This window comes from Notechis scutatus, chromosome 3 (assembly GCF_049901735.1).
Source record: "Notechis scutatus isolate UNSWTSFEM ecotype Mainland chromosome 3, rNotScu1.2, whole genome shotgun sequence".
Classification (NCBI taxonomy): domain Eukaryota; kingdom Metazoa; phylum Chordata; class Lepidosauria; order Squamata; family Elapidae; genus Notechis; species Notechis scutatus.
The window spans coordinates 63,778,321-64,036,154 of record NC_142011.1 but is presented as its reverse complement, the minus strand read 5'-3'; the positions used below and the strand labels follow the sequence as shown (position 1 = coordinate 64,036,154).

Below are 257,834 nucleotides of genomic sequence, written 5' to 3'. Positions count from 1 at the left end.
CAGAAACCAAACAGAAGTACAGTAACCTACTTATGGCCTGATAATATGATAGATGTAGGTGATACCTGCTGTGCATTTCAATAAGTCAGCTGTTCCTTATCTAATATTTTCTAGAAATGTAGAATTACAGTCTCTATCAATTGCTTATATGAGATTGATGGGAGTTATAATCCAATGCAGGTAATAGATTGTTAAGGAATTGAACTAGATAAATGTTGAAATAACATTTTCCTACATGATTTCCCTATTGATTTAATTAGAGAAATACTGTATATATATTCAGATTTTATTCAAATACAGAATATCATTCTTCCCACTTCCAGAAAAGTAACTGTTTTTGTGTGTAGCTACAAGAGTATTTAGACATACTGTTAATCCAGCAAGAAATTCAAGATTGAGAGAAAATTGTCACATATACTAAAATGGATTGTAAGGCATAGACGTTTGTTAATGATATACGCTTAGGTTCCACTTTGTTTTACCATAATGAGAGTGAATTTATGCTTTCATTTAAAAATAAATCACTTGCTCTTATAGCTCCAGGAAAGTTAGCTAGAATGAATTTACATGAAAAGAAGAACAAGATATATCAAGGGGAAGACTATTTTGTTAAGAAAATAACTGGTATTTTCTAGCTGAGCATGAGACAATGGCATTTTGTTGTTATATTACATATTTTGGGGGAAATAGCTGGTGTCTAGAAGCTGCTGTTTCTAGATTTCTGGAGTTGAAAGGAATCAAAAGTCTTTCAAAAGACTTTTCCCACTAAAAAAGAAATATTTAATTTTGATTACTTAAGTTTTAAAACTTCTTATTTCAAGTGCGTACATCATATTGGTTAGTTTTCTTAATTTAAATTTGAGAACTTGCTTTATATTTTTGCTTTGGAGAAAATTATGTCAAGGAAGCCTAACTGGTAGCCCTAATTTCCAAAAATTGTTAAGGTCTATACTCATGCTTCACTACAAAACTATGTGATCAGGCTTAGTTTTTGGGGAGGAAAATAGGGGGGAAATTGTAAATTCTAAACAAAATATAATTTTATCCTAGACCCACTTATTCCCTAGTGTGAAACATTAGTCACAGGCCCAATTGCCATGGAAAACATATTTATCCCTTATAAGCAGAGGTGGTATTCAGCAGGTTCTGACCAGTTCTGGAGAACTGGTAGCGGAAATTTTGAGTTGTTCTGAGAACCGGCAAATACCACCTCTGACTGGAGATTTTACAGTATCTTTCCCTTGCCATGCCCACCAAGCCACGTCCACAGAACCGGTAGTAAAAAAAATTGAATTCCACCACTGCTTATAAGAATAGTGGGACTGGGCTTTTCAAGAGAATTAGAATTCATCAAGGTATGTTTGGTATTCTCTTTCTTTTATGCAATCAAATAGCAATCAGCTGTAATTTAGTGAGAAAAGTGCTTTGGACGAAAATGATTGCAACTTGCTATCAGAAGGGCTTCGGCACGGATGGTCTTTCATGAATATATAGGAGTTTCATTAGTAAGTGAGCTTTCTATTTAGGGAGGCGCTTAGTCTTCCTTTTAGTAGCCCAAGCCAGAATGCTCTTTTATACGTACTATCAAAGAACCAAAATGAGGAAAAATGACTTTAAAATAAGCTACAGAAGATAGTTCTTTCTGTTATAATAACAGCCAGAGTTTCAGATAGATGATGAAACAGAAAGGACCTAGCTATTCTTTCCCTTGTCTTCTTATTCTAAAACTGTTGTAGCAAATGAGCAAAGCCAATACAAATTTTCCATTCACGGTTTGAGGGAAGAGCAGGCTTAATGCCATTAACCAGGTGACATTTGGAACTTCAATCTGTGTATCTTCCGAATATGAGTCTAACTGACTGACCAATAGCTCCAGCTGGACAATGAGAGGCTTTTTCCAGTATATAGAGGAGCTAATAATGACTGTCTATTTTAGCTTAGATATATACCTATGGATAAGCCTCTATATGGCTTTTTAACCAAAATACCATGAAAAATGAACCAGCTCAGATCAGCCAATTGTGAAAATTTTAAATGGAATCTGTTCTGGAAAACGGCATTTACTGATACAAAATACAAAAGCAAATTTAAGTACTTCAGAATATATTGGAAAAACATACCAACCATTTTCTTGCCTATTCTAACTTGTATTCCTAATCTATCTTTTATGGTACTGTTTTTGATAGGTTGGGCTGTTTGTGTGTATGTGTAAAGACAGAGGCAAAAAAAGAGTTAAGTAGTTCTGCTTTCTCCCTTCTGCTCATCACCTTCTTCCCTTTTTCTCCCATTAATGGACCAATTGTTTCCTTGTCCTTTTTTCCCTTGCAGGTTTGGGCTATTTCCTATTTGCTGATATTCTGCCTTAGTTATGTGCCCATCTTCCCAGTTTTTTTATACTTGTTTCCCAAGCTTCTTGGGCTATTTTCTCCTTGAGGATTCTCATTGATGGAATCCTTCCCAAACTCTCCCTAACTTTATTGAAATCAGTTTTCTTAAAGTCCAAGATTCTAGCTTGACTTTGTTCTATTGCTTATGCTTGCCTAATGTTGAATTCCAGTATATGGCCAGTCACCCCTCCAAGGTTCCTTCTATCATTTCATCTCTAATAGTGAAAATTAAGTCCAGTATGGCTGACCCTCTCAGTCCTCAGCCCTCAAGTTCCCTTCTCTACTTTTTGGGAGGCAAAGTTGTCTGTTAGGTGTATCTTGTCACAGCATATAATGTGTGCAGTTGTATAGACATATATTCATAGTATCTTTCCAAATGTCTCCCATATTCTCCTTTCTTGCTTCCTTGGTTTGAATCATAGCATTTTCCTCATAATTTATTGTTGCTGCAATCCCTGTTCTTCATAGTTCATTACTATTGTAACTCCCTTTTCTATTTCTGTTTTGCTGTCTTCTGGAACTAATTGTAATCAGGTTTTAAATTATGGGACAAGAGACAGTTTACATTTGCAAAAAATCAATTAAAACAAATTTTATAATGATTTTGTATCACCATGGCTCAGTCACTTAATCTGTGACATAAAACATTCTAAGTATGTTTGTTAGTACTATTTTTTTTTTACAATAGTTCTGTTTCACATATTTACTTGTTTTCTGTTAATATCCAAAGATGGGTGATATCTCTTTTGTATAAAGTAAATTTTGTAGTAAAAAAAGCAAGAATCAATACAGTCAAAACATTTCTGATAGATTAATAAAATAGCCTATGGCACAATTGTAAAACTATAAAAATAATATTGTTAGGTATGTACGTTCTTATGTAGTAATACCATGGTGTTTAAAAATTAATAAGTTAAAAAACAGGCACACAGTGGTTAAATTTTTAATTAGCACACAACGGTGATTACTTCAGAAAGGTTCTAAGTCACATTTTCAAAACTAATCTTAGGAATTATATAATTGAAGATTGCAATTATTCTGTTGTGATTCCAGAATAATTTATTTTTGGCATCAGCAATAAATTTTCAAACAGTCATCAATGCATTCATACATACAAATTTTGCTGTCAATGCCAGAAGGCTATTATTCCTCATATTTGTTTATTCCTGTTCTAAAGACCACTAAAACCTATCACACCTGACCACTTGATGCACAAATGACTGCTAAGCATTGGAAAGCAAACATGGATATTGAAAGGATTGAGTTCCAATTGTATTTTAAAATTTTTCTGATTTCCACAAGTGAGGTTCATGCAGTAGAATAATGCATTACAACTCTAGATGAATGTACATATTTGGAAGCTGAGGTCTGAATAACACTTTTCAAAGGTATGTATAATGGTATCCATGAATAAACCCTGCAATACCTCAGAAAATTAACCATATGAGTATTCTGAATGTGTCAAAAGGAGTGGTGGGAATCTAACTTCCCCACAAAGTCATACTCAGTATATGGCTCTCCTCCAGATATTGTTGTGAATACAGCATTCATACAGGCCTGTGTGAGGTTCATTGACCCCCGACAATATTTATATCAAGGCCAGGTTAATTTATGTGAATTGCATGTGTTATGCATAAACAAATTTGGGAGTGGGGATGGGGTCTCCAATGTCCTGGTTTCTTTTCTCAGATTTTTTTTCTTGCTAAATCTGAAAGATTAGAACAATTTTTGCAGGATGGATGATTGTGTTTGATTTATCCATTACTACAATTAAAAACTCTATCCACCATTACAGTAATCTCTTATCACATCCCAGATGAGGTTCCTTTTGTAGGCATAATTAGCTTTCTGTTTATAATTTAGTCTTATTGAAATCATAAGTCTGTGGGCTGCCTGTCACTCAGCAGTTAATAAAAGGTGGAAGTGGCTTTATAAACATGGCTGTTGCTTTGCAACTTCCTAGTCAGTTCTTTGTCTCATCATTGTCTTCCCAACTACATCGATGTGGTCATTAATTGACCTGTAAGTGTGGCTTGACAAGGGTTATTTTTATATCACCATTGTTGAATGTTTTATACTCTCTCATTTCTTTGTTTGTTGGCCTCAGTAATGTTGTTATAAATATATGTGTTACAACCTTCTGTTGTGTGGGAGTTTGGAAAAAGAATTAACTATAAAAGCCTCATTTCTATTCTCTTAAATGATGTGTGCGTTGGAGAAAGGAATCAAATAAATAGTAGTCATTATTATTCTAACAAACACAAATTTGTATCTCATAAACCTTGAGCTAAAAAGTTATAAGCTCTGTGCAGGGAGCTGGCAATTTGTGATATTATCTGATTCTTTTTTTGATAGTTTTCTTCCTTTAAACTACCCCAATTAATATGACATGTATTTTTTAATATTCTATTGAACCTTAGACTCAATTACAGTGGGGATTGGATGAAGCAGTACTTTGTTGGCATGACACTAAAGCCAAATTAGATAAAATTAGCTTCACAATTCATATCCACTCAACTTTGTTATCAAAAACAAGAGCATAGAAAATGTATTGATTTGGTAGTATGCATAGCTGATTGATGCTCAGTTAAGCTTGCATGAAGAGTATGTCTCATTTCCAGCTTTCATTCAAAGGAAGTTGACAAGCATGCCATGCCTCACTGGGCACAGTGAAGAAATAAAATTATTTAACAAGAATATTATCAGCTGGGCCATGTTGCGAATGACTTCTTAATACTGTACTAAATCCAGATTGGGGATCTATTTTTCGTGCTATCTATGATCATGGTTATAACCAATTATTATACTCCGGGGAATCTCTCAAACTTTTTATTAACAAATTGTTGTTCTGAAAGGGATTTGCTGTTTACATGCTAAAATATAATAATAGTAAATTAATATATAGTATCACTCAAAATAACATCAGGATGAATATTGACTTATAACATTCACAACCTTCATTATCCAGTAACACTCAGAGTATGGAAAAGAATAAAGATGAGCTTAAATTGCTACCATAGGAAAGCAAGTATGACTTAATAGAAATAATTGAAGCCCGGTGGATAATTCTCATGCAGGCAACTCAGCAGCTGAACGATACAACTTGTTCAAAAGAGGCAGAATAGAAAAGAAAGAAAAATGCCACTAAATTTTAAAAAGCATTCACAGCACTCCTGAAATCCAGAGAGTTCACTTTGAAGCACCTTTGAGAGTATGTGGATTAAAATAATTAGAACAAAAATTAAATGTACCACTGTTTATGCTCATTACTGATCACCCAACCAAGGAGAAAATGTGGATGATATTTTCTGTAAGCAAATTGTAGTTCATTCAAAGTGATACGAAACAAGAGCATGTGAAGGAAAGTCTCAAGGCTGCCGGTGTGAGTTTTTCTTCCTTATGATTTTGTGTTCCCTGGGACTTTCATAATTTATTGTTGATATTATTTCATAATTTATATGTTAATTTAAATGCCCCATATTGAGATTCATCACAATTAGCAAGAGGTTCATTAAAAATAAATGCTTACCTACTGATTCTTCTGTATATGTGCTATCTCAAACAGATGACTTCCTGTATTTTGTTTGGCAAATATTATTATTTTTTTAGATTTATATTCTACCTTTCTTTCTAGGCAGCCTATATAGTATTTTCTGATTTTTCCAAAGATCCACCACCTTGTGAAGTAGTTTGAGTTCAGAAAAATTGACTGGCTTAATGTCACTCAGTGAACTTCCTTTTCTGACAGAGGATTTGAATCTACATTTTCCTGGCCTTAATCAGGTACTAACTAGCCCAGGGGTGGAGAATGATGGTCCCTTTACAACCTGTGGGCTTGAACTCCCATATTTTCTGAGCCAGCATGACTAGCTAAGGAATTCTGGGTTGTCCACAGGTTGTAAAAGGTCCATAGTTGCTCATTTCTGCCCTAACAACTATCCCACACTGGTGTATTATATTCCAATACAGAATATGCACAGCATTTTGACTTATGAGAAACATAGGAAGAAGAGACATCAATATAATATTAGTTTATATTGCTAGCTAGTCAAATGCATATTATGAGCAGTGGAATTGCAAACTTCACTGCTGATTATTATTTGTTTATTTGAAAATTTTAAATAGTTCTCTATCTCATATAATGATCCTAGGTTGATAAAATTTGATAAGAACAGGAATAAGAACAAAACCAACATGCCCACCAGGTATCAGTTGAGTGAGTGAAAAGCCCCAATTCCTGGGTATTTAAGCAGTTACTTTTTTCATAAAATTATGTGTGTGTTGATTATTTCCCCGCCTTTGGAAGCACATTGCAAACTCAGTCAGGTTGTTCTTTTATTTTAGTTAAGATTCCCAGGATTCTGGAATAAGCATTTACCGATTGATCATAGATTTGTGGCTCCTTTTGTGGACATTTGCCCAAAAATTTATCTAAAAGGTTCAATCACCCACCCTCGACCGAACCAAGTTATCTTAATTAGAAGTAGAAAATCTTATTCTCAAATGTAGCTACCAATACAGTTTATGAAAGGACCAATCTAGTTTTCATATCTTCAAAAATTTGCAGCACTATATGTAAGAACCTCTACTTTAGATTCCAGTGTTTAGTCTTAATGTTGCTGTCTATGGAACTTTGCGTCATATTACCAGTTTACATTGGTTGTAAAAAATGAAACCAGTAGGAAAATATGTACAGTTTTTTGTACCAAACTAAAAAAAAAATCACCTTGTGTATTAAACTTATCAGCTGTCACTGTTTTACTAATAAATACCATAAAATCTCACAAATTCTCTACCAAAATAGTGCATATTGCTTCATCCCTTGATTTGTAGAAAATGTCACATTAATATCTTTAACATCTAAAGATTTTCTTGTAAATTTACTTATTTACATTCAAATATTTAAAAATGTAACAATTTCACATGACTGGGGCAATGAACTCTCAATGTTTTTACATGTCTGATGTCACCACAGTAAAAGAAGTTGTTTGAAGTTGGGAGTGGAGGGAATAGCTACCATAGTCATTAGGCCCTCCTATAAGAGTTAGGAAAATCTGCCCAGAGAAGAGCCCACCAAAAGTTAAAGTGTGTTGTGAGGTAAATGTCTTCAATCAATCAAAACTGCTAATCTGTAGAGTTTATAAATACCTAAAACCACAAAACTGCATCTCACTTATTTTGACCATGTCATGTGGGAGAATTCACTGGAGAAAGCAATTACAGTAGAACCTCTGGTCACAAACACTTCTGACTACAACGAAATCGGGTTCTGACCAAAAAATTCACATTTTTTTTTCCTTCAGCTGATTTCCCCTTCCACGCCATTTTTTTTTGTAAGTGCCAAATTTCCAAAATTAGGTTCAGGTCACGACCAAACTGGGTTGCGATCAAAGGTATGGAACGAATTATGGTCGTGACCAGAGGTTCTACTGTATGTTTTGGAAGAATTGATGTAAAAGGAAACCAGGCTGGCAAAGAACATGGTGGCAAAGAACACCATCAAAGCTGACACCAGCCAGAGCTTAGAACAACTCAAAGAAGTAGTGCAAGATCAGAAGATGTGGAGAGACTGGCCAATAGAGTCACTATGAATCAAACAAAACTGAATGGATATCACCATCACCACCACCACCACCACCACCACCATCACCATCATCTAAATATCTGTTGTGCAGGCATTTTGTGTATGTATGTATATGTGTGTGCATCTGTGCATGTGTGTGCGTCCATGCGTGTGTGTGTGTGTGTGTGTGTGTGTGTGTGTGTGTGGTTTGCAACTCTTGTCCCAAGCATGAACTCTTTACTTCCGCCCAGAAATAAAGTTCTAAATATGTTTCCACCCCTCTTTGTGTGATAATTATTGTACCAAGTGAAATGAACAAACCAGTTTTGGGCTTGGTCAGCTCCTCCCACAAACAATTCTGATGCCCATCCTTTCAGGTACACTTTTGGGGGAGTCCAAAATACTATAAATGGATATTTTTTTGATGAATCAACTTTAACCTTATTGTCTACTGATTCCATTTAAACATTTTAAAGCAGCGGTTGCCCGTGGCCCACTGGTGGGCCGTGAGAAAATTTTGGTGGGCCGCAGAGAAATCTCACCCCCAGAGCACCCCCCCAAAAGCAATTAATCCAAGCTGTGCAGAAACAGAAGGCTGCGCCGCCCACATGGCCCATGGGAACTCTCCCCACCCACTCACTCCTTACCTGGTAAATTTGCCTGCTAAATTGCTGTTTTTCCTTTTTCCGACCATCATCTGTTCTGCTGTGCCGGGAAATTTAGATTAGCTAGGAAGCAGGAAATGGTTGGATTTCTTGCTTTCTAGCTAAGCGCAGCAGAACCTCCCTTAGGACTGAAGGTTTGCTTGCAAGCAAATTCAGTGCAGACTCACAGCAAGCAAATTTGAGAGACTGAGCTAGCCAATGGCAGATAGATAGATCACTGAATGATTCTGTGAGCAACTCAATCTGCCTGCTTTGCCTGATTTTGGGTAAAAGTTGCTCTTTTTATAAAAAATTCAATATTTACATGCATGGTGTATTGTGAGTTAATTTTGTGAGTTTGCTTGCTAGCAAATTTTATGAGTTTGCTTGCAAGCAAATTTTATGTGACAGACTGAGGTAGCCAATGGCAGATAGATAGATCTCTGAATGAATCTGTGATTCTGTGAGCAACTCAATCTGCCTGCTTTGCCTGATTTTGGGTAAAAGTTGCTCTTTTTTATAAAAAAATTCAATATTTAAATACATATTTATAATATTTATAAAAATTCAATATTTAAATAAATATTTATAATATTTACATACAAGCCATGCCCAGCCAGTCGCATGACCACCAAGCCACACCCACAAATTAGGCCATGCCCACAGAACCGGTCTCTGGGATCTAAAGTTATGAGTTTGATAGATCATTGAATGATTCTGTGAGCAACTCAATCTGCCTGCTGCCTGCTTTGCCTGATTTTGGATAAAAGTTGCTTTTTTTAATAAAAAATTCAATATTTACATACATGGTATGTTGTGAATTAATTTTATGAGTTTGCTTGCAAGCAATTTTTATGTGATAGACTCAGGTAGCCAATGGCAGATAGATAGATTTCTGAATGAATCTGTGATTCTGTGAGCAACTCAATCTGCTTTGCCTGATTTTGGGTAAAAGTTGCTCTTTTTTAAAATAAAAAATTGAATATTTACATGCATGGTGTGTTGTGAGTTAATTTTATGAGTTTGCTTTCTAGCAAATTTTATGAGTTTGCTTGCGAGCAAATTTTATGTGACAGACTGAGTAGCCAATGGCAGATAGATAGATCTCTGAATGAATCTGTGATTCTGTGAGCAACTCAATCTGCCTGCTTTGCCTGATTTTGGGTAAAAGTTGCTCTTTTTTTAATAAAAAAATTAATATTTATATACATATTTATAATATTTACATACAAGCCATGCCCAGCCAGTCACATGACCACCAAGCCACACCCACAAATTAGGCCACGTCCACAGAACCAGTTAGTGGTCCCTGGGATCTAAAATTATGAGTTTGGTGGTCCCTGAGGTCCAAAAGGTTGGCGACCCCTGTTTTAAAGGATATGATGCCATTAAGGGGGCAATATTGGAGATTCCAGTTTTTTAATCCATGTTTGGAATATTCCAGAAATGTCCTCCCTGAAAATATTCTTAAGTTTTTGATACATATATGTTATGGATTTTACTTCTGTCACATATTCCATCAAATAAGAGAGAATGTCAGGTGCTTTTGAAGCAGCAAAAATGTCTGGAATGACAGGTTGTAACTGAGAAGAGTCTGAAATCATTTGATTTGGTGTAATTTTAATACAGGATTATTCTGCCCTTCCTTGCTTTTGGTTGCATTTAGTCCAATCAAAAGTTTCCAAAAACTTGAAAGATGTTCTTGGTGGCATTTGTTATCTTTCCTTTTGCTTTTTTATTGAAGAAAATAAAAGCAAGACAAAAATCAACAAAATAAACAAACAATAGTGTGTTGCAGTGGTTAAGGAGTTGGACTAGAAGAAGGGAGAGTCAAGTCTAGACGATGCTCAACCAAAGAAGTGCATTGGGTGACTCTGGGTCAGTCACTCTCTCTTAGCCCAACCTACTTCACAGAGTTATTTTAGGGAAAAGTAGTAGGAATGCTATGTATTTTATTTTGAGCTCCTGATGAAAAGTGAGATATTAATCTAATACATTATAAATGCATGATCTTCAGGAGACGTACAGAAATTCCCAGGATAACGTTGCAGGATCCAATCTAGGTCAGTCTCTGGGACCAAAAGTTTAGTCTTCTGAGCTTTTGGACTCGTGCTGGAGCCCATCCTCAGGGAACTTCTTTCCACCCAAGTGTGTGCTTTGCACTATTCTGTGTGCAGTATTTATATGGTGCCTATTGTGTGTGGCTTTTCAGTTGACTACTTTGTAGTTGACACAAGTCCAAAAATTCAGAAGACTAAATCTCTGCCTCTGGTGACCAACCCAGATTGGATCTTTAAATATCTATGTTCAACTTCGTTAACAAAATTTGTATAGTGGAAGGAAAGCCATTGGTAATGTAAGCAATAAATGGCAATCAGACTCGAAGAAATGTTTTCCTTCATTGTAATTCTTTGTAAAGCCCTTTGTTGTCGTGTTATGCTAATTTTTCATCCAGAGCAATTTCTATCCATTTAAATACCAATGATCTAATGCAAGAGGTATTTTAGCTTTTCAGGGTTTTTCAATAACCTACCTGGCAGATAACAACTGAAATTTAATCAATTGCTTTGGTTGCATTAATTTTTATGCTTTAGGAAATACCACGGCATTTTGTCTAGGCATAAAAATATATTTAAGTTAAGTCCCCCATGAGGAAATAAAGCAATCTTTGATTTCCCCCCCTCCCTCTTTGTCTTGCTGGTGGTTTGGATATTTTTTATTTTTTTAAATACTTTTTTACTAAAACCAGTGTCAGTCCAGTTGTCCAACGCTTTATAGTTTCCAGCTTTTAACTCTAAGACAATCTGGGGGGGAGCAGTGGGAGGAGGAGGAGGAAGAGGAGGAGGAAGAGGTGGAAGAGGAAAAGGAGGAGGAATGGGAAGAGCAGGAACAGATGGAAAGAGTATACTTAGGATATAGCTTCTGTTTCTAGCAGTAAGAAAAACTGGAGTACTCTCCCTGTGCAGTACAAAATACACAAAACACTTTTTTGTTTGTTGGTTTGGGATGCATTTCAGAGCTTTAAGCCATTTGTTTTATTTAATTTCAGATAGTGAGTCAATGTGAGCTCAGGATGGCCCCAAAGTCCCAAAGCAGAGATGCAGAGACTTCATACACTCTATTATACATTATAGTTCCCAAAGTAGAGTAAGTCTAATACTCTTCTCTCATTCAAATTCATCAGAGTTTGACATTCTATAAAAGGAACTTATAATTGTTCGTGCCATTGCTTCTCTAATTCAGGTTCACAGATTTGCAGCCATTGGGCTGGGATTCAGTGAGATGATATGACCAAAGTGGAAATTTTTATTATCCAGAATGTGTTCTCAAATATTGAACACACTTCTTTGCTTAGGGTTCCAGGTTACCAAGATTTTACCTAAACAATAGGCCAAATGAGTTTCTCCAATGTAATTGAATTACACTCTAAGAGAAGTTTTTAAACATTAAGAATTTTCTAAAGAGAATGGTGTATCCTGTGTCAAAGCATAAACCAGATAGAAAAGAAATAACGGGGAACAAGAAAAAGAAAAGAGCTGATGTGGTTCCCATCTTCAAAAAAGGGAAAGAAAATAGATCCAAGAAACTACAAACTAATCAGCCTGACATCAATACTTGTGAAGAGCCTGGAAAAGAAAATCAAGCAATAACCTGTGAACACCTAGAAAGAAGTAAAGTTATAATTAGAAGTCAATATGGGTTTGTCAAAAACAGATCAGGCCAAACAAATCTTATTTAAAATGACTAAATTAGCGGAAATGCTGTGGACATAGTATACTTGGATTTCAGTAAGGCATTTGACAAAGTAAACAGCAACTTCTTTCTTGGTAAGCTAGAAAAATATGGGATAGACAGCATCACCACCAGATGGATTTGTAACTGATTGACAAACCATATTCAAGATGTAATCCTTAATGGAACTACATCTACGTGCAGGGAAATAAGCAGTAGAATACCCTAAGGTTCTATTTTAGGCCCAGTACTCTTCAACATCTTCATAAACTATTTAGATGAAAGAATAGAAGGAGAAGTCATCAAATTTTTGATGACACCAAGCTGGCAGGAATAGCCAAAACCCCAGAAAATAGGCTCAAGATCCAGATGATTCTCCACAGACTTGAATACTAGGCCCTATCTAACAAAATGAAATGCAATGTAGAGAAAAGTGAGATTTTACACTTAAACCAAAAAACCAAATGTACAGATACAAATTTGATGAAACTTGGCTCAATAGCAGTAACTGTGAGAGAGATCTTGGACTCCTTGTGGACAATCACTTTAAATAGGAGCTAGCCAAAAAAGTCAGGCTGCATTAACAGAGGGATAGAATCAAGATAACTTGATAAGTGTTAATACCACTTTATAAGTCTTGGGAAGACCATATGCTGCATCCAGTTTTGGTCACCTCAATATAAAAAGATGCTGAGACTCTGGAAAGAGTGCAAAGAAGAGCAACAAAGACAATTAGGATGGTGGAGGTTAAAACATATGAAGAATGGTTGCACAAATTGGGTTTGTCTAGTGAAAAGAAGGACTAGGGGTGACATGATAGCAGTGTTCCAATATCTGAGAGGCTGCCACAAAGAAGAGGGAGCAAGTTATTCTCCAAAGTACCTAAAGGCAGGACAAGAAGCAGTGGAGGGAAACCAATCAAGGAGAGAAGCAACTTGGAACTAAGGAGACATTTCCTGACAGTGAGAACAATTAATCAGTGGAATGGCTTGCCTTCAGTAGTTGTAGGTGTTTCATCACTGATGTGAGTATTGCAGCTGAAAAGACACAAACACAAAAGTTATCTGTCTTTATACTTACTGTTATTTCTGGGATGTAAAAATAGACAATCTAGTAAAATTTCTCTCCTTTCTTGCTTTCAGATAAGAATTTTCTCCAGCATAGTTAGCACTGGTTATTTTGATTGTTTACCGTATGGGTTAGAAAAGCTGTAGCTAGCATTGTTAGAATATTTATCAAAAGTCACGTACAATCCCATGACTAGATTGACTTAATTATTTGAATTTGGAATCTTTAGTAATATTCAGCACCTTCTCATTTGGTCTCCTCAGAAAGTACGGTAAGAATGTCAACAGTATTACATTGGAAATCACTTGGTGATGCATAGTAGAACAGGCAGCATGTAAACATTTGAAAAAAATATGTTTTAATTGAATTCTTAAAATTGGTACTGTATTCTGCCTGCCAAGCTTGAGTTTTTAAAATCTTCGCAAAGAAGTCATTGTCTAAAGCTGAAGTGCATACTGAATATTGAAGTGTGTACAAATGTTCTGTGAAATCAGTCATTGGGCATACCTACACAGCTAGTTTAACATGGTTTGCTCCAGTCCATGAGGTGGCTAGCCTGAATTTCTTCTGTTTACAAAGCTGATCTTTATTCTGCCTTAGTAAAAGATTAGTCAGAGAGTAGATTAGAACTGGAGTTGATACAGACACACACAGCTAGTACTTAAAACAAAGGAGGGATTTTATTCTGGACATAAGTTAATTATGCTAAGCAGGTGAAAACATTATTTATAAAACCAGTGTGTACAAAATGCTGTAAGAAATATAAGAAATCAAGTCTTAACCTACTTGATTTCCCTACCTGATTTTATTGTACAATTTGTTTATTATATCACTATTTTATGAATTTTTTTGTCTTTTTGCTTCAAGTCAATGTTGAGTCCTGGTCAAGTCCCTGCAGTTTTCCTGAGAAGAAAAAGTGGTTTGACATTGTCTCCTTCCTAGAGAGTGACCAACGCAAAGTCACTGAAATGGCTTAATGGCTAAGGCAGGATTAGAGCTCTCAATTTGCTGGTTTCCAGCTTATGTCCTAACCACTACATCAAAATGGATTTCAGTTTAATGTATAGGTAAGCCTCATTCAGTGACTGTTTTAGTTAGCAATTGCTTTGGGTCTGAGTTGCCAGTCCCAATTGTGCTTCCTAAATAAAGACTATTCATACTCATATATTATTAGAAACCTTATAATCCTCCCCAAACTGGTGGATCTCAAAATAGGATACCATCCTTAAAATAATAAAAGAAAAAATAGTTAACGCATAGTCACTGAGTGCAGAAGTCCTTATGCGGAATGACAGGTTAACATTGAACTCAGAGGTGGTATTCAGCAGGTTCTGACCAGTTCTGGAGAACAGGTAGCGGAAATTTTGAGTAGTTCGGAGAACTAGCAAATACTACCTCTGACTGGAGATTTTACAGTATCCTTCCCCTGCCACACCCACCAAGCCACGCCCACAGAACCGGCAGTAAAAAAATTTGAATCCCACCACTGATTGAATTGTTGTCAATTAAGATAATATCTTATGTGACTTCACATGTTGCTGAATGAAACCAATGTTGGCTGGTGAAAGGAACACTCTTTAAATAAATTGTGCTATCATTTTTATTTTTCATAGTATTATTAAAGACTGTTTATTAAAGAAGGAAATCACAAACCAAATTGCAAAGATTATTGTCTTGGCCAGGAGAAGGGAAGCCTTCATTGCACTCCAAAATCTCTCTAACCTCTTCCTTGACCTGGTAGAAATTGTAATTCAAAATATTTGGATTATAATTCTCAGACCTTCTCTACACCTAAAATGGTCAAGGTTTTAGCTCAAATTATGCAGAAAGCTCCGAATGATTTGTGAAGTACCTGTTTAGAGACAAGAAATATCTGCTTTATACCGCCTTCCAGATGCTCTTTTATTTCCAGTGCTTTCATTGACTCCCCAGTAACACCCTAGTACCAGCTCAAACCTTTCTTTTCCAAAAGGTCATTCTTCACAACACATCTTTCCACTTCATAAAGTTAGTTGACTGCAAATGTTCACTGAAACACAGATGACATTGTACAGCCAAATGTGTTCTTCCTCCTCCCCAATAATTAAGCCACTCCACTCAGTTCCTCTGTTTTTTTTTTTTTTAGGATTTAATCTACATACTTTCCTCCTGAATCCTCTTAAGCAGTCTAATTTGACAGAGGTGAAAGATCCAGAACGTGAATTCTGTCTGTGTTTTGTAAACTCCATGTTAGGGAAATGAAATTTGAACAAACACAAATCTACCAGATGGTTCTTTTGTATTTGGACAGGTTTCCTCTCAGGAGCCTGTTTCATGGGAAAAACCAGTTACAGGCAGAAGTAAGGAGAAATAATTCCAATACAAACTAAAAATTCACTTAATTTGATTTCTCATTTGATAAATACATATCCTTAAGGCAGAGGGAGATTTTATGTTGGCTCAGGCAGAAGTCATGTTTCTGGAATTGTCTCGGCAAGATTTGTCTATTCAGAGCTAAATACAGTACAGTAATATACATCTACAAGTTCTGTTGAGATAAGGGTGGCTTCAGGTCAAGAAGCCTGCAAATTTGTTTGAATAGCAATTTTCTCAGCTCCTATTCCCTTTAGCCTTGTTTTCTGGTAAATAGTGGTATAGCTCCTTTGTTATAACTTGTTTATGTTGCTCTAACAAAAAGAAATTAGCTGCCTGCATGGCTTCAAAGAAAAGAAGACCACACATTGATCCAACTGCCCCTGTAGTGCAACAGTGGCATTTCCACTTTCTCTTTGTTCATATGTGGAAGAAGATAAAAGCATAATGTCAGGGGACTTCAACTATCAGAAAAGTAAATAATACTTACCTTGATCTTAAATGTATACTTCATGGCATATCTTCTATCAGAAGATAATAAAAAGCAAGTATGTGAATGTTGAGAATGTGCTGATTCAGGAATACAGGAATATTTCATTGACTTCCATCCCCGACTGGACCATCCAAATTTCCCTCTTGACCATGATAATTCTGGCTTTAGTATTAAGATCATGCTAAACCATCATCACAAACTACGGCAATAAGATGGCTCCATTGTCTGTAAGACCTGATAATCTCTCCTTGCCTTTTAATTATATATTACTATTTTAATTGTTTTTATTGCTATTTTATGGGGCTTTTTTTTACTGTAAGCCATCCAGAGTCATGTTTTGTGAGACGGTGGCCATATAACTATGACAAATTGATCAATAAATAAATCACAGGGCACACATATATTGAAAATCCTTTTCTTTAAACTTGAATAGACAATGTTGGTTCTTCTGCCAAGATATGATGTGGCAGCTGCTGGCTTTTTGTAAGGCCTTGAAAACTTGGTTTTGTATCCAAGCCTGGGCCCCTCTCAGTCTTTTGAGGTAATTCAGAGAGTACTATTAGTACCCAGGAGTACTAATAGTACCTTTATTGTAATGTTACAGTAACTTAATCTTGCAAATCTGAAAATATCTGTCCCCTCCCTTACTTTTATTGTCCTGAAAATTAAGGAGGGTCTCTTCAAAGACTTTTTCTCCACTCCCACTCCTCCTTCATACTTAGGTTTCATTATCAGACTATTGGCTAGGCTGTGGCTCTTCCTCCTGTCTTCCAAGGTTGTTCCCACATACTATTACAGTATGAGAGATAGATGTGAGATGGAGCCTGTGTCATGATTGTGTTAATGGTGGTTTTTTTTTTATTATTCCTTGCTGCTGTCTGTTTATATATTTTTAATTACGTTTTTTTAATGTGTTTTATTATAAGTCAGCCAGAGACAAAGAAATGAGATGGGAGGCCATATAAATTGATTAATAAATAAGTATATTTGTTCCAATATTTACCTAATGAGCAGAAGTTATTTCAAATATGCATTTTAGTTTTGGAAGTTTCACTGATTTATCTACAGGTGATCCTCAAGTCACAACAGTGACCATTCAAAATTAGGACAGTGCTCAACAAGGGAGACTTAAGACCAGTCCATAAAGTTGCAGCCATCACTGTCAGCTTGGGTCCCCAAATCCCATTTGCAACATTGCAATGAGCTGCGGTCAAGTTATTGTCATTTGTGACCTTCTTTCTCAGCTTCCCACAAGAGAAATCAATGAGGAAGTCAATAGGGAATGCTACAAATCACTCCTTTAAGTCACTCCCAACACTTTTCCACAGGAGGAGCCCCACTACAGAGTATGATATCCCAGGGATCTCATACTCCATAGCACGCACACCCCTGCTAACCCACACTCCACTGAGCACTTGCTCATGGCGACTTTTGACTAGCCCTTGCTTCCTAGGGCTCACCTGTGGTCCTTGCCAGCTTGCCTGCAATCTTGCCAGCCCACCCACACACTGCAGCATCTCCCTCAGTCCTCTGTGGCATCTCCTTATGGCATCCCCCACCCCTTTGGGCTCCTTGCATGGGACCCCTGTCTCTTCTGGTTTAACAATCCTATGTCCTGCATTACCACAGCAACCGGAACTGCTGGAATTGCCATTGCTAAATGATGCAATCATGTGATATCATGCTTTACAATCATATTATTTAGTAATGGAAATTCTGGCCCTAGTTGTCAACATAACTTGAGGATTACCTGCAGTTGCTTGCATTTTTTTAAAAAAATTACATATCAATGATATAGAAATGAATGAAAGGACAACAAAAATAAATATTGTACAATTTACATCATTCTCAAATTCTTTGTCTGAAGAGCTTACCTCTTTTTTTGTATTTGGGCAAAAGGTTTTGCCCTAGCTTTGAGAAGTGTGGCTCTCTGAATGTCACTTAAATCTTGTTTCTGATCTTTGGCCTAGAAAAAAAGCATTTCACTCTATCATAATCAAATATTAGTAATTTAGTCAATAAGGAGCATTTACGCTGACATAGAAGGATGATCGTTCACTATTGAAATATGCTTTGTATGTAAAGATTCTCAGGTTTTATACACTGTATGCTTCCAGTCACAATTCACAGTACTGGGTTACATGGAGAATCTGCTGATATTTATTAAACCAACTTCCCACATTAATATTAGCACTTCCACACAGCCACTTTTTTTCTTAAAGAGAAAAGGAGCATTAATTTAGATTCGGACCAGCCTTTAAATTAAACACAATAAGGAATTTTAAATAAACTTCAAACAGGATTTGACATACTGTGTAACAGCCTTGATCATTGTTTCTCTAGTTCAAAAGAAAATATGATTGTCATTTTTTGGTAACTTCTATACAGTGTGCTTGTTTCTAAGAGTTTTCAGTATGAATCAAAATCAGCATTTATAATACGGTTTCATTCAAAGGAAAGAAAGAAATGCTGTCCTCTGAATGCTTATGAGGTTCTACACCAAAATAACAGCATTTTAATAATGATTTGGGAAAAGCCACTAATATCTTTAGATAAAAATAAATGCTATAAATGTTTAGTATTAGCTGTTTGGTTAAACATGCTCTTGAATGACTAATACAAATTAAAATTACTTAATTTACAAGAATCATTAGATAAAAATACTTCAGGAAATTTTTATTAATATTAGAAATTAGTAACATTAATTTTACATAGAAGTATAATCAAAAAGTCCAGAAACTATATATTGACAAAGGAAATAGAAAGGAAACAAGAAACAAAAATTAACAAGAAGAATATCCACAAAATTAATAATACAATTTCTAACATTTAACCTATTTCTAAAAAGGCTTGCCTGAAAGGTTGCAGGTGTGGGTGGAGGACAGATGATGAGAGAGTCATAGGTAACATGCAAGTTCTGTTCTTATCTTCTTGTGCAAAAGGAATGACAATGGTTGCACAATCTGAAAGCAGCCCATAGAATTCTCAAAATGGATTGGACTGTATTTCAGAAAATGGCATCAGAGTATGTAAAGCTACATGGGAATGACCTTGGAAGACAGAATGAAGAGCCATAGACTAAGCAACAGCCAGAGAATGTTTCAGAAGGAACTTTCCCTAGCTTCTTGGACTGTGAAAGTGAGGGGAATTAGAGATTTCACACAAGTAAGATTGATGTTAGCTTTGCAAGGTAGTCCAGATAAGAAATACAACCAGGCTTACTAGCTGCATTTTTATTTTAAGGTTATATTAACAGAATCTTGCAAGTCTGAAAGTACCCCTCCTGTTCCTCAGATTTACTTTCCTCAAAACTAGAAAGTTTCATCTGAGGTGCTTTTGTCATCCTTTTGGACTGAAATTTCATTTATCTGACTGTTGTCTAGCCTGTGGATTTTCCTCCTGTCCTGTCTCCTGAGGTCATTCCCACATGCCATTACAGTAGGTACCACACAAAAGTTGCCACACAAAAACCCAAAGGAACAGATAACCTGTAAAGTACTTCTTGGTGACAGCTCTCTTAGTTCTATGGAGCTGATATTCTAAGGAGGTCCCAGACTCTTTCAAAAACAGCGCTAAACTTCATAAAGGAGTACAGACATATAAAATGGTCAACAGGAGCTAGGCATACCCCAACTCCTAATCTTGTCATCAACTATGTTGCTAAGGAGGGACACAATGCTATGCACATAGCAAGCAGAAGAAAAAACGCTAATTGAGATGTGGAATAACTAAAGATGTCTTTAGGATATAGGCTAGGAATGAGACAAAGGCAAGGTCATGAGGACATGGCTTTAAAAAAATATTACTAGGGAAGTTTGAGAGGTATGAGGATGAGACCATTAATATTAACATCTTCAAAGCAATTTTCCCCAGACTTGATACACTTAAGACCTATGGAATTATAACTTCCCAATTCCCAGGAATCATAGCCAATAAGCAGCAATGAGTAAGAGAAAGAAGTTCTACTATGCATCATAGAGAATGCATTCAGATGCCTTCAGTGATCTGTTTGAATATGGATTCTTGCTAGAAAATACTGTTGGGCAGCAGTCTTTTTTCTTCAAAAGTCTTAAAGTCTACCATAAGCAGAGTCACAGAGTCAGCAAAAGAAGTACAGCTTATTTTCAAAGTTGTTTTTGTATGGATTCCTTGTCACTTGGATGACTTTGTATGTGCAATCGAAGGATGTGCAGCAGGAGAGTCACACACTACTGATAACCAGTTCTTCAAAAGCTTCATTTGGCTTTTTTGTGTTGCTTTGAGGCTGATGACATTCTGGCAACGTTGACTCTCCCAAGAATAATTTGTCTGTAATTTAAAGCACACTGACAGTGGTAACTTCTGAAATTGTTATAGAAGTGCCATCTAGGTTATTAAATTTTTTATAAAGCTTTGAAATGACATTCCTCTCATTTTTTTCCCCAAGTTAAAATGCCAGGAGTTGTTCTTTAAATTGCTCATATTGGATACCTTGCAATTTGTTGTTCTTTAAATTGCTCATATTGGATACCTTGCAATTGGCTTAGCAAATGAGAATTTTGTAATTGGGATGTCAGGATGATACAACCATCAAAACGATTATGCCATCATAATGCTTGAAGTCACAGTGTAATAATACACCCTTATGGGTATATCAGTTTTGTAATTTAAGATAATATTTAATGAAATTAACTGGTGGGCAAGCAGGGAGATATAACAATATGTCAGCTAGACCAGAAAATCAACATATCTGCACGACTTTTTAATCCTTTTATCCTCTTCAATCTTTTTCCCTCTTGATTTTTGATTAGTTGTGAGGCAACCAAGAGCCAAATCAATTTTCCCTTCTCTTTCCAACTTAAAATTAAACTGTTAATTTGAACAGAACACTCCAGATCAGAATGTAATGCATAAAACTTTTTGACAAATTACTCTTATAGTTATATTTTTACATCAGAATGGGGGATTGCAGGAGACTCCCTGAATTTATAAAAGAGAGTATTATTCTCAATACTATGTATTGATTTAGTATTTGTCACTTTTATGTTTATTTTATTGTATTTGTTTTGTTATATTGTAGGATGCTTAGAGCTGAGAAGTGAAGTGCCACACAAATTGCAGCATCCAACTAACTGAACAGGTTTTTTTGGAGTCCAGTAATCAAAGCAAAAAAGTAATGAAGACATGGAAGTAGCTGGGGCCATCATTCAGGGTTTAGTTAAGACCACAATTAAAGGTAAGACGAGTCCCTTTTTTAGTAGCCAAAGACCGTAATAAATATGTTTGGGGACCCTAAGGATAGCATCACACATGGGACCAATGCTGAGGTTGGGGTGGAAGATTAGGATTTTCTTTCCTTTTTTAAAATGATGTATCAATTTAGGGCTTATATTAGCATGCCCATCTCTTTCCAACTCAAAATGCTGGGAAACTACACTGGCAATTTTCAGAAATAAGGGCCAAAGAGATGATCCTGAGTATCACAAAAAGAGGCCATTGGGACAGGATGGCCAACTATGGTTTATGGCTAGGTAACATTATGGTGTCAGCAGGGATGGGTTTCAAAATGTTTCTCTACTGGTTCAGAGAGCGTGATTCTATTCTATTCTATTCTATTCTATTCTATTCTATTCTATTCTATTCTATTCTATTCTATTCTATTCCATTCAATTCTATTACATTCCATTCCAATTTATTCTCTATTCTATTCTATTTTCTATTCAATTCTACTCTACTCTATTCTATTTTCTATTCCATTCCATTCTATTCCATTCTTTAGTCTATTCTATTTTCTATTCAATTCTATTTTCCACAGTAAGTATGGTAATCATTTTTAATCATATGGGTTTATGTTTTACCTTGGAAATACCTTGGAATTCAACTGGCCTTCATGGGCATCCAGGACAGGTCTGAGAAACATGGGTAAGCACAAAGAGTGTCATGACAATGAGGTTTCTTTCATCGATTTAGATAATTGCACAGCAATTAGCAGTGAGCAAAGTGAACCATCCATCTTAGAAAGCCACAGCAAGTGAAACCTTAATAACTGTCATGACGCTATAAATGTACTGCTCTTTTTTATGTACTTAGTACTTGCAATCTTGAATCTCCAAAATGTCTAACTCAGTAATGCAACTATTATTAAGTTGTTTAATAAAGAAGGAATTTAGGAAATGAGTACTGGGACAGCTGCAGCCCTGGCTGGATATTGGTTTTATGTGGGTTTTTCTTCTGTTGTCAACCAGATTTGTTATTTTGTTTTTCCTTTTTTCTTTTCCAGCTTGGCTGTGTTCTGTCTTATTTTGCTCCTATTTATCTTGCTTTTATTCTTTATATGTTTCATGTATTTGTATTATTTATTGATATTGTTAGGTGTCCCATCTTTCTGCAGTTGGTCTCAAATGAATAATTGAATGAATGAATCAATGGACATGCTAAATGCTGCAAGGCATTTAGTGGCAACATATTTCACTGTATATTCAGAACGATGTAAACAAGCATCTTACTCTTTGGAAAAGTTTTTTTAAAGCTATATAGTTGCTTTGGTTTCTGTATTAATAAATACAACACAACTGATTTGTATTTAATGCTGGACACTGTATTACACAACAAGGGATTTTGATAAATTTGTATCTGTGCCATGTTGTTAGAATATGCAAGAACAAAAACGGAATTGAAGTGAAGGATGAAGGTGAAGCATGAATGGACTTTGAACAAACAGCGAAAGAAAAGAAATCTATGGAAGGTCAGGAGATGATAGGTCTCAGGTTGAAATAATTCTTTATTTCTTTGACCTATAGAGCCACCCATCTCATATACACGAATCTAGCAAGCTCATAATAAAATAAATAAAATACATAAAATGCAAAATATAAAAACAAAACAATTGTTTGGCCTCATCCAATCAATTATCAACACAGACAAGAGATATTATTTAATATAATATTTAAGTATTATGTCCTGGTCTTTCTAATTATGTGGTTGGAATACAAAGCTTCATCTTTCCTTAGGATATGATAACAATGACGCAATGTCTCCTTCTGGCTGCAGTCAGAATTTAGTATTTGTCAGAGCTATGGGACAAAGGGAAAATGCCAACTCTGGGTTAGCTGCCCAACTGGACTATATATATGCTATTTGAAACTGGGGCCAAGGGTCTGAGATACTCAAACCTGGCCGCGCCCATGCCTGGTTTAGCAAAGGGGAAAAAAGTCCCAATATGTCACATGACAATGCTGTGACGCCCCTGGTCTAGACAGTAAGTTCATTATTCCCTCTAAACTTTGAAGGATGTAGCCTAATTTTGGCTCTGCTACTTCTTGCTCCTAAGCCGCTGACTTTGCTTCCCTCCCTACAAATGTAACCTGAAAGCAAAAATGTTTAAAACTTTCTGACATATTGCCATCACATTTGCAGCAGTAAAAATGATATCAAAATTACATTTAATAATCAGACGTTACCATGCACATCCCCAAACACTCATTTGTTAAAGTGGCAAATGTTGACAGGAGGGTTTATTTGCAATTTTAAAAAGATGGCAATTCTCCTAAATTGGTACTGTGTGCCAGAAAAAGCATGAGATAATTAATTTTAGTTAAGATTTAGGAGCCTTGTTTTCCCATAAAAACAAAATATTGTCCTCTTTGAAATGTTTGAAATTGATAGGAACACCATAGTATATTTGTTCTGCCATAGATTTTTTACATCTGGCTAGTAAGGTTCTAGTTTCATCTGTGAGGCCAAATTTGAATTCCTGGTTAATAATGCCATAACTGGGTTTATGAATTATGCCATAATTTTACATGAAGGGAGGGGAGTCCAGATTTTTCACGACAAACAGAATACATGGTAACTATATAATAAAATATACAAGTATATGGAATGCATGTTTATACATTATAATTTGGTACATACAAACAACCAAAATCTTATACATTACAAAATTATCTCCTTGATATTTGATATCTCTTTAAGGTGCTTTCAGTGATGGAACGAAACATTTTTTAAATAAAAAAGCCATGTACTGAGCTTTGATTTTATGTTTGCTTTATTTTATTTATTAAATTTGTTTGCAGCCCATCTCACCTTGCAACCTTTCCTGTTTGCTTCCAGAAATGGCAATGGATAGGGATCCTATCTTACTCCCTAATTGTGTTTAATGAAGAATTACTGGATGTCTCGATTTTTCTGGACACATTCAGGATTGAAACATGACAGTTACCCAGTCCACTATGCAAAAGAAATATTGTGCGAATGTTGCAGACAGCCGACTCTGGAAGCTTCAAAGAGGGCTCCACTACCACTGCCTCTCTTAAAAATTGGCTGTGCGATCCATCTACTCACAGTATTGGAAACTGTTTAGTCAACTCGAATCTGATTTGATCTTTTCGGGATTAGGCTTTGGTTAATAAGCCTCGACTCCCACTCGCAGGAAGGCGGCACAGAGATGGCAAGCATGGCTAAATACCGCTCACCACCTGGAACCAAACCGGTGGCGATTAAAAAAACAAAAAAACAAAAATCCCCCACCAGCCAAAGCCTTTAATCAGCCTATATATATATGATTCCAAGAAGCTACCAGATCGCTTTGCCGCCGAGGTTTCCAAATCGACCAAGAGGGCGGTCCCGCTTCCCGTGCTCGGGCTACATGGTCCCGCCTCCCGGTCGCCTATGGGGGCGGGCATGCCCAGGTCTGGCTCGCTGGCTGCTGAAATCCCGCCCTGTGGGGGAGCGTCACTAGTCGGATTGAAATGCACACACGGCGGAGGAAACATCCGCCCGCCCGCAGTTAACAGTCTGCAAAAGGTAGCGCGCGTGGGGGCTGCATGCGACCAGCGGCGTCGGGGGGTCGAGAGGGAAAAAACGCGCGATGTATCGGCCAGCTCTGACCAGGCTGCTGCTCTTGCATCTGCTCCTGATCAAGCTCCACAGCGCCAGAGGTGGGTCCGGGCTGCGAAAAGGGGGAAGGACCGGGCGGCTCGGGCTTCGGAACTGCCGGGCAAGTGTGCGCGCCACGCGTTCGCCGGTGCCGGCTCGGTAGTGCGCGGCGGGGTTGGCGTTGCGCGATCCGCCCCGGTTGTGTTATCCAAGTAGGGGTGTGCGTATGTGTGTAAACAGGCGAGACCAGAGCTATTGTGTGGCTTGGTGTCGCCTAGAGCCCCGCGTGTGTGGGAAGATCCATCCTAAACGTCCCGGAGTAATTGGTAGGGTGCCACACGGGGCTCCTGGAGAGAGTATCTTTAAGACAGACGGGTCTCACTTGCGACCACCATCCGTTACCAAAGCGGTTTTCATTCGCCATCTGCCCATTCATTCTTGGTTCCTCTTCTCCCGCCCCTGCCCCGGTTTAAATGCAACCAGGAATGGGAGGAATAAATGCGCGGCAGCTTGCCATCGTCTCCCTCCCCCCCCACCCCTTTATACGAGCAATACCCGAATGTGTGGTAGTGTTCTTGGGGGGGAGGGGGAGGAAACGAGAGAGGGAAGAGAACCCGCATCTTTTCTGCGCCTTTCTTGGCTTGGAACGATCCTTTGTTGTCCACCTGCTCTTTGCCGAGCTCCTCCTCATCCAAGGATAGGGTCGGTCGCACCTCCCTAAAAGTAATCTGCCCAGGGAAGAACGGCGCGTTCTTTGAGAGGGGAACGGGAGGAGAAGAGACGCTTGCCTCGCAAATAGCCTTTTGTGCGTTTTGTGAGGAAAGCGAGAATCGTGGCCTAGCGCGTTTGAGGGTTGCCGGCTAAGAAAGGAACTGCGAGAGATCGGCGGGCTGCGCGCATGTGTGTGTGTATGTGCGTGCACGCGTTTTTTCCTCTTCTTTTCTTGCATCTTTGTTTTCCCGTGAAATTCGTAATGCCGTATCGGTTCTTCTCTCTCTCTCTCTCTCCTCTCGCAGGCTCCGGGAAGGAGTGCGAAGAGAACCAGTTTCAGTGCCGGAACGAGCGGTGCATCCCTTCCATTTGGAAATGTGACGAGGACGACGATTGCTTGGATAACAGTGACGAAGCAGACTGCCGTGAGTAGTAGTAGTAATGGGTGGCCCTTTCTCTTGCAGGCGGAGAGAGAGGGGCCGGGGACTAGGTTGCCGGGTTGAAGAGAAACGTAAAGACGGCGAAGCGGAGGGTGGGGGGGTTGGTTGGTTGTGGAAGCGGCCCTTGTGCAACTTGTTGTCCGGTGGGAGAAACGGGATGAAGTGCGCCTCCGGAGTGTTTTGCCAATGACAAATCCATATTATCCCAGTTTGTAGGAAGAACTGGATTAGAATGTGTGTCAAAAGCGGCCCTTCCTGCCGAAAGAAGGCTTAGATATATATATATATAGCTCTACCCCTGTCAGTGTTTGTTAAAATCTAGTGGCGTTTCCGCGTTTCGTGCCGCGTTTCGAATAAGCAGCTGAAGAGGTTTTTTTTCCCCCTTTGCAAAAAAAAAGAAGAACGGGTAGAACAAATACCTGTTTCAAACTTCTGTGGCAGGCAGCCACTGTTTTTATGAATGGAAGTGCCTCTTCTGCCGGGAGATTTGTGATTGGCTGCTGGAGAAATGCCAGATGAGTCACATGGTACCCGCTTTCCCATAAGAGAGGATGGTAGGGTTGAATTCTATTGGATGGTACCTACTTTGAGACAGTCTTCCTTCTTCCCCTTTAAAGCCATCCCTTCCTGTCCTTGGCTCAGGGGAGGGCAGTTGTGGAAAGTTGAGCTGGCAATCTAAATTTGCCCTCTTAAAACCATTTATTATTGCTAAGCCCTGGTGATAATTCTATTAGGATCAAGAATGATTAAGCGGTCTACTGAACAATGTCAACTCAGGTGGGCTCATTAAATTCAGTGGCATTTATTTCAGAATGCATACATTCACAACTGTCCTATTCAAATGCTTCCTGATCTATACTTGGAAATCCAAAGAGGGCAGCTTTATTTATTTATGCTGTTCAGGATAAATTATTTAATCATTTGGTCAACTTGTGATGGAATGTTGTTCTTTAAGGCAAACTTCTAAAGATTTTGAATAAATTGTGTTGCGGATGATAAGCTTTCTTGATTCACTCTTAGGCTGCTACAAAAGTTTTGCAATTGAGGTTTAGGAAGATGTCTTATGGTTGGACCTGGGATGAACTGAGTATTAATCTTCTGATAAAGGACTCTAAGCAATGATCCTTATTACTATTTTCTCCTCATATTCCTAAAAACAATACTGTGAAGCTGTAGACTTGAGAACAATTGTCCAAAGTCACAATGAGATCACGACTAGATGAGAAATTTGAACCTGGTGCTTTCAGGCATTTTTTGTACTATTACCTTACACATTTTTAGAATGCTGGTTGAATAGTTGTGTTACATAATAGTTGTCTTGACAAACAGCTGATTGTTGCTAAGTGTTTAAAAATGCATTGCTTGTTAATGGTAAAATATAGTTTATTGACCAGTGACAGAAAGTAACTTTTTTAAAATTGCGTTGCTTCAATCTGTAGAAGAAACTATAAAGGTTCCTGGTTTAAGGGTGAGGTTAAATTGTAAGGGTGAGGTTAAATTTCTCTGAAGATCAGTAGTAATCTAGATAAATAGTGAAATACTGTTGCAGTTTATGAGGTCCTCAGTAGTTGTTCCTGTCAATGGCAAAGGCTTAGCTACAGGGTGGAAGTAAATAATAGAAAAATGCCCGTTTGTGCTATTTATGCTTTGCTTCTCCTCTGCTGCTAGACACCTGGATAATCCTGGGCTATCTGAGGCTGGTCCTTGGAGTTGGAAAATAGGTGTGTACTACAGCAACTGTTGCTCACACAACTGGGTGTTCTCCAAATTTCAGATTCCCTGCAAATGGAAGGAAATACTAGTGCCACAGATTATTCCTTCCTGGTCTCACTGTCATAGAAGTTTATTGTGTAGAGGACACATTTGGAAGAGAAACAAAGCATTCCACTGTATCTGAAGTAGAAAACCCTGAATATTGGTGTGAGGGTAACATTTTTATGAGCTTCTAAGGTATAAACAGCTGTTGCAGTTCAGTTTCATTGGCATATGTAGTCATCCCTATGCAAACATTCTAGAATTTATCAGACTTGATTTTTTCAGGCTTACAAACACCCTCATTAAACAATTCAGAAGAAACTTTCAGTTTTCCTTGATTCTCAGCCTCTTTTTCTAATTTCTTGCTCTTCCCTGGAACAAACTGGATGTGCCTGATGAAGCATAATAAAATTTAAATTACCCATTTAGTTTGCTCCACCACAATTTCACGCTGAGCTACGGGTGAATGTGTGTTGATTGGGAAAAAACGGTAAAAACTGGTGGGACGAGAAAGGAATTCGCCTTGTCTTTTGGTTTTAAAAGCCATTTCCCTGCCATCATTTTATACAGGATGCGTATACAGGATACATACCGAATCTTTGCAAACCCCTCTTAAACAATCTTGGTTCATAAAAAGGACAGTTCTTTCAAAACATGCCATACTTAAATGGTATTTTCCAACTAGGAAAAAACACTTTTAATGATAATAAACTTCTTAAGTTTGATCTCTATATCTAATGAAAGGCCTTTGAATATTGCTTCTCTTCATTCCCACTAAAGTTATTTTTGTCTCCTTTTCCATGTTTGTATGCCTAAAGCTGCTGATTGAAGTTACCGTACTTGTGGCTGCATTACACGGATGATTTATGTCAGGCGTAAAGGCAGAATATGCGTGCTAAGATAGGCCTAGGCAGGGTGCAAAAAATGTACAGAAATCATCTAAGGTCTACTATCTGCTCAACTGTTAGATTGTTATATGGTTTAAAAAAAAACTTGACATATGTAGGGTGTATGACTTCAACCTCCAGAATTCCCCAGGTAGCATGCTGGCTGAGGAATTCTGGGAGCTGAAGTCCACAAGTTTGAAAAATACTGCTCTAGAATGAGGAGACGTGTGTGCGCGCGCGCGCGCTCAAACATTTCAGTTTGCACTCTTTTTTAGTTTTAAAGAAGACTATTTGGTAAAATGTGGAAGTTAACTCCCTTCAAAATGGATTCTGGCCCATCACTTGTAGACTGGCCCCAGTTTTCTGTAGCTTTTGGATTGATTGAAGGGTGCCCTGATCTAGGAGAACTGGAAACAAATCATTACTTTTGTTTTCTATTTCAATTAGATACATAAAATGAATTGATATTTTATGAATAAACTATAAATTACTGTGGAGAAGGCAAACTTTTTTTCCCCAGCAACTTTATAATTGCTGCTATTTATACTTCATTGCTTAGGGGCAAGCCAGAAGCAAACACACTCAGAATCTTAAACCGCTTCAAAAACTTTAAATGTTCACTTGCTACATTATCTTTATTTCCAGAAATAACAGCCTGGATCGGTTTATAAAATAAATTACCCCTTGTAGGCATAGCTAAATAAACGTTTCCTAATTTAAAAAAGGAAGCAGTATATTTAAGAGGCATAATGAACAATTTTTTTTTTCCCCTGTGGCGGAGCTTGGATTAGCTGGTTGTACTTGCTGTCCTTCTTCAAAGCAGCCTTTGAACAGTGTCTTCTTGTTCCTGAATTTCCCACTTCCGGCCTGTCCCAGCGCTTGCCTGACAGCTTTAAGAGGCTCTTTTCAGTAGCTACCTATAAGTCAGGCCTCAGCAGTTTTGCTCATCTATGCATGATAGATAAGATTTGTCTATTAAAGATACCGTCCTCTCTGGTTTAGTCAATTGTGGAACAATCCCAAAAGATTTGAAGATAATTCTATACATTGTTGAGCCTAATGTAGGGAAATTGAGGCTAAAATTATGATTTCCTGATGGAAAGGATATTTGTCAAAAAGTTGGTGTTTCTGTAACACGGGAATGTGCAGCTTTTTTAATGGTGATCTGCACTTCACAAGGGAGTGATTTGTTGAAGACCACATGCCAAATGGATGTGTGACCAGAACAAATGGGTGCCGTATGACTAAGACAAAAATGAAATGTGATACGGTTTTATTTGCAGCTAAATTAAATGCACTGAGTGGGCACTCCCTAATATGTTTAATCAGTTCCTGTTTACATCTCCTTAAAAATGATCATCTGATGACACATTTTTGGAGGGGCATGTGGATCACACTCAAATGTTTTGAGGGATAGTGTGAAATACTGGAGTCTTATTTTCGTACTTCGGAAAAATCAGATACGAGTTTCTGTAAAGCTATTCAGTGACAAGATTCTATAAAAGGATATCCTTGGTTTTGACCCACTGGTTCTTCTGATGCCATATGGTCAAGAAACTTTTTTTTTTTCTTCTAGAGTGAAATGTGTGGAGAAGCTAATATAGAAGACTTAGAATGATAAATAAAATAAGTAATGACATGTAAGATGAGCATGAATATAATTGAAGTCCATGAAGAGAGAGATATCTGGGGCCAAATTACTTTCCTAAAAGATCTTTTTTTTCTTCTTTATGTCTTGTGTGTTGTGTGTTTATGTTTTTGGGAGAATTAATAAAACCTTGCAGAAATATAGAATGAGAATAATGGTAACCAAGTCAGAAAGAAATAGATGAAATAATAATAATGAAATTGAATAAGAGTAAAGAGAAGTGAAGAGAAACTGGATAAGAGGTTTTTGTATGCTTATATGGAAATGGTTTAAAATAGAATTATAGGTTTTATCTGACTTGTTAAATTTATAATGGAAAAAGGTTTAAGTATGTAATGGTTAATGATGATTTGTTTGTTTTTGAAAAATTAATAAAACTTGTTTTTTATTTTTAAAAAAAAAAGAAACTTTTTTTCTTCCACCACCTCTTTTTTCCTTGGATGGAGCGGGAGGAAGGAAAGAAAGACAAAACCTGAAGGGAAGCACACCCAATTATGCCACCAATTATTGTTAGCTATGCTTTGTTAGACATGAATACAGTGATGTTCTGACATTCTTGATGCTTATATAAATGTAATAATTTCAGTTCCTGCATTGAATTAATGCACAGTTCTGCTTTCCTCTGTGCAACAAGCAATTTAAAGAACAGAGACCTGAAACCAATTCAGTTTAATAATCTTTATCCAATTTGACCTTGGAAAATTCCCACCACAGCAGGAGTCCTAGTTGATCTGGTATTTTAGACTGTAGCCTGATTGGCTTAATGGTTTATCCAGTCCAGAAGGTTAGGAATGGTTGATGAGGCAGTCATAATCAAAGCGTGCAGGTTATCAGTTAAAGTTAGAACTAAAATCAGTCTGTGCATTCTTTCCATGTCTTTCCCTCTGGTTTATGTTAATTACAGTTAAGCATTATTTCTGAACTAGTATAAGTATACTTTGCTTCTAAACTAGAGAAGAGAGTAAGCAATTTCTCTTCACGAAGACAAAAGAGGTAACTTCCTTCGCAACAATAAGGAAGCAGTTCATCATTGCTGCCTTCTGGGATTCTTTTTTTTAGTCTTACAACTTTGGTGGTGAGATTCTTTGTGATCTAAGCACTTACCTACTTATTGTCCTGTTTAGCTTTTGGGGTTTATCCAAGTATGATAGAATGTAATGCAGAATTGTGGAAGGGATCTTTCCCAGAGGTCAAAGAGACAGCTGAATGGCTGGTAGGCAGGAGAAAGTGAAAATCACCCCACCTCAGCAGTTCGTTCACAGAGTATATTGAATACTTATTGGAGATGGTTGTTTTATAGTCTGACAGGATTCTCCTATTAGGCCATCAGACCAAATGCCAAGAAATGCCCAATCGCAATACTGGTGCAGGGAAACCCCAATGGGATATAAGAACTACTGGGAAGGGGGAGTTGGCTTTCGCCCTCTTCCTCCCTACCAGACATTCAAAGCTGTGACTTTGAGATACATTCCATCTCACTATGTTTAAGGGAAAGAATTGCCTAGTGGTAGAATCTACAGCAGGGGTGTCAAACTCAAGGCCCGTAGGCTGGATCCATCCCACTGGGTGCTTAGATCTGGCCTGTGGCGTCTCCCTGGAAACAGTAAAGGATCGGCCTGCAGTGCCTCTGCCAGCAAAAACAGAACTTGGGAGGGCCACATGGTTCTCTTGTGCTCCGTTTTTTGCTGGCAGAGCGCTGCAGGAGGCCATTACAGCTGAAAACGGAGCTTGGGAGGGCTGTGTGTGGTCCTTGGCACCCTGGCCATGCCCACTGCAGCCACACACCCCTGGCTCCTCAAGGTCAAGCACTGCTGCCCTTAATGAAGTCAAGTTTGACACCCCTGATCTACAGTATATCCTCTTTGCCATAATAATCTGAATTGAACTGTTTGAAAGCTTTACTTTGAAATGGACATGGTTCCTTAAACTTTTGAATACAAAGCCAATCCTAGAGATCACCTACTTCTATGAACTGCTTTTAATTTCACTATATTTTTGTTTATTCATTTGAGGTTGGCTTTCATAGTCAGAAGCCAAGAGAAGTGATAATTGGTGGTGGTGGTAGTTCTTTAGAATATTTACAATTGAGAACAGCTGTGCTTTATAAGACAATGTGATCCTGATTAAAGAATTTTTTTCTTAAGCAGAAACACCAGTGATAAAAGCTTTAATGTCCTTGGCAAAGCTCTTAGGACACAAAACATTCTAAGAGAATATGTATTATTCACATTTGTGCTGTAGATATGAATAGGTTTGTGGGAGTGAGGCGATTTCAGTTCAAGAAGACATTCAGACTTCTCTGTCTCTCAGTAAGCTTGCGGAGAAAAAGATAATTTTTACCAGGGACAAATTATTTTTAGCCAGGCAATGCCAAAGAATGAACTTCATGGAAGAAGCTTCGGATGTACCTTTTTATATAATATTTCATGCCTTTGACCTATTATGTGTTTCCTATGGCTAAAAACTGGAAAGGCCATGGGTTCCAGAAAATAATGAAATATTTCTTTGAGGGAGCTGGAATGAATGTTTTCAGTGTAGCTTCTACTGCCACCTTCTTCTATTAATATACCTTGAACCAAATTATTTAGAGAAATCTTCCACACCTGCCTTCCATGGTCAGATCTGACCCAGTGAAGATTCTTTCCTTAAAGTATCTAATAAAAATGCTGAATAAGAGGTAGATTTATTCCAAGGAAGGCTGGTTAAGGAGTTGTCTTCTTAGGGCCCCTGATAAGGATATACAGGTAGTCCTTGACTTATGTCCACAATTGAGTCCAAAATTTCCATTGTTAAACCAGACAATAGTTAAGTGAGTTTTGTCGCATTTTTACGACCTTTCTTGCCACAATTGTTAAGTGAATCACTTCAGTTGTTAAGTGAATCTGGTGGCCCAATGACTTTGCTTGTCAGAAGATTGTAAAAAGTGATCACATGACCCCAGGACAACTCAACCGTAAATATGAGGCAGTTGCCAAGCATCTGAATTTTGATCACATGACCATGGGGTTTGCTGCAAAGGGGGTGAGTGTGCAAAACAATAATTAGTCACCCTTTGCAATGCCATTGTAACTTCAAAAGGTCACTAAATGAATGGTTGTAAGTTGAGGACTATCTATACTACACAACTTTGCTTGGTGCTTAAATCACTTTTGGTAAGCCTCTCTTGCACATAAGGCACTTATTTTGTCACCTGGCAGGTGTAGGATCTCTTTAATCAATTTTAATTTACTGGGATACAAAATCTCTGGTTTGTCTTGAGGCAGATATTATGTAAGAAACTTAATGTTCTGCATTTGATTGTTTAAATATGGGACACTCAGTGTGAAACGTTCTATTTCACTTTCCCCCCCACTTTTCCTCAACCTCATGTCCTTCAGATATATTGGCCTTAAGCTTCCATGACTCTGAGTCATCATGGTGAAAGGGATTGGCCCAGAAGTGGTATTCAGCAGGTTCTGACTAGTTCTGGAGAAGCGGTAGCAGAAATTTTGCGTAGTTCAGAGAATCTGCAAATACCACCTCTGACTGGCCCTACCCCCATCTATTCTCTGCCTCCTGGATCCCAGCTGATTGGCTGGGTCTCCTTTTGTTGCCCTGCACAGGAGAATGGAGCTGGAAAGCCGGTTAGTGGGGTGGGAATCAGGATTTTGCAGTATCCTTCCCTATCACGCCCACCAAGCCACGCCCACAGAACCGGTAGTAAAAAAAATTGAATACCACCACTGGATTTGCCCAACTTAAATAGGGAGTATCTGATGGGGGAAAGTTCCTATGATGCATGATAAGGCTGCATTATGTTGATCGATGAGTCTTGATTAAAAGAAAGCAGTTCAAATTCTCTTGGATTAGACCAGGATACCTATGGTTCAACTTTGAAGTAATATCTACAGGCAATAATAACTGTCCCCTCTTTTTTTCTCTCAGCTTATAGCATTCCCTACTGATTTTTCTCATAGGTGGTCACTCATGCTTTGATCACCTCCTTGATAGATTACTGCAATGCAATGCATATGGGATTGCCCTTGAAGAACATCCAGAAGTTGCAATTTGTCCAGAATGCGGTGGCATAGACAATAATGGGTATTTGGTTACACCTTTGCTACTGGCTTCTAGGCTTGCAGGTACATTTTAAGGTGCTGCTTATCACCTATAAAACCTTTCATAATATATTTGGAGGAATGTCTCCTTCCAGGGATATCTTAACTTCCTGTTAGATCAGAAAGAGGGGCTTGGTTTGTGTGTCATGAATTAAAGAATGTCATCTTACACAACCTGGGAAGTTTGTCTATTTGTTTACATATCTGTCCTCTAGAACAGGGGTCCCCAACCACCGGGCCCCGGACCGGTACCGGTCCGTGTAACATTTTCTACCAGGCCGCCGGTTTGCTGGGAGCTGCCATCTTGTTTTGATGAGAAAGTGCTTCCGGTGAGCTTTTCTGGTTGGAAAGCGGCGTTTGGGTCCTGAAGGAATCCTCGCGCCTTAGTTTCATCGAAGGGCGGGCGGCTTCGAACAAAACTAAGGCGCGAGGATTCTTTCAGCACCCAAGGCAAGGCGAGCCGAGCGACCGTCCCGAAGCCCATCGACAAAGGTACAAAGGAGGAGTTGAAGGTGGCGGGAGAAGCGGGGGACGGCTGGCTGGCTGGTCACTCGGCTCGCCTTGCCATGCGTGCTGATGCTGGTACCGGGCCGCGGATCATTTTGTGATGCCGGTACCGGGCCGTGGCACAAAAAAGGTTGGGGGCCACTGCTCTAGAATACATGACCAGATTGGTCCTGACACTTCTAGCTTCTGGAAAGCATTAAAAATTTGATTGTTTGACCTAGGCATGGCAATGGCAGTAGGAAGTTAGTGAAACCCATATGGGTCAATATTATAATACATTTATTAATATTACTTTTTACACTGAATTTTGGTTTGGTTTTGAATTATTTGTTTTATATTGCACTTTCCATTTACATATCAAATCACTATGGTGGAAAAAAATGGTCACAGAAATGTCTTTTCAAGGTAATGGACCTTGATTGCATTCCAGAATGAAGTTGCACAAATGGTAGTAATTACATTACTTATGTAGTATTTGCACCCACAGAAAGCTGTTTATGAAAGTGCTGTTCAGGTAAGTGCTGAGGATCCCTACGTGGTTCTGTTCTGTAAATGATTTTGTTTGTTTGTTTCTACCTTCAAATTAGTCTTAGCTTATAGTTTTATAAGCTAAGGTAATATTTTTAGAAGCAGTTGGCTATTATCTTCTTCCTATGGCTTAGATGATATGAGTGAACCAAAGTAATTCAGTTGGTTTCTTGCTTAAGATGGAACTAGAACTCACCATCTCCCAGTTTCTAGCCCAGCACACTAAGCTTAACTTTTTCATGCTGAGTGGCATCTTCTAATCAGCTAGATGGCAGTATTTAGCTCACCTTGGCTGAATCAGAGAAGCTAACCTGGGTCAAACATAGTTAATCCTTGGCAAGATACCCAGGGGGCTCTGCAGTGATTTTTTTGGGGGGAAAAAAGATGCGGGAAAGTGCAGAGGACTTTATGTGAACTCTTTAAAGTAGCCATGTCTTTTCCTTGTATTGTGCAGCTGCCTTCGGAAGGGCAATCTTAGGAAAAGTTGGTTTGGTTTAAAAGTTATGGATGAATGGTAATACGTACCCATAACTCTCTGAAGCATTTTCTCCCTGTCAGATCTAAATGCTGTAGCGCGCAGCCCTAGTAACTAGCATGTGACTACGGCTGTTGGCTAAACTGCTAAGTTGAAAAAGATTCCAGAAGGCTAATGTGGCAAACTACTTCTGGATTGTTCCCCAAACAATTACAGGAATGCATTTTGCAATCACCCATAGTCTAAACTTGAAATACTTTACTATATGCAATTACCCAGTGTCTAAACTCGAAGTACATTTAAAAAAAACTTACATGCCTATATCATCATAGGCATTGTATACAGCTCTGGGTATATTAGTACTGTATTGCAACTCCTAAAATTCCCAACCCATATGGCTAACAATTGGGAATTCTGGAAGCTACAGTCCCAACTGACAAGTGGAAGATCCCAGGGTACAGACAGTTGTGAATTTTGAATAATAATATGGTTTCCTGCAAGATCATATACAGTATATAAATGAGGTAAGAGAAATCTTTGAAGAAGATGAAGGCAAACATTGCTACATGGAAAATATATTGATTGATAATCCTGTTCAGTTTGATCTATCCTGATGTCTTTGGGGAGCTTTTTTTTTCTGGTGGTAAGATACAAGCTCTTGTCCATTGTGGATGCTTGAAACTTAACAGATTCTGTCTACTGTACAGATACAGCTTTTGCCTGAACGACCATCCATAACATAAATGCCTGTTTGTTATTTTCCTGCTATAAAAAAGAGTAAGTTCAAGGCCAATTAATGTCCTCTCTTTATAAGATTGCTCATTTTTGTGGGAGATGATAGTCATAAACAGTAATTGGCAATTTATACTAAAATATTTGAATAAGCAAAATGCAGAGGAAAAAAGTTTCACTTGTGCATTCTATCATATATCACTACAGTACATTAGAGTTTCCAAGTTGAAATGCTTCATGTTTCAATTTTACTCTATAATTATCATAGTAGGGGGTGGGATGTCTGAAAGAAATATATGAATTGCAAGATTGATGTGGCCCTAAAACATCAAATATCTGATTATAGAACTGATATGGCCATCAAGATGAATTTTATTCAGGATGTTCTTTCTCAACTTGGTCTTTCAACAGTGCACATTTCACTGATGTTATTTGTAACCAACCTCCGTACTGCTGGTTGTCCTCTTTCCTTCCATTTTTCCCAGTACAGTATTATAGGCTTCTCAAACGAGTTAGGTCTTTCCATAATGTGTTTTGAATTATGATAATGTTCTTACTCTTTTGTGCCTTAACTAGGAACTCTGGATTGATTCGTTCTACCATCCATTGGTGTTTGTTTGTTTGGCTATTCATAATATATAGGAGATCTCTAACCTTCTTCAGCATAAATATTTAAAAGCATCAACTACTCTTTCCTGCTTATTCAAATCCAGTTTTTGCTTCCATAGTGTGTCAGGGAAAGCTGTTGCTTGCACATTTCTAACTTTGTAGACATAGAAACATCAAAATATCTGAATATCTTTTAAAAGGCCTTTTTTTTGGTTTCGTTGCACATTTTTTTCTAGTTCCCTATCAATAAAATTCAGGACTTCAAAGCAATTTCTGGTTCCTGATTTTCTTCTGGAAAATGTTAGGTATATGCTCAAGTTCATGTCATAGAAAGTGGATGACTTTGTAATAATCTAATAGATATTCAATCACTGATTCCATTGTATCCTTCTCGGCAATGAATTGCCAGGTCCGTAATGTTTGTGTCCTGAATAGTAAACAGTAGGATCTTCTGATGAAAGTATCAAAATTCCAGTCCATTTCAATTTTCTTATGGCTAAGATACCAGTGTGTAATTGATTCTTTTGATCTACCATGTTGAGCTTTTTCATGTTCATACTTCTTATATTCTGTGTTGTCACTGTAATTCTGTCTCGGCAGCTTCAAGTTTTCTTTTCCTGCATGGAAATCTTAGCAACTAGACATCCCACAGTTTTTAATCTGGCTTTACATGTATGGCTCAGAAAAGGCCTGATGCTGCTTGCCTGGAAAATGAGAAAGCACGGCCCCTTGAAAGCAAATATTACATTATGATGCTGACTTGCTGATCAGGGATTTGTATGGGGATCAAGATGGCTAGTTGGCAGGCTCAGGAATGCATTTTAAAAAACCACTTTTTTTAAAAAAACTGTGCTTATAAGTCTCTTGGAATGTGGTAAATCAGAAGAAAACACTGAATAAAGATTTTTAGGACATAAAGATTTTGATTAGAGAGCATTATTACTTCTAGGTCTGTGCCGAAGGCTTGTATTGCTGCTTGTTTGAACATTGTAAAGTGTGCTTTGCTGGAACAGATAAAATTCTTCATAGCCTTGAGGACTATTTTCATTTCGTTTCATTTTTTTCTCTGGCACTAAGGCCTGATTCCCACTCTCCCAGACCTTCTTCTGTGTATTTGAGAAGACATAAAAAGTGATGCTCCTAAACTTATTTCAGATATTTATATAGTGTTTGCTTCTTGAATATTGATATAAAATTTCAGTAGGTGAGGGGGAACATTGATTGTTTGAATGTTTGTGAAAAGAATGGAACAGCTTGCCCTCGGAAGTTGTGGGAGCATCATCACTTGAGACTTTCAAGAAGAGATGGGACTCCCAGTTGTCAGAAATGGTGTAGGGTCTTCCATTTGGGCGGGGGGGTTGGACTGAATGACTTACAAGGTCGCTTCCAACTCTGATTATCTGCAATCTGTAAACAGAAATGCACATTATAAACATTCTGCATTTTATGAAACAATGGTTGGAAGCCATTGCCTATGGCAAGGGTGTCAGACTCAAGGCCTGCAGGCCAGATCCAGCCCGCAAGGCGCTTAAGTCCGGCCCGCGGGCCCGGCCTGGAAATATCAAAGGACCAGCCTGCAGTGCCTCTGCCAGTCAAACAGGCCGTGTGCAGCCCCCCTGCAGCCCGTTTTTGGCTGGCAAAGTGCTGCAGGAGGCCATGGAGCGCAAAATTGAGTGCAGGGGATGTGCACAGCCCCCCCCAAGCCCCAGTTTGGCTGGCAGGATGCTGCAGGAGGCATCTGTCTCATCTACTCCCGCTCACCCCCTGCTGGCCCACGGAGAACTACAATGCTGATCCGGCCCTCGAAGAAATCCAGTTTGACGCCCCTGGCCTATGGTGTGGAAGTCATAGGCAATTCAATGTTATAGGCAATTCATTGTAATGCTTCTTTAAAATGTTTGTTGCTTTGCGCAAGATAGATGTTGCTAGTATGTATGACATTTTATGACTCTAGTGCTGATGCAATGATCTACAACATATAACATAGCAGATTTAAATGCTGGACCAAATTGGTAATATCAATTTAGCTTCAATATATCACTCCTCTCTTGGAGAAAATGGAATTATACTTGTTGCAAACAGATAAGTAAAAACATATATCCATTTAGGAGAGTTTCAGGATTCTGTTTTTCAAATGTATTATCACAAAACTAAAGCTGAATATTTTTTTCAGGTTTATAAACAGGTTTACTACAATTGCTGTCTGGCATTTTCGGTTTGGATTTTTTTTCCCCCAGTGGTGATACAGAGACTGTTTCTTCATTTTTATAATGCCGTACAATATTCAGGAACAATTTGCAGAATTGAGGGAGCAGTCATATTTTGCATTTATATGACATTCTTGGGCCACATTTACTTTCTAAAAATCCATTAACTCTGTTACAAAAAGGAGTCACAATAATTCAATTGTTTTTCTACCATCCCTCCTCCATCATACCTATTCCTACTTGGGATTGCTATCACCTCCAAAGATGCTAATTCCCAGTAATTTTGGCAGATCTATGCATATTTGGATTCATTTCTTGTTGTGGGGGAGCTACCTATTCCAGATGGGGATCTACTGAATCTTTGACCCTAGTGGGCTCAAGTGGGACTTACCTTATGAAGTGGATTTATAGGCAATCCCTTTATCATTATGAGTCTTGTAAATTACATGTTCTATTTTTAACAAGCATACATAAAATATGTGTACCCCTAGTTTGGGGGCTGAAACTTAGCTGACTTTGGTTGATCTTTAGAAACTAAAACGGGTTAGTTCTGATTAATATTCAGTAGGAAGCTGCCACGCAACCCCAGGGCTGTAGGCAATATTGGAAAGTGAAAGGACAATCTGGAAAATGTAATTTGCCAAGAAAACAACTTGGATGTGTTTATCCCCATATTTGAGGACATCTTTATAGAATACTTTATAAACTCTGCAATTTCAGACAAATAATTATTTTTTTATAAATTCAAGGTCAAAACACATGGACATGTTTGATATGTAAGACATAGATGACCCTTTGATTTATACTTTGCTGTAAAATTATGAAATTCAGATCTGGATTGGAATCCTAACACATCATTGATAAGGAGTAAATATTAGCCAAGAAAATAAAAGAAAATTCAATTTTCAATGAAGAAGGGTCCTTAACTTTTTTTCCTCTACTTGCATGGAGAAGGGGAAAAGCAAAGGTATGTGCAGAGGTTCTAGATCTTAAACTTTAATGCTCATGTGGACAAAAAAGATCAGCTGCACACTTTATATAAACTGTAGTATGGATTTTCCCTTTTAAAATCAACTCCTGAGTATTTGTTACCTTGACTGTTTTTAATATTAGTGTGGCATCCATTGGATTAGGACTTTTTTTTTTTTTTTTTGCAGAAAAGCTTATTAAAAATGCCTCCCATTCCATGGTTGTCCAACAGAGCAGAGTTAGTTTATGTCAATTCTGTCTTAGTTGTTTTGGGAGACTGCAATACTAAAAGGTCTTTCCAAACTGCCTCCATTGAATTTGTATGCTATCATTATGTCAGCTGCCAAGAAGGGGGGGTTGGCTGATTAAACTAGGATTAACGCTATTGTTCTCCCTGGACTAATTCCTTCCAAATGCAATATCATTCAGCATGCCCCAAGGAACAGTTGAATGCCATAAGCTTCAATCTACTGTGAATATCAATGGCCTGCCCTCCATAGAATCAACCAGTCTCTGTAGCTTATTGGGAGTGCAAAACTACAGCATGACCCTTTTGTGATTTGATAAGAGATAGCCTTAACAGAAGGTCAAGTACAGATGAATGAAAATCTGTCTCTTTCTCTGATAACGGATGCCTTTGAGATGCAGGAAAATGAATGTGCTAAGCTATAGGTCATCAATGGTTTACTAACGCTCTTAATACAGAAAACCCAGATTCAGGCTCTGGTAAGTAAGTAAGGTAATGAAAGTTTGAAACCTTGAAAAACTATTGAACTGTCAATCAATATGGAAAACATTGAACTTGATTAGAGCAGTGGTCTGAGTTCAGATATTCCAAGTAGAAGCCACATTCCTAGAATGCAGCATGGGTTTGTTAAAAGTAAGTTACGCTAAACAAACCTTATTGCCTTCTTTGATAAAGTGACTAAATTAGTGAATTATGGAAATGTTGTAGATATAGCATACTTAGACTTCAGTAAGACATTTGATAAAGTAGACTTCAGCCTACTTCTTGGTAAGATTGAACAATGTGGAATAGATACCATCAGATGGATTTGCAGTTGGGTAGGCATCTGCACTCAGTGTTAGTGTCTTAGGTCCAGGACTCTTCAACATCTTCATAAATGACTTAGATGAGGGGATTGAAGGGACACTCCTCAATTTTTCAGATGACACAAAGCTGGGGGAAATTGCTAATGCTTTGGAAGATAGACTCAAGATTGTCAAGAGTCTTGATAAGACTTGAGCATTGGGCCCTACTCAGCAATATGCAGTTCAGGTGAGAAGAATAACATAGGAAGGAAAACCAAATGTACAGGTATAGAATAGGCAGTACCTGGCTCAACAATACTGTCTGTGAAATGGATTTAAATGTCCTGGTGGATCACCATTTACACAAGTGTGCTGCAACTGCCAATACAGTCCTAGGCTGTATCAACAGAGGGATAACATCAGGATCATGAGAAGTACTGTTCTATACAGCACTAGTGAGGCCACATTTGGAATACTGCATCCAGTTCTGGTCACCACCATACAAAAAAGATGCCTAGAAAGAATGCAGAGAAAGAACAAGGAAGAGGGTAATGAGTCTGGGAGTAAAATCATATGATGAATGGCTAAGGAAACAATGAAGGCTCAAGGGAGACATGATAGCAGTCTTCCAATACTTGAATGGCTGTTACAGGATTTATTCTCCATAGTACCTGAGGGCAGGACAAGAAGCAATGGGCAGAAGCCTGCCGCAGGAGAGCCAACCTGGAAATAAGGAGGAATTTCCTGACAGAATGATTAATCAATGAACAGCTTGTCTCCTGGAGTTGTGGATGCTCCATTTCTGGAGGTTTTCAAGAAAAGATTGAATGGCCTTGGCACAGACCCAACCCAACTTTCCTTTAGCCAGGTACTTCAACCTGCCACAAGCACCTCCAACTAACTTATTTCATGAACCAAACAAAAGGCACAAAGATTTTATCCTGAAACTGGAGACCAAAGCAGAAACAATTTGCATAAGGAAGTAGTTTTGTCTTGCGTCAGATTGACTGCGGGAAAAGTCCCTCACCACAATCAGTCAGAACAAGATTGCAAGATCATTCTGAATAAGATTGCAACATAAATACAGCAAATCACAGCACTTACAAAGTGCTATCCAAAATTCCTTCCAAAATCTTGAAAAAGAAAGCCCAGTTCAAATTGCATCTAAGAAAATCAATGCAGCTGGTTTTTCATTATGTTATTCCAGATATTCCAAAATGTCCAACAAATGTCTAACATTATCCTTCAACTATATTTTTTTAGATAAAATCCACATGGATTCTGGAATTACATATTTCTCAAGTTTGATTCTGCAGTTTGATTCTGAGTTGACATTGCATTTTGAAAGAGTCCTTTTCTGGTAGACCTCATAGTTTAATATAATCAATTATTGCAGTTGAACTCATGAAATATGAATTAATCCCATTTATCACTGATAGTACTGATCATCTTTTGATATACGTCTTTAAAATATACCTTGTAGTTAATAAATCAGTATGGTATATACTGTAGATTAGGACTAATAACTCTGATATGCTTAGTCAGGCTTCATTGTATTGGTAACTTCCTCCATTTAGTACTGCCTACTATTGTGTTAAAGTGGAAAGTAGAGATCAGCTAGAGTTCAGGGAAGAATGTCAAAACACATAAATATTTGTTTTAACCTGTGTTACTTTTGCTTATACAACTGGACCTGACTCTGAACTTGCTGCATGGTTTGTAGCATCAGATTCATCAAATCAGTGCATCCAAACTCAAAAGCCTTTTAGTCAAAAGCATCTTCCATGACCAGGTTCACATGCAATGCTAAATAATAGAATGATTAATATGTTTCTGACTCAGTGAGACATGATATATGTTCCAAGAAAGAAGAGTTTCCAAAACTTGCAATACCTATCTAGCCACAACTGCTATAAAATTCAGTGCTTACTTATTGCTTTTAGAATTCAGATGTATCTTGTGTTAACATTTGAATGATATATGTTTTTATGTATCTATAGCTCTATAGATACATAATATTAATATATATTAATATATATGTACATACATGGAATAAGTTATCAGAAATCAAAACCTTGTTTACAGTAATATGAAGCTTAGTTCAGTTGCCATGACTCAACTTCCAGACAAACTCTACTTGATGACTCAGCATCTTCATCAACATATTAGAGAAGGGTCATAGTTTCATATTGCAGCATTTCTTTACTTCTAAACACATTTTCTTTATTTATTTGATTTAAACAACTTTGGCTGTTCATTTCACTATTGTAGTTGTATTTTAGATTTAATCCATAGCATCAGTGATTAGGACCAATAAACATTTGTATCTGAAATGCTAGTTTAAATTGACAAGGAATCTTTTTGTACAAGCAGACAGGTAATGCTGCTATTGAAAAGTGTAATGCAATTGTAATAACAGCTGTGAGATTGGTGTATGCCCAAAACTGGAAGAATGAGGACCCCCCCCCCCCCCATCAAAAGCGAAATCATAAGGAAAATATTAGTCTGTGCAGTGGTGGACAGTCTAACTCTAGAAATTAAGGATAAGGGTGAGACAAGAGTATTATGAAGTCTGGAGCAAAATGTATCAATGGTTGGAGTCGAGGAAAAGAAGAAATTGTTGGCGTTTTATAGGAATGAAAGTTAAAGTTTTGTAGGCTAAAGAAAATGAAATATAATGGACAAATATGATATGAATATAAAGACTATAAGGGGAAAAAAAGAGATGGAAAAGAAGCTAGGGTTGTAAATATGTATATAAATCTAAATAGAAACAAATATGTAACCAGCATTAAATTAACAATGGAGGAAAAAGGAAAGATTAACTGTTATATCTATTTCTATGTTATAGTGTGTATGGCAAAAATGAATGCCAAGAAAGTTGCACTGTGTTCAATTGTTTTTAATGTTTACTTAATACAAATATATATATAAAGTGCAGTGCAATTATATCCAGATTTATTTGGAAATTCTTGTACTGTGATCTGCTGATATTCCTCCCCCTAAAAAAAAAAGAAAAACAACTGTGGTTGGGAGGAGAATAATCATAAGAGTTGCCTCTGACTTATTGAGTACATTTACAAAATGATGTTTTGTCCTTGTTTTGTTATGTTCAAACCTAATCAGTTTCCTTGATTAAATGAGAAAATAATGTCCACTATTTTGTTTCCCTTTGCAAGTGGAGATTGCAAACAATAAAAGGAACCTTTCAGCCTATCAGTCAAGATTTCCTCTAAGCTATGAAAATTTTAAAAAATCTGAAAGTTAGAAAATGTGTGATTATTTGACTTTCAAAATTTGTTTGGAGATAAAAGCTGATCACATGACCCCTTGATAGTGCAACCGTCATAAATACAAGTCAGTTGCCAAACATCAGAATTTTGACCGTGGGGATGCTGCCAAGGGGGTAAGTATGGAAAATGGTCAGAAGTCACTTTTTTCGGTGCCGTTGTAACTGAAAAGTCACTTAATGAACTGTTGTAAGTCGAGGACCACCTGTATTATCTTTCTTATGGCCCACATGCATCTATTCTGGGATAAGCAATTTTCCTGAGGGTCCACATGAGAAACTGGGGATTGTGCCCATCACTATCCCACTTCCTACTGATGTCATCTCCCTGACAATGTCCCATCCTTGACCTCTGTTGCTGGCCGCCAATGCCACCCACCACTGAGGGGCAACAGAAACAACCTGTGGGGTTGTATGTGACCCACATGCCATAAAATGCCCAGGCCTGATCTACTCAGTCTATATCCCTCCCTTCAGCCCCAAAAGATTCCCATAGTGGTTTGCAGATTTTTGAAAAGAGTTCCCACCTCAGCTGAGATGGAAATGGTCTACTCAGAATATTTTACTCCTTTCATCGAAGTAATGAAAGCAAGGTTGCCTGCTCGCTCCACTCCTTTCATATATGCATGTACCAATAAAGGGGTGGAGCTTTATCATTGGGACTCTTCTTCATGACTCCATGGACACCACTGGTCTTCTGGGTTTCTAGGTGGGGGAGTCAAAATTGGCAAAATGTTTGCCACAGCATTACTTTGAATGCGGATCCTGCTGCTCACTCTCCTTCTAATGAGTGACCCCAAATTTCATTCTAATAACCCAACAGAAGCATTAAGTAGAACTCATTATAGGAAAAGCTTATTGATAGCCTTTTGAGAAGGATGGCTCGGGTTTAAAAAGACTTCTGATTAGCTATCAAGATAATTGTATGTGCTGATTTCCACTTGAGTTCATTTATCTTCAGATCTTCAAATGTATTCCTTATAGCTCTACCTCTATTGCTGTCATGAAGTAGTTTAGTATTGATAAGCTAATGTGGACTTGAATCATCACAACAAAGAATAATTGTGTATTCCTGCTAAGGAATATTAAAATAAATGTGTGTGTTATCTCCATCTAGACCAGTTCCTCTGTTGAATTCTGGCAGTTGAAATCCACCTGGCTTAAAGTTGCCTGTTTTGACCTAGGCTTCCTTTGAAATCATAAAACACAATTTTAGTCCCTGCAAAACCTCTTTTATTTCCACGGCTGTGAATTACGTTCATTCACAGCCTGCAAGGCTTCACAAACAGTCTTTCAGGAGAATGTTTATAAACACCCACCTTATCGCACTTGGAATGCTGTCAGAAAACTAATTGCCAAATGCAGGGCAAGGCCAAACTTGACACAGAGTCAAACAGAACTTTTCAAAGCTTGAATTGACCAGATGAATGAATTGCTTCCTGCAAAAGCTCACGTCCCGTTCGCTCCTCTTTTATGTCCTATGGGAGGGGCCAATCATCTCCTGAGTTGACCCTGCTTTCTCAATTGTTCTTGTCTTCTGATAGCCCTGCAGTTGCGCAGGCTGGGAACCGGTTCCAGAAACTTCCCTGCCTCACTGCTGTCTCAGTCTGAAGGCAGCTGATGACTGCCAGCCTGCCCTGGCCCCAACTCTGCTTCTGATGCAGAGCCCTTGTCCAAGCCTTCCTCAGCCTCCAAGACTGGCCCAGGTTATTCCCCAACCTCCTCACCACTGCCTGACTCTGCTGCCAGCCGCCAGCGGGCCACAACATTGCCAAGGTTGGAGAGCCCTGATCTAGACCAACTATATGCTCAGCCAGAATGTATCGTTTGGACTATTGACTGATGTCAGAAAGTTCTACCTTGTGAAAATCAAACAATCAAAACAATTCCTTTTCAAAGTAGATGAAGAAGAAACTTGTATAAGTTGAGTTGATTACTCCTCTTGGCAGATGTAGTTCTCTATTGCTTTCTTACAGGATTTTAAAAACTAGGATATAGCTTCTGGTGGGTTCTCATTGAAATACTGACGTTGTTTAGGGGGAATTGGTCAAGGTTGACCATGTATTATTGAACTGTAGCAACCTACAGGTAGTCCTCGACTTACAACTATTCATTTAGTGACCATTGAAAGTTAAGAAAGCACTGAGGAAAAAAAAGACTTATGACCATTTTTCACCTTACAACAGGCCATGGTCATGTAGTCAACATTTGGACACTTGACAACTGGCTTATATTTATGAAGGCTGCAGTTCCCGGGATTGTGTGATCCACCTTTTGCGACCTTCTGATATACAAAGGCAACGGGATTCACTTTGCAACCTATTACTAATTCAACTGCAGCGATTCACTTAACAACTGTGGCAGGAAAGATTGTAAAATGGGGCAAAAAGTCACTTAACAACTGTCCCATTTAGCAATGGAAATGTTGAGCTCAGTTGTGGTTGTAAGTGAAGGATTATCTGCATTTACATTTAGTTTTATGCCCTATTTCTTACTACTTTGCTAAAAATGCATGTTTTGTTTGCTTTTGTCTTAGCTGAGTAATGGAAGATGCTGAAAAAAGTTTTGCTTGATCATAATTTTTTTTTTTTAAAGTAGAGAAAATCGGGGGGGAAAGTGATTAGACAGGACAATATAAAATATTCAGTAGCTGATATTCTCTTAACAAGTTGTTTCTTAAAACCTTTTCAGTTTTGCAGTAGACCAATAGCACCCCTATCCTTGCTTACGTTCTGAGATGTTTTCAAAGCAGGCAGACAAACAAGCCAGATAAAGCCTGAGAAATGCATACACTTTGATTCCATAGTCAAGACTTGGATAATGGCCATTTATATTTCTTGTCTGTGCTCTCTTTCTTTGTCTGTATCTCTCGGTTCAAAAAGCCCAAGGCAAAATAAGATTTTTTTTTCCCCCTGCCAGCTTTGAAAATAAAGAATAGCTTCAAATTCTCCGGGATGTGCCGGATTGCTTTAGTAATCAATAAGTTTTTCCATTAACTTTTCAGACTCGGTCATCCATGGACCAGATTAAGTTATTTCTCCTTTAAGTGCTTATCATTTTTCTTTTTTAAATCATGTCCTAAAGGGCTTAGACTCGACTGACTTCTCTTCTTGGATGCTAGCATCTCAAATGATTATTTGCTTGGGTAAAAGAACTAATTAAGTTGGTGGAACAGATGTTCCGGAAACCTGCTCTGTGGTGCATATGAATGTTTTGGGCTACGGAGATATTCCCCTGGGTATATTTGGCTTCTTCCCCTGCTTAATGCAGCAGAATCGCAGTCTTGTAAACAAATAGGCTCAACCCTATAGCAGCATTTTAAAAGGTGTTTGTGTACATTAAAAGTTCCTTTGAAACCAGGCCAGTGAGCATCTGCTGCGTTGTGCTTTTTCAGGGCTGGGGTATTGCCTCAGCACTTGCTTAGATGCTGGAAGGGGGACAGCAGAGTGTGTGAGGGGAGATGTGCAGTTTGTGTCTCTGTAGTATTGGCATTCAACTGAGAGCTGTGATTTTGCATTATCTCTTGCTTTAAAATCAATAGCTTCTTGTAGACATTGTAAATGGAGAGCTGTGTTAAGCCTATAGTGGATACGAACCAGGAATCTGATAGCTCACTTTTTTGACTAACAGACTTTATTAAAAGGCATACGCTTTTACATTTTTTTAATTAAAATTTGTCGGTTGGAAAAGTGCTACCAACTCCTGATTTTTAAACCAACACTACTTTGATTTGCCCCTCGGGGAGGCAGGAATACTGTAGAATTACATTTGTAGTCTACTCTGTTTTACCTCAGTACGAAAAAGGAAAGGAAAAAAGGCAGAAATTTAAAACGAAAGAGGAGTCCTGAAATAAAACAAAGAATATAGTGAATTTAGGCATTTTCTTTGATAATATGGCATGATTCCTCTCTTATACTGTCTTATGCCTGTTGATTTGTGGACATATTCTTTGGAATTTGAAATCTATAAACACATAGCATAATTATTTTACCTCCACATTGTTGACACAGGTACATATCTATGCAGAACATAGATCAGTGTTTCTCAACCTGGGCAAGTTTAAGAGGAGTGGACTTCATTCCCCAGCCAGCAGAATTCTGGGAGTTGAAGTCCACCTCTATTAAACTTGCCCAGGTGAGAGACACTAACATAGATCAATAGTATTGAAATGCTGAAGTAAATCCTTTATCTAGCCCTTAGAACCTCTGAAATTACATGGTGAATTGGAATGTGATTTTTCCCTATTTCCCTTCCTCACTAGAACTCCAACAGCCCTGACCATACCCAGTGGAAGGCAAACTTGGTCTCAGTCTGCCACATGACATTATCCCATGGGTTCTTATGGCTTTCTGGTGGCTGCGATGTTAAAAACTTTGATTTTAAGTTAAAAAAATTAATCTCCTTGATTTATACTGATGTAAATAAAAATAACTCAGTGATTTTATGTCATGCTTTTGCCAAGTGTCAGGGCAGTGATCAAGTGCCCAAGAATTGGTTCTTTTCAATCCATAAGCAAAATAAGTACACGAGTAAGTAAAAGAATTTTAAAATTTTATCAGTTCAAGCAAACAGATTTAAAAGCACAACATAAAAAGCATGCATACCTAGGAAGATGATACCCAAATTTCTTACAAGCTGCCAAGAGCTTCTTAATAATGACAGCAGAGATACCCCAAGTGAGGCCATTTTGTACTGTACTTCCATGTAGAAGCTCCCAACAAACAACAACAGTAGCAGTACCAATAGCCCTTAGAATTATATACTGGTCCATAGTTCTTTGAAGCACTCTCTTGGGAGTTTACAAATGTCAGCATATTGCACTCAACAATCTGGGTTCTCATTTACCGACCTCAGAAGGATGGAAGGCTGAGTCAACCTCAAACCCCACCAGGATCGAACTCCAGACTGTGGGCAGAGTTAGCATGCAATACTGCATTCTAACCACTACATCACCAGAGAGCTCCTGGTAATATCAAAACAAGATAGAATGACATCATAGCCCTTCTATGGTAGGAGATTTGAAGACTAGACTTTGACTGAGTGGCACATGACAATGGGATGAGAATTGAAGGTTTGAGATTTTCACAGATTTACAACTATACGAATATTTTTTCCCCTTCTACTTTATTCACCAAGCAAGAGTGAAAAACAAGTAGGTTAATTTGGAATGAGCTCTAAACTTCTAGACTTTTCTTAATATGAAGGAGAAATCAATATACAGCACTAAATTCCTCGATATAACACTGGTTTTTCTGCATTACCACTCCATTCCACCCCTATAATATTTTTTTCCCTTCACGTTGTTGCTTTTCATAAAATCCACTCTCAGTAATACATTGTACACTTACATATTATCATTTAACTTTTAACGTATTACAGAAATAATTATTGGATGCCATGCCAAATTTAAAATATTGGTCATAGTTGGTCTCTTGCCTGAAAAAATATATTTCACCAATCGTGACTGATTAAATCCTCACTAATTCAGCATATTCATGTGTAATTTTTAACATTCCTTTATCAATTTTGCCTTGCAACCAGGATTCAACTTGACTACCTTTCCATATTAACTGAACAATTGATATTAAATCCCACAGGAAGTATGAATTTATGTTCTTTAGCTCCCCATCCTAAAGTTTTTGTTTAGTAGTAGTGTGAATTTGGGATATATAAGGTAGACATTCACTAACTGATGAAGACTTCCATCTTCTCAATAAACTGGGTCTAGGGAGATGTCTACTGCATAGACATATGCTCTACCATTATCAATGATTTGAGGAGCATCATTTAATTGAATTGATACACATATAGTGCTACTAAAATTGTAATAAGCACATGGTTCAAATGGAGTGGTATGAATTGGACAATGCCATTTTTGAAAGCCTCATTGTTCAAATCAGGCAGTTATAATAAAGGATTCCTCTGTAGCTAATTGTGAATTAAAGTGAGGTATCTACAAATGATTAGCAGTTAAATCAGGAAGTGGAAGATATGGATAGGCAACTATAGTTGCTCCTTTAATTAATTTTAACATTGTTAAAACACTGATACTGTTTTTCAAATCTGGTTACTCTAATCCATTCCCAATTTACATAAATATCTTTAATTATATCTTTCCACTTATTAATTTCTCCATCAGACCAACCTTGAATGTCATGTCCTAATTTCATAATATTTCCTAATTGCAGTAAGTACATTTTCTCATAATAGAAAACATATGTTGTCCTAGATTTGTCCATTGATAATATACAAAGTTAAATTGAAGTATTCGATTATTACTTCTATTTATTTATTTTTCGCCATTTTAAAAATTTATTCTTTTTTTAAAGATCTGGGCTGATATTATTTCATTCGATCGGTTTACAATTTATCCAGCGCGGGGATGCCTTCTTTCAGCTCTTTGCACTTCTGTGTCTTGCTGACCACTTGAGAAGGATGGCTGGCGCTGTCGAAGGGATCCCCGGGGAGAATCTACCAGTGATCAAACACGCATGGAGTACATTTCAAGTTTGCAATATCTGCTTCTCTGTAACATCACCTTAATCTGATGATCTAAAAATGCTAATAAAGGGCAGTGGCCCCCAACCTTCAATTCAGTTCAGTTCTGTGGAGAGAGGTTTTTCCACAGACCGGAGGGGGTGTGGTTTCACATGGTGCCTAGATCCCGTGGGTGGGACTTCGCATATTTGTGCAGCTCAGTTTCTGGCATGCTGTGAATTGGTGTTGGCCCATAGACCGGGGATTGGGGACCCCTGGTATAAGGGAAGAGTCCAGGACAATAAATTGTATTGGACCCCTACACTGACATGAAAAATGGCAGTATATGCTGACTATGATAGATACGTAATCAGAATACCTACTTACGTATTTAGAGCAACCCAGCAGAGTACCATTAAAAGGTTAAATCTTTTGGAAAGTACCTCCTGGCAGATTATAAGAGATTTGTAAATCATCTTTCTAGGTATGCATGCTTTTTATGTTATGCATCTATATCCATTTGCTAAAGTTAAACAATAAAGCTTAAAGTTTCTTTATTCACTGGCATGTTCATTGTCTCTAGATCCAAAATAACCAGTTGCTTAGGCACCTAATCGCTGCCCTGACCTTTGGCAAAATATGTCAGTAGGGTGAAAACTAACCAACGATTTCAAAGAGTTTCCTTCTGGGTGATGGAATCCTGTTATGCTGAGTGCCGCTTTTAGACACATGTGTTGGCTGCATTCGGGAATGAACCTATGACCACTTTTGAACATCTGTGATTTCTCTTCTCTCCTTCCTTTGGGTTTTTGAAAAGTTTCACTACTGTTTTAGGTTACCTGCAGCTGGTTCTGACAAATTACTGTAAAGCTAAGAATAGCTCTGCTGGTTTCTCAAGGTGGCCAATCTGAGGTATTTGCAGGGAAGGGATGGAGATCTCCTTAATCTTCCATCATTGCCCCCCTGAAACTAGTATTAGGGTATCGTACCTCCAATCCAGTTAAAATTAGGTCTGTTGCCCATAGTGGCTCCTGAGATGACCATCCACTGTTCAGATATACGCTGCGGGAGGAAGTGTTTCTTTTGTGTGTTTTAAGTCTCTTTCTGGTGATAAATTTTCATTCTGATTTAATGAAACAAGCTAAGTTTAAAAATCATGAATGTTTGAAGGAATCATGATGAAAATTAAAATTAAAAATTAAGTAAATAATCCTACAGAGGCTGACAAACATCCAATTGACCTTAACACACCTTGAAAAGCTAAGTAAAATTAGGAAATCCCAGGGCTATAGACTAGGAAGTCAAAACAAAAAGCCCCAGGAAAAGGTACCAGCAACAACTTCCATTTTCTTTCCCAAGAAAACTACATGGTCACTAAGAATCGAGACAAAGTGTTAGGAATATGAGTCACCTAACAGCTATTTGGGGTGGAAATATATAAACCAGGATAGACATTTTAATACTGTCTCTTTAAGAGCATGTTAAAAACTGCAATTGGGTGTGGTTACTCAAACGGCCATAAGATGGAGCCAGAAACCTGGGTTGTTTAGTCTTAGTCTCAGAAGAAGTGAGCGAGTCTCTGATTTTCCTTCTGTTGGAGAGTTTTGCCGTTCCTCCATTTTTTCTAACTGACTGCTATTCATGGATTTAATGTAAGTCTGATACTGAACTGTTTTTGACACTGGAATTTGTTATTGGATTATCCCTGGATTGAAAACTGACTGATTTACTTGTGAATGACTTTGGACTGATTGTTTTGAACTTTGCTTAAACCTTTCTGGAAGTAAAAACCTACATTTACTGTACAGTGTATCTGTGTGCTGTGTGTGTATTATTCAAACACTACTCTCAAATACGTCTCCCTGTATGCGCTCATTCTCCGAACGGGGAATTACCTCAACACAAAGTTAAAAGCTCTTTTTCATAAAAGTGGACTGAGAAGTTTAAGCTTTATTTTTCCAGTATGTGGACTAACTCTAGTCTGGAGCTTTGTTCTATAAATAGCATGATGTTTCAAATGACTTAACTTTTTGCAAAATAGGACTTTTTGCCCATTCCTAATAAAGAGGAAGATGATCTCATGACTTCTGATATAAATCAAAACAGCATTTTTCTACAGAAGACAATTGTCTATGTTGTCCTGGCATCAGAATAACCAGACTGCCTACAATTTATCTTCACTGTGTCAGCAGCTTTCCATGGAGGAATTTATTTTCATGGTCCTATACAAACTATGTATTATATTGTCTAGTTCATCCAAAATTCCTTTGTAGAATTGTTGTAAAAATGAATTTATCTCCATTCGTTGTCATTTTTTCACATTAAAAAGTGCAGTCTGGCTCTTAATTGCTATTATTGGTGTAAATAAGGAATTCTCAGAGTCTTGACTCAGTTGCACATTTTCTTCCTAATTTCTCCTGTTTTTACTCAATGATGAGGAAGGAGCAGTGTCATATTTAGGAACCAATTCAATGTTGCCTGGGGATTCTGGAAGTTGTAGTTCCAGGATCTGGGAAGTGCCAACTTATGAAAGGCTTTCATAAATTGTAATTGCTGAGAGTGAGGCAACTGCTAGGGACAAATGAGTCGCATAGCAATTGGTTGTGAGATTCTAGAACTATTGTGGCAGTTCTTGTCAGAAACAGTGTTGGATTAAATTAACCATTGGTTAGATTCACACATTAAACTAAACTAGAATGTAATGAGCTTGGCTGGAAAGATAGCTGTTACCAGAAATGATAATATATTCAGCATATTTAGGCAAAACCAATTTTGGAACATTATAATCTACTGGAGTTTTAAGAAGTCTGAAGCTTGATACAAAGTTTCTAGAATGACAAAGCCACAAATCTACAATGAGGTAAATGGAGGCTAACACAATAAATGCTTCATTCATAAATACATCTTCTGTACAGTGATTTTCCCTGTTAGTGCGGAAACTAGCTACAACACTGTTTTAGATAGCAAAAATGAGGAAATCTAAATTCTGTCTGGACTCAGTGTGACTGAATTGTGACAGTTGGATTAGTTTTGTGAACTGAAAATAATGGCTTGTTCGTGGTCATATTTCTTTGGCCAAATAAGAGACTTGTTTCATGCTTACTAGTATTTAGCTCTAATTGAGCTCAGCTTTTTCTCTTGTGACAGATTTAATGAGCTATGCAATTTATCATAGATGTTAATAACTATAAAAGAGATACTTTTATCATTTCTCCTTTTTCTGTAAGACATTGGACTTTAGCAGAATAAGTCACTGCAGTTTGGCAATAGGTTCTCAATGTTTAATATTATAGAATTTAAGCCTAGTTCAGTATTAAAAAAGAAACAAGGAAGTTACGTACAAGGTATCACTAAACAGTACTGCCATTATAATAGTCCTTTGAAAGGAATGCATTTGCACAACATCAATTACTTGTTTTGTTGCGAATATCACAGGAAAAGAGACATGGATTCTTGATATCTGTTAAGAAAGAATGTAACAACTGTGAAATAAATTGTTATAAACTGGCATATATAATTACACCAATTTCCTCTTGGTTTCTTATATAAAATTAGCACTACAATCTAGTTGGAAAAGTTCATGAGCTTTCTTTTTTACTTTAGTTTTAAAGAAAGGTTGTTGTTTTTTTAAAAAAATGAACAAACTAAAGGGTCTTTAGAAGAAAGCAAAATGTTTTTTTTTTTTTTAATAAATCTGAATTATAATCTTAAAAATAAATTTGTTCAGTTCTCCTCTTTATCAGATTTTTTAATGTGATGGTTTTATTGTGCTTTTTAAGGAAAACTAGCCATAGGAGAGGGCTGCCCCAAATTGACCCTCACTGGTTCCTGGGAGCATGGTAATAAGTTGTGGCAGGCGTGGCATGATTGGGGGGGGGGGAAGCAATTGTGGGGAGCATGAGGTGTCTCAGTTGGCCAGGGGAGGCCTTGGGTGGTCTTAAGCAGGTGCCCTGTTACATCACTAGGCCCCCAATGGCCTTCCCCACTCAGAGGTACCTCATGTGCCCAATGACCCGCACATACGAATGCATGAGTGAAAGCAGGGAGTGATCACGGACATCTCCATCTCCCTAAGAGATCAGTATAAATTACTCAATTGCCATTGCTTGGCTTCAGATTAAGTTTCCCAGTTGACTAACTTTTCTTCATTTCAACTATATTCTCTGTTACTGTAAAGAAAAAAACTACAACAGAAACGAGCATTGTTGAAATTAAAAAAATTTGGAAAATTATGAAGCAAAACACAGATTTTAAAATATTGTATATATTTGGCAGGCAACATACTAGAAGCTCATAGTCTGTTTGATCATAGAAATACGTTTTCAGACTGCAAACATCTGAATAATCAATGTAAGGCAGCAATGTGGTAGTGCAGGGGTTGCCAACCTTTTGGACCTCAGGGACCACCAAACTCATCATTTTAAATCCCGCAGACCAGAGACCCTGGGAAAATCCTAAAAAAAGTCTTCAGGAAAATTTCCCACCCCGTTTTCCTACCAATCGATCATTCTTTATTTGGGATCGCAGGATACCGTCTCCAGCTCCGTTCTCAGGGTGGGGAGAGAGAGACTTTTGGCTTCATGCAAGGAAAGCAGCAGAAGCAGCAGAAGTCTTTCTTTCTCTCCCCCAAACTCTGCCAGAATGGCGCAGCCTCTTGGAGCAGGAGGCCTTGCAGGGTTCCAAAGACTCATTTCTGGCTGTGTTTGGGGGAGAGAAAGAAAGATGAGTTGCTGCTTTCCTTTCGTGTAGCCAAAAGCAGAAGAAGAAAGAAGCGGAAAGAAGCAGCCCGGTGGCCAGGCGAAGCATGTGGGGCGAGTGGGACAAATTACCCCGTCCGCCCTTTCCCCCCTCCCCTCACTACTTTGTGTTGTTTGCAGTGCAAGCGACACAAGCCTTGTGTTCCCCTGGGCCATGTGTTCCCGCACAGCCTGGATTAATTGCTTTGGGGGGTGCTGTGGGGGTGACCTTTCTCTGCGGACCACCAAAATTTTCTCCCGGCCCACCAGTGGTCCCCGGCCCACTGGTTGGCAATCACTGTGGTAGTGCACATTTTTGTAACCTAGATGTAGTAGTCCTAATGTGAACCCTTTAAAAGAATGAAAGGTCACAGATAGCTTCTCCATAGTGAACTACAGTTTTACCTTCCTCCACAAAGGAGCATAAGTTAGGACTTATCTAAAAATAGCCTTCTCAGCCTGGTAGCTCTATTTTCTTACTTTTTTGTTCTGATTGATACTGGCAGTGTAGATGGCAAAAATAGGCAGGCAAATGGTCCTTTCCTTCATAGTTAAAGAACAAGGGTATTAGTGTGATGGAAGAGAATAATATTTGTAGCTCAGGGTTGAACTGTTAACAGGCACATAGACATAAAAATTTACATACAATTCAAAAGAGACAAACAAAAAAGAAAAAAAGAAAAAAAAGACCCAAACATCACCTCACCAGCAATCATTTGAGCAGATGTCAACAGCAAGATTAACATTAGGCAAACAACCAAGAAGCAAACAATACTCCAATCAAGAAACTGCCCAAAAAGCTAATAGTAAACAACAGCCCAGGAACCATCAAAACCACTCCTGGAAAGCCACTAGAATATAAAATGAGAGCAAACTCTACTCCTTACTAATACTGATGATGTTATATAGTTTGGTAATAAAACATCTGCAAACAAACAAACAAGCTTAGAATGTACCAAGGACCCCACAAGGATACTAGCTTGACAGTTTTTTGTGTAACCATGGTTCTAGCTTCTCAATGGTCAGAACCATTGTTCCTAAGGAAGATATTTTGTGGAAGGTATCTTGATTGCATGCAGTTGAGATTCTTATGTTCTCCGTTGACTGTCTTTGCCCAATCTGCAATTTAGTAAGAAAGGGTAACCAGGTTAAAATATATTTAAATATTATTATGCTGGGTCACTTTCAGCTTTGAGAAATGGTAGTCTATCAGGTTAGCTAATAGAGGAGGAGGAATTTATTTTGAAATGAGTTAGTCTAATGGAGCATCCTTTGTATAAACAGGCATTGGACGTGGGCTATAAATCGGTCATCTATTGCACATCCTGCTGATAGATAACTGTAATAGATGTACAGTATATGCTGGGTCATAATGGTTTAAATTTTCTTTGCTAAGTAGCTCCTAATAGTTGTAGAGAAATAATTCTTGTTAGCATGACAGTTTATTAATCCTGGGGAACATTAACTGCAGAGGGGTGTCATTATTGTGGTTTTGCAAAGTAAGAGCTTCAATTTATTAATCTGAATTCTAAATTACACGTGTGGAAGATCCATGACCCATGTGAATTTTTCCCAACCCTAGTTGGAAACACAAGCCACAGAAGCAAGTGCTGAGCAAAAGGGCAGGAGCCTGGATAACAAAACCCGGCTTATCAAATACTTGGTTTGGTAGGATGATTGTTGAATATTCTGAGAATGGAGAATGCTAGACTACAAGGTTAGGTGAGAAAATTTTGTTATAGAATTCATTACACCAGGATTGAAGAGTCTTATGATAAAGCTGACCATTCAAGCATCCTTTTCCACTGTAGATCTCAGTAAGATCCTAACTGTACCTTCTTCTGAGTAGAAGGTTGCATTGATTCTGTGCTTTGACAAAAATCTAGCACCACTACTTTGGTGTTCCAAAGAATTCTTATCCTTAAGTTTAACCTCAAATGACCCATAGGATCTATACCACCAGGGGTGTCCAACATTGGCAACTTTAAGACTTATGGACTTCAACTCCCAGAATTCCCCATCAGCCATGATGTATGCATACTGAGGTGTATACAATTGAATTCTCATGAAATCTCTATTCCATGTCTATAGAAGAATTGAAGTTCCCTGTTACATGCACAAAATCCATTATATGAGCTATGACTACATAAAATGAGTTGTGATTTAGCAAGTTTGAAAAGTTTCAAGGACTGCATATTTGTAACAATATTTATAACACCTTCAGTACTTGATTGACTACAATTAAGTGATTGAATAAATGAGTTATTCAGTAAAAGCTCATCCACAGTTGGGATTATGCTATTAAGAATTGCAGCAAGTTATGATTCAATATTGTGAAAATATATAATGGAACGTAAGTGGCAAACTTAATATGTGAAATTGCTGTTTCAGGAAATGAAAACATTTGAGTGTCATTTCTGAAATCTGTATACAACATCAAATCAAGCTAGAGCAATACCGTCTAGTTCCTCAGATCCAGCAGAGTGTTTTCTTTTTTTCATTTTGTGTTACTTTATTATTTTAAACATCACAAGAGAAGTTTGGGAATACCAATTACCATTGGTAGAAAAGCAGTGATTGCTGTGATTGGTTCTCTCTTCTAGATATTAGGGTGGAAGAAGTTCACTCTGGCAGAACCAAAGTTGATGTTAGCGCTAAGAAGGCTTTAAAAAAAACCCACAGTAACAAAGCCCCATGTTCAGACAAGGGCATTCTGCCAAGGATGGCATGCTGAGTTGTTTTTGACTTGGATTATTTGTAGCTGCCTCTCCATGAAACACCTGCCAGAATGTTTTCATCTCAATTTACAGGAAGCCAAATATACTTCACCTGGTTTGATGGATGCATCAGGGGTTGAGGCCCAACATTTTTATTTTGCTGGAAAACCTCTTAGCTGACTGTCCTGATCTTTTCCATCTGTTTGACTCTTTAAATACTTGCTAATACAATTTGGATCTTTTCTCTGCTCTGATGTTTTCCGATCTTTTATTTGGATTCTATACAGACAGAAGACAGGACAACCCCTTCTTTTTGGTACTTACTGGAAAATTGGCTTTTGCCCTCTTTGCTGATGGTGTAGACCAGGGGTGTCAAACTCACAGCCTGTGGGCCGGATGCGTCATGTACTGGCCCCGCCCCTGCCCAGTTTAGCGAAAGGGGAAAAAAACCCCGATATGTCACGTGACATTGCCATGATGACGTGAGTTTAATACCCCTGGTGTAGACCAAGCATTATCATGAGACTTCTAAATTGAAATATCTTCTTTTAATTTGGGGGAAATCAGCTGGTTTTTGTTGTATCTAGGGGCAGGAGAGGACAAAGATTCCATGCAAAATGTTTATACAGTTGACAGAGCCTTTATCTATGTAGTTTTCAGAGGTGACACCCAAATGTTTTCACTTCCCGGAAGGGCAATTTTATATGTTAAATTTGCCACATATATTCCATTATATGTCCACAGCACTGAATATTAACTTGACACTGGCTGCAATTCTTCATGGTACACATAATCCCAACTCTAGAAGAGCTTTCACAAAGCAGATCATTTATGCAATCAGTTCACTGTACCCAAGCAAGTACTGGAGATGTTATAAATATTGTTATAAATATGCAGTCTTTGAAAGTTTTCAAACTTGCTATATGCACTCCATTGTGGAATCCACCTGCATTTGCATTGCTATTCAGATGAGGTGGATAGCCTGGAATCATCTGCTTTCTTTTCCTTAAATTATCTCACAGGATAATTAGGAAATTACAGTGAGATGGAACCATGTCTCCCACCATTAAAGTATGAATGGGGTCATAAAATAATCTTTGGTCAGGGTATAGTGCGCAATTATCCCAAAACATGGAGATCTACTCTGACAAGGGTGGGAAAAGTAAGCTAATAATCCTAATAGGGATTTTAATGCTTTCAGCAATCTCTGAAAGAATGGCAACAACCAGTCTCCTGAAGAATTAAGAGCTTTAGGAACTTGCTGTAAATTCAACATTTGTGTGAACTGTGAGAAATCGTTAGAAAATTACTGCGATTGCTGGACAACAGTTTTTATCCATATTTTTAGAAGTTTTTTTTTTTAAGCATAGGATTGTGTGTGTTTTTACAAATGAGCATTCTGCTTTTCCCTACCTGAAGTTTAAGATGGATTCCTGACAAATCACAAAAAGTGATTTTTTTTTTCCTCCCCAATTTCTCAGCACTCTAATAATCTTTCCACACATGTACTTATCGGAGCCTGAAAGGAAGTAAGGGAGCAAGTCTAAAGCAGACTTCCTGTTTTTGCACTATGGCAAATTCTACAAAGTCATTCATATTCATTCAAACATTTCACCAAATAATAGTTTAAAAAAATCATGATCTTATGTGATGTATGACTGGACTTTATCTAGCAGAGACCAAAACACTTATTTATATGTTAGAGCAGGGGTCTCCAACTCCCCCTGCATGCTAGCAACTGGGCTGCGCAAACAAGAGAAACCCCATCTGGAGGATCCAGGCAGCATGCAAAACCACACCCCCTCCGGTCCACGGAAAAACCTCTCTCCACGGAACCGGTTCCCGGTGTTCAAAAGGTTGGGGGACGCTGTAATAGAGTCCTGGTCTCCAGATTTCTATTGGCCTTCCAAATTTCTCCATAAAGTCCAGGAAACATTTTCTAATATTGGCTTGTTCACATCTCACCTGATTTTGAAATATTATTACTGAATGCCTCATTTTTTTTTTTCAGAACTTGGCTAGCAATTTTCTGTGGAGGTTTCTCAGTCATCTGGGTCGTGCTTTTTCAAAGGCAATTAGACTTCCTTTGTTTTTCCTTGAAAACGTTTTGCTTCTCATCCAAGAAGCTTCTTCAGTTCTGTTCAGATCACAGGTATGTGGAAAGGTGTCATGATTCGAACAAGGGAGATTTCTGAAGGCCTCGCAAAATGGTTGTTGATGCTCAGTAGGCTGGAAAAAGTAACACTCCTATGCATGTCTTTTAATTAGGTATATATCTATATATCTTAGCACACAATAAATCTATCATCTACCTTTATTGGAAACATCTAATCTTTCTTCTGGCTTTGTCCTCCTTCCCTCTTTTTTTTGTTCAATAGAACAATGTATCATTTCCTACTCATTTGACTAGCAGAATTTAACTTTTCTTTCCAGAACAGGTATGTTGTAATTAATTGCTAGTGCTATAGCTAAAGCTGAGCAGAAAGAAATAGAAATTTCTTTACAGTGTGAACTGCAAAGGAAAACTGGAGGCATATTTCTTTGCCTGATGAATCCTGCACAGCAGTTCTCCTATCAGACAAAGATTCAGAAGTTTTGCAGAGGACATGCTATGCTTTTCCCCCTCATTTCAGAATGCCAATTTTTTAAAAAAATCCCTTGAAGTCTTGTGAATAATAAAAAGGATTTCAAAAGGCAGCCAGACTATCAAAACTGTGCTTCGGCTGCTCATTAAAGCTTTGTAGCGTCTGGTAGATTTTGGCATTGTACGGAATAAGGAAATGGAGAACAGTAGCCAAAATAAAGCTGTTTACTGATTTACTGTCAGGATAGAAAATGTGGAAAGTGCTGTTCTTTGGTTGTACTTGAGCTATGTTTTAGAGCTTGTTACTTTTTTAAAAAAGAGAATGGCCATGTATGTCCCCCCCAAACCTATAAAGTGCAATGAAATTCTTTCTATATGAATTGCAGTTGAGTTTTTTGTTTTCAGTTTCACCTTATGAATTTATGACTAGAATATTACATTTGCAACATTCCATAGAATAGGATATTGTGCATTGATGATATAAGTTAGTCCTTGTTTAGTGTCTTTAGCAACCATTCAATTACAATGGTGATAAAAACTACCAGTAACTTTATTATCAACTTTTACATTTATGAGCTTCGCAGATCTGTAAAGGAAAGTTGAAATAAGATTGTATGTATAATTGCGGTTTCACTTAATGACCACTTCCATTAATAACCAAGTTGCCAGTCCCAATGTTGGTCTCTTATCATATCCAACCCAAGAATGACCTAGAACAATCCAGCTAAACTTCAGTTCTTTATTTACCTACGTGCAATAATACCAGACTAAATCTTTGCTTTGTTGTCTTACCCTATGGAATGTGTTCTCTCCTTCCTTCTCTGTAGTCCATCACATCACTAAACAAGGACTGCCTGTGTTGTATAGAACAGGGATGTCAAACTCAAGGCCCTGGGGCTGGATCCAGCCCGTGGGGTACTTAGATCTGGCCAGCGGGGCCGCCCTGGAAACAGCAAAGCACCAGCCAGTGGTGCTTCTGCCAGAGAAAATGGAGCTCGGGAGATCTGCATGCGGCCACTCCTGAGCTCCATTTTCCTTGGCAGAGGGTTGCAGGAGGTCGTGGAGCTCGGAAGCCCGTTTTTGCTGGCAGAGCACTCAGGCCTCCACAAGCACACCCGACACAAAGTGATGTCAAGCTGGCCACCCCCACCCTGGCCACACCATCCAGGCCACCCCAAAGTCAAACACAACCCTGATGCGGCATTCAATGAAATTGAATTTGACACCCCTAGTATAGAATTTTAAATTCACGTTTTAAGTTGTCGTTTTTAGAGCAATTTTTGAATTTGCCCTTTTGAAATATTCAATTTTTGAATATTTTTTGAATATGAATATACATCTTGCTGTGTATAAAAAAATAAATTATGTTTCGTAAGCCATTTATGCATTTTAGAAACTATCAAATCCGTATATCAATCTTTATATAGTCAAAATAGCAATTTTAACAAAACAAGGATGAACTAGCAAGTTTGAGGAAACCTTGAAGTTTGCAGGGTACAAAACCTTCAGAAAAGCTCCTCAAGATTTTTTATCTCCTAAGTAAGAAATTCAGTCAGTTAAGGATGCTGAAGGGAAGTGAAATGGGAGAAAAGGGGAGAAAAGGGGAGCGAGGAATTGGGAGAAAAGGGGAGCGAGGAATGTGAAGACCAAAGGATGGAGGCAGAAGTGAAATGGGTTTAAAAATAAAAAATAAAACAGAGGAATTTCATTTCCTGAATAGAAACACTCTGCATTATGGCACTGCAATTGTGTATTGTGTCTTTCATAAGATAGGATTATAAAACCAATTGTTTGGCTCTATGCATTCACAATAAGAATACCTATTAATGTTATTTTAGGATGTTTTCCCATCTCTTTCAGAGGGATGCACTTTCAGAGGCTGACAAAATAATAAAAAGTTGCAATTCCATTAATATCATAATGATACAGTAATAAAGTTTTTTTTATTAATTAGAGGCTATAAAATGATGAAATGGAAAATGAGCCAAATGAGTATTTGAAGAACTGAAATTTGTAACCAAAGGCAGAAAACCATAAGATCTAGGTAAAGTGAATCCCATTGGATAAGGACTTTTGCACATTCGCTATTGCTCCCAGTATTCCTCCTTTGTTAGATTTAACAGCTGTGAGGTACTCTAAATCTTAATTGTGAAGCATAAAGTCTGCATTTCATCTCTTCTTTCCATTCTTACATGCTCAGTTCTGGTTCAGTGTCCCAGTAGATGTGTAAGAATGGAAGATATATAGATTTTTAGAGCTATATGGATATGGTCTGTATAAACATGTCTATTATTTGATTCTGCAACAGGTTTCCTCCATGTGGTCTTAATGGTTGAAGAAACCTGTTTGGGAAAGAATATGGCATTACTGATCCATAAAAGTGATTAGATCTATTTCATATTTTTAAGTTTGCAAACTAGTTTGCAAGTGGCATAGCAATTATACAATAAAATCTATCTATCTATCTATCTATCTATCTATCTATCTATCTATCTATCTATCTATCTATCTATCTATCCATCCATCCATCCGTCCATCCATCCATCCATCCATCCATCCATCCATCCATCCATCCATCCATCCATCCATCCATCTATCTGCAAAATACCACTCACGCATCATCACAAAATCTCCAGAACTGTAAAGCCTACAAACTTGAAATTTGGCACATATGTTCCTCTTGGCTTCTAGGTGCTCACTAAGAAAGGATTTTTTTGAAATGATCATAAGAGCATTTGTATTTCATATATTATTATTAACACACTCTGATGCTAAGGAGTTCTACTCCCCCTCCCCACCTGAAAAGAAATCTGTTCCAAATGCAAAACACAAGCAGAGGAGAGGAGTTTCCATTTCAGTTTTAGTTTCACAGCAGCAAGCAGCTTTAGTACAGAACAGTTGAGCTAAGCCATGCCCAGGCTCCTTGCTGTCTCCTTGCTCACACAGCAAATACTGTTTCAGTTTCCAAACACACTGACAGGACGCTAGCCAGATGAATACTGATGAATGCTGGTAGGCAGAGAAAGAATGTTTTCCCCCTTATTTTCCTCCCCAGAACCTAAGCTTGACCACATAGTATCATAGCGAAGCACGGGTATTGAACCAGTAGTTGATATTTTTTTAAAAAAATCCTATATGTTTTAATATCTGAACACTATACAATCTGCTTATTAATCAACCAATTACCCTTTTAGATACATAAACTCTCTTTAAAACATATGAGCCAGTATTATGAAACTTCATTCCAGTTAAGGAAGTGATTCTATTTTTGTTATCAACTATGTTTGCTTTAATTTATATGATCATACAACGCAGAAGGCATGAATACAATTTAAGTTGGCTTTATGGAGAGGTTTGTTACTCCAAGATGTTTACATTGCTATTTCATTTTAATAGTGGGAATAAGATTGTGGGAAATTCTTCACTGAAACGGTATTTAGCAAAGAAAAATTAAGTTAAAATTTGTGCTGCAGTGGGAGAAGGAGCTGAAGAAAAACCAGCTATCTTGAAAATCAATTGTGCCCTTCATTCTACAGATGAAAGCCTCTCTCTCTCTCTCTCTTTTTTTTTTTTGAATAGTCTCTAGCTTCTTCCAAACTGCGTTTCCTGTCTTTTCTTGGCTACACTGGCTCTTTGCCTTGGAGGAATAAGTGGTTTTTTTTTTTTTTTTTACATATATACATAATGCAAGCACTAAAAATCTCCCAACTCCAAAATTTAAATTCAATTAACATGGTAGATTAGGCCTTGACTCTCCTTGTTAACTACAGCACTTGTGAATTGAGTGTTTGTTATTTGGTTCACAAGTTTTTGTTGGTTTAAAAAGTTGTCCCCCTCCAGATTGTTTCCTGGGGCTTGCTCTCTTTGTGAAGCTAAGTTTCAAATTTGAATGACAATGCCACTGTTTAGTGGACCAGACAGGCACCTGCAGAGAAGGCACCTCTGTGGAAAATTTGAGGGTCTTTCTCTAACTTTCCATGAAGGCTGAAAGGAAGGTTGCGTCGTACATTTATACATTGTACACTTGTACATGACTAGGAAAGGAATAACCCCCTTTTTCAGTCTCTCTTTTTGACAAGATTTAAAGTGAGCCAAAAGCGGGGGGAATCCCATTACAGGCTGTAAGCATGGAGCTCAGCTACCGCTCCCATTTTGCTACCTGTTGCAGTCTCAGGAAGTAGCTTTGTGCATATCAAGGGAGGGGTTCAAAAAGTCAAGATGGCAAGCACAACCACCCCATTGAAGCCTCACACTTCTTTATACGCACCGTAACAAACTTTACAAAGAAGCAAGTCTTTGATTATGCGGGTGTGCCCACCATCTTGATGTCTTTCAACACTTTTCTGCTGACACTAGTATACTGTATATCCTAGCTAAGAAAGAGCATAAAAATGGGTCCCTGAGGATTAATAAGTTGCTGGTCCCGGAGAGGGAAGAGGAGCAGTGAAAATTTTACTACTGCAGATCTCCTTTTACCCTTTCATCTGTCTGGAGCTCTAGCCCTAAAATTATAGCCTTTTAATTGCCTCTGTTATTTTATTGATGACGCTCGGCAAGATGAAAGACTGTATAAATGGAATAAATAAATAAACATCTGAATACCTGGAAACCAACCTTCAACATTTCTTTGGCATGCTTCATAGATAAATACAAGGCAAATCTCTTTCCAGGAAAACAAAAACTAATGATAGTATCTTTTATCTGGAATGAGAAGTAGTGACAGAAGATGGGTTAAATTCCAGTTAGGGATTAAGGGAACATATATGGGTCATTACAGCTTTATAGTGCCAATTCAAATTACAGGTGGAGAAGGAAGCTATTCCGGCAACAAGAATTATTAGAAGGTTTTTGTTTAGGCTTAGTGATCCATTCTACTTCTGGGTGATATTTAAAGGCAGATAAGCAAATTAAAATAATTTAATGATGAGAAGCACATTTATTAAACATAGTTTTACTTTTAAGACCGAAGAATGACTTTTGTCCATTATGAGGCAGTGCCTCCAATTGACAAACTGTTATGATTATTTTTTTAACTCACTTTCTTATTGTTGGAAGAAATGTCCATCTGGGTTCTGTTCCAAATGGGAAGAAAGACATTGGAAACATGGAGATTGCTTGGAAAGATGGTTTAATGGTGTTGAAAGAAATAACCTTCTGGGTTCAGTTCCAAGTGGGGAAAAAGAGACTGGAAACACGGAGGCTGCTTGGAAGGTTAATGGTGGACAGGACCACATGGCCTGGAGCTCCAGAGAAGGATGATCACATGCTTCAAGGTGAGAAGAGATCAAGAAAAAAATGGGCTGAGGTGCTGAGAGTGCCTGGGTTTTATAACCTTTGTTGGGCCGCACCTTAGTGTTTCCTGTTCCTGTGTAAGACATGTATCCCATTGGTTGTCAGACTCCCAGGAGCAACTCCGTAGGCTGTCCTGAGTTCCAGGCTTTGTCTTGCTGGATGATTTATGCCCTTAAAAGGGCTTTTGGCAATTGCTATAGCTTTACCTGGAGTTCCTTGTTATGTAAAGTATTCTGGCCCAGGCCTTAATGGCCCACCCATTAACAAAGGTGGGGGTGAGATTCTGCTTCTGAGGTGACTTTCTGCTTCTTGAGTTTCTACTCTTTTTAGAGGAAATATTCTGCCTTTTTAATATTTCCTAGGCTATTTCAATTTTCTAGGAGAGGGGTGGATGCTAACTTCCTACAATGGTTTAAGGTCCTGGGCAAACAGAGCACATGGGTGAGAGAGGGAGCAAGATTTATAACCTCTGTTGGGCTTTGAACTTGCTTCCTATTCCTGTGGCAAGAAATATATCCTGATTGGTGTCGGACTCCCATGGGGCCATGCAGGGGTAACTTTGTAGGTTATCTCGAGTCCCAAACTTGGTTGAAACTTGCTGGGTGATGTCCTGGAGGGGCTTTGGGCAATTCCTATCATGCCTTAATGGCTTTGTCCTTGTTTGGATCTGAGTGAGGGCTAATTCTATCACCCTGGAGCTGAAGGGTGGGGCAGGGAGCTTGCACAGTGGTGAGATTCAAAATTATTTACTACCAGTTCTGTGGGTGTGGCTTGGCGGGCGTGGCATGGCTTGGTGAGTGTGGTGTGGCTTGGTGGGCGGGCATGGCTTGGTGGGCGTAGCAGGAGAAGGATACTGTAAAATATCCATTCCCACTCCACTCCTGGGGGAAGGTAATTGCAAAATCCCATTCCCTTCCCACCCCACTAACCTGCTTTCCAGCTCCATTCTCCTGTGCAGAGCAACAAAAGAAGACCCAGCCAATCAGCTGGGACTTGGGAGGCAGAGAATAGATGGGGATGGGACCAGTCAGAGGTGATATTTGCCGGTTCTCCGAACTACTCAAAATTTCTGCTACCGGTTCTCCAGAACTGGTCAGAAGCTGCTGAATACTACCTCTGGAGCTGCAGGAAGCTGCTTTGTCTGTTTCTTCTTTTTTCATCCAGGGAAATATAATATTCTTCCTTTTTAATATTTTTCTAGAATATTTCATTCTTCTAGGAGAGGGGTGGGTGCTAACTTTCTACATTATGAAAAAGACTTGGAATTCATTCTGCTAGGAATTGCACATGGCAGGAAAGCTAATCTTGTCTTGCTACAATTCTGATAGTAGAGAGAACCCATGGCATTTTTAATCATATGAATTATCTAAAGATTTTTTCTTTGTATTGTGAAACTTAGGCCTTTGTTCTGTGATGTTAATTCATTATCTAGAGTTCAGTACTTCTTATTGTGGAAACTTTTTATAATTAGTATGCAGTTCTCTATTTTAGAGCTTTACCTCAAACACAAGCTTGGATTTTGAAAAGAAATGCAATTTTATTGTCAAGATTACATTCCTTAATTACAACTTGTACATTTTGTGTGTGTGTGTCTTTAGGGGAATTTCTTTCTTGCAAAGTTTCCAGCTCTATCTGAGAATATGGGAAAACTGCATTATTTCATAATTCAAGCCAATGTTAGCTGGCAAGTGTCTAAATCTATCCAATCTTGTCTGATTTTTTTGGGGGAAATGGGGCTTTAAAAAGGGCAGACATAGTTTGTATTCAGGTGAGAGGCCATTTGTCTTTAGGCTAAAGTGAGAAGAGTCAAAGTTGATGGAAGCTATTGTCCTTTTTGTTGTAGGGTAAGGAAACAGAATTTTAAAAGCCTGTCATAGTTTCTCTGTCCTATGTTACACCCAAATCCTTGGTGTATGTAGGTATGTGTGTACCTGACTAACTATGTCTATATGTCTATGTGTAAATTTGTGTGCATGTACAAACAAGTGCACACACATATTTACTTTATTATACTAAGATGACATGTTGATTTTTTAAAATAATTTTATTGAAGTTTTAAATAGACATAAAAACAAATATCAATTAAACCAATTAAAAGAAGAAAGAAGTTTAAAAGGTGCAAAGGAAAGAAAGACAAATAAAATAAAATAGTGTAAAAAGGGAAAGAAACAAAGTGTTTCCCAACCTTCATCACAACGAGCATATAAACTGCCTACCATAATAACTATTCACTCTTTTTTAAAATTGCTAGAAAAAAATCTCTTACTCCCGTAATCTAATTTATCTCTGATCAAATAGTTCAACTTTATACTTCTTCCTTTTTATGGTTCACTCTCTTGGCTTTTAATTCATTCAAAGCGTCTTGCAGGATTTGGTCTTTCATCAGCTTTTGGCATTCCATGAAATTCTTCAGATCTTTTACCAAGCCACTTTGTAAATTCAGTAAAGAGGCATCATCTTGTTGCAACTGCTCCTTTTCCAATATTTTTTTTCTTGATTTATCTTTTGTATTTCCATTTAAGTAAAACATTTCGGTTCCACTGTATTCTATACTTTTAAGTTCTATTATATTGTGTCAGATAAAAGTTGGTTTTTAAAATCTCCCTTTAACATCTTCTAAAGGTTTAAATTTTGGAACCTATAAGATATCTTAGAAACCCCAACACTTTGGAAGATTTCAAAGGCCTCTTTAGGTAAGTCAAAACTTATATCAGGGTTGGCCATTTTGAAACCTTAGGTTGAACAATGATAGAAAATCTTCCTTCCTTCCTTTCTTTCTTTCTTTCTTTCTTTCTTTCTTTCTTTCTTTCTTTCTTTCTTTCTTTCTTTCTTTCTTTCTTTCTTTCTTTCTTTCTTTCTTTCTTTCTTTCTTTCTTGTCCTTTAGTCCCCCTCTGATGTCCATTTGCAACATTCTGAGAATCTCAGTTCCTAATATGGATTTAATTCCATCTCAGTTTCCTGGGTATATTACTATTTTTCAAATCTTAAAAAGCAAAAGCAGTAATGTTTTAAATTCCTCTGGTCTCTCAGTCCACTTATAACTTTCTTAAATGAAAAAAAAATGATTTAAAATTTTACATGAACAAAATTCAAGTCCATTTGGGACCTGCTGTATTTACGACCCACCTTTTGGCTATGTGCCTTCCTACTGCTGCCAATTGTCCTCACTGCCTGGTGCCACCATGTCTGCCATGGCATGCTCCATTCCTGTGCCAGTTGGGGCTTTTTATGCCTTCTTCACCAATGTAGCCAGGGTTTCTCTTGTGCCACACCCATGAAAGAAGCTCAGCATTATGAGTGAACGCCCTGGCTGTTCTGGTATGAAAGGATCTTTAGCTCTGTCCTTCTTTTCCACTGGTGCAGCAGGGGGTTTTCATGCACCTGGCTTCTTTCACAAAAAAAGGTCCTGGGAGAGGCATGAATAGAGGCTCTGGTTGGTGCATGAATGGAGGGCCTGGGTGGGATGCAAGAGAAACTCTGACTATGTTGGCATAAAAGAAGGTCCTAGCCAGTACAGTAGTGATATGTGGTATGCTGAGCGCAGTGGCAATGGGAAGATAGCAAACTGGCAGCAGTGGTTAGGATTAGGGCTTGATAATTGAGGTTAGGTTAAATTCTAATCCCAATCATTGTCATTGACTGAGGGCTACCTTGTGTAAAAACTAAACAGAAATAGAGCTTTGGGGGAAAAGTCACAGGACCTCTCTAGAAATTCTGAAATCTCTGTCCCAAAGAGTTGATTAATACTGTTTAGCTGTTCCAATACTGATCCAGGAAAATTATTTTACTTCTAAGAAAAGTGAAACTTTCTTTTTTACTCGGATTGTTTCAGATTAAAACTAACTTTTTATTGATTAGTGAATGGGTCAAATATTGGATTTGGGCATTTACTTGATGGGATAATTCCTCATGGCCGAGTTAATAAATATTCAGATTGAGTAAGAGCAAAGTCCTAATTTCTGCAAGAGCCACATCAGCAAAATAAGTTCCCAGATTTTGTCTATTTGCCCTCCTATTCAAAAGGGATAGTAAGTTTTTTTTTTAATCTCTCAATATTTCAGAGATGAGATTGTACTAATAGAGCTAATAATATGGCAAAGAGATGTTTGCTATGTACCATAGATGCTGAAATTATTTAAAGCAAAACTGTTTGATTTTGTCTCTAAAGAAACAGCTCATGGATGAAGGAATTGATATAAGGGAAATTAGAAATCTTTTGCAAATGGTCGCATCTGTAACAAGAACTATGTAAATGTAAGTATTTATAGAGAATTATAGCATTGGGAAACTTTTTGCATCTCTCACATAAAGAAAAGCAGGGCAATTTTAGAAATATGAAGAAACTCTTCTGATTATCTTATTCATATCAGAGTTGTTTATTTTTCATTCCTTTAACAAAGCAGATGGTACAGCTGGGATGCTTGTCATTGAAAATTGTTACCACTGCGTTTAGATTCAATTCATAGAATGCCGAGTTATATTTTCTTTGAGGGGTCCTTGGTGTTCTCTGAGCTTGGATGTCTTCTTGGAGATGTTTCATTACCCAAACTAGATAACATCATCAGTGCTAATCAGACTAGCCCTGATGATGTTATCTGGTTTGGATAATGAAAACGTCTGCAAGAAAACAATCAAGTTCAGAGAGTACCAAGGACTCCTCATTTCAATGCCGAGCCACAAATATTCTCTTTTGGCATATTTTCTTTCTCTCAGTGAAATCTCTCTCTCTCTTTTTTTTTGAAAGCATACAAAACTCACACATGTTATCATTGTAAGAAAGTCACATTTTTAGTTTGTCAAGCATCTATTCTTCTAGATGTCATTCAGACGGAATTCTTCCCAAATTCCATCACAATCCCTGAGTTTTAAACATGGAATACTTTGAGCTTGTTAGATCTTAAAAGTTTCTAGCCTTGATCTGCAACAGCTGAGTTCCCTGCAAACAAATTTTGGAATCCTTGAAACATTTCACACATTCCAGTTACTACTTTGGGTATAAGCTTTGCTGAGATTTCCTCTTGGAGAAGGGAAAGTATCTCAACACCTGACCGTAATCATATTTGAACTTTGAAGTCTCAGTAGGTCAGCTGCCCTAGAAAATGGAGAAACCTAATTGCTTTAGAAACTGTAGATCTCTCTTGGGATTTATTTCATGCCTGTTTTCATTCTGTCCGATGAAAACCATGTTAAGCCCAAGGAAGAATTTGTACACATCTCTTTGCAATCTCTTTTTTTCATGCTCAAGGACAGTAAGTCTGCCTTGGTTTCTACAGTCAATCAAGCAGGCAGGTCCTGGTGCCCTTTCCCAAAACCATTGCAGCTCACTTGCAGAGATCAGGGAATTATGACTTTCTGTTTTTGCTGTTTTGAGCCTGGTGCTTGGGGATCTGGAAGAAAAAATGTTTTAGCCACATCACCTAAATAATTGCATTAGCCTTCCATTGAAACAGAAATAGCAAAAATAGTCATTTAATTTGTTTCCATAGACCAGATAAGAGAAACTGTGATTGCTGCTCTCAAGAGAGGATCAATGATACTGATAAAGTTGGATAATTATTTCTCCTTTCTAAGGTAGATATTTAGAAATCCAGGAAACCAATAGATCTCGTAAAGCTTTTCTTTTCTCTCATCATATTTCTATGGATAATTTCCTTCTGCTTTGCCATGTCTACTTCTGTTCTTCTAAGATGTTCTGTTACATCTGTTCTTCCTTCTAAAATGAGGTATAAATCAACTGTAGGTAGGTGGATTTTGTTGCTAGAATAAGCTTGGGTGAGCTTGATGAACCCCAGATATGTTTTTTCTTCTGGTCATAATGGTCTGATTGTGTGTGTGTGTGTGTGTGTGTGTGTGTGTGTGTGTGTGTGTGTAGAACAATGCAGGCCCACAAGGCCTTACTATCTGAAGTAAAGCCTGAAGAACTGCAGTCTGCAGCTGTAGAAAGTCCATCATGACAAAGAAGATGATTGCCTTCATCTTATCTAACATTGTTATGCTAATCACGAAGGAATTCCAGAGAAACCTGAAGATCATGTGAATCAGGAGTCCAGGCAGTTCAAAAGAATATAGGTTTATTGTATGCTAATGCTCTCTAAAAGAATCTGAACTACTAAAGGTCAAAGCAAGAAGGCAGTAGATAAGAAGCAACAATTCAAGGTGAGCTGGACTTAGATCTCTTGTGGTCATGAAGGAACTCGAGACTGATTATGCGTTTGACCTCTCCCTTGGGCTCAGCCTGGTTATCGCCTACATCATCTGTTGTAAATGTAAAGGAAGATGGTTTCAAGACACTCATCCTGGCAGTCTTTTAACAAAATTGTATCTTTTGGGAACCGTTATTTTCAACATGCCCCCTTTAAAAGTGCAGGAGTATTCTGTGATGACCCATAGCGTCTCAAAAATAACACAAAAACTAAAACATTAATCAAGGTCTTGTAATGCTTTCAAATTAGCTTCGCTGTTTTATTAGTCACAGTTTAAATTCAAAACGTAGATAATGAAGCAAAAGGAAACCAAAAACAAACCATATTGATGAGAGTTCCAAGGCAAACCAAGATAATTAATCACACATTCCAGGAAGATAACCGGGGAGAGTCCATGAGAAGAACGCCAACAAAGATAAACCTCATCGAAAGAATGTACTAATTTGACTCCAGCGTCTGTGAACACGCAGTTCCAAACTCTTATACAGAGCTCACAGCTGCAACCCATGAGGAGGATCATGGCCCTCTCCTCCCGAGTAGACCACACTTTCCCCTGATCCTCTCCTCCCTGCGTGCCCTAGGATAGATAGGGGATGGGCCTGGATCCTCCTCTGATTTCTCTGCCCTTCCCCAGCCTCTTCTACCACCTCTGGAGCCACACTTCCACTCCCTGTTGGCTGTTCCTCCTCTTCCTCAGAGTCAGTCTCCGTCAGGGGCATGACATATTTCTTCATTATCTGCACTACAAACCCATATCTGAGGGGGAGGAGAGTTACAGTTTGTTGCATCCAGACAGCACTTGCCTATAGAAAGTTTAGAACAATAAGTTTCCCTTTAAACAGAAATGACAGGGAGTAAGTGGTTAAAATAGTCTAGCAATGTCAAAGGATTTTTTTCTTGCAATACCAAGTGACTTCTTACTATTTTAAGTTGTCATGAATGTGCTAAACATAATCTATAAATGGAAACTTGTATAATTAGGTGCATCTCAGAAATGAAGGCATGGTGGAACCAATTACCAAAGAAAGTAATGGCCTTCCATTCAGTGGTTGTGCTTAAACGGTGACTGAAGAGGCATCTGTCTTGGATGCTCTAATTTGGTTTGCTGCATGGAGCAGTTGGGAAGAAATACTATGATAATTCCAGCTTTTTAATTATCACATGAAGTATGAAATAAACATAAATGAAAAATAGCTTGCAGATTATTTTAAATTTTTGAGACCTACAAATATCTTCTGGTATACATTCTATCTGTTACAGCTCTGGTGATTGTGAAGTAGAGACATCAATTTAAATAAAGATCAAACTTGGATGATCCTTAAAACACAATGCAAAGTCAAATTTGATTAGTACTTGGAGGGGAAATCACCAGGAAATGCCAGATAGGCTAGGTGATGTAGAGAAAGGAATGGCGGAACCTGGGGATGGAGTGAAAAGAGGGATCAACCTAGAATCTCTACATGGCCACAAGTGAAAAAGCTCCTAGGATCTCTCTCTTTTAACATGACCCTCAGGTTCTGATATTCCTTCCCCTCCAGATCTAGAAGAAAGCAATGCCAAATCACTTCCTATTGTTGCAAAACAACAACAACAACCCCATGAGGATGATGTCCATTCAATTGTTTCCAACTCTTGGTGATTCTATGGGCCAGGTCTCTTCATGGCTTCTGATCGACTTTTTCTATGTGTCAGCTTTGATAATGTCCAAACAATGGTTTTTGGTGGCCTGGTTTCTTTTTCCTTCCAACTCTTCCAAACATAACTGTTTTTTTCCCAGGGAATTCCCCCACATGACATGCAGGAGGAATAAATGAAGCAAGACAAAGAGTTTTGGGATTTTGCCTTCCAGGGACATGTCTGGTGTTATGTGCTCCAGTACTTGCCTGTTAATCACCTTTGCTGTTCAAGGAATATGCAGGAATCTTGTCACCACAGCTCCCAAGGAAACTACATGACGCTAACAGGAATTGACTTAAAATTTGACTTCATATCTGTTCTTCAAAGTAGACTAGATTAAGAAACTAAAATCATATAGGTAACAATTACTGTGATTATAGCAACAGAATCTTACAGGTCTTCCCCCTTCTTTCCTTTTATCATTTGGAAAATATCTTTTCCAAGGGTCTTTTCTGAGTTGTTTTCTCGTGTTACAGTTCCACCTCAAGATTCACTTTTCTTTTATCTCACTGTTGTCTTGGCGTAATGGCTCTTATTTCTGTCCCTCAAGGTCATTTCTTCTGCCCATTACACTTCATTTTATACCTTCATTTTAGTAATGTAATAGTATATTTCATGCATTGAAATAATTACTTGATAATTTACCAAAAACATAATTTTGTTTTGTATGTTTATGCCACCAAAGAGATGTAAAAGGTGCATGAAAACAATGAGTATCCTCGAATATGTTGTCCATTGACTTGTTTCTATCCTGCTTTTTATTCCATAGTCCACCTTTTTCCTGTGAAATAGATTGGACTAAAATATATGAATGAGCCAAATGCCTTACTGATTATTCTTGCTGGATCTTAATCTTCCTTAGATATTTGAGACAAATATTTCTTGCAGGCTTTCTAGGTTTTAAGCATTAAGTAAGCTATAATACCAAAGCCTTGTTGGAGTTACAGCAAATTAGCATTTTGTAGCCAGCTTTGTGGTGAGAATTTAGCCAAGATGATGGTAGAGCTATGAGGGGCATTTATGATGTATGACTCTGAATATTTTCACTTTGCCAGAAATGGCATTGAAATCAGTACTATTCCTTGGTCTCCATGAGGCATGATATGTAAATCTTTTTCAATCAGTAAAGTCAGTAAAAAATTTCCTGTGTGTATATTGATGTATAGACCTTGCAAGTTTTCTCAGGAAAATTTAGTTACCAGCCAATGCAGTTCAATATCGAGTCTTTCTGATGAAAACATAAGCCGTTAACATAGCTTGAGAATTCACAATGACACAGAGAGGATCTGACTAGTAAATTGTCCTGCTTTTTGTAGTTTCTGGACCAGAGGTAAGGCTTTGTGGATTATTAAACAAATTATTTACATAAAGTTTAGGGTAACTTATCACAATATGTCAGTTTAACTCATTCTTGCACAATGATCTATGCATTACACCCTTTCCAGTTTAACACATTATACGTATAGCATGCTTTCCCATTTCCTCCCCCTTGATCTTCACCCCATTTCAACTCCAACCCATTATCCTGTACATAGTGGACTCGGCTTTCTCCATTTGAGAGTCCGGAGCAGAATTATTTAAGGTTTCCCATAGCAATAAAGACATTTTCTGCAGTATATTAAGCAAGAATATGTTCTGACATTTGACCTGTGCTGTTATAAAAGGTTTTTAAAATATTTATAGCAGTACCTTTAATGGAAACCTCCACCTCCTCTGCACTGCGATGTATAATTTTACTTTAACTAAAAATTTCACTGGCATTTTCAGGCCCCCCCCCCTCTAAATTGCATTTTTTCCTCTTCAAGGTGACCCAGCTATAGGATTAATCACTGTTGCCTTTAGGGTTTTTGTTGCTCCTGCACTTTCCTGATTAAAAGCATCCAGAGCAGAATGGTTTTAAACAGGTCACAATTCCTAACTCCTAACCTTATCTCTAACCTACAAATTAGCCAAGAAAGTTTTAGGAGACAAGTTTGCTTGTGGAGTTCTGGAAAAGATTGCAATTTTGGCTTAAAGATAGGTAATATTACTTATTGGAACCAAAGAGTCAATTAACTAGCTAATTGAAGCAATCTCTCATTGTATAATTGAATTCTTCCACACTGTAAGCGTGTGGTATAAAATTACAACAGTTTTGAACTCCATGCTGTGGCAGACAATGGCCCATAATGCTGAAATACTTAGATTGTCTCAAGGCCTATCATACATTTAGTCTTAGTGGTTAGAGCATTATATCTTTATTTATTTTAAACATTTATATCTTGCTGCAATCAAAAAACCTGTGACAGAATACATGCAGAATATAAAAAACACAATAAAATGGCAGCAATCAAACATAATACAAAGATAAAAATAGAATTACAGATGGCATGATAAAATTGAGGGAAGATTTTCTGAAATAACTGCATCTTTATAACTTACAGAACATCAACCCAGGAGTGAACTAGTCTACCAGGAGGTTGTTCTTGAATGTCAACCCTGCCTTGAAACATAATGCTTTCTCACATTAGACCTCTTAACCTCTCAAAAATGTGAAATCAAATTCTTTCTGTTTCATCTAATTGGGCAAGGTGATACAGCTTGGAGTAGGTTGCTCTGCAGATATCTGGGTGCCAATCAGCAACCAGGTCAGAGTTGGAAAATCTGTGTTACACATACTTGAGAAAGAAGGAGCACAGCATTTTGAACCAATTTTTAATGTCCAAATAGTTTTCAGAACAGTCTCAACTAGAGAATTATAGTAGCCCAAACAATTGGTGATAAGGGCACAAATCACTATAATTAGATTTTCAGTTTCCAACAACTGGAAAGATAGCATTTCTCTCAAAGCCTGCAACTAGCAATGTACAATTAGGCATTATCAGCAGATGACCTATCCTAGCGCTTTCATTTGGGGGTTAAAGAGGAGGGGAGAGAGCACCCCACACATCAGAGCTACAAAAGCCACCCTCCCCTCCCCGGCTACCACAGATTGGAACTTTTGGAGAAGTAGAACCACTACAAAAGTAGTTACCTCTAAAGTTGTAAGTTTGCATTCAGGATAAAAAGGTAAATGTTCCCCTCGCACATACTTGCTAGTCGTTCTCCTCCATGCTGCTGCGAGAGCCCAGGATGGGTATGACTCCTCCTGATGACATCATCAAGCTGAGTCCGTCCAGTATAAAAGTAGCAGCCTGTGGGAGAAACCTCCCAGCTTTGACTCAGCTTCTTTCGATGACCATAAGCTGGTGTCTCTGAAAGCAGTTTAGTTAGCAGCAAAAGCAAAAGCTATCTTCATCATTGGCATAGCTCCTGGGGAACTGGTGCAGCTGTGCCTTCAGGAGAGTGGGGCTCCACTCTCTTGCAATGCTGAGGATTCGATGTTTCTTCATCCAAGGGAGACTGTAAGTAGGGAGCAACCCTTGATCCTCCCCCACAGTCTTCCCTCAGCGATTTTGGCCGCCACGATCATAAAGATCGCATTGGCGATAACCACGTCTCTCAGCTGATTGTTAAAACCGCAGTTTTCCCTTTAATGCTGATTTCGCCATTCGGGGCTGTTTACAGCCTAAGGAGCAATTTAACCCCTGCGTAGCCTGTAGCTCTTGCGAGCGGCCAATTTGGAGGCTTCTTCTTCAACCGCATGTGGCGAGCGGCCATTTTGAAAGCTTCTTCTTCTAAAGAAAGTAGCGAGCGGCCATTTTAGGTGGCATCATCCCCCAAAGGCCAGCTTCTACCATTCATAAGCTCCTATTCAGGCTACTGCATAGGCAACACATAGTGAGGATCGCTTCCAGCACCTTTGTGTCTGTTTATGCATACTATGGATCAAGACAAGGTCTGCACAGAGCCTTCAGGCCTGATCTCTCAAGGCCCCCAAGCTGGCAAAAGAAAGAGAAGGAGACAACGCTCCCAGTCTGCTCAAAGGGAGGTGGTGGCCAAGATTAGGGCCAAAGCTTTGGGCCCTAAGAAAACACCCCAGGCCAAATTAAAGACAGAGAAACGAAGGCATGCAGCCTTAGAAAGGCAGTTCAGTAAAACTATTGAACAAATAAGGGGTCAACTACAACAGGTTGGAGGAATGGGCAGAGCTGATTCTCCATTGGCCCAGGAGACCCTGGTTTGCAGATCTGGTGAACATGTCTATAGCCACTCCCTGGAGGATTCCAGACCACATGATCTCACTACATCAGGGGACACTGCTCCACCCAGATCCCCAGTGGTTCAAATTGACCATGTGGCACTTTAGCGGCAACTGTTAAGAGAAGCCAATCTCCCAGACCAGGTCATCCTTACTATCCAGGCATCTTGTAAATCTTCTATGACGCGCATGTACAATGCCACCTGGAGGGTGTTTTGTCATTGGTGTCACAGGGAAGGTCTCTCTCCTACAGTAGCGGGGGTACCACAGGTTCTCCATTTCCACCAGGATGGCCTTGACAAAGGTCTGGCTCCTAACACTTTATGCCGTCAAGTAGCGGCTCTTGCTTCAGTCATCTCCTGGGATTCCTTTCCTTCTTTGTCCCATCATCCTTCAGTTCAGAGATCCTTAAAAGGGGCTTCCAATCTCCACCCTCCTGTGGTTCACAGGTTCCCATCCTGGGACCTTAACAAGGTCCTCCAGGCCCTAACAGAACCTCCCTTCGAACCCCTCAGAAAGGTGTCCCTTCAATTCTTGACCTTCAAGGTGGTTTTCTTAATAGCCATCACTTCAGCTAGAAGGGTGTCAGAGTTGGCTGCTCTATCTATACGGCAGGACCTCTGCACTTTTCACGACAATAGAGTTGTTCTTCATTTAGACCATACCTTTGTACCCAAAATAAATTCTGTTTTCCACAGATTCCAAGACATAGTAGTTCCTGATTTTTGTTCCCGTCCACACCACGCCTTAGAGCGCAAGTGGCACACCTTAGATGTTAGAAGGGCTCTTAGAATTTATATCAAACGCACTTTAACGCACTTTCCCCTTCCCACTGGAGGAACAAGGCCTCTCCTGCCACCTTAAGCAGGTGGATCAGGGCTTGCATCGCACAGGCCTACAAAGCCAAAGCTCTGCCAGTACCACACGGCTTGACAGCACATTCCATTAGAAGTGCTGCAACTTCGGCTGCCTGGGCCACCCAGGCACTCTTAGAGGAGATTTGCAGAGCAGCTACATGGACATCCCCATCTCCGTTCATCAGACACTACCACCTGCATTCCTATGCTTCCACAAGCGTGGCTTTTGGCAGACGGGTTCTTCAGCGAGTGGTGCCTACTTTGGAGTGAGAGACCAGACAAGGTCCCTCCCGAGGACATGAAGGCTTTGGTATGTTTCGCAGCGGCATGGAGGAAAATGGGCGTTGGTAAATTTACCTGAGAACGCCCTTTCTATCTATGCAGCCCCTTCCTTGTTGCGTCCGGATTGTGGTGAGGTATGTTATGGTTCATGATTCTGATTTGGCTTTCAGAGACACTCACTAAAGTCTGTCAAGTATCTTTGCCAAAGCTGGGGGGTTTCTCCCACAGGCTGCTACTTTTATACTAGACGGACTCAGCTTGATGATGTCATCAGGAGGAGTCATACCCATCCTGGGCTCTCTAGCAGCATAAATAGAAAGGGCGTTCTCAGGTAAATTTACCAACGCCCATTTTCCGGCTCTTAGGGGCAGTGCTCATCCCGTTACAAAGCCGAAGAGCCAGTGCTTCCAAAGACATCTCCATGGTCATATGGTTGGCATGACTAAACACTGAAGGCTCATGGAACACTGTTACCTTCCCACCAAAGTGCTCCCTATTTTTCTACTTGCATTTTTACATGCTTTCGAACTGCTAGATTAGCAGAAGCTGGGACAAGTAACGGGAGCTCACTCCGTTACACGGCATTAGGGATTTGAACCGCCAAACTGCCAACCTTTCTGATCAACAAGCTCAGCGTCTTAGCCACAGAGCTACCACATCCCTTCATTCAGGATAATTTGTAAAAAAAAAAAATATGTTTTTTGAAATGGCATTGTAATTGGAGTCTTTAAAGTGGAGTTTCCTTTTAAGAATATTTATTACTTATTTTTAGACAGACAATTTGGCAACTGTTAATTTTTATAGGTATTTTCATTCTGAGATTCTCCAATCTCAAAAGGTTGGTTTGGTTACGTCTGGAATCTTGAACATTCTTGGACAAAGTATAGGTGCAGTTGCCATATCCTTACTAAAGTGTGGGTCATTAGTAGCTCACACTTTGCTCCTTTTCCAAATAGCCATCAATTGAACTCTTAATTAAAATTAATTGCTGTGTGAAGGTATTTTCATTGGGTCAGGAATTCTCAATTCTTGAGACACCCTAACCTTCTAAAATGATAAATGAATTTCTGGAATATCCCACCCCCTGCCGCCCCTCCCCGCTTCAAAATTCTCTTGGGATTCTGGTTTCACCTTTTCCAAAGCAATCTTGATATGGATTTGTTCAGTCAAAGCCTCAGTGAATATTGAGATCTGCTGAACTTCTCTGCTGATACTTGGCTGATTCAGCAGAACACTTCAAGAATGTCATAGGATATGAAGAATTGGATAAAGAGATTTATCGTGACATGAAGTCATTATGAAGTAATTCAAATATGACCTCTGTTTATAACAGCATCTTTTTTCTTCTCCTGCATAAAACCTAATTATTTTCCATTCCTTCATAGTTTTAGTAATGGTCTTACCTACTGTTTTATTTAAATGAGAGACTGTGTTGTACACAAACCTACACAAAGATAAACAGAGGGGGGGGGGGAAAAGGGTTTCCAGATAAGGAACTTCAGCTTATAGTTCTCCTTGCTTTGTGGGATTTGCTTTGATTAAAAAAAAAAGACTTCTGGAACTCAGCAAAGATTGTTGCTAGTGAACAAAAGAGTTATATGTAATACTTCAGATGTCTTAATTAAGGAGCCTAAAATATTTTTCAAAGAACTATTGAACTTGATTCAATTAAAAACAAGTATGGCTATACCTTTTGCAAAATATATTTAGTGGAAATAGGACTCCAACCTATAATTAAATGTTAAATTTTATTCAATTATTTATATTCGCATTCTGTATAATGAACATTTTTATCCTCGTTAAAAAGAGAATGATCAAGTAATGTGAGAAAAGGAAAAAGATCAGAAATCAAACATTGATTGCAGTTTTTAAATACTGTTTTGAAATAGTATATGTTGATTTCTCATTGTCAAGAAGCAAGGGTACTACTATACAAGATGCTTGAATTGGATAATACCTGGAATAAATGTTACTTTGTCCAGTGAAAATTGTTATTCACAATGTCAAATGAATCTTAGTGCTAATGTAGTTTTAAAGAATCCATTATTTATAATGAAGATAATACTTTATAAGAGTAATGGTTGTGGAATAATTTATGGAGTGAACTTACTATGCATAGCAATGACTGCTGTAGTCAGAGTCTTCAGCAGTGTGGCTTACTAGATTTGAGTTAATCTAAGAGAACCCTCTGTTTTTTTGTGGGAATAGTTCTCAATAATTTGGATGTAACAACACAGGTGTAGAAGGTATCTGAGATTTCTCCCCTAGGATATTATCCCAGTTTTGAGCAACACAGATCAGTTCAGTAATTTCTTTTAATTTCTTCATGTTTGATATATTTAACTATAAAGAAAAATACATGATTTGAACTTGTAATATAGACCAAGATTGTTTTGTGGTGATGAATGTGAAGTAAGCCTAGAACAAAAATTGCAGCATTAAGACATGAAATCTAGTAGAGTGTTTCTGCTGAGAAAGCTATTTTTATCATTGAAATGCACCCTCATTCTGCCTTCAGTGATACCTTAGCCCAGGGGTCCCCAAACTTGGCAACTTTAAGACTTGTGGACTTCAACTCCCAGAATTCTCCAGCCAGTTCTGGCTAGACCTCTGCCCTAGCCATTCAAAACATATTTTGAAAGAATGAGGTATAGTGAATAGGAAGGAGCAAAAGAGGGAAAACAAAATTTATAGTAGCTTAAAATTTCATCTGTCAAATTCTATATTTATTTTGGAATAGTCAAGGCTTTTACCAACACTCAGTGAGTGTTTGAATACGGAAACAGAAACAAACACAATAATAGTGTTATTGAAGTGGGATAGCAGAATCCATAAAGAGAAAGATGTAAAATCTCAGATCTTTTCTCTCAGAATTCCCTCAGGTCTACATACCCTTGCTCTGTCTCCTTGCGTTGGATATTTCTAATGCACCTGTTTTCCAGGGAGTGAAGCACCCTGGCATTCTCCCTCTCTAACCCAAGATATCTGAGACAGATATTCTCACTATGCCTTATTGGTTATGAAAAGAGAAAAGTCTGGCAAAGATATATATTATAATGGAATCTTTTTGTTTTCTAGTATAAATGCATATAACTAGGAATTTCAGCTCTTCCTCTTTCCTCCTCCATTTTTGGAATTAGACCAATCTCACAAGAAATAAACAAAATCAAAACGTTATTGTTTTTTAAACTTTAAATACAGCAAATGCAATTCTTCATGTTAAAAGAAGTAAACATAGCTTTAAAAGAATGCGAAGAAGAGAACAAAGAGAAAATTCAATGAAGAATAATAATACTGTGAGTAGATCACAAGATAATGTTGATCTATTTGCAAATAGAATATCTCCATCCCAAATTGAGATTTTCTGGCACAGAGGTAAAAATTTACCTGCTGCTTTGTCAAGACCCTTGAGGCATGCAAATTCAGGAAACAATTTCTGGATTTCTGAAAAGACTTTTGTGGCTACTGGGATAACAGAATCTTGAAAGTCTGCCAAAGCAATTTTCCAATTCAATTTATACCTTCTTTAATTAAGGCAGAATTACTCTGTATCTTTCTCATGCATCCTCTCTATCCAGCATTCAATGAATCTGTTGTATAATATCCCTGCTTCCCTATGTAATAGTCATGCTCCTTTCTCTGTTTTCCCTGAGCATGTAAGAAATTCTATTCCATTCTTAGAGATACCTTGAAACAAACTTCTCCGCCTACCCCCTTCCCAACCTTAATTGGAATAATTCACCCTTTTATTAGAGATATTGGGGAAATGTTACATCTCATTTTTTCCCTTCGGGTCAGACACAGTAACGTGTTGCTCCATTTCTCTGAGTTTTGTCTTTCCTTTTAAAAGAACAACATTTTCCCTGCCAGAAGGAGGAGCTGGTCATCTCCTCAGTATATTCACACTTAGATGTTGTCTGCCATTTAGATTGGCAGGGATGCTGCAGTATTGTACGTGCAGGCTGGCTATTCATAACATATCAAATCATATTTTTATTATGGTCATAGCCCAGCATAGGGAAGGTGGAGTACAGTCATTTAAAAAGCATCAGAGTCTAAAAAAATATTCTGCAAAGCCAGCAGATATATTCAAACACTAAGTACATATAAGAAACAAGAAACTTAAAAAATCTAAAAGGAGGTGTTAGGAGCATTAGATGAGTATAGAGAAGCATAAAGATTAGCATGTGGAAGACTATATTAAATTAAAGAGCACTCTGCTATGGCTATTCAGAACAATTAGCTGCTCTTTTTCAAAGACCTATTAGAGTAAGATAATCATTTCATAATCTGAGCACTCAGAAGATTAACAATGATCACAAAATTAAATGTTACGTTAATTGAATGAAAATTGGAACATTCTTCTTAGGCTTTGTTTTATTTGTGAAACAAATTGGTGTGAAATGGGAAATGAGGAAAGAAATGAGATAAAAGAATGGGCTATTACAGACTAGCAATATTGTTATGTATTCTATACCGGGGTTGCCAACCTTTTGGACCTCAGGGACCACCAAACTCATAATTTTAAATCCCAGGGACCACTAACTGGTTCTGTGGGCATGGCCTAATTTGTGGGTGTGGCTTGGTGGTCATGTGACTGGCTGGGCATGGCTTGTATGTAAATATTATAAATATTTATATAAATATTGAATTTTTTATTTAAAAAAGAGCAACTTTTACCCAAAATCAGGCAAAGCAGGCAGGCAGATTGAGGTGCTCACAGAATCACAGATTCATTCAGAAATCTATTTGCCATTGGCTAGCTCAGTCTGTCACATAAAATTCGCTTGCAAGTAAACTCATAAAATTAACTCACAACACACCATGTATGTAAATATTGAATTTTTTATTTTAAAAAAAGAGCAACTTTTACCCAAAATCAGGCAAAGCAGGCAGGCAGATTGAGTTGCTCATAGAATCATTCAGTGATCTGTCTGTCTGCCATCGGCTAGCTCAGTCTCTCAAATTTGCTTGCCATGAGTCTGCAGTGAATAATAGAACCTGCATTCCTAAGGGGAGGTTCGGCTGTGCTTAAAAGCAGAGCCGAAGATCTAAAGACTAGCTAGAAAGGAAGAAATCCAAATATTTCCTGCTTCCTAGCTAATCTAAATCTCCCGGCAAAGCAGAACAGATGATGGTCCGAAAAAGGAAAAATAGCAACTTAGCAGGCAAGTTTGCTGGATAAGGAATGAGTGGGCGGGGAGGCTTCCCACAGACCATGTGTGCAGCACAGCTTTGTGTTTCTGTGCAGCCTGGATTAATTGCTTTGGGGGGTGTTCTGGGGATGAGATTTCTCACCAAAATTTTCTCATGGGCCACCAGTGGGCCATGGCCTACCAGTTGGCAACCACTATTACCCCAAAAGACACATTCCCCTAGATAAAAGTTGTTAGACTACTTTACTTCTATTTCACTGTTTCAAGACTAGTATAAGGGTTTTTTCAAAACTCATCTCATGTGTAGGTATTAATACTTGCACAATGTAAGAATATTCATATTAGCAGCTCAATCCTACATACAGGTTGTGCTCGACTTACAAACATTGGTTCAGCAACCATTGGAAATTACGACAATGCTGAATGAAGGGACTTATGACCCCTCCCTGCAGTTCTGTCTGTTATAGCACCCTTGTGGTTATGTGATCAAAATTTGGTTGCTTGTGTGCACCCTTACCATTCCCTTCTGGACCCTCCCATGGGCTGGCAGCCCAACAAGGCTCTTTTTGCAGTAAATATAGCAGTAGCACTTAGACTTGTATACCGCTTCGCAGTGCTTTACAGCCTTCTCTAAGCGGTTTACAGAGTCAGCATATTGCCCCCAACAATCTGGGTCCTCACTTTACTGACCTTGGAAGGATGGAAAGCTGAGTCAACCTTGAGCCTGTGATACTTGAACTCTGGCAGTCAGCAGAATTAGCCTGCTATACTGAATTCTAACTACTGCGCCACCAATTGTACAAATACAATTACAAAATTTTTCTTCCTCTATGATTACCGAAAGGACACTTTTTTTCTCTTGTCCTTTTCCCCCCCAATCATCAAAACCACAAATCATAAATGCATTGTTTCCATTGTTTCCATTTATGGCTGACAGGGTTTCCTGTCAGTCATAAATATAGATATTGCTTTTCTCCTATCCAAAAGTTAATTTATCTCTGCATGATCCATCATGATCCATCATTCACTAACCACTCCTACATTGTGGACAGTGTCCAACCTTTCCATTTTTGAGCAGATAATAATCTCGTTGCCACTATCATATATAAAAATGAAGTTCCATGACTTTTTTTTAGTTGCCTGTTTGTTAGTCCCTAAATAAAAGTTTCTGGTTTCAGTTATGCTATAATTTTCTGAATTGATGTACAAGGCAGTCCTTGAGGTATGACCATAATGGAGTTTACCCATTAGGGTTGTAAATCAAAACTGTTTGGTTTGTTAAGTGACCTTCACAATCATTAAGTGAAGAAAGAGTTCGACAATTTAAAGGGCTCTCCAGCATGGAGTCTCAGAACAGAGCCACTGCAATCTTCCCATCAGCTGTTCTATTAGCAATCTACAGTAGTACAATCTTCAAAGCAAAAGCAAACAAGCACAGTACTGTAGAAGATAAAGAACTTTATAGTATCTTTGCTCTCTATAGATGCTGGCTAGTATTTCTGCAGCAATCTCAAACCACATGCAAACATACATAATACAGTAAAATGCAATGGCACAGTCTGAAAACCATCTCAAACACATGCAAACTAACAGTACATTAAAATGCAAAAGAACTTTACAGTACCGAACCTGCTTTCTATTGATTCAGAAAATTTCCAGCTATTATTTCTGCAAGCACAAGCACTGTAATAAAAAAAATGCCTTTGTAAATATTTACAAACTAGCACAGCAGTTTGTGAAGTACTTGCAAGCAAGCACAGTACTATAATGAAAAAGAATATTTTAAAGTACTTAACAAAGGCAACAACAATACTCCAGTCCTCAAGGCAACAGCAACAAAAGAAGCAACAAGGGCAGCAAGGAGAGATTCTCACCTCTACTTCTCCACTCAGCAGCAACGAAGAGGGGGGGAAAATGCACCAGTGCAAAGTTGTTGGTCAGGTGACCAGGGGAGGAAAACACACTGTTACGATATGTACAGAATAACCCTTGAATAACAAGGATATGCACATGGAAATGTTTATGAGAGTAGTTATGAATAATTATTCAGCCACACACAGATACACTAAATTGAGTTAAAGTTTACTTTAAGAAATAGCACAATCCAATAAACGGTCCAGGTCATATAAGAATATCAAAAGAATATCCAATTACAAAGTCTTCTTACCGGTTGCCTTTGTCATTTAAAGTAAACAAAGATATCAAAGTATAAGCACAGCATAAATACAACAGAGAACCTTACATAGCAACAGAATGTCAGAGAGAGCAAGCTATGATCTCTAGCTTCCTCTTATGGTAATTTGCAATATAATCAACCAATCGGAATATAGTATAAATCAATACAGTGATTTTGTCTTAAAGCTACAAACATACATTGTTGGTTTATATATTGGCAACCCAACTAATTGGTGTACAGATTCCTAACACACACAACTTTATGGGCCTCGGAAATTACCTTCATAAACACGGGTGGCTTCTAGGCCCAAAGAAAAAAACAGGACTAAAAATGACTACTGCTTCAGGAGTGACTAAATCAAGTCACATGACTGCAGAGGCTTCTTCCTGGTTGCAATTTTGAACCCCTGTTGTAAGTACACTTTTGGGGTGCATGTGTAACTTTGAACAGCCAATTAAGCAGCTGTTCATACCTCGAGGACTATATGTATTTGTATCCAATATTAGTGGCTTTTTAAAATATGTCCACCAAATGTGATAAATGTCCCATTGTGTCTTTTACATTTCCAGCAAAGATTTGAAGTACCTTTATACATTCTAGATAACTCTGTGGGGGACCAGTTTTCACAGACTAATGCCAATCTTTGGGTGTAGCCTGAGGAGAAGAATTCTACTTGATCAGACCAGTGGTTAAGCTGGTCAGAACCCTGTTTATGTTCGTTAATCAGGTATCTCTTAAAGCTCATGAGCACTACTCAAAGCTTCTTATTTCCCCCAAGAGGTTCATACATAGCCTATTTAGGAAAAGGAACTAGATATATCAAACAACATTGTTCTAGAGCGTAGTATTTCCATGTTCTGAGATTGCTAGTATAACTATGGTGTCTGAAGTTTCTGGGAAGACCTATTGACTTACCTTGTTCATAAGGTAAGAATAACTATCACGACTATTTCAATGGTTAATAAGTGCCATCAACTGATAACCAAAACTCTTTGGAATTTTGAATATAATGTTGGAATCTTTCCTATTCTAGGCAGGTGCTGTCTTTGTGCATACTCTCAAGCATTTCTTCTGAAATGAATCTGAATCATTGCATAGCTCTGATGCTAACTATTTAAATAAAAGAGTAAAAGTATGGAACAATGGGCTCATCAACATCTTTTGGTTACATTTTGAGAGACGAGTACTTGAAGGCCTGGAGGATTCCTAATGCAGACTCTTTAATTAAAAATCAGCCCAGCCCATACTGCATCATTTCCTGAAGACAGCTGAATGGCATGGATTAGAGAGGAGTAGAAAAGTGGTTGATTATAATGAATGTTCAGCATCTGCTACAATATGACCAGCTACATTTTGTCAGGGTCCAGAAAATTCCAGTCTCCATCTGAGTCGCTGTACTTGACAAATTGAGTTGACATAGTTTTCTCCTTATCACTAACAATTCAAGGAAGAGTTAAATCTAGTGAAAATTGCAAACAAGAAGACATGCTAGCTTCATAATAAACCAGTGGTTCCCAAAGTGGGAGGTACCTACCCCTGGGTGGCAGTGGGATGCCTTAGGGGGGCGCTAAGAGGCAAGGGGGCTGGCAGGGGGTCGCTAAGAGGCAGCAGAGGGGCGTTCGAGGTGCCAGCCCCACAGGGTCACCCATTGACTGTTGCACTGCTCCAGAGCCGGCGCCTTGAACGCCCCCCTGCCGCCTCTTAGCGCCCCTCTACCGGCCCCCTTGGGGACAAGAGGCAGCAGGGGGTTGTTTGAGGCGCCAGCCCTGCAGGCTCACCCATTGACTGTTGGAGCCAGCACCTCAAACACCACCCTGCCACCTCTTAGCGTCCCCAAGGGGGCTGGCAGAAGGGCGGTAAGAGGCAGCAGGTGGACATTCGAGGCGTCGGCTGTTTCACCGCTCCGGAGCCGGTGCCTCGAATACAGCAGTGGTGGCACATTATGTGCCGCCGCGGCTGCATTTGACATGCTGCCCCCCTGTCACCTTTTAGCATCCCCAAGGGGGTCGACAGAGGGGTGCTAAGAAGTGGCAGAGGAGTGTTCAAGGCACCGGCTCCGGAGCAGTGCAACAGTCAATGGGGGCGTTTGAGGTGCCGGCCCTGCAGGTGTACTGCACCGGAGCCGGCGCCTCGAATGCAGCAGCATGTTGGGAAAAGCTGCCACCACCACTTTCCCGAAGTGCCGCCGCTGTTGCATTCTGTCTGTCCATTCGTCCGTCCATCCATCCATTGAAAAGATCTGTCTGCCTGCCTGCCTGCCTGCCTGTCTGTCTGTCTATCTATCTGTCTACCTACCCATCTACCAATATACATCTACCTACCTACCTACCTATCCATACATTCGTCCAAAAGGTCTGCCTACCTACATACCTATTTATCTACCTACCTACCTACCTGTGTCTCTATCCATCCATCCATCCATGTTCAAAGCGCCGGCCCCGCAGCCACATCGGCAAAGTAGAGCAAAGCCAGTCAGGGAGGGAGGGAGGGAGGGAGAGAGAGAGCGGGACCTGATGCATCAGATTGAAATGAGGCCTAGTTTAGACTGAGGCCCTTTTCCACATTGAAACATCTTTGGCTTCTATTAAAGGTTTTGTGGATGAAACATGGTCAAGACTATCAGGAAGCTCTCACATTTTGTTGAGGCTTTAAACAGGATCCATTGGACCAGATCTCCACCCTAAAAAATTACTTTTCCCCAATGTATTATAGTGCCAATTCTGAAGAAGACAAAACCAAAATGTACTGGTAAATTACAAGGAGAACACACACACACACACACACACACACACACACACTTCTAACCCTGCTGGAGCAGGTGATTGGACTAGAATAGATAGCTCATCTTTCTCCTCCTTCCCCCCATCCCTCCTTCCTTCTTTATTTCTTTTTTTTCATCTCCCTTTCTTTGTCTGTCCCTTTTTTCTTTCCCTTTTCTGTTTCTTTTCTTTCTTCCTCTCTTTTTCTCTCTCTCTCTTTTCTCTCTCTCTCTTTCCCTCTTTCAGGCTCACCCCATTGACTTGGTGCACTGCTCCACTCGGACTTGCTTGGGCAGGTCCTTCTGATGCAGCAGGCTCAATGGGCTGGACCTGTGGGGCTGGCACCTAGAACGCGGCAGTGGCAGCACATTTGAAAAGTAGAGCAAAGCCAGAGGTCAGTAATTTTTGCTGCAAAGAATCACAAAAGCTTCTGTGTTGTGCACAAGAAGGCACACACATGTTAATGCAATTCAGCAACATAAAATAAAGAAATACAAATAAAAATCAACAAGAATCGGCAAAGCATCTCTGATTAGATTCTAGTCACTACTAGAATCTAACCAGAGAGGCTTTGCCAATTCTAGTCCAATGACCTGTTCCGGCATGGTTGGAAGGGACTGTGTGTGTATGTGTGTGCATGGCTGTCAAAACTCCAAAAACAGGTCAAGTAGGTCTGGGGAGGCCAGTCATAAATTAGAACACCATTAAGAACAGCCATTAAGTGAGGACCACTTGTATTTGGTTTGCCAGTTACCTGGCCACGCCCACCCAGTCACATGACCACCAAACCACACCTACCCGGTAACGTGACCAGCAAGCCATGCCCACCCAGTCACATGACCAGCAAACCACGCCCTCAAATTAGGCCACGCCCACAGAAATTTGAATCCCACCCCTGGGTGGCGGGCACTGAGGATGAGTTTGTAGCACCAAGGGGGAGGTGGATTGAAAAACTTTGGGAACCACTGTAATAAACACATAATAGAAATACAGTAAACATGGATCAGGGTGCTGCATAAGTGGCTGAAATAATATGGTTTCAGGAACTTTGTTGATGTAAAATTTTTAAAACAGGCTGGCCTATTCCAGGAGGTTCTCAGATACTTTCAGTCTTTTATAAACTTCTAATGGTGGACCCAGTTCAAATTCTGTGGATTCACTGATTTTTAAATTTATGTTCTGATTATTTTGATTACAAATTCTGGTAGAATGTCAGTAGTTTGATAAACCATCATGCCTTGGTGTAATTTTTAATTAAAAATATTAATAAAATCACCCCAAAGATATAAAGTTATAAGATGTCACTGCTGAATAATATAATAAACTGCAAAGTAGGTAAGAAAAAGAAGTTAATTTTGAAGATTATAATTTATACAGAAAGCAATATATTCCAGGAATTCATTTTTGAAATAAGTATGAAATAATGTATAGGTTTCAGCAATAAATATGTTTTATTAAGTTTGAAATTGTTCTAAAATGTTAAGCATGATTTGTTCTGAATCCTGAAAACCCAGGGAAAAATGAAGCTTGATTGGAGTTATCTCTATTGTATTAATAGAGCAAAATTATTAAAATTGTATCGGAAATTTTTTACAAAAAAATTGCATATGCAGAATAACTACAATTTGTCACCCCCAACTGCTGCCTTGTTTCCTGAAAATGTCCCATATACATTGACCTATAGCATATACTCTAACTGAAGATGTTTGTACTTCAAACTGAAATGATTTCACGTGGTCATGATATAATAACTTATTTAAAAACCCACCTGAAATATACTGTAGATATATTGGTATTATGGGAACCTCCCATTCCTTAAACTGCAATCCAACACTGTCAGATCCTTACAGCCTCAAATGTTACGTGAAGAGAAATATGTCAAAAAATCTGGCCTATTTTAAGACTCTTGGAATACCTTTGGTCATACCTTTGATATGAGTATGTTGAGATTGTGATGCAGAAGAAGTGAACAGCATAGCTGAAATGAACATCTGTCTCAGTGAAACGGGAGCAGGAAATGTACCATATCCTACCCTGTTAAAATATGTAACATTTCAGCAGCAAGTATTAGTACACATTTTGAATAATACAGATATACTAATAATCAAAATTATATTCAGTTGGTAAGGGATGCAATTAGAAGCTGATATCTTTAAGCCAGGGGTCGGCAACCTTAAACACTCAAAGAGCCACAAAGGTCCTAACCAGAAGCCCCTATCCAATTCTGGAGCCAACCAGACTCTGTGGCAGTTTCAACCCCACCATAGAGTCTCCTCCTAGCGCGGTGTCTTTTTTCCTCTACCAGTCCTAACCAAAAGCCCTATCAACTGTGGAGCCGACCGACAACAGGGAGCTGCAGCAGAGGGATGACAGAGCCATATACGGCTCCAGAGCCGCAGGTTGCTGACCCCTGCTTTAATCCATTCTTTAGACTTAAGAACTTTCCTAAAAATTATTTTGCAATATATACATAAATAACTTCTCAGAAAGTCTAGCAGTGCTTCTTTTGAATGAGCAAAACATCAGTGTACTTCCCTTTTGCCCTTTAAGCCAGTTTTAAAATTTGTTTCTTTTCTATTTCTTGCTTTCATCTTGGATAAGATCAATATTTTTGAAATTGTGAGGTGGCAAGTTGATTTGCCCATTCCTAAGCATCCTTGCAGCTGTCAGTAACTGAATTCGCATAAACAGAATGAAACAGATAAATGGTTGCCCCGTATCAAGATAAGCTGAAAGGGAGCAATTGAAGGGTTGATCAGCTTGGTAAATAATAAGCCTCTTTGCAGTTCCTAATAGCTTTTTTATTTTTTAAAAAGATGATCAGTCATAAAGAGAATTAAAGCTGGTTTCATTTGATATTATTGGTGATGCAATTTCAAGCAGAAAATCTAGTTGGGTTATTATTAAGAGTGATTATGTCATAAGAAATGGAATTGATTTGCGTGGATTAAGACAGTGGAGAACCACAGAAGGAAAAACTGATATGGAATAGAAACAGATAGATTTAAAGCTTTATGCTAAACGTTTGGGTTTGGTTTTGTTTTATTGAAATTGGGCAAATTCTTCAATACTAGAATTGCAGTAAAGAGGTACTTCAGCCCAGCATACCTTCACTGAAAATGGGCTGCTTATGGCATTTTTGTAGAGCAGGGGTCCCCAAACTAGGCAACTTTAAGACTTGTGGATTTCAACTCCCAGCATTCTCCAGCCAGCTATTTAAAGCTATGCTAGCTGGAGAATACTGGAAGTTGAAGTCCACAAGTCAAGTCTTAAAGTTGCCAAGTTTGGAGACCTCTGTTGTAGAGAGTTGTTGTTGAACACTTGCCTGTCTTTTTAAAGCCTTATCTTTTTCTATGGGTCTTTTCACCTTTAGGAGTTTAAAGTACTCTCTATCTGTCCTTGAATCAGCAGAAAACAAAGTGATTTGTTAGCCTCCTTAAAACCCTGTCCTGGCTCTCTTGAGTCTGTTCTGACTCACAGATGGTGGCTGGATTGGTTCATGATGGACAAAATGACCGTGTTTTCTCCTTTGGCTTTACTGAAGTCCCCTTTGAGCACTTCACCAGCTAGTGTGGGAATATATCCACCAGTCATGGCATATTAGCAAGAATGGGGCAGATCCGAGTTCAGAATTTAACCTGAGCTTTTCTATTTTCTATGCCAGCTCAGCTGGCTGCCAGAAAGCAATTAGAAGGTTATAAATCTGCCATGGGCCAAAGATAAGTAATCTGGGTCTCTGTTTCAGCTAGCTGAAATAAAGCCACCTTTGAAAAAGCTCTTTTTTCAGTACCTTTGTGAGTGTATACTCTATTTGCGATCCAACAGGCAAGCAGGAATTGAGACCAACAAGCTGTCAATCAGGTGACAAACCCACTAGAGAAAAAGAGGCTGGGTCAGAAGAAATCAAGGTCCAAAATGCAGTGGCACAGGTTATTCACAGGCAAAAATTGAGTTTTTCTTAAAGTTGTTCTCAACACTGATCAAAGGGAATGAACATCATAAATAAGCTGCGTTGAGCTTCCATTCAGTGCGCAGCTGACAATCAAAACAATGGCTGTAGAGTCTGCTCCACTGTTGGCATCACATGTTTTTTGGCTGACCTTGAACATTCTTGAAGTTCAGGTCTCTAATCCTGAATCTTCTTAGCCTCTGCCTAAGACTTAAGTACAGATAGTCTTTGACTTGTGTCCACAATTGAGTCCAAAATTTCTGTTGCTAAGCAAGACAGTTGTTAAGTGAGTTTTGCTCCCTTTTACTTGGGTCTCTTGCCACAGTTGTTAAAGTGAACCGCTGCAGTTGTTAAGATAGTAACATGGTTGTTGTGTGAATCTGGATTCCCCACTGACTTTGCTTGTCAAAAGGTCGCAAAAATAATCACATGGGTCTGGGAGCTGCAACCATCATAAATGTGAGCCAATTGCCAAGTACCAATAAAGGAGAATTTGCCAAGTGTTTGAATTTTGATCACATGACTATGGAGATGCTTCAGTGGTAGTAAGTGTGAAAAATGGTCATAAGTCATTTTTTTCAGTGCCACTATAACTTTGAACAGTCACTAAACAAACTGTTATAAGTTGAAGATTACCCATACCTGTAGTCCTTGACTTAACCATCGGTGTTTAACAATCATTGAAAGTTACAATGGACTTAATGACTATGGATTTGTTTAACAATAAGATTTACTTTATGAGTGTAGTGACTAGCTTAAGACCATCCTAAGAATAGTCATAAAATCCAATCATGTGGCCAGTTGAGGGATCTGTAAACATGTCAGATCTGTCAATGTGAGGTCATTGGCTCTGGTACTGCTGGCAGCTCCAATGACTGGACTGCTCGTGGGAGTTGAAGACCACACGTTTTAAAGTTGCGAAGTTTGAAAAACAAGTGTTTTTAGAAGTTCCTTTCTGTTAATGCTCCAGCTTCTTTCTAACCACATTGAGCAGCTTGACAAGGAAAATGAAGAAAGTTAATTAGGTGGAAAGAAGTAATTATGTTCATCTCTCTGCCACTTCTAAACATGAAATGACTTTTGTCCATCCCAAACATTATCCTAGCACATTTAGCACAGTTTGCATCTGGAAACTGCCATATCAGAATTTTGCCTGTATCTGTACTTTTATTTTAAGCAAATATTGTGATGGGTCTGTGACAAGGGCTGCAGAGATCACACTAACAACAGGATATTACTGAAGGGGACAGAGTTATACATTCCAGTCATTTCTTACTTCAGGTGTTGGGCTACTTTGAGTAAGAACACCCAACTCCCAGGTACAGTGACTATGATCACATCTTTAAGATTTTATTCAGCAATATGTTAGTGGGAAAAATACAGCAGTATTCAGGTACTGTTTGAGCAGTTCCTACTGGAACAGCCAATGCAATAAGCTTAAGCAATTCCTAGCAAAAGATAATTGTAATGAATCCAGTTCAAGTGGGACTGAAGTATTGAACTTGGCACTTGAGCAAGGATGAAAGCAGAGATTTTTGTGGGCTGAAGAAGCTTTATGATGGTAAAATGATACCAGGGAGAACCATATTTTATAATTAAATTGGCATATTATGACTACAAATCATGAGAAGTGAGAAGCAGTGAATATCATTTTGATGATGGCCTACTCAGTATGATTTTAAAAATCAAGTCTATGCGGTACCAATAGGTTGTTTGGTTTCCTGTGAGCTGACAGCTATCCAAATGAGAGGAAAGATGATTAGTTCATATCATTTGTGTGCAGCTGAGCTGGATGGTACCAAATGCTGGTACCCGCAGTGTGTTTACATAAGATTTGTAGGGAAATTATAAGTCATTTTTCATTTGAGCTTTTTGTGTTGATGTCTCTTTCTTCCTTTCTGCTAGAGACACAAAAAGAATTTGCTCAAATCGGTTGCTCTCAGAAAGGCATTTAGATCTGTCACTAACAATTATATTAATTTTTCTCATTTTGAGTGCTTGAAACTTGTTCAATACTTTTGCAAACTAAGGAATGCGCACAAGGCAGAGATGAAGTATAGATTTTTAACAGTCCAATGAACTTGCTATTATGCTAACATTAAACCTCCTTATAGTGCTGTACTGTAGCGAGTTTATATTGTGAAATGCTATATAGGAAGCTACTAGTTTATCCAAGCCATTGAAAAATGTGGAGCTATAGGACAGGGCTGGATAGCCGATAATCCAGGATTCTCCATAACCTGTTCTAAATTCTAGTTACTCCGACAAAGAATCTGGATCCCACCTAGACATAAATCAAACCTCCATCTTTCTGAGAAAGACTTGGATAGATCTTTAGGAATTCTGGCTTTATTTTTTATTTTATAAATTTTTTATTCTGGCTTTAGTTTTTATTATGATAGTTAACACAGGTTAATTAAAATGTCAAAGCTTATCTTTGGTCTCATTTTGGTTGCTTCAGAGCCCCACTTATGTATGATATGTGTATCCTATTTGAGCATCTCTGTCCAGAGGAGTTAATATATCATTTGGCAATCCGCTGTTTACTATATGCTTGCTTTCCTTCTTTTCTCTAGTGCTGCTCAGTTTACAGAGGAGCTGTTTAATTTTGCCATCTAGTTTTGCCTGACAGTTTATGGCTTAATGATAGAAGGCAAGTGGGACCTGAAAGTAGAGATCATTATGGTTTGGCTGAAATGAGAACACAGGATGCAAACCAAAAAGCAAAAGACATATATCATTTCAACTTTATCTCATTATTTTTCTTTGCCCATCTGTGTGCAGTAATTGCTTACACATGGGGGACAAGGGTACATGTAACAAGAATCAAACGGAGGGTTTGTAAATATAGGGCCTAACATCCTTTATTGTTAATTTATGATTTAATATGCATCAATTAGTTGTATGTGCCTATATGAGACAGGGGGAAAAACATACAGGGTTTTCAACTATTACTCTTATTTCAAAACTGATTTTTTTTTTAAAAAAAAAACTGTTATTGTTGTTAGTTTCGAAGTCATCTCCGACCCATCACGACCCCATGGACAATGTTCCTCCAGGCCTTCCTGTCCCCTACCATCTTCTGGAGTCCATTAAAACTCACGCCTACTGCTTCAGTGATTCCATCCAGATGCCTCATTCTCTGTTGTCCCCTTCTTCTATTGCCCTCAATCTTTCCCAGTTTTAGGCTCTTCTCCAGTGAGAAAAAATGTAATCAGTATTAATTTAATGATCTGCACAATCTAAGGACGTTATGGAAAAGACTACAGAGTTTCATGCTTCAACCATATGATAAAAGCAGTCTTCCTCAACCTGCTGGTCTCCAAATTATGTAAAACAATATCATATCCCCCTCTGGGAAAAGACAAAATATTTTGAAGGAGCTGAAGTAGAGAAAAAAATGTTTTAAGATAGTTGGAAAAAAAGAAAAAAGACTAACATGCTGATCGTTAATCAATACTGGATGCTTTTAGTACTGATTTTTAAAAAGTATGTCTATGGATTATAAACTTTGCCTTGAATATGATTAGCAGAAGAGAATAGTATCCATTTAGTATATGTTAGAAAGGGACTCTTGGTCCAGGCTCCTGAACAGTTTCATCAGGGCCTTATCCTGGTCATCCAGTTAAGACATGGATGAGGTTCTACAGCTTCATGAACCCCAAACTCATTGCTTTGAGCCTTCACAGCAATTTCTAAGCTCAAAGTCATAGTAAGAAACCTAGGGAAAAGAAGAAATGAGAAGTTGGATCTAGCCAAGGCATGGCCCATAGCTGTCCTCTACATCACTGCCCATGTGATACCATCTTCAGAATAGAATAGAATAGAATAGAATAGAATAGAATAGAATAGAATAGAATAGAATAGAATAGAATAGAATTCTTCATTGGCCAAGTGTAATTGGACACATAAGGAATTTTTCTTGGTGCATGTGCTCTCTGTACATAAAAGAAAAGTTACATTTGTCAAGAGTCATAAGGTACAACACTTAATAGTCATAGGGTACAATAAGCAATCAAATCATACTAGGAAACAGTCAATAAAAATCATAAGGATACAAGCAACAAGGTTACAGTCATACAATCACAAGTGGGAGGATATGGGTGAAACAGGTGTGACCTCGTGTTCACCACAACTTTGCACATTTTTGAGTTAGGATTTGTCTTTCACTAAGATGTATCTCTCCCTAACCCAAGTTAAGAACTCAATGTAACTTTCAAACTACAGTGCCTAACCAAGGAACTACACTGTTCTGGCAGAAGCTTGCTCTTCTGTTCTCTCACCTGTAGTTTCAGTAAAACTTTCAGCCTCAGCTGGGACCATAATAAGCAGCTCTTACTTGTTTAGACTCTAATTTCTCTTTCTAGCAAGAGGAACGAGCTCTCTTTTCTGCCTGGGCAATGAGTTAGATTGAAGCTAGCAGGCTGTGGGGAGGGGCCAAGAGTTTGCTTGTGAAGGCTTGATAAGGGAATCCAGCAGGTGCTTCTCTATGCTGTAGGTTTCTCTTGGTTGATCTCTGGCTTCTCCCTCATATTCCTTTTCCAACCCCCCATACTTGTTCCTTCTTCAGAGCAGCCTTTATGCTCAGCAGGTGCCGTATCTGCAGGCGCTCATACTTTGCTGTTGTGGCTTATTCAGAAGGAGGCTGGCGTTTTCCCTTCACATATTCATTATTAATGTAGCTATTATAAATTTACTTTACACATCCTGATTCTGGCCTTTTGGGGAATATAGTTTCTGGCAGATATATCTGTCCACACCCTTAAGCAAGTATTTCACATAAAGACATTAATTGATAAAGTATCTGGAGATGGGAAATCTTTAAGTTGATAAGTCTGGATAATAACAAAGCATTGTACAAAATTCTTGGCTGTGTCTTTTTTTTTTTTTTTTAAATCCTATCTACTCTTGGGAGATAGTTGTCTTACATTGTAGCTAGTCTTCCTTTTGGGTAAATATGATATTTAACTTCAGTTGAAATCTGGCACTATGTCATTTTCAAAGCTGGAAATGAAAGGATCAGCTTACAAAATTTAAACCCTGCTGGAGGATACTTTAAGTGAGGAAACCGAGATAATGTGCATTTTTCCCCATTACGGATACATGACTGCCTTTGCCAGCCCATTTTGTATTCTATCTGTGTAGCTTGCTGGGACTGCAAGCTCCATTTATGATTTTCTGCTTATTTCTACTTTTTAAAAAGCTATTGGCCATTTAAGTAATAATAAGAAGAAGTCTGAGACAGTCTGAGAAGTCTGAGACAGTCAACACTGTGCTATACTTTCCATTTAAAAACTGCAGGGCAAGCACTTTCATTTTTTAAGTGAGAGTAGTTACTCAAGTATTATAACCCCGGGAAATGAATCCTGCACTGACTAAGTGCACTTTTTTTGACATTCACTCTAAAGTAGAAATTAGTTGAAATTCCTTTGTGTGCATTATGATGTTTTTGATTATGTCACAGTATGTTCTTGAATTTCTAAGGTTGTCTTTGGTTGCAGGTGCCTAACATTGTTTATAGTTATATTTTTGATGACTTTTTAAAACTGATATGGATTTTCTTTTCTTTCTGCCTGCCTTCCTGTTGCCTTTATTGGTTACATGCCAATTTGGCAAATTTGTAAGCAAGATCGTGAAAATAGGTCTATCCATATAATTAAGCCTCCAGCATATTTCCCTGTTAAAGGTAAGTTATTAAAAGCAGCAAACCATTCTTGTTTTGGGGCGGTTAGATTGCCTTGCAGCAAGAAAAAGAGAAGGGTTTTTATTAGTACTTTGCAGGCATGCCTTGTGATACTTCCTGTGACGGATTGTGTTAAAGTAAGCAAGGTGTAGTCATCTGTTTGGGGATATTATTGAAGAAAACTTATGCTATAATAAAACAGATCTTTTTGTTTCTGCTCAAGCATTCCATATAAAATAATGGAAAGAAAAGTGAAACATTTATCTTTTAGAGAGAGGAATTGAGTATGTTTGGTTTTCGTTTGATAAAGATAGTTGTTCTAGAGATGTTGGCATCACACAAACCAATGTCAGGAACAAGAAGGACACTAATCTTGGCTCTCGTTGATGAAGGGACTTTTATGGCAATTAAGGAGCTTGGAATATCCATCCTCCATCAAATGGAAAGCCTCCATCCATCCATACAGCTCTCTGTTACAGAAAATCATCTCCTACATCTAAAGATGGATATTCTTTGTTCCTTGATTTATGTGACTCCTGCTAAAGGCTGTTGTACAAAATTCATTGGAACTTGGTTTCCAGAAACTGGAAGTTTTTCTTAAATGAGTTATGTCTGAAAAAGTAGCATTAAGAATGGAAATAATCATAATATAATTATGAAAATATATTCCTATTCTCTTCTCAAATATAGATGTTTATAGACTACATGTACTACTTTTGCTTTTTCATTTCTGTGATCAGCAGAAGTTGGAACTCCATCTAGTTTCCCCTACTACCCAGTTACTCGGTCAATAGTTATGCTGTAAGAAACAATCCAATCTCTGCTATACAAAGCGGGGAGAAAATACTGATCTTGACAAAGTCATTGAACTGGGCTAACGGAGTAGAAGAACATTTATTTTTTGCTCCCTTCAGTGATCTCTGTTCTGCATGTACCTATAGAATACTTAAGTTCTTTAGAAGGAAGGAGAGTCCTTTAAAATCCCTTTCCCCACCTCCAACTCAGCAATCTCTTCACGATTTGAAGTTTGTAGCCATTAGACCACCTTAAAGTGAGCCTCCACAAAGGTTGTGTAGGACCCAGTGCCAGTCTCATAACCCAGAAACCAGTTTAGCTTAAGCTAATGATGATGTAGGGAAAAATAGCTGAATGCTTCCATGGCATAGTTTATTAACAATGGAAAGAGCATTGCTTTCTAAAAAGAGGAACTAGAAATGAATAGAGTTGGCTGGGCTGGGCTTGCTCTGTGCAGCAGGTGGTGGCAGTTTCTATGAGACAGAGTAAAAGATGCACAGTGCATATCAGCCAGCAAGGGATTTGTGTTAACACTTTGCAAATACAACATGCATAATAGTAAGCCTTTTAGTCAGTGATGGCAGTGATGGAATAGAATTGGTATCTGTGCCTTGGTGAAAGTAAACAATATATAACATTGATGAATAGAACGGGGGACTTTATGAGATACATGTTGGATTAATAGGTTGCCAGGAGAACAGGATACCAGTCTATTAATGGTCATAAGAAACTCCCAACGTTATAATTTTAACCAGAAGCCTGAACATCCCCTACCCCCACCTTTGTGTACCTTCTATTAGGAGCTTGTGTTTTTCTATCATCTGTCTGCCAGCATTCCTCAGCATACAATGGCCGGACACCTCGAATGCCATGTGGAGAAAAGAGAAATGATTTGCAAGCGACAGCTAAATACAGTCATTGAAATTCGCTGTAGTAGGTGGGTGGGGAAGAAAAACCCAAGTGTGAGGGCTTTTAAAGCCAACTTGGTTAATGTCTGCTTCATAGATGCATCCCCTTCTGCCATTGTCATGGCAACTTAGGGGGAAGGAGTCCCTCGTTTTCCTCTGTTGAAGGTCTTTTTGAAAGCCTGGGATAAAGACGGGAAAAAGTCCAAGTAAGAAGTTGACTGCTGGGTTGCTGGCATCTTAATACTGCTTGTCAGAGAGCCTGTGATCTTGATCACAAGCTTCTTTCACCAGCTTTTAATACAGTCCGGATTTTGCTTTGGTGTTTTTTGTTTTTTTTTTACTCTTATAGGTGAATGATCAAGAAGAAGTTGAGGAAAAAAAAGAATTAGAAAGAGCCAACTTTCTGGTTGCAATGGTATTTGTTAAGTGCTGTGGGGCAGTGATAAATGTGGGATTCTGATTGTCACGGTGTGCTGGTTGTTGTTTGAGGAGCCCTGGGTATAACTTTACCCATTCTCTAAACCATAAAAGCAAATGAAACCAGCTAAAGTGTAGTCATGTTGCAGTAAGCACAACAGGTAAATAGATTTCCTAGCTAAACAGTGCTGAGGTGCTAGCTAAACAGTGCTTTGGAAAAGCAAAGACTAACCAAAGCTATGTAAATGTAGGTCCCTTTTTTACATAATTGTGTCCCAATCCTTGTCAATATCATTAATGCACAGGAAGAAGGTCAATCTTATCCTACTCGCAAATTGCAGATCGTAGGATGTCTTGCTTAACACCCATGGGTGTTCACAGGAGAAGTGAAGTTGTAGCTCTGTCATGATGATGTGATGTTTTACTTAACCACGTTGCTTAGCAACAGAGTTGCTGGTCCCCATTGTGGTGGTTAAGTGATGACGAATCAATTCTGTATGGCCGTAGTTGCGGTATAATTCAACACTATGTAAAATGTTACACCTACAAGTTACTTTGTGTGGTTTCATCCTGAGTCCTCTCAAGTGTTCTCATGTGCTTCAATGTGTATCCTTGAATTGAAGCCATTCCATGTAGCAACAGCTGTTGCATGCAATGAAATTTCATGTTATCCTTAACATGTGTAGCATGACATCAGAGGTTGTCGACAGTCCTTTAAGCTGCATGATGGGCATAGAAGACTTAAGAATTTATATAGATAGCATACAGTACTCATGTCAGTTGAGATTCAAACACAAGGAAATCCCTCAGTGCACATGCTTTTGTACAAGTAGGTTGGGAAGATGGCTTGAACTGCTTCATTAATTTCTTTGGAGAGGCACAACAAACCAATGGACTATATTTTAGCATCCAAGTCTCAGTGTATTTTCTCCCAGAGAGAGCTAGAATAGCTAAAATTCCTGATGAGTGAAATCAATTCTTTCCTCTGTAGCTTCAATTAAGCAGCACTGCAGGAGTCTAAACTACATTCTGTTTTTCCTTTCTACGTTTTTTGCCCACCAAACACTTCTAGTCATTAAAAACAAAGATCTTCCCACAGTTTTTTTTTCTTTCTTTCTTTTTTTTAAAGCAACTTTATTAAATTTCAGAGGAGATAAAATACAACTTAACAACAAAAAGGGGGGAGAGGGAATCAAAAGGGGAAAATGTTAAAATTGGGGGGAGGGGAAAGAGGAATAAACAAACAAATAAAAAAGAAAGACTTCTGACTTTCCTCAATCTAGACAGAAATGTATAATAAGGCAATCTCTTTGTCTATGTTAAACATAACATAATATCTAATCATATCATATCATAAACATATACAATCAATATTTAACAGCCTATGCAATATTTGTACAATCTTAAAATCCAGTTATCAGTCATTATTTCAAAAATACTTTATTTTCAAGCAAGATTTTTGAAATAAAGCATAACAAAAACTTTTAAAAAGCCCATTTTAATTTCTCCATTAATTCATTGGTATTCCTCCCTCCCTTTTCAGACCCATTCTTTCGTTACTAATTTTTATATTTGTTTCATCTCTGTGGATTTTATTACCTCACTAATATAATCCTAAAAGATATCCCATGTTTCCTCCATTATATTCATCCACCATAACAAAAAATCCCTAATCTTAAATACACATCATCTTTACATACTTACATAAATCTCATTAAAATATAGTTAATAATAAACTTCATTCCTTAAACCTACATAATTAGGAATAATCAATTTTAATATTGTAATCCAGTCTTAGAAATTTAATCATTTAATCGTAACTCACCCTCAATTAAAAACTCAAAAGTCTTTCTTTCATTCCAAGTAGAATTATGTATTTCATTGAAAATGAATGTATGAGAGCTATAAACCAATGTACCATTTTCTTATACTGTTGTTGACTACCAGTAGGAGAAAAATGTACCTTCTGATCAAACATAATACTCAAATTTAATGAAGGTTGCCTCAGTTCAGCAGTTTTGGGACAGCCCATTTTACTCTTTGTGTTTAAGGTCTTTTATAGAATAAAGAGCTATGAAAAAAAAAACCCATATAAATATGATTTATACATGTTTGATACACCAAGCATAGTTTTTTTTTTCCTTTTGAAATGCTGTTAAATAGAACATTAAATATTGGCCTCTGGGGCTTTCCTCCAAATGTTTGGAACAAATGTTTCTTCTTCAGACTGTGCATATATGTGAAGGCATGAGAATGCGTGAAAAGGCATTATATATAAAAGGTACGCCTCAAAGTCTGTTTTCCTCACTGGTTGAAATAGATGTAACTGGAAATGTGCATCAGTGTGAAGATTATTGATGTAGCAACCGGTAGTTCGCTGTCTTCTTATCTGGCCATGGCAAAAAAAGAAGTTGGATCATGTGTGTTGTAATTACAGTTTTGGTAATCTATGAGCACTACTCTTTGTTCTTTGACCCAGATACAGCCAAAACTTAATGTTCCTTTTCAATTCTCTGTTTCACCTTTCCTTCTCTGAACCTATTTATTCATAAAACTTCAGATTTAGCAAATCTGCCATTAAAATAGCATTTTTACCCACAAGATTGTGAGCACGTAGATGTATGTCTATGTATTTGTGCGCCACATTTTTAAAAAATGGTCTACTATTTTTCATAGTGATAATTTGGACAACACTTTCAGTTTAACAAATTCTCAAATTTGTGAAATTATGTTTAATCTCTGTCACAGGTTTTGTAATAGTAAACTGTTATAACATCATATAAATTACCTGAGCTTAGGAAGAACAGGTACAGATATTAGGTTCTTGTGCTTTTAAAAAAATGTTTATAATAATAAAAAAATGCCTGAAGCTGAATTCTCAGATCAGTAACTTTAGCTTTGTAAGTTTTAGGCTGCAGTGCAGTGTGTTGGAGATGAAAATTTTCTGTGGGCCAAATCACCCTATTTTGGTACTTGCCCCTCCTTTTTCAGAATACTTAATTCTCATATTAAAAATCTTTGAAAATCAGGTCTAATTAAAAGATATTGATGCAAGGTACCATGATGCTTTTAATTACTACAAGGAAGCAAGCATAAAATGTGAGCAATCAGAAGTTCTATTAATCAAATAAAATCTCATTCACAGAATAATAGTTTTAGCCAAAAAAAAAAAAAAAAAAAGAACTTTTGGGGAAGTGATGACATGCCTTAGGGAAGTATGGCAGGGAAGCATCCCTTGGAAGGAAATTTCACAAACCTACATCCTCTTTTCCAAGTAGACCTTTCACAGCCAGTGACATGATTGCAACGGAATAGAAATTCAGTGCATAAGCATATACAATAATTTTCTGTAGTCATTTCTGTCAAGCCTAAATCACATTGTACTTTGAATAAATCAAAGTACTGACTATGTTTTATGAAACCTGCTTCTTTCATTCATGAAGCATATCCTAACACTGCAAAAAGTCAACAATTAAAATGTTGACAAATGACTGGAAATATAATTGCTTTGTAATATAAATGCTGACTTTCAAGTTTGAAGGATTTGAACCCAGTGATTACCATAAAAGCATAAAGAAGATTGACAAAGTAGAAAGGTGTGAAGAAGCTGTTTTGCAATGATTAGATGAAAGTGATCCTGGATACCACATAATAATCGAGAATGAGATAGTTAAAGATGCTATGTCTGATAAGAAGGAAGATGGCAACAGTGATACTGAGAGAAGGAACAATTATCAACACTCCCAATCAAGTTGTTCTTCTGTAGATCATAATGTGGTATCTTTTACAGATTTCTCATTTGATACTGAAGTCTAGATTTATTACTCTCTCTTCTTTATTTTTAAGGAAGATAATCAAACCAAAGCACCACAGTGCCAAAACAATTATCCAAAATAATTATCATTATCTAAACTCAACATTGGTTCAGAGTTTATGACACCCACCCTTCTTTACCACACATGACAACAAACATGGGGCCAGAGGAACAAAATTTCTCAAGCTATAGTAATATATTCCAGAACACCACCATAAACCACAGTAATTTATTTAATTATTTAATTATTTAATTCAACTTCAGCAGTCCCCAATGCCAGACTGATTCTGGATGGCTCACAATACTCCAAATATAAGAAAATACTCTAAACAATAAATAATAAACAAAACGGGAAGTCCAGTCAACAACAGGGAAAGCCAAAGAAAACACAGTCAAAAAAGGGGCTCTATCTATTCTCTCCTGAGCCCTGGGAATACAGCCTGGTCTTTGCGGTTTTCTGGAATGCCCTCAAAGTAGGAGCCACAAGGATTTCAGAGAGGATTTCACTCATTCCAAAGAGCAGATACTGCATCCTCAAAAGGTGTGCTTTGAATAGAAGGGAGATAACCTCTGGTGAGATGAGGAGAACTAACTCCCACATTTTTAGTGGGGACATTATAGTTGAATTTGGGAACTGAATGTGTTGAAATTCTTTCTGGAAGAAAAGTTTGGGAAGAGTTTGCCCACATGTACTTCAGACACAGTGGTGGTATTCTACCGGTTCAGCCCGGTTCTGGCATACCAGTAGTGCTGAAGATCAGCTGGCAGAGAACCAGTTCATTCCGAGTCTCTCTGACGCTCTGCAGTTGGGCCCACCCATTTGCCCCTGCTCCTAGGTCCCTTATAACCTGTCAGCTGTTTGGCGTGGCAGAGCGCATTGCTGTGCTAAACAGCTGAGAGGCGCAGTAGTTTTTACTGTTTTAACACGTGCGCAAAGCGCACGTTTGATGCATGTATGCACGAGTCGCGTGACCCCCCTGCAGCCACACCCACCAAGCCACACCTACAGAACCCACTGGGAACTTTTGAATCCCACCACTGTTCAGACAGCTGATTTTTATAAGCAGATAGTAGAAGCCCACATTTTTGCAGTTACTTTCAATTTTCTGGAAGTTGCAGGTTCCATCAGGCTCTAAACAGCAAATGCAATCTTTCAGCACTCAAGGTTTAACCAGACTTCACCTTTTAAATCAGTTTTGGAGTTCCCTTATTCCCACCCCCCTATACACACACATTTCTAAACTGCCCATCTCCATCTTTTATCTCTCTGATCGTTTCTTAAAGAATCACAGGTCTACAAGGCACTGGATGGGATTCTCTTCTTTTAAAAAGAAAGAACATCACATATCTTCACATTAGTAAAAATCTTCATTTTATGTAATTCTTGTAATATATAAAAAAGGTGATTTCAGAGTTGTTTCTGAAAACTTTGTAATTGTTAAAGACTTTGTGAAATTGGTTTAAAGATAGACTTTGAAGTTAATTAGAAAGAACTTGTAACAAGAAGAAAAATTAGAAAAATCTATCTTGTAACAAAACAAGACTTTGAAGTTTGATTACTAGAGCACAAGATGGCTACTTTCAAAGAAATGTTTGATTTATGGATCTGTGAACTGCTTGGACTTTTCAACTATTTACTAGAACCAAAAGCTGGTATTGAAGATGAACAAATTATTCTGGAGATAATTGAGGTGGATTCTGAGTGGGATTTTAAAATTACAGATTATAAGAAAGTTGAAAATATTGCATTTACAAATGCAATTGGATGATCATTTAAAAATAAAAATATATTGTGGAGTATTTATTATTATTGTTGTTAAATGTATTTGCTGGCCATCTTGTGGTTTGAGGTGACTGGCTACTCTTTTGAATTGAAATATAAGAGATTTACCAGAGTTATTTTACGAAAATTACAAATGGGTTTGAAAGGTCATAAGACGATAAGAACTTTGAGAGAAGAGGAAAAGATATAAGCAAACAGGAATGGGAATTTTATTTGTGGGACTTAAGGTTGGGTGGGAGAAAGTAGGGGGGAAATATAAAACTGGTTATCTAATTATTGTTAAATAACGAGTTTTTGTTTCTGGTGATATGTAATAGTTATCTTGATTGGATAGATTTTCTTTTGGAAATGTCTAATGGTATAATTGATTAGTTTTGATATCTAAAGGGGTTATTATTTCTGGTAATGTTTAATAATTTTTAGTTTTTGCAAAGTTTAATTGTTAAGGGATGTATGAACAGGCTAAATGGAAAATGAGATTATATATGTATGTTATTATGTATTTTTGTTAATTTTTACCGGATCTTTGCTGGTTAGTAAAGAGAGCTGAAGATTTAGAAATGAGTTTATAGAAAATGAGGTGAAGTATGGAATGAAGAGGTAGTTGGTTGTGTTGTGTTGGTAAATTGTTAATGTTGAATGTATAGGTTTTTCTCCTTGGGCCTGGTGTTATATTTGCTCTGGGTGGTTCATTATAGCAATCAAGATTGTTCTCCGTTGAGCTGCTGCGAGCATCCAGATAGTGGGAGGTGCTCTAGTCTTCGCTCTGTCAGGCTGAGCTTGATTGAAGGAACGCTCCTCCTCCTCCATGTGACATCTCCACGCGTTCCCCCAGTTTTTAGCTCAGCCTCGACAGAGCAGGCAGCTTTTCACTTTGTTCCTTGGCCGATTTGGGATTTCTCTTGATTAAATTCCAGGTTTCAGTTTTCTTTGTTTCCTTCCTCCGGTCCCTGCGCATTTGGGGTGTTTGGGATAGAAGGGGTGCATTTACACCCCTCAAGGGGAGATCGGGGGTTAGGGCCCTCGCCCCCACCCCCTCACTCTGGTGCCTGCCTTGTTTTTCCATAGCCGCATCGTTCGCGGCTTGTTTTATCGCGCGGTATAGCGCGTCGTGGCTTTTCCCCCAGCGAACGCAAGAGAGAGGGCGAGCTCTGCTCTCTCAGGCCCTCGACTGCCTTTTACTTTTGGCCTGTTTTTTCTTTCTTTTTCGAGGGGCTTTCCTCCCCTCTGTGTATCTGTTGACTCCGGCGGCAATTTTTTTTTTGGCGCCACCTCGTGGCCGTCGCCATTTTGTTTTTGTTTTTTTTGTAAAAGTTTTCCGTTTGAATTTTTCCTGCTGCGACTCTTGAAGAAGGCTTAGAACAGGACCGGCTGGCCTGTTTGAAGTTCCTTTTGATTTAAGGGGTCCGTGGCTCCGTGCCCTGTGCTTCCTGTGTTTGTTTGGCCTTGATTATTTGGTTTGAATTTCTATTATCGCAGCGAGTCAGAGGTGGAGGAGAGGCACTTACCTCCCATTGTGTTGGGAGGCTGTCTCAGGGGACCTTTATCCTTTTGTATAGTTATATATATTTTTATTCCTTTTTGGATCTTTTTTGCTTGGTCCCAGCGTTCATTTGAAATATTGGTTCATTTTTTTCTTTTTAGATATTTTCAATTACCTTTTAATTTAAATTGATCTTTTTTGATTCATTATTTTTTTGTTTCAGACAAACAAAAAGTTTAAAAATTAAAAATAAAAATAAAATAAAAAAATAAACCATAAAAATTAAAAATTAAAAATCAAATATAATTAACGAAATTTTTTTTTACCAAAAGGGGATGCGCCCAACGTTAAGGTAGCCGCCCACATATAGGCCGGGTTCCTAGGCGTACTAAAAGCCTTGTATTATTATGGCAGAAGGAAATCCCAGAGGTCCTTCTTTGAAGGCTAAGGCAAAGACACATCATCTGCGCAAGTGGACCGAGGAAGCTTCCAAAGCCTCTCAAAGGGACGCACTTAGGCGTCACAAGGCATTGGAGAAAGAGTTTGATAGGCATTCTAGGGAATCTCAATCTGTACCACCACCACTCCCTACCCCCTCTACTTCTACTCACCCTCTTCCTTTGCCAGAACAACCTTCTGTTTCTAGGCGCAGTTCTCCCGCTACAACTGTCCAGACCGCTCGGCCTGAAGCAACCTTCACACCTACCGCTGCAGGTTTGCGTCCAGAAGAACCGGCCTCATCCATTATCCCGGACAGCATTAGAGAATGGATGCAGATGGCTATCAAACAAGGAATAGCAGAAGGCATGCAACAATTCTCCAGATCTGGATCCCAAACATTGGCACCTGAGGCCGAGTCGATGTCCGGAAGATCTTTCTCCAGGCCACCGTCACATCACGGTCAGGTACCTGCCCATGTGGAGGCCCCTTCCTGGAAGGGGGTGAGTCAGGAAGAGGAAGAAATGGGGTTTGAATCCTACCTTACAGGGAAGAGGAAGGTTCAGACAGGGGGTCGATCCAGTATTCAGACCCATTTTCTGAGGTAGACCCCATGGAAGGAGAAATGTCCGAGGACGAGGGCATTTCCCTGACCAGCCAGTACACGTAGGCTTATTTAAGCCACACTTGTTTAAGTCCTTGTTATTCAAGGCAAAGAATGTCTCGGGCCTGATTCCCCAGACCTCTTCTGAACCAGCACTGGCGATCCGGGGGACCAGAAGACTTAGTTTTCAGTCAGCCGGTCATCGAAACCGAGGTCGTTCCAACTCCCCCGATGTTTTCTGATTTGGTCGCTAGGCAATGGGCCTCTGCCGGTCCCCTCCCGCTCCCTCCAGTCTAGACAAGAGGTTGTTCAATCTCGATTCAGAGTTTTCCAACATGCTAAACACCCCGGAGGTTGACGCATCCAATAGTGCGGTTGGCGTCCTCATCCAACCCCACGGACGCTTTAGAAGCGCTTAAGCCGGAGGATAAGCGGGCCGAGATGGCTTTACGGCGACGCATCAAGCGGATGCTTGGGCCATCAGGTCGGCCACAACTGCATCGTTTTCACCCGGGCTTCTATTAGGTGGCTCAGGCAGTTAAGACAGCATGTCCCCCTTCAGACACTAGGGCTCATCAGGACATTGCGAAGCTAACGGCGCAGCGGAGTTTGCGGCCGATGCCACTTTTCATTCTGTAAAGTTTTCCGCTAGAGCCATCTCCTCCCACGTCTCTGCACGTAGATTACTGTGGCTTCGGCACTGGCAGGCCGATGTCAAGAACAAGGCCAAATTAGCCTCAGCTCCCTTGTCAGGAGGGAAATTGTTTGGCCCTGCACTTGACCCGTTGTTGGTGGAGAGCCGAAATAAGAAGAAGTTCCTTCCATCTCTTTTCGGAGACAGGAGTCTAGAGGATCTCAGTCCTTTCGGAGGGGCTCCTTTCGATCTTCCTTTCCACCAGCCTTCACCCCCAGATATCAGGGCTCCCCAATGTTCCGGTCGGCCTATCAGGACTGGAACGACTCCGGGATAGGAATAGACGGGAGGCTCCTACAGGAGGCCCTTCCGGGCGCTGGGAATAAAGCTCCCGCCGTCCCAGGTAGATCTTCAGTTTCTTATCCCATTGGCGGTCGCCTTAAGTACTTTGCCGACCAGTGGGACTTATCCACGTCTGATGCCTGGGTTAGAGATACTGTTAGGTGTGGTCTCTCCCTTCAGTTTCAATCACCTCCCCGAACACTTTATGGTTTCACCCTTTCCAGGGACCCGTCTAAGCGGCTCTCATGGCATCCGCTGTCACTCATCTTTTTAGACATCAAGGCCATCCAGTCTGTACCCTTGGCACAGCGGGGAAGAGGGTTTATTCCCTCCTTTTCCTGGTTCCGAAGCATTCCGGGGATGGAGACCCATTTTAGATCTAAAAAGGCTGAACCGCTATGTAGTTCATCACAAATTCAAAATGCACACACTCCAGTCTATCTTACAGGGTATTAGGAAGGGAGATTGGCTCACCTCCATCGATCTCTCTGAGGCTTATTTGCATGTACCTATTCATCCATCTTATTACAAATATCTGAGATTTTGTTATAACAACCAACACTTCCAGTATGTAGCCCTTCCTTCGGTCTTGCTCGGCCCCGAGGACCTTTACCAAGGTGTTAGCGGCTCTGGCGGCACACCTGAGACATTTCCCTATTCGCATCCACTGCTACCTCGACGACATCCTTATTCTGTCTCCTAACCGACAGCAGGCTGAGAGTGACACTAAGATTACCCTCTCAGTGCTTCAGGCCCATGGATTTCTGTTAACCGGGAAAAGAGCCAGCTTACTCCCTCCACCCGTATAGCGCATCTAGGGGCCGTTATTGATTCGGTTCAAGAGAGGGTATTTCTTTCACAGGAAAGATTCACCAGTATACAAAAAGCTATCAAGACAATCAGGCAAAATAAAAGGGCTTCCTTACTAAACCTATCCAAGCTACTTGGAAAGTTGGTCTCCTGTATTTCAATTATTCCTGGGCACGTTTACATTCCAGATCTCTACAGTGGTTCCTTCTGCCTTATCAACGCTCCGGAAGGAGCAACTCAAGGTTCGTGGTGAAGATCCCCCAAGAGTTCTCGCCTCGCTCCTCTGGTGGACAAAGCCATCTACCAATCGAGGTCATCTCTTCAAGGAGCCCCAGAGGGTCACTCTCATAACAGACGCCAGCCTTTACGGCTGGGGAGCTCACATGCAGTCGCTTTCAGCCCAGGGAACTTGGTCAGTAGCTGAGCGACGCTGCAGCATCAACTGGCTGGAGTTACACGCCGTGTATCTGGCCCTACGTGCCTTCCTCCCTCAGGTACGAGGCCGTCACATTCTGGTTTTAACAGACAACACTACCACCAAGGCACACATCAACCGCCAAGGGGGCACTCATTCCATTCGTCTCATGAGAGAGGCCGAGCGCATTTGTCGATGGGCAGAAAGACATCTCTTATCCATCAGGGCGGAACACATCTCGGGGGTTTCGAACGTCCAAGCAGACTGGCTGAGCAGGGCCAAACTGGACCAATCAGAATGGCGCCTACACCCCTCCTTATTCAAGGAGGCGACAGCGAGGTTCGGTCAGCCCGTGGTGGACCTGTTCGCATGTCCCTCAATGCCCAGACACCGAGGTTCTTCTCTCGTTACCCTGCCGACGGCGCAGAGAATCACGATGCCCTGCGTTGCCCTTGGCCCACCGGGCTTCTATACGCCTTCCCACCCTTCCCGTTGATACCCAGGGTGATTCAGAAGTTGATCATCGAACAAGCGGAGATCCTTCTGATAGCCCCGTTTTGGCCCAGGAGACCGTGGTTTGCGGATCTGTGCAATCTGTCAGTGGCCCCACCGTGGAGGATCCCCCGACAGGATATCCCAGGGCCCTCTTCAGCACCCGGACCCGCAGTGGCTTCAGCTAGCCGTCTGGAGGTTGAGCGGGAAAGATTAAAGGAGGAGGGTTTGTCGGATCAGGTCATCACTACCATCTTGGCAGCAAGACGGCCTTCGACTACGCGCATTTATGACGCCACCTGGAATATTTTTTGTCAGTGGTGCCGCAAGTCATCCGTGAATCCGCTCTCACCTTCGATCGCCCAGATCCTCGCCTTTCTACAAGCCGGGCTAGATAGGGTCTTTCCCCCAACACTCTGAGAAGGCAGGTCGCAGCCCTGGCAACGGTGATTTCTAGTAGTTCTTCTGGTTCACTCTCGCACCACCCTCGCATAAGGTCTTTCCTTAGAGGGGCTTCCAATATTCGCCCTCCAGTGATTCACAGGTACCCTACCTGGGACCTTAATAAAGTTCTGATGGCATTAACTAAGCCTCCTTTCGAGCCACTCAGGGAGGCGTCACTCCAGTTCCTCACACTCAAAGTAGTGTTTTTGGTGGCAATAACATCAGCAAGAAGGATATCTGAAATAGCAGCTCTATCCGTGAGAAAAGATTTATGCATCTTCCATGCTGATCGGGTGGTTCTGAGGCCAGACCCCGCCTTTATGCCTAAAGTCAACTCGGCCTTCCATAGATCTCAGGAATTAATCCTGCCTAATTTTTGCCCCAAGCCCTTTCGAGAAAGGGAAAGGCAGTGGCACACTCTTGATGTGCGAAGGCTCTTCGTATTTACATCCACCGCACTCAATTAATCAGAAAATCTGAATCCTTATTCCTGTCCTTCCAGCCAAAGTCGTTGGGTTGCAAGGTTTCTCCATCTACTGTTGGTCGTTGGATTAAGGCCACTATATCCAGGGCCTATTTAGCACAGGCTCTTCCTGTCCCTAGTGGCATTACCGCTCACTCTACAAGGAGTGCGGCCACCTCTGCTGCCTGGGCCACTCAGGCGTCAATTCAGGACATATGTCGAGCAGCCACCTGGTCTTCGCCATCTCTATTCATACGTCACTATAAAGTCGATGTTTTCGCCTCAGCTGAGGCTTCCTTTGGCAGGCGAGTCCTTCAGCAGGTGGCTAGGGAGCCAGAGGTGATTCCGGACCAGACGGAGTCCCTCCCGTAGGACAAGCCAGGCTTTGGTATGTCCCACTATCTGGATGCTCGCAGCAGCTCAACGGAGAATGGGCGTTGGTACCTACCTGATACGCCCGTTCTCGTGAGCTGCGTGAAACATCCAGCCCCACCCTATTTGGTCCGTCTGGGGGGAATCCGTTTCGGCCAATGATGTTTATAGTTTCAAAGTTCGGTCTTGTAATATAGTTGACACGAGGGGATAGTTGCTGTCTTCTCGTCTTCGTAAAACTGGGGGAACGCGTGGAGATGTCACGTGGAGGAGGAGGAGCGTTCCTTCAATCAAGCTCAGCCTGACAGAGCGAAGACTAGAGCACCTCCCACTATCTGGATGCTCTCGCAGCTCCACGAGAACGGGCGTATCAGGTAGGTACCAACGCCCAATTTGATTTGAAATAGCTTAGTCCCAACTCTTACAGAATTTGGTCAGCCACAAAGAGCACATTAAATTTTGCTTGGGAATTGAGAACTCTGCTGACTAGAAAACTCTAAGAATCAGCATGAATAACTAGAGTGAAATTACTCTCATGATTATAAGTGTTGGAATGAAATTAACACATTCCCTGACAGTCTAACAAGCTAATTATTGTGGAGAAACAGTGATCAGTGAATGATAAAGCAGGCAGCACCTAAAAGCAATGAAATAATTTGTAGTGTTCTTAGTCCTAATATGTTATTTTCACTAAAAACAACTTATAAATGGGGAGGGGGGGAGCTGTGATGGTGCAGTGGTTAGAATGCAGTATTGCAGGCTAACTCTACCACAGCAGAAGTTCAATCCTGACCAGTTCATGGTTGATTCAACCTTCCATCCTTCCGAGATGGTTAAAATGAAGACCCAGACTGTTGGGGGCAATATGCTGACATTGTAAACCTCCCAGAAAGTGCTGTAAAGCATTATGAGTGGTATATAAGTGCTATTGCTATTACAATAAATCTGAAAAAAATATGTTAATTCTTCAGTCAGTTACTGGTATATAGCAATAATTTGTTTGTGGCTAATATTTCAAGAAAGGATAAAATACATTTATCTGTTGCCATGAAAAAAAATCCCTCCGAAAGTCTCACAACGTTGTTTTTCTTTCTCTGAAATAGTTTTATCCAGATTTTTCTGCTTAAAAATAAAAAATACTACCAATGTTGATATAACGTTGTAAGGACTAGAATCCAGTATATCTAATGAAAGATGGCCTCAGATTGTTTTCATTCTACTACTTTTTGGGATTGTGGATGGATTTGAAATTTTGACAGCCTGTGGTGGACATTCAAAAAAAGGAGCTGCCAATACTAAAATATCAACTTAGCTGAAGGCCAATGGATAAGATTGTTTCCCAGTATCTTCTCCAGCCCACAGTTCTTTCTTATGAGAAGTTGGCTACTCTTGTAATTAAAGCATTGAGGTCCGGGAAGGCATCAGTCCTATTTGTGAAGAATGCCTGTAAGGTTTATATGGAATGCAAAGGCGTTTTATTAGTAAAAAAACATTTTGGAGACTGATACCGGCTAGCTTCTAATTTAATCTGTTTACCTTTTTTTAAAAAAAAATCAAAGGTAGTGTGTGTTACAGGTCTTTGTAAGCACCATGTTTGGAATTTAGGTTTAAATTATACTAAACAGAATATTTAAGGTACTATACAACTTTAAGCTTAAAGTATCACATAATTTTTTCAGGATTTTTTTGGGTCCCTATTTTAGATGTATCATTTTGATGGATTAGTATGGAGATGGGAGTGCTTAGGCATTCTTCAGTTGTCTTGCTTCTCTAAATTTCTGTGAAAGCTCTCATTCTACCCCCAAATGTATTACAGTGTATATCGGCAAAGGCTCATCAGTGAAGAAGCAGTGCAGAATTAATATCTAATAGGCTAATGATACTATCTTGTTCTCAGCAATGGTGAATTTCATGACAGTGGATCTTATTACATAAATATATGAATTAGGAGAAGATTGAAAAAAATATCTCTAAACAATATTTGGTTCCCGCATCCACTCCTTCTAAGAAAACTGGGGAAATGTGCAAGTAATTAACAGTAAGCTCTGAGCGTTTAATTCCTTGCAGAATTTTTCCTGACCAAACAGGAAAATTGGTAGTGGTAGATTTTTCTCCATTGCTTTGCTCCCGTGTTTTTCGTTCAATAATGCTGAGAAACATTCTTTACTATTTGTGTTTTTGTTTTGTTTTGTTTTGTTTTTTCAACTGTGTCCGATTCTTGGCTATTCCTTGGACAAGTCCCTGCCATTTTCTTGGCAAGGTTTTTCAGAAGTGGTTTGCCATTGCCTCCTTCCTAGTGCTGAGAGGGAGACTTCATGCCCAAGGCAAAATTAGAACTCACAGTCTCCAGGTTTCTAATCTGATATATTGACCACTAGACCAAACTAGCTAAAAATGATCTAGCGCCACTTATATTGTTTTAAAATAGAGAGAAAGATAGATGGAAGAAAACTTGGAAGCAACAAATCAGCCCAAGTAAAAAAAAACTGAATAAAAAATTTGGGTACTCCCTTTGAAATTAGAGAACAAGAAGAAAAGCAATTTTATATGATATGGGATTTGTTTTATCAATGGCTGGATAAAAAGGCATGGTAATATAATAGACTAGATAATTTTGTGATAGAAATCTAATAGATTGATATAAAACATGATACAGATATATATAACCACTGGTTGAAAGTATAACATAAATTTTAAGATAAAATGTGGAACATCTTGTATAAAACGATGGAATAAATAGATTAGCCATGGATGATTAATAACTAATAAATATATAAACATATGTTAGTTTGACAATGTGAAGATTGATATAAATTGTGAGTAAATGACCACAAAAGTATGGCACAAAAGATACATAACCAACTGACACACTATGTATATAAAATGGAAGAGGATTTTATGTTTTTGTATGTGTATGTTTGTGTTTAAAAATAAAAATAAAAAAATCTACAAAAAAAAGGATTTGAGTACTCCCTGAAATGTTTATATAGCATCATCGAAGCCTTGATTATGACCTCCTGATGAATTTGGATTAAAACTATTGTTTGTTTTAAAAAAAATTGCTTATTTTTCTGCTCCACTGAGGGGATTTCAGTTCAGAGTACAGAATAGTGGCAATTCTGCAGTGTGAAAGAAAAATATTTGAATGTTTTCAGCCCAGCCATCCTGAGAATGCCTGTAACCCTCCGTTGCTCTCTCTTTCGTGTGCCTCCTACCTACAGAAAGCTGACTCTTCAGGTTTATGCTCATTTAAGGTAATTTAGTTCGAGAGAAAGTTAGCTAATTGTCTGGCATAAATAGCCCTGTGCAAATTAGCCATCTGTGTGACAAACGGCACCTGAATATTGCTGGGAAAGAGCACTAATTATTAATTTGGGTATTCAATGGAGAATGTTGCCTTAGTTGGGTTAGGCACTTTCTCAGCTGAACTATAGCATGCCCAAACACACCATGAGCTAACAGAGGCGTTCATGTGGGAAATTAAAAAGGTCTGATGGACGAATGCAGCTCCTCAGAACTCCATAAAACTCTTTGCCTGCCAGGATAATCCTAATACCCTAGTGTTAAAAATGCTGTTGGTATTTCAGTGACTGTAGAAGACTCTGCTTCCCTTGTGCGTGTGAGTGTGATATATGTACAATGATATGCTGATGTTTCAAAAATATTACAATTAAGTTTCCTATTGAATATATCTAGATATAGATAGAATTTGGACTCCTTTTTGTCTGTATCATTTTTATTTACTCTCATTATCTTCTTTACTATTCCCTCTTATTGGTATTATTATTATGCTGGTTATTATTATTCTGTGGCTTTGCATGTATGCTGAGAGCTTCTGCACAGAAGACAAATTCCTTGTGTGTCTAATCACTCTTGGCCAAATAAAATATTCAATTCCATCCAGGTTTTTTTTCCCCCTTCCACAAAATTCCTTAATTCCTTAGTGGCCTTTGCTAATCCTTAAAGCAATCTCGAAAGAGTAAGTGTGCTTAAAATTGGCAAAATGCAAGTTTGTATTGAGAAAAAAATGACCAGTCGTCCCAGGGCTCTCATTAAAATAAAATTTAATTATATGAAAGGGCATACAAAAAAATAAATGACAGTTTGCTTTGTTATAGAACCTGTAGAAATCTCAATCCCATCAATGATATTCAGAAAGAAGCTTTGCCTTAGAGGAGCTAAGATGGATTTGTTATTTGATTGATATATATAGTAGTAAATGAGGAGCATGGGAATAATTGACAAATTTTCCACTTCTAAAAACATTGAAGATGCATTCTGATCTGCAAGTCACAGCTAATTCAGATGGTGTTGGATAGGGAACTATCTCCTGGCTTCCATGCAAAAGCTTTATTTATTTATTTATTTATTTATTTAAGCAACTTTATTTCAAGGGAATAGTTTTATTTTATATAGTTCTCTCTTGAGTGCATTAATATGCAAAGGTTGCAGTGCAGACTCTCAAAATTTTAAATAATGAAAGAGAGCCAGACAGAGATAACTCTACCTTGTTCAGCTTTAATGATGTTCTTATGAAGTAGCCTACTTCAAAATTCTGTTTGCTACTATTAAAGTGAGGAAAATCTTTCAATTAATTATCATGGCCAAAAGTGGTGCAGACTTTGATATACTATGTTAACAGAGGACTGTGGAGGGTACTTTCTATCATTTCAGTCCACCACATTTTCTGGAAGATTTATTGTCTCAGCAGTTTGCATCTGCTGAAGTTGAGAATTTATTGCAATGTATGGAACACAATTTGTGAATAAATAAAAAAAACATTATGAAGTTAAGGATAAGTAATAGAATCCAAAATCAATAAATGTCAATCAAAGAACAGCTGTTCTTACTATATATCTTCAGCATATTAAGATATGTTCTTTGATATGTTCTAGGATTTTCTAAAACAGATTAATGATGAAGGTGAAAGGAAGGAAAGAGATACAGTTCAACAGTTAGCATTCATGCTGTTTACAGGTAGTCCTTGATTTATGCTCACAATAGAGCCCAAAATTTTGTTGCTAGGTGAGACATTTGTTAATAGAATTTGACCCATTTTATGACCTTTCTTGCCATAGTTATTAAGTGAATCACTTCAGTTGATGTTGCTAAGTGAATCTGGCTTCCCCATTGACTTTGCTTGTCAGAAGGTTGCAAAAGGTGATCACTTGACCCTGGGACATTGTAACCGTCATAAATATGAGTCCATTGTCAAGCATCTGAATTTTGATCAGGTGATCATGGGGAGGCTGCAAAAGTTGTTAGTGTAAAAAACGGTCATCAGTCACTTTTTTCAATGCCATTTTAACGGTCACTAAATGAACTGCTGTAGTCAAGGACTGCCTGTGCATCCAAACAAGTATGTCACCCAATGAAGCCTGACTAGGTGCTGGGAAAAGATTGTGTTCAGAAACATGCATTGAGGAATACCCATGTATCTTGACTGTATCAATGACTGCTGTGCTGTGCTCTGTAATCTGCTTTGTGTTTCAGATTGCTACTAAAATAAGATAGGCATATTCCCATAGGAAGGTGTTCACCGTTTGTTATGATAACTATTCTTCATGTTTTGAGAATTGTTAAAGCGCTGGAATCCACCCTGTGGATCGGTTTTTTAATTGAAAGCATATACTGTATATTCAACAGACATATGTTCACTTTATTTTCACTTCCAGGTAGTTACTGTGTGAGCTGACTTCTTTCATAGTCTGTACATTTCTTCGTCCAGATAGATAAACCGTTGGTATTTCCTCTGTAGGCTGGATCCATTCTGCTCCTGTTGCCTTATGGATCTTTTCTGGTTTCCAGTTGGTGCTTGGGGATTTCCCTGACAATCTTGTGGGCAAATTGATTGAAAGCCTGGTTCACTACTGGCATTGATGAAATTTACCTCAAGCAATCTCCCTCTGTTGCTTGGCCTCAGGTGATTCCTTGGAATTACCAACACTTCTATAGGAGATGTTGCATTGGCAGGTTGTCAGTCAGTGGCCTTTTTCCAAGTTGGGAAAGGGCTGTCCTGTTGACTTACCATCTGATTTATCACTGTGTAATTGCTCAAGACTTCACCATTTGTGGGGTGGAGCCATGGCAATCGCAGAATTCTTTAGCAACGTAACCCAAATTTTCTGGCATTTTTTTTAAAAATTACAATCTTGAAGTGTGCTTCAGATTAAAAAAGGAGTTGAAATTTTGATAGAAGTGTTAGGTATAACATTGATACCAAATATGGTTTGGGTGAATAAATATATAAAACTTAGATATCATGGTTTAAGTGCTTATCACTTTAAGCACAATGCAGCAGGCAATTAGCCGATTAAGGGTGCGGTTAGAAGTTACAATATAAGGAAGCATTAGAAGCTGGAAAGCTTACTGTCTCTGGCTGTTACTGTGAGTTTACTGTCTGTTACTGTAACTGTCTGTAACTGTGTGCTGGCTGTAACTGTGTGCTGCTGCGACTAACTGTGATTACTGACTGTGAGTGCCTGTGACTGAACTGTTATTGTTTGCTACTGTTTACTGAATATCCAGCGTTTGTTTCTCTGGAGAGTGAAACCGGAGGAGGAGAAGATATCTTTATCGGCTGATAAAGATATTGCAAGGACTCTTAACTTGGACTATACTAGTGAGTCTTACTGGATGGAAATACTGTGAATGACTTAATGGACTGAATGACAATGCTTAAACTCTAACTGGATTAAAAACTATTTAAACTACAAACAGTGTTTGTGTTCAGTGTGTGTATACTCTGGGGCCCTTCCGCTCTCCTTTGGTTGCCTGGCTTGACTACTGCTGCAATACTCTGCTAGGGGTTAATTCCCAAACCCTAACATTGGTTATGGGCCCAGCAGCATAGTCTAACTAACCAGGATATAGCAGAGAGAGTTGGTGTGAGTTGCACATTACTGTAAAAACAAACTGTTTTAATTAGTTTAAAATAGTCAAAATATCTGAAGAGTAATGGCACAAGTAAATTTGTCACAACTGTCCATGATATCCAGGCTGGATGGAACAAACTATGTTTCATGGTCAATGAAATGTAGTTTACTTCACGCAGAGAAGGTTTGTGGGACATTATAGCAAACCCACCAGATGTGAGTAGCTGGGATCCTGCTAATGATGATGATAACGAAAAGTTACAAGACTTTAAACTGAAGAATGAGCAGGCTTTATGCATCATAGGACTGACTCTCTGTGATCAGCAGCTTGTCCATATTCGTGGAGAAGAAAATGCTGCAAACTGCTGGGAGAACCTCAGGAAGATTTATGTTCGGGACAGTGTAGGAGCACATATAAATCTTACACGGAAGCTTTTTGAACGCATCTTCAGAGGAATGGAGATATGTTAGTTCATTTAAACTGTATGAAGAGCATTTTTCAAGATTTGCAAGAAAAAGAGCTTATATTTAATGAACTGCAACAAGTCTACATAATATTATCTTCATTAGATCAAAGCTATGATGACTATGTGACTTCGTTAGAGGTATTGCCAAAAGAAAGCCTCTCATTAACCGAGATTACAGGCAGGCTACTAGAAAAAGCCAGAATGTAAAAAAGCCAAAGAAAGCATTTGAACTAGCCACGTTAACAACTCTGATGTGAAGAATAATTTATGGGTGGTTGACAGTGGCGCATCCCACTGCATCACAAGAGATAAGACAAAATTTATAAAAATGTCTACAAGTTCTCAACATATATCTCTTGCTAACGGCTGGAACCTGAAAGCGAAAGGTCAAGGTTTTGCACGTTGTCCGTACATAAACCAGGATATAAAAATGTTGTATGTACCGCAACTAAAGTTTAATTTGCTTTCAGTAAGGGTATTAGATAAATTAGGTTATGTAATTACTTTTAAGGAAAATAATTGCATAATTGAAAAGATAACAAAAGGGTAACTGCAGCTTTAAATGGAACATTATATGTATTAGATAATAGTAAGAAAGGGGAGGCTCAAACTGTATTTAATAATATAAAGCCTCATGATGAATGTATCCATTTATTGCATAGGCGTTTGGGGCATGTAAATTTTAAAATGCTAAAACGTACAGTTGAGTTATCTGAAGGAATAAGGTTAAAACCTTGTGATAAATATTTGCGTTGTAATGTTTGCTGTGAAGATAAGAGCAAGGTATTGCCTGCAAATAGGCTAAATGGTTTCAAAACAAAAGAACCTTTAGAAGTAGTATTTGCAGACATCATAGGTCCAAAGAAACCCAGTATGGGGGTGCTAGATATATATTGAGCATTATGGACCATTATTCTAGATATGGGTTTTGCTATTTAATGAAAAGCAAAACTGAAACATATCAACATTTTTTCAATTGGCTTAGGTTTGCTGAAAGAAAGTCTAAACGTCAACTGATAACCCTGGTGACAGATAATGGCACGGAATTTGTTAATAACAAATTCCAGAACAGACTTAAAGTAGCTGGAATAGAGCATAAGAAGTCTGCTCCATACAGGCCAGAACATAACGATTTTATTGAAAGAAGAGGCCAAACACTACAGGCAATGGTTAGAACAATGTTAAATGATTCTGGGTTACCTGATTCTTTGTGGGGAGGCTACAATGTGCTAATAACATATTGAACAACGTTGTTAATACAACAACAGGTGAAATACCATTCACCAGATGGCATGGCAGGAAACCTGATCTAAGTTACCTGCACACATTTGGTGCACCAGCATGGGTGCATATTCCTGCACAACTCAGAAAAAAAGGGCAACATAGAGCTAAAAGATTTTTCTTCGTTGGTTATCAGGCAAACCATAGGGCATATAGATTTTGGGAGAAAGGCACATCTAAAGTGTTATGTAGTGCTAGTGCCCAATTTCTAGAACATGAAGGATGGGAGAAATTAGAACAGGATGCCAATAAAGATGTAATTATTGAATCCTATAGAAATCCCATTAGTTATCCCTGTAACTTTAAAAATAAAGTAAAGAGACAAATACAGGATGAGATAGTGCCCATGAAGGAAGAAACAGATTCAATAGCTGAACAGGATGAGGAAGATGAACAGGTAGTAGTTCAACAAAGTCCTCCTGTAAGCCCTGTAATTCCCAGAAGAACTACACGTGTATCTAGACCGCCTGATAGGTACCAGGCTAACACAGTGTGCCAGATTAATCAAGTTCCTAATTCTGTTGAAGAAATTAAAAAGTATCCTACTAAGGAAAAAGAAAGATGGTATGCATCAATGAATAAGGAACTGAATTCATTAAGTGATATGAAGGTGTATGAGAATGCCAAATTACCTGTAGGAAAGAAATCCATTGGCTGCAAATGGATATTTAAGGTAAAAATAGATAAAGATGGTAATTTAATCCATAAGGCAAGGTTAGTAGCCCAAGGTTTTAGGCAGAATGCTAATGACTATGATGAGGTGTTTGCACCTAGTCTTAAGGCAGCAACCTTGAGGGCAGCTTTAGTGTGGGCAGCTAGTAAAAACTATATAGTTAACCATCTAGATGTGGAAACTGCTTACTTGCACGCCCCATTAAAACATATTATTTATATGAAAAACCTGTTGGTATTAAAAGTGAAAATAAGGATAATAATGATTGTTGGTTGTTAAAGAAAAGCCTCTATGGTCTAAAACAATCAGGCTATGAATGGAACCAGTATATTGTAAAGGAACTAGACAATATAGGATTTAAAGCTGGTTTAGCCGATCCATGTCTGTTTAAGAGGGAGACAAATGGGAAAGTATCATTATTATTACTATTCACAGATGACATTGCTTTGATAACTGAAACTAATGATGAAGCAAATAAAATAATATCATCATTAGGAAAGAGAATAAAGATCAAGCAATTAGGGAGATAAAGAAGTATCTCGGTTTGAATATAATGAAAACACGGAAAGGTTTTAAGATATCTCAGGAAGATAAGATAAGCAAATTGCTAAAAGATTACAAGATGGAGCTTTGTAAGCCAGCTAAGACTCCAATGAGTCAGGAGTTTAGCAACACTGATGTACAAAGCCCTGAGTTTGATAAGGTGATTTATCAATCTTTAATTGGTAGTTTGAGTTATATTAGTAATTGGTCTAGACCAGATATTTCATACTGCGTGAATCAATTGGCTAGATTCAATTCTGCACCATGTGAAAGACACTGGATTGCAGCTAAGAGGATATTAAGATATCTTAAAAAGACAATGAATTATTCATTGTATTTAGAACCAAAGGGTGATTTAATTTTGAGTGCTTATGCAGATGCTAGTTTTGCATCAGAAAGAGACACTAGAAAGTCGACTTCAGGAACAGCCATAATGCTGGGTAAGACATTAATAGGCTGGAAGTCAATTAGACAACAGCATATAAGTTTGTCTACTATGGAGGCAGAATTCTCCTGTTTATCATTGTTATGTACAGAATTAATAATGTATAAACAAATGTTAATTGATATAGGTATAACTGTAGATTATCCTATAATTATACATGAAGATAATCAGGCAGCAATTCAAATGGCCACAAATATTGGAGTAAAAACAAGGAGCAAGCATACAGATCTAAGATACCTAAACGTGAGACAATCTGTAAGAAGTAAGATGATTCAGCTAGAGTACTGTATGTCGGAGGACAATTTAGCTGATAATTTTACTAAAGCCCAAGGTGCCGTAAGCACCAGGAGAGTTGTGAAAAATATGGGATAAGATTGTAAAGGTATTATATATTTATTTCACCCAAAAGGGGAGTATGTTAGGTATAACATTGATACCAAATATGGTTTGGGTGAATAAATATATAAAACTTAGATATCATGGTTTAAGTGCTTATCACTTTAAGCACAATGCAGCAGGCAATTAGCCGATTAAGGGTGCGGTTAGAAGTTACAATATAAGGAAGCATTAGAAGCTGGAAAGCTTACTGTCTCTGGCTGTTACTGTGAGTTTACTGTCTGTTACTGTAACTGTCTGTAACTGTGTGCTGGCTGTAACTGTGTGCTGCTGCGACTAACTGTGATTACTGACTGTGAGTGCCTGTGACTGAACTGTTATTGTTTGCTACTGTTTACTGAATATCCAGCGTTTGTTTCTCTGGAGAGTGAAACCGGAGGAGGAGAAGATATCTTTATCGGCTGATAAAGATATTGCAAGGACTCTTAACTTGGACTATACTAGTGAGTCTTACTGGATGGAAATACTGTGAATGACTTAATGGACTGAATGACAATGCTTAAACTCTAACTGGATTAAAAACTATTTAAACTACAAACAGTGTTTGTGTTCAGTGTGTGTATACTCTGGGGCCCTTCCGCTCTCCTTTGGTTGCCTGGCTTGACTACTGCTGCAATACTCTGCTAGGGGTTAATTCCCAAACCCTAACAAGAAGTATGAGAGGTAGGGATGGGGGCCAATGTGATGCAGCAGTATCTAACAATCTAAATTAGTGAGATAGTTAAATTGGTGTTATACATCAAGCTCAGACTAACCTTGGTGGCCTAGCGGTTGAGATGCTGGGATTGTTGACCAGAAGGTTGGCAGGTCAAGACCCCAGCACTGCATGACAGGGTGAGCTCCCGTTCTTGCCTCAGTTCTTGCCAAACTAGCAGTTTAAAAGCATGTAAATGCAAATAGATTAATAGGTACCACTTTGGTGGCAAGGAACAGTGTTCCATGTGCTTTGGCATATAGTCATGCCGACCATATGACCATGGAAGTGTCTTTGGACAATGCTGGCTGCCTCAGCTAGGAAATGGAGTTGAGCATCATCCCCTAGAGTCAGACATGACCTGACATGACCTTTATCTTTTTTAGAAACCTTTTTTAGCATTAGTCAGTCACCATCCTTCACGAAGCTATTACCAAAGTAAAGCTTTAAGCTTTCTTGAACAATTTGAAATGCATAAATGCAACTTTTCAATGACAACTTGGCCAGAATGACTACACAGCCATGGTTATGGGGATAGGAACGTCCATGCAGAGGCAGTTAAAGGGATAAATGCAGTTAAAATGAGGGAAGCTATGCCACCTTGTTGTGAAGCAAATTTTGCTGCAGCATAAAGCCTTCCCTTTTTTTACATGCATTGTGATTTTTCACAATGGTGCAATGTCTTTCTTGTCCTACTGACAAAGGTGGTGTAACCTCTGCATGCCTCTGGCACAGAGCTCTGTTACACTTGATGAAAATCTTTGTAGTGTGGAGATACTGAAATTTTCAACTGGAGAAAATTGACTTCCTTTTTTCTGTTAACTTAACCAAGCAACATGCCATGCAATAGCTAAGGGTTCTATACATATTGATTCTAACTTTAAAGTAGCAGTACCAAATTGATACATTTCTGCCAAATTGGCTGGCTGCAAAGAGGCAGGCTTGTCAATCAGCAGCTTTGACAATTAGTCTGCTATCATCTAAAGGACTTTCTGAATGTTCTTGGTCCTTTGTAAAAATATAATTACAAATGAATGCATTGTATTGATTTGCAGCAGGAAAGATTGCATACATCGAATGAAATGCCTTGAAGGATTTCATTTTGATCCAAAGACTTTGATTGTTAGCAGTGCCTTTATTCTGGGTAATCTCCAGATATTTTGCTTGTACTTAAATACAATCAAAGCAGACCCTAAGATAAATAATTCCTTATGATTCTGTAGGCAGAAAATTCTCTGAACCATGAAAGAAGATATATGTTTTCAACTAATGAAATTGAAACCCTAAGCCCTGAGGCAGGTGCAGTTAAGCAGATGGATTGGGGTTGTTTTTTTTGTTTTTTTTGGGGAGTGTAGAAAAATATGGAAGGTATGCCATATTTTCATATTTTCCTAAGAGACTGCTAGTCAATGGAGTCAGGCTGTGGGGGAAAGTGAAATGGAGTTTTGTGTAATATTAAGACATTCAAATTATATGTGTAATATACGGTAATAAATATATTAATACTATACAAAATGAACAGATAAATAAGAATACATAGGAGTCTTTTAAGGTAACAACTATGGTACCATAGATAGACAGAAAGTTTGCATTTGGATGGCAGATGCCTCTTGAATGTTGGGAAAATGCTAAGAAAACTTTGTAAGAATAAGAACAGTATTAACAGTAGGTCCAATTATTTAGAGAGATGGTTGGTTCTCCTGCATTGTTTCTGGCTAAAATTAGTAGAAAGCCATCTGTTGGTGGTGCGCCAACTCAGAAAGCTCAAACTGCCCAAGGAGCTGCTGGTACAGTTCTACAGTGGAATCATTGAGTCTATCATCTGCACCTCTTTAACTGTCTGGTTTGGTTCTGCAACCCAACAGGACAGACATAGACTTTAGACAGTAATTAGGACTGCAGAAAAAACAATTACTACCAACCTGCCTTCAATCGAAGAGTCAAAAAGAGGGCTGTGAAAATATTTACAGACCCCTCACATCCCAGACATAAACTATTTCAACTCCTTCCCTCAAAACGACGCTAATAGCACACCAGAACAACTAGACACAAGAACAGTTTTTCCCCAAAAGCCATCACTCTGCTAAACAAATAATTCCCTCAACCCTGTTCAAGTATTACAAAGTCTGCACTACTATTACTGTTAATCTTCTCATCACTCCTTATCATCCATCCCCTCCCACTTGTGACTGTATGACTGTAACTTTGTTGCTTATTGTATCCTTACAAGTTTTATTGACTGTTTCCTAGTATGATTTGATTGCCTATTGTACCCTATGACTATCATTAAGTGTTGTACCTTATGATTCTCAACTCTTGACAAATGTATCTTTTCTTTTATGTATACTGAGAATATTTACACCAAGACAAATTCCTTGTGTCCAATCACACTTGGCCAGTAAAGTATTCTATTCTATTCTATTAAATTGTTATTCCTGTGTTGAGTACATGACATTCTATTTTATAGCCTCAATGGTTCTTTAGAATTCTTTTCTTGGTCAAAAGGATATGCAGTGTGATCTACTTTGGCTGATAGGCAAGATAGGAAAACCAGCAGCTCTGTCTCTGTGGCTGGTTCTGTGGTTTTAGATGATGACAATCTAAATATTTTATCAACCTTCAGTGGCTCAAAAATTTCTCAACATATTTTTTTAGAACTTCCGGTTTGTCGGCTTCCCGAGCGGCAGGGATTTGCGATCCTGCGCGATCCCTGCCGCGCTAGCCGCTTTGATGCCTCCGATCCATCGATGTCATGAAGAGGCAGCCCAAGATAGGAGGGATCCGGACAGGGGGTTGGGGTCTTCGCAGACCCCTTCCCCACCCGGCTTAACCCTCTTTCTCAAGGCGGTGGAGCGGCGGTCTGTAATGGCCGCCACAAAGAAGCTGACAGCTGGACAAGATCGTGCTGGAGGAAGAGAAAGTGCTGAAGCGAAAGTTTCTTGGCTGAACTGGACTATAAGATACAAGTAATACAAGTAATATCCTGAAAATTCGGATTTTTTGAAAGATACTTTGTTTCCAGAAGAGATTTACAAGCGGCGAGTGAAAGTGTTTTAAGAGAAAGTTTACTCTCCTTCCACATGGACTTAACAAATGGATATTGAAAATCCTGCTATTTTATAGAAGGTAAAAATTTAAAGCTTTTTGTTATAAGTGGGAAGGGAGAGGACAAAAAGAAAATTTTCATTAAGATTTTGCTGGAGGAGATGCCTGGAAGATTTTGAGATTGGAAGTTAATTGTAATGAGACTTTAAAATACAGATTGGGTTTTTTTTTTTCCCTTGCCAACTGATATCACCCCAGGAAGAAAAAGTGTGAAGAACTTTGTGTTCTGTTTGGATTGTTTGATGACTTTGGGATTTTGGGGAATTGTTTTAAGTTTGGAATTATCTTGGTTGTTTTAAAAAGAAGAAGAAGAGAAAAAAGAAGAAGAAAAGGTTTATAATGGTTTAAGACGGTGTGAGAGAAATTTTTTGCTTTTTAGAAATGGCGTTTGCTACTTATCAACAAACACAGCAATTAATGGAGGATACAGAAGAAGAAGAAGAAGAAGAAGAAGAAGAAGAAGAAGAAGAAGAAGAAGAAGAAGAAGAAGAAGAAGAAGAAGAAGAAGAAGAAGAAGAAGAAGAAGACCATCTTTAGTGAGTTTAAAAGGACATAAGACTTAAAAAAACATCAAAGAAAGAGGAAAATAAGATGCAAAATCAATATACTGTTAGAAAGCAAAAGAAAAGAGAAATGCAATAGAGGGGGGGAGCAAAGGGGGGTAAAAAAGACCAGATGGGATAAGATAGGAAGGAAGAAGGGGGAAAAAAGCCAAAAGGGTATGAAATAAGGTGTGGAGAAGAAATCTTTTTTTATGGATAATGGGTAATGCATAACTTTGTTTTAAAATGTTTCTGCAAGGTACATGAAAGTATTGTAGTATTTGTATGAGAATTAGAAAATTAGAATTTTATAAGGCTTAAGTAAAGATTAAAATATTAAAGGTTTAATAATGATAGATTTTAAGATTTAATAAAATATTAAAAGGAATGTCTAAAACATTTAGTTTAAGTATAGAGTTTAATTGACTATTGTGTGGATGTTCGTATGAACTTATTATTATGGTATTTGTTTTTGAAATAGATAATTGGAATGCTATGAGATTTAATGTTTAATTATATATTTAATTACTTTATGGATTTACTATTTTAGTAAGTAGAATGTACTAAGCAGAATTAGATAGGGAATTAGATGTTAATGTAGGGGAGCGATGGAAAGGCATCATACTTCGATTAGTGATTTCAGGAGAAATATATTTTTTTTTTAATATGAATGAGATAAATGGATAATTGAAAAGAATGGACAAAAGATACAAATATAATGATTTAAATTAAGATGAAATAAATAAAATAGAATTAAGAAGAGTGGAAAGCGGGGAGAAGTTATAATAAAGATATAGAAGGGTAATAAGATAGGTAATGGCATATAAGCTGAACATGAATTTAATTGAAGTCCATACAAAGAGAGGTAATCCGGGGCCAAGCTACTTTTTAAAAAGAAGTTTTATGTTTTTGTGTTTTGTGTGTGTATGTCTGATTGAGATTTAATAAAACCTTGGGAGAAAGCGAGAGGAATATTTGTAAACAAGGCAGAGGGAAATATGAATATGATGAGTATAAAATGGATAAATATAGAAGAAATGTAATTGAATAAGAGTAAAGAGAAATAATGAGAAATTTGCTAAAAAAATATTTAAGTGGAAATGGGATATATTAGAATTGTATTGTATAAAACAATGTTTTATTTGCCTTGTAAAATTTATAATGGAAAGAGGTTCAATGTCTTTAATGTTTAATGATGTTTTGTTTGTCTGTAAAATTAATAAAATTTGTTTAAAAAAAATATTCTCAACATATTTTTTCAGTAGTTCCCAAGTTGCTACTCCCCATCAAAAAAAGGCATACCAGCCCAACTTGGTGGCCAAGGACATTGACTGCATCTAAGCCTAAAGCCATAAGGATTATTTTGATTGTAGAGAAATAAATCATTGCTGCATTTTCTCAGCATGGGCAGGTTTAGGTTTTTATTTGTAGAAGCTAATATTGTTTCTTCCTAGTGCTCATGTGGCATTCAGAATGTCAAGGCTCATGGGAAATAAAAAGTCTAAAGTACAAGTGGTTAGCTGTTAATCAAACCTTTAAATAACACCACCTCTTCCCTGAAAACTTCTGGGGGGGGTTTGTAGTGGCTTCTCATGCTGTGAAGCTTTACAGTTTTCCTTTCTTTTGTTCCGAAGTTGCTCTATGCTCTGTTCTCCCTCCATCTTATTTTTGCTGGATCTCTCTCTTTCAAAGATAGTTGAATTGTTTGTTGTTCTAATGGCTCTAATTTGTCGAATATATTGAGGGGTTTTTGTATGTGTATTTTTTTTTGCTTGGTTTAGTTTTTAGGTAAATCCACCAAATATTAGCCTTTTTCCTCCTGAGCCTGTTGTCAGCAGGGGGCAAAACAGTTCCTATTTTATTCTTATATCCTCTAAGTGGATTAAGATGTAAAGGAAAAGTTCAGGGTGTTGCATTACGCATAAAAGAAATCTCTTCTGCCTCTTCTTTTGAGAACTATAGCAGCAACACACAGTGACGAGATTAAACCCATTAAACAGCTGAAGATAAAAGGGGAAAATGTGGTTAAAAAAATACCTTCAGGTAGTTTAGTTTTCACTTTTATTTTAATATGGAAAAGACTGTTTGAGAGAGTATTCTGAATTATTGAGAACTGTGGGAGCTCTAGAATTAGCTGGTCCTGGCTCTTCTGATTTTGGTCCCCTGTATTTGGTAGTATTGCTTGGATCAACTACTATTTCTTCATCGTAATTAATTTTGACTCGGTGGTTCTTCTAACATCCAAGCTTTGCTTATACTGCAAATATGTCAGGAAGGTAATTTGACACAATACAGGTAGCCTCCTATTGTTCAGTGATTTAATTCATATTTAACTTTAACTGGTCATTTGTAATTGTGCATGAAAAGGAAGATGTCTCATTATTTTCAAAACATCTGCCAGTGAACCTCTATTTTACCATTAAGTCAATTATTGAAGTAACATTTTATTTCAATAGTTTGACTAAATCAGCATTAGTTTATATATAGTAACATTTATAAGTTAAATTGGAATTCTTCCTTGGAAATACTCAACATTTAAATGTTCCATGTTACAAACAGCAGGAACGATAAACCATTTTTGGGATGGAGTCACATTACCCCAGAGACCCTGTGTGCAACTTGGGAGTTCTGTTAGACTCATGATTCCTGGTCGAATAGTAGGTAGCAGTCAATGGCTAGGAGAGCCTTCATGCAGCTTCATGCTGTGCACCAGTTATGCTCTTTCCTGAATTGTGAGACCCTGCGCTCAGTCATTCATGCTCTAGTCATTTTTTATTTGGATTACTGCAATGCCCTCTATATGGGGCTATCTTTGAATAGTATTTGGAAGCTAAAACTGATATAGAATACAGCAGCACTGAGAGTTCTTGAGGCTCCTAGGGTGGTGCATTTAATGCCTGTCATATAAGTGCATTGAAGGCCAGTCACCTTCTGGGTCTAACTCAAGGTGTTATCATACCTTTCATAGCACGGGAACAGGTTATCTGAGAAACCATCTTGTCCCAATAGAATTGACCTGCCTGTGTACTCTGAAGAAGAAGACTTCCATGGACCCCATCAGCCAAGGAATTTCAACTAGCGGAGTAAAGGAGAAGAGGTTTCTCTGCCATGGTTTCTACCCTCAGGAACATTTTGCCATCGGAGATGCGATCTGCCTCAATCCTTCTGGAACTTGACTCTGCCAGTTGGCTTGGGGCACACTATAATGAAAGTGTTGGTTGAATGAGAGATAAGGTCCATCCCTTAAACCACCTGAGCTCTTGGTTTTTAACTTTTATTCAATTGTTAATGCTTTTAATTATATGTCTTTATGCCACTGTAAATCTTCCAGAGCCGCTCAGGTTAGTGAGTTGGACAGCATGTAAATTTAATAAATATTTGTTGGAGTTAATTAGAGAGTTATTTTTGTAGAATAGTTTTTCCTAGCATTATTGCATTCACCAATTTTGGACTGCAAGCCTTGTCATCTCCAGTAATTATAGCCATTTTGGCTTGGTGTAATGGATGGTATAATTGAAATGTATTATATCTAGAGAAAGATGGTGTAGAATAGATCTCTTAGTCTTTAGTGTGCCCATTTGCCACAGATCCTCCATTTTACAGAGACAGAACAGATCAAAGAGATCCCCAGTTGAAGTCCTCCTTCAGTCATGGAAGCTTATTGCCTAACATAGAAAGTAATCTTTTTTTGATTAATATATGACAAATATTGATCATATTTAACAAAACTAAATTAAAGAAAAATTTAAAAATTTTCCTGGCTGTGACTGCTCCTGGTACTATTCAGGTTTTGGGTTGTATGCCCCTCAAGAGCCAAAGAATATTGTATACCCCACTTCTGATCATGTATCAGAAGGTTCTTAACATCGTCATCTATTCAAACTATGCATATTGGAATCTTCTGGGCACCTATTTTGGAAATTACCAATGAACCATCCTAATGCTATATTTTAAAAAATTGTTCCTTTTTTTGTTTGGACAATGGATGGTTGCTATTTTTAAGTTGTTTTTGTTTAAGCCTCTATTATTTCTAATTGTTGGCTTTGTACTGATTATAAAACTTATTATTATAAAATTTATTCATAACTATGACTTCTTGGCATTTTTAAAATATACTTTTACAAATTGTATATTTCTAAAAGTATACATAAGGTTTTACATTTAAGGTAAGAAGACTGCCTTATAGAAATTCACTGTTGATATCTGTTATCAGCTTTCACAGGAAAAAAATGTCATTAATTATGCTGTTCTCCCCCCCTCCCCCCCCCAATATTTGTAAATCCTATGCATCAGCTTCTATGATGGATCTCAACCTCTTAAAAAATGAATATACCTAGGCTTCATACGTTGTTCAGAAAAGAGGTATTATGAACTTATTCATAAAAGATTGGTTAGTTTTTCCTTAAATACAAAATATGCAAATGCTCTTATTATAAATAAGGCTCTGTGTGATTGGGAGCATGTTTAGGCCACACTGTATTGAAATAAATATTTCTTTGAAACCTCTAAACACTTTTGTGATAAAAAATATAATGCTGTTTTCTTCCAGTGCTTCATAATGTTATCAGTTCTTCCTTCTTTGAACCTCTTTTTCTCTTCCTCATTATTTTTTAGTCTTTTCCGCATGATATCTTCATAACTGAAATTATTCAACTGTCAAGATATGTTAAAATAGAATTGTGTTAAAATTCTCTGCTTAGTGTAGTATCTGTTAAGTAGAACTGAAACATGGAAAAGACATACATATACATATATGAAGACCCAGATTGTTGGCGGCAATATGATGACTCTGTAAACTGCTTAGAGAGGACTATAAAAGCACTGTGAAGCGGTCTATAAGTCTAAGTGCTATTGCTATACACACACGGAGGGAGGTAGAGTGTGTGTCTCTTTCCTGAAAAATAAACAGGCTGTATTTAAGAATCCTAGGGTTGGAAGGCTTTGTGAAGGTCTTCTACTCCAGCCTCCTGCCTATTATAGGAATTATCAGGTCATCCCAAATTGCTGTCCACTCTTTGTTTGAAAATATCCAGTGAGGACTCTAGAGCAGGGATGGGAAACCAGCTTATGTAACTCTCTGTATTGTCCATTTTTATGAAAATATTTTGATACCATTGGTGATCACTAATCCGATTACAGTACATCCTTGTCAACTGTATTATTGGCGCCACAATGATGATAAGAATAATATTCTAGGTTACTCCAGTTCAAAGTAAAAATATTTTTACATGAAATACAGCCTAGTTCATTGTGATGTTCTTGGCTACCGTTAACATTTATTGTTATATAAAAGAATGTAGGATTATTTTTTCTAGGTTGCCCTTAATTTTTTTTATGCTGTAGCCTTATTTAGTAGAATGCTGACAATCGAGCAGGATGGTGGAGAACAGACCAAGTATTTTATTCCACCTCCATAATCCCTGCTCTGCCAGGCCAGAGATAAGTTAATAATAAACCCCTTTTGTGAACAGAATTCTTGTAATGTAAGGAGAACTTTTTCTTATGCAGTTCCATTACTAAATGGTAAATTCCTTTTCTATCTCTCAAAGATGCAGATTTTCTTTCCACTGAATCCATTGCCTAATCTATTCTTTGAATACAGATAGTCCTCATAAAGGAGAATATTTGTAGCTCAGGATTGACATGAGGGGTCCGTGGGTGCTAGGACTGATGATGTTACCTAGTTTTGGTAATGGAACATCTGAAAGAAAACAAGCAAGCCCAGAGAGAACCAAGGACCCCTCAGATAGTCTTGAACCCAGAATTTAGGTCGTAAATCATTGCAGTTGTTAAGCGAGACACATGACCACCTTGCTCAATGACCACAATCCCTGTTGCGGTAGTTACTATGAAGTAAAAAAAACCTGCCTGCTAAAACGGAGTAGGCAGCTGCCCTCTGTACGCAGAAGGGAACTGCCATGCTAGAGTGGAGAAAAGGAGCTGCAGTGCCCAGCACTGAGGTTCCCTACCTTCCATGGGAAGAAGGAACTCCTTGAGCCTCCTTGAGAAAAAAACTGCTCCTTGCTGGGGAGGTTCCACCCTGTGAGACAAAATCAAGGCAGCAATTTTGCTGTTAAGGAAGACTGGGTTTAAAAAAGTCCCTCTCAAAAATCCAAGCGGTTGTTTGACTTTGTGGAAGAGCTGTCAGGGAAGATTGCACATGGCAATCACATAATTGTGGGCTAGTGACAACCCGTCATAAGTGCAAATGGATTGCTAAGCACCCTGACTGTAATCATGTGACTGCATGCAACACCAATATGTTTGGGCACTGGTTGTAAGTCCCTTTGTTCAGTTCCATTGTAATTTCAAATGGTTGCTGAACAAATGGTCATTAAGTGAGGACTACCTGTATGTAAAGAAACAGAACATCTAAATTAAAGGGGTATCAAACTCACGGCGTCACATTGCCATCATGTGACATACCGTGACAGTTTTCCCTTTTGTGGAGCTGGGGTGGGCGTGGTCTATGTGGTGCATCTGGCCCATGGGCTGCCAGTTTGACACCCCTGGTCTAAATGGTGAATTAAAGAGTAATGATAAATGCATTTGTTCTCTTCTACATATGAATAGACAACAATAGAAAAGTGTTTGCTAGAGTTAATGTAGCAGACTGTTTTTAAAATGCATAGTGCTATTTGAGGGCATAAGGAATATAAAATAAAAAGTAAGAAGAAAAAACAGCTTTTAGATGTCATTAATGCATATCCTACAGAAGCAATTGACATGTTCTGCTAAGCCTAACTAATGGCCTCTAGCGCAAACTCTGTTCAAATGAAAAGAAATTTTGCAGCAATATTGGATGAACTACAGTAAGTACCCTAGCAAACTTAGCAATGTGACATCACACACACTCAACCTTGCTGGATTTAAAACAACAACCACTAAACAATCAGTAATATTTATTTGGGCAATGACCAGAAAAAAAATTAAAAAAACAAAACAAACAAAGCAGGTTGAAGTGAATAAATATAATAAACTAAGAGCTAGAAAAGGAAGCACCAAAGCTTAAACTACAAGATGTTGTGAAGTCAAAAAATCATCTCAGAAGGCAGTAGTAACTCTATACTATATACTATTGTATACTATTAAGAAATATGGGTGTCATTCAGTGGAGGGATTAGGTTTTTTTTACTACCAATTCTGTGGGCGTGGCTTGGTAGGGGTGGTGTGGCTTGGTGGGCGTGGCAGGGGAAGGATACAGTAAAATCCCCATTCCCTCCCCACCCCACTAACCTGCTTTCCAGCTAACTCCGTTCTCCTGTGCAGGACAACAAAAGAAGACCCAGTCGATCAGCTGGGATTTGGGAAGCAGAGAATAGATGGTGGCGGGGCCAGTCAGAGGTGGTATTTGCCAGTTCTTCGAACTACTCGAAATTTCCGCTACTGTTTCTCCAGAACTGGTCAGAACCTGCTGAATACCACCTCTGGTGTCATTAAAGTCACCAAGAGTTGAACTCATTTGGAATGAGATTTCAACTTTATCAGATATTATTTTCCACTGTAGCTTTCTTATAATTTTACTCTTACATGGACATGATTCTTGGAAAAAATAATTACGTTGTAACTCTTTGATACACAGAATTAAGTTAAAACATTCCTTTTGTAAGGCTTGCGTTTAAGAATGATTAATGTCATGCAACAGATTGACCTCCTTAAATTATAAGACCACTTACAGTCTATTTATCTTGCTACTTCTTCCCTGCCGCTCATTTGGGATTGGGAAATTGCTTCCTCAACTGCTTGCTGTCATTACTTGATGATGTAGCAAAATTCCCAATTCAACGAGCAAACAGAACTTTCGATCTTGTGTTTATTTTTCCAACCTATTTGACTAGTTCTGTGATTTTTGCTTCCTTGTTTTAATTAATCGGATTTCTCCAGTGAAATATTCTGTTTGTTCAGGACCATACAGCTAAAATAACTTGAATTAAATTTTGAATTCATGAGCTGGAATGAAAGTGTCTAGTCTTTCTCATTTTTGCTTTTATTTAGTCTGAATGACTTTTCCTACCATTAGAGGCCAGTAATGTTCTGGCTGAGCTAAAATAAGAGCAAAACAAAGTGATTTGCACAGATTCATCATTACTCTTATTCATTTTCTTTTGTTGTAAGAAATACTGCATAGTAAAGACACATTTAATTTGCTAATTGATGACATTATGATTAAATTTCCAATCCATGCTGTAACAGGACAACTACATTAAAATAAACTTATTTCTAGTCTGCCAACACCTTACAATAATTTGCAACTCCTGATTTTGGTTGAGATTTTCTGAGAATGTTCTTTTTACAGCATCTTTTGAAGTAAAGGTGAGATAAAATGATGCCCATTACCTGCCATTACTATTCAGCATTGTAAATTATGGTCACTGCTGGCCTGGAAGTTTAGAGAACATTGTCGCCTTCTACTTCAATTGTAAGGATGACTTCCTTCCTTCCTTCCTTCCTTCCTTCCTTCCTTCCTTCCTTCCTTCACTCTTTCTTTTCTTTCTTTCTTTTCTTTCTTTCTTTCTTCCTTCCTTCCTTCCTTCCTCTTCCTTCCTTCCTTCCTTCCTTCCTTCCTTCCTTCCTTCCCTTCCTTCCTTTTCCTTCCTTCTTTCTTTCTTTCTTTCTTTCTTTCTTTCTTTCTTTCTTTCTTTCTTTCTTTCTTTCTTTCTTTCTTTCTTTCTTTCTTTCTTTCTTCTTTCTTCTTTCTTTTCCTTCCTTCCTTCCTTCCTTCCTTCCTTCCTTCCTTCCTTCCTTCTTTTTTCTTTCTTTCTCCTGGCTGCAATAATCTCACTACTTACAACGTGTGACTTGTTTGGGACAGTCTTTAGAGCCCTTGGGGTGATGGATAAGGGCATGAAGGCAACTGACTTGGAAGGTGTTGAGAACTTGACAGTAGGAAGCAGGAATCTATTAAATTTCAACATCTAAGATCAGAAACAGATTTTCAAGTCCTGAGAAAATTCTCAAAGGATTAGGGGTGGTTCTGAGAAAGGGCAACTATAAAGTTACAGTTGTTCCATAAAATATAATATTTGGACAGTGTTAGAAATCTAAAAATAGATGTTAAGACTGATTGAGGCAATCTATATCACAGTGGTGCTTAATGTAAATGTTCATGTATGATGTGTATTGTATATGCATAAATTATCATTTCCTGTGACAACTTTAATATATGGAACTACTTATTTAATTATCTGTTCTTGAAGATCTTTGTCTTTATTGTGTCTGGATTGTCACAAAAAGAGGTTTTTTAATATTCTTGGAAAAATGCTTACATCAAAGGCAAAAGCTGGCTTGTTCTTTCCCAGCCTTTGAATTGATTCTTTATTGATGCAATGGAAGAACTGGACAAAATGATTCTATGTGGTCAAGATTTGATGTTTAAAAATTAACAGTATATCTTTTTAAAACATACATAATTGTTGCTGGTATTTTATGTAGTTATGGGTGTTTTTTCTCTCTCATTTTTCTAAACTTTGTTTTCTTCCCACCCATCCCGTATTTCTGTTGTATTAAAACAATAAAAAATTAAAATAAAAAGAGCTGCCTAAACTCTGTACTTCGGTTAATCTGAACTCCAGATTAACCTGATGATTTCCAGAATCTTTAAATTCAAATAAAATTTATAGTTGGAAATTAAATTCCAAAATATTTGAAATTAAAATTAAAATACAGGAATACTGAGAAAATCTAAAGCAGGAAGAAGACCTTAGAAAACATTTAAAGCTGGAAAACGAAATGGTATATTCAGGTTAGACTATACTCCTTAGTTTTCCAACTTTAAAAATACTGGATAAGTCATAGGAATCTAGAACAATACAAGGAAAAAAGTTAGTCATCTCATCGAACTTCTCTCCTTGTATTGGTCTGGATTTCTATGTCTTATCCAGTATTTTAAAGTTCTCTTCAGAATTTGTTTCAATGGTGGTATTATGTTCACTTTTGTTTTGCTGCTAGCCACTCATTTTTACACAGATGCCTTCTTGCTATAATTTTGCTATTATTATTGCTATTAAAGCATTTGACAGCCTGTTAGTATCTAGGCTTCAGTTTGGAGAAAGAAAGTGGAACTCTTTACCTAGACAAAAGGAAAGTTGGGGAAGTTTTAGGATGACACCAAAATTGATCTAAGGGATCACAGTGTGGCACCATGAAAGGGAAAAGTCCTGTGTAACTTGATGGTGAGAACTGTTCACTCACTCAAAGTTTGCTTGAAGCTTTGACAATAGAAGCGATACCTGTTTTTGAAAAGCTTATCCTAGTGGAGTATATAATATAAGATATTTCCAGTTTTTCTGTGCATAAGAAATTATAGCAGACAAAATGTTTTGCTACTGTAGATCTTTTCTCCCATGAGCTGTTCAGAGCATCCAGAAGTGGGAGGTGCTTCAGTCTCTTCTGGAAAGGCTGGGCTTAAAACTCCGGGACGCTCCTCCTCCTCCATGGGACACCTCCCCAGCGTCCCCCAGTTTTAGCTCAGCCTTCCTGGTAAGAGGTTGTGCGCTCCCTGACTGGAACAGTTTTCTGGTTCAGCTAGTTAAAATTCAGGTTTGCTCTTGGGTTAATTTGGCTTGTAAATTTTCCCCAATTAATTTGGCGATTTCAAGGCTTGTGGCTCTATTAGGTCATCCCCCCGATCAGTTTGAGAGCAGTTCTTTGTGGCTGGCGGAGCCTGCCACTCCGCAGGCAGCCTGAGACGGCCGCTTCAGGCAATTAGCTTATCTAATTCCCCAATCGTCTTATCTCTGCAATTTTGGCGGAGCGCTCGCAGCTGCGGCTCACTTCTCCTTGCCGTTTCGACTGACAGGATCATTTATCTGACAATTCAGAGAGTCAGCAGCAGTGGCTCATTAAACTGCTCAGGCAATTAACACTGGAGATTCTGCCTTCCCGCCATTTTCAACGGCTGGCTTCAAGTTCGCGCCTAAATATCACAGGCACCATTCCCCGCTGGTTTCCCTTCTTGGGGACCGGGGCAAGTACCTTCCCACTCCACTTCCCTGGGATTATTTCTCTTTTATCTTGCTGGCGTTGGATAAGCAGGCTAGTCCTTAAACAGGATTTTTTTTTCTTTTTGCAATTGCTTTTGGATCATTACATTGGAGTGAAGCCTCAAGTGCCATTTCAAATAGCGGGACGTTTTTGACAGGAAAGGATCCATCCAGGCCCTGTATAGTTGGTTTCCCTTGTTGGGGACCAGGGATCCAGAATATTTCTTGCTTGGAGCGCTTGGGGGTTTCCCTTGTTGGGGACCCTTAGATACTGTTTCCCATATACACAGTTTTACATGTAGATATAGGCACGTTTGTGTGTGTGTGTGTGTGTGTGTGTGTGTGTGTGTGTGTGTATATATATATATATATATATATACTATATGGAGATATATATATATATATATATATATATATATATACACACACACACCTACCTCAACCACAGGGGTAGGCATCACCCCTTAGTACAAATAATAATAATAATAATAATAATAATAATAATAATAATAATAATAATAACAACAAACAACAACAATAATAATTTTTAAAAAATTAAAGTTAGAGTCATGAGAATCAGTCCTCCACAATGGAAGGTGACAACGTCTTCCGCTCCAAGACAAATAAGTCCCGAGATAAGTCAGTGGGCCCCAAAAAGGCCTCTAAGGCGGCGGATAAGGATGCCCATAGATGGCACCAAGCCTTGGAAGGGCAGTTGCAGAAACGGGCCAGGGAGGTGGACAAGATGGCTATAACACAACAATAGGATCAGGGTCCAAGTTCATTGTTGGGGCCCTTGGACTTATCCACCCAGCCCAGACAGGCTATTTCTGGACAGCCTCCCATAGCCATATCTCCTCCAATGAGCACTGCCCGGCGAATCCCAGAGGCAACCTTCATCCCTACGACCGCCGGTTTAAGACAGGAGGAGGGATTACCTGAGACTATTCCCATCGAAATGAGGCAATGGATGGAGATGGCAATACAAAAGGACATTGCAGCTGGAGTTCAGCAATCCATCCGGACCAGACACTTTTCGGCTACTTCGGAAGTGGGATCCCTGTCTGCTCGATCCTTTGCGTATATGGGGCAACATCAAACTCAGGTATTCCCCAATATTCCTGACATACCAGTCCAGGGTCTTCAGGAGGAGGTGGAATTAGATGACCAGGATGTTCCCATGGAGGTGGGGTCGATCCATCAGATGGACTTGGGGTTGTCAGAGGCTGACCCACTAGAACGAGGAATGTTGGATGACGAAGGCCTCATTCCGGACCAACCTACCTTTTCTGGCCTTTTTCGTCCGCACCTCTTTAAATCTTTACTGTTCAAAGCAAAGAACACCGCTAAACTAGGCACATCAAGCCCTCATCCATTGTCAAAAAAGTGCTTCCCCCTCTTTTTCGGAGGTCTGAAAACAGAATGCCCCAGTCGTTTCGAAGGGGTTCCTTTCGGCCCTACTATCGAGGCCCATACGTTCCCAGATCGCAGAGAACATCAGGCTACAAGCACAGTTTTAGACAGGATAGGTCGGAATCTTCCGATAGAGGTCAGCGGGGAGGCCAAAACAGAAGAAACCCCAGAGGTACCAGAGGCCGATTTTTTCATCGCCCCAAGTGAGTCCTTGACAGCAGCTCCCATTGGAGGGCGGCTAAAATTGTTTGCTGATCAATGGGACAGCTCCATCTCTGATGCGTGGGTCAGGGACTCTGTTAGGTTTGATTTGGCGCTAGAGTTTAAATGCCCCCCGAACTTTTTCATTAGGAGCCCTAGGTCCACGGACCCCATTAAGAGAGCGTTGATGCAGGAGGCTATCAATCATCTTCTGCATATTCGGGCCATTAGAGAGGTCCCATCTGAACAACGGGGTCAAGGCTGTTACTCTCTATTGTTTGTGGTCCCAAAGAGTTTGGGGCGCTGGAGGGCAATTCTGGACCTCAAACGTCTGAACAGATCATTGGTTTATCGAAAATTCAAGATGACCACTCTCCAGTCCATTCTGCTCAGCATCAGAGAGAATGATGTCCTGACCTCTATAGATCTGACAGAGGCTTATCTACATATACCAATTAGACCTGCTCACTACAAATATCTTAGATTTTGCTATTGTGATTGGCACTATGAATATATCTCCTTACCATTCGATCTGGCTTCGGCCCCTAGGACTTTTACCAAGGTCCTAGCGGCTTTGGCTACCTCCCTCAGGATCAGATCTATTCGTTTACAATGTTATCTGGATGATATTTTAATTTTGTCATCTTCCAGACATCAAGCAAATTTGGATACCAAGATTACTCTGGAGACCCTTCAAGGTCACGACTTTTCCATAAATTGGGATAAAAGCCATTTGATCCCCTCAACTAGGTTAGTTCATTTAGGGGCAGTGATAGATACCATGGAGGGCAAGGTTTTTCTCTTTCAGGACAGGTTGAATAGTATCCAGTCTTTGGCCAGAGAGATCAGAGCCTTAAAGAGGGTTTCCCTGGCAGTTCTGTCTCAACTGTTAGGGAAACTGATTTCTTGTATTTCCATTGTGCCTTGGGCTCGATTCCATTCTAGAGATCTGCAATGGTTCCTGCTACCTTTCCAGCGATCCGGAAGAGCCACTTCCAACGTCCGGATAAAGGTACCGCACAATGTTCTCCGATCGCTCTGCTGGTGGTCAGAAAACACGATAAACAAGGGGTGTCCTTTCAAGGAACCTTGCATGGCAACGATCACAACCAATGCCAGCCTGGTAGGATGGGGAGCTCACTTCCAATCCCACACTGCACAGGGAATTTGGACTATTTCCGAACAATCACAAAGCATCAACCTGTTGGAGCTGCAAGCAGTTCATCTGGCGTTACGCAGTTTTCTATCTCTTTTCCAATCACGCCACGTTCTGGTCTTGACAGACAATATCACCACCAAGGCCCACGTAAACAGACGGGGGTACCCACTCCAAACTTCTGATGCTGGAGACGGCCACGTTGTTCAAGTGGGCCGAGGCCAATCTGTTTTCGCTCAAGGCAGAGCACATAGCAGGGGCCTTAAACACACAAGCGGACTGGCTCAGCAGGGCCATGATAGATCAGACAGAGTGGCACCTACACCTGTCTGTCTTCCAGGAAGTAGTGCGGAGGTTTGGGCAACCGGTGATCAATCTATTTGCCTCTCCCCTCAACGCCCAATTGCCCCGGTATATTTCAAGGTACCCGACGGGTGGAGGCCGTCAACGCCCTGCGATGTCAGTGGCCTCCCGGACTTCTATGTAATACCCAGGTTGATCCAGAAGTTATTGGAGGAACGAGCGGAATTGATATTGGTCGTCCCTTACTGGCCCAGGCAAACATGGTTCGTGGACTTACAGGACCTGTCGAGAGAACAACCTTGGAAAATTCCACCGTCGAAGGTTTCCCTCTCGCAAGGGCCGGTACTTCACCCGGACCCACAATGGCTCAGCCTAGCCGTATGGAGGTTGAGCAGAGCCGTTTAAGGACCCAACAGATTTCAGAGCATGCCATTGCCACCATACAAGCATCCAGATGGTCCTCAACAAATCGTATATACGAGGCCACGTGGTCCGCTTTCTGTCGCTGGTGCTGGGGGTCTAAGATCGACCCAACCGCCCCATCAATAGGACAATTATTGGACTTTTTACAGGAGGGGTTGACCAAGGGCCTATCTCCAAATACTTTATGCAGACAGGGGGTGGCCTTAGCCTTGGTGATATCCTGGGGTGACCTTCGTTCCATAGCGCACCATCCACATGTCCGCAGCTTTCTTAAGGGTGCTGCAAACTTACGACCTCCTGTAATTCACCACTAACCCACTTGGGAGCTCAACAAGGCGTTAACTGCACTTACAACTGGCCCATTCGAGCCTTTAAGAACCGCTAGTCTCAAATTCCTGACATATAAGGTGGTCTTCTTAATTGCGATCACATCAGCAAGGAGGACTTCTGAATTGGCAGCATTGTTGATGAGAAAGGACCTGTGCATGTTTCATGTGGACAGAGTGGTTCTCAGATTGGATCCATTGTTCACCCCGAAAGTAAATTCAGTCTTCCACAGAGCACAGGAGTTGGTGCTTCCAAATTTTTGTCTGAAACCATCTCATAGACTGGAGCATTAATGGCATCGACTTGACGTCCGAAGGGCGTTAAGCATCTATCTAGACCGCACGGTGGCATTTCAAAAATCTGAGGCTCTATTCCTATCCTTCAACCCATCCACTTTAGGACACAAGATGTCGTCGACGACCATTGGTAGATGGTAGAGCCACCATAGCTAAAAGTTATGAATGCCAGTCCATCTCAGTTCCTAAGGGCATTACAGCCCACTCAACAAGGAGTGTGGCAACATCAACAGCATGGGCCACATGGGCTTCCATAGATGAAATTTGCAGAGCGGCAACTTGGGCTTCACCATCGCCCTTTGTCAGAAATTATAAAATTGATGTCTATGCCTCAGTGGATGCTTCATTTGGCAGAAGAGTCCTGCAGAGGGTCCACAGAGTTTAGGAGTGGATTTCGATCCAGACAGAGTCCCTCCCTAAGGACAGGCCAAGCTTTGGTATGTCCCACTTCTGGATGCTCTGAACAGCTCATGGGAGAAAGGGCGTTGGTACTTACTTGATATGCCCGTTCTCTGTGAGCTGTGAAGAGCATCCAGCCCCACCCATTTCTTTCCGTCTGGTGGGGTTCTGTTCTGGTCAGGGATCTAGATTAGGTGATGAGTTCTGGACTTTGGCACTCAGTCTTCGCAAAACTGGGACGCTGGGGAGGTGTCCTGTGGAGGAGGAGGAGGAGCGTCTTGGAGTTTTAAGCCCAGCCTTTCCAGAAGAGACTGAAGCACCTCCCACTTCTGGATGCTCTGAACAGCTCACAGAGAACGGGCGTATCAGGTAAGTACCAACGCCCTTTCTGTCAATATATTTTAATTTATATTTATCATAAGTGCTTTTTCATCTGACTTTAAGCAGCTTTTTTGGTACCTTTGTTGGCCAAACTGTAAATTGACCTAGTCAAATGCTAGAATATTTTTTTTTTTTTTTGGCTAGATATGAAGGAGCCAACTATCACACAATTTTGTATCTGTTTATTACAGGGATAAAGAGGTTTGTTCTTGGGACTAAATCACAAACTGAGAGCATCAATACACAAATTAGCATAGCTTTTACATATTTCTGAAAACAGGAACACATGATCATTGACCAGAAATAGACAACATAGTAAATTATTTACACCTCTAATTGAGGGTTGTCATCTCAAGAGGCAGGCTTAATATTGCAGACCCTGTCCTTGTGTGTAAAATTTCTTAGCTAACTTATCTGTAACAGGAAAAGAGGAGTTCATGCAGTCTACTTAATCTTTTAATATCAGGCAGAGGGGCCAACCATGTTTCCATTGCTGTCCTGGTTTAGGTAACTGTACAGTGCTCAGTGGTTAAAACACTGGGCTTGTCGGGTGGAAAGCCGGCAGCCCAGGTTCGAGATCAGGGCACCACGCAATGGGGTCTTTGGCCCAGTTCCTGCCAAACTAGCAGTTTGAAAAAATGCAATTGTGAGTAGGTAATTGGCACCACTTTGTTGGAAAGGTAACTGTGTTCTGTGATGTGACATTGACCACATGACCATGGAAATGTCTTCAGACAGTGCTGGTTCAATGGCCTTGAAACAGAAATGAGCACTGCCCACTATAGTCTGCAACAACTAGCAGAAAAAAATATGTAGGGACTCCTTTGCCTTTTTACCTAGTTTAGGGGTACATATTCTTTGAAGAAGACTATTAGGTGGCCTTCTGGGAATTTTAGAGCAAAGATAAGAAGCTCAAAGAGGAAAATATCTGAAAACTGAAGTAAAGTTAGTCCCTCATTGTAATTTGGTCCAGAATTACAATCATAAGTCTTGTCAGCCATTAATTCATTAAATTGGTCATCTCAAGACCATGACCAATTTTACAACTTTTTTTGCAACAATTATTAAGCAAAACACTGCAAAGTTGTTCAGTGAACCCATTGATTGCAGCAGGTGTTTTTTTTGCCAGAAACCAGAGGTAAAGCCTGGTTTCCAGCAAAAAAATGTTCTAACTCAGGGACATTACAAATGATCGCAAAGGTGAACCACTTGCTGAGCAGCTAAAATGTGATCACTCTCAACTTTGAAATGGATCAGGCCTGTCGCAACCATTTTCTCAGTTTCTCAACTTGACACACTTTGGGGGGAGGAGGGAGCTCGGGAATGTTATACCAGATATCAATAACCTACTATAACCAAGGTTATCCCGACAGGTGCTGGCCAAAGACTGGAAGAGGTTACCAAGCAGATGCCAGAACACCTAATTGGACAATGTGACCTGTGACAATGTGGGAGGGATCTGTCTATTCTTTAATCATACTGAAAGCGCGGAAAATAGGCAGAGCTGGTTTTGCTTTTCAGTCATGCTGAAATGATGTACTCAATAAAGCAGTTCTTTGAGAAAGCTGAAAGTTGGTTGGGTTGGGTTGGTTGGGTTCATTACTCGGAATCTTGACAATCACTTGACCATGCTGTGGTGGGTCCAACCTTTGGAACTTTGAATCTGGTGTATAAAATTTTTTGGGGAATCCATCAGAACTTCAAATGGTCACTGAGGCTGGTTATAATCTGCGTACCACCTATAAGCAAAATGAAGGTTTTTCAACAAAATGGGGTTTCTCTGGCTAAAACTAGCTATACCAGACCAATACCTGCAACTTAGTGTTGACTCCTGGTGATTACCTGAACAAGTCCCTGGAGTTTTCTGGGCATGATTCTTCAGAAATAGTTTACCATTGTCTATTTTCTAAGGCTAAGAGAAAGCGACTGGCCATTTTACTGGCATTGTACCGAAAACCAGAATAGAACTCATGGTCTCCCATTTCTAGCCCAATGTCTTAAGCACAATACCAAACTGGTTCTCGCAAGCAGCTTATATATATATATATATATATTTAATTTTGATCATTTGACCATTTTTATAATGTTATCAGGTATATTTTATAATACACACAATCAAGATTGAATAGTTGAAGCCATAACACTTTGTAACATCAAAGGAAGCTCATTGTGCTTCAGCCCTCAGATTTATAAAGATCCTTGTTTTTGAACACTTTCTAAATATTAAGGACTTGATGCTTATATCTGATGAGAAGATTCTTGCACAGGAGATAAGGATATATCTTAAAGTAAAACCTCAATTTATATTTAAAGCAGTGCTGACATAATTGCTGCAGACTTACCCAGAAAATTCTGTTAAGAGAGGCTGGTTGGTGTGAAATGTTTTTTTTAAAATCACTGTATTCTAAAAATGAGCAGAGGACATGGTATGTTCCAATATGGTCTTGATTTAGTGATAAGCTTAACCATTTAATTAACTTCATATGAGCATTTATACTTAACATATGGAACATTTTTTTCTATTAATTTAGATGGGGTTACACTTTGCTCATTTTGATTACTATAACGTATTTTTTTTCCACTGTATGGCCCACTCTTTAATCACTAATCATTTCATATTTTATCGTTTCAACACATAAAATTAGCAACCAAAAAAAGAGTGATATGAAAGACTATTAGAAGCTGAAAGAGAAAGACATCCAGATTCAGGGTGGCAAGAAGCCAAAAACTGGTTACTCTATTGACAAATAAGAAAAGTCAACTTTGCTTTGAGTTTGCAATTTAAAGCTGCTTGAAGTAACTAGGAAAAGTAGCTGCTGTGTCCTTGGCAAGGGCACTTTAACTTTCTGAATTTTATCTATATTTATAATTTTTCTGTGGCCTTTATGAAATACAGTTTTCAGATATCTATAGTATAATTTTGGGTTTCTCAGCAACATAGGTGACATGAGTGATGCAAATTGTGGCATGAGCTTAAGATATAGCTTTGGTGTTAAATCTCTAGGTCTTCAGACTCAGCCTGAGGATGGGAGGGCAGAATATGCCAGACCACACAAAGACTTGGAAGTTGGTGAGGTCAAGTTAAAAGGCACCATAGCTACCAAATACTCTGCAGACTGTTATAAGCCACATGGAGATTAGTGAGCAATGGCAGAATGAAACTTCCCCTCCATACATGCTTTCCAGTCACCTATGCGTTACCAAGACAACTCCAACCATTGGAATACAAATTTTCTTTGGGTGCTACAGCAGAGTTGGATGTTGACTAACCCTGCATGCAAATTTAAGTGACAACTGTGTAAACAACAGCTACTATTAATCATCAGAAGAGTCAACAGGAGCTGTACTCAGGAAAAATGTTATTGGCAGGGGCAAGGAAATGGAACAAGGAGAGGAGGAGAAGCCTGCACACATACACATTCACACCCAAACAATTATTGGCCTTGTTATTCATGACTGCTGAGTCCTTGAGTTCTGACTCCCTAGGAAACATAAGTTATTCTTGTTCGGGACATTAACTATAAACAAGCCTTGGGGATAGAATGAAATCTTTTCACATGCAAAGACTGCCAGAGCCCCTGGCTTTGGAAAGTTTGAAAACAGAAAAAGTTGTGACAGCTATGGTTTTTTGAGTATTTCTGAAAGACAAAGATGTTATAAGGTTGCCCAGTTGGAGTTGGTGCTTAAGCAATCTTGATTTCCAGCTGAGCAATTCAGTTACAGTACAAATAGTTTTTAGACTCTTAGACTTGAAGCAGTGAGTTGGATCCAGGCTTAGTAAGCTAGTCATGACTGATTTAAGTTCCATTAATTTCCGTGGGTTGGCTTCAGGCATAACAAAATCTAATGTTATTTCATGATCTCTTGCACTGTTTACACAAAAAGCATGAACAATTGGGGTTTCCGGTTTGTCGGCTTCGCGGCGGTAGGGATTCGCGAAGCTGCGCGATCCCTGCCGCGCTAGCCGTTTTGGGGCTCCGACCGGACGGGTGCGGAGCAAGGCTGCCCTGCAGGGTAGCTGAAGGTAAGGGGATCCGGAGGAAGGGTTTGGGGTGTTGCAGACCCCTCCCTGGCCGCAGAACCCCTTTTACCAGGACGGTGCAGCGGCGGTCCGCAATGGCCGCCACAAAGAAGTTGACAGCCGGGCAAGTATGCGCTGGAGGAAGAAGAGAAAGTTATTGAAAGTGAAAGTTCTTCTTGGTTGACCCAGGGCTTTGAGATTTATCTAATTTAATTCCTGGAAAAGATGGTTTTTTGATGATTTTCCACAAGAGAAAAAAAAGCGGCTATTTTGAGTGCTGAAAGGAAAGTTTACTCTCCCTCCCGACGGAATTAAGCCGGAAGGGAGAGGATAAAGAAAATATATAAATTTGGAGCTTGTTGGAGGAGATGCCTTGAAGACTTGAGGACAGAAATATAATTTTAATAAGGCTTTAAAATATAGATTTGGACTCTTTTTTTTTATTTGTTTGATACCACCCCTGGAAGAGGAAGGGGGAATTTTGGCTTGCTTGGATTTATTGAGGATTGTGGATTTTGGGATTGTTTTGCCTTTCTCTCGGAATATTTGGTTGCTGTAAGAAGAAAGAGGAATAAAGAAAAGAAAAGATTTATTTATAATGGCTTTCCTTTTTGAAGACCTGAGGGAGGAATATGAGCAAACAAAAGCAGCCTGCAAAGATGGCATGGAAAAAGCTTTTCTATTTCTAGAAATGGCGCTGGTCAATTACCAACAGACAATGGAACAGATGGAAACGGAAGAAGAACAACAAGGAAGAGACGAAGACGCCATCTTCATTGAATCCCAAAACTTATTTAAGGAAGAAGGAAGGAAGAGAGCAAGGAAAATGAAGGACTTAAGACCTAAAAAACATTTGAGAAAGAGAAAATATGATGCAAAGTAAATATAATGATAACAAACAAGAGAAAAAGGAACACTACAGAGAAGGGATCCCAGCAAGGCAGAGGTTAGAAGAAGAAGCGGGGTAGGAAGATTTGGTGGGGAAGAAAGAAAGGGGAAAGGCGGAGAAAAGCCTCAAAGCTTTAAAATTGGATGGGAGAAGAGGGATTTTTTTAGAGACAAAGGATGAAATATAAATTTCTGTAAGAAAGATTCTGCTAAGGTACAGAAGATGGTATTGTAACATTTATATTTGAAATAGTAAATTAGAATGGTTTAAGATTTAATAAGAAATTAAAATGTTGAAGTTTTTAATAATGATTGATTTTTAAAATGTAATAAAATATCGAAAGAAAGGAGGATACAATGTATTTAAACATTTTTGGTGGATAGAATGTACCAAGCAGAACCAAATTGGGTATTTGTTATGTTGAATGTTAATTTTACTAACTTAGGGGGAGGATAGAAAGGCATCATACTCTGATTAGTGATTTCAGGAGAAATTCTTTTTATTATAAGAAGAGATAGAGGGATAATGAATGGGCAAAAGATACAAATTTAATGATTTAATTAAGATGGATTAAATAAGATAGAATTGTGAAGAGTGATATGCGCTATTATTTTAGCCCATGCAAAGAGAGGTAACTGGGGCCAAGGTACTTTACTAAAAGATTTTTTATGTTTGTTTGTGTTTGTTTGTGTTTTATGAGAATACTGGGGAAATTATTGTAGAAAGACAGGGAAAGATTTAATATGTAATGATTTGTTTGTTGTTGAAACTTTTAATAAAACTTGTTTTAAAAAAAAAAAAAAAAAAGCATGAACAATTGTGCTAACAGCAAAGTCCATTTATTATGGATGTCTAACGTATTTATTCTACAAAATATCTATGTATAATAGAATTCAGTTTATCCATTTCTGGAGATTTGTGAACATTCAGTAACTTTTGACAGCTTTGTGACACCTTTTGGCAAAAATGCTTTGGAGCTGTAAAACTTTACTTAATACTGTAACTTAAAAATACCTTTAATTGTTTTCCTGATTGTCATGTGGAAAAATGAACAAGGAATTAAGTTTGGTTATATTTTCAGCTTGAATAATATCCCAAGATGTAAATGAAACCCGCAGATAGGTTTACTGATAGCTGGAATCTACTGTATATTTGAATTGATCTGATATAGTCAGAAGGAGAGAAGGCAACCAGTTTATGATTAGCAAAGTCTAAATCATATTCTGTAGTTTGAGGAAGACTCTGTTAGATCTTATAAAAAGTAATTGCAATAAAAATGAGACAATTGTTATTACACATCCTCTGTCTCTTTTTACATATTTGATAACATATGATATCCAGTTGGGCTAAACTGAACACCCTTAAAGGAATTAGAACTGAGGAAATGGGTGATGAATGAGTACCGTATTTGCCGGCGTATAAGACGACTTTTTTGCCCTAAAAAACATGCCTCCAAGTGGGGGGGTCGTCTTATACGCCGGTAAATATGTTGTCACTCGGTGCAAGAGCGACGGGCGGAGCTCCACAACTTGCGAAGCCCCTTCAAGCCCAGCCGGAGTCTCTCTTCCTCCTCCCCACCCACCCCCACCGTCCACCCAGCTCGGGGCGCTTGCAGAGGCCAATCTGGAGGTGGGGTGGGGGTGGAGCGGGAAGATCTCTGGCGGGGCCGCTTCGCCCAGCTAGCTCCGAGCCGCGTAATGGCCCGGGAGTGGGGGGAAGAAGGTGGTGGGGTGGACTGTGGCGCCCCTCCTTCTGGGCAGCGGGCGGGGGCGGCAATTTGCTCCTCCGCTTCTCCCTCCCTCTTTGAAAGACCGGGAGGGCTGTGCTTGGGGCGGGGGGGTGTCCTCTGGAAGTTCCTGATGGGACCCCGCTGGGCTCCCGAGCTACTTTCCAGGGTCCCCTTGGGAAGAAAAGGGTCCGGTGGGCGGTGGAAGAAGGCGAGGACCTCCTCCCGCCCCTGTCCTGTCCCGTCCCTCCTCTTGTCCCCTCCTCCCTCCCCGCTTAAGAGAGAAAGATCCGCCTCCCGGCACCGAGCTGCCACCCGGCGCCGCGTCTCCCGGCCAGCGCGCTGCGACTTGGGAACCGGCCAAGCGACTTTAAAACCGAGCGGAGGCCAGAGATAGCCGGAATTACCCTCCACACCACATACACACACACACACACAGAGAGAGAGAGTTGGCAGCTGTCCATCCCCACTCTTGAGTCCCGATGGCACGCACGCTGGGGCTGTCACAAAGAAAGGGAGAGGAATTGAGTGCCAGCCTGAGAAAGGCGAAGCTGCCTCTCTAAAGCATTTTGGTGGCTTTGTAAGTTTGGGGGAAAGGGCGGCGGTGTCAATCAAGAATTATATCCAGAATACCCCAAGTGTTACAACTTACCGTATTTGCCGGCGTATGAGATGACTTTTTTGCCCTGAAAATATGCCTCCAAGTGGGGGGTCGTCTTATACGGCAGTAGTATATAACAAAAAACTATATTTTGAGTGGAAATGTTGGGGGCTCGTCTTATACGCCCAGTCGTCTTATACACCGGCAAATACGGTAGGTTTTTTTTTTCTAGGGATTTAAAATATCTAGGGCTGTCTTGAGAAACATGGACTGAGGGAAGAAAGCATGTGTTCTGTTAAGAAAATTCAGGATGCTTCTTTAATTACTGGTTATAGTGCCCTAATTGCATGGTTCTGTATAATAGATCTTAGTTTATAGGCAGCTTTCTGGGGCATGTTATTATTATTATTATTATTATTATTACACTTACCTACAGTTGCTTGCTTCTTTGATTCTAAGCAGTATATTCAAAGACAGTATTGATCAGGATAGACAGGATAACTTGAAATCGGTGCTCCCATATTATTTAAAAAACCCAGTATAATGCAGGTAGTTCTCAATCGATGACCAGAATTAAGCTCAAAATTTCCATTGTTAAGTGAGGCAGTTGTTACGTTAGTTTTGCCTCATTTTATGATCTTTTTTTTTTTGCCACAATTGTATCCCTGCAGTTGTTAAGTTAGTAACACTGTTGTTAAGTGAATCTGGCTTCCCCATTGACTTTGCTGATCGGAAGGTTGCAAAAGGTGATCACATGACCCCAGGACATCATAAATATGAATTAGTTGCCAAGAGTCAGAATTTTGATCACGTGACCAGAGGGATGCTACGATGGTTGTGTGAAAAATGTTCACAAGTCACTTTTTCCAGTGCCATTGTAACTTTGAACGATCACTAAATGAATTGTTGTAAGTCAAGGACTATCTGTAACTAAAACAGTAAATCTAAATTCCCAATTTAAATATGAAAAATAAAAAAGCTAAAATGTATTAAACACAGAATTGCTAGTTTTCAGTAATCTCTGAAGGTCTTCGTGAACAGCCAGGTTTTCGCCTGCTTCCAAAAGTCCATGAAGATGAGGACTGAACTATTCTGAAGAAAAAAGAGCTGCTGTGGAGAACATCTTCTCCTGCCATGTTGTGTCATGTTTGGATGAAACAGGCAGAAACAGAGGTGTTACTCAGCAGGTTCTGACCAGTTCTGGAGAACCGGTAGTGGAAATTTTGAGTAGTTCTGAGAACTGGCAAATACCACCTCTGACTGGCCCTGCCCCCATCTATTCTCTGCCTCCCGAGTCCCAGCTGATCGGCTGGGTCTTCTTTTGTTGCCCTGCACAGGAGAATGGAGCTGGAAAGCAGGTTAGTGGGGTGGGGAGGGAATGAGATTTTGCAGTATCCTTCCCCTGGAGTGGGGAGGGAATGGGGATTTTACAGTGTCCTTCCCATGTCACGCCCACCAAGCCACGCCTGCCACGCCATGCCCACCACGCCACACCGTGCCCACCAAGCCACGCCCACAGAACCAGTAGTAAAAAAAATTGAATCCTACCACTGGGCAAAAAGTATTCGATAAAAATGGCCTTATTAAGAATTCTGCAGTGCTTCCACCTCATTCTTATCCTTTATTCAGATTAACTGCTAAATTGCAGGGAAATAATAGGCTTAGGGGAGAACAACAGAAATGGTTGTGAGATAAATTGTTTTTTTTTATAATCTTTCAACATTTATAGGATTATTCTTTTTCTAAGAAACTCTGAAAATCAAGAAAATTGTTTTGGTTCAGGTAGCAACATTCCTGTTTTCAAACTGTCCTGTAGTGAGGCTGCTTCCTTTTGGGGAAGGGTACTCTGATATACTCCACAGTGCAAAAACGTTATTCTTTTGATTCCTTTGGTCTCTCAGTTTTGTGATAGTTGAGTCAAAAAGTGGCAGCACTAGTTGTCTTGAGTGAGCTTGAAAACTAAATAGGGTCAAGCTTGGTTAATGCTTACATAGGAAGTGCCATCCTGAAAGAAGCCTCTTTAAAAAAAAACACTTTGGTATTGTATCCAAGAACAATACCTGCCAGAAGTAGAGTACAATTCAGAAGCGACTTACTGATTTTACACTAAGATTCTGAGAAGAAAGGAGTTTGTGTTAGTACCACTGTGCTTCATCAGCATCCATTTGGTGAAAGAGTAGATTATCGGGCACAGCAACAAACAAACAAGCAGGTTGATTGTAGCTAAGATTAATTTGACATAATTGCTGAAATTTCATAAACTGCAACCATGGCTTTCACATGTAAATAATGCATTTTGATGAGTGGATTGTAGGAGCAGTCTTGAAATTCAGTTGATCTGCAAAGTTACACATGTTTAATAATGGGAATATGTGACATTTGTCTAAAGTTCAGGTTTTTTATTGTTCTAAAATTCTGACTTGTATCTTGTGTACCGAGGAGTCTCCTTAGCAGTGAGTTGAAAGAATGCATCATTTGAGAGGATTAGCAGAATCTACATTGAATGATATTTCTAAACATTTGAGAGGGAATGTATTTTACACTCCTAAATTTGTAGATTACAGAAAAACTTAGAATAATAGCCAGCAGCTGTCAGAATGATGCACACTAATGATATGCATTCAATATGTAACATTTTTATTCAAATAGGTTTTGTTACATAATTATAATCTTTAGTACAGGACTCTAAAAAAGATAGCTGAGCATTATTCCCATGCTGCAAATAGAGAGCTGAGATGTGAGGGAGAAAATGGCTCGCCCAAGACAGAAGAAAAACTGAGAACCTTAAGACGAAATTCATAGCTCATATTGTATCACATCTTATCCTATTACTATGGAATAATAAAGTCCATGTGTTGTTGAATTTCTAGGCTTAAAATCAAAAATGTCCACATAAAGTTAAATGCTAATGGTTTTATAAGTTGTTGTTCTGTATTCTTTGGCAAGGAAACGTTCTAGATGGTGGTGTTATATCAATGTTTTGAATAGAATAGTCTATACATTTCAAATGTTAATTCCTGATTTTTTAAAATAACAATGTTTATGATTTTTTTTAAAAAAATCCTGCTAGAATTCATGAAAATATATGCTTTTGAAAAAATATTTCAAAAGAAATACACAAAAGTGAAGAGACATTGAAGCATTCCCTGTGTTATATAACCTAATCGATTATTGATACCTTCACATTATATCTAAATTGGTTGCAATAAACATTCCAATAATTTTGATCAAGTGGTTTAAGGCACCAGCTAGAAAGCAAGGAGATCATGAATTCTAGTCCAGTTTTATCCATGAAAGGCAGTTGGGTTTTTTGGGGCCAGTCATTCTCTGTCAATCCAACCCACCTCACAGGGTTGTTGAGGGGAAGGAGTATTAGTTTTGTTTGCCGTGTTGAGTTATTTTATAAAAATAATAAAGCCGTGATATAAATAAATAAATTAAAAATAGTTTTAAGAAGAGTGTGCTAATGTTCTGTTTTGCTGAGCACTATATTGGTAGTAGTAAAGTAAATCCTTCTGGTGTTCTAATTATTCAGTTTATTGTGTGAGCGTGAAAATGAAAGAACCCAGCACTTTGTTATTAATAGACATTTATTTGGCTTTCTTCCACTGTTAACTGGATTGAAAGATGGACCTGCTGTTCAGTTTGCAACTAAGGTTGGCATTGGAGAACATTATTAAAATGGCTTTTATGTATAATTCATCCAGTTTCACTGGAAAACAGGTTCAGTCAAATGCAAAGTGAAGTGCGCTTTCATGAATAAACCCAACACTCTTTGGTTCCAAATCCCTGTTCTTTATTGTATATGAACAAATTGCGAAGGACGACTGACAGGTTCTTGGTACTCTCTGCATTGTGGTCTGTTGTGCTTTATGCAGACCTTTTGCCAATTCCATTCATTGGGAAGCCTTCCTGTTGCATCTGTCAGATATGTTCCTTGTAGTCATTCTTGATTATCTTATTTTGCTGATGGGCAGAATGATTCTTTCTATTTTGCATTGCCAATCTGCCCTTATTTTGTGTCTCCAAAGAATGAAAAATGCAAAGTGTGACTTTGAGCAATGCAAATTATAGCCCTGTATTTCAAGGTCATAAGCCACATTTTTATTTTTTTCCCTTCAGCTTGAGTTTTCAGTGGTTCAGTTGCAGAGGGATCCCTTTCTTCATCATTGAATAGCTTAACCTCTTTTTACAGTCTGTATTAGGAAATAATTTTATGATAGGCAATCCAGACTAACCTTTTCAGAAGGCTGCTGATAAGCAACAATCCATTCTTTGTATCTTCTTCATACTAAATCTAATGAATATACCAGACATATACTGTGAATCTCAGAAGGTAAAGCAGCTTTCCAGGTATTTTTTGATCCACAGCCGAAGAATTAGTCAAGACCAAACGCTCTCATTTTTTTCATTGTAGAAATTTAATTTTAGAACTTTGTATTCATTTGTTCAATTTACATAACCCCCCAACTCTGGTGTTTTACAACTAAGTATAAAAAACACACAAGAATAACAAAAGCTTGACAGAATAACTGAGGACAACCATTTTTATCATTGTATAGTCCCATGATGGTGAACCTATGTGGGCACACATGCCACAAGTGGCACGCAGAGCCATTTATGCCGCCACGCAGAGCCGCAGGCAAACGTACCTCACTGCGCATGCGCGTGCCTCACAGCTGATTTTTCTGCTAGTTTCAGGCCTTTTTCGGCCTCCCAGAGGCTTGGAAAAAGCCTCTCCAAGGCTTTTCAGGCCGAATAGGTCTGTTTTGTCACTTCCTGTAATGTGATGAAACAGGCATATTATTTGGCCTGAGAAGCCTTGTAGAGGCTTTTTTCCAAGCCTCTGGGAGGCCGAAAAAGGCTTCAAACCAGCTGAAAAATCAGCTGTGAGGTGCAGTGCAGATAAGGGGGTGGCATGGGGAGGATTGCGCGTGCATGCGCAGGGGGCATGGGGAGGGGCACATTGCATTCTGGGTGCTGGCACGCGTATGCGCGCGCGCTAACGTGCATGCAATTTTTGGCACAGGAGCCCAAAAAGGTTAGCCACCACTGGTATAGTCTATTCAAAAATCTTTCATTTTGAATAGGATCAGCTCATGTTGTAGCCCAGTGCTTGGAGAGAAACTAGATTTTCATGGCTTTACAGAGGGCCAGCAGGATGGGGGCCATTCAAACTTCAGGGAAATAATGGTCCATGACAAAAAAGGCTCTTGTTCCTGGGTCCCACCAGGTTGTTTCAAAGAAGGGAACTCCCCTACCCCACCAGATTTCATGGGACAAGACAGGCCAATGAAAGTCCAGCAGTTCCACAAATAACCAGGAATTCCATGAGGATTTCATAAGTGCTAACAGCACCTTGAGTTGTACCCAGAAATTTATAGGGAGCTAGTACAGCTTCTGTATGTACAGACTTGCACCCATAAAACACAGATCTATCTGTACAAGAGCCATAAGTACCATCTATTCTTCCATTGGGGGGGTAAAATCCTCCTAAATTATGTACCAGTTCTGTCTTTTGGACTGACCCCATCTAGAACTAAAGGAGAGTTCCCAGATTAGGGACACCTCCATACCCACAGGTACTTAGGTGTTGTTGTTTTTTGATTGAGTCAAAGCTTTGTTTTTCCCTATAGGCACCAGCGATACTAGGGAGGAATCTTGGCAGTATCACTTGGACATCCTAGGGTGGAGATCTATAGCTGGTTGTCACTAGGAGATTAATGATACCTGTCAAAGCATATAGTCATCACATTACAGAATTAAAGAATGGATCATTAAGAGAGGAGAAGCAGCAACTTGTCTGTTGAGAAAGTGGGAAATGTGAGAAATTCAAAATAATCCCATCTTTATTTTGTTTAATAATGTAAGAGGGCAGAGAGGAACCCCAACCAGCTGGGTTGTTAGAATCCATTAAGTCCTTATTCTTGGAGTTCTGGCTCTTACTGGTATAATTGTCTGACAGAGGAAAGAAGGTTATAAAATCTTAAATGGGAATCTTGGCAGCCAGTTAGGATCCACACTTGTGCTGCTCTCCCATATATTTATATAGCTATATAACTATGCTAATAGTTATTTAGCTATATAAATATATGGGAGCATGGAGAAAAACTCATGAGCCTCGGTGCTGTGCCTGATCAGCTGATTAATAACTTTCCTGTTTCAGAAAATTTGATTAATAGCATTTAGACATGTGCCAAAGTTTTGATTCTGAAACATGTTAAGTTCAAAATAAGCTGATTCAACTATTCTGGAACTGCTTCAGGTTTCAGGAAACTGTTTTAGTCTTGAAACACCTCCAGAATTATCATTTGTTTTGAATTTAAAATGGAACATTTCAAATGAAAACCATTTTATAATTTTAAAAATAATTCTGATTTCAGCCTTCTGAACACAGGCCTTTAACTGGTTGTGATTAAACCTTGTGCTCAAAGGTGACACGTGAAAAACTTGGGGAAATACCAATATAGTTTGGTTCTCTGTTTGAAAGTGGAGCCTGACCATTTTCCCTTCTCAGGCAGTATTTTCAGAAATTTTTAAATTAAATTCATTTTAAATTAGATTTTTTTAAAAACTACATAACTAGGTTTACGATACTGAGATTGAGAACCTTATTTTTTTAGCTCTTAACCCTGGTTTGACAATATTTCCAATCCTTTTAGATGTCCATTTTTTATTGTTTTACCATAATTTTTAAATGAAATTCACCATTTGGAAGATATTTATTTTTGATAAAGAATTTTTCTTCTCTATATATCAGGTGTGAAAGACCAGTTCAACAGGTGAAGGTTCAATTAAACTGATTTATTGCTAAAATGCCTATGCATAGAAATCTTCTCAGCTAACAGTTAGCACCTGCTTGGAGTTAAATAACGATCAACAGAATTCAAAAAGGAGGGGGTGGATATAGTTTGCTTGTGACTAGGCAAGGATTCTAGGCTGTTTTCTCTTTTAACTCCAGACTCCAGACTGCCACTCCTTCTCCTACATTATACTTCAATTTAAGGAGTTCTGTAAAAATCCTCATTAGGAATTTACTGGGGGGAAAAACACTGTGTTAAATTAAAGATGTTCACACCAGATTGATAATTATGTGTGTGAGACCTTCTATCCTGAAATAGGATTTCAGTCTAGAATCTAAGCACTCAAATAGGTAGGTCTCCAAAAATTATGTTCCAAAAATAATATTCTACACTTATTAATATCTGGGGCATAAATTGTGATGAACTACTTTTTTCTTTCTGTTTCATATGGTTATCTTTATTATAAAGTTGATTGTGGGTTTTTTTTCCTTTTGGCTCCTATTTGCTTATTTCATTTTTAGCCTGCTTGGTCCTATTTGTCTCTTAAAAGTTATTGTAGTAACATGGAACAGTTGCCTTGGACTTGGCATAAATTTCACTATTTCAGTCTGTGCATTTTCTTTTGATTATCTTCTGAGATGCTGTAATAATGCAATAACCAGAGTTATATCCCTTGATATAGCTCTTCCCTTTTGTCTCTATAACTGGATTTACATAAGCAGAAGCTCTCCCTTGGTGTGCAGACTCCTAATAAATATGTATGTAGAGTGCACACACATGCTTTAAAAAAAATAAACTGTGGGCATATGTATATAGAATTCAATATCTCATGAGTTTATTCAGACATTTGCAAGGTATATGATAAATTAGAAGCAAGGATTTATGTTTGTTTGCATATTTTTCCTGTAGATCCTCCAATATTTCAGCAAGCAAGGAGTGGTATAGTAGTACATTTTAGTACAATATTTTTATTAGAACTGTGCAGTTATTTATTTATCAAAACTTGTATGCCGTTCATCTTGCCCAAAGTGATTCTGGGTTTGGATTTAATCTTTAATCTGGATTTGAAGAGCAGAAGATAATCTACATCTTGTGTGATCCCATTCATCACTCTTCTTGGCAGATCAAACTGTGCCTTTCCTGGGATTACCCAAGGCAGAAAAAAAAAATCATGTTTGGTTTAAGGTCCTGCTGTGAGGAGCAACATGTACACCATTTTGCTGTATACAGTTGCTACACGTTGCTGCACAGATTACAGATTGTTGTACAGAACTATTTTTAGGTTCCAAGGAGCAATAGGACACAAGTTTATTTAAAAGTATCCAGCTGGAAATCAGGAGACTGTGAGTTCTAGTCCTGCTTTAGGCACAAAGCCAGTTGGTTGTTTTTGAGCCAGTCACTCTCAACCCAAAGAAGGCAGCAACATTTTCCTCAAAAGTATTGCCAAGAAAGCTGAAGGGGTTGTCCAAGCAGGTTCCAGGAGTTAAGGCTGACTGAAAGGGATACTCTCCCCAATAAAAAGCAAGATGTGCAAGCATTTTAAAACTTAGCAAGTAATTGTTCTTATTTTTAAATGCCGCTCCATTTCCAAAGACTGCAAGACAAAAATAAATAAAAAATAAAAGCATCACAAAGTTGGTAACATAAACCAGGCCGTGTTGCATCACCATTCAGATAGCAGAATCTTCAAGCATCCCAAAATACTTCTCTGAAGGGTAATATTTTTACATCTCTTTAAAAATACAATATCTTCTTGAAAACTGGATCCTTTTCGGCCCCACTTATTTCAGACTGTGATGGCTGCTGAATGAAACTTCAAATGCCATTCCCAGATTTCAGAGTGAACAAGGGGATAACAACAGTTGAATTTAAGGGCAAGCTACCTTAGCTTCAGACCTGAGCAAGCTAAGGAGCTCTCATTGATCTTTGTTGGCATTCTTTGTCTCTAGCAATCTAGATCTTCAGCTTCCCTGAGGAAGCTACCTGGGATATATGAAGCTAGCTCTGGACCTTCTTGTATCCATGGGAGGAACCATGGTGAATATTTTTACCTCAGGTTTTTAGAATGTTCTCCTCATGGGCACTGCATCTTATCTCATGGTAACCAGTTTTCCTGGACCTGCAAAATATTTTTCTCTTCAAAAGCGTTCTTTGGATCATTCTCTACTCTTATGATCATTCAATTTTTGCAAACCTAACTAGTAGCTGATTTCCACAGATCTGTTTCAGCTTGCAGGATTTGGCATTGCCTTATTGGGTAATCCTATAATGAGAACAGATGGCTGCCCTTCCAGTGGTCATTTATATACAGTAGTGTGACTCCCTTTCTTTTTATCGTCTCCTGCTTTTAAATCATTAAACAAAGGCGCTGTCCTTCCCCACCAATTCTGAAATTCTACGCACAAAAGAACAGATTCTCCCCTAGTAACTGCTTTAAATGCCCTTTGAAAAGCTTATTTGAGTCATGTTTCTTGGGGGAGTATTTGAAATTGTCAGAGATAAACTGCTAGAATTTTCTACCTTGTTCTTTATAATATTATTAATCAAAAAAGCTTTTGCAACTTGAGAAGCTTTCTTTATATTTACTTCTGTCATCAACTGAATGATGATTGTAGCTAGGACTGTATAAATCTTGGCTGGGCTTTATAGTCTGATTGGATTCTAGTTTCATCCTTGTCCTGTTCCATGGAATACAACTAAGCTATTTATATAGCTATTTATATATACTGCCAGGTAAAGTAATTCCAAGAGGAATGGTTGGTAACCATAAGTTCAGAATAGCTTTCCCTCATCATCTGTATGATATTTTTGAAGAGATTCTACTCATGGGATGAGTTTAGCTTTTCCTACCACTTGTCAGAATCAACATATGGTTGCTACTGGTATCTGACAATTATTTTCTTCTTGCTCCATGAACAGCAGTTAAATCTCTAGTGGTTTTAGTTACATTGGGAGACTGGCACAGAAAAACAGTTACAAAGATACTTTTCCACAGTACCTTTAACTTGTCAGGGAACAGATTGTGGGAGACATATTCCTAGCATATCTGAAAAACATCTGGTTGGGAAAGGTATTCCACAGCTTATAGTTCATGTGAAAATTTTCAGACATATACTTTTTTAAATTATGTCTTTCTGTTTCATGTGGGAAATTCTGTGAAATTCAAGTTACACATTCAGCCAAATGTTTGGTACTTGGGTTAAAGTTTTACTTTTTTGTAGTTACGCTAAATAATCCTAAGATGCAATGAAAATTTTAATCCATATGTAGAATTAGATCATAAATATTAATATTTTATGTTTCAATTATCATCCCACACTTTAGTACTATATGCTTGTGTTTTAAAAATGAGAAGTCTTACTGTGATCCACAAATGATTAAACAATATTTCATTTTATTTTTGTACTGTTTATTTCTACCATAAGAAAACCTCTAGTGCCTATTTTGTAGTGCATATATATATATATCTTCTGAGAAGAAAGCCCCAGAGTTAGAACTGGATGCAGAATCTGCAACTTTTAAATTGCATATTCCCAATATTTCATGCCAGATCATATTTGGCTACAATTGTTAGTGCTGTCGCTACTGCATGGCCAATGGTAGGGACAAAAGAGTTTTCTAGTATTATATCTGGAATGATAAGAGAGTTATATGTATACCCACTTTAGTGTCATTCCTATAAGATACATATTGTCTGGTAGAATAAAATAAATAAGATATGGAAGTTGAATCAAAACAATTTTGTAGGATATCCCAAGAATAATTCATAAAGGTACTTCATATAGAATTATCAAGGAATTTTCCCAGTCTGTGAAATAAGGCATATGTCACTTTGTTTTCTGCCTAAAATAAAACAAAAAGAAGTCTATCACCTAAATCCAAATTTCCCCATTAAATTTAAAAAAATATCCATGATGCTTTTTTTTTCTTTTCTTAAAATTCAGAGTTGCCATGACAGCTCACCTGGATGTCTTTTCCACATTCTAGCTTGCTAAAACAATGATTGTAACTGGATGTTGGGAAGAAAAATAAATTAAGGGAAGCCAATAAATTTCATATTGTATTTCTTAACTGGTATATTTTATATATAGTATGTGGACCTGGTTTAAAGAGTCATGGCTGAAAGGCATAGATTCTTCTTTAAATTTCTCCACCTCAAATATGATATAATAGTTAGATTTCAGTTTTTGTCTTACAGACATTTGTCATGCACACACACTTTCTTATACTATTTTTAGGCCTTTGATTAATATTTTGATTCAGACATATCATTTGATATAGATGTGAATTATTGCTGATTTAAAGTATTTTTGAGTAGGCAAGTATGGACCAGAAGGACACTGAAATGCATTCTTCAAAAGAGGCAGTGCTTCAAAGACTTATCTATTTTATGCTCAGGAACAGTTCTGGAAAGAAAGATTGGTTGAGCATTCCTGCCTCCTTGGTATTGTTTTCTTGCAGGCTGGCTGAAAGCCTCAAATTATGGCAGTAGCCGGAAATAAATGCGGTCAAAATATACTGATTGGGTCTCAATTTCTGCTTCTTAAAGAGAGATTGCAGCAACGCACCTTGCAAGTTTAGGATGGAATGAGTAAGATAATTGAATTAAATGTACATAAATGAGCGCTTTACAAATGATAAATAATTAATATCATAAAGAGAGAAGTGGGCTATGATACTGCCTTGCCATAGGTCTACTTCTTCCCTAGAAAAGTATTGCTTTTAGCAACCGGGGCAGATTAAATTGTTGGCATTAAGTACTTTAGGTTAATTGTGCTCAGTAGTGTTTATTTACATATGCTTGTTCGAATTGAGAATTGAGGGATTTGTACTGTTGGGAGTACTATATTTCAAGATCCCTGAATTCATGCAGCAAAATCAATCACCACTTGGATTTTTCTGTCTCTCAGTAGTGTCCATTGAAAGATACTCAGGCGGCTTCCATTGAGTTGAAAAACTGAACTGTTTTCTTTTTGCCCCATTCAATCTGGCTTAAACTGTTGGCTCTCCTGAGCCGATTTACTTACCATCCACATTATCCTTATAGTTTATCAGCAGATGTTGGGCATTGCAAGGAAGACCTTACAGGCTATTTGATTGTGAGGATGCAAACTAAGCATATTAACACCTTCAAAATGCCATTGGATGGTTCTTTGCTAGTATTGTATGTCTTTCCACCTTTTGTGATGCCTGATAATAAATTAATTGTGTTTTCAAAGAACGCTGTCAAGGGAACAAAGCAATCCATAGCACCATCTGCTACCAGCATGTCTGTGCGGTGGTGGGAGTTTTGCATCTCCATTATTCAGGATCGTTGGCAGACCCCAGTGCTGCCAGCAGCCCTTTTCTTCAAAGATAACAACAGCTAGGGTATTACTGGTAGATCAGTGGGGAAAATGGTTTTGTCATGCCAAGGCTGGGGCATTACCAAATCAGGAGTAAGCATATTGAAGCATTTTGAAAGGAATGGTGCAGGGGGAAAAAATGCAGATGAAAATGGTAAAAATTTCTGGCCATGCCTTTTATGAAGGCTATTAAATTATAATGCTTTTATTATAATAAATAGTTTCAATCTGTCCTGAAGGAACCATTTTGAGGCTAAATGTAGGAACCATAAGAGAACAATGTTAGTATACAATTTGCATATTAAAATTATTACAAGTTTCTTTGAAAAACATTAAATCAATGTAATGTCATAATACGAAAATATAACCTGTAGAGGATAAAATCATAATAGTCTTATGGAGAGAATATGGATACCTGCTTTTATTTTCCTCATTATTTTCCATTCATGCTGAAATTTTCTATTATCTAGCTCAGCGGACAAAATTATACAACGCAATATATATTTATAATAACAATGTTTGGAAATATTTGAGAAATTTACCATAGTAACTACTTATTGACCATAGTAGCTACTATTCTCCTGAAAACAGAATTCATTTGAAAACAAATCAAATGGCTGACATGTGAATAGCTCATATTGCTCCAGTTTCAAGGCTAATCCCTAGATCAGAACTGGGCATTTTATGGCTCCCAAAACCACATCTGATACTTTGGCTGTCCCTGTCCCACTCCCGTGAGGTCAATCAGAAATTTGAAATCAGCTGTAAATAAATGTACTGCAGGGGAGAGGAGAAGAAGCCAAGTTGGGTCTGGCTATGCACAGTCACCATGTGCTCCTTCAGTCAACTGGCAGCCGTGGGAAGATGAGAAGAGAAAGTGCTCACCTGTGGCCTGCAGCAGCTTGATGAATTGAGATAACGGAGTTTGAGGACATCAGGTTACATTGGTTCAACCCTACATAACAGTCTCATTGACTGGCCCCTTGGGAAAATTAATTGCCCATCCCTGCCCTTCATGAAGAAAAGCAGGAAGCAACCTATATTTCCTCCATATATTCTGAAACTAAATCAAGGTAGCATTTGAAGATCCATAATCCATAATAATACTCTCTGTCTGATATAGGCAGGCTAATGTCTCCAGTTTTAAGAAGGCCATAGTTGTTTTTAAAACAACCCACATATGCAGTGCCCTCCACCTTCACAAAGAGACAGGTGTCCTTTCCATTATTTGGAAAGAATGTGAGAAAAATCTACTGGCACTAAGTTGTCTATATATATAATAACACAAGAATTTTAATCGGTACTCTATTTTAAATGAAAAACCTATCTATCTGCTATCTATCTGTCTATCTGTTTTTCATTTAAAATAAGAGTACTGATTGAAATTATTGTGTTATTATTTCAACCTTCTTAGCTAATCAGAGTCATTGCTCCAGAAATTCTAATTTCAAACACTCCTAGCTGCAGCTAGCATGACCCTTGGCAAAGGAGTGTGGGATTGGTTATCTAAAACATCTGGAGGACAAGATGTTTCATTCTCCCATTTGAAGTGCACATAATACTTGACTGTCTGATTTGATTTCAGAATAATAACTCCATAGAGCACAAGATCCGTGATATGCTTTTACATGGCAAAATCCTACTTACTTGAAATGAAATTAGCTAATAAATCAATAGAAAAGGTTGAGGTTGTCAAGCAAAAGTTTTAAAAATAAGAACATAAATCTGGAGGCTGCTTCAATATTTTTTCTGCCTTAGTACATAACCATCAGTTGGGCCACTAGGATGATAACTACCTGCTGTTGATAATTCATAATTCATGTGATTTGTGCACAGGAAACAATACACTCCATTGCTCATGGTATGCTTGTCTGTACTTACAATACTGTTTGAAGAAAGCCTAACATTTCCTAGGATGTCATAATAAGGAAACTGTACATTTTATGATAAAAAATGATAGTTTTATCAGGTGGTTTGTTTTTTCAGTGTTCATTAATAGGATACTGTGTTTAAAATTTGGCCCTCTTATCTTTTAATGCTGCTTTTCTTGTCTCTAGAGAATGGGCTTTGGTTAGACATATAAGATCACCTCATTAGTTGGAAATGTTTAATTTTTATCTTTAGCTATTTTTAAACTAATGTTTTAAACTGATTCCAACTGAGTAAATCTGTGCACTATATTTGTACTACTTTTAAACCCTGTGAGTTGTTATGGATTTGTTGGTTCCTTCTCACAGCCCTCATTTTATCATACTTCCTAGTTGAAACCTATCAACCTAAGCAATATGAAACTCGGTTCTATTTTAATTTTATGAACTATTTGAAGTATCTCTGAAAATAATTCTCCTTGATCTGATGCCCTCCAAAGCTACTGGAATCCTCCAGTTTGGTGATTTGGGGGTGGAAATCAAGTCAATGTTTATTATAGTCAAAGACCAGAGACCAGTGCAATTTAAAAACACTCAAGGAATATCCTGTTAAAAATTCTAGAATATAATAATAAATAACAGATAAAATCTATATTAAAATCACAATTTGTCATCCAATCTGTCAGTTGCACATGAGCAAAAGACACCATGCCCCAACTGTAATATAATATCAATCCTTAAACTATGAGGACCATAGTAATTAAATACTAAAATGGGGGTGGAAAATGGTAGTGAAACTAGATGATCAGGCTGAGCCCGAGGGCAGAGTCAAACACACCATCAGTTTGGAATCCCCATGTTTCCATAAGAGAGCTAAGTCCCACCTCCTGTAAATTCTGTTGATTCTTATCTGGCACCAATTTGCCTTGACCATTAGTTGTTCAGATTCTTGTGTATAGGTAGCATGTCTCAGCCAGTCCTTGAATATTGAAGATTTGTCCTGAAATGAATACAAATTCCAGCTCCTTTGTCGAGCAATGGTGGTTTATTCATTAGCTCAGCAAACAACAAATATTCTTCTCTGACAAGAAAGGCTAAAAGCCAGGCAAGGTTAGAGTTGGGTTTGAATTTGCTCCCTTTCCTTTTATTACCATTATCATGAGACATACCCCACCACACCCAGGCTTATACGCAGTTCTAATTTTGGCCACACCTAACTCATTATCCCTAAATGCTATTAACCCTATAACATATCTACATCCCTACCCTATTCCAACCCTCATTAACTGATCCCCACCTGGTGCCACCTTCACCATGTTTTTACCTAAGGCTTAATTACCATCTATATGTACCCCAACCCCCTTTAACAATAGGCACCACATCAATACATGAAAAGAGCCATTTCCAGCAGCCCCGCAGTTGCTTCAGAATCCATCCTCAGCTCTGCTGAGTCATTCCAAAGCCATCGGCCAGCACATAAGCAGAAATACAGATCCAGCAGCAGCAGAGATAAGGTGACATGGCCAGCTGATTTACTGCGAGGCATATTCGGAGCTGACGGGCTCTGAGTGAACTTGGAGCCCGACAGCATGAAATAAACGTGTAGTACTTTTGAACCCTATCCTGGCTCCTGGTTCTTGTGCCTGATAGAAACACAAGAAAACCAAGAAGTATTGCTTTAGCAGAGCTTCAGCTGTACTGCAGTTGTGATTGAGGGAACAAGGCAGCCAAACATAAAGAAATGCAATCTTATTCCCTTCACTGCTTTCCAAAAACATAGTTTACTCATAACAATATCCATAGATAATATATTGGAAGAGGTTAAGGGCTTCTTTTCTTTTTCATTCTCCTATTCACAAAGCTGTTTGGACTCTTAAGTTCCCTCAGTGAAGGCATTGATTCCTTATGATCTAGGATGGATGAATTATACAGTTCTTGAGGTGTAAGAAGTGTTTTTGATTAATTGCTGTGCATCTAATATCAAAGAATGATTTATTATCCAATTGAACTATTCTTTTTCCTTAAAAAAAAACCCTCTCTCTCTCCTTTCAGCCAAGAAGACTTGTGCAGAGTCTGATTTTACCTGCAACAATGGCCACTGCATCCCATCCAGATGGAAGTGCGATGGGGAAGAGGAATGTTCAGATGGATCAGATGAATCTGAATCAATGTGCAGTGAGTATTCTTGCTATGCATTTCTGGAATCTGACTTTGTAATAATTTTGAAAGCGACTGATGCAGGGGTCGGCAACCTTAAACACTCAAAGAGACATTTGGACCCATTTCCCACAGAAAAGAAACACCGGGAGCTGCAAAGGTCCTAACTGGAAGCCCCCCATTCAATTCTGGAGCCGTCCGGAAGTCCGCTTCCCCCACCATAGAGTCTCCTCCTAGCACAGCATCCTTTTTTCTCTACCTGTCCTAACTGAAAGTCCTATCAATTGTTCAGCTGACCAGAAAATCCATCCCTTGCCATAGAATTTCCTCCTGGCATGCCGTGCTTTTCCCCTCTCTAACCAGAAGCTTCTCTCAAAATTGAGGTGTTGACTTGTGACAGGGAGCCGGAACAGAGGGATGAAAGAGCCTCATGCGGCTCCAGAGCTGCGGGTTGCCGACTACTGAACTAGTGAAACAGATGACAGACATACTTATATGCACACTACCCTTAAGCAACGAGAAAGTAACTTCTACTGAAGTAGTAGAAGCACATTTCAGGTGTGCACCTACCTATCCATATGGATATTCACTCCCCAAGCTGTTCACTTTCAAGCTAGCAGTATTATGTAAAGTGCAAAAAAGCAGTAAAAACTGTAACCAGAAGAAATTAAATAATGAGATAATTAAAAAAAGGATGTGTAGCTAAATCTAGTTTAACACCAGTACTCTCCACTGTGCCTCTCTGTACTCTTTTATCTTTATAAGCCAGCCTTGCTTTTATCACATCCATCCATGGCTGCATACATTGCATTATGTTCTTTAAATTTCTATTTTCTTTTTTACCATTTCATCAGCCCCATCCAGCCACCACTGCTTGATCTTCTCCTTCTTCTCAGTCCATTAACACTTCCTTCATGTATCTGTTTTGCAGTTCTATGCTTTCTATATAACTAAATCATCTCAGTATACTTTTTTCATACTGGTCACTCACCTGTATTCAGTCCACATATGTTCAGCTCCCATTCATTCTTGAGCCTATTGCTTCTTGTTTTACTGCCCACACACCATTGCATTCAAATTACTTCTAGCCATTCCCATTTCATGTGTATGTATTAGTGTGGGCAGAAGCATGCTCTTATGCATAGCCATTTATTCTGCTATTTATTATTATGTGCAGGCAGTACTCATTCCTCACAACAAACTATGTGCTGCCCACTACCTTTCTACCTTTGGCACATCTTAGATTTTCTCCATCAATTTCCTCATCTTTAGAAAACATTTTATCACATTTCTTCTATTTGGTCTAAATTATCCCCATTTATATATAGCCTTCAATCTATTTCCATTTTCTGGGTTATGCCAAACTAATCTTTGGTACATTAATTTTCTCTCTCTCCCTCCCTCTCTCCCTCCCTCCCCCCACCCCATGTAAATGGATATAGAAAATTTCATACACACACACACACACACACATTTTTCTGTGCCACTTAGTAGTGTAATGTTTTTCTCTCTGTTCCAAGTAACTCCTATAATCCGATGTCTATATTCTATTTATTCTGTTGGAAAATTAGTTTAGGTTCAGTTACTTTTTTGATACAGAATTGGTACTTCCTCATCCTGCAGTTCTATTTTCATTCTATTTTCTTTCATTCAGTTTCTTTTATTTCATGTCTGTTACCCTCTATTACCCACTTTTGATATTAACTAATAGTCTCTTTCATCATTATAACCCTCAGGATTCTTGAATTCATCCACTAATTCTCTTAATTAAAAAATACAACCAATAATGCTTTGAGATTTATACTACCATTGGATTATTGTTTCAGAAATATTTCCTTAGCTAATCAGAGAAACAGAATGACCATGGGCATGCAAAAATGCAGTTGAGAGTAGGAGCAACTTCTGACTTCCTGCTCATTTCTTCCAACGTCCATTTCCTGCCCATCCTTCTGAGGTTGGTAAAATGAGGACCCAAATTGTTGAGGGTAATATGCTGACTCTGTAAACCAGGGGTGTCCAACCTTGGCAACTTTGACTTCAATTCCCAGAATTCCTCAGCCAGCAAAGCTGGCTGAGGAATTCTGGGAGTTGAAGTCCACAAGTCTTAAAGTTGCCAAGGTTGGACACCCCTGCTGTAAACTGCTTAGAGAGGGCTGTGAAAGCACTGTGAAGCAGTGTGTAAGCCTAAGTGCTATTGCTATTTCCTCAATGATTTTCCTTGTAGAAAGCTGGCAGGGAGTGTTGGAAATTACAATCGTATGACTGTGCCTGGCCACAGCAGCCCTGAAACAACCACAGCTTTACCAAATTTCAATCCCATGGATTTTGGACTCTCATTTGATGTAGGAGGTAACCAAGCTGAGCTTGAGGGAGGGGACAAACATATCATCAGTCATCAATCTTTTCACACCCACAAGAGATCTAAGTCCAGCCCACCTTGAATTCCAGTGACTTTTATCTACCACTAATTTGCTTGGGCCCTTAGTAGTTCAGATTCTTGTAAAGAGCTTAAGTTTGCAAGCTTAAAGTTGCAATAAATTTTTATACACATTTGAACTGCCTGGATCTTATGACCCATGGGGGCACAGTAGTTAGAGTCCAGTATTGCAGGCTATTTCTGCTGCCTACCGGCTGCCTGCAATTTGGCAGTTCAAATCTCACCAGGCTCAAGGTTGACTCAGCCTTCCATCCTTCCGAGGTGGGTAAAACGAGGACCCAAATTGTTGACTCTGTAAACCTCTTAGAGAGGGCTGTAAAGCACTGTAAAGCACTATATAAGTCTAAGTGCTATTGCTATCTCCTGAGTTTCCAGGTGCTTGACATTTGAAATACGTTGATTCAAAACTTGTTGCCCTATAGTGCACCGATTGAAGGTTACAATCAGACACAAGAGTTTTAGTAGCATATACATTCTACATATGTTAAGTATAAATAGGCTTATATTTAAACCATATATTCAAAATCATCAGACTTTTTTAGATCCTTGTCAGTCATCATTATAAGGAGCCTCTGTTTAGAGTGCAGCTCTGCTGCAGCCAGCTGCCTACAATTTGGCAGTTCAAATCTCACCAGGCTCAAGGTTGACTCAGCCTTCCATCCTTCCAAGGTGGGTAAAATGAGGACCCAGATTGTTGGGGACAATATGCTGACTCTGTAAACCACTTAGAGAGGGCTTTAAAACACTACAAAGTGGTATATAAGTCTAAGTGCTATTGCTATTGCATGTTTTTGAGTCTATAAATCATCCAGTCATCTTAGCTGTACTCTTTTGTGCCTTATTCCCACTCATCTATTAGTATCACCTAGCAGAATAATTTTCTCTAGATTATATTCCTCCAGAACATTGAACAATTTCACCTTTCTTCCCCCCCCCCTCACTCCCCCAGAAATATCTCATTCTTCTGTTATCATTATTCACTGGAGCATAATGTGTAGCTATTGCTGATCTTCATACAGATGCACAGCAGCCCATGTAACATTCATACTTTCTGACATTAATTTTAGCTCTTTAATTTATAATTAAATCTATATTTCACTTCGGTACATGTAGTCATGCTACATAAGATCAGCGCATTTTCATTCAGGTGTACTATGACCATCCTTTCCTTTAGTTTCATGGACACATAGCACATCTATTTTTTAAGTCATTTTTAAAAATTAATTCATGCACTTTATCTGCATGGTATGGTTGAGTCCAAAAATATGGAACTCCTGCCCTCTGAGGTTCCCCCTTAGATTCAAATGGCCCTCACCTTACTAGTATTTCAAAGGGCCCTGAAGACATGGCTGTTCACCCAGACCTTTGATGAGAATAATTGACGTGATGCTCCATTCCCCTTTTTTTTCTTCCTTTGTTCCCATCCGTGTTTGTTTTCCCTGCCATCCGTGCTCCTTTATTTTGTGTTGGGAATTTTTTTGTGCGGGTTTTTTTTCTTTGTTTCTTTGTTTTATTCCTAGTTTTAAATGTTTTTGACAATTTGTAAACCACCCAGATAGTGGAGTTGGATGACCTATATCAACTTACAACAGTTCGCTTAATGACCATTTGAAGTTACAATGGCACTGAAAAAACATTTGTGACTGTTTATGACTGTTGCAGCATCCCCATTCAGATGCTTGACAACTGATTCATATTTATGACTGATGCAATGTCCTGGGTCCTGTGATCCCCTCTTGAGACCAGGAGTGGGATTCAAATTTTTTAACAACCGGTTCTGTGGGCATGGCTTAGTTGGTGGGTGTGGCTTGGTGGACATGTGACTGGGTGGACGTGGCTTGGTGGCCATGTTATTGGCTGGGCGTGGCCAACTCAATATCACTCACATCGAGGCACGCATCTCTTCACCTGGCCTCTTGTGACTGTGGGGATGCTGCAACAGTCGTAAATGTGAAAAATGGTCATAAGTCACTTTTTTCAGTGCCATTGTAACTTTGAATGGTCACTCCACACAAGCAAAGTACCAGCAAAGGAGGGGGGGGAAACTCCAGAGACGTTCCTAAGACAGGAAGTCTAGTCCTGCCAAGAATGTAAAAAGGGTTAATGGAGAGGCAGTTTCTGTAAGCAACACCAGAATGTTTCTTTCCTGCCTTCCTTACAGGATTAGGCCAGTAATTTCTTCTAACAACCGGTTCTCCAAACTGCTTAGAATGTTAACAACCGGTTCTAGCAAATAGGTGCAAACTGGTAGAATCCCACCCCTGCTTGAGACCATTTGACAAGCAAAGTCAGTGGGGAAACCACTTAATAACCGTGCTACTAATTTAACAATTGCAGTGATTCACTTAACAAATGTGGCAAAAAAAGGTTGTAAAATGGGGCAAAACTCACTTTACAAATTTCTCACTTAGCCACATACATTTTAGGCTCAAGTGTAGTCGTAAGTTAAGGACTAACTGTATTATGGTTAGGCATAATCAGCTAGATGTGTACACTGGATTTGGCAATTTTTATCTACCTATAAAGTCCTTCTCAAGGACCTGGGATAGACAGATGTTGTTTGATGGTGTTAAAAGTTATTGTTACAGGATGTAAGCTGTTCCAGGTAAGACTGCCTTTTGCAATTGACTGATGTGATTTTTGTCAATGCAGATGGTGTTCAAGTGCTCCAGTTGTTTTAGGATTGCACCCAATAGGATTGTCTATTACTATTGGTGCTACCTTTGCTTTCTTTTGCCACAAAAGTCCCAGAGCACTTTATTTGTTCTCTTACTCTATCTATTTTGTGATTCCACCTGCTATTGCTTGCAGGCAAATGGTATTTCTTGCGGATATTCCAAAGCACCACTGTTACTATTTTGTCCTGCCATTGTTTGTAATCAATCTGCGTGATCTCCTGGTAGTTGCTAACTAGGAAGCCGGTGGTTTCTTCAACGTCTTTTCAGGGGTGGCACTTGCTGTCTGTTGGGGTTTTTCTCTATTCTGTTGAACAGCAGTTCTATTTCAGCTGATATTTTCCATGCACCTTCACATTGTCCATATAAATTAGTTGGGATAGCCTAGCATATGTTTTAGATGTGTTTAACTGTGGTGTGACTTGTTCAGTATTGTTGACAGAGAAATCAATTAAATGACAAGTAGTGGTGATAGAGAGTCTCTTTTAAAGATTCCTCTCTTGATATTAATCTATCCCTTTCTATCACCATTGACCAGCAACTGTGTCTTCCATTGTGCCATTGATCTCTGCACAAAGCTTTTGATGTTTGTACTGACTCTTGTTATTTCTAGACACTTTGTTATCAATCATGTGGCAGAAAGTTGAATGCCTTCTTGTCATCAATCCAAGCTACATTCAAGTCGGTCTGCCTTTTCTTTTATTTTTTTAAAAAGCTTATTCACTTCCTCTATCCAAGCTGCATTCTTGTTTTATTTATTTGGGTTGTTCCATAGCTGTTCCCAAAACTGCACAGTTTCTTCTTTGTCAGATGTTGATTGGTTCAACAGGAATCTCTTCACGGATAGAAATGTTTCTGATTCAACTGTAATGGGAGATTCTGCTAATAGTGTGCAATTCTAGCTTTGCAGCTGATGATCTCAGCTTTGGCTGTTATTTTGCTGTTGTATTATTTCTAGTGTTTCCTTGATCTTTCTTGTTTCTCGGTGGTGTTACTTGCTCAAGTGTTCTTTGGTTCTGCTCTTCAACTTCTTTTGTTTCATCTGCTCTAGCTTGTTTGCATCTGATTATACCATGCTGATCTTATTTTACAATCTCACTTTTCTGGTTTGTTGATTTTTTTTTTCCATTGAGAGTATTCAGTTACACTGCAGAGCTATGCTGTGCGTTATAGTTGGTTTATTTCTTACACTGAGCTGGTGCTTATATTTATACAGTACCAGCTGGATACCTGTGCTTCACGATGACACTATGTGGATTGGGCTATGGAGGAGAACAAAGAAGTAACTATCTGCTGTTGCAAATCCAGTCCGGTGAAGAGAGGATATTTGAAAAGAATGCACCAGTTTCTGAAAGAACACCGTCCAGAATTAGAAATAACAGAGCAGAAACTAGCAGATCAACATTAATGACGTGAAATAAAGTATTCACAGAAGTAGAACTGGAAGAACCACAAAGGTCTAACCCAAGTGAAGTAGCCGAAACCTGGCCAAAAGTAGTTTAGATTGTAGAGGAAAAGCAGAAGGAGTCAGCAGTAAAAGAAGCCAGCATTGCTAGTGAACCATTTTCATTCCCAAACCAGACAACCCCTCTGACTTCTCCTCAGAAAGAACTCAGTCATCTAATTTTTTTTTTAAAAGGAAGTATTAAAGCAAAGACTAACTGAGCATCTAGAACAGTAGAAAAAGAATAAGATTACCAGCATTGAAGCTTGTTACAAAAAAATAGCTAGTACAAGTATTAAAAATGCCAATCTATATATATAAAAGCCAAGTACCACTCACTCATCACGAAATCTCCAGAACCGTAAAGCCTACAAACTTGAAATTTAGCACGTGTGTTCCTCTTGGCTTCTAGGTGCTCACTAAGAAAGGATTTTTCGAAATGACCATCAGATCATTACTATTTCTTAATACAGTAATTAACACGGCCTGATGCTAAGCAGTTCTACTCCCCCTCCCCACCTGAAAAGAACTCTGTTCCAACTACCAATTGCCTCACAAGGTTGCAGAACAGCAGTAGGTAGCATTCTTCACCATCACACTCCATTACCGTGTAGCTGTAAAAGTCAGCAGCAGACAGGGTCTTCTTGAGAGGACCCTTGGTCTTGGCATCACACTGAGACATATTGATGTCATAGCCATTTTCTCCATCGCAGAACATCAGAGGGTACTGGAGAGCTCAGGAGCGGTTTTGGGCTCCTTACAGTACTAAACGTCAGTACCTCACCAAAATGTCTACACCTTCCACCTATGGAACTGCTTCTGGACTCAAGGCGGCGGGAGCGATATTCCCTTATGTGTTTTAATGACCGACCACCACTGAGCCAACGGATTGTGAGCTGGGTTTTTCAGTCTTCATATATTTGCAATGGGTAAACAACTTTTCTTCCAGTAGTCCTGCAGATACTTCTCTGGTTGCTCAGTAAACAGTCCTGTAGCCCAGTAGATGTCCAGGAATTCCAAGAGCTAACATTGTAGTTGTTCACCTAGGCAGTGACCAATCCAGTATGGATTTCTGTAAATTACACCTCACCATATAGGTAGTCCTCAACTTACAACCATTTGAAGTTACCGTGGCACTGAAAAAAAGTGACTTATGACCATTTTTCTCACTTATGACTGCTGCAGCATTAAGGAATCAAAGTTTGGACACTTGGCAACTGGCATGTATTTATGATGGTTGCAGTGTCCAATGGTCATGTGACAAGCAAAGTCAATGAAGAAGCCAGTTCATTGAACAACTATGTTACTAACTTAACCAACTAAAATGATTCATTTAACGACTGTGGCAAGAAAGATCGTAAAATGGGCAAAATTGACTTAAAAGCTGTTTTGCCTAGAAATGGGCAATTTGGGCTCAATTGTGGTTGGAAGTCGAGGATTATCCATATTGTTTATGGGAGAGATGCTGTCTGGCTCCTCATGATAATTGAACCTCTGGCATAGCTCTCATCTTCCGAAGAGCAGAAAATTTCCACAATCACATCAAGATAATGTGTCACTGGAGGATTATTATAATCATCATCATCATCACATTTGAGATGCTCCGTCAAGGCTTTCTCATAATGTTTTTTTTAAAAAATAATACAGAAAAGATGTAGACAAGGCTAGTTAGTATGTCACAAAGGAAAGCAAGATGAAGTTATACCTCATTTTTCATGGTGTTTGTGCAAAATAAGATCTCCAAACTATATTCTCCATGTCACACAGATCTCAAAGATAATCTTGTCAACAGTAAAGAAAAAAAATGAAATCCATCTTTAAGCCACGCCTTTATTAGGATAACCTAGAGGCCATAATAACTATGCAAACTTGCCTGTATAACTTCCCGAATTCTCATTACTGTAATGGTATAAAATATAAAATGCAAAGCTCATAAACTTTTAGCTGCCCTTTCTTTTTTTTTCATTTTATTCAATATACAAGTGACAGCCTTCAAAGATTTGACTCTGCAGCAAATCACCCCTGGGATACCTGGCAATACCTGTACCATCAGCAGTAGAAAATGGAAATGAATTCTGGTGTAACCTCTTCCCCTGTACTGTGCAAGGATATCCATAGAGAGTATTATCTGAAGAGAGTTACATTTTGTAAAATAAACACAATTAGGTTTTGGAATTTTTGTTTCTTTCTTTTCAAACCAAACCAAACAAAATGCCATTCTATTTTATTCCCAGAAGTTTGCTTTGAAATTAAAATTACTTGAGCTTTTGTGCCCTCCCCCAGCAAAACAAAAAACAAAAAAACCCTGTATTTCTCGATGATGGCTAATATCAAAGCCTTTCAATCTCCCAAGGTTAGATCCAACTCATTATTTTGGAATTACTGTTTTCACACTTCACACTGCCTTTTATATTTCTCTATCTAAACACTATCATCTAGTTAAGGGATCTCTCTCTCTCTCTCTCTCACACACACACACACACACACACACACATCACATCACATCGCTTGGCAGATTTGGCAACTCTTGAGAGAATGGCCTTTTCACAATGCTAATTGTCCTGGTGGAATAGAAAATCAAGTTCTCTGTTAGAATTTGGCAGAACAAAGGAAGCAAGGTTGCCGCTTTCAGAACAATAATGCTTGTAAATAGTGAGTGACACAGGAACTAAATTTAGTAAATTTCCCCAGTAGTAGAGCCATTCACAAATGTGATTTTATTGCAGATCACCAAGAAAAACTTCATTTTGCTTCAGTTTCTTTCACTGTTTTGTAATTCCCATCCTAGGGGACAATTCACTCATTTCCCATTGATCTGGAACATTGCAAAGTCATTAAATATTCACCAGTGCTGACTAGTAGGGACCTTAACCTAAGGAAATTAAAATTTAAATATTAGGAAATACCCAAAGGTGATAACGTAGGAGTGTTTGAGTGCATGTAAATTTATTTTTAGTGGAAAATGATTTTATTATCTGCTGCTGAACTCTGTAGGCTTAATAACAAAATTGTAATGTTGGCATGTGAAATATAATTTGATTGGAACCTTATCTAAATCTGCATACACTTTGTAGATGGGGCAAAGAAGAGATTTTCAAAATATATTCCCCTCAAATGGCAGGACAGTAGTGGCAATTTTGATAGAACAATTACAGATAATCCTCAAATTCCGATCATAATTGAGTCCCATAATTACGGCATGTCGTGGGTTATCATGTCACCTGACACAATTTTACAACATTTTGCAGTAGTTGTTAAGTGAACCCATTGATCACTATGAGGTGATTTTTGCTAGAAACTGGAAGTAAAACCCTAGTTTCTGGCAAAAAATGTTGATTGCAGTCATGTGACTATGAGATCCTGCAAATAGCCATGAATGCAGGCTTGTTGTTGAGTGCCCACAATGTAATTATGTGATCATGGGAGTAGGATGGACATCAGAATTTTGGAACTGGGTCATGAAATAGTTCTTTGGGAGGGAGGGTCTATCTTAACTTCAAACAGTTGCTGAATGAGTGGTCATAAGTTGAGGACTATGTATACACTGCAATCTGTTATTTATTTGTAACATACTGTCTCTGTTGTGTTTATAATATTTGTGATATAATATCTATATCACACATTTATTTCTATAAATATAAGTCAAATTTATATCCCTCCTATCTCACCTAAGTGACCCTGAGGAGTTATGACTGCATCAAAATAATTCTACCCAAATTTTAAGGGTGCAAAGCTGAAGGGTTATCAATTGTAATGCTCATGTCATTGAGGTTTGAGTGACAGCTACAGATGATTTTGAAAACTGCCATGAGTCTGGCACAAAGGAAGCAGCATGAGCTTAGTGATGTAGCACAGCTGGCTTAGTACACTTGTTCCTTTGAGACAAAAGGTGATATGTTGCCTGCTGAAAAAAAACAAAAAACCAAACCTGAGTTTGAGCAGCTATCAATATTGACTTCATTGTATGTGTCAGCAGATTATCTCAGTTGCAATCATCTGACTTTCGTTTAGGAGCTTAAGGTAGCTTACATAATGCTCCATCCTCCTATTTTTATCCTGTTATAATCCTATTAGATGCATTGGACTGAGAGGAAGTGCTTGGTCCAAATCATCTCATGAGTTTTTATGGCTGAGGCAGGACTGGAATCTCCTCACACCTAATCCAGCACTTTAACCCAGATACTCTACTGGTTCTCATGAGGTCACTGCAAGATGGGCTATTCAGAATACATGACACTGACATCCAACACTGGGAAAATCCCTGCCCCTTCTGCTGCTTTCTTAGCTATGCTTGATAGCAAAACAACGGTTGTTTCAGCCAGTAATGCAGCTAGCTGTAAAAAACGAAGAATTGGCGAGTGGTGCAGTTAACATGCAAACAGTAGTAACGTGACAGTGGGTGTGCAACATTAGAAGCCTGAAGGGATAATCATGGCAGTGCAGGCTCCAGAATGAATGGTTTCTTCTCATCAGCTGATTGCTACTCAATTGAAATCTGCAGTGAGCTGAACACGAACTGACATCTAATCTGTGTGATCAACAATAGATTGGCAAGCATTTCTTACTCTCAGTTGTCTAATAATAGCAACAGTCAAAATGCTTTTTGTTCTCTCCCTCTCTTATAAATGAAATTACGGGCACAGCATGTTCCTTATGTCCACTAACCTCAGGCTATTCTATTTTTGTACCTGGCTTGCTTGGTGAACAGGAGAATGCAGGTGAAGGACAGAGTAAATCCAGCAAGCCTAAACATTGCGTGACCCTGCCTTAAAGAACCAGAAACAACTGTGTTGGGCCTTCCGGAGAAGTTGCTCTGTTTGTAGGATAGCTGTATGGAGCCCTACAAGAATATTTTCTCCAAAACTATTTGAAAAGAATAGTTAGATGCGCTGATCAATTTATGAGAATTCACACTTGGCTAGCAGTTTTATTGCGTTTATTTAATTTAGGAATTGATCGTCTGTTAATAAATACCCATTCACGAAAGCAGATCCTCTCCTCCTCCCTCATTTCTGGTTGGTGTTGCAATTTCTGTAATTGAAGGCCACAGCTTAAATATCAAGCTATATGCACATTAAATGTATTTCCTAAATGAGTTGTGGCAAAAGACATCTTGATTTATTAGAGGTGCAATTCAAGAAGGCAAATACAATTCTCTGAGCCAAATTCTGATATTTTTTTTAAAGGTAACTTGACAATTTTTGCATTGTTCCCAATCAGCAGGAATATCCTCAATTAATAGTCACGTAGAATACAGAGTAACCATATTGGTATAAAATTAATGAATTTGTAATATAGTCTAGATTCTATCTTTAGTCAATCAGAGCCATATTAATATGAGGTTAGTCTCTTGCTCGTAGGTCTTAAATTAGCAACTTTTTTTTTCAAATCTTTGCAGCTAAAGCATCTGTGTATAGACAGCAAAGTTCACTGTAAGGATGGACTAGGGATTTTATTTTACTTTCATAGTAAACAGGGTGTCACTTCCTATAAAGGAGGTCAGATTGTATTTTAAAAAAAACAAACAGCTGGCCACACATTATATGACATTGTATCTTCAGATCTGTAGTTACTAGGTTTGGTTTGTGGATGCTTTAAAAAATTAAATGTTGGAATTTCTAACATATGAGAATAGTCAGTAAAAAGACTTAAACATGTCTAGTTTATTTTTAGGAAGATAATATAAATGATTATCCTTTAGTTTTTCAGATGAGTGATTAAATACCAGTCACTGACATTACAGTGTGCCCAACTGAGTTTTTGCCTATAAAACTCAGTATTAGTTATGCTGGGAGAAAAGAGATGCTGTGGAATAATTGGAAGAACTAGTTTGAAGTATCTTCCCTACAAGGATTGTCCATTTGATAAATTGAAAGTGGATTATCAAGCATAGGTGTGTGTGTGTGAGAGAGAGAGAGAGACACAGAGAGAGAGAGATTTAGCATGCATAACTTCATGTCATTATATCTGACTGCACTGGGTTTATCAGAAGGTATAATTAGGGTAAAAAAGTTAGGACTTTGGAAATGCATTGTTGCTTTTAAAAAGCTCCACCAAGGAGTAGGCGATAAAGCAAGTATAAATACAAGCTTAATGCCATTTTCTGTTGTTTTAATGAAATCTAAGAATATCAGCTATATACTTCCCTCCTTATTAGACATACATAATGTGAGCAGTAAATAATAGAAATAATTTTATGCAAATGTAGGCTGAAGACTTGTGGTAAAAATAGAAATAGGAAAAAGTGCTACAAGATGGCATTTACTGATAATAACATGCAGCGTACTGTATAATAACTATGTGGCAACTATGTATTGCTAAATGGAGCTGAGGAAATCCTTTCCAGTAAACTGAATTTGTACATTAAAATATGAAGCTGGTCTCTCTCTTGCTCTCCCTCCCTCCCTCCTTCCTTTCTGTATATACTATATTTTACTTCAGTTTTCCCCAATCTGGCTCCCTCTGATGCTTTAGACCAGGGGTCCCCAAACCCCAGTCCACAACCTGTTGGGAACCGGGCCATGCAAGTGGCAGGCGAGTGCACAAAGCTCCATTTGCACATGTAAAACCATCCCCTTCCCCAGCCACTGCTGGTCCATGGAACCAGAAAGGTTGGGAACTGCTGCTGAGACTATGATTCCCAACATTTTTCATACTGACCATGTTGTCTGGGGCAATGAGAATTGTAGTCTAAAGCCCAGTTCAGTTAAAGAACAAGAATTTCTAGGCAAATCAATAATAAGTTTCGAACGTACTCAAATGTGCTCCTGCAGACTGTTGGTGGGGTATTGCATAAGTAATGCTCCACTGAACATAGAGAATTGTTATGTCAGTGAAAAGGCTACGTTATTATCTATTCCTGCTGATTTGGTACTTTGAAAGGATGCATTTACACTCCTTTAGGTTTGTTTTTTTTCATGTTATGATGTGGTAAAATGAACATTGCTCTTGTAATAGTTCCTTGCTAAGCTTTTTGTTACGTGTAGGTTGTATGCCATAAAATAGTATTCAAATGCTTATGTCAGCCCTCTAATGCATTTATACAGTTCTTAACTAAGGACAGCAGTAAGAAGCATGATGGTATTGCTTCTGTAGGTACAATAAATACTACATTTATTTTGAAGTGGAGGTGTTGCTAAATGTGGCTGCAATATTACTTTGTTTATATATACTTATATATAAGTTAACTTATATATACGTTATATATAAGTTAAGCTACAAAAACACTTTGGGATATGCTGAGACAACTTTTTGCCATCAAATATTTTAGTTACAGTTTGCTTTACACAGCAAATTTAACATAAATTGCCTCTAGACCAAAAAAAGTATTTTATTTCATCAGTATTTCAGAAGGATCCCAGCATCTTTGATAGATGCATATGGTAGATTCCAGATAACATATGGAAGCTTGACATTGTTTATGATCAGGGAATCTAATGTGACTAGAAATACTTCTATCAACATCAATAAACTGCTTGGCTGCAAGTCTTTGTAAAATTTTAGCGAAAGCATGTGAGTTTTATCATGGAGAAATAAAGCTATGAATTTTATAATGATGATTGACAAGTGTAGTACTTGACAGAGAACTGAGATATTACAAGCAGGGGTGGGATCTGACAGGGTTAACTACCATTTCGGTGATTTACGATGTGCTTCCCTGCACGCTGCCAAATCGTTATCAACATGCTGCGTGCAGAGAAGCAGCCTTTGAAAAAGCCTTTTTTCCTGCTTTTTTAACTGCAGCTGTGCCTCGTACGGCAGCTGAAGTTGAAAAAATCAGGAAATAAAGGTCAGGTAAGAGCCCGGGTGGGCGGGTGAGCAAAAACATCAGCAGACATAGAACCGGTTCTATGTCTGCTGCTCTTCAGAGCTACCAGTTCTACAGAGGTGGACAGAACCGGTAGAAACCCACCCCTGATTACGAGGCAAGGTGTATTCTTTTTTGCAGAAAGGTATATAGCCATTAGACTCTTTACTGTCATGCTGTCATTCCCTTGGTCCATACAAAATATGAAAAGCTAGTCGTAGAATTTTCTTTATCTAAAAATTTTTTTTTGAGGGGGAGTACCTTTGAATCAGGGTTGACCAGGCAGGATATTCTTCTGATTAAAATCGGAATTCCGATTTTTTTGGGAATCGCCCCCTCCTTTCCCCCCACCCCTTCTTCTCCTCCTTCCCCTCCCCTCGGAGGCCCCGAGTCAGGAGTTGCTGGCACGGCTCCGCGCGGCTCCAGTCCCGCGTTGCCTCAGGAAGGGAAAGGCAAAAAGGAAGAGCCGCGGCGGCGCTTTGCAACGGCAGCAGCGGCTCCTAGTTTTGCCTTTCCCTTCCCAAGGCAACGCGGGACTGGAGCCGCGTGGAGCTGCGCCGGCGGTAGCAACTCCTGACAGCCCCAGCCGGATACCTGAGCGGAGCCCGGGCGGTGCGAGCGGAGGCCGCTGAGCGGCAGGAAAAGGGAGCTGGGCCAGCCACAGACCAGCCTCCGTGCAACACGCCGCCGCACGGCCCCGGCGAGGGAAAGCAGCGGGCGCTCCCCGGGCGCGCGGCGGGGGGTCTCTTTTGTCCGGCCCCAATTTTTTTACCAGAGCAGAATATCACTCCTGGGGTTGACTCCTGCTGGTACTGCCTGTTTCTTGGGGTGACCTACTCTTTGTCAAAAGACATTCTCAATGAAACATTCTTGAATTTTGGATTGACTTCATTAATCAGGAATGACCCTTGGACCTCTGGACAGGAGGAGACTATGGTACAACGGCTTTTTCTTCCATCCAAACTATCTTCAAACAATATAATCTTCTGGAGCTGAAACATATTTTGCAGCTTTTTGCTTATTCTCTAGCCTGCTTCTTCACTTGTTCTTTGTTCATGTCTCTTTATGTGGTTTTGGGTCCTGAATAACACCAGTAAAGGTTCTGAAGTTCTCGGTTTACAATCCCTGGTTTACTGATGTTACAATGGCACTGAAAAAAGTGACTTCCCACTGTGCCTTGCACTCACGACTCTTACAACGTCCTCCATTGTCACACACACAAAAATTGGGCACTTGGCAACTGGCATGTATTTATGACGGTTGTAGCCAGGGTCATGTGATCACCATTTGGGACCTTCCCAACCAGTTTCTGACAAGCAAAGTCATTAGGGGAAGCCAGATTTGAACAACCACATTATTCACTTAACAATTACAGTGACTAGTTTAACAACTGTCACCGAAAGGGACATACAATGGGGCACGGCTGATTTAATAACTGCCTTGCTTTACAGTGGAAATTCTGGTCTTGGTTGTGGTCATATGGTGAGAGCTACCTGTACTTTGTCCTGTGTCATTTGATTCCTCGCTTACCCTAATTCACCTTCTGCCATATCAACATGAATTTCCCTATATAATTCTGGTACGTGTGCCAGGAAAAAAAAAATCAACAACAGTAACTTAACAGGAAATAAATGCCTGAAAGTTAAATTGACCAAGTGCTTAATTATGTAGAGGGGGGGACTGCAAAGGGGTTGATCTATTATCCAAGATCCATATTTAGAGACCAAAATCAATGGGATTTAAGTTATACATTTAAGTATAGGTTGTAGGAGTGCATCTACTTAAATATAGTTAAATAAGGATTCAACCCAACATTTTCTAGATTTAGATTGTAAGAAGATTTTTGGATTTTTATTTTCTATAAGTCCCATTCTATGCAAACGTTTATACATAAAAAATAATGTGATGTAAGAGGTAACACAATTGCTACATCTATTCCTGGATCCAACAGTGCATTAATTTATTCATTAATGATACTGTAAGAGAACCATTTGAAATTTCTTTTTTTAAAAATCCATTAAGAAATCTTTGTCACCCATAACTATTCAATTTATAAAAGGCCATTCCTTGCATATTTCATTTATAACTCTGTACCAAAGCAAGATATTGTTAAAGGGATTAAAACCCTGCAGTAGTAAGATTTATGGTGCCCTCACACATTTGCTATAACATTATAACAGAGGTGGGGAACGATGGATCCTTTATGACTTGTGGACTTCAACTCAGAATTCCTAAGCCAACAGGAACTTTAGACTTTTCAGACTATGACTTTTGCTTGATCATCTGATTTAATCTGCTGAATTTTCTGTAATTTCTATGAAAAAAAACTTTTTGACTGAGAAGGCCAAATTACAAATCTGCTGAATTTTCTGTAATTTCTATGGAAAAAAACTTTTTGACTGAGAAGGCCAAATTACAAACCCCTTTGCAAAATATATCTGCATGGTAACTTTTTAGCCTGCAAAACTTTTGGTTTCCACTAATTAAGACATCTTGTTCAAAATTCCCATGTGGCTTTCACAAATAATTTAAAAGGAGGATGAACTGTCACTTTTTCCTCTCCAAACAAGCAAGTCCTGCTTATAATACACTAATTATGAAAATTTTAAATCTATTTCACCTTACGTTGCTGATTTTTTTTTAATAAAGGAGGAGGTATTTATAGAACTTTTGTATTATTTATAAAATAGCACCAGGAACCGTAGGCATCAACAGTGCAAATTCAAGTGAACCTGAAATGAATACAAATTATTTACTGGTTTCTAAAGAAAATTGTCCATAACTCACTGTACACAAACATTTGAATAACAAATTCAAATAAATTGAGAAAATGCCCAATCTAAGAACACTAGGATCTTAGTTGCTATTATTATGATTATTGTGTTATAATTTAGTTTATAAAGTTATGAAATAACTAATTTTTCCTATAAAGTGAACAGAGTTAATGTACAACTAGATATTTAGGAATAAATATCTACCGTATTTGCCGGCGTATAAGATGACTTTTTTGCCCTGAAAAACATGCCTCCAAGTGGGGGGGTCGTCTTATACGCCGGGAGGACTCCGACTCCCACTTCGAGCTTGAGTTGCAGCCGGGAGGAGGCTGGGGGGGAGCGGTGTGTGTGTGTGTGTGTGTGGCGGGTGTCACTCGCCACGCGCTGCGCAACCTTTCCCCTCTTCCTTCCTTACCGGTGTGGGGAGGAGAGGATTCAAAGATCCTCACGTGCGGCGTACTTTTTTTCTTTTTGCACGCAGGTTTTGCATGCGGGCGGCTGTAGGTTAAGGATGGGGAGCCCCGGGTGGGTTATCAGTTTTTACGGTGCTTCCAACATGTGCGAACGGTGGGAGAGCGGAGAAGAGAGCGAGCGAGCGCCCGCTGTGTGAAATCCTGCCGTCAAAGCAACACTGGGGGAGGCAGGGTATAAATTTACCAGGTTAATGTAGCAATGGTGATTAATGCCCAGAACATTGTTTGCGGGTATTGGGGTGTGTGTGTGTGTGTGTGGTGGTGGTGAGGAGAGGTTGTCCTTTGAATGCGGAAAAGTAGGTGTGACCTTGTGTAGGAAAATAAAGAGATCCTTTTAGCGTGTTTGGCTTCTTTGCCTCCCCTCGTTCGTTTTGACGTGGAGATAATGGCCTTCGGGCGGGAGGGGAAGAAAACGGTAGCTGGATCATTTCAAATTTCACTTACTCTCCTGCCTCACTTCAATATGTCTGAGCGACTCCAGATACTGGAAGACTTTTTGAATGAAAGTGTTACCTCCATTTTTTTTTTTTAAAGAGGGCCACTTGGGGAAAAAAAGATTCTAAGGAATTCCTTGTTTCTTGATTAAAGAGAAGGCATTGAATATACTGTTCCTTGGCAGCCTTTTCAGTGTCCGGGTTTTTGGTGTGTGTGTGTGTGTGTGTGTGTGAGAGAGAGAGAGAGAGAGAGAGAGAGAGAGAGAGAGTCAGCTGTATTGAGAAGAGAACGTTTCCTGTGTTCTCATTTTATTTACAACATATTTTACGCTTAATGGTAAGCAATGAAAATATTTTTAAAACTCATTTCTAAACTCCATAGCTATTTGCATATTCTTGGTTCAAAATTGGATTAGCTCATTTCAAAATTGTCCAAAGCAGAAAAGTGCGTCAAAAAAAAAAAGTGCAAAAGTGGAAGGTGTGTGGAAGAGGGGTAGTCTTATACGGCGAGTATATAACAAACTCTATATTTTGAGTGGAAATGTTGGGGGTCGTCTTATACGCCCAGTCGTCTTATACGCCGGCAAATACGGTAAATCTGGGACAAATTGAGAGGCTGGTACACTTATCCTAGGGTTCAAGAAAGGAGTCTTCATAAAAAGGAAATAGTTGGCCCTTTATTACCCATTTCTAAATGACAATATCAATTTTTTCCTGAATATATTTATGGTAACTTCCAATTTTTTAATATTGCTGAAATTGCATTAAGCTCTCTAGCTGGAGATGTGATGATGACTAATAACAGTGTAAAAGAGTTACAGAACACAGGCTATTATACTGTGTCAAAGAAGAAAATGAGTCAGAGTTTAGAAGTAAGGCAGAGAGGGAGGTGTCCAGGCAAAGAAGTAGCAAAGTATATAGAAGAGGGAGAATAAATAGGACTTTGAGGCCTTGTTTCTGAAGATTGGCTGTAGCTGGGGGAAGAAGTAGAGATAATAGGATGACTTCACACATGGTATTTTAGATACTTAAGCATGCTCAGATACAGTATTTATTTACACTCTATTTAAGTCTCTTTCCAGTGCTGACAGTGCAGCTTCTAAACTCAGATGCTGTTTTTACGAGTGATACCTGATGTTATTATGCAGCTAGGACATTTTGTATCTATGGACTCATTATTAAGGGGGGGGGATTGAAATCCATCACGTTGAGCTCAATTTATACTCACATGTCTATTTTTACTTGGAAAATTTAGGAAATCATTTGTTATTGCTTTCTTCCAGAATATTTATTTTATAATTTCCCACTCTATTCTACTGTCTTGGGATTACTAGAGACTCTCTCATCTGAGTACTAACCAGGTTAGATCCTGCTTAGCTTTTCTGAGGTAGGCTATTGCTAGCCTTTGCTGCAGTTGTTACTAAAACTAGTTGTCAGCTATTCATAGCAGAATGATAAGCAGCATTTCAGGACCAGGGTCAGCTCCCTAGAAAAATTGCAGCCTAAATAGCTGGGCAAGGAATTCAACAGTTGAAATAGCTCAGCTATTTTTAATAACCTGAATACATCCATAACTGTACTTTCTTCACTGGCCACATTTCTTTACTGATAATTGATGATTTAAAATACTACTTATAAAGTTCACCTTAATGCTATATATTTAGCATAATCATACAATTTAAATATAATTTGGAATACATATTAGTAGCAGATACTAAAACAGATGAAAATGTAATAAAATTTTGTGTAGAGTAATAATGATTTGAAATGATGCTAGCACATTCCATATTTATCTATATATAACATAAAAGAAAGTTTGCAGTCTTGATAACATGTAATTAATATCTACACCATAATATAATGGTATAACAATGTTCTATTACTTGCCACACTTGAAATGAGTTGGTGTTAATGTGAGCCTTTTGGAGCATTTGTTAGAACATGTGAATGGGTGGAAACAGGAAAAAAACATGGTTTACCCTTATATATTATTGTTGTTGTTATTGTTATTGTTATTATCATCATCATCATCATCATCCATGTATCAAAGCACAAAGTCTAAACAAAAATTACAATTACATTTATTTTGAATGGAAAAAAAACTTATGTTCAAAAGTTTAGTACTTAACCCAGGATTTAAATACAAAATGTTCTGGGTGACAACAGTAGCTTTATTTACACTTAAACGAATGTTCAGGTCTGTCAACTGAGTTTTCGGAAACTAGCGAAAAATGCAAACAGCTATGCACATGCTCCCTTAGTTTGAGCCTTTGAACTTTCCAAGGATTCAAGGAAAATTGAACATATTCAAGGAAAACGTGTTTCGGTTTTCCTGACACATTCATTTGGTCGCCTTTTCCTATATTCCACTTTTTTTAACAAGACTTTTGAAAGCGTAATTAGCAATTTTCCAGCATGTACCTCAATAAAACATAGTCCACCCAGCAACTGTTCAGCTCCTGTGATGGCATGTGCAAATGACCTTGGGAGGCAGAAGAAAGCACTACAGTCTAGGCAACAGTCTGAAAAGAGAGAGCTCTGTCTGCAGATGGGGGGAAAAGCTTGAGAAGCATTTCAGAAGGGCCCCTCATTAGTTTTCCATAGACTGAAAAGAAAGGAGGGGGTCTTACAAGATTATGTTTAATGTCCCCTTACTTTAAAGTGATGATATTTCTGGGAGTGTTTTTTTTTTTTTGTCTGGACTGCCTTGAAGGGCTAATATCAATATTGTATATAAAACTGCAATTCCTATAATACCAGTCATGTCGGATAGGATTTTCTGTGATTTGTAACCCAACATACCTGGAAGGCATCACTTTGATGAAGACAGAGCCCATTTGAAACAATTCCCATCAGGATGTAACAGCCAGTTCTTTTATATGAGAATCATTATGCTGCACACACTTTCAATAGATTTATGTATGCATGAAGAAAAATCAATTTTCCTTATGCTATCACTGAAGTTGGATAAAAAGAGATTGGATGTCTCAGTAGTGAACATCAAGAAGACAAAACCAAGAATTCTCTCCTATAAACTTGGAGGGATAAAAGAACTGAGAAGGTTTAACAGTTTTTTTTTTAATCTGATCTCAATGAGTAAGTTTTCCTAGGCACAAATAAGTACTAGGAGATACAATAAAGAAACTAATTTAATTCTTACAGAATAATAGAGTTGGAAGGGCCCTTGCAGGTCTTCTAATCCAACCCCTCCTCAATCAGGAGACCCTCTACCATTGCAGACAAGTGGCTGTCCAGTCTGGTTTAGCTTTAGGGTATATGTTACTCTATACTGTATAGTGGAAGAGATCCTTATACTGTCACCCTCAAAGGCTATAAGTAACATTTCTTTCTATAACCAGACCATTATTACAGAAATAGAAAAAGTTCAAAGCCAAGACAAGTTATACCACTGGAATAAAGCTTTTTTCTCTTTTGATCAAAAGAAGGACTTAATAAGAAGTGCTCCTTGAATTCTTTAAAGGGAATAATTAATTCTTATATTTTATAGTGGCTAAGTATATATTAATTATAGAGACACTCTGAAGCAGCTATGTCCTTGACGAATGTCAAAATGATTGCAGCAATGGAAAGTTGGGTAATTAATTCCATGAATATTTATGATGGATTTCACAGGTACTAGCTATTCTTACATGTTTAGATAGCCCTGAATGCATAATATTTCATAATAGTTATGAATAGATTGACAGCAGTGTACTGGGTACTAGGTTTGTAATTCAGTTTGTATATCTGTTCTTAACTAGTGTACATAATCTACAATATTTATGTTCCAGAATCATCTGTTCAGTTCTAATTTTTGTAATTATCTCTGTCACCAAGAGCAGAATTTCTCACAGGGGTATATATTAAAACAATGGCATTTAATTGAGTCCAAAGATGTATACAAATATTTTCTGTTCACAAGAGAATTGTTTTATACCATGTATTGTATAAGAAAGGGGTGTGTGATGATACATTGGTTAAAGACCCTGTTCTTGTCAGTTGGAAAGCTGACAGCCCAGGTTCAAGACCCAAGTGCTGTGTGACAGGATAAGCTCCCATTACTTGCTTCAGCTCCTGCCCATCTCGCAGTTTGAAAGCATGCAAATATGAGTAGATAAATAGGTACCATTTTGATAGCAGCATTCTGTATGCCTCGGCATATAGTCATGCTGGCCACATGACCACAGAAGTATCTTCAGACAACTCTCTCAGCTAAGAAATGGAGATTACCATGCCCCTAGAGTCAGGCACAACTGGACAGTGGAAAACCTTTACCTTTATATAAGAAAAGCATTCCAAACAAAAGTAACAGAAAACTCAAAGAGATGTCTCTTCTTTGTCAATGTTAAGGCTTGCTGAAGCTTGATAACGGGTGTATATTTTATCCATTTCCGTTCTGTGTAAAAGGTCGGACAGTGATGTCAGCTATTTATCTTATGTCTACTTCTCTCCAATCAGTAAAATCCAAAGAAATTTAGTGGAGGTGACCCTAAGATTAACTTGCTCTGACAAACTTTCCTAATGGAAAGAATTCTTCCATCAATGGAAAGGACCTTTGGATCCAATCCAGCAATGTTGTTTGTCATATTTGAAAGGCTTGCAGCAAGATGCAGTACATGAATGAATAGGACAGGGTAGCACAACTGCTGTTTATTCACATAAATAAAAGTGATGTTTTTTGTAATCTTGTGTATTCAAGAGTTGGCAAACTCTTAAATGTTAATGCTTGCGAGAATTCAAATATTACACCAGTGTAGTATATTATATCTATTTGGACTTGGACCAAGGAGATTAGTTTGTGGTCTTTTCTCAGCTGAAATGAGAATTTACAGAAGATTAATTAAAATATCCTGAGCCAAGCTTACACGATATGAGAAAGACAATAGATTGTGAACACCATCAGGAAAAGGAAATTGGAATATTTTCAACACAGGCAATGAAAAATATCAATTACTTCAATGCTGGAACAGATTCAGGCACTAGATCAATGGAAGACAATACATATATTGTTTGAAAAAACTATATTTCATTGAAAACATATGTTTTTATGGTTAATAATATAAAAAAGTCCTCAAAACAACAAGTAGCATTTGTGATTGCCAATCCCCAGTAGGAGAAGAAAGTAAAAGCATCAGAAGATTTATTTTATACCATACTTCCTTCTCATTAGTTATCTTGGCCAATAATGAACTTTCACCTTATATGATAAGCTTATCACAACAATAAAGTGAGGAAAAATCTGTATTCATTTAAAAGGTAATATGAATATGATAAATAAGGAATTTATAGCATGGGAGTGAGTGAATATTAGCATGGATGCAATGTGAGGCTTCTTTTAGTCTGGAGGGAGCTCCACTCAGCAGAATTCCTATGATTACCACATCAGTTACTATATTATAACATTTTTGTGTTTCTTAAATATTTTATTACTAGGGAATTTGTTTCTATTCTCAGACCATCACTCTAAGTCAATTAGCTGAGTTAGCAGTTCCTCTGTCCTTCCCGATGTGATTCTGTCTTTGATCATCTGCACTCTTCTCAGTCACATTCTGGAATACTTAACTTACCCAGACCTCACTATGGTATCTGCTTGGACATAATAATCACCTCAAAATACCTCTAACTTTTCCAGAATATGTAGAATAAATTTTTCTCACACTGTGGGGTTTTTTAAAAAGAATGTTTGGGATGATTCCCTTTGACTCACAACTTATCCTTAATTGTGTGAATTTTATGGGTCTGAACAAAAGTTTGAAACTACAGAAATAAAGAGTAAAGGAAATATCCAGTGCTATTTTCTTTTTAAGAATCTGCAATGTTCTGAAATAGCAACCTTGAGCCGCTCAGAATCGAACTCCTGGAGTGAGCTAGTCTGCAGTACTGCATTCTAACCACTGTGCCACCACAGCTCCTAAGAAAATTGTAGCATTTATAGATATATAATTTGTAGTTTCACATTAATGAATTTTAAGATGTATAAACTGAGACATTGTATTTAACTGTTCTTTATTTACTATTCCACAGCTTTGCATTACTTAAGTAAGATGGCAGGCACCTTTACTTTGCAGGCATCTGATAAATAGAGAAAAGTGGGAAGACCCCTCTTAGTATCAATATCTGATAATGGTTTGAAGACACCTTGAAATTCTCCTTCTCCTTCCTAAAAAATAAGAGATTGGAAATGGAAGGATGTTTTCTTGAACATATGGTTCATGAATGGGCAAGTGACATTATGGAAGTTTTAATCCACATAAGTGTGTGACATGCCAGCAGGTTTATTGGTGGAAACAGACTTTGTCCTGTCTGCATGTAATAAGTATCCAAAAGTTTGATCATGGGCTTTTTTATTTACTTCCTAATACTTCTTACCTTTATCTCTTGAGACTATTCACCTAAAGTTAAATTATCATTTACATGATGTCATTAACACTTATTGAGATCCATTCACTTTCAAAATTATCTGAACAATATGTTCATCATTAAGAAGGGTGGATTTAATGGAAAAGAACATCTAATCCCACATTCTGTATTTCCTCTCTAAAATGTAGGAATTCATTTCCTCAGAGGATAATTTAGATGTGAAAACCTATAGTTGCCAAGTATATAAGCACAGTCACTGATCTCTTCAGTCAGGCCAAGGGGATGGAGAGATAAACTGCTGTTTCATATTCATAGAAAGTAATTAGTTGGGGGGAAAAACACCCACAGCCTTTATCTCTATCTGTGCAATCTTCTTCAGATTTCCTTATGAAGCGTTTGTTGAAGTACGTACCAAACAGCTTCATGAATGAGATCTTTTCTACACAAGAGGAGCATCTGTGTATCACAGCATAATTGAAATCACATACTCTATTTCTAATTACAACTTTCCGAGTGTTCATTCACCAGGTTTATGTGTGGTCTGTGTTCGTTCAGCTGTGAATGAAACATTTCACATGCAAAGTATTTCTGAGGATACTGGCATAAAGCCTGGTGAACCACTGGGATAGTTCAGGAACAAGCTGGTGCCCATCCTTGTTCTGAAAACCCAGAGAATGCCTTTTAAGTCCATTTCATCAGCTGTCTCTTCCCTTTTGATGAGTTGATTCAAATTCTGGGTTCTGTTGTGTGTGACCTCCAGATCATCTTTATGTCAGAGGTGAAAGCAAAACATCTGAGGCAGGCTGGGCAGGCTGCATTTGAGAGGATTTCTCTTTGAAAGCGGAAAGTCTTTGTGAAATGAACCCTTAAGACCTGTGTCAGTGTTTCATTGCTCTCATGAATTAGATTTTAATGTCCTGATTTTGTTCTGAGTTTGATATACCCCACACAGATTTAGATTGGGGTAAGCTATAAATGTTGTAAAACAAATATTGAGAAGGATTGCTTCCAGTAACTCAACATGTAGCACAGAATCATAAAAATGGAGGATTTATAAGCCCAATAGGCTAATTGTCCTTTACTGCAAAAAATCTAAAAGTAGAATGCCCTAACAGATGGCCACCATCTGAATAACTGCTGTTCTTACTGCTAAGACAGATATCTCAATACTCAACCAAAATCTGCCGATACTAATTCTGCTTTTTTGCCTCTAACATTTAAAATCTTGAATATTTGAGGAACATCTCTTCTAACTCTTTTCTTTCTAAGCTATACAATATCCTTTCTAGAGTACAGGTATATGTTTTCTAGATTAGGTTACTCCTTAATGATTCTTCCCTGAAATTATTCCTAATTTAAGTGATGAAGTAAACTATGCTACTTGCAATGTGGAAATGATGATATTATTAATGCAGTGTAACATCAATTAGGTTTTTAAAATGTTTGTGTGTGTTTTGAATGTACTGTGTGAAACCAGGTACAGTATCTTTTCTGTGCTTGTAATTTGAATCATTATTATCCCGTTCTGTTGTTGGGATATTTATTAGTGGAAAATGATCGCAACTCCTCTTTTACTGGATAATTTTAAGTTGGCTGTGTATTTCTTAACTATCATGACACTTAACTGCTTTCTTGCTCCAGATAGATTGAGAAAGGTATTTTTATTGCCTCTCTCAGCTTTCCATATCAGACTTTAGCTGTGTTTTAGATTTCTTAATGCTGTCTATGAACATTTTAAATCATCCAGGTCATGCTTATCACAAAGGTGCTTTTTCCCAAGGAAACTGGGCTTTCTTAGTTTTTTTTTTTCCTTTGAAAATATTCAGTTTTTCAGAACTGAAGAAGGTTCTTGGATGAGAAGGGAAATGTTTTCAAAGGGAAAAACACAAGAAAGTTCAATTGTTTTTTGGAAAAACGCCTTTGGGACTTTCTTAATACTGTCCCTACAGATCTGGACCATAGGTCTTGCTTGTCCTTAATGACTTCTAATTCATCCCTTTCTTATACAAGCCTCTCTTTATTTCCTCTCAGCCTTATGTTGTTTTCATTTTAAAATTGGTGCCTGCAAGACAAGTGTTTTTAACTCAGTTCTTCTGATAAGACAATTAAACAATTCCTTCTGTTCCTTTTGCTCTGGAACATACTGCTAGGAGTTGCTTGAAATTCAGCAATATTTAAAGAGTTAAAAAATAAATGAGGCATTTCCAAAGTAGAATTACTCTGGATCCTTTAGAGATTAGTTGTCTAATCCCTTGAAGATTTAAGTTTAATCTTGCATTCTGGGAAGTCTTTTCTGGGCACTTATGAATTTAGAGATGCTAATGTTTTGTGATTGCCCAAAACGTTCCCCAGCCCAAATATTGAATGAGTTACTGCGCCCCAGCGATGTCACTAATACATGAAATCTAGCTGGATTGTTGATGAGCCTAATTCATGAATTTAAATCCTTACTAGTTGCAAAGAATTATATTACACAGTTGTTTAAATCCAGTGCCTCTGAAAACAGCCCCCCCCCGAACTGGAATCCCATGATTTCAGTAGAAATTAAGCGCTATTCACAGAATTTCACTGGCTTCAATCCCAAGGGCATAAGAATCATATGTTGAGCAGTAGGATGGATTATATATGTAGCTGCTAATGTCTGAGGCTGAATTAGCAGTTTATGCATAACGTTTGTGAGAAATACTGGATCTTCTTAGTATGCTGTTTCATATTTTATAGGAAATTGAATAAGGAATGTTAAAGCAGTGATCATAGTAAGCAGGCCTTCTTGTTCAAAATAACATTTCCAGAAAAATAGGCCTTGTTTCATGCTTCCAGAAACGGTCTAGTCTGTTACTGAAAAGATCTTTAGGTTTCCCACAAGAAGTAGGGGCTGGTTTTTTATTTTTTTGCATGCCCCTAGAGCACCTGTATGGTGAGAACCCAACAAATGGTCATGTGAATGTCAATGTCTGTTATCTAGCCATTCCCTTGAATATATATATATAATGCTTCTGTGCCTGAAAAGCTCAGCAGTAGCAAAAGAGGAAGCCAAGCAATGGGGCGCCAGTTAGGCTCAACAATTTTAATGAAAGAATTTGTCCTGTTGGGATGTAAAGAAACCAAGAATGAATGGGCCATTGGTTGTGGCAAGTCAATGGACTCGTCTTGCTTGTCTTCACTCTTGTCTCTGTATAAATAAAGCATTGTTGTCCATCCTTGGCATTTGTGCCTCATGGTGATAAATTGGTCTTGATGTGTCTGACATTTTAACCAAGTCTTTTTAATGGTCTGTTTGTGAATGACTCTGTTCTCCCTATGTTTTGCACCGACATAAACCTTGACAGCATTCCCTGTCATATATCTGGTTAACCCTTTATTTATCCTAGGTTCAGGAAACTCAAACTGCAAATTGTTAAGCCGCAAAAAAGATGAAAGTGATGGAAGCAAGAATTGTTAAGTAGACATAATTTGCACCTGCAACTGAGTTTTTATTTGCAGCCTGCTGTTGATTTTGATCAAAATTTGCTTCCGATTGAAACATTAACAAATGGATGGCCTTTTTCCTAGAACTTTTTTGCACTGATTTGTCATTTGTTAACTAATTTTTCTTAACTTTGTATCTCAAAATGCAACTTAAAAGCCAAAATTTTAAAAAAGCAGACCAGCCTTTAACTCTTTGCCTATTGGCAGCTTCTATTTGTTAGTTAATTATTCAGTTTTGTGTAGTTGCTGAGATATGAAGGAAAGGTCCATTTACGCATACTCCTCTGTCAATTGCAACTAGGAAGACGGTTTTCGTCCTGTGTTGTTTCCAATTTATGGATACTTGATCCCCCAATCTTTCAGTGTTTACAAAATGTCTTTGTCTCTTTCACCAAGCTTTTCATTATTACATAATTTTAGTGTTTTTTCTTATTTTTTGCCTTCAATTTTAAGTTTTGTAAGCAACTTTGAGTGCCTGCCAAAGAGGAAAGGTAGCATGAAAATCAGATAAATGAATATTTTCCATCTAATTATTGCATCGCAGCCTAATTATTGTATTCCTAGTTCCAGAATTCAAATCCTAGAATTTAAGCCTGTTATGTGGAGGGCTACTAGTCTGAAGAAAAAAAATCTGTGCCTTATTGAGATGATTAATCTCATGTCTTATTTTTTTTTATAAAGAGAGTATACTTTCCTGCTATTCTCCTCTCCAGCACCCTAACTTATCTGCTAACTGTAATTCAGTAAAACTGTTTATATTTTCATTACTTGTTCTTGTTCTCCAAAAGAACAAGTTTAGATCATATTACCCCTGGGCTTTTTTCCTGTTGTATAAACTGAGAAGAACAATTGCTCACAGACTTGCTCTCAAATAATGTCAGGAGAAGAACTTTTAATTTTATTATTTTCCCCAGTTGCAGTCTCTTGTACTCTGTTTTGGGAAAGTTTCAAACTAATGTTTATAAAAATGAATTATAGTTGTTAAACTAAGGGAAAAACAGCTATAGCTGGAGGGACTAGTTAGCATGTCATTAATATGCCTATATACTAAATACATATACAATACATACAATAGTATACCATAGACCGGTATACTGCATGAGTCAGAAAGACGTCTGATAAAATATCTACAGGCTTCTCACATCCTGGACATAAACTGTTTCAACTCCTCCCCTCGGGACGCCGCTATAGGGCACTGCATGCCAAAACAACTAGACAGAGAGACAGGTTTTTGTCCTTGTACCACACTCTGCCGAACATCTAATTCCCACAGTACTTATATCTATTTATCTATGTAGTATGGTTGTATTATTTTTATCCTTCTCATATGTTCTGTTATTTTCTCTTATTGGTATCATTATTATGATTATTATTACTTTGTTGTTTTGCATGTACATTGAGACCGTATGCATTGGAGACAAATTCTTTGTGTGCCCAATCACACATGACCAATATAAAGCATTAATGGTGCCATCTTTATGACAGCTGATCAGATTTTTTTTGATAATATATGTTTCTAGCTATTTAAGTATCCCAAATATCAGACTGAATGCCTGAAAAAGAGAATGCAAGTAGGGGACAGTTGGGATAATTGAAGAAATATCAAATATTGCTCTCCAGTATTAGGAATTTTCATAATTTTACATATACAAAATTAAGGCATTATTAGCTTTCCTGAAATAAAGTCCATTAAAATAAGTGGGACTTACTTCCAAGAAAATGTATTAGATTATTGTTTGTAAGCAGTCATTGGCTTCAGGGTTATCCTTATCAGTGCAGTAAAATATGTATTAAGTAAACATCCTCCATAACTTTGTACACAATGTCAAACACAACACTTTGTATTTCCTACATTATTAATATTGTCTTACATTATTTATTTATAGATTGTAAAGTGAATGTGAGGCTTATTCAAGGCAAGGAGTATTTCCATTTTGTTTTCTAAATTTTGTATTCTCCTTCTATCCTGTAGGAGGCGGTATATTTATATTTCCAGATGATGCAGTCCAAAGAAAATCTTAGCTCTGTTCATGTATTCTATAGAGTTTCTAACATTTCTTTTTTCAAAAAAGATGGGCTCTCCAGTATTAAGGCCATCAAAGAAATTATATTACCAAGAGTGTTCACCAACAGCTCATATGCCAGCAAGAGTAAATATTTCACCATAAAACTACTACACAGAGAGCCAATTTCAAGGAATTTATCAAATAAGCAGCTTCCCTAAATTATCTTCCTCTCTTTGAAAAATAAGTCAGAAATATATTTTGTAATGTTTAACCCCAATTGTATGTGGGTCAGTGAGTTTAAGCAATATTATTTTCTAATTTATAAATAGTTCATGAAAAAACTGAATTGGTGCACACTGCACTATTTGTGTTGCGTAATATCTGGGATAAATTTATTTTCTCTAACTTTATTTGAAGCTTTCAGAGATATCAGGCAGAAAAAGAAATCCCATTTCTTTCAGAACTATTATAAATAACGTCTACACTTTGTAAAAGTCAAAGCGATGCTGGATGCTGTACAATATATTCTTGGCCTGGGTAACTTTAACTGTGTTCCGTTTGTTTGCTTTTGTAGCCAAACAAGTATGTCTAGCTGAAAAAATTAGTTGTGGAGACTCCAGCAATAAATGCATTCCTGCATCTTGGAAATGTGATGGAGAAAAAGACTGTGAAAGTGGAATTGATGAAGCTGGTTGCACTAACAGTAAGTGTAAAAACCCAGTAAGATATGCTTGTTAATCTACTGCCCATACTCCACATCCTTTCCCTCCTATCTTTCTTCTCTATGTTATTTGCTCTGTACAACTGTATTGTATGGTGCATCAAGTTGCTTTATCCTATTAGATTTTATGAAAAGAGATGAAGTAAAATTCATACTAACATTGGACAGATAGCATATTGCCCTGCATTATGGTTTATTTTGACTTCTTTCTTATTTAGTGTAATTTGCTAAGAGAGATCAGTAAATAAGCCATGGGTAGCCTGGCAGAGTTTGAAAAACCTGTTTTATTTTTGTCTTAGTGTTTTCAAATGTGGCTTAAAATGATGTGTAGGCAGGCTTCGTGGCTTATCTCCTGATTTGGTTTTGTGCTCTGCCCCAGCTTTTAACATATCCGAAATGCAAATAGAAATACTAAAAATAGATGGGCTAAAAAGCTAATTAAACAAACCTTGGTTAAAGCAAACTGTAGCTTAATATGCAGGTCCCATGAATACCTCTTTTTGGTTCATAGTGTAGACGTCTTTGGGATAGTTGTTAACCCCAGAACCATTGTACAATCAAAGGGGTGAAAAGGTTAACATTTTAATCAGGGCCCTATTTGTTTTCAAAGACGCCTAAATACAAGTGAAACACTAGTAGAACAGCTGTGGTTCCACTAAATAAAAAGTTCACATGGTAAAGCATATTAAAATATAAGGTTGTAATAAAGAAGTATGTTTGTAGCTCAAAGTTGACATGAGGGCTGGTGGTCTTTGAGTTTGCTTGTTTTCTTGCAGATGTTTCATTACCTAAATTAGGTAACATCATCAATGCGAGTCTGTCAGGTTGAAAAAGTGTCCATTGGATTCCCTGGTAACATTAATGTGACTTCTAGATTCCAAGGGCTACAGTACATTTTTTTTTTAGGTTTTGTTCGTAAACTTTTCTTATTTTATTTCTTACATTCAATTTTTGTTGGCTTAGACTAGGGGATGTAGAAAATGAGATAAATATTACTCTATATGCAATATGACATCTCTGTTCTTCAGTACTCTAATGAACAAAAGGCACTTGTTTCAGGCAATCAGCTCATGAATCTATTTTTTTCTTTCGTATATTTCTATATGTTGTAAATTTCTATATGTGAAAAAAGAATTCCTATGTAGAAGAAATTACATAAGGTAGAAAAAAGTACTTTCCATGCCTTTAGTGTAAATTGATATATTTCAAACTGGAATTCGCTTGGCAGTCTATTCTTATACAGTACTCAAGAATAAATGAACCTTATAAAGAAAGCTGACAGTCATCAAGATTTTTACTCTTCTGATGGGAGATTTTTTTTAAAAAAAAAGCATTCCTGTACTGACTGTGGAGGAAGAGGTTTCCTTCCTCTTGAAATCAGCTAAATTCTATCTAGAGGTGTAACAGGTATGCTGTCAGGTATATTCACAAACTTAATGTATCAGTTCAAAACCAGCTGGATTCCTGTCTAGAGTTGTAACAGGTACACTGTCAGGTATATTCACAAACTTAATGTATCAATATGAAACTGAACTATTCATTGCCTCAGATTCTCTTTATTCTTTGGAATTTTTAATTTCTTTTTCTTATAGAGAACTCTTACTTTTCACAAGCAAGCTGTTGTGGTTGGAAATTATCTTTTCCCTGCTGTTATTCTTGATTCCCATTTCTTTCTCTTTTCAAAATATTGTTTGGTTTTATTGATTAAATTCTTCTTTATATCTCATTTTTGTTCTTTGGTCGTCTCCAAATATGGCTTTTCTTTTTCTTTTCTATTCTTTCTAAAATGTGAGGCCCCTTATTCCCCTTTACTTGGGTGTTTGAAAACTCCTGGCAGCTCTCAAGCTCATCTCTTGAAATGTGAAACCTCCTGTCACATTAGCGCCTCTGTCTGCCAGAGAAAGTATTTCCATTTCAAAGTAATATCAACCTCATCAATCACACGTTGGTCTTTTTGAAAATAAGTTCCTAGGTGATAAAAGTAGTTTCTCTCACTTCACTATGCTAAAAATCCAAGAACCTTGAAACTTAAAAACCAGAGAAAGGGTGGAAGAGAATTAGCCAGTTGCTTTTAAAATGTAAAAGTTGCATCATTTTATGAGAAATAGCCTCCATGAGTTATTTTTATTGGGGGCTTAATAGATTTGAAATGTGACAATGTCAGCAAGGTGACACACTCAACTTTTTTGTTAGGTAGAATTGGATCACAAAGCAGAACTTTGGTAATAAACTCAAATTGTAAGGAATTCTTTAGAAAATAATCGACCAGGTAGGAACTTTCAAGAAGGCAATGCGGGGATTTATATAGCCATCATTAAACTTGTCTATATAGACAAACAATCCTACAGGAAAAATCCTGCTGTAGGGATTCATTGTATGCCATGTTCAAATTGCTACATCAGGTTGCTATTAAATGCAATCAATACAGGTATTTTCTTGTCGGTAGTGAAGAATTATGTCATATATATGCCTACTAGGCAGTCAGTACTGAGCTGTATAAGTGAGCCAATCAAAAATCTATGCTCTCCACATTTCTCTAATTCTGAATTCCCTGCAAGTTTCTCCTCTTTCCCCCTTCCTCCTCCATAAAAGTATTGGCCTTCTCAATACGCCACTCAGTTAAACAGAAAAGAAACAATTTAATACAGGAAGGTCTGTGAAGTCCCATACAGCTACCATATCCATAAAGGTTCTATTTCTTTTTTAACCAGAAATTTGCCTCATGAAGAAAATATCCATGGGTTTTCAACATGCTGCTCTTGACATTGGTTTTGTGAATTTAAAGCATTTATACTCAGCAGAGCATTGGAGGTATTAATAAGAAAAGCAGTCCTAGCCCTCAGGCTTACAGTCTGAAGGAACTTCATGCACAAAGAAAAGAGGTGGCACGAAAAAAGGACAATAATACTCAGATTGTGATTCTTAACAATCATACTGTCTGTGCATATATAGCAGTGGAATGGCAATAATACAACCAAAAGTAGTTGGTTTTCTTGAATGAAAACAAAAAAGGAGTCCCAAATTGCTGGTGATTGATTCTCTTTTCTCTGCTGAATTCTGAAAGCAATCACTGGCCCATGTGGGAATTAGATGAGACATAAGGCCTTCAAGTGAATCATGCCATATAATTTCTTTGTTTTTTTGGTGGGGAAGAAGCATAACAAAGGATAGAAAAGTATTTGCTCTAAGAGACCAATTCTTTAAATAACTATGCAAGCAGCATTCAGTTGAACATTCGGAGTTTCAGTCTCCCCCCCACACACACACACACCTTTCTGTGTTCAAAGGAGAATGTATGTACAGAATAGTTTGGTGTCCCAATTAGAATTACATTGTGTATCTATCTTGAGCTGTTCTGTGTTGAATTCCCCATAGAGTTACTCAAGATCTTTAGTTGGAATGTGTCTGCCAATCTGTGATTGCTAGCATAATCATGGTCATCTTTTCTCTTCAAATCCCCTTCTCCTTTTGGAAATCTCTGCCATGATATTGATCCCATGCTACTTCCTCTTCCTTTGAGGACAATTAACCAGTAGAATAGTTTGCCTTCAGAAATCATGGGTGCTCCATCAGTGGAGGTTTTTAAGAAAAAGCTAGACAGCCACTTATCTGAAATAGTATAGGTTCTTCCTGCTAGAGCAGTGAGCTGAACTAAAAAATCTCCAAGGTCCCTTCCAGTTTCTGTTCTGTTCTGTTCTGTATCTTCAACCATTTTGGAACCTGCATCTCTTCAGCAGTCCAAGACTACCTACCTCTGCTTGTTAGCAATTTTCTTTTTTTCCTTCCCTCTAAGTTCATCTGCTTCTGCCAGTTCCTTAACTGATTTCAGCGTCCCTTCCCTGTGAAAGATTCTGCAGATGTAACAGCAGATCTGATTCTTCTCCTTGTTCTTTCTCAGGCTCAGTTTATCATCCACAGCTACAATCTTTATGTCTGGATGATCATGTGACAGGATGGTATACAACCCTATCTTCTCCATTCTGTATCAAAGTTCTCTCCATATATATTTTTATTGATGTTATATTTATACTGATGTATAGTATTTGTTATAATTCTGTAATTTACATTACAAAAGTATATGAAAACACTGTGATATTATTGCTGTGAAGTAAACAGAAAGGAATCAATAGTGCCTTCCTCAAAATTATTTCAAGCTCCTGAAAACTTTTAAGACTGTATTTGCAAACCACCTGGTGTCTGCCAAAACAGAGATGGTTTAGAGATAAAGTCTCAAATAAGGAAGAAACTTTTTCCCTAAGGACTAATATTGCCTGTGAAAATTTCTTCATCTATCATTCTGTAACATTTCTAGCTTCAGCAAATGATTGTAGTGAATGTGAAAGTAATCTGTCTTCCTTGACTCAGTCGAATAGCTCACCTTGGAAAGTCTGAGTTAAATAAGCTGTAATAAAATATTAGGCCCTTATCTGAGAATTAAGATAATAAAATGAAATGCATCCTTTTCAGGAGGCAACTGTCTGATAAATGGGGTGCTTTTCTAAAGAGATGGTAGAGAACCTCCAGTTTGAACTGCTCTGAAACATTAGTGATAGTATAAACAAAGTTTGACTACCAAAAAGCAGAGACCATTTCATCTACAGCAGGGGTGTTAAACTGGTGGCTGTTAGGCCGGATGTGTCACATGCAGGCCACGCCCACCCCAGCTCCGTAAAGGGGGGAAAACATCACGTGATGGCAATGTGATGCTGCGAGTTTGACACCCATGATCTACGATAGGTTGGAAATCTAAAGATTGAGGTGGGACACCAAAAGAGGTTTTTAAAAAAGCTTTCTCCTGAGGGAATAGCTAATCCCATTAAAAATACAGAATGTAAAATCATTTTGCTTTTTATGTGCTGAACTTGGTTTATGCATTATGGACAGAACATAACTACAATTCTAATGAATCTCTAGAACCAGAACTGGTAAAAGTTCTTGCTATCAAGCTGAACTTTTCCTGACATACAGGAAATGAAGTCACAAATTTGAACCAAACATTTGTGATATTATATAATTACAGCATTCATCACATGCTTACTCTTTGTTAGTCAATCTTTCAGTATATATACCATTTTTCTCTCATTGGAAACAAGCAAGCATACACACCATTGGATGATTCTAGCATAATATATTGTGACATACTAACATATTTTGTAACTACAGGTAATCCTAGACTTATGACCATTCAAAATTCTGATGGACTCCAAAAAAACTACTTAGGACTGGGATTCAAAGTTCTCACATCACTTCCCCATCTCCAGTCACATGACTACATTTTGGGCATTTGGCAACCAATACAGCTATTTTCAGTCCCGTTACTGTAATTTATCATTTTTTGGCCAGAAACTTATTACTTTCAGTTTCTGGTAAAAAAAAAAAATGCCCATAGCAAACAATAGGTTTGCTGAATGACTACAATGTTCGCTTAATGACTGCCACAACAATCATAAAATTGGACTTGGTCATATTGCGGGCTCAATTATAGTTGTAAGTTGAGGACTATCTGTCAAGGAAATCAGGAGATTCAGGCAATTCAAATGAGTAAAAAGATGTATTGCAAGTTTAAGCTCTTTACAAAAATCTGAGCTACTAAAGGTTCCAGGAAATATGTGGGAATTCATAAGGTATTCAAAGTGAGATGGACTTAGACCTCTTGTGGGCATGCAGGGACTCATAACATGATGCATTTGACCCCTCCTTTGGGCTTAGCCTGGTCATCTCCTACACTATCTGTATAACATCTTGTTAAATGAATTTATATTACAAGTTTCCCCTAATTCTATTGTAGAATATTCAACTTGGAAAACACTACTTGTTTCTGGCATTAGAATCCAGGATATGAACTACCAGGTGAAAATGTATATAAAGCCATTTGGCACAGGATAAGGTGCTTAGGAATTCCCTAACCTGAACAATCTACCGTGTAATTTTTAACCAATAAGTTCTAGTATTAACTTTGGGATAATGTAAAATAAATTATACAGGTAGTCCTCAGTTATAATTGGGATGGAAATTCCATCACTAAGCAAAGCACTTCTGATAGTCCTGGTTGTAGTCATTAGGTAAGAACCTCGTGCTTCTTCTGTCCTGCTATGCACATCTCCACTTCAACACTGCCCCTCATTTATCCTGCCCCTATCTCTGCCTTTTTAAGTAAAGAGTACCTCTGCCTAAGTAAAGAGAAGGACCAGGAGAGACATGATAGCAGTTTTCCAATATTTGAGGGGCTGCCACAGGGAGGAAAAGGGTCAAGCTATTTTCTAAAGCTCCTATAGGCCAGACAAGGAATAATGGATGGAAACTGAACAAGGAGAGATTTAACCTGGAAACAAGGAGAAACTTTCTGACAGTGAGAACAATCAACCAATGGAACAGCTTGCCCTCGGAAGTTGTGGGAGTGCCATCAGTTGAGACTTTCAAGAAGAGATTGGGCTACCATTTGTCAGAAATGGTGTAGGGTCTCCCGCTTGGGCGGGAGTTTGGACTAGATGACCTACAAGGTCCCTTCCAACTCTGATTATCTGTATATTTATTTATCTGTATTTTTGGCCACCCTGCACTCCCCTTTCATCCCTGCCATACCCTACAGGTGCCATCTTAACACTATTCCAATCATCTTAACACTATTCCAAGAATCCCTGTTCTTGTTTTCATTTCATCTCATCCTTTTAACATTTTTTTTTCGTTTTGTTATTTATTTCATTATATTTTATTATAATGACACACTTCATGATACTTTCTTATAAGAAACGATATAGAAACATGGTCCAATTATAATTTAGACTCTTCCAGTTAAGCCAAAATTAAACTTAAGTTGCTATACTAGTGGGATTTATAAGTGACTTTGGTTTAGTGATTAAGGCACCAGGCTAAAAACCAGGAGACTGTGCGTTCTAATTCTGCTTTAGGCATGAAAATTGCCTAAGTGACTGGGCGAGTCACTGTCCCTCAGCCCCTGCTGTCAAGCTCAGGCGACAAGCCAGTCGGTCAATTCCTGTTGCAACTAATGGATTAACACTTGGTTAATCTGGAAAATAAGTACTTGCATAAAAACACTAGGAAGAATAGAAAAAGAGTTACTGTCAAAATATATTAAATGCTTGGAATCTGTCTGTCTGTCTGCCTCTGCCTAACTGCCTTCCCACCTTCCTGCCCCACTAGAATATTTCCATAGAGAGAATTAAATTAATGGAAATAGAGATTTTACGGTGTAATGACCTCATTAACACATTTTAGGAACATTGCTTGGTATATCATTATTCAGCATAGTTGTACCACCAGGAGCTCATAGCTGCAAGGTTTTTTAATTCCTTTGACTCAAGCTATGTTATTCTTATTTTCTCCATTGATTCAGAAACTCATGTTTTTGACATGTATTGCCAGAATATGTTTTATCTCCTGGCCATTTTGTTTGTTTGTTTGTTTGTTTCAGAATTTGAAATCTGATATGTTCCGTTCCTTTTTTAAAGATTTAAATACTGTTAAGCATAATTATGAATATGTATTTCCATATACTAAATGTTAGACACTAATAATTTTTTTCTAAGAGATTATACACCTGAATCCATTTTAAGAGTGTAAGAATCCAATATTCTATTTTTATATCATGCAATATTGATAACTATATTTCATTAATTTTATTCATCTGAAAGGAAGATTTTAAGAATAGTATTTCATTAACACTCAACTGTCTTTGCTTTTTAGTTTGTTTTCTGTATATTTTCCAGTGTCTAGCAAATACTGATCTAGCTATCACTAGAATATTCAGGGGAAAACTGAAAATTCATTCATATTTAATACATAAAAGATGTATTATAAATGTGCCAAACATTTCACTGAGTTTTACAGAAATTATGGTCTAATATAGTTGAATGTTTAATCGTTTCAAAATAAGGGAACAAATTAACTTTTTTCAACATAGCAGTACTATCACATCTATTCTTTTCAACTGTGTCAAATGAAATAACTGCATGTAATCAGTTTAAACCAAATTGGAACAAAGGAAAAAAAAGTAGAAGTATTTAATTCAGAATTTATTTCTCTATGAGTAACACAGATAACAGATAATCAGAGTTGGAAGGGACCTTATAGGTCATCTAGTCCAACCCCCACCCCCCCCAAGCAGGAGACCCTACACCATTTCTGACAAATGGCAGTCCAATATCTTCTTGAAAGTCCAAGTGATGGCACTCCCACAACTTCCGAGGGCAAGCTGTTCCATTGGTTGATTGTTCTCACTGTCAGAAAGTTTCTCCTTGTTTCCAGGTTAAATCTCTCATTGTTCAGTTTCTATCCATTATTCCTTGTCTGGCCTACAGGAGCTTTAGAAAACAGCTTAACGCCTTCCTCTCTGTGACAGCCCCTCAAATATTGGAAGACTGCTTTCATGTCTCCCGTGGTCCTTCTCTTCACTAGACTAGCCATGCCCAGTTCCTGTAACCGTTCTTCATATGTTTTAGTCTGCAGTCCCCTAATCATCCTGGTTGCTCTTCTATGTACTTTTTTTAGAGTCTCAACATCTTTTTTATAGTGTGGTGACCAAAACTGAACATAGTACTCTAGGTGTGGTCTTACTAAGGCTTTATAGAGCAGGGGTCCCCAACCACCGGTGAGTGGTATTAGTACCTCACTTATCTTGATTGTATCCCTCTGTTGATGCAACTTAGGATTGCTTTAGCTTTTTTGGCTGCTGCTGCACACTGCTGGCTCATATTTAGCTGGTTGTCCACTAAGACTCCAAGATCCCTCTCACAGTTACTGCTATTGAGCCTGGTTTCACCCAGTCTGTATGTGTCCTTTTGGTTTTTCTTGCCTAAGTGTCGGACTTCACTTTTCTCTATATTGTTCTAGTCTGTCAAGATCCATCTGGATCTTGAGCCTATCTTCTTGGGTGTTAACTATTCCTGCCAGCTTAGTACCAGTCTACCTCATTGAACTATTTTGGTCAAAGGTACTTAAAACTATTAAAAGGAGCAATTACTGATTTTATGAAAGTAGTCATCATTTAGGAGAGCCAGTTTGGACTAATGATTAAGACACCCGGCTTGAAAGTGGGAAATGGTAAGTTCTAGTCCTGCCTTAGACATGAAGCCAACTGGGTGACATTGGTCAGTCACTTTCTCTTAGGCCTAGAAAAAGGACAATGTCGAACCATCAAGCAACTGAAGGGATTTATCCAGGCAGTTGCCAGGAGTCAAAAACCTACTTGAAGCATTCTCCTCCTGAAGATCATTCTTTGCATTGCAATTCTATTGGTGGTTACGTGGAAGACAGTGGTAGAATATCATATATTTATGTGCTCACAAAATTCCTTTATTTAAAAAGGCTGAAAAGAGAAGTATAACCTAGGAATTAATATTTTTTCGTCTTCAAGTGGAGCTTGCCACCAAAGCAACTTTTCTGGGCCTTAGGGTACCCATTCCTGAGCTGTCAGGATTTTGAGGGAGGCAGCTCCCTAAAATCAGGGGACAGAACTGAAACAAAACCTAATCTGATTTCACTTCATTTACACATGCATTTATATACATTTAATTAAAATGAGATCTGCTAATATGATTATTTCCCCATTTACTCTTTATAATTTTTTCTCTTTTGACCTATTAGAAATTAAAGCTTAGAAACATCATTTTAAAGTATCTAGGAATTGCATGAAAGATTTTTGGAGGCTTGATAGTTTCGTTTGTGTAATTCTTCTTTAGTCCATAATAATGTGCTTGCCATCTCCATTTCTTGATATATCAAAATCCCTCCCAGAAAAATTGTGAAAGAGAGATTCCACTGTACAGATTTTCCTCGATTTACGACCATAATTGAGCCCAAAATTTCTGTTGATAAGTGAGACATTTGTTAAGTGAATTTCACCCCATTTTATGGCCTTTCTTAGCACAGTTGTTAAGGGAATCACTGAAGCTGTTAAGTAAGTGACACAGTTGTTAAGTGAATCTGGCTTCCCCATAGACTTTGCTTGTCAGAAGGTCGTAAAAGGTAACCACATGACCGTTGACATGGCAACCATCATAAATATGAGTCAGTTGTCAAGCATCTGAATTTTAATCACATGACATGGGAATGCTGTAATGGTCATAAGCAGGGTTGGGCTGCTGGGGGTTCGCAGGGGTTCGGGAGAGCCCCTAGCTAAGATTCTGTGCAGTTTGGAGAACCCCCAAATCCCACTCCTGGCTGGCCATCCCTCCCCTCCCAGGAGTCCCCACGTGGCCTATTTTGGATGCAAGTACCGTGTTTCTCATATAATAAGGCTGGGTCTTATTTTTTTTTGTGCCCTGAAAAAATGGCTAGGCTGTTTTTTCGGGGGTGACTTAATTCCCCCCACTTGCATCTTTGGGTGGGCGGGCGGCGATGGCTTGGATGTTGACCTCGGTGTTGGTGGGGCACTTCGTATCGGGGTCAACGCAGGCAGCACCATATCCAGGTGTGCAACAAAAGTACTTCCTAATGGCAAGCCCCCCCACCATTCCCCCCCATTTTTCATGTTTTAATATAGGCCTTAATTTGGGGGGCGGGGCTTAATTTCATTTCATGCCTATAAAACATGCTGGGACTTCCTATTGGGGGAGGCCGTATTGTTGGAGAAACAGGGTAAGTGCAGGCCACACGCAGAGGCTCGGGGAGGGCGAAAAATGGGCCTCACTGAAGTTTGGGAAGGCCAGAAATGGGCCGTTTCCAGCTTTCAGAAAACTTCCAGAGCCCCGGGGATGCCACTTTTACCCTACTGGAGGCTCGAGAAAAGCCTCAGGAGCCTGGGGAGGGCAAAAACGCCCCCTCCTGTCATGGTGCAGGAGGCCAACTAGGTCATGCCCACCATGGCCACGCCCACCCAGCAACCAGGCAAAGAACCCTTTGCTAAATTTTTTGAAGCCCACCCCTGGTCATAAGTGTGAAAAAATGGTCATGTCACTTTTTTCAGTGCTATTATAATTTTGAATGGTCACTAAGCAAACAGTTTTAAGTTGAGGACCATCTATACAAGGCAGTACACAAATCCCACATTTATATTTGCCTCCCTAGTCATTTTCAAAAGTCTATTTCAGAAATTCTTTGGGATTCAGAATGGTTCCAAGGAAACTATTCTAAGATGTCACACTAACTGTTTCAGGAATAGGACTTCCTGCCACAATGCATTTTTCTAAGGCGTGTTCTTATTATGTGAAATGATTAGCAACTCCAACATGTGAACTAATAGACTATCACAGCCTCGTTTGTTTCTGGGGAATCTACCAAGCTAATTGGACATGTAAAATTACCAACTTAGCTGACAGGTCTCCTCTGAGCTAGAGAATAACTGGAAACAATTTCCTTCATTTTCAGAACAATTATTGTACAAATGGAAAATAACACTCAAAATGCTAATTGATCACAGTACCCAATGTCTTGGTTCGAGGGCAGAAAGGTTTAAATGAACTAATCAATCAGCTTGTAACAAATTGGAAGGTTTTATTTGAATTAGATATGTCCTCTGTGCAATTCTGTATGTACTTTGATATAATAATGTGCCATACAGCCATATATTTTTGTTATCTTTTCAGTGAAAGGAATATTATCTTTATTATCATGACTTATATATGGGTGTCTTAGGTGCTTGATTTATTCACCAGTTAAATAGATTATACTTTAGAAAATGAAGAATTAAATGCATTATGGGGTTTTACTCAGATGTTAAACCTTTGTCATTCTGAAAACACCAATCAAATTTCTAACCTAAATAGAAGTATAGATTAATACATTCATCATACTAAGTCACAGTTTGCTAAACCTGAGTTACTCAATAGTTCTCAATTATCTGTGTTTACACAATGTACTAAACCATAAGTGATAGCTTATAAACCAGAGTTAATCTCTATATATAAAAGCACAATACCATTCACACATCATCACAAAATCTGCAGAACCATAAAGCCTACAAATTTGAAATTTGGCACATATGTTCCTTTTGGCTTCTAAGTGCTCACAAAGAAAGGATTTTTCAAAAAAACCATTAGAGCATTAGTATTCCGTATATTATTATTATTATTATTATTATTATTATTATTATTATTATTATTATTATTATTATTATTATTATTATTATTAACATGCTTTGATGCTAAGGAGTTCTACTTCCCGTCCCCACCTGAAAAGAAATCTGTTCCAAATGCAAAACACAAGCAGAGAAGAGGAGTTTCAGTTTCAATTTTACTTTCACAGCATCAAGCAGTTTTAGTACAGAACAGTTAAGCTAAGCCACACCCAGGCTCTTTGCTGTCTCCTTCTTGCTCACACAGCAAATACTGTTTCAGTTTCCAAACAATCCTCAACTCTCTCACACACTGATAGGATGCTAGCCAGATAAATACCAATGGATGCTGGTAGGTAGAGGCATAATTCCCCCCCCTTATTTTCCTCCCCTAAAACTAAGCCCGTTCACATAGTTTCATAGCGAAGCATGGGTACAGAGCTAGTCGGGGTGGGATTCTACAGGTTCGCACCTATTCGCTAGAACCGGTTGTTAACATTCTAAGCAGTTCGGAGAACCAGTTATTAGAAGAAATTACTGGCCTAATCCTGTAAGGAAGGCAGGAAGGAAACATTCTGGTGTTGCTTACAGAAACTGCCTCTCCGTTAACCCTTATTACATTCTTGGCAGGACTAGACTTCCTGTCTCAGGAACTACTCTGGAGTTTTTTTCCCCTCCTTTGCTGGTACTTTGCTTGTGTGGAGTGACCATTCAAAGCTACGTAAGATTAGGTTAACAACTCTTAATGCCTTTTTGGCTATGTAGTTACAGTGGGCTCTAGCACTTAGGTCATTAGAGATGAGCACTCCAAGTTCCTTGACAGAGTTTGGATCATCAACAAGGTCTTGACTATTCAGCCTGTATTTTATTTTCTGATTTTTTTTGCCAATATATAGGTCAGAGCATTTATTTGTTGAGATTTGAAGTTGCCATTTGTTTGACCATTCTGATACATAGTCAAGGTTTTTTGAAGGGTAGCCTGTGGTGTTGAATAGCTTTACATCATCAGCGAAGAGAACGCAGTTGCTCTTGATATGATCACAGAGGTCATTTATGTAGAGTATGAAAAGAGTTGGTCCTAGAACACTGCCTTGGGGGACATCACTGTTGACAGGTACAGAATTTGATAGGACGCTCCCAATTTTGACAATTTGTTGTCTGTTTGACAGGAATGCTTCTATCCAGTTATGCAGGTGTCCAGAGATACCGTAAGATTTTAGTTTTAGGAGTAGTTTGTCGTGTACCACTGAATCAAAGTCTTTACAGAAGTCTATGTAGATTGCGTCTATTGCTTTGCCCTGATCGAGTTGTGTAGTCCATATGTTTTTGCAGTGTAAGAGTTGCAGATTACATGATAGTGTTTGTCCTGAAACCAAATTGTTTATTAGAGAGTAGGTTGTTTGTTTCTAAGTGGAGGATGATGGATTGGTTAATAATTGATTCCATGACTTTACAGGTGACGCAGCATAAAGAGATTGGTCTGTAATTTTCAACTAGGCTGGGGCCTCCCTTTTTGAAGATGGGGATGACCGTGGCTTGTGACCATAGTTTTGGCAAGGAGCCAAAATTTGGAGGAGAATGAAATTGCCATTTACAAAAAGCCAAACTGAGGGCAGAGAAATTCTCGGCAAAATAGTGCTATGGCTTCTAGATCCTGACTCCACACCCTGCCAAGACTCTAACTGCAACAGCCCTTTTTGTAGCCTTCAGCCATCTGGCCATATAGTTGCTCATCAGACTTTAGAAGCTGCAGTCCTCTGGATTGTAATGATTGCTTTCCATGATATAATTTCTAGGACTCCCCCGTTTCATATGATGTTTGATTTCTTTCATGTTTGTAAGAACTTTGAGACCATCAGGCCATTAAGTTTTAACGTTAAACGTCATAGCATTACATTTATATTTATTTCAGGGAATTAGCATTGAATGAATGTTCAGGATTATTCATCCCCCTTTCCCCAAAGGCAAAGCATGCAGCTTTCAGCTCATTTCAGTGTCTACCTCTTGAACTTCTAGTTAAACAAGCTATGTTTCCCAAGACACCATTGTGATCACTGCACAGGATAGCTGGATCAAAATGGTCCCTGGGAGTTTCCTAATGATTCATAGACACAGCCTTGACTGTACAGTATACATTGCAAGAATCAATATCACCATCAAAGGAAGATTTTTCTTAGTGGAGTCTTTTCTTCAGATCATCTTGGCAAGCAAAATCCTCTTTATTCCTTTATTTATGTATTTATTCGTGCAGTTGGTTGGTTCGTTCATTCAATTTCTATAGCTACCTGTCTCAAGCAAGTGAAAAATCCCATATAGAACGCTCCACATAGCTTTCGCTTTTATTGAGCCCTGCAGCTCACAGCTCTAGGAACGGTCAGCTTCTGATGATGAAAATGTTACTTAGTGGGGTTAAAACAAAAAGTGACAGCAAAGAATCCCAAGGGGTTTCTCACACTCAAGCTATGAGAACTGGCATTAAGCCTGCAAATAGAAACGTCAATCAGAACAATTCTACATTTTTTTGGAATCAGCTCTTATTCCATTTAATGAAATAATGTTTGCTGCGAAAGTAGAAGATGGTTCTGATGTAGCCTTTGTGGACAGATACGGCACTCATAAACTTAGTTAGAAAGTGCTATGGTATTATATTACTACAAAACCGAAATAATCTCAAAAAGAAAGAGTAGTAAGTAGTAACAAATAGAAGCATGGGACATTATTAAAAAATTCAAATGTGCTAGCATTCCACATGTTTTTCCAGTGTTGTAGGGAGAAGATAGTTAAGAACAGGATGATTTTTTGAAGATTTAAAATATGAAATAAAAGAATACGCTTTGTGCTAACCCTTGCCTGTTTTTTTCCTCCCAAAGTTTGTTCTTCAAGTGAATTCCAGTGCAGCAACAAGACCTGCATAGCCACAATCTTCGTCTGTGATGGTGACGATGATTGTGGGGATGGCAGTGACGAGAGGAAGTGCCCTCCCTTCACTTGCAACCCGAATGAGTTCCAGTGCAACAATAGCCTGTGCATCCCACAGATTTGGGTCTGTGACAAACAGCCTGATTGTGAGGACCTCTCCGATGAGTCCATGGAGAGGTGTGGGTACAAACTCAAACCCCAAATCGTGAACACCTGTGCAGCACATGAGTTCCAGTGTGGCAATGGGGAATGTATCCATTTGAATTGGAAATGTGATGGAGATGAGGACTGCAAAGACAAGTCAGATGAACAAGATTGTTGTAAGTGCCCAAAATTTTGAATCGTATTTGGGGAAGGGAAGGGTATTTGGGGAAGGGAAGGGTCCATTGAATTTGATCCTGATGTGATGGCCTTTGTATTTCAATTCTGTGTGGGGTTCCTGCAGAATTTGTATGCATCTTTTATTTTGCAAGAAGTTATAACTCAATCTCTGAAATGTCATATCTGGTTGGTTGGGTCTTTGTTCCAAATTGCCAGGTTATCAACAAGATTATAGTTGAAGTGCCTGACAATCAAGATTGTTCTTTAAAAACAAAATTAATCCTAAATAGAATATTGATATCAAGACTTTTGGTTTAAATTAAGCACATGCTAGTTACTAATATTGTATATTGATTCTATATTGTATCTAGAACTGAGTAATTAATAACAAGTCTGTTTGACTCACTAGTTGATTCTAATTCAAGTTTTCTATAAAAAGGTATGTCTAGTTTATATTCGTGTCTGTGCATCATCTTAAATTCTAATGAAAAATGCTTGTACCTGCAGCTTGAATAGCTTTGGGTGCCCAAAATTGAAGTTTCTCTTCTGTAAATATTCAAGTTATTATGGACCCTGAGCTATTGAATATTGCATTTCTCTTCACACAATGTTTCATCCGTTTTTAAGGTGTTAAGTAGTTTAAGCTAGTCATTCACCCAAGGCTTAAGAGACAGACAGATATTGAGAAAATGTTTCACTGAAATATTTATAAATGCAACATGGAAATGTAATATTTATATAAAACTATGCATGAGCAGGGTGGCTGAAAAACAGCTGCCAGGTTGACAATTTTTGCTTGAGGACTGAATCTTTTTAATTTGCCAAAAACCTTGGGCAATTTATTTGCAAAATTATTGAGAATTAGTAAAAAAAATCATATAAACCAGGCAGATACATTAAGTTGTCAGATACAGAAAGAAATTCCTGTTCACTAATTTAAAGTTTTATGTTTGGCTTGTTTATTTGTTTGTTTTATCCCTTTATGGATTACTTATTCTCACCTAATTCTAGTCTTCCCTTCTTATTTTTCTCTCTCTTTTTAAAAAGCTTTGAGCTTACCGTATATACTCGAGTATAAGCCGAGTTTTTCAGCCCATTTTTTGTGCTGAAAAAATCCCCTAACTTATACTCGAGTCAATTCCCTCTGAAAAAATGGTGTGGAGCTCCGGAGCTGGGCAGGCGCTTCCCTGCTTCCGTGTTTCCTTTGCAACTTTTAAGCATGGGGGTAATCGGAAGCAGAAAAGTTCTTGCATGAGGATATATTTTTCTTTTTAACTGTTTTTAGGGGGAAGACCCACCGTCATGTGAGAATGCTCAGACACGAAATCTATCCTCCCGAAAATAAGTGTGTGTGTGTGGGGGGGATTTTAACAGAGGGAAGATGTAGGGAGAAGGCAAAAGCGACGGAAGATCCTTCAGGGAAACTGAGGGGAGACTCACCCTTGGTCCAGATGAGCCCCCTTCCCCGCCCCTAAGGAAGCAGAGGCAGCCAGCAAGGGCAGGCAAGCCCCACTTCACAGACTCTGTCCGTCCTCGCTCCCACCCAAAGCCACGAAGTCCCCAATCGCGCAGCCCAGAATCACCCTCCCCTCAGGGGCAGCAACGACGGCCGGTTTTCCCGAGACAAGCTCCGCCGTGCAATGAAAGCGCCCTGGCTCTAGGCTCGCGGGCTCAGAAAACAACGCGAGCCAAGGTCGCTTCGGCTCCGCTCGGCTTCTCAACATCCGGCACCGCCCTGTTCTATGTGCCGGGCCCGGCAAGTCCGAGCAGCCAGCGCGTGGAGCAGGACAGCGCCGGACATCGTTGGCTGCCTCTTTCGCAGCACAGGAGGCCTTTCCCTTCCCGAGGCAACTTTGCCGCTTTGCCTTTCCCTTCCGAGGCAACGCGGGACTGGGGCCGCACCAGCGGCAGCAACTCCCAACAGCCCCAGCCGGAAGGGAAGGCAAAAAGCGCTTTGCCTTTCCCTTCCCGAGCGACGGGACTGGGGCCGCACCGGCGGCAGCAACTCCCAACAGCCCCAGCCGGAAGATAAAGGCAAAAAGCGCTGCCTTTCCCTTCCCAAGCGACGGGACTGGGGCCGCACCGGTGGCAGCAACTCCCAACAGCCCCAGCCGGACACCTGAGCGGAGCCGGGCGGAACTGCCTGTTGCCGCCGTGGGCGCCGTTGCGGGCGCCCGGCTGCCCAAGTAAAGAACAGGGCCGCTGGACCATCGGAGAAGCGGAGCAAAGCCGGACACCAGCAGCCGCCTCCTCGGCGCAGAAAGCCTCCCCAACCAGCCGGCCAGTCTCCTCCTCCTCGGTCACACAGAACAAACAGGCAGAGAAGGAGGAGAGCAGCTGGCCAGCCGGGGAGGCCTCCGTGCTGCGAAAGAAGCAGCCAACGATGTCGGCGCCGTCCTGCTCCACACGCTGGCTGCTCGGACTTGCCGGGCCCACATAGAACAGGCGGTGCCGGATGTTGGAGAAGCCGAGCGGGCAGAGCGACCTCGGCTCGCGTTGTTTTCTGAGCCTAGAGCCAGGGCGCTTTCATTGCAGGCGGAGCTTCTTGTCTCGGGAAAAACCGGCCGTCGTTGCTGCCCCCTGAGGAGGGCGATTCTGGGCTGCGCAATTGGGGGACTTCGTGGCTTTGGGTGGGAGCGAGGACGGACGGAGTCTGTGAAGCGGGGCTTGCCTGCCCTTGCTGGCTGCCTCTGCTTCCTTAGGGCGGGGAAGGGGGCTCATCTGGACCAGGGTGAGTCTCCCCCTCAGTTTCCCCTGAAGGATCTTCCGTCGCTTTTGCCTTCTCCCTACATCTCCGCTCAGGTGTCCGGCTGGGGCTGTCGGGAGTTGCTGCCGCCAGTGCGGCTCCGGTCCCAGCGTTGCCTTGGGAAGGGTGGGGCAAAACCAGGAGCCGCTGAGCCTGAGCCTCCCGGTGCCGCTGTTGCAAAGCGCTGCCGCGCTCTTCCTTTTGCCTTTCCCTTCCCGAGGCAACGCGGGACTGGGGCGCCGGCGGTAGCGACTCCTGACTCGGGGCCTCCGAGGGAGGGGAAGAGAGTGACTCCTGCCTCCCGCTGTCATCATCTTCTTCTTTTGGGTTAGTGAATCAATTAAACCTTTCATGATAGTGAGATCGTTTCCCAAATTAATTATTTTTATTTTTGAAATTTACCAGTAGCTGCTGCATTTCCCACCCTAAACATACTCGAGTCAATAAGTTTTCCCAGTTTTTTGTGTAAAATTAGGTGCCTCGGCTTATATTCGGGTCGACTTATACTCGAGTATATACGGTACATCTAGAAGTAGAAGTGAACAGTCTAGGAATGTGGGGGGGGGGGTATTTATTTTTTATTCCATTTTCAGAAGTAGTAATAGATGTACAAGTGGTCCTTGACTACAATGGTTCATTTAGTGACCGTTCAAAGTTACAACGGAACTGAAAAAAAGTGACATATAACCGTTTTTCACAGTTACGACTGTTGTAGCATCCCTGTGGCCATGTGATCAAAATTCAGATGCTTGGCAACTGACTCATATTTATGACGATTGCAGTGGCTTGGGGTCATCCTTCTAAGCCACCGTGAATCGCCATGTGCAAATAGGCAGGAATATAAATATTTATATTTATTTATAAATATATTATAAATATTATTATAAAATATAAATTCATATTTATAAATATATTTATACATATGTTTATAAATTATAAATATATTATAAATATAAATTTTCTAAATAAATAAACAAATAAATAAATGTGACCACCTTTTGCAACCTTCTGACAAGCAAAGCAAATGAGGAAACCAGATTCACTTAACAGCAGTGTTACTAACTTAAGAACTGCTTAAAATTCACTTAACAACTATGGCAGGAAAGGTCATAAAACGGGGCAACATTCACTTAACACATTTTCATTTAGCCGCAGAAATTTTGGGCTTAATTGGGGTCGTAAGTCAAGGACTACCTGTACAAGATAGTGGTTTATCCGATGTGTGGCATTTGGACAGCCTTCTAAGTACCAACAAGAGTAAATTTCAACACAGGCCCAGGAACTAGCTATATATGCTTGTTTTTTTCTCTCGCATGATTTATTTCAATTCATTCTGATTTACCAAAGCATGATTTCCAGTGACATTTCTCTGGGAAACTGTTTGAGCTCTTCGTAGAGTCAGAAAGATTAAAGCACAGTTTCTGAGTCTGATGTTTTGTTTTGTAGGGAATACTCAAACCAGGTTTCTCAAGTTCAGGCATCATGGGAAATTGTGGTTCAGCTAAGCAGAAACTATTGAATTGACATGTGGTAAAGGGGGAAGGGAGATTAAAGTGCTAGGCCCCTCAGGGACTAGTTCATTCCAGCAGACAGGTCCTGAACTGCTGTATCTCCATTAGATCACAATTGTTTGTTTGTATATCTACTGTGATAAGCTTTCCAATCTTTTGCATCCCCATTCTTTTGGCAAAGAAAATAATCAACTTTCCTTTATTTGTACTCATCTCCCACACTGCAGTATCTCATATATAAAGGAAACGTGTCTTAAATTTAAAATCCATTTCAAGGCCATATTTGCCAACTGTTGTCATTAGTTGTTTTGGGGGGAAGAAACTAGAATGAAGGCTCCATTTTAGTGCTGAAAATAAATGAAAATGCTTTGGCAAATGAACAAAAAGCGGAGAGCAGCAGATGAACAAAGAAATAAATAGAACATGTGTTGAAAAAAGCACACCTAATGGCTGATATCTTGATTTATGCATGAATGTGTATATGCATATTTATATTTTATATTTATGTAATGTATATCTGTTTAAATCTTTTAAGAGGAATTCAATAGGTAGATAATTGGCAGATAAATAGTTCTAAATTTCAATTCCTGGTATATTCTGCTCAAGGATCTAAAAAGATTCCAGACTCAGGATAAGCAACACACGATAAAATGTAAAGTGTTTTTAGGAATACCTTTATATTATTGAAATATGAAAACAAGTCTGATATAAAGCATGCTTCATCTGTTCATATGTTTTGAGAAACAAATGAACAAAAAGCAGAGAGCAGCAGATGAACAAAGTTTACTGAATAATCACTACCAATGGAGTCAATGAAGCAAAAGATTATCAAAGGCAGAGCAAAACTTGCAATGGATGAGATTTGCTCGATGAACACAGCTGATCTCTGGAACTTGTCCATTCCTTTCTGTTTCTATTTGTTCTGCAGGAATCCTTGCAAACCTTAGGCCTGGGTGTTCCAGATGCTTCTCTGAGTGTTGCATGCAGGTAGTCCACAACTTACTATCACAACTGAGTCCAACATTTCTGTTGCTAAGCAAGACAGTTGCTGTGAGTTTTGCCCCATTTTACAACTGTTGCTGCCACAGTTTTTAAATGAAGCACTGCAGTTGTTAAGTTAGTAAGACAGTTGTTAAGTGAATCTTAACTGAACCCTGTTGCCATTGCTTGTCAGAAGTTTGTGAAAGCTGACCTCATGACCTTGGAACACTGCAACCATCATAATTATGAGCCAGTTGCTAAGTGGCCAAATTTTGATCACATGACCATAGGGATGCTACAACAGTTGTAAGTCTGAAAAACTGTCAAAAAAATTCAGTGTCGTTGTAACTTTGAACGATCACTAAACAAATGGTTGTAAATTGAGGTCTACCGGTAAAACTGATGTACTAAGCAATTTAAAGGTTGTATAAAGGCATCAGGAGTCCAACTTGATTCAAAAGAGACTTTATCATTACTGTTACCTTTATATAGATGAGGGATGTCAAACGCACGGCCTGTGGGCCAGATGCGTCACGTGCTGGCCATGTCCACCCCTGGTTTAGCGAAGAGGAAAAAAGTTGTGGTATGTCACATGATGACAATGTGTCGTCGTGAATTTGCCACCCCTGATGTAGATTATAGGGCATGATTATGACTTTTGCTTATTGTGACGTTATAAGCAAAGCTCTTCATTTTCCATCCATGTTTTCATTCTATGTGTATATTGTGTTTCCAACTTTATCTTCTGTATTCACACTTAATATTCTAGCATGGTATTAAATACTGTCTACTTTGACTCCATTTCAATACCTAATTACTAGGCAGAGGCCTTATCTCTGATGTTAATGGCTTTCCATGAACCAGCCAAATAGTTTGCTAATATTATGTTAGATAAGTGAAGCCAAGATTGGATAAGTGAAGCCAAGATTGGTTCCATGAATTCCAAGGCTTTATTTTCTAATTACCTAGGACTGCTTATTTTTCATTAAATGTGCTCAATCCCATGAAGTTTAATGAAGTTAAAATGTTTTAAATTGAAGTGAGCTATAACTTGGCAGTTGGCATTCTACCTGAAACCCAAGGAGGAAAGAGCAATTCCTGAATTTACCATTCAGAACAATGTCTAGTTTAGTGCTTCTTGTTGCACTTCGCTAACCCTAAAAAAAGCTCCCAGTAGGAGACATTCCGAAGGTTCTTTCTCAGAGGTGTTGACATGCTACATAAAATAAAATCCTTGATACTCTTTACATATGCGCTTTTTAACTTGCACAGTGATCTGTGAAAAGACTTCTGTATGTTTACTCTTTGGGGAGGTTTGGAATCGGATTAGGAATCACAAAAAGAACATAGCATTGTGTAAATACTCTGCTTGCCAAAACATGGTTCACTGTGGTGATTTTGAATGCCTGTAATTTACAGTCTAATTAATTGTATTCATACCTCAGTATGTTTATTATATACTTGCTGGATATATGGTAGTCTCTTCTTCTTGTGTCCAGGATGTTGAAAAGCCATAATTTCTGTTCCTCGTGATAGTAAAATTGCTGAGGAGATTCTGTCACAATCTTCTTGGATCATCTGAATTAGTGCCTGTGTCATATTGCTTGAGCTACTCTTTGGTAGTGATTTTCTGTCATTTAAAATAAGGATGCTGTACTCCAAGGGGAAAATACATGATTTCTGAGAGGCATTTTTTCTGTGTATCTGCAGCTGTTGTCGACATTGACACTCAGCTATGAAAAAGCTTTGGGTGGGTCTAAAACTTGTTAGAAAGTGGCAATACAGGTGGGCTAACAATAGCCATTTATTGTTCAGGAGTTGGATGTGGAGATTAAATAAAGTTAAGATCACTTTTGAGTCAAGCTGCTGGTTTAAAGAAGACAGACGTGTCATTTTCTTAGCAATAATACAGAAATGGTATTACTCTTCTAGACAACATTTTGCTTTCCTGTTAAGGATGACTTCCTCTGATTTTTCTGGTTAAGTCTCAACTATATATTAGCCAAGTCCAATCCTGTTTAGCTTTTTAAGATCAGACAATGTTAAATGGAACTGAAGCATCAGAATGTTTAAATATCAAGATGTAATTTTTTTTCTTTTCTTTCTTTTTTTCTTTATTTTTTTTTTTTTTTTTTTTTTTTTTTTTCTGGAAGCCACATTATGTACATTTTACCAGGTGTGTTCCTTCATAAAGGGATGTAGTTTTTTTTCTTTTTCTTTTTGTTCTGAAATAATTTAATAATTTGTTATTATTATTTTATTATACTATAATATTTCAACATATTTAAGTTTCAATCTGATGCTTTAGCTAATCGCCTTTTCACTAATGCCTATAAAGTATAAGTTATAAAATAATTAAACATCTGAAATGAAATTACAATATTATTCTTGTTCGGCCAAAAAATGGTTTGGGATGAAAAAGAAGAACTAGGACCCAGAAAACTCGTAGTTGTTAAGAAAATATTCCCAATGTACAGAATGAACCATGGATTTAAATCCATATTTAGCCATGATAGCTGGTTTATCGTTAAGAACAAACCATATGAAAATGAAAACAGACAATATTCTTCCACCTCTTTTGTGCCATGCTGAATTGAGAAATGATTCTAAAGTCCAATTTACTTATTCAATTCATATGACTGTCCATTGTATGACTCTGGGCAGCAATGAAGGACTGTTGGATACCCCAGAACTTTAGAATTACTGACAATTAGAAACCCTGTGAAAAGAACGCAACAGGTGATGGTGTTTTTTCTTTTCCTTTTTGTTTTTAAGCCTTGGTGACCTGCAGCCCTGATGACTTCCAGTGTGGTGATGGGACCTGCATCCATGGAGCTAAACAGTGCAACAAAGTGCACGATTGCCCTGACAACAGTGATGAAGCTGGCTGCGTTAATGGTAGATATGCTAGGTGTGATAAGTCTGCTGGCATGGGGTGTAGCAGAAAACACTATTAAAAAGTGCTTAGATGCCAGAGAGTCCTCCATCCCCAAGAAGCAAACCGATTCTTTATCCTAGTATACTGTACTGTTTAGCATATTCCAGGCCTCTGAGGCCCCATCAGAGATACTTTTTGTCTTTAGTAGGCTTCGTTCTAATCCATCACATCTAAATATCCCGCTGTTTAACCATATCTCATTTTTTTCCTAATTACATTCATAATGCATCTTCATTTTCATGTACCCAATCTAACTTCAGCTGCTTTTCCTTCCTTGCCTGATATAACAGAGGCGGCGTGCGAGAGTCCCACCAAATTTCAGTGTAAAAGTGGAGAATGCATAGAGGAAGTCAAGGTGTGCGATTCACAAAGGGACTGCAGGGACTGGTCCGATGAGCCTCTAAAAGTTTGTGGTACAGTACCTTCTTATTTCTTCCTCCATGTTTAACAACCTCTTCCATGCTCATATGTTTAGTAATATCTGAAGAGAAGCATTCACCATTATTATCATTCTTCTTTAGTTCTTCTCCTTACCTCGTCTTTGTGACTCGTGGATGAGGGAAATGGAACTAAGATTTGATTCTTAATTTCTAGAAACTTAGATTCTTGGGATTTTAGGTTCTTGCATATTGCAGGTGATGCTCTGCATAATCTTAAATGTAATGAATCCTGGGCTGGTGCAAAAAAAGAGATTTGATTGCATCATAGAACAGAAAATTCTCAGTATTCGGGTCTCCTGCTGATGCTACTTATTCTTTTTGGTGGTTCTTGTGAATTGCAAAGAAAGTTTATATGCTTAATCAAGATAATTCCTTTTATCATCTGTCCTTTAAAAATGCATGTTGAAAAATTGACACATAGGCCCACTTCAGGAATGGAGAAAGGGGTCCATGACTCCTCTGCTCACAGAAGTCGCACATGTATAGCAATAGCAATTAGACTTCACGTTGCTTTACAGCCCTCTCTAAGTCGTTTACAGAGTCAGCATATTGCCCCCAACAATCTGGGTCCTCATTTTACCCACCTCAGAGGCATCATTTATACAGAGCCTCTGAGGGCCATCCAAGGCAGGCATCTATATTAATAAGCAGTCATGTGGCCTTAGCTATGTATATTGACATCACCGGAACAGGAAACCCACCTGCCTTTGGCATCAAAAGAAATGGATGGCATTCTTCATAAGTGCTTGAATGGGGCCATGAAAAACACCCCATTAGTAGGAATTCCCATAATTGGATTTTAAGTTGATCCAGGATGTTCCTAAGGAGAAAAGCAGCATTCATGGAAAAGCTGCAGATGATACTGTCCCATGAAAGAAAACTGTGTGGGCAGTTTCTTCATTAAAATTATTTTTAATAAATTTAAATAAAGTTAATAAATGTTAATATTTTTATTGATTTTAATGGTTTTTTGCTTTTAAAATAACAGGAAAAAAAAAACCCAAAAGGAACATTACATTATATGTGTCTGTATATATTTCTAATACACTTATATGACTATCATCCTTTTTTTAACCTACTGAATTTTCTATAAACGAACCCCCATATTTTCTTATACACTGCTCAAAAAAATAAAGGGAACACTTAAACAACACAATGTAACTCCAAGTCAGTCACACTTCTGTGAAATCAAACTGTCCACTTAGGTAGCAACACTGATTGACAATCAATTTCACATGCTGTTGTGCAAATGGAATAGACAAGAGGTGGAAAGCATAGGCAGTTAGCAAGACATCCCCAACAAAGGAGTGGTTCTGCAGGTGGTGACCACAGACCACTTCTCAGTTCCTATGCTTTCTGGCTGATGGTTTGGTCACTTTTGAATGCTGGTGGTGCTTTCACTTTAGTGGTAGCATGAGATGGAGACTACAACCCACACAAGTGGCTCAGATAGTGCAGCTCATCCAGGATGGCACATCAGTGCGAGCTGTGGCAAGAAGGTTTGCTGTGTCTGTCAGTGTACTGTCCAGAGCATGGAGGCACTACCAGGAGACGTGGAGGAGGCCGTAGGAGGGCAACAACCCAGCATTAGAACCGCTACCTCCGCCTTTGTGCAAGGAGGGACAGGAGGAACACTGCCAGAGCCCTGCAAAATGATCTCCAGCAGACCACAAATGTGCATGTGGCTGCTCAAACAGTCAGAAACACTCCATGAGGGTGGTATGAGGGCCTGATGTCCACAGGTGGGGGTTGTGCTTACAGCCCAACACCGTGCAGGACATTTGGCATTTGCCAGAGAACACCAAGATTGGCAAATTCACCACTGGCACCCTGTGCTCTTCACAGATGAAAGCAGGTTCACACTGAGCACATGTGACAGACGTGACAGGGTCTGGAGATGCTGTGGAGAACGTTCTGCTGCCTGCAACATCCTCCAGTATGACCGGTTTGGCAGTGGGTCAGTAATGGTGTGGGGTGGCATTTTTTTAGGGGGCCGCACGGCCCTCCATGTGCTTGCCAGAGGTAGCCTGACTGCCATTAGGTACCGAGATGAGATCCTCAGACCCCTTGTGAGACCATAGCTGGTGCGGTTTGTTAAGCCTAGATTCCCCAACGAGTGTTAAGGAAAACAAACTAAACAGAATGTGCAGTGAAGTCAGATAGGAAGACAGGTAAATGTGTGAGATAAGTTTTCTAGTTAACACGCAGTAAAAATACAGATACGCTTGTGCTATCAAAAATATTGTTTATTCCATTTAAGAATTATAGCATAGTCAAATATAACAGTCCATTAGTCATATATCAATTTCAGTCAAGTCTTGTCGGGGATACTCTATTTGCAAAGTCCGTGTTGAATAGCCAATGTCAGTTCACTTACAATAAATCTGTCCAATCTTTATACTATCTCTCCGGTTGAGAAAAATCAACACTCCTTCTTCTCTCCCCTTTCCAGCAAGAACGCAGTCATAAATCCATCAAGTAATTAGTGATCAGTAAGCCAGAGAGAGAGAGCTGCATTTGCCTCGCTTCTTATATAGTGCTTTTACAACCACACCTTTAATTACATTCTTGCTGTTAAAGTTACACACACTTTTAACTAACAAACCATGATACCATATTTATTATTTTTACCCAAACCAGTTAGGGTAAACAATGTTATCCCTAACACGGTTGGCCCTGGGTTCCTCCTAATGCAAGACAATGCTAGACCTCATGTGGCTGGAGTATGTCAGCAGTTCCTGCAAGACGAAGGCATTGATGCTAGGGACTGGCCCGCCCATTCCCCAGACCTGAAACCAATTGAGCACATCTGGGACATCATGTCTCGCTCCATCCACCAACGCCACGTTGCACCACAGACTGTCCAGGAGTTGGGGGATGCTTTAGTCCAGGTGTGGGAGGAGATCCGTCAGGAGACCATCCGCCACCTCATCAGGAGCATGTCCAGACGTTGTAGGGAGGTCATATAGGCACGTGGAGGGCACACACACTACCTAGCCTCATTTGGACTTGTTTTAAGGACATTACATTAAAATTGGATTAGCCTGTAGTGGTTTTTTTCCACTTTAATTTTGAGTGTAACTCCAAATCCAGACCTCCATGGGTTGCTAAATTTGATTTCCATTGATACTTTTTGTGTGATTTTGGAGGCTTACTCTAAAAAAACCAGATTCCTAATTAATAATTAAAGAAGCTTGAACTAAATAATACCTATCAGCCTATAATACCGATCAATAATACCTATCTTTTTTTCCCTCTGACATGTTTTTTTATTGATGCCAAGTCATTAATTGATACAATGTGTTATTTTATTGTGTAAGAAGTATAAGATCCCATTCCTGTAAGATGAAATGTGTTCATTTTAGCCAATGTGATTATAATGGAACTGTTGGCCCTGATTAACATGTTCTTGATCATTAAAAAGATCTAAGTCTCTTCTTTTGGTTCTGTTCTCAGTTGAAGAGGATATATTAATTCATCTGAATTTTAACACAGCAGCTGTTTATACTGCTGGAGTTTTATTGCCTATTATTTTGTGGCATTTTAGAGGTCCTTATAATTTACATAGCATCAGTAATGAAGAGCTATAACAAATTATTCCTTGGTTTATACGGTGGTGATGCGTTCTTGTTCATTAAAAGGATCTAAGCCTGTTCTTTTGCTTCTGTTCTCAATTGAAGAGGATATATTTAATTCATAGACAGATAGATAGAACAGATAAATAGAATTCTTTATTGGCCAAGTGTGATTGGACACACAAGGACTTTGTCTTGGTGCAATTAATTTGAATTTTGACATGGGAGCTTTTAATACTGCTGGAATTTTTATTGCCTGTTATTGTTTTGGCATTTTAGAAGTTCTTATAATTTCCATAGCCTCAGTAATGAAGAGATATATCAAATTATACAGTACCTTGGTTATATTTTATGTCTTTTTATTGTATGCCCACATTGCACGCACATGTTGCATGACTGACTTTTTAGGCTAATTATGAGATTTACCCTAGTATAGGCATGCAAAACCTATGTGCTTTCAAAAGTTGTAGGACTATAATTCTCATCATCCCCGGTTCTTTGCCAGTTTGTGGTTGAAGATCTCAACATCTTTTGGAAGCATATATTCCTTTAAATAGATCAGATTGAATAAATTTGAAGAAATTGAAACAAAATCTAGACGAAGCTTGGTCCTGGAAAACCAGTGGCTAAGGTCTCAAATTCTTTTGATCAAGTTTAGTGTACTTTGAAAGAGAGTGATCTTGGTTTTGCATCGCAATTTCGAGGCAACCTCTAGATTAAACTATTGCATTGAACTCTGTCATTGGGCTGCCTTTGAGAGCATTTCAAAAATTAAACTACTTTTCACATGGGAGACTATGGTCCTAATATTAAAGTACATTGGGTTCCATTTTGTTTGTGAGTGAAATTCACTATGGAGTATTTTAACTTAAGTCTTAAATGATCTTAGACAGAGATGTCCAATCTTAATGACCCTGGAGATAGACATAGCCTCTCCAAAAAATTATGCTTAAGTTTTAGTTTTTAATCTGAAAGAAGGGAAGGCTATTGAAGTATAGGATGTATGGCTGATCATATTGATTAATTAATTTAGTTATTCTGCTTAAATGCAACCCAAATGACAATTTTGTCCCAATGCCTGTCAAATCACTAAAAGGTCAAACGAGGCCTTCTGATTTAGAACTTGGATGCTTTAAAAACTATTTTGTTCCCAGTGAGTCTCTTTGGATGTCCTTATACATACCGTATTTATGATCGGGCGTATAACACGCACTTTTCCCCCTGAAAATAGGGGCAAATGATGTATGCGTGTTATACGCCGATATAATGTTAAGAAGCCTTCGGTGAATGCTGCTGGGATCGGGGATCAAGGACACAAGGAAAGAAGGGGAGGGAGGAAGCAACCGAAGCCTGTCCTTCTCTCTGGGTCAGCTCTCTCAGTCGCTCTCTCGCTCCTCCACCAGCACAGGAAGAAACTGCTTCAAAGAAGCGGGGGAGCTTTTCCTGTCGCCGCAGCTTCCCTGAAGCGCCCGTTTCTCCCCCCACCCCGTCCGCCCGCCCGCCCGCCCGCCCGCAGTGCTCCGTTCTGCCTGCCTGCCTGCCTTCGTTAATGGTTGAATCGGAACAGCTTGGCTGAGTAAAGAGGCGAATAGTTATTATTCTCAGCGAAGCTGCTCCCAAACAACCAGAAACTAAGGCAGGCAGGCAGAATTTTTTTAATTTTTTTTCTGAAATTTCCCTCTTAAAATGAAGATGCGTGTTATACGCCTGTGCGTGTTATACGCCGATAAATACGGTAACTCTAAAGTACATGTCTCTTCATTTGATGCAAGTAGGGTATCTTTTAGGAGTGAGATCTTTTCTGTAATAGTATCAAACATATCTGGAATCCTCCTCCCACCCCCTACATTGAATTTATACTTTAAATTTAAATATAAAGGTAAATATTGTGGGCCTGTTTTCTGTAGAAAAAAGAAGAAAATGGTGTGAACTTATAATGGCAGCTGTTCAAGGAATTTTGTGACTAAGGTCCTGAGACAGAGGTGGAATTTCAATGCTTCCTTCTTATCCCTGTGCAGTAAGCCAGAAGCCATTTCAGTGAAATAGCAGCAGGGAACAGCATCTTCCTGCTGATATTGGTTGGAATTAGAAGCTAAGCAGAGGTATGCCTGGTTAATACTTGGATGGGAGACCTCACAACATTCTAGTACAGTTCTGGAAGATAGACTGGGACGCTAAACAGTATCCAGGAAAAAGGCAATGGCCAACTATATCCATTTTGCTACTGAAAAAAACAACAACACAGAAATGTCTTAAATGTTAAAGGGAACTAACTTTCCAGTGTTGGAGTGAAATTTGATAAAAACATACATTTGATAATGAAACCATTTACCTCAAGACAGCTGCCTGGAGACATGCTAATCACAGACTGTTTCATGGTAGCTATTGCATCTATCGGGGCAATAAAATATACATTTCTTTAAAATATAGAGTGATTTGCTGAACCTAGATTATTTACTGAAGTATATGCCTCTCACTACCAGCCTTTTCACAGACACAGTACACTTTCAATGCATGGCCCATTCACCCTCTGGGTTGTAGTAAACAATTAGGAAACCTGGCATCCTGGACTATAGAATGATGTGTCTTTCTGATGCCAGAAAATTGGTCTGAAAGTTATTCTTCTTTACTGTTGAGTTTATCTTCCATGTGATTACAGTATTTTACTATAATTTATTAGTGTATGCTGCTTAGAACCCATTGGCATGGTGGCATGGAAATGTAAAATAGATATACATACCAATTAAAATGGAAGATGGTCTTGAGAGTTACAGTCTCATTTGGCATAATTGGCTTGTGGTGCATGATGTAAGCAAGAGTTATGGACAGGATCAATCTGAATTTTAAGCAGTAGCTCAAATGCACCACCATGTTTTTAATTCAGCAATAAACTTACTTCTGCTAATAACATTGTGAATTGTGACTTTCTGCTCAGAATTGGGGAATTTGCTACAAAATGTGGACGTTTTTCCAGTGCAGCATATTCTACCGGTTAAGTTTTTTCCTCATTAAACAAAAGAATCAAAGGAACTGCATCATCTGTTACATATCTGGGCTAGTCCAAAAAATCTCAGTAACCCAGTTTCTGAGATGTTTAATTGCACAGCAAATCTCACAATAAAAGAAAAACATTTTTGTCCCTCACTTTGGATAGGTTAATTGGAAAGACAAGTAAATGGTTGTTTCAAGAATTGAAATGACTTCCTTCGACCCCTTTGGCAATTTACAGTAGCCAGGGTAAATTGGACTACATTTTCACTTTTAGTGTCTGCCATTGGGGAACTGATGATGAGGACTCTGCTCATACAAATTTCCAGGTGTGTGTATGATTACAGGCAAGGATGTTCTTTTTTTCAAATGAAATATATTACAAATGTTTGGGGGGGATCATTTTATCTTAGATAGATAGGAATGGATTACATATGGATTACAGTGGGTTGATTTTTTTTTCTTTTCAGGAAGCATTATTATATTTATAACTTTAGCATAGTAACAAAGAGCAGGATAGAAGAAAGTCTCAGATAGTCAGATCTAGGGATAATAGAACTAGGACAGATTCCCCCTTTTGATTTTTTCCTCCTTTTTTATAATGGTGCATTTACAATTCCACTGGATTTTTGGAAAAATACAAACTTCTAGCATTACCTGGACTGGCGATGTATTATGCTTTGAAGCTTTGATATTTTTTTTTAATCTAACCACATGTTTGCAATACTACTTTTTGTGTGTCTTATAGATTATATGAAAACAGATTCTTTAAAAAAAATCTAATCCCCTCACTAGAATAGCCTTTGCCAATGTGATGACTTCTAGATGTGAAGGAATACAGTAAAATGAAACTTAATGTATCTGGAAGACATCCAGTTGAAAAAAGTTGAGCCAGAAACAGTTGACATTTCTGGATTCTTATTGCTTGTTTATTTTATAGTGCAACCTTTCGTATATAGTCCTGATCCATTAGAAGAACATTCTTGCCAAATTATTCTGTTTGCCCATTTAGGATCTTAAACGTGGGCTTGGCATTAGAGTAACTACTGGATGATTTTTACTTGGCTCATTCATTACTTATCATCTTTCTCCCACTATTGTACCTATGAAGTGAAAGCAAACAATACAAATGAGCACTTTGAGTTCAGATACAAATTAAACCAAAATTGCATGAGTAGGTTGCCTTAAGAAAGTTCAGATCGCTACTTTTTTTCTTAGAAGAAAAAAAGGTTTTCATGTCTATTTAAATAAACCTTTTAGTGGTTTCTGGAAATATCTGAAGCCATTTCACACTTTAAAATGTCAGTCTTATATGCACAGAATTCAGTTTTAATCTAAATACTGTCATTCTTCTAGATGTGAATGAATGTGCCCTGAACAATGGTGGTTGCTCCCACATTTGCAAGGACTTGAAGATTGGCTATGAATGTGAATGTCCTCCTGGATACAAGCTTATGGACAAGAAAACGTGTGGAGGTAATTTGCATATAATACTCATAACTTACTTGGAATATCCAGATTAGAATTCCTTGCAGATGTCCTATGATCTGATGGCTTAATGTCAAATTACCAATTATTCTAAACTCTCTTCTAGATATAGATGAATGTGAGAATCCAGATGCGTGTAGCCAGATCTGCATTAACTACAAGGGGGACTATAAATGTGAATGTTATGATGGTTATGAGATGGACACCCTGTCTAAAAACTGCAAAGCCATAGGTAAGAAGATGCTCTATTCCATTTGTGAAAAATAACACAATTCATCAATAATTTATAAATGTCCATCTTCCTTGCCTATAGTAACTCTGCTTTACCAAGTTTAAGCCTTGGCTGGTTCATCCCCTTTCATCTCAAAAATTTCACAGCTTCCTGGGCTGAATATCGTCTGCATTTTGACATTTGAGTCCAACCTTCTGGATTTCATTTAGATGTTAAAAGCACAGGAGGAGACAAGATGGAACTTTGCAGCACTCACTTCATTTTCCTGGAGTGGAACAAAGATCTTCTAGCATCATTTTTTGATAATCATTTTTTTAAACTGCCTTTTGCTATTATCTTCTTTTTTCTAATTGACTAAAAAGAAAAAAAAAATCACAGAATTTTAACTAAATTTCACAAAAACTAGAATTTTCTGATATAGTGATCCAGAAAAGTTCTGGATTAATAATGACAGCGCTTTCTGTGCCCAATCCAGAATATCATAAGTTTTTTTCCAAGACCCAGAAAAATTCATGAGGTTTCACTCCTTTCACAATACATATATTCCTGCTCCTCATTTAAATCACCAAGGCAAAACAAAACTCTGGTACTTTTCTATTCTGCAGACAACATTCATTATGCCTTCAACTCTGCTTTTTTTATGTTATTGCTGTTCACAAAATGCCAGAATGGAGAGAGTAGGGAAAGAAACAAGTAGGGTTGGGAGTGGTAGACTTAGCTTCTTTTATCTTTTAATTTTGGTTATGGGTATTTTCTTCTTTTATCTGTTTAATATTAGACAAGGTACCATCATGAGGGGCAAATGCCAATTGAATCTATCTCCTAAACAATAAAATCCTTATAAGAATTTACTTCTTCTTTTTTCTTTTAAAAATCAGTATTTTAAGGAGCATAGCAGGTATTTCATCCCAATTGTGAAAGCTGGATTTCAGAACCTCTCTCTTTGGAGAAGCGCCAAAGGAGAATGCTTCTAATCTGATATGAACCAAAGTAATCTAGCCATTAAAAATGTAATTTATAGGGGAAAGATATATTTTCCATTTTCATATATTTACATTTATAATGTAAAAATATACATAGGTGCTGAATGTCCTGAATTTTCTTCCTCTCCAGTGCACAATTGTGGGAGTGACTCTTTCGTGTTCTCTCAGTGAGGGAGAAAGAAGGTATAAATTGCTAGTTGATTAGAGCAGTGTGCCCAGGAAATGATGATCAGGACTGCAGCTACTGCCAATCCTTTTTATTCTAAAAATAGTTTTGAGATTTTTCCAAAGCTGGCTTTTTAAAAGCTATGCTATATCCTAAATTTCTTATAAAGCTATGATTTGTGGATTCCTTGGCAGGAAAGAGCCCATATCTTGTTTTCACAAACCGCCACGAAGTACGCAAGATTGACCTGGTGAAAAAGGATTACTCTCGCATCATCCCCATGCTGAAGAATGTGGTTGCTTTGGATGTGGAAGTGGCAACCAACAGGATATACTGGTGTGATTTATTCTACAGGAAGATATACAGGTGCGGGGTATCTCCGACCTCCCAATTCATCCTCCATCTTCCCAGCAAGAAAATCAAGTTCATATCTATGACAGCTTAGTTCAGGGATGGGCAACTATGGCCCCTTTATGAGCTGAGGACTTCAATTTCCTGAAATCCTTTCTGGGTTAGGAATTCTGGAAATTGAAGTTCACTGGTCATAAAGGAGACTTAGTTGCCCACCTCTGGCTTCGTGGCATCAGAACTATGTCTATTGAAAATGTGCATCTTTGGAGCCTATTGTCCTGATGCACGTACCAAATTATCAAATTATGAGTGGATTAACCTTGACTTTGTGCAACAAATCTAATTGTCCCTTTTCTGCACTCAAGTCTAAATTGCTATCCCCACCCACCTCTGCTGTGTTGTCAGGAATGGTTCATTCTGGTTTTGAGTAACCCTCAAAGATGAGTTTCCTGAGGACCAAATTCTGGGAAAGGTGAGTCCAAAGATCAGGAACTTATTATAGAGCAGGACTTCCCAACCTTGGCAACTTTAAGACAGGTGGGACTTCAACTCCCAGAATTCTTCAGCCGGCCATTCCCTATGCTGGCTAGGGAATTCTGGGAGTTGAAGACCACATGTCTTAAGTTGCCAACGTTGGGAAAGCCTGTTATAGAGGAAGCAAAGATTTTACTTTGTTTTTTAAGATCATCACCTGCTGATTGCAAAGAAGCAGCTAGTTAGGAATTCATCAACTCTTGAAAAAGGAAAATAAGCAGAAAGTGAGAGAAAATTATTTTGGTAAGCTTCTTTGAGCCTTGCAAAAAATGTAGAAAAACAGTATTTATCTGCCCATTCATATCTGAGCATTATTTAATGTGGCACTTCTCCTACAGCTTGCTGATAGCAAAAATCTGTCAAGCTTAAGATTCGACTTATTTTCTTCATCACTGCTAACTGTAACAGGTTTGTCTTGAGACTTTGAGCTCTGGTACAGTAGGCAGTTATTTTAAAATATAAGAATAATCAGGGCCAATTTATGTACTTGTGTGAAAATTGAATCAGAAGGGAAAAGGTCTCTCTCTGATTTAGTCCATGGGCAAGAAAAGGATAGAGGAGAAGTACTGTAGGTAGGATCTGGGTCCCTGCTGGAAAAACAAATGCTTACCAGCTGGAAGAGAGTCCTTACAATGAGGAGCTTTGTCCATCTCTGGTCTGAATGCAATTCTCACTGGCTTTCTAAAATAAATTAGGAAATTGTATCTTAGAGGAACTTCTTCCTGCAAATCTCTGTGATCTTGATTTGCAAGCCATTGTATTTAGAATTTCTTACTCAGGACATAATGGGAAAGAATGGGCTTTAAGTTGAATGACCATACCAGAAAAACGTTCATTCTTGTTTCAGTTAAGAGCAAATTAAACCATGTTAGCTGTATCCACACTGGGCACTCTTACACATGGCCCTGCACTAATTTGCATCTACGCCAGACACTCTTACACACACTAATTCACATGCAAAAATGTCACTGTCTTAGTTAGAAAGAGAAGGGCGCCACCTACTGCATTCTCAGAAATACTGAAAAGCTTGGGACAAATGAGAACTACCAGTGATTGTTTATAGCTGAGAAGCCCTGTTAAAACCTCTTATGAGCCAGAAGGGAATCAGGCACTGAATAAATGGAAGCTAGTCACAGCTAAAGAAGCAAACGCTTTTGTCAAGTTGATGAAACTTGTGTTCTGTGATGTTACGACACAATGAAAAATGAGGCAGAGTTTCCATGCATATTTTATCATTGCCCCTTCTTATTCCCTCCCTCTCACACTTGTAATAGGGATCAAAATATTTAATGAAACTGTAGGAAGAACTCCTCCTTTTGCTCACAATATCTTTCCTCTTACATTTTCATTTCTCAATGTTTCCCAAGGACTCTGAGGAGAAGAGCAAGAATATCCCAGTAGAGCCTCCACATCCGCTGATTCCTTTTCAGAAGTACTTCACTCTTTCTCAGTTTGTTAGTTGTGTATCTAATAAAGTGATCTGAACCTTGGCCTTGCATTTACTCCACTTTCTTCCCAGTGAAGGATTATTCTGTGGTGAATGTCATGGAGAGAAAGTTTACATTCTTTTCCAGGCACCCCATAAAATAAATCAAGTTAGAATGCATCCTTTGATATTACAGGGAATCAATTCAATAGAAATCTGCTGTACCTAGTTCTGAGGAAACATTTTCAAATCACATTACTTAGCTGTTGATCCACAAACCAAAAATTGTTTTCTGCTGATCTGAAAAGCAGCTGGTCCAAGATCAGGAAGACAAAGAGGACCTTTGCAATCCAATAGAAGGGTAATTCTGGATGAGTTAGGATCTGAACATTACGTGGCCTATTGTTTTCCTGGCAAATACTGGACTTAATTTTTTTCAATGATGACCATACAAAAAAGGCGAATTAGTTTAGTTTACTGAATTAGTTGGCCAGACCAAGATATGGCCATTAAATGTACAAGTACTGTGTTTGATAGTTACACTCAGACTAGGTAGTATTTGCTGTTATAATTCTGTGTTTTTGACACTTATCAGTATTGATAGTTCAAAAATACATAAATAAATAAAGTAAATGTGAGCTTTTTTCATGGAATTATATTATTTGGAAGAGAGTGTGCAGGCAGTGAACCTAAATTAAAACATCCCTGCCTGATAGATAACTGTTCAGGCCATGCTTAAACCAAGAAGTCCATTATCTTTCAGGATATAATTAGCTCCATTGTCCAACTGCCCTTTTCATTAAGCTATTCTTAGCATTCAACTGGAATTTGCCTTTTTATAATTTATTATTTCACATCTTGCAATCCGAAACAACAGAATCTTGGCTTTCTTCTGCGTCACAGGTATAGGAAAAATCCTATTGCAAGTCCCTCTCACTCTTCCTCTTCTCAAAGCTAAATTTATCCTCTTTATAGGACTTAGTCTGTAACTCCATAATCATCCTTACTTTTTTCTTTGAACCTTGTTCAGATCTTCTGAATCCTTCCTAAAGTGTAATGCCCAGAACTGAACACCATACTTGAGATGGGAGACTGACCAAAGCAAAATTGAATGGAATTTTTATTTCTCATGAGTTGGAAACTATAGTTCTATTCTGTTACCTATAATTTCATTTGCCTGCTTTGCGACCATATCACGCTGCCAACTCATATGCACTTAGCAATCATAATTTGAGCCTCTTTTTCACAAGTACTATTGCCAAGGCATGTAATCTCCATCCAATACCTATGCATCTGCATGACTTAAGCCTTGTTTACCTATTCTTCATGTGAGTAACAATTGTGTGAAGGGGAGAGCAGAGCCTGATTAGCCCATCCATAGAGAGAACCCGCTTTTCTTACCCTACTCTTGCAAACTTCTAAACCAGGGGTCCCCAAACTTGGCAATTTTAAGACTTGTGGACTTTGACTCCCAGAATTCTGAAAAGAAGTCTACAAGTCTTAAAGTTGCCAAGTTTGGAGACCTCTGATCTAAACAAAATGTTAGGTCTTGTAGACCAGGGGTGTAGACTGGCAGCCCGCGGGCCAGATGCATCATGCGCAGGCCACACCTACCCCAGCTCTGCAAAAGGGGGGGGACATCGTGACACATCACGTGACAGCAACGTGACGCCACGAGTTTGACACCTGTGCTGTAGACTCTACATTATTTTGAACCTGAGTGAAAGCCTGTGCACAGAACAAACTTTGTACTTCTGAAGTTTTGGTGATGCGATAGTAATAGACATCAAGATCCGCAAAGGAAACAGCATGTCTCTTACTACAATTAAATCGCACTGCTTACTTTGCTTATTGCAAACCATTCAGAGCAGGGATGTATAAGTATGCAGAACTCTCTTGTCAGAAAATTAATATAGGATTTTATGCCTTGTTTGCTCCTCATTTTGTTTGGTTTTCCCTCTTTGTGAGGGCATCCTTTCTTATACCATTATCCCCCCCCTCCCCTTTGCAGAGTTACATGAATAATTTGAGTCTCCTCTCTATAGTGCCTACATAGATAAGGCCAGTGACACAGCTGAGCAGATGGTTCTGATAGACAGCCAGTTACACTCCCCAGAAGGTCTGGCAATGGATTGGGTCCACAAGAACATTTATTGGACAGATTCAGGCAACAAGACCATTTCTGTAGCCACAGCTGACGGGCATAAGAAGAGGACACTTTTCAGTACTAACTTAAGTGAACCCAGAGCTATTGCAGTGGATCCCATTCGGGGGTAGGTATAAAAGATTACTCTGCTATGTATTGCTGAATTTACTATTCTTTCAGCCTTGATTCTTACGGTTCTCACACTGCAGCAATCACATTAATTAGAGTTTATTTCACGGATGTACATTAGCAGTCAGAGTTTTTGCTGGCTGTGATTGTGAAGTGACAATACCAACTAAATGCATATTACTGCATATATGCATATATCTACTGCTAATTGGATATTCCTACTGCTTCATATGTGCTTTTGTATCAGTGGTGGGATTCAAAAAATTTTACTACCGGTTCTGTGGGCATGGCTTGGTGGGCGTGGCAGGGGAAGGATACTGTAAAATCTCCAGTCAGAGGTGGTATTTGCCGGTTCTCTAAACTACTCAAAACTACTCAAAATTTCCACTACCAGTTCTCCAGAACTGGTCAGAACCTGCTGAATACCACCTCTGTTTTGTATCCTTTCTACTTTCAGAATTCAAATTGGGCTATTCAAATGCTATATAATATGGATTCTTATTCTTAGGTGTATTTATTCTAACTCGGTATTGTAGCCTGAAACATGATATTGTGATGCTGGGCAGTCACTGTGGATTTCCTACTTCCGCAATAACCAAGGCATTGGAATTTATCAGAACCACCTGATGGATGGTCTTTCTTAGGAAAAGTTAAATATAGTATTACCCTTTAAAGAATTTGGTCACCTTGGTACATTCTTGTTCAATCAAGCAATAGTTACTTCAAACAGTATTGCACTTGGAAATCTGAAGGAAAACTGCTTTTCAAGTAGCATAGATCTTCTTTATCTATTCTGTTTTGTAGATACATGTATTGGTCTGACTGGGGAGACATAGCAAAAATTGAGAAATCTGGCTTGAATGGTATGGATCGTCAAGTGCTCGTGACAGACAACATTGAATGGCCCAATGGAATCACACTGGGTATGTTGGAAAACTGGAACTAGATCATTCTAAATTTTCAAAATATTGTATACTACAAATAAAGGTGTTTTTTCATATTGAGTCTGAGCATTGATTAATCCAGCTTCATTTTGTTTATACTGTTCAGTAGCAATTCACCATAGCCATACGCATGATTGCCTGAATTTGAAGGTGGCCTACAAGATATATACTGTACTGTTCTACAGCCCATTATTCCTTTCTACAATCTTGGGAGTTTTTTTTAATTCTAAGTTTCTTCTTTTAACTGAAAAAAAAAAAGATTTAATTATGTTGTGGGGATCAGAAAAGAATTGAGAAAAAAAACAGAGTCTCTACCATTATTCGGTGAAAATTATTTCCTTGCTATTTGCCCTTCTTACTCTTGCAAGTTTCCCTGCTTTGAAAGAGGAAGATAGCTTTAGGGACTTCCGGTTTGAAGGGCTTCAGCGACAAATAGAAATCCACGATCGTGCGCGGTTTCTGTCTGGGCTTGCCGCTGGAGCGCCCCGAGCTGGCTGGTTTCGGGGCTAAGCCACGCCGTAGAGGTGGTGAAGAGGGGGGAGACCGCCAGCAGGGTTGAGGAGAGCCGCATCTCTCCTCCTCAGCTGGCCATTACTCCCTTTCCCGAAGGCGGTTGCAGCGGTGGTCAGAAATGGCCACCACAAAGAAGAACTTGACCGGAAAAGAATGTGCCAGAGGAAGATAAGAAGTGAAAGTTTTGGCTGACCGGGTTAAATTGTAAAAGCAACAACTAAGGTACCCTGGAATTTAAACTTACAAAAAATAACATCGCTCCCAAAGAAGTGTCAGAAGCAGCGAAGGAAAGTGAAAAGGGAAAGGTTTGGCTTTTTTTTTCTTCTCTCTCCTTCCCTATACTGACAACTAAGAGACTTAAATAAGAAATCGGAAAAATCCGCTTTGACATCAATAGGAAATTAAGCTGAAAATAAAACAAAATGCCAAAGGGATAATAAAGATTTTTGGACATTAAAAATTTTCTTTTTCATAAGCAGGAAGGGAGAGAAAAAGAATAAGGGCAGGATCTGGAAGAGGGAGGAGACTGCCTGGAATTAAAAAGAATCTACAGTAAAACTTCAACAAGACTTCTAAAAGATACATTTTAACTGAAACTTTGCAACTAAATAGTAACCCCAGGAAGAGAAAGTGAAAAAAAGAGCAAAAAAAGAAACAGCTTGCGTGTATTTGGATTATTTGGTGATCTTTGGATTCTTGGTTATTATATTTGAATGACTAAAATCAATCGGGTGGTTGTTTAAAAATGTATACAATGGCACCACTTCTGGATGAATTGAAAATGGAACTTAAAAAGTACAAAGATGCACAAGAAGGGAAGGGTTCTTTTGGCTTTGTTTTTTCAATTCTTAGAAATGGAGATTTGGAACTATGAGAAACAACAAGAAAAGACTGCAAAACAAGAAGACTGGGACAAAGAAGAAGCCATCTTTAATGAACAAGCAATTTTATGTGGGGAAGAAAAAGGAAAGGGGGGGAAGAGAATGGAGAATTTAAGACTTAAAAAAACAACCAAAGAAAAGAAGAATAATTTGAAAAATAAGTATAATACTGGAAAGCAACAGAAAAGGGGAATACAGAAGAGAGAAATAGAGGTAGAGAGACAAGGGGTAAAAGGGAGAGAGAAGAAGAGAGGGAAGAAGGAAAGGAAAAGAAGTTACAAAGGACTGGAGCAAGATATAGAGAAACAGGACCTATTTAGAGATAATGGGTGAAAATCTAACTGAAAAAGGGATTCTGTAAAGGTACATAAGATTGTATTGTTATATTAGTAATAGAAATAACTTTAGAAAATTGGAAACAACGCATGATTAAAATGAGGGATAAAATAGTTAATGTAATTTAGTGAAATGTTTGTGAATAAAATAAGTGAAATAAAATAAATGAGAAAATTGAATTAGGAAGGAACGGGAACATTTTAATTAGTTAATGTTTTATAAAATATAAGTGAAGGGGGGGAATTAACTATGGAAAGCTTATAATTGTTCCCATAGAAGTATGATATTTAATTGAAAAGTAATGTTAAAGATGTTAAGACTTTAAAGAATATTAATATTAATGATAGAATTGAATTGGAATGGAATGTTGTTTTAATTATATACATTTATAATTTTTTCTTTTTTTAAGAATACAGTGTGTATTTTAAGAATGTACCAAGCAGAATCCGAATGGAAGTTATGTATTATATTGAATATTACAACTTTAGGGAAAAGATATAAAGGCGTCATACTCCAATCAGTAACTACAGAAGAAATTTTGTTTAATGAGAAAAGATAATAGATAATTGAAACAGGACAGACAAAAAATATAAATACAATGATTTGAATTGAGATGAGATAATTAAAATAACATTGAGAAAATTAAAAGAGGGGAGAAGCTGTGCAGAAAACGTAAAATAGTAATAAGATATGGAATAGAATATAAAAATGAGCATGAACCTGAATTTGTGTCTGTATGAAGAAATGTAACCCGGGATTACGCTACTTTCAAAAAAGATGTTTTATTTGTATTTTTTTTTCTCTTTGTGAAAACTCAAATAAAATTTACAAAAAAAAAAGAAAGAAAGAAAGAAAGAGGAAGATAGCTTTTGAGAAAGGCTGAGGGGAAAAATATACAGGCCTATCTTTCTTTCCCCACATAATTTGACATTTCCTACCAATTAAGCAGGAAGGGGAGTTTCAGACTGACAAATTCAGCATTTAGATGCAAGTCTTCCCCCTTTAATGCATGCCTCATGACAACACACTGAGGTGTCACACACCACAAAGCTTTTATTTTCATTATCATTCCAGCATTGCTAAGAGTCAGGCTGCATGCAAATGTTAATAATAACAACAGCACGATCCTGTGAATGTTACTGACCCCTCCACTTTCAATTAAAAAAAGAGAGATTATTCACTCCTCTGAAATGTGTTGATTGCTACATCATGTTTTTGGAACCAGGTCTGCAAATAAGGTAGTATGTTAATCCCATGCATTATCTTCTCAAATTAATTAGGCAAAGAACTGATCTCCTACTTCTACAAGTTAATGTAATTATTTAAAAAAGAACACCAACTGCTAATATTAGTGTTCATGGAGAATTTAAGTGGTTGGACTATTACTGTGGCTTCTCGGATATCTTCTTCATGCGTTTATTTAGCATCTCTGCAGTGACTCTGAACATATGCTGAAAACAAGCACGGAAAATATTCTTTCTGAAAGAGAAAGTCTCACTTTCATGATAGTTCCAGTGTACATTACACAGTCTGGATCATACACTGTGATCATATTTAAAAATATGTTATCTGCCATCCTTAACTAACATTCCTTTCTTCTTTTCCCTGAATTGTTTTCATAAAATGACTGAGATTTCCAGGATTCTAATGTAGTAAAAGAAATCGCAAAAATGCATACACGTGGACAAAGATCAAACACAGAGATGTAATCCTACCTTTGATGTGTTTGCTCTTCAGATTTGCTGAATCAACGTCTCTACTGGGTTGATTCCAAGTTGCACTTGCTTTCAAGTGTAGATTTCAATGGGAGCAACCGGAAAGTTCTCATCTCTTCTGTGGACAACCTGAGCCACCCATTTGGACTGGCTGTGTTTGAGGTAAAAAAAAACAAAAAAAATGGGAGTCAAGACTGATCTAGGTAGATCTATCTATATCTATATATATTCAGGAGGTAAATACCTTATATAACATAGTTAATCATGCTTAGAATGTGTGGAAAGAAAAGAATGTAATAAGGAATGAATCCATATCCAAACTAAAGGAGAAAATTAGACATTGGTCATACAAGGCTGTTTTTGCAGAATTTGGTTGTTCTAGAGATCATTTTCCTTTTTTTTTTCCTGACTAAGTAAAGCATTCCTATTGTTTTGGATAATATTTGGCCTACATCCAAAATAGGTTCTTACTTTGACAGAAATGAAATTGCTGTACTGCATTTGTCAATTTAAGATTTGATAAAAGATTTAACCTTGTAAATTAAAATCATGATAGTGAGTATTCAGTTAAGTATTATGTTGCAGGACAAAACCTTGCTACTTTTTTGTATGTGCTTGCCAAGCTCAGAAAATATTCAGTATGTCTGAGTCATGTTTTTGAATTATTGGCCTGAATTGGATGTCTATTCAGTTGCTGATCCTGGCTTTGTTGCTTTCGGTGGCAGGCACTTTAAACATCAGAGGGAGAGGTACCTGAATGCATTACAATTTCTGGTCAGTTCAACAGGTGACACATGCCCAGAGGTTGCCTTACATGAATGCATCTTCTTAGATCAGCAAGATAGCATGTTATGTAGGTAAGAGAGGAAGGGAAAGAAATAGATAAATTTCCTCTAGTTTGCAGAGTCGCTTTGCTCCCTGTATACTTTCTTCTTCCACTGGCAAAAAACATGAAAAAAAATCACACAAACTTGATTTTAAAGAGCACTTACAACATCTAATTATATTTGCTTGCTTGCTTGTTTTGTGGAGCCACTTTTTCACTTAATGACTTTCAAAGCCAAATGCCAACATAAATTACTATTGCATAGATCAGAATCTCCATGGAGAGGATCACATAATTCACACGCAAGCTTTGGGCGAGGGGGGGGGAGAAAACATTAGGAGGGCCATACAGATCAATCCCTCTGTGAAGCGGCTGACAGCAGTCAACTACCCACTTATCTGTTCTCTATGACCCTGGAAAGAATTGTGCACGACTTCTTTATGAAAGACAAAATGCCAAGGAGATTGATTCGTAGGGAAGCAATGCTTGAAAAGTTCCAGCTGGTATTTAATACAGTCTGAGTCTTTCTCTCTTTCTCTCCATTGTTGTAGGACAGAGTATTCTGGACGGACTTAGAGAATGAGGCAATCTTCAGTGCTAATAGGCTAAATGGTCTCGACATTTCTATTTTGGCAGAGAACCTCAATAATCCTCATGACATTGTAGTTTTTCATGAACTAAAGCAACCTAAAGGTAAGGTGTGCTTCTGGTTTAATAATGCATCGAAGTCTGAATGATACAAGATTTGAGCCTGACTTCTCTTAATATGGAAACTGTTCTCAGCTTTCTCTTTATGGATCCCTCTAGATTGGGTGGTAGGTTGTAGGTCCTGTCATTTCCTGGCCAAGCCATACTTATCAGTATAGCTATTGGACATTATGGTTGGTGAGTGATGGGATCTGTATTTCAACATACAGAGTAAATGATTCTAATATTTTTCTGGTACTTAAAGTAGTCATTTGGTTTCTTGCTATTTGCCTAAGTAATGATATGGACATATTGTTCATCATATATGAGAAAATATAATGTAGTTTTCCTAGGTGGAAATGGTAGTTTGTGAAACAAGATTGATGGGTGTTTGATGCATCTATACCCCAAAATGATAGCAATTGCAGTGGACTAAACACGATTGATTGATTTGTTGTGTGTGTGTGTAGAACTATTTCTATAATACAAAACCATACAAAAAAGTAAATCAATAAAGATATTACTACCATATCAATAGGATCATTTGTGAAGGAGATGGGTGGCTTAATTATGATAGGTAAATAAAATAAAATATAAATATAAATAAATAAATACAATCCTCAAACTTAATTCTTATTTCTTTTTCCTATATGCAGCTCCAGATGTTTGTGAACTTCATTCTCTGCCAAATGGAGGGTGTGAATACCTGTGTCTCCCAGCACCACAAAACTCCCCACACTCGCCCAAATACACATGTGCTTGTCCAGACAATATGTGGTTAGGCCCTGACATGAAAAAGTGTTATAAAGGTAAAGATACCTGCCTATACTTTGTAAACCTTCCCCTATCCTGTTTAGAGAGGAACTTCCTTCCCAGGAATTAGACAATTCTTTGGATTCCTGGTTTGTGCCCTGTTTTGTGGTTTGCACTTAACATTAGATGCAACCATTTGGAATTCATTGTTCTGTTCTACACTGTTGCTCTACACCAGTGGTAGTCAACCTGGTCCCGACCGCCCACTAGTGGGCGTTCCAGCTTTCATGGTGGGCGGTAGGGGTTTTGTCCCCTACTTTATAAATCACCATTACTGTGGAACCGGTGGGCAGTTAGAAAAAAAATTACTACTAACAGAGATACAAAAGTGGGCAGTAGGTATAAAAAGGTTGACTACCCCTCCTCTACACTGTGTCTGTATCATGGTCTCTTGTATCTCTTTCCCTCTCAGCCATTCTTTCTAAAAACTTGGAAGCTTAAAACTGTAAGATATATACAGGTAGTCCTCAACTTAATGACTAGTTGTTTAGTGACTGTTGGAAGCTATGACCTACTTGAAAAAGGGGACTTTTGACCTGGATCCGAAGTTCCAACAGTCACTGCCTTCCACACCTCCCATGGTCATATGACCACGTTTCAGTCGCTTGGAAACACAGCCGCATTTATGGCTGTTTGTAGTGTCTCACAGTCCACATGATCATGTTTTACAACAGCTTTGATAAAAATCGGCACTAACTTCCGATTTTCAGCAAAACTGCACCTGAGGAGCTGGTTTGGTGTAGTGGTTAAGGCACCAGACTAGAAAGCAAAAGATTGGGACTTCAAGTTCTACCTTTGCCATGAAAGGCTGCTGGGTGATTTTGGGCCAGTCACTCTCTCTCAGCCCAACTCACCTCATGGAATCGTTGTGGGGAAAATAGGAGGAAGGTACTATATGTTGGATATGTTCGTTGCTTTGAGTTGTTTGTAAAAATAATAAAGGCAGGGTATAAACAAACAATGAATAATGGATTCACTTACAACCCTTGCATTTAATTAACCACTGCAAAAAATGTTGTAAAATTGACTTATGTCCGTAATGGGCAGGCTCCATTACAGCCATAACTTTACCTGTAGAAAATAGGGTTGGGAGGCTCCTTTCATTTAAGCCTTTTTAAACTATTTTATATTAGTTTGCTTTTTCCACTAACTAAAGTTGCACTATGTTTTTTCTATGAAGAAGTAAAGAGAAAGGAAATATAGTCCCGTGCAGTTGGAAGGCACCACTTTATGGGAGGTTATCCTGCCTTCTGTTGGCCACCCAAAGTCACCACCGGGAGATAGGCATCCATATACATTGGACAAAATAAATGTATAAATAAAGCTGTGCTTAATAATGATTTCAGAGCTTCCAGCTACTTCAACTGAATTGCCTACTACTGCTGCTACTCCTACAACATCAAGAAGTTACCTTCTGAACTTTACGGCTATTACTACTGACAGTATGACTACCACAACTGACAACGTTAGTACGGAAGGATCAGAAACTACAGCACAAGTCTTTCTCAGCATGACAAGCCTTCATTCAATCACAGTGACGTCCAGCCCAGCTGACAGTAACATGGCAACAGGAAATAGCAATCTCTTCCAGCACTGTGAGTCAAGTGGCCTCTAACTAACTAACTAACTAGTAAAAATTTGGACTGACTTACAATTTTAAAGTAAATAAACAAATATAAATTTGTCTTTCTGCTCCCCAAATAGCTTCAGTTGGGACTGCATTTCTTTGTGGAAACAAAATAGAGGATTTGTCTCTTACTTTTCTTTTGTTTTATATAAAAATGCTATCCCTTTTTGATGACCTACCTACTTCCAAAGTGGTAGGTCTAGCATATGAAAGTTCCCCCTTGCACAAAAACTTAACATGTTACATGTTGCCGTAATCTAGTTTTGGGCTTTTGGGAAGAAATTTCGGCAGTGCACCTAAAAGTGATTCAGGAATCCCAAAATAATAGATTACTCCAAAATATTGTTATCTCAAAACAGTTTTAATGTTAGCTCTTCCTTTTTTTCATCCTTTTCTCTGAAATAGAAAAGATGATATGAAGTTGTGAGGAAAGGTGGCTGGGATGGTTAAATCAAATACATTTAATACTTTACTTTCACATTTACTAGAAAGTCTACGATTAAAGTGACATCTGGGTTTGATAAACAGCACAACTTTTTGCTGATCAGTGGCTGTTTTTAATTATTTTCAAGGATTATATAAGATCCTAGGGCTATAGATTTGATAAATTCCATTAAACAGTAGCCATGTTAACAGATTCATGTCAAATGGATCAGTTCCATAGATTTGGCAATATGCTTGCATATATTTCACCAGTTAAGGGTGAAAATCCAGACACACATCATTGGTGTGAAAATCCAATGCCTAAACTTTATGCAGACAAAACTGAGTCTGTCAAGTTTCAGGATTTCCTATGCTAGCTACTTGATAGCCAGGGCAAATTGAGTTGCCCAGAACATTGTTTGCTGCCTCTGCCTCTCTCTTTCTGCCTGCCTGCCTCCCTCCCTCCCTCTCTCCCTCTCTCTCTCTCTCTCTCTCTCTCTCCCTCCCTCCCTCTCTCTCTCTCTCTCTACACACACACACACACACACACACGGTAACATTATGCCAAGAAAATCTGAATTCTGTACAGTGTGATGCTCCTACTGATGGGAGGGGATGGGAGGGGAGGAGGCCATGGAGAACTTTCTGTAAGTGTGAAAAGAGGGAACTCAGATTGGATGTGACAACTATATGGTTAGGTTTAGAAAGCATTTCAGAGACTCTGCTTTCATTGGCTGGCCTGGAAAAACTGCCTTACAGTTTTCAATTCCCAGATTAGCATTAAAATTGCTTTTCTGAAATCCGTGTTTTTGGAATTTGCCAGCTGTGTGGAACCTGGCAACTGGTGCAGTCCTTATAGTTTTCCTTTATAGGAATCTGAGTTGTTCTTCTCTAATTGCAGATGCTAACAATGGGCAGGTTTTTGGCTCAACTGTGATGGCAGCCGTTATCGGAATTGTTGTTCCTATTGGTAAGTAAGTTTACTATCTTGCCATTCATTTTAATTTTGCTACCCTGGCCTAACGTAACAAACTCAGAAGAGAGATGCCATGAGTGGGCCAATTGAAATATGATGACCTTTCTGGAGACAGCTAATTCTTTTTATTTATTTCTCCAATTCCCCTATCCTTTTTTTATTTTAGTGGTGATCGGCTTGCTATGCACAGGTGGGTATCTCATCTGGCGAAACTGGAAGAGGAAAAATACAAAAAGCATGAATTTTGATAATCCTGTGTACAGGAAGACAACAGAAGAAGAGGATGAAGATGAAATCCATATTGGTCGAACAGTACAGATTGGTCACGTGTACCCAGCAGTAAGTGAATGCTTTATCCACTGTCTACTACGCTGTCCATTGTATTCATTTGAGTCCCGCTACTGTAGTATTTAGTGTTTAGGATTTATAGTGTTGCTATAAATCTGTAGGAGATAACCAGGCAGAGACCGAGGGAGGGGTCAAATGCATTATCAGTCATGAGTCCCTATGCACCCACAAGCAAAAAAAAGTCCAGCCCACCTTGAATTCCTTCTACCCTTATTTACCGCCAATTTCCTTTGGCTGTTAGATTTTTGTAGAAAGCTTAAGCTTGCAGTAAAACTTTATACCCATTTGAACTGCTTGAATCTCCTAATTTCCCTGGTGCCTGACAAAATCATTGTCAATCAATTCATTGAAACTGTTGATATATAAATTTAATAAATAAATAAGCACCTAATCTTATCTTTTGGCTGAACACCCCTTGAATCAGGTTCAGGATAAGGTTGCATGTCTCTCCTTTCTCCCAAAGCAAACTATCTCAGCGTACATCAAAGTAGTTTATACATTTATCCCCTTATACAAAGGAAGGAGAAGGTGCTATTCCGATGGGCATTGCTAATGGTGTAGGGATAAATAGACAATACGCTTAAATATATTTGCCAATGTATTCAAGAGACATGCTCCTTTCTGGGGCATGGAATAATGGTGGAAAATACCATCATTGTATGGGAGGGGCATCCTCTCAAATCTATTTGGATTATCTCAAAATGCTTAAATATTGTGAGAAGAGATGTGGTAGATTTAGAACAGGCTCCTTAACCTAACCATAAAAATATAAGATTTTTGACTTATCTTGGAAAGTAGTATTGCAGTATTAAAGCATGTGAGAGAGCAACCTTGCATTTGCCTTTAAAACAGCCATGTTTTCCCCTGGGATCATGTGAGAAAATATACCAATCAATCAAATGTGTAGGTTTACAAAACTGATCACATTCGTGTATTCTTTTTTTCTAAGTGGCATGTTCAAATCTTAGCCCAAATGCAAAGAATTGGCGTAAATGAGAATTCAGGTTATGAAATCAATTCTTCTAAAGCAATCTAGCTTCACAGTATTGATCTATCATAAATGATTTGTTGATAGTATTTAATTTTTAAGCTAAATAGCTATGAAAGCACATACCGTCTAAATGTTATAAAACAAGGAAATAGAGCATTTGAGTATTTTCTGCTTTCCAATTTCTCTGCATCAAAATATAAGTTACTTTAAGAAGGAGTCATTATTTATTATATTCTTTATTAAATTTATATGCAACACATCTCACTCCCAAAAGAAACAAGTATTATTCACAAATACTGGTAGTTCTGGACTTACAACCAACCATGTAGTGACTGTTTGACGATACAATGGCACTGAAAAAAGTGACTTACAACCGCTTTTCACTCTTACGACCATTGTGGCATCCCCATGATTATGTGATCAAAGTTCAGGTGCTTAGCAACTGGCATGCATTAATAGCAGTTGCAGTGCCCCAAAGTCACCTTTGCAACTGCAGAGATTCACTTAATAATTGTGGCAAGAAAGGTCATAAAATGAAGCAAAGGTCACTTAACAACTGTCTTGCTAAGCAGTGGATACTTTGGGCTTAATTGTCATTGTAATTTGAGGGCTACTTGTAGTGGTATGTATGTATGTATGTATGTATGTATGTATGTATGTATGTATGGTATTCAGCTTTGTTCGGGTATTTTCCCACGTCATTATAGTTGTGCTTTTAAAGTTGCAGCAACGTTTTGGCAGAATCTCATCTGCCATCATCAGGCTTCCGTATTGATGATGTATTGATGTATTGATGATGGCAGATGAGATTCTGCCGAAACGTTGCTACAACTTTAAAAGCACAACTATAATGACGTGGGAAAATACCCGAACAAAGCTGAATACCATACATGTAAGTACCCGCAAAAACTTAAGAAAACATGTGTGTGTGTGTGTGTGTGTGTGTGTGTGTGTGTGTTAAGTTTTCACGGGTATTTATATGTATGGTATTCAGCTCTGTTCGGGTATTTTCCCACGTCATTATAGCTTTAAAAGCACAATTATAATACACACACACACACACACACACACACACACACAAAGTGCTATGCTATATATTTATATAGTTTTTAGTGCTTATATAAGTGCTATAGATATATAGCACTTAGACTTATATACCGCTTCACCATGCTTTACAGCCCTCTCTAAGTGGTTTACAGAGTCAGCATATTGCCCCCAACAATCTGGGTCCTCATTTTATCAACCTCAGAAGGATGGAAGGCTGAGTCAATCTTGAGCCTGGTGAGAATCAAACTGCCAAATTGCAGGCAGCTGGCAGTCAGCAGAAATACCCTGCAGTACTGCATTCTAACTACTGCACCAGCACAGCACAGATAAATCAGATATACCAGATAAACCACTATAAACATACCTTTGTACAATTATTTCTTACCTTAACGATCTCTTAATAGAAGAGCATCGGCTAGTGTAAAGTTTATGCCTTGTCATACTAAGTTTTGAAGTAGTGATGCTCCTTTTTCTTTCTCAACAGCGTGTGGCATTAAGTCTAGAAGATGATGGGCTACCATGAAGAATAAACCTACTCCATTTCCATGGTTAATGGATCAAAAGAAATGCACTGAACCTGTCTACTGTGGTTAATGGAATCCACCTTCTTCTCTTTCCTTCTCCTCTCCTTTATATTTATGTTGCAAAAGGGTAACCACAAAGTTGTAATGAACTGCAAACATCCAAAGGATGTGAGAGTTTTGTATGTATAATCTTTTATACACCCTTTTAACTTCTTGCACTATCCATCTGTAATAGTGAGGAGCCTACTCTACTACTGAATGCTGCCAGCCCAACCCAAGGATCAGCAGCTTACACATCATTTCTAAAAATTATATTTATAGATGTTTTGTAAATATGTCAAGCATACTTTGTGGCTGTCTTATCAATATACAGACAGAAAGAGAGATCTGTATAAACCATTTAGAATATTTATTAACAAATTCTGAGTATCAAATTTGAGCTGTACATATACGTAGAGGACAAGAGTATTTATATTTTTTGTTTACATTTGACTTGTATGACAGAGATAATTTGTGTATCTATCTATCAAGGGTGGATAGATATTTAGACATTCACATATGTAAATATACATATATGAATATATTTTAGAAAGAATAGCTCAGCTCTATGATAGAGTAATTTAATTCTTAAAGGATGTTTAGTGAAAACTTTGCTACAGAGTCTAAAGCCACTGAGTGAGAATTATAGATGTTACAATAAGATAATCCAAAAATGATCAAGAAACTAAAGCAGGGGTCCCCAAACTTGGCAACTTTAAAACTTGTGGACTTCAACTCTCAGAATTCTCCAGCCACCTGGCTGGAGAATTCTGTGAGTTGAAGTCCACAAGTCTTAAAGTTGCCAAGTTTAGGTACTCTGAACTAAAGTGCTGCCATCATGAACAAACCAAACTCTGCAAATAATCCTCAACTTACAACCACAGTTGGAACCAGAATTTCCATTGCTAAGCAGGACGATCGTTAAGTGATCTGAGCATGATTTTTCTACCATTTTTGCATGTTTGAGTGAATCACTGCAGTTGTTAAATGAGCCACATTAAGTGAGCCAAATGAATCTGGTTTCCCTATTGACTTTGCTTGTCAGAAACCAGAAGGTGGCAAAAGGTGATCCCATGACCCCAGGATGCTGCAAGCATCATAAATTGCCAGTTGCCAAGCATCCAAATTTCGATCATGTATGACTGTGGGGATCCTGTGACAGTTGTAAGTGCAAGGATCGGATGTGCATCATTTTCTTCCGCTGCTGCTGTAATTTGGAACCATCACTAAACAAATGGTTGTAAGTCGAGGACTACCTGTGCCTGCAAGGTAGACCAGTTGATGGCTCTGATACTTGCACACCCCACCAAAAGGCAGAGTTCTCATGCCAACAATGAGCCCCTTGCAAAGATTTCCCATCTGCTTTTATCAGAAAGAATATTTGTGCTCCTAGAAGGCTGGGTTAATAGAGGTACTCTTTTTTAAGTACTGTAAATGGAGAAGCCCAGAACATTGTTAAAAGCATTGACCTGTAAAAATGAGGACAGTGCCCACACATCCCAAATCATTAACTTGGCAAGATACAAGCAAATTTAAGATGCCATCTTTAGTACAGTCTCTAAGAAAACAGAGCATTCTTGGTGAGCACTCTTCAAAGTAGCCATATATTGGTTAGTCTTATTAATTTTTACGTGTTATAAAATTTCATTTTTGCTTTAAAAAAGAGTCTTCACCTAGTTTTCTTTTAGAGCTTATTAAATGAATGTAAGAAAAGATTTTTTTCCCCCAGTATCTTACCTGTGGAGAACAATTCTAAATATATATTTTTAAAAGTAAATTTCATGGCGTTCAGTGAGATTTGCTTCTTTTTACTCTACAGATGCATAAGATTATGGAAAGGCTGGCTTTAGTGGGCTGGAGACATTGGAAGCTATTCCAAATACATGGAATCAGTTTTAAGCCAAATCTGATGAAATTATTATTATAAGTAACCATAAGCAAATAAAAGCCATTGTTCTGCTAATAATCTTTGCTGTTGATTCAAATTAGTGGAATTGATGTTCCAAGATTATACTCCTTTGGAATTCTCATTCCCCATTTATTCAAAATTTATAAAGAATAAAAGTGAAGTTGATGACATCAAAGAATATAATGTGCAGGAGTGGGGGAGGAAGTGGTATTAAAAAGATTGCAGCTTGTCTACTTGCTATATGAATAGCACAAATGTGTTACTGGGGTACCCTATGCTTTTAATTTAAGTTTGCTATTTGCAGATATTACTGTTTCATTGAATCTTGTTAATTATATTTGGTTGTTTAATTGCACTTCGAATGGTCTCACTTAATTAGCCTAGCATAATTTTCTCTTCTTGTGGGAAATTGTATTTCCCTTGTAAATTTCCCAAGTAAATGAGTAAAAGAGGGGAAAATGCAGAGTTGTAATACAAAAAAAAAAAAAAAAACACCAGAAACTGATCTTGAAACTGATCTTGGATACAGTGGTTAGAAAAGAAGCAATTTATCATAAATTTGCCAGCCAAAAGCAACTGAAAGCAGTAAAACATGTTGTACCTGTAAACAAGAAACTTTGAATTACAACTGGAAAGGATTTTGCTGAATAGGGAAGTATTATTGAAGAATTTGGGTCATGATAAAGAAAGTAGAATAAATACTGTATTATGTGTTGCTTGGATCCACCATATTGAATTCAATTTTCAGCTAATTTCAATAGAAAACTCGGAAAAAAAATTCCAAAATTTAGGAAAGTCAAAGTGGCACATCATTATTGGTATAAACTGATAAGTGGGACCACTTATTTATTTGGATTTTGCTATTGATCCAATTGTTGAACATTTTGATCTGGTTATACCCAAATGAAAAGCACAACAGTCTAAACCATAGGACTGATGGTGGTATCCTGAACAACCACTTCTAAGTGTTAAACTAAAGGATCTCATGACCTCCCTAGAACTGTTTTTTTTTTTAATCCTAAAAGTTGCAGTTGCCAGTGAGCCTGGGTGTATTCCTGAATATTTTTTTCCCAGCTGATGTGCGTTAATGGAAAGGACTAAAAAGATCCACCTGATCTGGATAGATATCATGATAATGCATGGCCCAGAATAATTCCAGGGGTGTTTTTTTTTTTTAAACAAAACAGGGTAACTGCAATTTCTCATGAGGTAGTGAAGTTGAAAGTAAATGCCTGGCCATGGCATTAGCTAGCAACATCAATCTCCATGGGGGGCATGTGACAAAAAGAAAATGCACAATGTCATCATGACTGACTTAATATATATTTGTGTCAGACATCAGGGCACTAGTATATAAAGCTGGGTTTTTCCTGTCACTGTCTGTGTAATGTCATTTTCCCATGATTGTGGCTATTGCTGATACCAGTGCCAGGCTAGGCTAAACAGGAATTTGCAATCTTGTTAAATTCCTTAATTTTGGTGCTCTGGATAGCTATTTGCATGCACTAGATCACTGAGCTGTGAAACTGAAAACGCTGTATAACTATTTTTTTTTGCCTAGTATCTATTCTAAATCATGAAATGTCCAATCATTTTTATGAATAAGCAATATCTATTAAGCATAGCAGTTCCAGTAGGTGGCTATTATATCTCCCCTGTACTGCCTGGTAGCTTTGAATTGCAACTCTTGTACTGACTATATGAATCACTGTAATCCTGAGTTGGTTTTAAAAAGAATCTACCTTTCATAGAATCAATTTCATAACAAACTGAACTTTTGTTTGAAATGTAGTGATACAAAAACAATCTTGTACTTTTATAGACATCAAACATTTTCTCTGCAAACAAAACAGATGATGTAATGGTTGCAAAATTACTTCCGATGTATATGATGACATGTATACACATACAGTATCTCATGTTTATGATGGCTGTTCAACAATTAAAAATATATATTCACTGATGTAAGTCATTCAAGGTGACTCTCTAATAATAGGAAGTCATCCCTTAATGACAAATACCAATATGCCTAAACTGGTCCTTCATGTTAAGGATAAGTGAGTGAGAAGTTAAAAGAGTATAATAGAATTTGCACCTTGGAAAGTTTATTCAGTTTGCTGCTTGTTTATAATGGGCATTGAGAAGGAAGGATGTCCTATTTCTTTCTGCTAGATTTTGAGAAAGAAGCTTTAGAGTCAAATACATACTTCTGAAGATGTAGAGGGAAAAGAAAATATTTAAAGCTGCTCTACTCAGTTACTACAAAACCATGCACTGTGTGCATGAATAAAATTATAAAATGAAGAAAAAGTCTTTATATGTAATAACTGTAACTAACCTCAAACTGTATATAGATTTGAATAATTTACCTTTTTGATACTTTTTTTTTAAAAAAGTAAAACCTTGTACAAATCTTATGTATAATGCTGGAATTTTTCTCCAAATCATTGTAAATTACTCTGTTTTCCTGATTTCCAATATGACAGATTTGTAATGACATTGAGCTGATAATCAAATTTTCCTTAAAATAAAAAGAATATTTTCAATACAAAACTGGGAACATTAAAAATTTGTTATCACTGTAATCATTTTTGAGCTTTGTCTTACATAATGAAATTCCATTCAGATGCAGTTTGTTTTTATTCTGAACAAATGGTCTAGGGCAGTGCTTTTCAACTTTAGTAACTTTAAGCTATGTGGACTTTAAATCTTAGAAATCCCCAGCCAGTATGCTAGTAGGGGAATTCTGGGAGCTGAAGTCCACATAGCTTAAACTTGCTAAGATTAAGAAACACTGGGTTAGGGGTATGGAGAAGGGGAGGGCTCTGCTGTTTCTAATGTTTCTGATACTTACATCCATAGAGGGTAGTGAAAAACCAAATGAATACATTTGTAAGACTCTGTTCTGTTTCTATAGAGAGATTAAATTTTTTATTGAATATTTGCAGTGTGTGTTGTGTTATTTTTAATGATGGAGCTGAAACAAACCTATGTTGGCTTCAAACATAACATTGCAAGCCTGCACATAGCTTTATTAGCAAGTCATTTGGAGGTTCTCTAGTGCCTCATATGGGAAAAGCATCCAATTTTCCAATGTTCCTGAAACTTTTTTTTCCATATTTTTTTTATTTTTTTATTTTTACACATCGCTTCACGTGAGCAACATGATTCCAGATTATAACACTTGTACATAGTCATACTTTCATTTATATCAATTTTATATATCATCTCATATCATTATCTATTTCACTCATCTTTAAATAAGTTTCCATTTCATATATAAATTCATTAATTCAATATCAATATCATTCCATCCACACATAAATTTTCAATTCTTTATCCCCTATTATTTCCATTTTCAGCCTACCGCCTATTTTATTTTACATTACACATCATTATTCTTAATTTTCTCTAAGCTGATATATAATAAACAATCTAAAGAGAGTAAAAGTAAAATAAAGCCAATATATTTAGGATCCACATGATATATCCCCTCTATCTAATTTAATAATTTTCCATTCCCCTACTTTAATAATAAAATATTCTCATTATACACTTCTAGTGTCCATTAAATAATCAATTGTATATTTTAAAATGTATATATTTTAAAGCATCCCCCTCCAAAGAATTGCTAAAATAACTTCTTAATATGTCTCATTTTATCTTCACTTTTCTTATAATCATATATATTATAATTATATATATATATGGTATTCAGCTTTGTTTGGGTATTTTCCCACGTCATTATAGTTGTGCTTTTAAAGTTGTAGCAACGTTTCGGCAGAATCTCATCTGCCATCAACAGGCGGGGGCGGGGCGGCGGCAGGTGGGCGGGCGGAGCGGCGCGAGCGGCGGGGCGGGCGGCGCGGCGGGTGGGCGGCACGAGCGGCGGGCGGGCGGGGCGAGCGGCGGGCAGGCGATTTCTTGGCACGCGGTGGGGGGTCTCTTTTGGCCAGCCCCGATTTTTTTTTCAGAGGGGAATATCATGCCTGATAAGTCTAAGTGGTATTGCTATCTGTTGCAACAGAAGTAACAGAAAATATGGCTTTTTTTTTCTTAGTGCACAATCTGCTTTTTTCAGATCAACAGAGTGTTGATCCATTGGTTGTGACATGAATGGATGGCTTGTTGTCCAAGCCTGACATAATGGGCTGAGAAAAAACCACTCAGTTGGATTTCATGTCTATTGTTGGATTACAACACAAATGTCCTTGTTTACAACCTGGTTGTTTCATGTGGAGTAAATAAATACAATACAAGCCATTGCTGTGCCAAAGCTATCTTCTTAATGAGAATACAACAGAAACAGGAAGATGCATCACAGGAACAATAATGATGAATCAGAGTAACACTGTGATACAGGAAACAAATGCAATAGAGATGAATGATACAGCTGTATATAAGTTAAGCAATACCTCTAACATATTTCCCTTTTCATTTTAACCAAACAACATTGTGAAATTTTGGATAAGAACCAGTATCAACATTTCCTATAGGCTAAGTCTGTTGAGTGGTGGTGAACATCTGCCACTATGGGTGAAGATTGACTGTGTACTAAGATTTCCTCCAACCTCATTGAGGTTGTTAGGCTCTTCTTACCACTTACTGGGACGTTCTGCATTTGACTGCTGTCAGTTATACCGGCTCGCTCAGGATTGTCATTAACATCGGTCTGTGGCATGAACACTGTGCATTCCCTATTGTCAGTGGGTGTTGACCAGTAGTACCAGGTAAGTCTGGCCTGTCCACTGGATATGAGAGTCAGGCTGCTCAGCTACATATAGATCCACACGACTGTGATGATAGAGAATTCCCTCAATGTCCATTAGATAGTAGTGTGGTGCCATCTGTTGTGGCTTTTTGCTGCCCGCACCCTGGCGACGGCAGGGTCTGAGTTCAGAGCCCTGGGCCTCTCATTGTAAATAAATAAACACACGGACACAATGTTTACTCGGGATGAAGGCCCTGAACAAAGGGCAGGTACCTCCTTTTATTAGGTTGCTTGCAAGCGTCATAGCAGGAACAAGGAAATTTTCCTTATAAGGTAATCTACATAATTATGCTAATGCAAAAACTATACCATTGCTGGGGTCTTATCACCTCCACTCTTAGCCCTGCCCAGTTACTTTCTTTTCCCACATAACTTTCGTTTCTCCAGCCAGTATTTTTCCACACAGTCAGCACTTTATCACATAGCAACATTAGAGCGTCCATCCAGCATTTTTACAAGGTTGACCATTGCAACATTTAGCGTCCATTTATTATAATGAGTTTTGTGTTAAGTTGAGACATAAGATCACGGCCCCACAGGTTAGTATGTAATGGAAGAACCAAGGGTTGGAGGTAGGCAGTCCCCGAACGGCTGGGGCAGTTTCCAAAGGCCAATCGTCCGGCCACTCAGCCGTTCGGAGGACACCTACATCAGAGACCCGAAAAGACTTTGTTACAGATTGTGAATTGTAACAGAGATGTTAGGAGCATAGAAGCCATCATTTGCCATTCAGAGAAAAGAATATTATGATTATTAGAAATGTTTTCTAACAAGGTTCTAACATAGGGTGACTTAAGGCCATATTTGACAGTGGCAGATTTGAGTTCTTTCATGAGATCCCATTCCATAGGGACATACTGAGGGGCAGGATTTCCACCACCTGCCGGGGCTTGGAGGACCATAGGAAAACAAGAGAGGTCCTCCGGATCTATTTTTCCTTTAATCAGTGCCTCCTGAAAGGTATTACGAACAGGCAAGGAGGCAGGATTTGATAGGGTTAAATCATCGGATTTGATAGGGTTAACATCAGGAATGTGAGGGAGGTTGTAGGGAGGAGGGGAGGGGGGAAGAAGGGACAGCAGGATACAGAGCAGAAGGTGTGGAAGTTTCTGCCGAAGAAGGCAGGGGATTTTTAGGAGACGAAGAAGGCTGATGCGAAGTCTGATCAAGAATTGGATCAGAGATTGATTCAGAGGGGATTGGGTCAGAGATTGATTCAGAGGGAATTGGATTAGAGATTGATTCAGAGGGGGGATAAAGAATGTTGATGGCAGTCATAAGAGCTCTCCAGGCATAGAGAATTTTCGGGGGGGCTCGTGAATGTATTTTCCTATTTTTTCCCAAATAGATTGTTTAAGAGTGCCACCTTCTGGATAAGCGGGGCAATGTTTTTGGAGATAAAGGAGAAAGGAGGTAATATTTTTGCGAGAGAGAGGATAGATAGTAGTTCCGTTAGCTTTCTGCAAGTGATTCGCCTTCCTGACTAAGGAGTGAAGCTCGTCCAAATGCTTGGACAAAGTCTTGGAAAGTGGGGTGCCCATACTTACGATGCGCTTTGCCGATCTCCGGTGCGTAAGATGAGAGTCAGGGCAGCACACTTCTTCCTGGAAGTCGTGCTGTGAAGAATCACGTCGTGAAGGAGGACCAGATGCAGCCAGATGCAGCTTTGCTAAGGGAGGATGTCCTCTTTGCAGAAGATTCCTGGGGAGGGATCCGTAACACGAAACGGCATCCCTGGGCTGCAGCTGGCTCGTCCGGCTGGGTGAGATCACGTCGGGGTCACCAGTTGTGGCTTTTTGCTGCCC

At 38.5% G+C, this 257,834-nt stretch overlaps 1 protein-coding gene and 1 long non-coding RNA gene across 2 annotated transcripts; one reads left to right on the top strand and one right to left on the bottom strand.

Moving 5' to 3' along the window:
- Positions 1-24,950: 24,950 nt before the first annotated feature.
- LRP8 (LDL receptor related protein 8) lies at positions 24,951-250,894 on the top strand. The gene is made up of 19 exons (XM_026665894.2): positions 24,951-25,157; positions 26,112-26,231; positions 168,072-168,194; positions 198,629-198,757; positions 213,656-214,024; positions 222,039-222,161; positions 222,492-222,614; positions 230,561-230,680; positions 230,799-230,924; positions 232,268-232,439; positions 236,430-236,657; positions 237,464-237,582; positions 241,071-241,210; positions 242,426-242,567; positions 243,218-243,370; positions 244,721-244,969; positions 246,326-246,394; positions 246,567-246,739; positions 249,271-250,894. Exons 1-19 carry the CDS (start codon positions 25,088-25,090, stop codon positions 249,307-249,309), a joined length of 2,787 nt encoding a protein of 928 aa, XP_026521679.2. The 5' UTR covers positions 24,951-25,087; the 3' UTR covers positions 249,310-250,894.
- LOC148131216 (uncharacterized) lies at positions 97,105-136,587 on the bottom strand. Its single transcript, XR_015748586.1, has 3 exons — positions 136,562-136,587; positions 134,855-134,925; positions 97,105-97,157 (listed from the first exon to the last, which is right to left on the bottom strand). It is a non-coding gene; the product is annotated as an uncharacterized LOC148131216 (long non-coding RNA).
- Positions 250,895-257,834: the final 6,940 nt, after the last annotated feature.

Bases quoted from the DNA above. Each gene is read 5' to 3' on its own strand.
- LRP8 (XM_026665894.2), top strand. From the start codon at position 25,088: ATGTATCGGCCAGCTCTGACCAGGCTGCTGCTCTTGCATCTGCTCCTG. The intron at 222,162-222,491 runs GTAGATATGCTA...CTGATATAACAG, and splicing joins TGAAGCTGGCTGCGTTAATG to AGGCGGCGTGCGAGAGTCCC. The intron at 243,371-244,720 runs GTAAAGATACCT...TAATGATTTCAG, and splicing joins CATGAAAAAGTGTTATAAAG to AGCTTCCAGCTACTTCAACT.